General features: G+C 45.9%; 2 protein-coding genes, 1 long non-coding RNA gene and 3 other non-coding genes across 49 annotated transcripts; 5 read left to right on the plus strand and 1 right to left on the minus strand.

Moving 5' to 3' along the window:
- Positions 1-32,320: 32,320 nt before the first annotated feature.
- On the plus strand, positions 32,321-166,974 carry PUM1 (pumilio RNA binding family member 1). 43 transcript variants are annotated; one of them, XM_055390197.2, is made up of 22 exons: positions 32,321-32,342; positions 38,399-38,772; positions 69,151-69,219; positions 90,868-90,976; positions 91,940-92,118; positions 102,736-102,902; positions 105,294-105,564; positions 116,564-116,657; positions 117,802-117,906; positions 123,134-123,285; positions 132,034-132,172; positions 133,219-133,362; positions 134,332-134,547; positions 135,619-135,855; positions 146,443-146,710; positions 148,017-148,146; positions 150,134-150,268; positions 152,846-152,983; positions 156,192-156,317; positions 157,043-157,164; positions 161,460-161,652; positions 165,132-166,974. In XM_055390197.2, the coding sequence occupies exons 2-22, from the start codon at positions 38,410-38,412 to the stop codon at positions 165,261-165,263; spliced, it is 3,489 nt and encodes a 1,162-aa protein (XP_055246172.1). In that variant the 5' UTR covers positions 32,321-32,342; positions 38,399-38,409; the 3' UTR covers positions 165,264-166,974. The 43 variants fall into 43 exon arrangements, with proteins under 43 accessions (XP_055246172.1, XP_055245954.1, XP_055245960.1 ...); XM_055389979.2 differs by lacking the exon at positions 32,321-32,342 and having other exon boundaries at positions 117,790-117,906; positions 134,251-134,547; XM_055389985.2 differs by lacking the exon at positions 32,321-32,342 and having other exon boundaries at positions 117,790-117,906; positions 134,251-134,547; positions 150,134-150,262.
- LOC115932320 (small nucleolar RNA SNORD103/SNORD85) lies at positions 132,290-132,362 on the plus strand. Its single transcript, XR_004068608.1, has one exon. It is a non-coding gene; the product is annotated as a small nucleolar RNA SNORD103/SNORD85 (small nucleolar RNA).
- Positions 151,194-151,279, plus strand: LOC115932319 (small nucleolar RNA SNORD103/SNORD85). Its single transcript, XR_004068607.1, has one exon. It is a non-coding gene; the product is annotated as a small nucleolar RNA SNORD103/SNORD85 (small nucleolar RNA).
- LOC115932318 (small nucleolar RNA SNORD103/SNORD85) lies at positions 162,525-162,610 on the plus strand. The gene has a single exon (XR_004068606.1). It is a non-coding gene; the product is annotated as a small nucleolar RNA SNORD103/SNORD85 (small nucleolar RNA).
- A 22,870-nt stretch (positions 166,975-189,844) lies between the features above and the next one.
- SDC3 (syndecan 3) lies at positions 189,845-229,213 on the plus strand. 2 transcript variants are annotated; one of them, XM_055389964.2, is made up of 5 exons: positions 189,845-190,191; positions 219,927-220,044; positions 221,501-222,114; positions 224,115-224,403; positions 225,315-229,213. In XM_055389964.2, exons 1-5 carry the CDS (start codon positions 190,054-190,056, stop codon positions 225,479-225,481), a joined length of 1,326 nt encoding a protein of 441 aa, XP_055245939.2. In that variant the 5' UTR covers positions 189,845-190,053; the 3' UTR covers positions 225,482-229,213. The 2 variants fall into 2 exon arrangements, with proteins under 2 accessions (XP_055245939.2, XP_018869513.2); XM_019013968.4 differs by lacking the exon at positions 189,845-190,191 and adding an exon at positions 219,583-219,738.
- Positions 229,214-264,325: 35,112 nt separating this feature from the next.
- Positions 264,326-274,369, minus strand: LOC129534127 (uncharacterized). Its single transcript, XR_008680575.2, has 3 exons — positions 274,226-274,369; positions 268,732-268,866; positions 264,326-265,272 (listed from the first exon to the last, which is right to left on the minus strand). It is a non-coding gene; the product is annotated as an uncharacterized lncRNA (long non-coding RNA).
- Positions 274,370-287,240: the final 12,871 nt, after the last annotated feature.

Below are 287,240 nucleotides of genomic sequence, written 5' to 3' on the forward strand. Positions count from 1 at the left end.
ATTTTTTTCTGATGTCTGGGGAGAAGTTATTTCATGATTTAGGATTTTATTATTTACAACAGTCTAAAATAATATCAGTGTCCTCACACCCATTAGGACGGCTACTTTCAAAAAACAGAAAATAAGTGTTGGTGAGGATGTGGTGAAAGTGGAACCCTGGTGCACTTTTGATGAAAATGTAAAATGGTGCAGCTGCTGTGGAAAACAGTATGATGGTTCCTCAAAAAAATTAAAAATAGACGTTTAGGCCGGGCGCGGTGGCTCACGCCTGTAATCCCAGCACTTTGAGAGGCCGATGCAGGCAAATTTACGAGGTCAGCAGACCGAGACCATCCTGGCTAACACGGTGAAACCCCGTCTCTACTAAAAATACAAAAAATTAGCCGGGCATGGTGGCAGGCGCCTGTAGTCCCAGCCACTCGGGAGGCTGAGGCAGGAGAATGGCGTGAACCCGGGAGGCAGAGCTTGCAGTGAGCCAAGATTGGGCCACTGCACTCCAGCCTGGGCGACAGAGCAAGACTCTGTCTAAACAAAAAAAAAAAATAGAAGTTTAACTCTATAATTCAGCAATTCCACTTCTAGGTATATACCCAGAAGAATTGAAAGCAGAGTCTCCAATATATATCTGTATTCCCATGTTCATAGTAGCATTATTCGAAATAGCTAACATGTGGAAACAATCCAAGTGTCCATCTAGAGATGAATGAACAAGCAAAATGTGATAGATACACACAATGAACTATTATGATTCGGGCTTAAAAAGGAAGGAGATTTTGTAGTATGCTACAACACGTATGAAACTTTAGGACATTATGCTAAATGAAATAAGCCAATCACAAAACAACAAATACTATATGACTCTACTTATATAAGATAATTATAATAGTCAAAATTATAGAGACAGAAAGTAGAATGGTGGTTGCCAGGGACTGGAGGGAGGGATAAATGAGGAATAATTGTTTAACTGGTATAGAGTTTCAGTTCTACAAGAGAAAATAATATGTATGGTGGTGATGGTTGAACACTATAAATGTATTCAGTGCAATTGAACTGTACACTTAGCAATAGTTCACTTCATCAATTTTATTTTATGTTCTGTTTTTTGTTTTTTTTAGAGACAGTGTCTCATTCTGTCACCCACACTGGAGTGTAGTGATGTGACTGTAGCTCACTGGAGCCTTGACCTCCTGGGCTCAAATGATCCTCTCATCTCAGCCTCCCAAGCAGCACCAAGGGCTTGGTGTGGTGGCTCACCCCTGTAATCCCAGCACTTTGGAAGGCCAAAGCTGGCAGATCACTTGAGGTCAGGAGTTCAAGACCAGCCTGGCCAATATGGCCAAACCCTGTCTCTACTAGAAATACAAAAAAATTAGCTGGGCATAGTAGCACGCACGCCTGTAGTCCCAGCTACTCGGGAGGCTGAAGCAGGAGAATCGCTTGAATCCAGGAGGCAGAGATTGCAGTGAGCCAGGATTGGGCCACTGCACTCCAGCCTGGGTGACAGAGCGAGACTTCATCTCAAAGCAAACAAACAAACAAGCAGAAAAACCAAGTAGCACCAAGCAGGTGTGAGCCACCATGCCTGGCTAATTTTTTATTTATTTATTTATTTTTAAGAGATGGGGTCTTGTTATGGTATCCAGGCTGGTTTCAAACTCCTGGGCTCAAGCAGTCTTCCCACCTCAGCCTCCCGAAGTGTTGGGATTACAGGGATTAGCCACCATGCCCAGCTCATGTATTTTATTTTATTTATTTATTTTTTGAGACAGAATCTTGCTCTGTTGCCCAGCCTGGAGTGCAATGGTGCAATCTCAGCTCACCATACCCTCTGACTTCCAGGTTCAAGTGATTCTCGTGCCTCAGCCTCCCAAGTAGCTGGGATTACAGGCATGCAGCACCACACTCAGCTAATTTTTGTATTTTTAGTAGAGACAGCGTTTCACCATGTTGGCCAGGCTAGTCTCGAATTCCTGGCCTCATGTGATTTGCCTGACTTGGCCTCCCAAAGTGCTTGGCTTACAGGTGTGAGCCACCATGCCCAGCCCACATATTTTAACATAATAAAAAAATAGGAAGAAATCATGTCAATGTTATATGCTAATAAACTTTAGCAGTACTTAATATTTGTAGTAATAAAGTTTCCTTCTTTTTTTTTTTTTTCAGACCAAGTCTCTCTGTCACCCAGGCTGAAATACAGTGGCACAATGTTGGCTGACTATAACCTCCACCTCCTGGGTTCAAGCGATTCTCCTGTCTCAGCTTCCCGAGTAGCTGGGATTACAGGTGTGTGCCACTACACCCGACTAATTTTTGTATTTTTAGTAGAGACAGGGTTTTGCCATGTTGGCCAGGCTGATCTTGAACTTCTGGCCTCGGCCTCCCAAAGTGCTGGGATTACAGGCGTGAGCCACCTCGCTGGTCATAGAGTTTCTATAATAATAAACAGTTGACATGATACAATTAGCAGGTCCTTACATAGTAATTGTGAAGTTATGTCTGTGTAATTCTCATTTTGTAGATTCTTTTAAATTACATATTTATTTATTTATATTTTAAGACAGAGTCTCACTCTGTCACCCAGGCTGGAGTGCAATGGTACGATCTCGGCTCACTTCAACTTCTGCCTCCCAGATTGAAGCAATTCTCCTGCCTCAGCCTCCTGAGTAGCTGGGATTACAGGTGCCTCCTAGCATGCCCAGCTTATTTTTGTATTTTTACTAGAGATGAGATTTCACCATGTTGGCCAAGCTGGTCTCAAACTTCTGACTTGAAGTGATCCATTTGCCTTGGCCTCCCAAAGTGCTGGGATTACTGGTGTGAGCCACCATGCCTGACCTTTTAAAAATGTTATTTTATTCATTTTATTTTATTATTCTATCCTTATCCCATGACCATTGCTTCCAGGAGGGGATGGAAAGAGAGGTGTGGGCTACAGGGAGAGCCTGAAATGACTCCCTGAAAGGAGTACCCCCAATCATTCTACAGAGTGGCTTCTTTCTACTCTCGTTTTCTCTGTCTCCTGAAGTACGGGACCTTATCGGCAGTCTTGTTTTTTCCCAAGTTCACACTGTCTGGGCTTCCTGAAATGCAGTACTATCTTGTTTCATCTATTCCCTTCCTCAAAGCTTTTTTTTTATTGGTTCTTTTTCCTATCTTCCTCAACACTACTACAATGTATCTTTGAATAGCTTCTCTAGTCTGTCTTCTTCTACGATCTCATTATTCATTCATTCAATAAGGATACCAGAGGGTTTTTTTTTTTTTTTTTTTTGAGACAAAGTCTCGCTCTGTAGCCCAGGCTGGAGTGCGGTGGTGCGATCTCGGCTCACTGCAACCTCTGCCTCCCAGGTCCCAGTTCAAGCAATTCTCCTGCCTCAGCCTCCCGAGTCGCTGGGATTACAGGCACACGCCACCATGCCCAGCTAATTTTTGTATTTTTAGTAGAGACGGGGTTTCACCATGTTGGCCAGGCTGGTCTTGAACTCCTGACCTCGTGATCTGCCCGCCTTGACCTCCCCAAGTGCTGGGATTACAGGCATGAGCCACCGCGCCCAGCATAGATACCAGAGATTTAAAGAGGGAGCACTCACAGCCCCTGGCCCCTGGCCTAATGGAAGACATAGAAAGGTAAACTTACTATGTTTCAGACCCTATTCTAAATGCTTTGTATGGATTAGTTTATTTAATCCTTACCACACTCAGTGGTGACTTGGAGGAAGGAACGTAGGTAAAGGAAATACAATACCTGAGATTTCTGGGATCACTGGGTGAAAGAGAGAAGTCAAATATAATTTTCTTGGCAACTGGGTGAATGCTGGTGTCACTCACAGACATGGGGATTAATAGTAGGTTTGGCGGCCAGGTGCGGTGGCTCACGTCTGTAATCCCAGCAGTTTGGGAGGCCGAGGCGGGTGGATCACTTCAGGCCAGGAGTTCAAGACCAGCCTGGCCAACATGGCCAAACCCCACCTCTACTAAAAATACAAAAATTAGGTAGGCGTGGTGGCACATGCCTGTAATCCCAGCTACTCAGGAGGCTGAGATAGGAGAATCATTTGAACCTGGGAGGTGAAGGCTGCAGTGAGCCAAGATTATGCCATTGCACTCCAGCCTGGGCAACAGAACAAGACTCCATCTGAATATAAAAAAAAAAGGTGCAGACTAGCCAGGTTTGATGACACATGCCTGTAATCCCAGGTACTAGGGATGCTGAGGCAGGAGGATGCCTTGAGCCCAGGAGTATGAGGCTGCAGTGAGCCATGATCGCTACCTGTGATCAGCTATAAATGACAGAAACCTAACTGAAACTGACGTAAGCAAAAGCAAAACAAAACAAAAGAATCCATTGACTCAGGTGATAGAACTAGCTTTTGGGCATGGCTAGATCCCTACCTCAGTGTCATTAGGTCGCCACCTGTCACCATGTCTCAGCTTTGTTTCCCTCTGGGTTAGCTTTGCTCTCAGGCAGAATCTTCCTATGAGGTGGCAAAAATGGGAACCAGCAGATCTAGGCTTTTCTTTCTTTCTCTTCTCTTCTTTTTTTTTTTCTTTTTTTGAGACAATGTCTCACTCTGTCACCCAGGCTGGAGTGCAGTGATGCAATTTCAGCTCACTGTAGCCTCTACCTCCTGGACTCAAGTGACCTTCCCACCTCAGCCTCCTGAGTAGCTGGGACTACAGGCGTGCACCATCACACTTGGCTAATTTTTTTATTTTTTTATTTTTATTTTTGTAAAGGCGAGGTTTTGCCATGTTGCCCAGGCTGGTTTCAAACTCCTGGGCTCAAGTGATCCTCCTGCCTTGGCTCCCCCAAAGTCCTGGGAGTACAGCCATGAGCCACCATGCCAGACCAATTTTTAAAATTTTTTCTATAGAGAGGAGATCTCACTATATTGCCAAGGTTGGTCTCAAACACCTAGGCTCAAATGATCCTCCCACCTCAGCCTCCCAAAGTGCTAGGATCACAGGTATGAGCCATTGCACCAGACCAGTTTCTTTTCTTTTCTTTCTTTCTTTCCTTCTTTTCTTTTCTTTCTTTCTTTTCTTTTTTTCTGAGATGGAGTTTTGCTCTTGTTGCCCAAGCTGGAGTGCAATGGCGAAATCTTGGCTCACTGCAACCTCCGCCGTGCCTGGCCCCAATTCTTTCTTAATAGTTCCAGCAAAAATCATGGAGATGATCCTTAATGATCCCTACTGAGTCATCAGACATTTCCTGAACAGTGACTAATTGGCCGGGCCTGGACCATATATTTATTCCTGTGTGTGGTGGATTTGGGGTTCCCCAAACCAAGAGGATTGAGAGTTGTGGAAGAATTATTCCCCACGGGATAAAAAGGACATGCTTAGGAGTTGGAAGGGTTATGGAGCCTGGGTATACAAAAGCCACCAATGCCCATTACACAGACAATGGAGATAACTCAAGTAAAGAGATGAAAAAGAGGAAGTTGAGGTATAGAAGGTGGTCCCCACAAGGGAGTGGTATTATTGGAGGCAAAGAAACAGAAACTGGCGCAGTGGCTCATTCCTGTCATCCCAGCACTTTGGGAGCCTGAGGCAGGCAGATCGTCTAAGGTCAGGAATTCAAGACCATCCTGGCCAATGTGGTGAAACTCCATCTCTACTAAAAATACAAAAATCAGTCCAGGCACGGTGGCTCACGCCTGTAATCCCAGCACTTTTCAAGGCCCAGGTGGGTGGATCACTTGAGGTCAGGAGTTCAAGACCAGCCTGGCCAACATGGTGAAACTCCGTCTCTACTAAAAATACAAAAGTTATCTGGGGGTGGTGGCACATGCGTGTTGTCCCAGCTACTCAGGAAGCTGAGGCAGGAGAATCGCTTGAACCTGGCAGGCAGAGGTTGCAGTGAGCTGAGATCCTGCCATTGCACTCCAGCCTGGGCAACAAGAGTGAAACTCCATCTCAAAAAAAAAAAAAAAAAAAAAAAAAAAGGGCCAGGAGTGTTGGCTCACGCCTGTAATCCCAGCACTTTGGGAGGCTGAGGCCAGAGGATCACCTGAGGTCGGGAGTTCAAGACCAGCCTGGCCAACATGGAGAAACCCCGTCTCCAGTAAAAATACAAAATTAGCAGGGTGTGGTGGCGCATGTCTGTAATCCCAGCTACTTGGGAGGCTGAGGCAGGAGAATCCCTTGAACTTGGGGGACAGAGGTTGCGGTGAGCCGAGATCACGCCACTGCACTCCAGCCTGGGCAACAAGAGCGAAATTCCGTCTCAAAAAAAAAGAAAAAAAATATATATATATAAATTAGCCTGGTGTAGTGGTGCTCACCCATAGTCCCAGCTAATTGGGAGGCTGAGGCAGGAGAATCACTTGAATCTGGGAGGCAGAGGTTGCAGTGAGCTGAGATCACACCACTGCACTCCAGCCTGGGCAACAGAGCAAGACTTCATCTCAGGGGAAAAAAAAAAGGAAACTTAGCTGGGTGTCGTGGGATGCCCGTGGTTCCAGCTACTCAGGAGGCTGAGGTAGGAGGATCACTTGGGCCCAGGAGACAGAGACTGCAGTGAGCAGTGATTGTACCATTGCACTCCAGCCTTGGTGACAGAGTGAAAACTTGCCTCAAAAAAAAAAAAAAAAAAGTTTGAAATAGGACATAGTCATCAGTATCAGATGAGAGATCAGAGAGGATGAACACAAAGCTGTGTTCACTGGATCTAGCATTGAGAGGTTTTATTTGGAGTAGTGAGAGTGAAGCAAGATTTCAATAGTTGAAGAGTGAGTGATAAGCAAAGAAGTAGAAACAGTGTGTGTAGACAGCTGTTTAAAGCATACCGGCCTGTGAAGGGGAAGAGAGAGATTGGCTGGTTGCTAATGGGCAGAGACTTGAGCCTAATGAAACCAAAGAACTAGGGAGGATAATATTATCATATCTATCATTTATTGAGCATTTACTATATGCCCAACATTTTGCTATGTTCTGTCATCACAAAACTTTGGCCCATGTGTTTTGACTTTGGAGTGGAGATTTGGTTAATGAAATGGTCTAGCAAACAATGGAAATTTCAAAATCTGTACCCACATACAGGAGCCTTCCTACTAGCTATCAGAGATGTGCTTTCTTTGTTCCTTTCTAAAGCTGTTATCTCCTCGGAGCCATCAGACTCAAGGACAGAGCTCTAGCAACTCTTCTTCTCTCTGCAATATCATCAACTTTTGCTCTCTTACTGGATCATTCCCATCAGTTTACAAACATTCTAATTCTCCCATCTTAAAAAAAAAACACAGCCAGGTGCGGTGGCTCACACCTGTAATCCCAGCACTTTGGGAGGCCAAGGCGGGCGCATCACGAGGTCAGGAGATCGAGACCATTCTGGCCAAAATGGTGAAACCCTGTCTCTACTAAAATACAAAAAAAATTAGCTGGGCATGGTGGTGCACGCCAGTAATCCCAGCTACTTGGGAGGCTGAGTCAGGAGAATTGCTTGAACCTGGGAGGCAGAGGTTGCAGTGAGACAAGATTGCGCCACTGCACTCAAGCCTGGCGATAGAGTGAGAGTCTGTCTCAAAACAAAACAAAACAAAAACACTTCTCATTTTCCTACCAGTTACAGCTTCTTTGAAACCCATGTCGTCCAACGTGCTGTGTCCATCCGCTATCTCTAATTCCTGTCCTCTCATTCTCTTTCAGTCCTGCTCCAATCTGATTTTTGCCCCAGACTGTTCTGGCCAAGGTCACCAATGGCCTCTGCTTTGTTGAATTCAGTGGTTAATTTTCGATCTTTCCCTTGTTTGACACACTTATTCACTTCTCTGTGAATGCACTTATTTGGTTTCCAGCACACCACATCATCTGCTTCCTTCTCTGTCTCTTTGTGGGTCCCTTCCCTTCTCCCAGAACTCTCAGTGAAGGAGTGCTCCAGGGCTCCACGTTCTGTCCCATTCTCTTCTCTAGCTTTACACTCTTGCTAATCTCATCCAATTTCATGGTTTAAATACTATTTGTGGCTGGGTGCGGTGGCTCACGCCTGTAATCCCAGCACTTTGGGAGGCCAGGGTGGGCGGATCACCTGAGGTGGGGAGTTCAAGACCAGCCTGACCAACATGGAGAAACCCTGTCTCTACTAAAAATACAAAACATTCCCTTGGCGTGGTGGTGCATGCCTGTAATCCCAGCTACTTGGGAGGCTGAGGCAGGAGAATCCCTTGAACCTGAGAGGTAGAGGTTGCAGTGAGCCGGGATTGTGCCATTGCACTCCAACCTGGGCAACAAGAGCGAAACTCTGTCTCAAAAAATAATGATAATAATAAATAAATAAATACTATTTGTGGCTGGGTGCCTTGGCACATGCCTGTAATCCTGGCTCTTTGGGAGGCCAAGGCAGGCAGATGACTTGAGTCCAGGGGGTTGAGACCAGCCTGGGAAATATGGCAAAACCCCAACTCTACAAAAAATACAAGAATTGCATCATCTCTGCCTCACATAGGAATGATGAAAAAAATAAATAAATAAAAATTTAAAAGGACAAAAATCAGGTGGGCATGGGGGCACAGGCCTGTAATCCCAGCCCTTTGGGAGGCCAAGGCAGGCAGATTGCTTGAGCTCAGACATTCAAGACCAGACCAAGCAACATAGCAAGATCCTGTCTATACAAAAAATACAAAAATTAACTGAGTGTGGTGGCACGTGCCTGTGGTCCCAGCTACTTAGAAGGCTGAGGTGGAAGGATTGTTTGAATCTGGGAGGCAGAGATTGCACTGAGCCGAGATTACGCCACTGCTCTCCAGCCTGGGCCACAGTGTTAAGACCCTGTCTCAAAAACAAACAAACAAACAAACAAACAAAAAACCAAAAAACCAAACTGTTTGTATGCCAGCAACTGCCAAAGGTACATTTCTAGCCCAGATCTTTTCCCTAAACTCCAGACTTACTTATTCTACCCAACAACACTGCTTGAACTGCTTGAATGTTGAATAAATATCTCAAATTTAAAATGTTCAGAACTGAACTCCCAATCTCACCTGCACCCCTCCCCTCCCCTAAAACCTGCTCTGATCATAGCCTTTCCCAACAAAATTCAGAACAACTTTCTTTTTTTTTTTTTGAGATGGAGTCTCACTTTGTCACCCAGGCTGGAGTGTAGTGATGCAATCTTGGCTCACTGCAACCTCTCCCGGGTTTAAGTGATTCTCCTGCCTCAGTCTCCCAAGTAGCTGAGACTACAGGCGCCCGTCACCATGCCCAGCTAACTTTTGTATTTGTAGTAGAGATGGGGTTTCACCATATTGGCCAGGGTGGTCTCAAACTCCTGACCTTGTGATCTGCCCTGCCTCAGCTTCCCATAGTGCTGGGATTACAGGTGTGAGCCACCTTGCCCAGCCCTCAGTAAAACTCTCTAGTACTCTAGTCCTCAAATCCTTAAGTCATCTTAGGGCACACCAAGGTTGATGGAAATAAGCAGTAGGAGTGGTCTGCTAAGGTGGGGAGAAATTTTTTTTTTTTTTTTTTTAGACGGCGTTGCGCTCAGTTGCCTGGGCTAGAGTACAATGGTGTGATCTCGGCTGACCGCAACCTCTGCCTCCTGGGTTCAAGTGATTCTCCTGCCTCAGCCTCTTGAATAGCTGGGATTACAGGCATGCACCACCATGCCCGGATAATTTTGTATTTTTAGTAGAGATGGAGTTTCTCCATGTTAGTCAGGCTGGTCTCAAACTCCCAACCTCAGGCTATCCACCTGCCTCGGCCTCCCAAAGTGCTGGGATTACAGGCGTGAGCCACCGCGCCTGGCCGAGAAATATTTTATAACTTTTAGACATTGTTTAAAATTGCTAGTACATGATGATATTGAATAGCAGAGTAACAATTAGTCTATTTTAGAATTATTTACTGACAATGCACATCTTTATTTCTTGTTGCCTAAACCCAGCGAAGACCACCTTATCACCACAACTAACTCCCTTGGTATATTATTGTCTTTGATTCCTTTATTTGCTTTTTTTATTTTTCTTTTTATTTTTTGAGACCAAGTCTCACTCTGTCGCCCAGGTTGGAATGCAGTGGCATGATCTTGGCTCACTGCAACCTACACCTCCCGGGTTCAAGCGATTCTTCTGCCTCAGCCTCCCAAGTAGCCAGGATTACAGGCACCTGCCACCAAGCCTGGCTAATTTTTGTATTTCTAGTAGAGATGGGGTTTCAGAATGTTGGCCAGGCTGGTCTCAAACTCCTGACCTCAGGTGGTCCACCCAGCTCGGCATCTTCTGGGATTACAGGCGTGAGCCACCGCACCTGGTCTGATTCCTTTATTTTCTTTTACCTTCTCCATGACTCCTTCATTTAGGAAATCTTATTTACTCTACCTTCAAAAATATCCAGAATCCAGACTCTTCTTACCAGTCCCACTCATACCACTTTTGTCTGAGCTGTCATTATCTTTTTTCCAGGTTTACTGTAAATAGCCTCTAAACAGGTCTCTGTGCTTCTACCTCGGCCTACCACAGTCTATTCCTGACGCAACATACAGAGTGGTTTTTGAGAAACCTAAGTCAGACTGCATCACGCAGCCCTGATCAATATCTTGGCTAGCTAGCCTTGCAGTGGCCCCAGAGGCCGGACCTCCTATCCTACTCTTCCTTCTCACTCCCTAGTTCTTTCTGCTCCCACCATTTCCATCGCCTTCCCCCCCTCAAAGACAGTCATTTAACATATGTATACTCTTGGAATTGTAATTAAGTATATTGCAAATTAAAATAATACATATATTTTTTGAAACAGAGTATCACTCTGCTGCCCAGGCTGGAGTGCAGTGGCACAATCATAGCTCACTGCAGCATTAAATTGCTAGGCTCAACTGACCTTCCTGTCTCAGCCTCCCGAGCAGCTAGGACTATAGGAGTATACCACCACACTGGCTAATTTTTGTGTGTGCGTGTGTGTGTGTATATATATATATTTTTTTTTTTTTTTTTTTTTTTTGAGACAAAGTTTTGCTCTTGTTACTCAGGCTGGAGTACAAATGCATGATCTGATCTTGGCTCACTGCAACCTCTGCCTCTTGGGTTCAAGCGATTCTCCTGCCTCAGCCTCCCAAGTACCTGGGTTTACAGGCATGTGCCACCATGCCTGGCTAATTTTGTAGTTTTAGTAGAGACGGGATTTCACCATGTTGGTCAGGCTGTTCTTGAATTCTCGACCCCAAATGATCCTCCTGCCTTGGCCTCCCAAAGTGCTGGAATCACAGGCATGAACCACCACACCCAGCCCCTAATTTTTGTATTTTTTGTAGAGATGAGGTCTCACTGTGTTGCCTAAGCTGGTCTTGAACTCCTGGACTCAAGCGATCCTCCCACCTTGGCCTCCCAAAGTGTTGGGATTACAGGTGTGAGCCATTGTGCCTGGCCAACAAATTATAAATTTAGAAAGCAGAGCTTTACTTTTTACATGGGTTACAGCCCGTAAGGGGGCCTTTCTGATAGACTGGGAAGTGTGGCCTCCAGTACAGACTGAAAGGCAGGCACTTTGAGCAAGTGGAGAGTGGAACAGGGATTTATGTTGAACAGGTTGGTCACGTATGCATATTCCACAGGTTATAGGAGGAGCTATGAATTTTTTTTTTTTTTTTTGAGACAGAGTCTTGCTCTGTTGCCCAGGCTGGAGTCCAGTGGCGTGATCTCGGCTCACTGCAAGCTCTGCCTCCCGGGTTCACGCCATTCTCCTGCCTCAGCCTCCCGAGTAGCTGGGACTACAGGTGCCTGCCACGGCGCCCAGCTAATTTTTTCTATTTTTAGTAGAGACGGGGTTTCACCGTGTTAGCCAAGATGGTCTCGATCTCCTGACCTCGTGATCTGCCCGCCTCAGCCTCCCAAAGTGCTGGGATTACAGGTGTGAGTCACCGCGCCCGGCCTAGGAGGAGCTGTGAATATTTATGAAGGGAGTCCTGATACATGTATATTAAATAAACATGTATGTTACATACATCTTATGTTTACTTTAGAGTGAAGACTTAACATTTAAATGCCTTACAATCTGGCCGTATATGACATAGGGTAAAACAGGGACACGAAGGCACTCAAAGTGCACAGCCTCTGTAAACCACCAGAGCCACTCCATGGTTGGTGGTCTCTTATCAGGAGAAAGTCATTGAACTAGCCCAGTTAAAGCTGTAGTTACGGTTTGTGGTACGGGGGGCGGGGAGGGGGGTCAGATTGTCAGCGTCTGGTGTTGGATGCGTTGTAATTGTTCTAAGATTGTTTATCTCCAGGCCAGTGCTTGTTTGGCTGTGAGAGAAAAAGAAAAACCTTGTGGCTGGGCGCAGTAGCTCAAACCCATAATCCCAGCACTTTGGGAGGCCAAGGCGGGCCGATCACCTGAGGTCAGGAGTTCAAGGCCAACCTGGCCAACATGGTGAAATCTGTCTCTACTAAAAATACAAAAATCAGCTTAGCGTGGTGGTGCATGCCTGTAATCCCAGCTACTCAGGAGACTGAGGCAGGAGAATCGCTTGAACCTAGGAATCGGAGGTTGCAGTGACCGAGGTCACACCACTGCACTCCAGTCTGGGCAGTAGAGTGAGAGTCCGTCTCAAAAAAAAAAAAAAAAAAAAAAAAAAAGAAAAGAAAAGAAAGAAAGAAAAACCTGTGGCAGTTAGAACATAGTTTGTTCTTTAAGTGTAGGGGTGGATGGCTTAACCCTTGCCTAGCATGGGCTTGAGTATTGTTTTTTTGTTTTTTTTGTTTTTAGTAGAGATGGGATTTTGCCATGTTGGCCAGGCTGGTTTCGAACTCCTGACCTCAGGTGATTCGCCTGCCTCGCCTCCAAAAATGCTGGGATTACAGGCGTGAGCCATCGTGCCCGGTCGAGTATTGTTTATAATTTGGTATCTTATTGTCACAAAGAGTCTGTTTCATCAGTCTTATGATTTCTATTTTAGCATTAATGCTGGCCACTTGTGTCTAAACCACAGAAAGGAGGGATATAATGAGGTGTGTCTAACCTCTCTTGCCAGTTTTTAAGGGTTCTCTTGGATCCTCTAGGCCAAGAGGGAGTCTGGTTGGTTTTAAAATTTTTATTTTTAGTCCTCACAATACATTGTTATAATTGTTCCATTTTATTATTTGTTGTTAATCTCCTACTGCGCCTAGTTCATAAATTAAACTTTGTGATAGGTATATACATGTAGGAAAAAACAGTTTATGGGGGTTTGGTACTATCTGAAGTTTCAGGCATTCACTGGGAGGTGTTACCTGTGTCCCATGTGGATAAGTGGGGGACTACAGTATTTTCTTTGATTAACTAGCGATTTTTGCCTTTCACATTTATGCCTTTATTCCATTAGGAGCCTACCTTTGTTTGTTGTGTTAAGCAGTCACCAGGTTTATTGTGAGCCAGTTTTGCCAGCATCACCTCCTAAATAAGCCATCCCTTCCCCGGTGATTGTGGTGTTGCTTTTCTTGTGTATTAAGTTCTCATATCTACATAGGCTTGGCTCCAAGCTTTCTAGTTTATTCCATTGGTCTATTTGTCTGTTCTTGAACAATGCCACAATGAATTTTGTTGCTATGGTTTTGTAGTATGCCCTAATATCTAGGAAGCCCAATCCTCCCTGTTCATTCAGGCTTTTTTTTTTTTTTTGAGACGGAGTCTCGCTCTGTCACCCAGGCTAGAGTGCTATGGTGTGATCTCGGATCACCACAAGCTCCACCTCCTGGGTTCACGCCATTCTCCTGTCTCAGTCTCCCGAGTAGCTGGGACTACAGGTGCCCGCCACCACTCCCGGCTAATTTTTTTTTTTTTCGTATTTTTAGTAGAGATGGGGTTTCACCATCTTGGCCAGGCTGGTCTCGATTTCCTGACGTTGTGATCTGCCTGCCTTGGCCTCCCAAAGTGCTGGGATTAGAGGCATGTGAAACCACGCCTGGCCCATTCAGGCTTTCCAAGATGGAACTTTATTTGTGGACCTTTAATCTGGAATTATTGTTATTGAGACTGCAATTAATTTATGGAATATTAGGGAGTGTTGACATGTATATAATGTTTGGTTATTTCATCTAAGACTAGTCTCTTTGTTTATACAGATTATCGTCTATGTTCATCACTATACTTTTTTTTTTTTAATTTTTTTTGTAGAGACAAGTTCTTGCTATTATTTCCCAGTCTGGTCCCTAAATCCTGGGCCCAAGCAGTCCTCCCACCTCTGCCTCCCAAAGTGCTGGGATTACAGGTATGAACCACTATGTCCAGCCTTTCAATATAATCTTTAAGTTTTCTCTGTATATGTCTGCATGTTTTTGCTTAGTTCTGAAATACATTAAGGTTTCTGTTGGTATTCTGACATTTTTCTTTCTTTCTGTTGTCTAGGCTGGAGTGCAGAGGCAAGATCACAGTTCACTGCAACCTTGACTTCCCAGGCTCAAGCCAGCTTATGATCTTAGCCTCTCAAATAGCTGGGACCACAGGTGTGCCCCACCACACTGGCTAATTTATTTTTATTTTTATTTATTTTATTGTATTGTATTGTATTTATGGAGTTTCACTTTTGTTGCCCAGGCTGGAGTGCAGTGGCACAATCTTGGCTCACTGCAACCTCTGCCTCCCAGGTTTAAGTGATTCTCCTGCCTCAGCCTCCTGAGTAGCCAGGTGCCTGCCACCATACCTGGCTAATTTTTTTTTTTTTTTTTTTTGGATTTTTATTAGAGATGGGGTTTCACCATGTTGGCCAGGCTGGTCTTGAACTCCTGACCTCAGGTGATCCACCTGCCTCGGCCTCCCTTTAAGTGCTGGGATTACAGGCGTGAGCCACCACGCGCAGCCTTATTTTTATTTTTTGTAGAGAGGAGGTCTCCCTATGTTGCCTAGGCTGATCTCACACTCATGGCCTCAGATGATCCTCCTGCCTCAGCCTCGTAAAGTTCTGGGATTATAGGTGTGAGCCACCACACCCAGCCTCTTATTTTTTGAATTGTATTTTCTCTGGTTATTGCTGGTAGAGAAATTTTCTTGATGTTAGTGGTTTGATAATATATTCAGCAACATTGTTCAGCCTTTGCATAGGTTCTAATAGTTTTTCTGATGATTCTGTTGGCTTTTCCCAGTAGATAGATATATGCAAGCCGTGATAATTTCAGCTCTTTCCTTTGAATCCTTATTTATTTATTTATGTATTTATTGGACAGTCTCACTTTGTCACCGAGGCTGGAGTGCAGTGGCATGATTTTGGCTCACTGCAACCTCCACCTTCCTGGTTCAAGCGATTCTCCTGCCTCAGCCTCCCGAGTAGCTGGGATTACAAGCGCGTGCCACCAAACCCAGCTAATTTTTGTATTTTTAGTGAAGTTGGGGTTTCACCATATTGGCCAAGCTGGTCTTGAACTTCTGATCTCAGGTGATCCACCTGCCTCAGCCTCCCAAAGTGCTGGGATTACAGGTGTAAGCCACCGTGTCTGGCCCCCTATCCTTTTTTTTTTCTTTGAGACAGAGTCTCACTCTGTCACCCTGGCTGGAATGCAGTGGCCCAATCTTGGCTCATCTTGGCTCACTGAAACCTCCGCCTCCCAGGTTCAAGCAATTCTTATGCCTCAGTCTCCCTAGTAGCTAGGACTACAGGCATGTACCATCACACTCAGCTAATTTTTGTATTTTTCGTAGAGATGGGGTTTTGCCATGTTGCCCAGACTAGTCTCAAACTCCTGGCCTCAAGTGATCCGCCCGCCTCAGCCTCCCGAAGTACTGGGATTACAGTTGTGAGCCACCATGTTCACCCTGAAACCTTATCCATTTTAAGTCCTTTGTCTTTCCTCACAGCATTGCCCAGATCTCTAGTCATGTGGTAAACAAGAGTGGTGATTGGGCATCCTGGTTATTTTCTTTATTATTATTGTTATTTAAAAAAATTTTTGCTCATGCCTGTAATCCCAGCACTTTTGGAGGCCAAAGCAGGTGGATCACATGAGGTCAGGAGTTTGAGACCAGCCTGAAAAACATGGTGAAACCCTCTCTCTACTAAAAATACAAAAATTAGCCAGATGTGGTGGCAGGCGCCTATAATCCCAGCTACTCTGGAGGCTGAGGCATAAGAATCACTTGAACCCAGGAGGCAGAGGTTGCAGTGAGCCAAGATCTGAGATCGTGCCATTGCACTCCAGCCTGGGTGACAGAGGGAGACTCTGTCTCAAAAAAAAAAAAAAAAAAAAAAAAAAAAAAAAATTGCAAAGATATGGCCCCTCTCTGTCACCCAGGCTGGAGTGCAGTGACACAATCTTGGCTCAACGCACCCTCGACCTCCTGCGCTCCAGCGATCCTCCCACCTCAGCCTCATGAGTTGCTGAGACCATAGACCCGCACCACTATGCTGGGCCTCTGGCCTTTGTTTTCAATTTAAAAGAAATGTGCCAAAAAAGTCTCCATTAAATGTAATATTTGCTTAGATTTTTGGTATAAAACATTTACCAAGTTAAGATTCTACTCTCAGCTTTCTGAGCTTAAAAAATATAGCCAGGCATAGTGGCTCGCGCCTGTAATCTCAGCACTTTGGGAGGCTGGGGTGAGCAGATCACGAGGTCAGGAGTTCGAGATCAGCTTGACCAACATGGAGAAATCCCATGTCTACTGAAAATACAAAATTATCCGGGCGTGGTGGCGTGCACCTGTAATCCCAGCTACTCAGGAGGCTGAGGCAGGAGAAACGCTTGAACCCTGTAGGCAGAAGTTGCAGTGAGCCGAGATTGTGCCATTGCACCCCAGCCTGGGCAACAGAGTGAGACTCTGTCCCCAAAATATATATATATATATATATATATGTATGTATATAATACATCTGAGCTACACAGAGGATTGCTCGAGCACAGGAGATTGAGGCTGCAGTGAACTGTGATCTTGGGCCTGCATTCCAGCCTGGGCCACAGAGCCAGATGCTATCTCAAATAATAATAATAATATAATAATAATAATAATAATAATAATAATAATAATAATAGGTTGACCAGCCCGTGCAACTTAGTGAGACCCCATCTTTACAAAAAAAAAAAATTGGCCAGCTGCGGTGGTTCACACCTGTAATCCCAACACTTTGAGAGGCCGAGGCAGGTGAATCATTTGAGATCTTGAACTCCTCCTGGGCTCAACTGATCCACCTGCCTCGGCCTCCCCAAGTGCTGGGATTATAGGCATGAGCCAATGCACTCAGCCTGGATAATATATCTTTAATATCACAAACAGAGTCACGGTGTCCATTGAACAACAGTGTTTATATACATATTTTCCCTTGAACAGATATGTCTAGTAATTTTCTACACTTTAAAAAATGTTCTGCAAGATCATAAAATTGACCAAGGGCATCTCCACGGAGAGTAACAGCCAACAAATCTTTTGCAGTTTTAATTCTTATGTTAATATTCTCTTGGCTTTTGCCTTGTAAGAATCCACATGGGTTTCCTTTCTTTTTCCTTTAGGCTTTTGCTCTGTAACTTTTTCTTATTTCTTGATTGAATTCCTTAGCCTGTTCATTTTGAAAAATTTTATCTCCTAAAAAATGTATTTAAATTTCATATTTTCCCCCAAGTTCTGTTTTTGCTCTGACCCACAAATTTTGATGTGTAGTGTTTTCATTATCCATTTCTAAGCAATTTCCTCTACAATTGTCTTTTTTTTTTTTTTGAGAGGAGTCTCGCTCTGTCACCCAGGCTGGAGTGCGGTGGCACAATCTCAGCTCACTGCAACCTCTGCCTCCTGGGTTCAAGCAATTCTCATGCCTCAGCCTCCCGAGTAGCTGGGATTACAGGTGTGTGCCACCACGACCGGCTAATTTTTGTATTTTTAGTAGAGACAGGGTTTCACCATGTTGGCCAGGCTGGTCTCAAACTCCTGTCCTAAAGTGATTCGCCCGCCTCGGCCTATCAAAGTGCTGGGATTACAGGCGTGATCTGCCATGCCCGGCCTTCTCTACAATTATCTTAACTCAATAGTTTTTTAATAACGTTGTTTAGTTTCAAGTACAGGATTTGTGGTTTTCTTTCTTTCTTCTTTTCTTTTCTTTTTTCTTTTGAGGCGGAGTCTTGCTCTGTCACCCAGGCTGGAGTGCAATGGCTCGATCTCAGCTCACTGCAAGCTCCGCCTCCTGGGTTCTCACCATTCTCCTGCCTCAGCCGCTTGAGTAGCTGGGACTACAGGCGCCCGCCACCATGCCGGCTAATTTTTTGTATTTTCAGTAGAGACAGGGTTTCACCGTGTTAGCGAGGATGGTCTCGATCTGACCTCGTGATCCGCCCACCTCGGCCTCCCAAAGTGCTGGGATTACAGGTGTGAGCCACCGCGCCTGGCCTCTTCTTTTCTTTTCTTTTTTCTTTTTTGAGACAGGGTCTTGCTCAGGCTAGAGTGCAGTGGCACGACCACAGCTTACTGCAGCCTTAACCTCCTGTGCTCAAGCAATCCTCCCACCTCAGCCTCTGGAGAAGCTGGAACTACAGGCAGATGCCACTGTGCACAGCTAATTTTTAAATTTTTAGTACAGACAGGTCTTGCTATGTTGCCTAGGCTGGTCTCAAACGCCTGGGCTCAAGCATCCTGCCCCAGCATCCTAAAGTGTTAGGATTTCAGGCATAAGCCACTGCATCTAGACAGATTTTACATATTTTGTCTATTTGCTCTATTTTGAAAGAAGTATGTTGAAAACTATAATGGTTAATGTATCTGTTTTTTCCTGCAGCTCTGTCGGTCACATTTCTGTATTTGCAGGCTGTGTTAATTTTGTTGTTGTTGTTGTTATTTTTTGTTTGTTTGTTTGTTTGTTTTTTTTTGAGACAGGGTCTCACTCTGTCATCCAGGCTGGAGTGCAGTGGCTCAGTCTTGGCTCACTGCAACCTCTGTCTCCCGGGCTCAAGAGATTCTCCCACCTCAGCCTCCCGAGTAGCTGGGATTATGGGTGTGTGCCACCACGCCCAGCTAATTTTTGTATTTTTAGTAGAGACAGGGTTTCACCATGTTGGCCAGGCTGGTCTCAAACCCCTGACCACAGGTGATCCACCTGCCTCGGCCTCCCAAAGTTCTGGGATTACAGGCGTGAGCCACTGCACCCAGCTCAGGCTGTGTTATTGATACTATAGTTTATCATGAACAGCTGGGCACAGTAGCTCACGCCTATAATCCCAGCACTTTGGGAGGCCAAGGCAGGAGGAATGCTTGAGCCCAAGATTTGAGACCAGCCTGGGTACCATGGCAAAACCCCCATCTCTACCGAAAAAATAAAAAAAAAAAAGGACAAGCTAGTCGAAAAATGATGAGATAAATAGAAAGGAAAAAAACAACAGAATAACCCCAGAAACAGAAACATAGACTGAAGGATATAATAAGTAAAATGATTGAGAGAGGGCTGTGCACTTTGGGAGGCTGACAGATCACTTGAGCCCAGGAGTTTGTGACCAGCCTGGGTAATGCAGTGAGACTCTCCTACTCCCCTGCTCCAAAAAAAAAATTAGCCAGGCATCTGCCAGGTGCGGTGGCTCATGCCTGTAATCCCAGCACTTTGGGAGACTGAGGCAGGTGGATCATCTGACGCCAGGAGTCAGAGACCAGCCTGGCTAACATGGTGAAACCCTGTCTCTACTAAAAATACAAAAATTGGCCAGGTGCAGTGGCTCACGCCTGTAATCCCAGCACTTTGGGAGGCTGAGGCAGGTGGATCACGAGGTCAAGAGATCGAGACCATCCTGGCCAACATGGTGAAACCCAGCCTCTACTAAAAATACAAAAAATTAGCCGGGCATGGTGGTGGGTGCCTGTCGTCCTAGCTACTTGGGAGGCTGAGGCAGGACAGTCACTTGAACCCAGGAGGCGGAGGTTGCAGTGAGCTGAGATTTCACCACTGCACTCCAGCCTGGCGACAGAGCAAGACTCCACCTTAAAAAAAAAAAAAGAAATCGCCAGGCATGGTGATGTATACCTGTGGTCCCATCTACTTAGGAGGCTGAGATGGGAGGATTGATTGAGCTCAGGAGGGTGAGGCTGCAGTGAGCTATGATCACACCACTGCACTCCAGCCTGAGTGACAGAGCAAGACCTTGTTTGTAAAAAAGTAAATAAAGTTTACGATGGCCATATATTCTTTTTTTTTTTTTTTTTTTTTTTTGAGACGGAGTCTCTCTCCATTGCCCAGGCTGGAGTGCAGTGGCAGGATCTCGGCTCACTGCAACCTTCGCCTCCTGGGTTCAAGCAATTCTCCTGCCTCAGCCTCCCAAGTACATGGGATTACGGGCACCTGCCACCACGCCCAGCTAATTTTTGTATTTTTAGTAGAGATGGGTTTTTGCCATGTTGGCCAGGCTGGTCTCGAACTCCTGACCTCAGGTGATCCACCAGCCTTGGCCTCCCTAAGTGCTGGGATTACAGGGGTGAGCCACCATGCCCGGCCCACATATTCATTTTATCAATATATAACATACTTATTTACCCTTTACCCTTATTATATATATGTGTGTGTACATATGTATGTATACATACTTTTTTTTTTTGAGGCAGATTTTTGCTCTCATTGCCCAGGCTGGAGTGCAATGGCATAATCTTGGCTCACCACAACCTCTGCCTCCCAGGTTCAAGTGATTCTCCTGCCTCAGCCTCCCGAGTAGCTGGGATGACAGGTATGCACTACCACGTCTGGCTAATTTTGTATTTTTAGTAGAGACAGAGCTTCTCCATGTTGGTCAGGCTGGTCTCGAACTCCCAACCTCAGGTGATCTGCCTGACTTGGCCTCCCAAAGTGCTGGGATTACAGGTGTGAGCCACCGTGCTGGGCCCACCTACATATATTTTTAAATTAGAGTCAATTTTCTATGGTAGTTTTAGGCTCACAGCAAAATTGAGCAGAAAGTACAGAAAGTTCCCATGCACCCCCTGCCTTTGCAAATGCACAGCCTCCACCACTATCAACATCCAGCACCAGAATGGTACATTTGTTACAATCAATGAACCTACATTGACACGTCATCACCACCCCAAGTCCATATTTACATTAGAGTTCACAATTGGTTTTGCACATTTTATGAGTTTTGACAAATGTATAATGGCATGTATACTCTTTTTTTTTTTTTTGAGACAGAGTCTCTCTCTGTCGTCCAGCCTGGAGTGCAGTGGCGCGATCTCAGCTCACTGTAGCCTCTGCCTCCCAGGTTCCAGCAATTCTCCTACCTCAGCCTCGTGGGTAGATGGGATTACAGGCAAGTGCCACCACACCTGGCTAATTTTTGTATTATTATTATTTTTTAATAGAGACGGGGTTTCACCATGTTGGTCATGCTGGTCTTGAACTCCTGACCTCAGGTGATCCGCCTGCCTCTGCCTCCCAAAGGCAGATTACAGGCGTGAGCCACTGGGCCCAGCCATATCCACTTGTATACTATCATACAGAGTAGCCCTTATTGATATTTTTAAACCTAAGTTTATCATATCACATATTTACATTTTTATACTCGCTTTCTTTAGGTTCATATTTACGTGGTATTTATTTTTAACTATTCCTCTTATAATCTTACGCAATCATAGCTTTTTTTTTTTTTTTTGAGATGGCGTCTTGCTCTGTCTCCCAGGCTGGAGTGCAGTGGCATGATCTCAGCTCACTGCAAGCTCCGCCTCCCGGGTTCAAGTGATTCTCCCACCTCAGCCTCCCAAGTAGCTGGGATTACAGGCACACACCACCATGCCCAGGCTAATTTTTGTATTTTTAGTGGAGATGTGGTTTCACTATGTTGGCCATGCTTGTCTCCAACTCCTGACCTCAAGTGATCCATCTGCCTTGGCCTCCCAAAATGTTGGGATTACAGGAGTGCACCACCATGCCCAGCCAGCCCCATCATAGCATTCTTGTATTTAGTGGTAAGTTTAACCCTTCTATATTTATTGGAATTACTCTTAAGACTTTTTTCTGCTATATTTTATATCTCCTATTTACTGTACATTGTTTTTGTTCTTTTCACAACAAAGTTTTCTTCTTCTGGTTTAAAAGTTATAAATACTGCCAGGTGCCATGGCTCATGCCTATAATCCCAGCACTTTGGGAGGCCGAACCAGGCGAATCACCTGAGGTCAGGAGTTTGAGATCAGCCTGGCCAACATGACAAAATCCTGTCTCTACTAAAAATATAAAAATTAGGCTGGGCTTGGTGGCTCACATCTGTAATCCCAGGACTTTGGGAGGCCAAGGCTGGTGGATCGCGAGGTCAAGAAATCAAGACCATCTTGCCAACATGGTGAAACCCTGTCTCTACTAAAAATACAAAAATTAGCTGGGCATGGTGGTGTGCACCTGTAGTCCCAACTACTCGGGAGGCTGAGGCAGGAGAATCCCTTGATCCCTGCGGAGGTTGCAGTGAGCTGAGATCACGCCACTGCACTCCAGCCTGGCGACAGAGCGAGACTCTAAAAAAAAAAAAAAAAGGACAGGCGAGGTGGCTTATGCCTGTAATCCCAGCACTTTGGGAGGCCAAGGTGGGTGGATCACCTGAGGTCAGGAGTTCAAGACCAGCCTGACCAACATGGAGAAAGTCTCTACTAAAAACACAAAAAATTAGCTGGGCGTGGCGGCAGGTGCCTGTAGTCCCAGCTACTCGGGAGGCTGAGGCAGGAGAATGGTGTGAACCCGGGAGGCTGAGCCAAGATCGTGTCACTGCACTCCAGCCTGGGTGACAGAGCTAGACTCCGTCTAAAAAAAAAAAATTAACTGGCTGTGGTGGCAGGTGCCTGTAATTTCAGCTACTCAGGAGGAGGCTGAGGAAGAATCACTTGAACCTGGGAGGCAGAGGTTGTAGTGAGCCAACATCGCGCCACTGCACTCCAGCCTGGGCAACAGAGTAAGACTCCATCCCTAAATAAATAAATAAATAAAATAGCTGGGCATGGTGGCTCATGCCTGTAATCCCAGCACTTTGGGAGGCCAAAGCAGGAAGATATCTTGAACCCAGGAGTTCAAAATCAGCCTGGTCAACACAGTGAGACTTTTGCTCTACAAAATAAAAATAAAAAAATTAGGAAGGTGTGGTGGTACATGCCTGTAGTCCCAGCTAATGGGGAGGCTGAGGCAGGAGGATCACCTGGGCCCAGGAGATCGAGGCTGCAGTGAGCCATGATTGTGCCAGAGAGAGAGCCTGTGTCAAAATAAAATAAATTAAAAAAAAAAAAAGTCAAAATACGCTGGGTATTGTGGTTCACAACACTTTGGGAGGCCAAGGTGGGCAGATCACCTGAGACCAGGAGTTGGAGACCAGCCTGGGCAACATAGTGGGACTCTGTCTCTACAAAAAACTGAAAAATTAGCTGGGTGTGATGGTGCCTGCCTGTAGTCCCAGCTGCTCAGGAGGCTGAGGTGGGAGGATTGCTTGAGACTGGGAGGTTGAGGCTTCAGTGGGCCATGATGGTGCCACTGCACTCCAGGCTGGGTGACACTGTGAGATGTTGCCTCAAAAATAAATAAACAAATAAACAAATAACAAAAAAACAAAATAAAATAAAAACACCACTCCAGATCTCAAACAAGTCTTTGACAAAAACAAAGACCAAACACCATTCACCATCTTAGCTATCTGTTAGGAAATACCTCACCTGGAAAAGTAGTTCTAAATATGGGGTTTACATCCCTCAGTTTCCTTCCTTTCAGAAATCCTGGCTCGGTAATTCTTCACTACCTCGTTGGCTTTCCAATAATATCAAGCAGAGATCTTTAAAATATTTTTCCAATTTTACCAGGGTTGGTCAGAATTACATAGTTACCAATACCAGAAGTCCAAATTCTTCCTCACTCCTACTTTCCCATGGGAAAAGCACTCTAATAATCACGACTTGCTAAGAAACAAAATGACAGTGGAAATGCTAACAGTGTAACAATTACCTAAGCACCAAAACAATGAACTGAAGTGCCATCCAAGGGAGATTCTACAAATAGAAGAACACAAGTGTATCATAGTTGAAAAAGCAACTCAAACACTTATAACAAAATATCCACCTCCCCCAAAGAGAAAAATCCTTTCTGAAAATTGAGGGATGTAAACTTTACTTGGGAATGCTTTACATTCAGTTTACAAATACCAGATGATAGTAACATACTAGCCAAGTACAGGTGGTTGTAAGAGAATGAAAATCTGTGGAATTGTATCACAGTTGTCTATTGTGGACTTTGTTCTCATGGTCAGCAGGGCCAGGTTGGCTGATTCACCACTAAGCCTCCGAGCACACCTTGAGAACCGCTACCCTATGAAGAAGTAGCATTCAAAATTCCTGAACCCAGGCTTTCTAGAATGACCTACACTAAAAGTTTCTATTTTGAGATTTCTATCTTTCTCTGATTAGGTTACAATGGAATGGATTAGGTTTTACTGATTAGGTAAATAAAAATGCCCTTCTCAAATCCACCTTAATCCTCTCCCTGGGTCAGCTTGATTAGATTTTTAGGTTTCACAAACCCCCAAAGTTTGATGATATTATCTATTATGTATCCGCTTAACCAGATGAATTGAGAAGATTGCCAAGTTTTAGACATAATTTCCACATTGTCTTGATCAGACAACACTCAGCAAACAGCCTTAGACAATGTTTGGATAAATACTAATCCATTTCCTTTACCTCTTCAAGTTTTGGTTTTCTCATCTTTTTTAAAATTAGTTTTTAATTTTGCTTAAATTATTATTTTTTTAGAGACAGAGTCTCTGTTGCCCAGGCTGGCAAGCAGTGGTGTCATCATGGCTCACTGCATCCTTGACCTCCAGGGCCTAAGCCAGTGAGAGTGGCAGGAGGCAGACAAATGCCTAGGCAGATAAGGGTGAGTCCCGGGTGAAACCCCACCTCCAAGCTGAAGACCGTTTAAAGCCTGAAGGCCAAGCTACAAGTTAAATCCTCCGACTGTATTGAGAACTTTCTTCCTGTTTGGTGTACTTTCCTCTGATTGGGCCCCACCCTTCACCTGTTTTACATATACCTACCCTTTCCTAATTGGTTTTTCTACACTGTTGTGCCCACCTTTGAGTGGTGTCTTTACTTGAACCTTTTTTGCATACTCACAAACCAGTCAGCACACACTCTCCATTCTAAGTCCATAAAGGGCCCCAGACCCAACCACCTGGGGGACTTGCCGGCTTTCAAGTAGGGTAGGGGAACCACCCCTCACATCCCCTCTGCTTAGAGCTTTCCTTTTGCTTAATAAATTCTACTCCACTCACTCTCCAGGGTCCATATTCCTAATTTTTCCTTTTTCTAGGTAAAGAACTCAGACCTAGCTGAGCTAAGGAGCAGAAAGACTGCAACGCCATCCTCCCACCTCAGCCTCCTGAGTAGCTGGGACCACGGGTGTGCACCACCATGCCTGGCTAATTTTTTTAATTTTAAAATTTTTTTGTAGAGATGGGGATCTCACTATGCTGCCCAAGCTGGTCTTGAACTCCTGAGCTCAAGCAATTGGGGATTACAGGCCATAAGCCACCATGCCCAGCCAGTTTTCTCATGGGAAATGGGAATAATAATTTGGTCCATGTCATAGATATTTTGGGAGTTTTAAATGAAATAATGACTATAAAAGTCTTTTTTGTTTGTTGTTTGTTTGTTTGTTTTTGACAGAGTCTTGCTCTGTCACCCAGGCTAGAGAGCAGTGGTGTGATCTCTGCTCACTGCAACCTCTGCCTCCCAGGTTCAAGAAATTCTCCTGCCTTAGCCTCCTCCGTAGCTGGAATTACAGGCATGCAGCACCACACCTGGCTATTTTTTTTATATTTTTAGTAGAGACAGGATTTTGCCACACTGGCAGGCTGGTCTTGAACTCCTGACCTCAAGTGATCCGCATGCCTTGGCATCCCAAAATGCTGGGATTACAGGCTAATTTTTGTACTTTTTAGTACAGAGTTCTGTCATATTGCCCAGGCTGATCTCAGACTCCTGAGCTCAAGCGATCTGCCTGCCTCCGCCTCCCAGAGTGCTGGGATTACAGGCGTGAACCACCGAGCCAGGCAATTATAGAAGTCTTAACACGGTGTGTGGCACAGGTGAACATTTGCTAAGGACAGTCTCTAGTGTTTATGGAGGCACTGCTCTGATAGGATTATTTGCGTGCTGAGCTGGTGCCTCAGGCCCTGGAAGGTAATTCTTTAAGGGAAATCTATGGATGAGTGTCAAGTATTCTGTTGGGATTGCATCATTTGACTGGATGGGGAGGCAGCTGAAGGTTGGTTCCACGTGGCTGTGGCTAAACTGACATTAGAATCTATACACCAGGCCTGGTGAGGTGGCTCACGCCTGTAATCCCAGCACTTTGGGAGGGCGAGGAGGGTAGATCACCTGAGGTCAGGAGTTCGAGACCAGCCTGGCCAACATAGTGAAACTCCATCTCTACTAAAAATACAAAAAATTAGCCTGGCATGGTGGCGGGTGCCTGTAATCCCAGCTACTCCGGAGGCTGAGGTAGGAGAATTGCCTCAACCCGGGAGGCGGAAGTTGAAGTGAGCCGAGGTCACGCCATTGCACTCCAGCCTGGGCAACAAGAGCAAAACTCCATCTCAAAAAAAAAAAAAAGAAAAAGAAAAAAAGAAAAAAAGAATCTCTACACCCGAATAATAAAAGCTAAAGTTAAAACTAAGGAGTGGCTGGATACGGTGGCTCATGCCTGTGATCCCAGCACTTTGGGAGGCTGAGGCGGGCGGATCACTTGAGGTCAGGAGTTCAAGACCAGCCTGGCCAACATGGTGAAACCCCGTCTCTACTAAAAATACAAAAATCAGTTGGGTGTGGTAGCGCAGGCCTGTAATCCCAGCTACTAGGAATACTGAGGCAGGAGAATTGCTTGAACCCAGGGGGCCGAGGTCACGCCACTGTACTCTAGCCTGGGCGACAGAGCGAGGCTCCTGCTCAAAACAAACAAACAAACAAAACCTAAGGAGTTAGTCGTGGATCTCAGAATGAAATCATGGAGCACAGAACGTGTGGTAAGGTTCTGAAAACTGAAATATTTGTAACTTTCTCATGTGTGCTCATTTGCTCAATTTCCTCCTGCAGGTTTTCCTATTATGGTTACCAGCACTTTGCAATGTCCTGGCCCCATGGGGCTAAATGCTTTATCAGCTTTATTTCATTCAGTGCTATTATATTAGACCCATGTTATAGGGGAGAAAATGGAGGCTCAGAGAGGTTAAGTAAATGATTTCTTGTCTGGCTCAAGAGCTAGATTTCCGAATACAACATCTTATGGGGTTGTTGAATTTGAATTTTGGGAGGCCGAGGCAGTAGGATTGCTTGAGCCCAGGAGTTTGAGGTTACAGTGAGCAGTAATCACCACTGAACTTCAGCCTGGGTGACAGAATGAGACCTCATTTCAAAAAAATAAAAGTGTCAACACTCAAATTCAACAACCCCATAAGGTGTTGTATTCGGAAATCCAGCTCTTGAGCCAGACCAGCCTGGGCAACATGGGGAAACCTCATCTCTATTCTTTAAAATAATAATAATAATAATAATTCTGTATCAGATACTTTTTTTTTTTTTTCCTTGAGAGGGAGTCTGGCTATATGGCCTAGGGTGGTCTCGAACTTCTGCGCTCAAAAGATCTTACTTCTTCAGTTTCTGGAATAACTGGGATTACTGATGTGAGTCACTGCGCCTGGCTGTATCAGACACTACCGTGTGCTAGTTAATTTAACCATCGTAACATGCAAGAAAAGTATAGATATCCTCATTTAACAGAGGAGGGAGCTGGACTCATGCTCTCAAGGTCACACGGCTAGAAAATAGCAAAGCTCACATCTTTAACTTCCAACTCATTCAGAGATTAAAATCTCTGTCTTCTATTTTTTTAAACAAAAGTAACATTCTGTTTTTTAAAGTAAAGATAGGCTGGGCGTGGTGGCTCATGCCTGTAATCCTGGCACTCTGGGATGCCGAGGCAGGCGGATCACTTGAGGTCAGGAGTTCAAGACTAGCCTGGCCAACGTGGCGAAACCCCATCTCTACTAAAAATAGGAAAACTAGCTGGGCATGGTGGTGCACACCTGTAATCCCAGCTACTCAGGAGGCTGAGGCAGGAGGATTGCTTAAACCTGGGAGGCAGAGGTTGCAGTGAGCCGAGATTGTGCCACTGCACTCCAGCCTGGGCGACAGAGCGAGACTCCGTCTCAAAAAAAATTAAAAAAAAAAAAAGATAATACATGCTCGAACAATGTAAACAACATGGATACCAATTTTCTTATACACTTGTAGAAACACTATGTTAATAATCATTTTAATTTTGGCCAGTGTGTTTAGTGGATGAAAATATTATACTTTAAAGTTGCATTTCTTTTATTAGTTATTTTTTCTCATCTTTTACAGCTCTGAGATTATATATATATATATATAATATATATGTATATATATAACTTTTTTTTTGAGACGGAAACTTGCTCTGTCGCCAGGCTGGAATCCAGTGTTGAGATCTCGTCACACTGCAACCTCCGCCTCCCAGGCTCAAGTGATTCTCCTGCCTCAGCCTCCCAAGTAGCTGGGACTACAAGTGCACACCACCATGCCCAGCTAATTTTTGTATTTTTAGTAGAGACAGGGTTTCACCATGTTGGTCAGGATGTTCTCGATCTCAGGACCTCATGATCCGCTTGCCTCGGCCTCCCAAATTGCTGGGATTACAGGCATGAGTCACCGTGCCCGGCCGATATATATTTCATATACCATAAAACTCACTATTTTATTTTATTTTATTTTATTTTATTTTTTTGAGACGGAGTCTGTCTCTTGTCACCCAGGCTGGAGTGCAATGGTGCAATCTCTACTCACTGCAACCTCTGCCTTCTGTGTTCAAGTGATTCTCCTGCCTCAGCCTCCCAAGTAGCTGGTATTACAGGCACCTGACACTACGCCCAGCTAATTTTTGTATTCTTAGTAGAGATGAGGTTTCACAATGTTGGCCAGGCTGGTCTTGAACTCCTGACCTCCAGTCGTCAGCCTGCCTCAGCCTCCCAAAGTTTTGGGATTACAGGCATGAGCCACCATACACGGCCTAAAATTCACTAATTTACTAGCCTGGGCAACACAGGGTGAACTCATCTCAAAACAAAAACAAAAACAAAAAAATTAGCTAAGTGTGGTGGTGCATGGCTGAAGTTCCAGCTTCTTGGGAGGCCAAGGTGAGAGGATCGCTTGGGCCCTGGAGTTCAAGCCTACAAGTGAGCCATGGTTACACCACTGCACTCTAACCTGGGAGACCCTGTCTTGAAAAACAAAAATAAAATACAAATTCACCATTTAAATCATAAAGTGTCTACTTTGGTGGTTTATGGTATACTCACAGTTTTGCAACCATCATTGCGCTCTAATTTTAAAAGATTTTCAACACTCCAAAAGGAGACCCCATACCCATTAGCAGTACCTTCCCATTTCTGCTCTTTCATCCCTCAACCCCAGGCTACTTTTATGTTTCTTGGCTGTATGTGATTTTGTTATGTTTGTTTATTTTGGATTTATTTTATTTCGAATTTATTTCTTTCCTTTTGACATGGAATCTCATTCTGTTTCCCAGGCAGTGCTTCATCTCGGCTCACTGCCACCTCCACCACCTGGGTTCAAGCGATTCTCTTGCCTCGGCCTCCAGAGTAACTGGGATTACAGGCGCCCATAACCACACTCGGCTAATTTTTGTAGTTTTAGTAGAGATGGGGTTTCACCATGTTGGCCAGGCTGGTCTCGAACTCCTGACCTCAAGTGATCTGCCTGCCTCGGCCTCCCAAAGTGTTCAGATTACAGGCATGAGCCGCTGCGCCCAGCCCATTTCGGATTTTTAGAAATTGATTACAGATTTTATTTATTTATTTATTTGATACAGGGCCTCTTTCTGTCTCCTAGGCTGGAATATAGTGGCCCAATCATAGCTCACTGCAGCTCAATTCCTGGGCTCAAGGGAATTCTCCTGCTTTAGCCTCCCAAGTAGCTAGGACTACAGATGTGTGCCACCATGCCCAGATAATTTTTAACTTTCTGTAGAGACGAGGCCTCACTATGTTGCCCAGCCTGGTCTCAAACTGCTGGCCTCAACCAATTCTACCACCTCTGCCTCCCAAAGTGCTGGGATTACAGGTGTGAGCCACCCCACCAGGACCCTGATGGGAGAAATTTTGCATTTATCATGATGATCAACCATTTCCTTACCATGTGTATTGCAAATATATATATGTATATATACGTATATATATGTTTATATATGTATATATGTGTATATATGTATATATGTGTATATATATGTGTATATATGTATATATGTGTATATATGTGTATCTATGTATATATGTGCATATATGTATATTTTTTTTCTTGAGACGGAGTCTCGCTCTGTCATCAGGCTGGAGTGCAGTGGCACAATATTGGCTCACTGCAACCTCTGCCTCCTGGGTTCAAGTGATTCTCCTGCCTCAGCCTCCCCAGTAGCTGGGACCACAGGCGCCCGCCACCACTCCCGACTAATTTTTTTGTATTTTTAGTAGAGACGGGGTTTCACCATGTTGGCCAGGATGGTCTTGATCTCCTGACCTCATGATCCACCCGCCTCGGCCTCCCAAAGTGCTGAGATTACAGGCGTGAGCCATCGCGCCTGGCCGTGTACTGTAAATATTTTTTATCCATTTGTTCTACTTTGTTGATGGCATCTCTTCTCGTACAGATGTTTATATTTCTTTCAATATTTTCTTTTATGATCTTTTGATTTTGATTCATGAGTATAAACATTTTCCCTCCTCCAATTATAGAGCTTCTCCCCATATCTTCTTCTGGTCTTTTACAGTATTGCGATTTGTCTGTTTTCAATCTTTTTTTTTTTTTTTTTTTTGAGACGGAGCCTCTCCGTGTCGCCCAGGCTCAAGTGCAGTGGCGCGATCTCTGCTCACTGCAAGCTCCGCCTCCCAGGTTCAGGCCATTCTCCTGCCTCAGTCTCCCGAGTAGCTGGGACTACAGGTGCCCGCCACCACGCCCGGCTAATTTTTTTGTATTTTTAGTAGACACAGGATTTCACCATGTTAGCCAGGATGGTCTCGATCTCATGATCTCGTGATCCGCCCGCCTCGGCCTGTCAAAGTCCTGGGATTACAGGCGTGAGCCACCGCGCCCGGCCTTCAATCTATTTTGAGTTTAGTTTGAGATAGTATGACTAAAGGCCGGTCGCAGTGGCTCACTCCTGTAATCCCAGGACTTTGGGAGGCTGAGGCTGGCGGATCTCCTGAAGTCAGGAGTTTGAGACCAGCCTGACCAACATGGAGAAACCCCGTCTCTACTAAAAATACAAAATTAGCCGGGGGTGGTAGTGCATGCCTGTAATCCCAGCTACTTGGGAGGCTGAGGCAGGAGAATCGCTTGAACTCAGGAGGCGGAGGTGGCAGTGAGCCGAGATCATGCCATTGCACTCCAGCCTGGGCAACAATGAACGAAACCCCGTCTCAAAAAATAATACTAAAAAAAGAGATAGTATGACTATATCTTAACAAATACTAGTGATTTGAAAAGTCACTTTCATCAAGTGGCCAAATTTCCATTGATATTCGAAACTGGATAGAATAACAGCTAACATTAACATTCAGTGCTTACAAGCAGGGCAGCTTCATGTTCTTAGTTTAATGTTGTGGTGTTGCCATCTTGAAATTCGTAATAATATTTGAACAAGGGACACCGCATTTTTCATTCTGCACCGCACCTCGTCCTGTATGGTGTGGGACCGCTTACCAGGCCCAGGCACTGTACTAAGCACTTAACATACATTATTCCACTTAATCCTCCAGGCCATTCTGTTAAGTGGGGGTTATTTTCTTCTTCATTGTACAAATGTGGAAATGGAGGCAGGTCGATTTAAATAAGGCCGCAGAGCTAGAAAGCTGCAGAGAAGGGGTTTGAACCCTGCACCTCTGGGGCCAGGGCAGTGCGGGTGGCCGTCCGCGAACCCTGCTGGCTGTGGTGCTCGGGGGCAAGCTTGCGAGGGCGCGGCGGGCGCGAGGAGCGCGTCCGAGACTCGGTGGAGCGTCACCGGCGCGACCCCGCGTGTCCAGCTCCAGGCCGTGTTCTCCCAGGTGCGGGCCGGCGGGACCCCGCCTTCGGCCCTGGCGGCGCGCGTTCGCCTAGCGGGCGGGCACTCGCGCGCAGCGTTTGTGTTGCCTGCGAGTTTCCCGAGTTCACACAGGCCCTGGGTTGGCATGGCAACCAGGCAACCTGTTCCAGAGCCGCCAGCCTTCTCCGCACATGCCGCTGCCACCGCCGGGGCCGGGGCCGGAGCCTATCCCAGGATGCACCGCGCCAGCCCAGTCCCCAGTGGGCCGCCATGTTGTCGGAGTGAAAGGTAAGGGGGAGCGAGAGCGCCGGAGAGAGAAGATCGGGGGGCTGAAATCCATCTTCATCCTACCGCTCCGCCCGTGAGTATCCGCACCCCACCGGCCCCAAACGCTGCTCCGGACCCCTAACGAGCAGATTGTCCCTTCATATTGGTGTTTGAGAGTGGTTGTGGGGGTGAGAAGGGCTTTGGAAAAGCCGCCGGGGCCCTGGCTGAGGCTTCTCACTCGCTGTTCCTCGTACATGTTTTGGAGTCAGCAGCAAGGCCCCTATTGTTATCAAAGGAGGGAGGGGGTGGGGAGCGGGGTCGAAGCTAGGAAAATGCTGGGGGTTTAGGCCCGAGCCCAGGGCGTAGACGTGCCTCTGCATTTTTGCCCGGCCCTGTTGGGAACCACCGAAGATTGATGTTGCCATTCGGGTTGCTTTTTTTGATGGGTTTGCGAAGCCCCGAGTCTTCTGTGTGGCCATGAAGTGTAATTCTGTGCCACCCCGATTTCTTCGACTTCTTGAGCTTCCGTGGCAGCGCCGGAGGAGGAGGAACAATAAATCGCTTTAGAAGCAGCCGTGGCCCTTGTCCATAGGCGAGATTCACCGTGGGGGAACTTTGCGAGCCTTAAATGTGGAGAAGTGGCGATCAGGAAGTTTCAGAATGCTTTTTAGGCTCCTGGGTCCTGTGGCCTTTTGTTTCCGTGTGAGCTTGTGTTTTTGGTGGGTTCTTCCTCTTTGAGCCTCCCGGTGTTGGTGTCTCTCTTCACTCAAAGAGGGGTTCACCCCTTGCTAGTAGGAAAATCTAGATACACAATACTAGTTTTAGTCCTCACAAACGTGCTTGGTAAACATAGATCATTTGTTTTACTTGTCAGTACCATTCCCACGTCAAGTGAGGAATACACTCCTGTAACTTTTCCCTCCTATGGCCCCCACCCCCGCTGAAAAAACAAAGCCAGAAACCCACACACAGCATTACCAGAGAAGGCTTTATTCTCCCGTAACTTAAAGGATTGTTACCTTTTATTGTTCAATTAAGAAAACACTGTTCTCAGCCCTCGATACCATTTTGCTCAATTCCTGTTATTACTGGGATTAATTAAGATTTTATGAAGCTTTTCCTGGGTTCTGTTTTAAAGTCAGTTAACTTCTGAAACAATAGGCTTAGCATTTTGTTTCTTGAAAGCACCTAAAAACTTGCTAAGACAGGCCCAACCCCAAGAAATGTGGCTTCCGATGCAGTTTTCGTAAGCAAAATAAACATTTTGACCCTTTGCTAATTTTAACTTTATAAAACACTGGGGGGCTGTTGATTCTTTATCTGGGCTCTTGGGAAACGCTCTCCGGATTCTGAACTTTGAGTTAGTGTTTTGCTTTAGCGACAATTGAATTCATTTTGTTCAAGGCCACGGCTTTTTGAAGTTGGAATTTGTTTAGTTTAGGTTTGAGATGAACTGTTTTAAGATAAATTTATGACCACAGAATGTTTGTTAAGTGTGGTAAAAATAAATACCTTTTAAACCACTAAGCATTTTAGTAAAAGGTGAGCCATGGAAATAAAGTAAACCGTGTTCCTTTGAATTCAACTCAATTAGTGATATTTTAAAAAACTTTGTAAACATTTGAAAGCTGTGAAAGAGTAGCTGGACTGAGCACTTCTAGTTGCTTAAAGTACTTATAAGGTGTCGTTTGTAAAAAAATCACATTTTAAATGCTACACGTAAGTTTTTAGTGAGCTTTTCTGATATTTAGGATACTGAGTTTTTAATTTTTGTGCCGTATTTGCCAAAATACTACAAAACTACCCAAGATAACATGTTAATTGCTTAGGTATTTGCTCACTTTGAAACGGTTCTGCCAGGTTTTCTCTGGTTTGAGAAACTGCCTTGCCTCTTTAGGTAAAGCAGGAAGTCTTAGGGCATACAGATAGCTTTACAAAAGCCAATTGTTTCGTTTGAACATTTTTATAGGAGGCTTTCCTTTCCCCCATTCCTTTTAGAATGAAGGTGTGTTTAGTGTGCGTCAGTGATAAACTCCTCTTTTATGTGGATATTCTTTGTTAGATAACTTTTTTCTTTTAAAAATTTTTATTTGTATAATTTATGAGGTACAAGTGTAATTTGTACATGCGTGTATTGCGTAGTGGTGAAGCCAGGGCTTTTTGTGTGTCCATCACTGGAATAACGTACATTGTCCTCCTTAGGTAATCTCTCATTATCCTTCTCTCAGCCTCCTAGATAACTATTTTGAGAAGGCTTTTATTTCAGAAAAGATTGCATTTGCTGTTTTAGGAATTCTGTTAGGGACAGGAGTTCCATTGCCTTAACTAGGGGTAACTAAATTCTAAGAGTCTTAAGCACGATGACTTTAAATTTACCAAAAACTTTTATATTTATCTCATTTTCATTAAGAAAAACCCAAAACATTGAGAGTCATAGAGGAAGGATTTCTTTCATTTTCTAGATGAGGAAACAGGTTGTTGGTTTAGTGAAAGAACTTGGGTTTTGGAACTCTTGGCCTGCTCTAGAACAAAGATTGTTAGGTCGAGATTTCCTTTTAGAACAGAATGGGACTGTCTAGTATTGGTACTAAGAGAGTAATGAATTCTTTAAAAAACCAAGCAGGGAGGCATTAGGCTGGTTTGCACTTTTGAAAGACCGATGGTGAAACCGGGCTATGACTTTTTGGTTTTGGTACTTGAGCATGGACTAGTGTCTAGGTTAGACTACTCCAGTACCCTGCTAAGGTTCTGATGGATTGGAATTCTTAACCTAGACTAGGCATTTCCAAATTAGGCTTTAAACAAATTACAAATTCCATTGTGTCTTCTTAGGCTGGCTTCAAAAACATGAATTTAGTTGTGAGAAGCAAATGCTACTTTATCAGAAGGTTTATTTATTCAACAGAGAGATAGTAGATTTGTTATTCATTTGTTTTTGAAGCATGACAGTGGGGGTTGGGAGAAGAGATAAAGCGTTTGTAGCAGTAGACTGTTAGGCTGATGGCTTTGAAAGTAGACCGTGGCTGTGGACAGGTGTGTCCTAATTGGTAACTGATTTATTTACTTTGTAGCTTTTTTTTTTTTTTTTTTTTTTTGAGATGGAGTCTCACTCTGTCGTCCAGGCTGGAGTGCAGTGGCTTGATCTCGGCTCACTGCAACCTCCGCCTCCTGGGTTCAAGCGATTCTTCTGCGTCAGCCTCCCGAGTAGCTGGGACTACAGGCACGTGCCACCACACCTGGCTACTTTTTGTATTTTTAGTAGAGACGGGGTTTCAGCATATTGGCCAGGCTGGTCTGGAATTCTGACCTGGAGATGCGCCTGCCTCCGCCTCCCAAAGTGCTGGGATTACAGGCGTAAACCACCGTGCCCGGACACTTTGTAGCATTTTTTAAAAGCATCCACAGGCTGGCAAGTGTTCTATCTTAAGTACAGATGCAGTTTTTGATTTTAAGGAACTTTAATGTTTCATAGTAACATTTGAGGGATTCTTTGTTGGTCTTCCAGAGGAGTAGAGGATACAAATGAGACATATTGTTGAGTTACTCCTGCAAGGGGTTAGTAGAAAGAAGTAAGCTTGGGAACGATTAGGGTTTGAATCCTTTCTTTGCTACTTGCTAGTTGAATGGCCTTGGAAACATCCCGTTTTCCTCCTGTACCTTAGTGTTTTCATTTGTAAAATAGAAATAATAATGGCTACCTTTCAATGCTTTTGTGATGAGACAATGTCTGCGATATATTCGTTACACTATTACCGTGTTGAAGCTTCTGTTTGTTTCTTTGTTTTTGAGACAGGAACTCACTCTGTCGCCCAAGCGGGTGTGCAGCCTCCCGCTCCTGGGCTCAAATGATCCTCCCACCTCAGCCTCCCCAGTAGCTGGGACTATAGGCACATGCCACCATGCCTGGCTGATTATTTTTAGTAGAGATAGGTCTTGCTATGTTGCCCAGGCTGGTCTTGAACTCCTGGGCTCAAGCTGTCTGCCCACCTCAGCCTCCCAAAGTGCTGGGATTGTAGGTATGAGCCACCACACCCAGCTGAGGCTTCTGGTTTGTATAGTGAGGCTTTCTTTTTTTTTTTATAATTAAAAAAAATTATTTTATTTATTTATTTATTTTGAGACAGAGTCTCACTCTGTCGCCCGGCTGGAGCACAGTGGTGCGACCTCTGCCTCCCTGGTTCAAGTGATTCTCCTGCCTCAGCCTCCCAAGTAGCTGGGATTACAGGCGCGTGCCACCAAGCCTGGCTAATTTCTGTGTTTTCAGTAGAGTCGGGGTTTCACCATATAGCCAGGATGGTCTCGATCTCCTGACCTCATGATCCACCCGCCTCGGCCTCCCAAAGTGCTAGGATTACAGGCATGAGCCACCGTGCGCAACCTCCATTGGCCTTCTTAGAGCCTTATTTTTTAATAAAATAATAGAGATGGGGGTCTCACTGTGTTGCCTAGGCTGGTCTTCAGCTTCTGGCTCAAGCGATTCTGCCTGTCTAAGTCTCCGAAGGTGCTGGGATGACAGGAGTGAGCCACTGTGCCCAGCCTGTAGTGAGGCTTTCTACACTAATATGAAGTGTTTAAATTTGGTTTGGTCTCATCCTGTTTATAGTAGTTGAAGTACTAATGGCATAATGTGATTACAGTTAATAGTTGTAAGTTACTGGTAAAAATATTAATGCTTTTAAAAATCAGTGACAACTGAGGAGAGGGCTTAGGCTAAAAGCATTCTGCTGCTGTTCTTGGTCAGAGGGTTTTATTGTTTCTTTAAGAAATATCCTATCAATATATTGGAGGTTTTATTTATTTATTTATTTATTTATTTATTTTTTTTTTTTTACTGAAACAGAGTCTCGATTTGTCGCCCAGGCTGGAGTGCATTGGTGCGATCTTGGCTCACTGCAACCTCTGCCTCCCGGGTTCAAACGATTCTCCTGCCTCAGCTTCCCAAGTAGTTGGGATTAAAAGTGTGCACCACCACACCCAGTTAATTTTTGTATTTCCAGTAGAGATGGGGTTTCATAATGTTGGCCAGGCTGGTCTCGAACTCCTGACCTCAAGTGATACACCCGCCTTGGCCTCCGAAGTGTTGGGATTATAGGCGTGAGCCACCTCGCCTGGCCAATATGTTGGACACTTTAAGGGATCCTTTCAAATTACACAATCTGAGCCATTGCTCCTTATACATGGGTTTAGGCTTTTGTTTAGTTATTAGCATATGTCTGCTCCAGCTGTAAAGTTGTGATTTATTGATTGATTGATTGATTGATTTTTTGAGAGAGAGTCTCGCTCTGTCGCCCAGGTTGGAGTACAGTGGCATGATCTTGGCTCACTGCAACCTTTGCCTCCTGGATTCAAGCCATTCTCCTGCCTCAGCCTCCCGAGTAGCTGGGATTACAGGTGCCCAGCACCATACCTGGCTAATTTTTATATTTTTAGTAGAGATGGGGTTTCACCATGTTGGCCAGGCTGGTCTTGAACTCCTGACGTCAGGTGATCCACCCACTTTGGCCTCCCAAAGTGCTGGGATTACAGGCATGAGCCACCACACCCGGCCGAAGTTGTGATAGTTTTAAAAAGGCTTTTGGGGCTGGGCGCGGTGGCTCACGCCTGTAATCCCAGCACTTCCGGAGGCTGAGGCGGGTAGATCACCTGAGGTCGGGAGTTCGAGACCAGCCTGGCCAACATGGTGAAACCCCGTCTCTACTAAAAATACAAAAAATTAGCCGCCCGTGGTGGTGGGCGCCTGTAGTACCAGCTACTCGGGAGGCTGAGGCAGGAGAGTCGCTTGAATCTAGGAGGCGGAGGCTGTAGTGAGCCGAGATCGCGTCATTGCACCCTAGCCTGGGCAACAGGGGCAAAACTCTGTCTCAAAAAAAAAAAAAAGCTTTTGTTCATTTAAAAACTGTCAGTTGGTTTGAGGTATAAGTAAGTTGGGTAGACTGATAGAAGTCTAATTCTGTATTGCTATGTGTTGGTTAACAACATAAACTTCTCTGAAGTGGTAGTATTGAGTTCTGATCCCAATACCTTGCCAGAGTGCATGCCACCAACGACATTTATTTATTGTAAAAGACATGGGGTTCATATTTTTATCTTAGTGTGTTTTATGTTTCAAAAGATGGAAATATTAAATATTTGTAACCTGTTTGTCTTTAGGTGTTGGTGGAATGAGCGTTGCATGTGTCTTGAAGAGAAAAGCAGTGCTTTGGCAGGACTCTTTCAGCCCCCACCTGAAACATCACCCTCAAGAACCAGCTAATCCCAACATGCCTGTTGTTTTGACATCTGGAACAGGGTCGCAAGCGCAGCCACAACCAGCTGCAAATCAGGCTCTTGCAGCTGGGACTCACTCCAGCCCTGTCCCAGGATCTATAGGAGTTGCAGGCCGTTCCCAGGACGACGCTATGGTGGACTACTTCTTTCAGAGGCAGCATGGTGAGCAGCTTGGGGGAGGAGGAAGTGGAGGAGGCGGCTATAATAATAGCAAACATCGATGGCCTACTGGGGATAACATTCATGCAGAACATCAGGTAAAAAAAAGTTCACTATTTCAGCTTTGACATTCCTTCATAATCACTGTCCACTTAGGATATCTGCTTTCAGTGAATGTCTTTAAAAACTTAAATTGCTGATTTCATTTGGTACAAACAGTTACTTGTTTTAAAGGTTGATCATTGTAATACTGTTACTGGGTCATTTATCATTCTGGTGCTAAATAGTAAGTAGCCAATTCATTCATTCATTCATTCATTTGAGACAGAGTCTCGCTCTGTCACCCAGGCTGGAGTGTAGTCGCCTGATCTCGGCTTGATCTCGGCTCACTGCAGCTGCTGCCTCCCAGGTTCAAGCAGTTCTCCTGCCTCAGCCTCCTGAGTAGCTGGGACTACAGGTGTGCACCACCACGCCTGGCTGATTATGTATTTTCAGTAGAAACAGGGTTTCACCATGTTGGCCAGGCTGGCCTCGAACTCCTGACCTCAAGTGATCAGCACTTTGTGCTGGGGTTACAGTTGTGAGCCACCCACGCCCGGCCTATAGAATGCATTTTTTTTTTTTTTTTTTTTTTTTAAGACGGAGTCTCACTCTGTTGCCCAGGCTGGAGTGCAGTGGCGCGATCTCTGCTCATTGCAAGCTCCGCCTCCCAGGTTCACGCCATTCTCCTGCCTCAGCCTCCCGAGTAGCTGGGACTACAGGTGCCCGCCACCATGCCTGGCTAATTTTTTGTATTTTTTTTGGTAGAGACGGGGTTTCACTTGTTAGCCAGGATGGTCTCTATCTCCTGACCTCGTTCGTGATCCACCCATCTCGGCCTCCCAAAGTGCTGGGATTACAGGCGTGAGCCACTGCGCCCGGCCTACAACGCATTTTTAAGAACACTTTTTTTGGAACAAAGGATACTTTTTTTACTATTGACATAAGAACTGCTAGGGTTGTTTATAGGACAGATACATATTTTTGAATCTTTTCTCTTGGGTGTGGGTGACTTGATTTTAAGATGTTGTAGTTGAAAGTAGGGGGAAGTTGATAACATCAGCTGCTCAAGTGAAATTTATTTGAAATGGGACTGATACATTGTGTCAGAGAGAAGTGGTTGTGGCTTTTAGGTTTTAACCACCTTTGTCCTCTTGTTATTGTTTAATTTTTAATTTTAACATGTTCAGTCTTACTAATCTAAAACCATAGTGGGAATCATAGCATATTTTACTGAGAAGAGAGGTTAGCCTTATCCATGTTTCCTGATTTCTTGATAATGACCAACCAAAAGATTAGAGTGTTTTGATCAGGGTATTCTTTGAAATTGGGTATAGGTTGAATTTGGAAAGGTTCATTTTGTGTCACCCGTCAGTACTGATTAGCGAGAACTGACATTTTTCATTAGGCTTCTAGTGCTTCTGTTTTACTTCAGAAAAAATCAGGTACAAACATACCTGCAAGTCTGATTTTATTATACTTCCTCTGATCCCCCCAAAAGTGAACCATAGTTTTTTTTTTTGAGATGGAGTCTCGCTCTGTCGCCCAGGCTGGAGTGCAGTGGCACAATCTCAGCTCACTGCAACCTCCCCCTCCCAGGTTCAAGCAATTCTCCTGCCTTACCCTCCTGAGTAGCTGGGATTACAGGCACCCATCTCCATGCCTGGCTAATTTTTGTATTTTTAGCAGAGAGAGGGTTTCACCATGTTGACCAGGCTGGTCTTGAACTCCTGACCTCGAGTGATCCACCTGCCTCAGCCTCCCAAAGTGCTGGGATTACAGGTGTGAGCCACCATGCCCAGCCTTTTTTTTTTCTTTTTCTTTTTCTTTTTTTTTTTTTTTTTTTGAGACAAGGTCTGGCTCTGTCATCTAGGCTGGAGTGTGGTGATATGATATTGGCTCACTGCAACCACGGTCTCCCTGGTTCAAGCGATCCTCCCACCTCAGTCTCCTGAGTAGCTGGGACTACAGGTGTGCAACACTACACCCGGCTACTTTTGTATTTTTTGTAGAGACGGGGTTTTGCCATGTTGGCCAGGCTCTACTTTGAGCCCAGGTTCAAAGTGATCCACCTGCCTTGGACTCCCAGAGTGCTGGGATTGCAAGTGTGAGCCACTGCATCTGACCAGTTCTTTACCATAGTAGAAACAAAGACAGGCTGGGTGCAGTGGCTCATGCCTGTAATCCCAGCACTTTGGGAGGCCGAGGTGGGTGGATCACCTGAGGTAAGGAGTTCGAGACCAGCCTGACCAACATGGTGAAACCCTGTCTCTACTAAAAATGCAGAAATTAGCCAGGTGTGGTGGTGCATGCCTGTAATCCCAGCTACTTGGAAGGCTGAGGCAGGAGAGTCACTTGAACCTGGGACAGGGAGTTTGCAGTGAGCTGAGATCTTGCCATTGCACTCCAGCCTAGGCAATGGGTGAAACTCCATCTCAAAAAAATAAAGTAAAAAATTAGCTGGGCGTGGGGGCACATGCCTGTGTTTCCAGCTGCTTGGGAGGCTGAGGTGGAAGGATTGCTTGAGCCTGGGTGGCAGAAGTTGCAGTGAACAGAGATCATGCCACTGCACTTCAGCCTGGGCAACAGAGTGGGACCCTGTCTCAAAAAAAAAAAAGAAAAAAAGAAAAAGAAGGTTTTCAGCTGTAAGGCTGAAAGAAGGCTCACGCCTGCAATCCCAACACTTTGGGAGGTCAAGGCAGGTGGATCACCTGAGGTCAGGAGTTCAAGACCAGCCTGGCCAACATGGTGAAACCCCGTCTCTACTAATAATACAAAAAAATTAGCCTGGCATGGTGGTGCACACCTGTAATCCCAGCTCCTCGGGAGGCTGAGGCAGGAGAATCGCTTGAACCCGGGAGGTGGAGGTTGCAGTGAGCAGAGATCACACCATTGCACTCCAGCCTGAGTGACAAGAGCGAAACTCTGTCTCCAAAAAAAGAAAAAAGAAAGATTTTCTCTTTCTTTGGGATGAAGATATGCACAGAATTTGGTGATTGAATTAGAAATCTTATATCCTGGAAAGATGAAGTAATGGAGGAAAAGTACAGAGTGCCTCTGGTTTGGGACACAGTGATTACATTTGATAGGACACCTGTTGAGTTTGAGGTAGAAGCAGAATATCTAGGTGTATACTGTAGGCAGCTGTACCTGTAGCAGGAGATCAAGGTAGGAGGTATTTGATTTGGGTGGCATCTGTGTAGTGGGGCAAAAACAAACCCTGTAATCTCTGTACTATTTGGCTAAATGTTATTTAAAAATCATAAACATTGGTTTTTAAAAATCTGTAATAAAGATCTATAAGATCTTTCGTTGTGTTTCCTAATGATAGACTGATGGGTGGAAGCTGAAAGGAGAGTCAAGGTGCCTGGCAGGTTCTTTGCTAGGTGAGCAAATCAAACTCTAGGTCAGTCCTTGGCAGAGCTCTAAGATCTGATTATTGCTGTGCAAGTTAAGAAGCGTTTATTGAAGGCTTACTCAGGCCTCTGTCTTACACTGAGCCCTATCATAAGGAATCACATCTGACTTACTGAGCAGTTTTATCCAGGTCAGTTAGCAAACTTGAGTTAATAATAGTAAATAGCAAAACCTGTTTCCCACTCAGGTGGCCTAAACCAGTGACCTTGGAATTGGCATTCATCATTACAACACAATTCTTTGGGCTGGACACATGAAATAATGAACAACGTTGGGGAACTCAGGGTAGTTGGTATGTTGCAGTTGTGGACCACCCACAGGTTACTTTTCTGTAGTCATTATAGTGTATTGTACTGGTTTTAGTGTTGTTCTCACCTTCTGGACTGAACTATTCTAGATCAGAGACTTGTGTTTTTCATGCCCCTTTTCCAGGAGGTATTATGAAACTTTCGTGTTGATTGAATGAGGGAAGACGAGAGGTTCTTCAGTTTTGCGCTCAGGTAAAGGAGTGGGTCTTACAGCTCAGTCATCCTGCTGGGAAACACATGGCAACAGGTAGAGGCCACTTGATAGGCAGCTGTGCTGAGGGTAGTATAATTGAAGAGCAAAGGGGCACATCTCTAGGTGGAGAGTCTCTGCCCTTATTAGCCACTGTTACGGATAGGAGGTGTAAGAGGGTGCCTGATCTGTCATGTGGGTCAGAGTGAAAAAGAGGTTGAGAACCACTGATGATAATGGAAACATTTATATGTTCTAGGCATTGGGCTATTGTATTTCCTATATATAATCCTTACAGCAATCCTATGAAGGAGATAAATACGCTTTTTTGAAAAGTGAGAAACTGAGGCTTTGTTACCAGGTAATACCTGGTTTTTGAAATCAGTCTTTGATTCCAGTGTCCACATTCTAGATCTATTTCTGCTTCCCTAGGCAAGATAAACCAGACAAAACTATGCAACCAAGTGGCACATTAGAGGGCCAAAGAATTGTTTTGCCATAATTTTGCTTGAAGTTTAGAGACTGTAAACTTAATAATGAGATGAATACAAATGTTGACCATTCTCCTATAATTGCAGGAGTACTTGCCCCCAACTCCTAAAAGCAGTAATGGTAAAGTCCATTTTTCTTCAGTTCTGTTTTTTATTAACATATGTGTTCTAAGTGGTAATGTGGATGGAAAATTATCTCTGTAGAGACGGAGTGACTCAATATAAAGTGATCCTATTGCCAGCTCATTCTACCCTACCACTGGGCCTTTTTTTTTTTTTTTTTTTTTAGTGGCCCTTTGGCATAATGGAACAAAGTTTGAGATCGAATTGGCAGGATGCTTTCACTAGTGAACTAGCGAAGTAAAGAATATCACAGGCTGTGATGCCAGTAGCATTGGAGGGCGGGGAACTCTTTGTCATGCCAGGTACTTTATTTCTCTCATAATTACTCCCATTTAAGAGCAATTGCTTTTACACTTTTTTCTTTTTATTTATTGAGACAGGGTTTCACTCGTGTTGCCGAGGCTGGAGTGCAATGGGCACCATCTAGGCTCACTGCAACCTCTGCCTCCCCGGCTCAAGCGATTCTTCTGCCTTAGCCTCCCTATCCTGGGACCACAGGCACACGTCACAACGCCTAGCTCATCTTTGTATTTTTTGTAGAGGTGGAGTTTTGCCATGCTCAGGCTGGTCTCAAACTCCTTTTTTTTTTTTTTTTTTTGAAATAAAGTCTTGCTCTGTAGTCCAGGCTGGAGTGCAGTGACGCGATCTCAGCTCACTGCAACCTCCGCCTCCTGGGTTCAAGTGATTCTCCTGCCTCAGTCTCCCCAGTAGCTGGGACTACAAGTGTGCACCACCACGCCTGGCTAATTTTGTATTTTTAGTAGAGACAAGGTTTCACCATGTTGGCCAGGCTAGTTTCGAACTCCTAACCTCAGGTGATCCACCTGCCTCGGCCTCCCAAAGTGCTGGGGTTATAGGCATGAGCCACCGTTCCTGGGCCACTTGTATACTTACATTAAAAAGTTTTTCATTTTTTGGCTGGACGCAGTGGCTCACACCTGTAATCGCAGCACTTTGGGAGGCCGAGGAGGGTGGATGGTTTGAGCCCCCAGGAGTTCAAGAGCAGCCTGGACAACATGGTGAGATCATGTCTCTACAAAATATACAGAAATTAGCCAGGCATGGTGGCGCTGTGCCTGTGGTCCCAGCTACTTGGAGGGCTGAGGTAGGAGGATCACTTGAGCCCAGGAGACGTAGGCTGCAGTGAGCCGAGATTGTGCCACTGCACTCCATTTTGGGTGACAGAGTTGAGACCCTGTCTCAAAAAAAAAAGGCTTTTATTTCTCAAAAAAAAAAAAAAAAAAGGCCTCCCAAAGTTCTGGGATTACAGGCGTGAGCCACTGCGCCCGGCAGAGAGCCCTCATTTTTGGGCCAAATTGAGGTCTTTGGAGGGAAGTGAGGGAAAGAAGTCTCATGAAAAAAAATTTTTTTTTTTTTTTGCCTGTAAAATTATACCCATAGTATACAATTAAGATAATGTGGACTGGGCGTGGTGGCTCAGGCCTGTACTCCCAGCACTTTGGGAGGCTGAGGCAGGTGGATCACGAGGTCAGGCGTTTGAGACCAGCCAACATGGTGAAACCCCGTCTCTACTAAAAATACAAAAATTAGCCAGGTGTGGTGGCGTGTGCCTGTAATCCCAGCTACTCAGGAGAGGCAGGAAAATCGCTTGAATCGGGGGCAGAGGTTGCAGTGAGCCGAGATCCCGCCACTGCATTCCAGCCTGGGTGACAGAGGGAGACTCTGTCTCAAAAAAAAAATAAAATAAAATAAAGGATGATGGATATTGGGCCAGGCGTGGTGGCTTATGCCTCTAATCCCAGCACTTTTGGAGGCCGAGGTGGGCGGATCACTTGAGGCCAGGAGTTCGAGACTAACCTGGGCAACATGATGAAACCCCGTGTCTACTAAAAATACAAAAATTAGCCGGGCGTCGTGGCGTGTTACTGTAATTCCAGCTGCTCGAGAGGCTGAGGCATGAGAATTGCTCTAACCCGGGAAGCAGGGCAGAGGTTGCAGTGAGCTGAGATCGCACAACTGCCCTCCAGCCTGGGCGACAGAGCAAGGCTCTCTCTCTCAAAAAAAAAAAAAAAAGATAATGGATATGGAGCAAAATACTAGAAAACAAAGCTGGGTACATTGGCTCCTGCCTCTAATCCCAGATACTCAGGAGGCTGGGTCAGGAGGGTTGCTTGAGGCCAGGAGTTTGAGACCAGCCTGGGCAATATAGTGAGACACTGTATCTACAATAAAAAGGAAAAAAATTAGCTGGGCATGGTGGCATATGCCTGTAGTCCTACTCAAGGGAGGATCACTTGAGCCCAGGGAGTTCAGGCACTCCAGCCTGTGTGACAGTGAGATCCTGTCTCTTTGAAAAAAAAAAAAAATGAAAAAAAGGAAATTTAAAAAACAAATGCTAGGAAACACTAGACACATCTTCCCACCCAAATGAGTTATGTATTTGAAAATGTTACTTATTTTGGGCCGGGCACGGTGGCTCACGCCTGTAATCCCAGCACTTTGGGAGGCCGAGGCAGGCGGATCACGAGATCAGGAGATGGAGACCATCCTGGCTAACACGGTGAAACCCTGTGTCTACTAAAAATATGAAAAATTAGCCGGGCGTGGTGGTGGGCACCTGTAGTCCCAGCTACTTGGGAGTCTGAGGCAGGAGAATGGCATGAACCCGGGAAGTGGAGCTTGCAGTGAGCCAAGATCACACCACTGCCCTCCAGCCTGGGTGACAGAGCAAGACTCCGTCTCCAAAGAAAAAAAAAGTTACTTATTTTGACAGTAATTTTTATACCTTTAGATTTTTTTCTTTCCTGAATAACATTGAAAATTTCATTACTAAAAGCCTAAGGTCAAGTCTTTGACTTGAGAGTGTTTTATTCTTGTATTGTGAAATCTGTTTTCTCTGTAAACTGCTGTGGGATAGATAAACTGGTTGATGAAATAGGGCAAAAAAATTAAAGTCGATTGGTTGAACTGTAGCCTCTGTACTGGATTATGAGGGACAGAGGTAGAAGCTTTGCCCTGGGGGAAGGGAAATTTGGAGGACAGTTCCACAGAGCTTACCCACTTTGCTTGCACTCTTTTAGCACTAGGATATATCAGTATCCACCATAGATTGACAGCCTATAGGAGATAATTCCAGAGAACCAGGCAAAAAAATCAGTGGATGAGGCCAGGTGCAGTGGCTCATACCTATAATCCCAGCACTTTGGGAGGCCAAGGCAGGCAGATCACCTGAGGTCAGGAGTTGGAGACCAGCCTGACCAACATGGAGAAACCCCATCTCTACTAAAAATACAAAATTAGTGGGGCGTGGTGGCGCACGCCTGTAATCCCAGCTACTTGGGTGGCTGAGGCAGGAGAATTGCTTGAACCTGGGAGGCAGAGTTTGCGGTGAGCTGAGATTGTGCCATTGCACTCCACTCTGGGCAACAAGAGCGAAATGCCATCCCAAAAAAAAAAAAAAAATTCAGTGGATGAATATATTTTGACTCCACTTGTACTTTCTTTTTCTTTCACTTGGTGTGGCCATCTTACAGTGATATTCTGATACCCACCCCTGACGTGTCAACCAGTCTTACTCTTCAGTGCTGTTAGTCTTTTTTTGAAGGGTTTTAAAAATTTTATTTTTATTATATATTTAAAAAGAGCTATCATGGTTTCTTTCATTGGGGTGGATGCCTTGGATAATCCATTCAAGGAAGATCACTTCATCCAACTTAATGCAGCCCAATTTAATGAAACCCATTTTCTTCGCTTACTGACAGAAACGCTGGTGGGGCATATTGAGGCCGTAATTTGGATCAGATCTTGCTGGTCTGAGCATACGCAACAAGAGAGAGAACCCTGGCTGAATTTTTGCGAGTGGCTCCAGTAGAGCTGCTGGTGACCCATCTTGCTCTCAGGAGTGCAGTGAGACAAAAGGAAAGAGCTCCAGTTAATTTTTATACCTTGTAATTAACAGGGACTACTGTGTTAAACTGGGAGGGAGCCCAAGTATTTCCCAAACTGGGGAGTCTTGACATTCCCTAGAAATGTCTTTCTGTTGTACCTGCTGATGGACTCTCTTAGACAGTGAATCTTGTCTTCCTGGGTGGATTGCCTTAGCATTTGTGCTAGTAGCATTTGGTTAACATGTTAAAGCTGAATAATCCATCTTTCATATTTTGTTTCTCTTACACATGTACTCTTAGAGCCTTTTCATTATGCTCAGAATTCACAAGGCTTAACATTATGTGTTTGGTCAAAGGAATCATCAGCAGGCCTTCTTCAACTATAACTTTTTCTTTTTTTTTGAGACAGAGTCTCACTTTGTCACCCACTGGCACTATCTAGGCTCACTGAAACCTCTGCCTCCTTTGTTCAAGCGATCTGGTGCCTCAGCCTCCTGAGTAGCTGGGATTACAGGGGTGTACCACCATGCCTGGCTAATTTTTGTATTTTTAGTAGAGACAGGGTTTCACCATGTTGTCCAGGCTGGTTTTAAACTCCTGGTCTCAAGCAGTCCTTGCACCTTGGCCTCCCAAAGTACTGGGATTAAAAGTGTGAGCCACGTACCTGGCCTGACTATAATTTTAACCTAGCCTGATTATAACTTTAAGAATTACCTTGTTCCAGTGTAAACAAAAGAAGTTCGGCTGGTCGCGATTGGCTCACGCCTGTAATCCCAGCACTTTGGGAGGCTGAGGTGGGTGGATCACCTGAGGTCAGGAGTTTGAGACCAGCCTGGCAAACATGGTGAAACCCTGTCTCTACTAAAAAATACAAAAATTAGCCAGGCGTGGTGGCGGGTGCCTGTGGTCCCAGCTACTTGGGAGGCTGAGGCAGGAGAATCACTTGAACCTGGGAGGCGGAGATTGCAGTGAGCTGAGATCGCACCACTGCACTCCAGCTTGGGCGACAGAGCAAGACTCTGTCTCAAAAAAAAAAAAAAAAAAAAAAGGAAGTTCAGTCAGATGCTCTTCTCTAATGCTGAATGGTACTTGATTATATATGCCTCTGAAATGGCAACTTGTAGAGATATTTATGATGTATCTTTACCTTGTTTAATTTTAGAAGGTTTTTTAAATTTAATTTTATTTTTTTGAGATGGAGTTTCATCCTTTCACCTAGGCTGGAGAGAAGTGGCAGCATCTCAGATCACTGCAACCTCTTCCTCCTGGGTTCAAGCAGTTCTCCTGCTTCAGCCTCCCAAGCAGCTGGGATTATACGTGTCCACTACCATGCCTGGCTAATTTTTTTTTTTTTTTTTTTTTTTTTGAGACGGAGTCTTGCTCTGTTGCCCAGGCTGGAGTGCAGTGGCACGATCTCGGCTCACTGCAACCTCTGCCTCCTGGGTTCAAGCACTTCTTGTGCCTTAACTTCCTGAGTAGCTGGGATTACCGGCACATGCTACCATGCCCGGCTACTTTTTCTATTTTTAGTAGAGACAGGGTTTCACCATGTTGGCCAGGCTGGTCTCTAACTCCTGACCTCAAGTGATCCACCTGCCTCAGCCTCCCAGAGTGCTGGGATTATAGGCATGAGCCACCGCCCCCAGCCAATTTTTGTAGTTTTTTGTTTTTTATTTTTTCAGACAGAGTTTCGCTGTCACCCAGGCTGGAGTGCAGTGGCACAATCTCGGCTCACTGCAACCTCCTCCTCCCAGGTTCAGGTGATTCTCCTGCCTCAGCCTCCTGAGTAGCTGGGATTATAGGCATGCGCCATCATGCCAGCTCATTTTTGTATTTTTAATAGAGACGGGGTTTTGCCATATTGGCCAGGCTGGTCTTGAACTCCTGACCTCAGGTGATCTACCTGCCTCAGCCTCCCAAAGTGCTAGGATTACAGGCGTGAGCCACTGCGCCCGGCCTCAAAAGGTTTTTGATGTGAAATTAGTAAAATTGTATGATAGGTGGTAGTGAGATGTGACTATGGGAATAGAAGGTCATGATAGGAAAATAAATTGGAGTAAAGTTAGAAATATGCACCAGAATAATGGGTTATAGAATTTACCCTGATGGGCCGGGCATGGTGGCTCAAGCCTGTAATCCCAGCACTTTGGGAGGCCGAGGCAGGCGGATCATGAGGTCAGGAGATTGAGACTGTCCTGGCTAACACAGTGAAACCCCGTCTCTACTAAAAATACAAAAAATTAGCTGGGCATGGTGGCACGCGCCTGTAGTCCCAGCTACTCGGGAGGCTGAGGCAGGAGAATTGCTTGAACCTGGGAGGCGGAGGTTGCAGTGAGCCGAGATCGCACCATTGCACTCCAGCCTGGGCGACAGAGCGAGACTCCATCTCAAAAAAAAATAAAAATAAATAAAAATAAAAATAAAAAAGAAAAAAGAATTTACCTTGATGGTCCTGGTGGCTAAAGAAAAGAGGAAAGCATAATGATTCCTGAGATTCTTACTTAGAGGAAAAAACAGCAGTTAGGGAGAGTTGTGTTTGGAATTTCAGTTATAGATGTGGTTGAAGTGCTTTGTAAACTGTAAAGTAATAAGATTTTTTTGATTTCTTTTTTTTATTTTTTATTTTATTTTATTTTTTTTGAGACAGTCTCGTTCTGTTGCCCAGGCTGGAGTGCAGTGGCGCGATATCAGCTCACTGCAAGCTCTGCCTCCTGGGTTCGTGTCATTCTCCTGCCTCAGCCTCCCGAGTAGCTGGGACCACAGGCACCCGCCACCACGCCCAGCTAATTTTTGTATTTTTAGTAGAGACGGGGTTTCACTGTATTAGCCAGGAGGGTCTCGATCTCCTGACCTCATGATCCGCCCGCCTCGGCCTCCCAAAGTGCTGGTATTACAGGTGTGAGCCACTGCGTCCGGCCTTTTAAAAAGTTTTTAGCGGAGTCTCACTCTTGTCGCCCAGGCTGTATAGTGCAGTGGTGCGATCTCGGCTCACTGCAATCTCCACCTCCTGGGTTCAAGCCATTCTAATGCCTTAGCCTCCCCAGTAGCTGGGATTACAGGCGTGTGCCAACATGCCCAGTTAATTTTTGTACTTTTAGTAGAGATGGGGTTTCACCGTGTTGGCCAGGATGTCTCGAACACCTGACCTCAGGTGATCCACCCACCTCCACCTCCCAGAGTGCTGGGATTACAGGAATGAGCCACCACGCCCAGCCAGTGGGATGTTATTACTTGTTTTTCATGACACCTTTCTGTATTTTCAGAAGACACACACGTCTTTTGTGCATGTGTCCATTTTCTCTCAGGCAACAGCATTTGCTGAATACTCTGCAGGCTAAGCCTGAGTACAAAATTAGGTTTCTGGGTGTGTGGAAAGAATACTTTAACAATTAGAATCTATGTAGTTATTCACTCTTGTGAAAGGACTTAAACATTCATACAGGATGAAAGAACTGACAACATAGTGCCAGGAGAGAAGTCAGTGCTGAAGTGCTGAGGGTAGGGTAAATCATCTTTTTTTTTTTTTTTCCTTTTGAGAGATTTCTGATCTCCTCTTTGTTTTTTACATTCAGTTTCTTTGACTTCTGGATATTGTAAAGAGCCATAATAGCACTGTGGCTTCAGCTCAGTGTGTAGTTGTTGGCTGCCCTGGCATTTTGCTCCTTGCTGTGAAAGTACTCTTTTTTTGAGATTGGGTCTCTGTCTGTTGCCTAGGCTGGAGTGCAGTGGTGCAATCTTGGCTTACCACAGCTTCCACCTCCCGGGTTCAAGTGAGTCCTGCCACAGCCTCCTGAGTAGCTGGGACTACAGGTGTGCACCACCATGCCTGGCTAATTTTTGTACTTTTAGTAGAGATGGGGTTTCACTATGTTGGCCAGGCTGATTTTTGAACTCCTGACCTTATGATCCACCCGCCTTGGCCTTCCAAAGTGCTGAGATTACAGGCGTGAGCCACTGTGCGTAGCCTGCTGTGAATATAATCTTACACCTCCATGTAAGAAGTGGTGGGGTCAGTGATTGGCAATAGGTTGGGTAAGTTTAATACTTGGGAATTTGGTTAAAGAACTTGGCCCTGAATGGTGTAAATGTGTTGGTACTTGCAGTTGGGCCTTGCGTGGTGGCTCATGCCTGTAATCCCAGCACTTTGGGAGACGGAGGTGGGTGGATCACGAGGTTAGGAGTTCGAGACCAGACTGACCAACATGCCGTGTGTGGTGGCAGGTGCCTGTAATCCCAGCTACTTAGGAGGCTGAGGCAGGAGAATTGCTTGAACCCCAGAGGTGGAAGTTACAGTCAGCCAAGATCGCGCCACTGCACTCCAGCCTGAGTAACAGAGCAAGGCTCTGTCTCAAAAAAAACCCCAAAAAAACCAAAAAAACAAAACAAAAACCCCCCTGCAGTTATTAGACTTCTCCAGAGGAATGCTCTTCATGTTTTTTTGTGTAATATTTTTTGAAAACTGTTGATTTTTTAAATTTTGTTTTGAGACAGAGTTTCGCTCTTGTTGCCCAGGCTGGAGTGCAGTGGCACGATTTCGGCTCACCGCAACCTCCGCCTCCTGGGTTCAAGCAATTCTCCTGCCTTAGCCTCCTGAGTAGCTGTGATTACAGGCGTGCGCCACCACACCCAGCTAATTTTGTATTTTTAGTAGAGATGGGATTTCTCCTTCTTGGTGAGGCTGGTTTCGACCTCCTGACCTCAGGTGATCTGCCCACCTCGGCCTCCCAAAGTGCTGGGATTACAGGCGTGAGCTACCGCCCCCAGCCCTTTTTTTTTTTTCTAAACTATTTTGAGACAGAGTCTTACGCTGTCGCCCAGGCTGGAGTGTAGTGGCACGATCTCGGCTCACTGCAATCTCCACCTCCTGGGTTCAAGCGATTCTCCTGCCTCAGGCTCCCAAGTAGCCGGGATTACAAGCGTGCACCACCATGTCCAGCTAATTTTTGTATTTTTAGTAGAGACTGGGTTTCGCCATGTTGACCAGGCTGGTCTTGAACTCCTGGCCTCAAGTGATCCACCCGCTTCAGCCTCCCAGAGTGCCAGGATTACAGGTGTGAGCCACTGGGCTCAGCCTGAACTATTGATTTTTGTTGATAGCTTATTAATGGTTTTACTAGATTTAGTAGATGTGGATTTGTCTGTTGCCATTAGTAAGTGCTCTTTTATGGTCCAAGTACCTTTCTTAATATTTTTATGAGTCTCATCAGGAAAACTGTTCTAGGTTTTTGGAAATTGGGGGCCCTAAATATTTTTAAATTTATTTTTATTCATTAATTAATATTATCATCCTGTACAGATGGGGTCTCATGTTGCCCAGGCTTGTCTTGAACTTCTGGCCTCCAGCAGTCCTCCTGCCTTGACCTCCCAAAGTGCTGATATTACAGGTGTGAGCCATCATGCCTGGCCTGTTAAAGATTTTTTAAAATAGCAGCTTTGGCCGGTGCAGTGGCTCAAGCCTGTAATTCCCAGCACTTTGGGAGGCTGAGGTGGGTGGATCGTCTGAGGCCAGGAGTTCGCGACCTGCCTGGCCAACATGGTGAAACCCTGTCTCTACTGAAAATACAAAAAAAATTTAGCCGGGTGTGGGGGTGGGCGCTTGTAATCACAGCTACTCAAGAGGCCGAGGCAGGAGAATCGCCTGAACCTTGTCGGGGCGGAGGTTACAGTGAACTGAGATCTCACCGCTGCACTCCAGCCTAGGTGATGACTTCGTCTCAAAAAAAAAAAAAAAAAAGCAGCTTTACAGATATGTAGTTTATCCATTTAAAGTGTATAATTCCAGCTGGGCACGGTGGGTCACTCCTGTAATCCCAGCACTTTGGAAGGCCGAGGCTGGTGGATCACCTGAGGTCAGGAGTTCAAGAACAGCCTGGCCAACACGGTGAAACCCCATCTCTACTTAAAAAAATAAAAATAAAAATAAGACCGGGCACGGTGGCTCACGCTTGTAATCCTAGCACTTTGGGAGGCCGAGGCGGGTGGATCACGAGGTCAGGAAATCGAGACCAACTTGTGAAACCACATCTCTACTAAAAATACAAAAACTAGCTGGGCGTGGTGGCACATGCCTTTAATCCCAGGTACTCAGGAGGCTGAGGCAAGAGAATTGTTTGAATCCGGGAGGCGGAGGTTGCAGTGAGCCGAGATCGTGCCATTGCACTCCAGCCTGGGTGACACAGCTATACTCTGTCTCAAACAACAACAACAACAAAAAACAAAACAAAACAAAACAATAAAAATTAGCTGGGCTGGAGCCTGAGGCGGAGCTTGCAGTGAGCCGACATCATGCAATTGCACTCCATCCTGGGGGACAAGAGCAAGACTCCATCTTAAAAAATATATATATAATTCAGTAGTTTTTAGTTTTTAGTGTATTCATTGTTGTGCAGATATCATAATCATTAATTTTAGAATATTTGCATTACCCCAAAAATCCTTTACCCAGCAGCCGTCACTCCCCAGTCTTAGGCAACCACCAGTCCACTTCTGTCTCTTTATTTGCCTATTCTGGACATAAGTGAAGCATGTTTTGTGACTGCCTTCTTTTACTTAGCATAATGTTTTAAGGGTTCATCTATGTTGTATGTAGCATTTGTCAGTACATCATTTATTTTTATTTTTTATTTTTTATTTTTTAGATGGAGTCTCGCTGTTGCCCAGGCTGGAGTGCAGTGGCAGGATCTCGGCTCACTGCAGGCTCCGCCCCCTGGGGTTCACGCCATTCTCTTGCCTCAGCCTCCCGAGTAGCTGGGACTACAGGCACTCGCCACCTCGCCTGGCTAATTTTTTGTATTTTTAGTTGAGACGGGGTTTCACAATGTTAGCCAGGATGGTCTCGATCTCCTGACCTCGTGATCCACCCGCCTTGGCCTCCCAAAGTGCTGGGATTACAGGTGTGAGCCACTGCACCCGGCCTTCTTTTTATTTTTGTATAATATTTCATTGTATAGATCTGCCACATTTAATTTATCCGTTTATCAGTTGATGGGCCTTTTTTTCTTCTTTTTTGGCTATTATGGATAATGCTGCTATGAACATTTGTGTTCAAGTTTTTTTCTGTAGACATGCTTTCATTTCTCAGATTTGAGAGTATATAAATTTGTAATGTATAGGTACAAAAATAACAAATTTCTTCACTAGGGGCAGGTGCTCATTAGAAATGGGGGATGGGAGGATTAGTTTATCTACAACTTACACTATGGATTTGGAATTTTTCCAAGCCACACATTTTACTGGGGCTAATGACTACTTTCTTTTCTCTATGAAGGAAGTATTTGGAGGCTAACACTGTAAATAAACTTGTTTACAACCCCGGGAAGAGGAGTGCTTAAACTGTAGAGAACAGGTGTTTTCAGTGAGCTCTGTAAACTCTTTAGATGCAATGAATATACAGTTGATTGATCTGCTGGTGACAATTTTTCTTTATTAAAGCAAGTTCCCTGAGAATTTTAACAAGGGGACAGTTCATTAACCTAGTCTTGGTTATTATATGTATTTAAAATCACCAAATTGGGTGTTCATTATTAAGAAATGTTCTCTGTAATCCCAGCAATTTGGGAGGCTGAGGCAGGTGGATCACCTGAGGTCAGGAGTTCAAGACCAGCCTGGCCAACATGGTGAAACACCCATCTCTACAAAAATACAAAAAAAAAAAAAAAAAAAAAAAAGCTGGGCATGATGGCGGTGGGGGGGGGGGGGGGGTGTGTGCCTGTAATCCCAGTCTCAGGTGGCTGAGGCAGGAGAATCACTTGAACCCTGGAGGCGGATGTTGTGGTGAGCTGAGATCGCACCATTGCACTCCAGCCTGAGCAACAAGAGTGAAACTGTCTCAAAAAAAAGAAAATGTTCTTTAATTTGTTAGAGTTTATTGAGTCAAATTGCTTCCCCCACCCAGTTGTCCCAAATTAGGGAGATACCACTTTTAAGGGTCAGAAGCCTTGTAAAATGCAAAACAATGAAATTAATATGTCGTTCCTTTGGAGAAACTTAATTTCATAAAGAGAGGAGGGAATTATAAAGATAATTGTTTCTGGCTAGGAGTGGTGGCTCATGCCTGTAATCCCAGCACATGAGGCAAGTGGATCACCTGAGGTCAGGAATTCGAGACCAGCCGAGCCAACATGGAGAAACCCTGTCACTACTGAGAAAAAAAAAGAAAAATCAGCTGGTGCATGCCTGTAATGGCTTGACTCTTGGAGGTGGAGGCTGCAGTGAGCCGATGTCGTGCTACTGCACTCCAGCCTGGGCAACAGAGCGAGACCCTGTCTTTTAAGAAAATGGTCTTTAAGTTCAGTGTAGCCCTTAAAAGTGATGTACATGGATTAAGGACTGGAAGAAAGTACTGCAAAGTATTTATATTTGTATGCATGGAGAGATTACAGGTAGTATGCTTTGCTCTTGTCCATTTTGTATTTTCTGAATTTCAAACAGTTAAAAAAGAAAAAAAGACAAACCTTATACCATCTGTTAAGAGCTTGGTCTGCCATTTTGAGTGAAAGCAGATGGTTGACACATTTCCAGTGGAGTTTTGATGTTAGAAAAGACCTTGGAAATCGAAATTATTTAGCTTTTTTCCCCCGATGAAGTGCTGTCCTTTGCATTAGTTATCTCTCTTTTAATTTTTAAAAAGGTTAGTAGATATGTTGAATATAGGTTGCTGAAATAGGTTGGGTGTATTCAATGAGATCTAGAGGCAATTTTATTTTATTTTATTTCATTTATATATTTATTTATTTATTTTTTTGATACAGAGTCTTGCTCTGTTGCCCAGGTTGGAGTGCAGTGGTGCAATCTCGGCTCACTGCAACCTCTGCCTCCTGGATTCAAGAGATTCTCATGCCTCAGCCTCCTGAATAGCTGGGATTACAGGGATGCACCACCATGCTTGGCTAATTTTTATAGTTTTAGTAGAGACAGGGTTCCAACCATGTTGACCGGGCTGGTCTCGAACTCCTGACCTTAGATGATCCACCTGCCTCGGCCTCCCAAAGTCCTGGGATTACAGGCGTGAGCCACCGGGCCTGTCCTAGAGATGATTTTATTTTAGTATTATTTCCTTTCTGTATCTAGAATTAATAACGAGTAATCATACGCTTTGTCCTGGAAGTGTTCTAATATTTTTACATGATTTGAACCACTCAGTACTGTATGCACATTTTTATCTTTCTCATTTTTTTTTTTTTAAAAGTATGTTAGTCCATTTTGTGTTGCTATAAAGGAATATAGGAGACTGGGCAATTTATAACAAAAAGAGGTTTATTTGTCTCAGTTTTGCAGACTGTACAGGAAGTAAGTTACAGCATCTGCTGCTGGTGAGGCCTCAGGACACTTTTACTCATGGCAGAAGGCACAGTGGGAGCACATGTGTCACATGGTCAAGAGAGGGAGCTGGAGAGAGAAGAGGTTCCAGGCACTTTTAAACAGCCAGCTCTTGCGTGAATTAAGAGAGTGAGAACTCACTCATTACCATGGGGAGGATATCAAGTACTTCATGAGGGATCGGCCCCCATGACCCAGACACTACACACTAGGTTCACCTCCAACCTTAGAAGTCATATTTCAGATGAGATTTGGAGGGGACAGACATCCAAGCTATATCAAAGTATAATATCCTTTCCCCACACCCCCCACCCCCCAGAGGATAGCTTTTCTTTAAAAAAAAAATTTACTTTTTGACTGGCCGTGATGGCTCATGCCTGTAATCCTAGCACTTTGGGAGGCCAAGGTGGGAGGATCACTTGAGTCTAGGAGTTGGAGAACAGCTGGGGCAACATACCAAGACCCCCATATCTGTTAAAAAAAATTAAAAAAGCCTAAGAGTTTAGTTTTCATAAGTGCTCAGTGAATGGCATGATGCTATTCAAAATTGAATTTAATAATTTCCTTCAATTCCTGTACTGTATTCTGTTTCTGTGGTTGATATATCCATTTGTGGCATGTTAGGAGCTATCCTAGATTTCTGCCTCCTGTTTCTGCCGACAGTAGTTCCGAGATTATACCTATGTTGCTTTATTTGATAGGCTCATGTTTCTTGCCTGGAGATGTTCAGTAGTCTTCTCACTGGCTTTCCTGCATCTCCCCTTTTCTTCTTTGTAGCCATTGTCTGTGCCACTGCCAAATTGATGTTTTTGAAGATACGATCTGCTTATGTCTCACCCTTTTGCTCACGCACTCGTGTGTGTGTGCGTTTTCTTTCCTGTTGCTTTTGGGATAACTTCTAAGCTCCTCCTCATAGCATAGGAGACCTTTCATGTTATTTTTTTTTTAAAGATAAAATAAATTTTTATTTTAAATTTATTATTAGTTTTAGAGATGAGGGTGTTCACTTTGTTGCCCAGGCTGGACTTGAACTCCTGGCCTCAAGTAGTCCCTTCCCCCTTGTGTAGCTGGCACTACAGGCACATGCCTTCGCATGCCCAGCTGTCTTTTGTGTTTTGGTCCAGCTTGCCTCTCCAGTCCTTACTGGCGCTCCATTTCGGCTATACTAAAGTATTTGTAGTTTTGTGAATACCCATCCTATTTTTATAGTTTGTGCAGTTTCTCAGCATACTAGTGCTATTTTTATTTATGTAGTTTTCTCTACTTGGAATCCCCTACCTTCTTCATTCACCTGGCCTTTTCCTCATCTTTCAAGCTTCAACTAATGTATCCTCATCTCTGATAAATGTACTCCTTTACTCCCACTTTTCTCCAAGGTTGGGTGCCTGCCTTTGATGCCACTATTGTATGTCGTACACATCTCATTGAAGCTTTTAGCTTCCTGTATTGGAGTTTAATATTTACTTTTTCCCTTACCATCCGGTGCTAGGAAGCTGTTTCAATAAAGAGATTCTTGGCGGGGCATGGTGGCTCATGCCTGTGATCCTAGCACTTTGGGAAGCCAATGTGGGAGGATCGCGTGAGCCTAGGAGTTCTAGAAGAGCTGTGGCAGCATAGTGAGACCCTTGCCTCTATTTTTTTTAAAAAAAAGAGATTCTTGGGCTTAAGTCCAGTCCTGCTGAATCAGAATTCTCAATGATAAGACACAGTTCATGTATTTTGTTTTTAGTATTTATTATTATTATTTTTGAGATGGAGTTTCGCTCTTGTCGCCCAGGGATTACAGGTGTGAGCCACTGGGCCCAGCATGAGTTTTTTTTAATTTCTTGTGAGATAGAGTCTTGCTCTGTCTCCCAGGCTGGAGCACAGTGGCAGCATCTCAGCTCTCTGGCTCACTGCAGCCTCTGCCTCCTGGGTTCAAGCGATTCTCCTGCCACAGCCTTCCAGGTAGCTGGGATTACAAGTGTGCCACCATGCCTGGCTAATTTTTGTATTTTTAGTAGAGATGGGGTTTTACCATGTCAGCCAGGCTGGTCTTAAACTCCTGACCTCAGGTGATTAGCCTGCCTCAGCCTCCCAAAGTGTTGGGATTACAGGCGTGAGCCACTGGGTCCAGCCTAACATCTTTTTATATACACCCATCTATAGCCTACATTATAGAATCCTTACACATACATAACATTTTTCTGTGTTTAAAAAGTTTTAGCCTGGGTAGGCTGAGTGCAGTGGCTCATGCCTGTTATCCCAGCACTTTGGAAGGCTGAGGCGGGTGGATCACAAGGTCAGGAGATTGAGACCATCCTGGCTAACACAGTGAAACCCTGTCTATACTAAAAATACAAAAAAATTAGCCGGGCGTGGTATCAGGCGCCTGTAATCCCAGCTACTCAGGAGGCTGAGGCAGGAGAATGGCATGAATCCGGGAGGCAGAGGGAGCTTGCAGTGAGCTGAGATCGTGCCACTGCACTCCAGCCTGGGTGACAGAGCGAGACTCCGCCTCAAAAAAAAAAAAAATTTTTTTTTTTTGTTAGCATGGGTAACAGGGAGACCTCATTGCTATAAAAAAATTAAAAAGTCAGCCAGGCATGGTGACATACACGTGTAGTCCCAGCTACTCAGGCAGCTGAGGTGGGAGGACTGCTTGAACCTGGCAGGTTGGGACTGCCGTGAGCTGTATTTGTGCCACTGCATTCCAGCTTGGGTGACAGAATGAGGCATTGTCTCAAAAAGAGAAAAGGAAAAAAAAAAAAAAATATATATATATATAAAATTTTAAAACATTTTAAATGGCTATATAAATTCTCTAAGTATATGCTTTAATAATTACTGCTGTATTTAGACTGTTTCCATCTTTTCCTATTACAGTACCAGGTTAAAGATGTTTGTTAACAAATCTGTGCCCATATTTCTCATGATTTGCTTAGGTTAAATTCCTGGAAGTGGAATTACCAGATCAAAGGGCATGAATATTAATCAAACCCATATTACATATTGTCAGATGTCCAGAAAAGTCAAATAAAGCAAGGTAAAGTTGTGTGTATTTGTGTGCGTGTTTTAAAGAAGGATAAGAATCATCTTAAAGAACCTAGCTCTAGCAGTACTAGTTCACCACTTGTATGACTAAGGGCAGTTTCTCACATTACAAATATTTGTGTGTAATGCCTGTCATGTTTTTGATACTGTGCTGGATGCTCAAGGGATTATTTTTAGGGAGATAAGACAAATCACCATAGCACTGTTAATAAGGTGCGGTTTGGTACTTGGCGGGTGTTACTTCAGATGTTAAGGAGAGTGTAGAAAGTAGTGTCTACCATGGTCTTTGAACAGTAGTCTACATTTCTGCAATGCCTAGTCCATCGCAAAGGGAGAGCAAATCAACTAGAGAAGTAATCGCAGGTTAAAGTTTTTCCCCCTTGTTTAAATAATTTCTACCCCCTCAGTTCATGGAGACTAACACTGTAGGCATGCCTGGTAGCTGATAGTTCTCCTCTGAACATATTTCTCTCTCTCTTTTTTTTTAACCTTTAGCTTTAAAGATCATCTGCATTTTCTTCTGTAATAAAAGATATCCACCCATTTGGCCATATGTATTTATTCTGTAGCAGTTGAAGTATTAAATGATGCCAGGGTTTTTTTTTTTTTTTTTTTTTTTGAGTTGGAGTCTCACTCTATTGCCGAGGCTGGAGTGCAGTGGCGAAATCTCGGCTCACTGCAACTTCCGCCTCCCGAGTTCACGCCATTCTCCTGCCTCAGCCTCCCAAGTAGCTGGGACTACAGGCCCCTGCCACCACGCCTGGCTAACTTTTTTTGTATTTTTTAGTAGAGACGGGGTTTCACCGTGTTAGCCAGGATGGTCTGCTGACCTCCTGACTGTGTTAGCCAGATGATCTCCTGACCTCCTGACTGTGTTAGCCAGATGATCTCCTGACCTTGTGATCTGCCCACCTTGGCCTCCCAAAGTGCTGGGATTACAGGTGTGAGCCACCACGCCCGGCCCTAAATGATGCCAATTTTTATTTTAAATCCTGAATAATCTTATATTCCTTCTTTCTTTTTTTGAGACTGAATCGTGCTTTGTCGCCCGGGCTGGAGTGCAGTGGTGCAATCTTGGCCGCTTCCTTGGTTCAAGCAGTTTTCCTGCCTCAGCCTGCTGAGTAGCTGGGAATACAGGTGCCCGCCACCACGCCCAGCTAATTTTTTGTATTTTTAGTAGAGGCAGGGTTTCACCATGTTGGCCAGGCTGGTCTCAAACTCCTGACCTCAAGTGATCCGCCCGCCTTGGCCTCCCAAGTGCTGGGAGGCATGAGCCATTGCACCCAGCCTAAATTCATTATATTTATTATATTTTAGATCTTTAGCTTTCTCATGGGGAAGTAGATACCCAGACTTAATAAACCTTTTCACTGTCCACCTGCTAGTCTTGGAAAATAACTTTAATGCAGCGTCACCGATACTTGGACAGTTTCTGTCACGTCAGCAGAGAAATATCAACAAGAGTGATTGTAAATTGGCTAGTATTATAATCCAAGTGTTACGATCTTTGATCCACTTTTCAATTTATTTCAAGATCTGATCTATATTATTTTCTAGCTCTTCTGGTTTATTGCTGAATAGTTGATGCCTGGTTTTTCCTTGTAGGATATTGTGGCTTCATAAAGAGTGAGAAATCTCACACTGAGTATTGTCTTTTAGTTTCTTCTGACCTTAACCCCTTGTTTAAGTCTTGTGTACAATACACTGGTTGGTATCTGTTCTCAGCACAAAAAACTATGTGAACCCAGTGTTCAGGGAAGAAACCACAACCATGGTAATCAGCAGTATCTTTACCTTCTCTCATATGGTTATCTGACTCATCAATTACTCTTATCTTCATCTGAAATGGGACAGTCATACTCTTCTTCATTATAGCTGTCATACAACTGCCCTTGTGCTGAACCACCCACATTAATGTATTTTAGGCCTGGTCTTGATGTAAGTTCTTTGCCTCGTGTGGTTTTTCCTACCCTTTGTGTATTCTGAGTGTGGCTCCAAAGACCTAAACGTGTCCTCATGTATAGCCAGGAACTTCATAGCATTCTTCAAAACAGAACACTAAGCGGCTCCCCAGTGGAGAGCTCGAGGCCTCAGAGCACTCCGAATCCCTGCCTCCCCTGCTGTCCAATCCCATTTTTAGCCAAGTGCCCTGACTGGGGAGCAGGATGTTTGCCTGAACATATTTTTTGTAGAGATGAGAGTCTGCTGTGCTGCCCAGGCTGATCTTGAACTCCTGGCCTTGCCTCAAGTGATCCTCCTGCCTTGGCCTCGAAAGTACTGGCCATGTAGAGGTGTGAGCCACGCTGTCTGGTCTGCTCTTGCCTTTGATGACAATAGGAACAAGTGGTAAAAGGCATAAAGAGCTGAATTTGGGCCGGGCATGGTGGCTCACACCTGTAATCCCAGCACTTTGGGAGGCCGAGGCAGGCGGATCATGAGGTCGGAGTTCAAGACCAGCCTGGCCAACATGGTGAAACCCCATCTCTACTAAAAAATACAAAAAATTAGCCAGGTGCAGTGGCACGCACCCGTAGTCCCAGCTACTCGGGAGGCTGAGGTAGGAGAATTGCTTGAACTCGGGAGGCAGAGGTTGCAGTGAGCCGAGATAGTGCCACTGCACTTTAGCCTGGGCAACAGAGTGAGACTAAAAAAAAAAACAAAAACTTGAGTTTGAATTCTATTTCGGATCTTTATCAGTTACATGATTTTGGACAAGTAATTTCTGTAAACCTTGGTTTCCTCGTATATAAAATGGAATAACGTCTGTTTCGCAGCGCCAGTGCCTGGTGTTTAGTGTTGTTGTTATTGACAGTTAATAAATGATATGAACATTCATTCATAACATCATGCAATAGGTTTTGCAGCCATTTATACCAAAAGAGGTTTTTTGGTTTTTTTCCCCTCCAGTAATTAGGAAAGAATGATTTATCTATATTTTGTTTAAGGGCTATAATAACTTCTTGCTATTCTTTTCTTTTTTTTTTTATTTGAGATGGAGTTTCACTCTTGTTGCCCAGGCAGGAGTGCAATGGCTCTATCTTGGTTCAGTGCAACCTCTGCCTCCCAGGTTCAAGCGATTCTCCTGCCTCAGCCTCCTGAGTAGCTGGGATTACAGGTGCATGCCACCATGGCCGGCTAATTTTGTATTTTTAGTAGAGACGGTGTTTCTCCATGTTGGTCAGGCTGGTCTCGACCTCCTGACCTCAGGTGATCCGCCCGCCTCGGCCTCTGAAAGTGCTGGGATTATAGGCGTGAGCCACTGCACCCCACCAACTTCTTGCTTTGCTTCCAAAATGGGAATAATATTATCTGTGTTTTCAGGGTAGTTATGACTTTTTTTTTTTTCTTTTGAGACAGACTTGCTTTGTCACCCAGGTTGGAGTGCAGTGGTGCAGTCTCGGCTCACTGCAACCTCCGCCTCTCGGGCTCAAGTGATTCTTGTGCCTCAGCCTCCCAAGTAGCTGGGATTACAGGCATGTGCCATCATGCCTGGCTGATTTTCATATTTTTAATAGAGACAGGATTTTCTAATGTTGCCCAGGCTGGTCGCAGGCTCAAGGGACCCACTTACCTCAGCCTCCTGTGTAGTTATGACTATTAAAAGAGATGATAAAGTGTATAAAGTATTTATGGGATCAGGACCAGACACAAAGTAAGTCTTAGTAATAGTTGTTATTAATACAGATATATCGTGTGCAGAAGATGCTGTAGAACAGATTTACTAGGTTTTTTTCCCTTTGTTGATTAAATTCAAATTAGATTAATTCTTATATTCTCTTTCCTTTTCTCATTGCTCAAGTTTCTCCTCTTTGCCTGCCATTTTCTCACTGGTATCTCCTTTCCATAATGGTTCCTTGCATCAACTATTCTGATTATATTGTTCTGATCTCTTTTAGTGAAATGGAACCATCATGATCTAGGTTTCTGTATGCAAAAAATCCTTGAGAACAGAAGTAGGTGTGGAGATGAAGAGCCTATCTTTATGAGGAAATAATCTAGCAAAGGCAGTTTTATTATTAAAGTATGGAAATCCACTCTAGTTAACAAAAATTCAGGGGATTTAATGAAAGAACACTAAGGACTCTGTGAACCTCAGAGCAAGAAATATATACGTGGGCTTCCTGAATACTTGGAGGCTTTCTGTTTTTTTAAAGGGCACTGTAGTCCCTTGTCTCTGCTTCTTTCAGCACATTTCTTTCTCTGTGTTGACTGCTACCTTTTGCTTATACGTCAATTAGCCACCACACCTGGGTAATTTTTGTATTTTTGGTAGAGACGGGATTTCACCGTGTTGGCCATGCTGGTCTTGAACTGCTGACCTCGAGTGAAACTGTCCACCTCAGCCTCCCAAAGTTCTGTGATTGCGGGTGTGAGCCTGTACATTTGTTTTAATATGGAAATTTTCAGTGTGAGTTAATGAACTCCCCAACTCAGTGATACTCTGTTGTAACTGAGTTTGGTTTCTCTAATCAGGCAACAGACAACTAGTCAAATCGGCTCCAGTAAAGGGACGTTCATTGTAAAGACACACTGAGCAGTTCAGGACAAGAATGCCAGCAAAGCAAGTACAAGAACTGAACCAGAATGCTAGCAAAACCTGTGTCGTTTTTAGTGATTTTATTCCAGAATGCATGGTTTAACATAATGTTTGCTTTATTCTGCTTTTTAAGATTCAATGTTCAATAATACCTGCTTGAAAAATGGATAAATTGTAATTATTCAAATAATTGAATTTCTATTTGGATCATTAACTTCTTACAATTGAGAATTCCTTTGTGCCCAAGTCTGTTTGAATTTATTTTCCATGGCTGGGTGCGGTGGCTAATACCTGTAATCCCAGCACTTTAGAAGGCGGGAGGATTGCTTGAGGTCAGGAATTCAAAACCAGCCTAGATGACATAGTGAAACCTTGTCTCTACAAAAAAATTAAAAACAATTAGCTGGGTGTGGTGGTGTGTGTCTCTAGCCCTGGCTACTCCAGAGGCTGAGGTGGGAGTTTGAGGCTGTAGTGAGCTGTGATTGCGCCACTGCATTCCAGCCTAGGTAACAGAGCCAGACCCTGTCTCAAACAAATAAAATGGGCTGGGCGTGGTGGCTAACACCTGTAAGCCCAGCACTTTAGGAGGCCATGCTGGATGGATCACTTGGGCTTAGGGCTTCGAGACCTGCCTGGGTAACATGGTAAAACCTTGTCTTCTTCAAAAAATATGAAAATTAGCTGGACGTGGTGGCACATACCTATAGTCTCAGCTGCTCAGGAGGCTGAGGTGGGAGGGTCACTTGAGCCTGGAAGGTGGAGGTTGCGGTGAGGTGAGATCGCACCACTGCACTCCAGCCTGGGCAACAGCCAGACTCCATCTCAAAAAAAAAAAAAATCAGTAAGGTCGTCTTCTAAACTTCCTTTATTTCTTGGCTCGATAACCAGTATGGTCTCCTAATTCTCTTCCTAGCCCTGTATTTAGATTTCCACCTTTTATTTCTGCCAGCCTACACTGTAGTCAAGGAAAGTAACGTTTTTTTTTCTTTTTTTGTATTTTTTTTTTAGAGACAGGGTTCAAGCGATTCTCCTGCCTCAGCCTCCCAAGTGGCTGAGACTACAGGCATGCGCCATCACGCCCAGCTAATTTTTGTATTTTTAGTAGAGACGGAGTTCCGCCATGTTGGCCAGGCTGGTCTTGAACTCCTGACCTCAGGTGATCTGCCTGCCTTAGCCTCCCAAAGTGCTAGGATTACAGGTGTGAGTCACCACGCCTGGCCCACTTTATTTTATTTTTGAAACAGGGTCTCCCTCTATGGCCCAGGCTGGAGTGTAGTGGCGTTATCTTGGCTCATTGCAGCCTCCATCTTCAAGGCTCAAGCAGTCCTCCTGCTTTAGCCTCACGAGTAGCTGGGACTACAGGCACATGCCAAAAGATTTGTAAAGTGATACTTTTAATTTTTCATTTTCCAAAATGTGGTAATGTAGTTCCAGGTTTATCTGTTTGATTAAAAACTTTTTTTTTTTTTTTTTTTTTTTAAAGATGACGCCACTGCATTCCAGCCTGGGCAACAGAGCAGGAGTCTCAAAAAACAAAACAAAATATTAACCTGAGACTCAAATAGATTGCTAGAGAAAAGGGAAGTGTAGAAGGAACTTGAAAGGCTTATTCTACCTTGATGGGAGCATTTACTCTGATTATAATTGACAGCTAGCTTTTCTCCTTTATCATGGAAAATACTTCTCACTTCTAAAATATTTCTTACAAATATTTCTTACAGTGCCTTCATTTTTCGATTTCTTTTGATTCTTGAGCATCTTTTTCTGAGTATTAGTTTTGTTTCCTAGGAAGAATTTTGTCTGGAGAGTCTGCCCTGTGGCAGTGACTGTACAAAATACAGCTCCCAGTATGAATAAATAAGTTCCCAAATAGTTAAAAACTTTTGTGAGAGAATGACTTGGTTTATCTCATGTAGTCAACGTGGGTGAATGGTTTAAGATGTAGTTTCTGCACTAGCAAAACTCTTAGAAATTGAGCCTCCTTTCTCAACAGTTGACTGTAAGAGGGAGGGCAGGAGGGTGGTATACAGGGATAGGGAAAGAGTGTGGTTCTTGTATAAATGAGGCAGCGTGAGATACCCTGAAAGAGGGAGGTGGGGAGGGTGAGTAGAGAGAAAAAGAGAGGGAGAGAAGAAACCAGAGAGAGAGAGAGAGGGCCAGGGGAGGCAGGGAGCGAGAGTGCACATATCCAAAAGAGTGTAAATAGATGGTGAAAGAGAATGGTGGCAGGAAGATAGTGTAGAAAGGAATGGAAAATGCTACAAGGGCAGGATGAACAAGTTTTGCAGGTAGGGGAAGAGATAGTGAAAAGCAAAGGCAAGACCAAGAGAGCACATTCATCGAAGCCCACAGCAGAAACTGACAGCAGTTTTATCTAGTAAAATAATAGACTATTGGAGGTGGAAACTTCCTTTGACTGCCAGGGGGCAGCTTGGTGGTACAGAAAGGGCCTTGAACTTTAAATTGGAAGACTTGGGTTAAGATCCTGGCAGTGCCATGTAAGTGTTCTGAGCCTTAGTTTCCTCCTATGCTTTTCCCTACCTAACAATGGTTGGAGAAGGCATTTCTCGGAGGATCAGTTTCCTAATCTCTAAAATGGGAATAATCACTGTGAGGTTGTTGTGATGGCTACATAAATATACACAGTGCATGCTTTTTTTCTTACTCCTCTTACTTAGTTTCCTTGGGACATATAAATAGAATTTTTAATATTTCTGGTTGAAACTATTTGTAGATTTTTGGATTTCCAAGAAATGTCTAGCTCTATTTAAATGTATAATTAGATTCCACAGAAAGAGCTAGATACAGAGCTTTGTGCATTTGATTTACATGCTTTGTCAATGTTAATGCTGGCCTAAAGGTTTATCATTTCATATAACATTTGTAGAGTTCGTAGCTAACATCCTGTCTTCATCCTCCCTACCCTCCTTTATTTTTATTATATACAGTTTATGAGTCTATTTATTGTGCTCATCTAATAATGTAAACACCATGTAAAATGATCATAGCTCCTATTTCAGGGCCTTTTTAAAACACCACAATATTATAAGCCTTGTCTGTCTCTTTGTGCTCATGTAACTAACTGAACTTTACTCTTACTTTGAGTTTTATAAATTTCAATTTTTAGTGAGCATTCCCAATCTTTTGTATCTTAGTGATACGGTGTGTCTCATTTGTAGCACAGTATTGGCTGTGGGTTTTTAAAATATGTGATTGAAAGTAATAATGCAACTGTATCTTTTTGCAGTGTTAGTTCTGACAGTTAAGATTCTTAGGTGATATAATGTATAGGCAGCTAGGCAGCATGTTAATTAAATCCTTTTTTTTTTTTCTGGAGACTGTCTCACTCTGTCACTCAGGCTAGAGTGTAGTGGCGTGATTTCCACTCACTGCAGCCTCGACTGCCCAGGTGCAGGCTATCTTCCCACCTCAGCCTCCGGAGTAGCTGGGACCATAGGCGTGCATCACCATGCCCAGCTATTTTATTCTTATTTTTATTTTTTAAATTTTTGTTTGTAGAGACAGGGTACTCTACTACATTGCCCAGGCTGGTCTTGAACTCCTGGGCTTTAGTGATCTTGCCTCAAATAAAATTCTTAAACTGATTCTCTTAATTGTATTCTGGCTCATGTTCTTCATACTCTTTTCTCTCATTGCTTGGCCCTAACTTGACCCTCAATACGTTTATCCAGTGGTAGAAATTGTAAACAGACATTGGAAGGTAGTGGAGATCAGAGGAAGGAGTTTGAGAGACTCCTGCTTCAGGTAGTCAACATTGTTTTTCATGTAGGTAGAAGAGCAAAGCCTACATCTTTTTTTTTTTGGAGACAGAATCTTGCTCTGTCACCCAGGCTGGAGTGCAATGGCGCGATCTTGGCTCACCGCAACCTCTGCCTCCCAGGTTCAAGTGATTCTCCCACCTCAACCTCCTGAGATTACAGGCGCCTGCCACCACGCCCGGCTAATTTTTGTATTTTTAGTAGATAACAGGGTTTCACCATGTTGGCCAGGCTGGTCTCGAACTCCTGATCTCAAGTGATCCTCCTGCCTCGTCCTCCCAAAGTGCTGGGGTTACAGGCTTGAGCCACTGCGCCCAGCCTTTTTTTTTTTTTTTTTTTTTTTTGAAAAAGGATCTCCCTCTGTTACCTAGATTGGAGTCCAGTGGTGCAATCACGGCTCACTGCAGCCTCTAGCTCCTGGGCTTACGTGATCCTCCCACCTCACCCTCCTGAGTATCTGGGTGTGTGCCACCACAGCCCAACTAATTTTTGTATTTTTTGTAGAGAGGGGAATTTTGCCATGTTCCCCAGGCTGGGAGCCTACGTCTTTAATAAACGAAGGAATGTACTCTTGAATCCCTTGCCCAGGGGTAGGTGGTGACTCTAGCCTCAGACAGCAGAGACATGCTTGCTGCTCATAACAAAGAAGACCAGTAAACTAGTTGAATTATAACTGTTTTGAATAATCTATTTCACACATCATCCTTGATGTTATTACCTTGTAGGAATGGCTTTGGAGATAGATAGGTAAATTGAAGCCTAAAGAGATTGTTATGCTGTAGGTAGGATTACATTTAACAATGAGTAAGGTTTGGAGGGATTCTTGTGACATGTTATTTTCTCCCCCTGGTTAGGTTTGGGGAGCCCCCAGGGATCTCCCAATATGGAGAGATATTGGGATACTTCATTATAGGGTTTGCATCCCCCTTTCCTGAGGTTTACCAAAGAGAAATAGTGGATTGAATCAAATGCACTCCCTAATTTAACTTAACTGTTCACAACTGGGGAGGAGCCATGATCCTTTGACTCATTAGGTCACATAGTCATCTTGAAGGCATCATTGCTCTTCAGAATGTTGGTCTTATTAAATTAAAAAGTATGAAAAATAGCTAACATAATTCTCATGATGGAATTTGCTTTTTCATTCATTTGGATTTTGTGTTTTTCATGTTTTGAAAATATAAGGGAATGGGAGGGGAGAAAGTAGGGGTCATTGCTGAACCCTGATGGTTAAAGGTAAGTGAATGTTTAATCTCTTAGTCACTTGATCATTGCTGTTGTCTTTGCCAATGTCTGAAAGTAAACATAGAATAAATTTTCAATTGTGTGTAATGTGTATGTAAAATTCAAGATGCTGACTTGAAGATTTTTCCTTCTCTATTCTAAACAATAGGTGCGTTCCATGGATGAACTGAATCATGATTTTCAAGCACTTGCTCTGGAGGGAAGAGCGATGGGAGAGGTAAGTGAACTGGTGTGTCAGAAAAGTGGGTCTGTTTTTAAGGGAAGGTTGGAGTTGTCTTTCATCAAATGTGTCCAAATCTAGTCTCCAGAAATATGTGCTTGCTTTTCCTTGTTGCCATTCTCATGATAGGAACGGGATGCTGGAGAATTTTGCCAAAACTATGTCATTAAAAGAAGAATGTTAACCATAACCTAATGTCTTAAAAGCAAAACAAAGTAGCCAAAATGTGAGCACAAATTATTGAATATTAATGTCAGCTATAAATTGAGACATTAAAAGTTTAAGAAGTATTTTAATTTTATATGCATTAAATAAAAGGCCAACCTTTACTTCATTTTCCAGTGGCTAGGTTTTCCCCCAACCCACCCCCCCCCCGCCAATGGCAAAGGGAGTCTTAGATTGGCTGCTAATCAGAAAATGTCAGTAACCTATTTTTAGAGTAGTGCCTTTTTTGAGGAAGTTGTTTAGAGCTCCATTGTGAAAAGGAAGTTGTTATGTTTCTAGTGGAGGAATTACAGAAGGTAGAGACCTGAGCCAGTCATCCATTACAGGAAATTCAGAAATAAGAATTTTGCTTTGACTGTAATGTTTAAAATTTGCAGAAACAAAATTTACTTTTATCCATTACATCAATAGAGAGGGTTGCTGTAAGTCTTAAAAAGGAAGGGGAGTATAGATATCTAACATGTAGCCAACTGCTGGCTATTGTAGCTGTGACAATAAGCATGTATTGATGACAAAGGTAGAATATACAGTTTGAATTAACTACTTAAAATACCACAGGCCCACAAGTGACATTTGTTGTGGCTCTCTCGTTCTGGAAAGTAACGTTAGGTTTTCTCTTCCATTTCATTTTTTGTGTATCTAATATTTGATAGCTTCTACATCGATTTTAATATTTCACAAGAGGGAGAATTACTTTATTCTAGGGTCCTCATTTATACCATTTATTAGATACATTTGTTCTTTGATTCAGCAAATATTTGATCCCCAGGCACTGTGCTAGGTTCTGAGGTCAAAATTAGGATAATTACTCTTCTGAGTTTGAAGCAAATATTCCTTGATTGCCTTTGTGGTTAGGCAGTGAACAGTTAAAAATTGTTGATGTTTAAACTGAGATTCTTGCTTTCTTTGTTACAAGATTTTGCTTCCAACTTTCTGAATCATCTTGTGGCCACAGAGTCTAGTGTCCTATCATCTTGAGTTCATGCATTTTTGGTCTATTTTCCTCCTAAAGCTTTAGGAGATGATTGGGAGATGTCCTTGTGTTTCCTGTGCCTGCCTAATGTCACTGACACAATGCAAATCAATAAACCCTGTATGGTTTAGAAAGTCTAAAAGACTTTGTCACTAAGTTTTTGGAGCAGATTTGAACAGAAAGTTAACATATTTGTTGGATATTAAGTATAGAAAGAGAAACTATATTTATTGTCTTTCTTACTCCTATAATTCTAAGCTGGTGTATTCCACCAAAAATCCAATTCCAGGTGTTTTTCTTTCTTTTTTGAATTTTTTATAAAAATAGACACAGAGTCTCACTATGTTGTCCAGACTAATCTTGGGCTCAAGTGATCCTTCTGCCTTGGCCTCCCGAAGTGTTGAGATTACAGGCATGAGCCACTGTGTCCAGCCTGTTTTTATTTGTAAAAAATTAATGATACAAGATAAGAATAATGCCCTATTATTGTTTTGTGAGCAACAGTTTATAATCACTGAATGCTTAATTTTAATTGAATAGCAAACAATTTCAGTAGAGGGTAAAGTTTATTTAAATGACAAGTTGACAGTGTTAAATTCTTTTTTTATCATTTTTTTCTTCTTCCAGAAACGCCTTTTTTTTTTTTTTTTTTGTGGTATATGTATATAATTCCTTGGGCATGAATATAGGCATATGTTAATAACAAAACAGTGTATTCCATCAGTAATGCTGTGTCATTCTTCTTCCTTTCCCCACTATTCACAAGTAACAGTAACAACTACCATTTATCAACCATAGGTAGATGCTAAGGGGCTTTTATGCATTATCTGATTAATAACTCTATGAGGACAGTTCTATTATCCGGATAAGGAAAAAGGCCAAGAGAGACGAAATAATTTGCCAAAGGTAACACATCTAGTAAGTGACAGGATTCTTCCCTGGCTTCCTCCCACTGCAAGGCATGTGCCCTTAATTAGGTTAAATGAAGTTAATGTTTGTAAAATAATTGAGAGGTAAAACATTTCCTAAGTGTGGAGTGAGGTTTCTGTATTCAAGGAGTTCTTTCTTTAGCTAATTAAGGAAACAATGAATATACATATAGACAGAAAGAGTAAATTTTTTTCTATGTATGGTTGGAGTTCAGAGAAGGCAGGATCATTATTGACAGGACTAGTTAGACTTTAATGGAGGAGGAGAGATATTCCTTAAGAAGCATCTTCTAGTTTAGTTAGGCTTTGGATAGGTACAGATTAAGAGAATTTTTTTTTGCAGCAACGGGAGAACAGCACAAAAGAAAAAATGAAAATAAGCTTTTTTTTCCTTTTCTTTTTTTTTTTTTGAGAGACTGAGTCTCACTTTGTCACCCAGGCTAGAGTGAAGTGGCACAATCTCGGCTCACTGTAACTTCCGCCTCCTGGGTTCAAGCAATTCTCCTGCCTTAGCCTCCCGAGTAGCTTGGACTACAGGTGCATGCCGCCATGCCCGGCTAATTTTTTTTGTTGTATTTTAATAGAAACAGGGTTTCACTGTGTTGCCCAGGCTGGTCTTGAACTCCTGAGCTCAGGCAGTCGCCCGCCTCGGCCTCCCAAAGTGCTAGGATTACAGGCGTGAGCTACCGTGCCCGGTGGAAAATAAGCTTTTATAATAAAAAAGAACAGCTTCTAATTAACTTCATTAAATTTTCTTCCTTTTTAGCAATAAAACATCTCTGAGAGGGAGTGTGTATAAATACAGTATTTACTGGCTGGGCGTGATGGCTCACGCCTGGAATGCCAGCACTTTGGGAGGCTGAGGTGGGCAGATCACCTGAGGTCAGGAGTTTGAGACCAGCCTGGTCAACATAGTGAAATCCTATCTCTACTAAAAATACAAAAATTAGCTGGGCATGATGGTGTGCGCCTGTAGTCCCAGCTACTTGGGAGACTGAGGCAGGAGAATCACTTGAACCCAGGTGGTGGAGGTTGCACTGAGCCCAGATAGTGCCACTGTACTCCAGCCTGGGCAACAGAGTGAGTGAGACTCCGTCTCAAAAAAAAAAAAAAAAAGACAAAAAACAAACCAGTATTTACCCATATAAACACTAGAAGTAAATTGCATGACTTTTAAGCTAGGCACCATATCTTCGTTTCAGTTATTTGGTTTCTTTGTGGATGTGTGGGCACCTATGCGCGTGTGCATCTGTGTGAGTCATTAGGGTAAATGCTAGTTATGTAAAGAATGTATGGAGTCTTTAGAATTCAAATAGAATTGGTTCCATTCAAAGTAATTGATATCTAGTAGTTAAAAATTAGTGTTGGTTGACTCTTGTTACATTTTTTTCTTCAAAGCCACTGTTGGCCTCTTGGTGTCACTTTGAAAGGTTTAGAGTATTTCTTAGAAGAAATCTTGCTAAGTGGTGACTACTTAAAAATATCACTCTCCAAGCTGTTCTTAGCTGAAGGACTCATAGTACAAGTGCTTTATGTGCTTCCTATTCTACAAAGCTAATATAAAAAAGAAGATAGGAAAAGATCTTAGGATCAAGGCCACAAATTATTTAAAAATTTTGTCTACTTTCCTTGTTAGCCCCTTTCATTTGGCTTAAAGCCCTGAAAAGTTTAAAGGCAGATACTTTAGCAGCTTTTATTTATATATAAAGAGATCAGTCCGCTAATCGAGGATTTTAGAAAAGGATGTTTGTAGTAGAGAGGAAGGCTCACTGACCTTGGGCTTCTGGGCTCTATTTCTAAATTGGTTTGGTTTATGATCTTGCATAACCTGTTTGCTCCACCTTTAGGTTGGCAGCATTGTTACTGTTCATGACCTAGAAAAGGATGGATTTTTAAAAAAGAAGTTGTAGTTGGAAAGTACTTTGAGAGTTTGACAGAAAGGTACTTTGTTTGCATAATTGGTTTTTTAACTTCTAAAAATCAAGGACCTTTTTTTCCCTTAAGATTCTTTAATGTTTTATGTGTAGTGAACTTGACAACTTCCAGGGAAGTTAAAATAGTAGTGAATACTAGCTTATTTCTACAACAAATGGATTGTATTTAGATATGTGACTCTTCATCTTTGTCTTAGAAAGCTGAAGCATAGAAAAACATACCCTTGATTATAACAAGTTTGTAAACCTGACAAAGGAAATCTAGAAAGTGCTCCTATATACAGAGTGATAACAAATCCTACCTTATTCACAGGAATTAGGATAACCTGAGATATATTTAAATTGTAGCTTTATATTCTCATTAGACATTATATAGTACTTGATCCATAGGTGTGGGATAGCAGAGTGGCTTATTATAGAGGGAGGAATTGGATAGTGATTTGGGTGAGCTGTTAATCCAAAGAAAGGCAAAATTTGGTTGGATAGAGGTAGCATTGGATTGGGCCAGAACTCTGACGCCACAACTTCTTAGAGCCTAGGTTCAAACATTCATCTTCTTTGCACTTACTTTTTTCTACCCGTAAGACAAAGATGTTGGACTGGATAGTTTCCTAGGACCTTTTCAGGTCTAAGATTCTGGGAGCTTGCCCTTCTTTCTCTCTTTAAAAAGATAGAAAAGAGGAATTGTTCTGGCCTTTTTAGGATATAGTAGAGAGTGTCTAAAAGATATCCTTTTAGATTGACTTTCCCCCTGTGATTTAGAGATTTTGTAACTTTTCATTGGGTTTTTTTTGTTTTTTTTTTTTGAGACAGAGTCTTGCTCTGTCACCAGGCTGAAGTGTGGTGGCACGATCTTGGCTCACTGCAAATTCCGCCTCCCGGGTTCAAGCGATTCTCCTGCCTCAGCCTCCTGAGTGGCTGGGAGTACAGATGTGCACCACCACATGCCCAGCTAATTTTTGTATTTTTAGTAGACGGGGTTTCACCATGTTGGCCAGGATGGTCTCTATCTCTTGACTTTGTGATCCATCCACCTTGGCTTCCCAAAGTGCTGGAATTACAGGCATGAGCCACCGCGCCTGGCCTCATTGGGTTCTTTAAAGTGACTTATTCACTGTCTGCAGCTGCCCAAGACATTGAAGTGTCCATCAGAGTTCGCGGGATGGTAATACTGGAGTCAGGGCAAGTATTAGCCTGACTCCAGTATGGAGACTAAATCTGTTAAATTTTTTTTCCACATCTTTCTATTATGGCAAACAGTGTCTTAGTAGAATTGGAGGCTTTTGAATAGCTAAAAGTACTTCTAGAATCCACAGCTCTGGGAGGGCTACCTTAACACTGGCAGTTCTTTGCAATTAGGGTGCCATAAAAGCAGCGCAGTTGACTCCAAAATGGATTGAGTTTTGGAAAGATGTCTGCCAGCAAAATCATATAGACTTTCTTGCTGAAGGGATGAAAAAGTAATAATGCCTTGAGGTATATTAATATAAAAATGTGTGACCAAGCAGTGTAATTAATTCCCCTTTTTCCTCAAAATGTAGCCTTTTTTTTTTTTTGAGATGGAGTTTCACTCTGTCACCCACGCTGGAGTGCAGTGGTGCGATCTCAGCTCACTGCAACCTCAACCTCCTGGGTTCAAGCAATTCTCCTGCCTCAGCCTCCCAAGTAGCTGAGACTACAGGTGTGTGCCACCATTCCCAGCTAATTTGTTGTATTTTTTTTTAAATAGAGACAAGGTTTCACTATGTTGGCCAGGCTGGTCTCAAACTCGTGACTTCCAGTGATCCACCTGCCTCTGCCTCCCAAAGCGCTGGGATTGCAGGCGTGACCCACTGCGCCCAGCCAAAATGTAGCTTTCGCGTACAATAGGAATAGTAAAAACACCCTAGTTCCCTTAACTTTATGTTTTTTGGGTATTTTTTTGACATCTTGCTCTTGAAAGGAAATGTTTATTTTAGAAAAAACAGCTAACCACGCCAAGTGGTCTGGAGGAACAAGATCTTGGTAGATGGCTTATTTTAGGTTAATGACTGTTAGAGGTAAAGTGACCTTTTTATCAGTATTGTTTGAGGAAGTTCCTGGGACCCAAAATAATAATTTTGGGATTGGGATTGGGCACTTTGAGGAACAAGATAGGAGAAGGTGTTTTCTAACCCAGGAAATGTGGTCATAACTGATTTGGGACGTAGTTCCCAGGTCTGTCCTGACTTTGAGACCAATGTGCAAACCCCACCCATTCTTCTGTCTGTCTTCTAACCTGCACTGGGAAGACCAGGAACATACTACTGTATGTAGATGTTAAGCTGTCTTGGAATGTTTGAATGCAGCAAATCATACTCTTGCAGCAGAAGATCCACATGCTGCTTACTTTGTCTTCATTAAATTTCTTCCCTTTCATCAACCTCCTTTGGCTAAAATGTTACTCTTTTATCCATACTAGCATGCTTTATTGGAGGGAAGACTAATAAATGGTAACACTTTTCAATATAATGATCTATATGATATCATTATCGATATGAATCTCCCAGTAGGTTTTTGAGAGGTATTATTCCCATTTTTTTTTTAGATGAGCAGAATGAGCCCTAAGATTAAATGACTCCAGCTAAATTCTTAAGTGTCAAGATGGGGATTATCTTCAAATTCTGTTTTTTTTTTTTCTAGGCTCGGAAGTAATAATAGCTACAAAATATTGAGTGTATACAATTTTCCCAGAACTATGCTAATCACCTCATGTATGTTACAGTTTTTAGGGTGGTCCTGCAATATTATGATGCCCTTTTTTTAAGATGGGGCGAACAAGGATTAGAGAGGTTAATGTAATCATTAAGCCTCTGTTTGAACCCAGATCTCTTACAACTCAAATCCTGAGTTTTTCTGGTTGGTTTCTGCATATTCATAGTCTACTTATTCAAGATTTAGCTTCAGATATCAGCTCCCCTATTAAAGCTTTTTTGCTCCCTCCCATTAGAAGCTGTGAAGGGGAATTCAAGTAGCAAGTGATTTGTAGTATTCTTACAAAGATGATACAAATGATGATCTGCGGCTTATCAAAGCCCCAGATGATACCCAGATGGTCTGGGCTTTATCTTTTGCATACTGGACTCTCAAGTACTGTTTCAACAATCATGGCCCAGTTTGTTTTATACATAATGATTTGTGTATATACGGTGATGTTTTCTTTTTTCTCATACAAAAGTTTGTTGAGGGTGGGGCTTCAGCTAATAATGTGCTTTGTAAACAATAGCTGCTAAATATATTGTATTGAAAGAATCATATATCAGTAAATATTTTTTCCTAAGCATAGTTTCCTCTTTATTTTTCCTTTTACATCAGAAATTGGTATCCTTGTCTATCCCCCAAGGGAGCTCAGTTCAATTTAGTAATTATTGGTTGTATTTTCTGTTCACATGACTTTTCTGCTCTCAGGGATGTTGGAGTGTACAGGGAGAGAATAAAGAAGAGACAAAACTGAAAGCATATATTCAGGCTGTCTGCAAATATGTACATTTAAAAGCTATTCATTAGCTACTTTTGCAAAAATATAGAAGACAAACAATGAATCAGCAGTGCTGTTACCCAAATTGAATCCGATATATAAAGGCATTTTTAAATAAAGGATCTTTTGTTTAATATAGTTGTTACGTTGTTACAGATCGATGGTACTTTCTCTGGACCATCTGTTGGAGCATGGAAATATATCCTCATTATATATACAGTAACCAGACATAATGATGTTTAGAAAAATAGAATTACTTTTGTTACATTGCTTTCTCAAGCTGGTATTAAACTATGTTGTGTGTAATTCCTTCTTGGTTACTGTAACCTTGCTAATAAGGAACCAGAACATCAAAGCAAATCCATTGTATTTTGATTAATTGGTGCATGATGTGGTTCTTATTGTGGTGAAGCATGTAGCAAAAGTTTATTTTCTGTGTTGTATTCCCTATATACATAGCAGGCATATCTATGAAATATTTGTTTCCTATAATGAAGGAAAAGGGGAACTCAGTATTGAGATCCTTGTCTTTTTCAGATCAAAAATTTAAAATTCCCTGAGGCTAACTGGGTGTGGGTTCATTAGAGTATTTGGTCCCATCTTGATGCGGAGTATTCTTTGTTATCTCAGTCGGGCTGTTTGCTTCCTGCTTTGGGGGTGTGAGGGGGTCATGAAGCAATCTAGATGTTTTCATCATTGTATTTGTGAACTTTACAGTATCCTGAGGGGTCTGGAGCTTATCTTTTGTATACTGGGCTCACAAGTACTGTAATATGTAATTATTAAAGTGAAGACCTATTATAAAATGAATGTGGTTATGCTATAGATCAAACCATGTAGTCAAAATAAATTGCTATACCAAAAAGACACTTGCGCTTGCATGTTTATTGCAGCACTATTCACAATAGCACAGACGTGGAATCAACTTAGGTGCCCAGCAACAGTGAATTGGATAAGGAACATGTGGTACACCTACACCCATAAAAAAAGAATAAAATTATGTCCTTTGCAGCAACATGGATGCAGCTGGAGTCCATTATCCTAAGTGAATTAATCACTGGAACAGAAATCCAAATACCACATGTTCTCACTTGTAAGTGGGAACTAAACATTGGGTACACATAGACATAAAGAAGGGAACAGTAGACCCTGAGGACTCCAAAAAGGGAAAGGGAAGGAGGGAGGCAAGGGTTGAAAAACTACTTATTGGGTAACTATGTTCACTATTTGGGTGACAGGTTCAGTTGAAGCCCAAATCTCAGCATCACACAATATATTATAGCCATGTAACAAACCTGCACATTTGCTCTCTGAATCTAAAAAAAAAAAACCTTGTGTAGTTTATTCATATGTAAAAACACGTGACCTTATTTATAGGTAACCCGTAGATAACATAACATCCCTTATATGCTGTTCCTGTATCATGCAGAAAAGCCCGATTCACTCTGGGAATTTCATCATTTTATCAACATACTTTACTGTCAGTCTGTCAGGTTTTATGAAGATAGTAGAGAAGAGAAGTTTCTTGGCTCTGTTCCATTAACAAAATGTGAAGGTATAAAGAAACCTTTACTTTCAGATTCAGAAGGGCACGTGTATGGGAGCCTGTTCAGGTTAATTCATGACAAAATAACATGGAGTGTAAGTTGCTAACAGTATTTCTGAATGTTCTTTAATGGACTTGCTTTATGAAAGTATGAATGATATCTTTTGATGTGCTTGGTTTCTAGGATGAAGTCGTTGACAGACAGGGTTGTATTCTTTGGTGTGTGCAGAAAACAGGAAACCCCTGTGCGTTTTGAAGTTTAATGGTAGTCATCAAGTTTGCAATTCTATCTAATATCTAATTTGTGGTTGTCCTAAAATTTGTTTATTTATTTATGTTTTTGAGACAGAGTCTTGCCCTGTTGCCCAGGCTGGAGCGCAGCGGCACTATCTTGGCTCACTGCAACCTCCATCTCCTGGGTTTAAATGATTCTCGTGCCTCAGCCTCCCAAGTAACTGGGATCACAGGCGCCTGCCACCACACCTGGCTAATTTTGTACTTCTGATAGAGGCAGGTTTTCACCATATTGGCCAGGTTGGTCTTGAAAATCTGGGCTCAAGTGATTCGCCCGCCTCAGCCTCCCAAAGAGCTAGGATTACAGGCATGAGCCACCACACCCGACCTGGTTGTCCTAAAATTTAAAAGCTACCAAATTCTTATCTCAACTTGATTGCTCTTTTTGCTCTTACTGTCGCCCAGCAGCCTATAGAGGATCTTCAGGGCAGTCTCAATACCCTTTGAATGCATAAAACTTAAACTTTTGATACTATATGCACACATTTGGATCTGTTTATGTTTTTATTTTTTATTTTTGAATTTTCTTTTTCTTCATGTACCCCACAGGAGACTTAATGGATTCTGTTTTCATTTAGCTTTTGCACTCAGCTGTCTCTGCAGAATAGATTCCTAATTAAAAGAACTCCAGTGATAGACTGGCTTATGTATACTTAGTGAATTCATTCTTGATCATCATGATGGGCAATGACTCTTTTGAAATTTATAGCTTTTATTTTGTTTTACTTTATTTAAAATTTTTGAGACGGAGCCTTGCTCTGTCACCCAGGCTGGATTACGGTGGCATGATCTTGGCTGACTGCAACCTCTGCCTCCCAGGTTCAAGTAATTCTCCTGTCTCAGCCTCCCAAGTAGCAGGGACTACGGGTGCATGCCATGACACCTGGCTAATTTTTTGTATTTTTAGTAGAGGCGGGGTTTCACCACATTGGTTAGGCTGGTCTCGAACTCCTGACCTCAGGTGATCCATCGGCCTCCCAAAGTGCTGGGATTAGAGGCGTGAGCCACCACGCCTCGCCAGCCTTTAATTTTTTTTATTTTTATTTTTTTGAGATGGAGTCTCTCTCTGTCATCCAGGCTTGAGTGCAGTGGCGAGATCTCGGCTCACTGCAACCTCCACCTCCCAGGCTCAGATGATTCTCCTGCCTCAGCCTCCCAAGTAGCTGGAATTACAGGCATGCGCCACTACACCCAGCTAATTTTTGTATTTTAGCAGAGATGAGATTTACCACGTTGGCCAGGCTGGTCTTGAACTCCTGACTTTAGGTGATCCACCACCTCGGCCTCACAAAGTGCTGGTAATTCAGGCATGAGCCACTGCGCCTGGTAAAATTATATAGCTTAAAAAAACAAAAACAAAAGCACTTGCTTTGAAAAGAGTCTCTCAGCAGCAATTTTGTCCTTGCCCCTACTTCCACAGTTCCTTTTCTTACCATTTCACATCTGGATTACTACACTGGCCTCTTTGCTTAGACTCCCAATATTCATTTGCTTTCCTTCACCCCATTTTATGGAGGACTGTCAGATCAGTCTTTTAAAGATAAATTTTATAATGTTACTACTGTTGCCTATTGAATTAGAGCCCTAGGGGTGCTTTTTGTAGTCTCACTGGCAGCTGACGTTAGTGATTTTTCACCCTCTTCTTATTGCTACCCTGTGTTGATGGCCAGTTTCCAGGTGGGCACCTGCTCCACTTGCTTTCATTTCTGCCTACCTTGGTTCATTGTAGAAGGTCCTTTGCACTGTCTCACTCACTCTAAATCAGGGTTGTCCAGTCTTCTGGCTTCCCTGGACCACATTGGAAGAATGTGATCTTGGGCCACACATAAAATACACTATCACTAGTGATAGCTGATGAACTAAAAAAAAAAAGAAGAAAAAAATCGCAAAATAAAACCTCATAATGTTTTAAGCAAGTGTATGAATTTGTATTGGGCCACATTCAAAGCAGTTCTGGGCTGCGGGTTGGACAAGCTTGCTCTAAATTCTGTCCCCTTCTTTAAGATACTTCTTGACCATCCTATCCCAGGTTCATTTCTTCATTGGTGTGGTTGGTTACTCTTCCTTTCTTCATCTGTAGTAGGTTGTGAATTTTAGCAGTCTATACTCCATTATTAGGCAGTGTGCTTATCTTAAAATTACGTGTCCGTTTGACTCTGGTTTTTCTTTTTAATCTTTTAAGTTCCTTCAGGGCAAAGAATGTCTTTTACTGCTTTTTTTGTTTTTTCCAATAGTGGCTAATGCAGGCTGTGCATTTTAGGGTGTGTGCAAGTAGTACTTTTGGGCATCAGCAAGTACTTCAAATACTGAAATTTATTTTTTCAATAGTCAGAAAAGCAGTGTTGATTTCCCAGTTGTGGGAGAGAAGATCAGATTACCTCATCTTGTCCTATACTCTGCGATCTTGATTTCATCCTTAGTGGAGGAAGTGTTATTTAAAGGCATTAGATACAGGTATCAACAGTGCTTATAAAAGGTGCTTAATAACCTGGGAAAACCTTTAAAAAATCTGTTAATTTATATACTGCATAATTATAATTATGCAACAGATTAAAGTTTGCTTTTTTTAAAAGCAGTATATTAGATTTCAGCCAAAAGAGGCATTTTGTTAAGACACCACCATGTCTATGGTAATCTGTTTTCAGTAGTAACCATTTGAAACAACAGGGTAAAAATTTTAAGCAGTAATTACTGCATGCCAGATTGTGATGATGCCTAGTAGAGAAATATGAAGAAAATTATTGGAGATGTTGATTCTTAGACAGTTTTTTTGGTGATTTGAATTAAATTAATGAGAACACAAATTTTAACACTTAACATCTTTACATGTAAGTATTGAGTAACTGATTAAAGTGGATGCACTTTACTCTGCTTATATGTAGAATATTTTTAATACCATGAATATATACATATATATAAATGCAAAATGAGAATTTGGAAGATCTTATTCCTTCACTGAAAGAGAAGGTGAAAACTTAAAAATTCTTTGCTTTGTATACTTATTTTTAATTAAAAAAAACTGGCTTGTGATGGAACACTCAACATTTTTAACATTCCTTATTTAAGCAACAATTTTCAAAATGAGTTGGAACTTTATTACAGGTTGGGTATCTCTTACCCAGAATACTTGGGACCAGAAATGTTTTGGAATTTTTTTGATGTTTGGAATATGTGCATAATAATTACTAGCTGAACAGCCCAATCTGGAAACATGAAATCTGAAATGCTCCAGTGAGCATTTCCTTTGACTGTCACATTGGCAATCAAAAAGTTTTGGATTTTAGAGCATTTCAAATTCTGCATTTTTTTGGATTAAGGATGCTAAGCCTGTATCAGCTTGCTTAAAAATATTTGAAATTTAGGACATGAGCTCTCTTCTTAAAATTGCTATTAACTTTTGCCCTTTTGAAATTGTATTGAAGTGGCCAGGCGCAGTGGCTTATGCCTGTAATCCCAGCACGCTGGGAGGCTGAGGCGGGTGGATCACCTGAGGTCAGGAGTTTAAGACCAGCCTGACCAACATGGAGAAACCCCATCTCTACTAAAAATACAAAATTAGCCAGGTGTGGTGGCGCATGCCTGTAATCCCAGCTACTCAGGAGGCTGAGGCAGGAGAAATGCTTGAACCCAGGAGGCGGAGGTTGCGGTGAGCTGAGATCGCATCATTGCACTCCAGCCTGGGCAACAATAGAGAAACTCCATCTCAAAAAAAAAAAAAAAAGAAAAATAAATAAATTACATTGAAGTGGCTGGGCGTGATGGCTCACGTCTGTAATCCCAGCACTTTGGGAGGCCGAGGTGGGCAGATCACGAGATCAGGAGATCAAGACCATCCTGAGTAACACGGTGAAACCCCGTCTCTACTAAAAATACAAAAAATTAGTCAGGCTTGGTGGCAGGTGCCCGTATTCCCAGCTACTCGGGAAGCTGAGGCAGGAGAATGGCGTGAACCCGGGAGGTGGAGCTTGCAGTGAGCCGAGATCATGCCACTGCACTCCAGCCTGGGCAACAGAGTGAGACTCCGTCTTAAAAAAAAAAAAAAAAAAAAAAAAAAGGAAAAGAAAATGAAATTATGTTGAAGTGAAATGTATCTGCTTGAGAGATATGCCTTATTTATTTGCAGTGAATTTCAGACCACCATAATCTCAGTTTTATTTATTAGAGAATTAGTTGAAAATCATAACAAAAGTATATTTTGAAATAAGTAATTCACAATCCCAGTGCACTAACACTCTTCTGCTTTTATTTTTCTTTCCAGTCTTGATCCGAAAGGGAAGAATGCATGAGGAGAAGCAGTCTTTACATGTACAATTTTGTATTTTACTTTTAAAATTTAATGTTATTTTATAAATATTACATGTAGTCATTATGGCTATTTTTGGTGAGCTTACATTGTTGAACTACAACTTGTTTGCTTGCTTATTTATTTATTTAAAGAGACAGGGTCTCACTATGTTGCACAGGCTAGTCTTGAATTCCTGGCCTCAAGTGATCCTTCTGCCTACCAATATGCTGGGATTATAGGTGTGGGCCACTGCACCAGGCCCACAGCTAATTTATTGTTGAATACTTAGTTTGCAGTTTGCTTTCAACTTTTTTTTTTTTTTTCTGAGACACAGTCTTGCTCTGTCGCCCAGGCTGGAGTGCAGTGGTGCGATCTTGGCTCACTGTAACCTCCGCCTCCTGGGTTCAAGTGATTCTGCTACCTCAGCCTCCCGAGTAGCTGGGATTACAGGCGCCTGGCCACTACGCCTGGCTGATTTTTGTATTTTTAGTAGAGACAGGGTTTCACCATGTTGTCCAGGCTGGTCTTGAACTCCTGACCTCAAGCAATCCGCCCGCCTCAGCCTCCCAAAGTGCTGAGATTACAGGCCTACTTTCAACTTTTTTAATTCTTTTTTTTTTAAATTTTAATGTTTAAAAATAGAGATTGGGTCTTGGCATGTTGCTCAGGCTGGTCTCGAACTCCTCAAGTGACCCTCCCACCTCAGCCTCCTAAAGTGCTGGGGTTACAAGCATGAGCCACTGCATCCAGCCTTGACTTTTTTTATTCTTACAAACACTTTGAACGTAGATTTTTTTTTTTTTTTGAGACTGGATCTTGCTCTGTTGCCCAGGCTAGAGTGCAGTGGCACAATCACGGCTCACTGCAGCCTTGAACTCCTGGGCTCAGGTGATCCTCCCACCTAGGTCAGCCTCCTGAATAGCTAGGACCACAGGCATGTGCTACCACACTTGGCTTTTTTAAGTTTTTGTAGAGATGGGCTGTCACACGTTGCCCAGGCTGGTCTTTAACTCCTAGACTCAAGCTATCCTCCTGCCTCACCTCCCAAAGTGCTGGGATTGCAGGAATCAGCCATCATACCTGGCTGTGACTTTTGATACGTATGTAGTTTCTGAGGCCCTTCCAAAAGAATTACGCTAACGAGGAATGAATGAACTTGGCTTTTCTTAAAGATATGTTTTAATAAGTTAAAGCTTTAAATAAAGCTTTAGTATAACATAATATCAGTATAGTTCTTAGTATTTATAAAAGCACTTCATATACTATCTCACTTGATTTCACAACAACAGTCTGTGGTATGGAGAGACTAAGTTGTGAAAAATGCAAAATTTTTACAAGTAAGACTACCACATGTGATTATCAGTGGTTACCAATCAAACTTCCTCATTTCAGTTAGTTCTGAAAGGTCCTTTCTCTGAGTTGATGTCATCTTCTCTTAATGTACTGAGAGTGTGGCGAGATATATACTAAGAGATTAATAATTGTTTTGGTTGTTGGTCTGTCTTACCAGCTAGTTAAATATCAAGCATTTGTTTCCTGCATTGGCTACATTCCAGTGAAGCTAAGCTTGTGTTGTAAGTTAGAGATGCTAGATAATAACATGATCAAACTGATCACGTCTGCAAGGTTGTAACGTCCATATTAGTAGTATTTCTTAAGATACTCAATTTCTGCTCTGAGAGTTGCTCTGTGCAGCCTGTATTGAGTGTGTAAGCAGTTACCTAATATTTTATTCCTTTTGAGTACAGAGTAGTTGCTGGAGAGCCCTTTTACTGTTGAGATCATCAGTAAACCTCATTGATAAATCCCTATTCAAATATTAGTGGTGGTATGGTCAAACAAGTCCAGGCAATAATTGTCTTGCCTCTGCAGTTCCTGAAAAGCTGTAATCATGGTTCTTGTAGTGCTGTTTTGTTGGGGTAGTTAATGTAAATGAGGTTTGTACTGACATGGCCTAGGTGATGTCATGATCACTGTGTCTGATAGTTTGACATGGGAGCATTTCATTGACAAATTATTAGTATTGTGATGTCTATTGGCTGCTACTTTGCTCTTTTAAAGAAGGATGGTAGCTGATTTTTTGTTTACTGTTTCAGCATTGTATTATGTCATTACATGTGTTATCTCTTTCATTGTACACAATAGGTCATTTTATAGGTGAGAGAAAGCAGAAGAGGATAAAATTCACACAGCTGGGATTTAAAACTAGTTTAAAGTGATTTCAGAGCATTCATGGGTCTTTATCACTGTTCTTAAAATACGAAGCTTAGAGTTTCTTGATATTCTCCACTTTTTATTGTCTTAATCCGTGTTTTAAGGGTTCTTGGTGTAGGGGTTTATGACATGATTGATTGTTAAGTGTTAAGTGTGGTTTTGCGTATTGTTCTTTTTTGTTAGATGGAAAGGAAAAAAGGTGTTTCCAGACAAATTTAAAAGAAGTGTCTCAAGTGGCTGACATTGCTTGTAAACCAGTGCTTGACTTCTATTTTGTTTTCCAGAAGCCTCATAGATAAGCTTACTGAATTTTTTTTTTTTTTTTTTTTTTTTTACTTTTCATAAGTTTTTTTATTTTATAAACTTACGATTCAGGATGGGATAAACAGTGTACGTGTGTGTGTTTCTCCCAGAAATTTGAGAGCACACACTATTGGTGGGGCAGTTAGGAATTCCACTTAATGTTTCATTACAAGAAAGAGTACAAGGTCTATTTATTTTATTGCTGGGGATGATAGGACTCCCCAAGTCATGGTTCTCAGTTTGTAGATCTTGAAATGGACTGTTATTACTAATTCAGATGATTGGGTTGTGATATTGACCCCACACTAACCAGAACAACAAGAGGCTAATGTATGAAAACCAAAATGCAGTCTGCTGATTTTTTTTTTTTTTAAGGAAAAAAAACAACTCTTAGATGGACAAGGATGGTTGTGTTTGGTGATTGGCATGGTTGGCTATAGGAGGAAGCCAGTTCGTTTAAGAAGGTGGCTTGGTAAGCAGAGTTGGAGCCAGGGAGATTACTTGGGTGTTTTTAGTGTCCAGTGTAATTAAGCTACTATCTAACCAGATGCATTAATTGCTTTGATAAGAATAGGCTTCTTTGTGCATCGTATGCCCTGCCCTTAAATGTGTCACCTGGATAATACTGGCTACATCTGATTCCTTGGGTCTCTTTTGCTTTTGTTGGACCAATTCCTAATTCCTGTTATCTTCTTTTGGAATTGTCACATCATTTAATCCTCTTACTGCTAAGTTATTCTTTAAAACAAACTCTGTACATCTCTCTTGTGATCTGTTACTTTTCGCCTTGTCAAAAAAACCAGTCTTTATTTCCAAATTCTTGATGGGGTGGATAGGAACTATCTTTTCATAGGTTGGATGCATTTACATTTTTGGTTATTGTGTGTTAAGTGAAGATTTGGCAACTGCTGGTATTTATGCCAGTGGGTCGGCAAACTAGGATATTTTACCCAACGCTGTGGATGATGTTACCTCCAGAGAGTTTACTGTTCAATTTGAAATTGTACTTGGATAGCACATTATCATTTGGTTTTATAATTCAGTAGTTTCTAACTCCTTTTAATATGATCAGATTTGAACAGTTAGGTATCTTTTAGCTGACTGTTGAATATAAGTGATTGCTACTAATTCTCAGTAAGCTCAACATGTCTAAATTGATTTGATTTTGCCGAGTTAAAAAAGCCAGTCTTTTACTTTTTTTCAATTGAAAAGGATTTTAGTTTCATCACTTACATTTAAATATTAGAAATGGAACAAGAAGTGTTTCTTGAAAACAGACTCCTAAAGAAGTGCTTCAAATATACAAAAATACTTCCACATATTCACAACTGTGTTATTGCTGCTTAACAAATCACCCTAAAATTTAGTGGCTTGAAACAGCACAGTGTGTATGTGTGTGTGTGTATGTGTGTGTGTTTTAAGAGATAGGGTCTCACTCTGTTGCCCAGGCAGGAGTGCAGTGGTGTAATCGTAGCTCACTGCAGCTTCAAACCTCTGGGCTCAAGGAGTCTTCCCACCTCAGCCTCCTGAGTAGCTGGGACTGCAGGGGTGTGCCACCACTCCGGACTGATTTTTAAAAAGTCTTTTGTAAAGCTAGAGTCTCGCTATGTTGGTTGCTAAGTCTGATCTTAGACTCCTGGCCTCACCCTTAGAAAGCACTGGGATTACAGGTGTAAGCCACCATGCCCTGCCTAAAACAAGACAGTTGTTTAAGCCTCATAGTTGCTATAGGTTAGAAACCTAGGCATGACTTTCCTGAGTCATCTGCTTCAGGGTCCTTCACAAGCTGCAGTCATGATTTCAACTTTGGCTGCATTCATCTCAAAGCTTGCTTGGAGAAAGGTCTGTCTCAAACTTGCTTGGAGAAAGGTCTGTTTCCAAACTCACTCATGTGGTATCAACCATCAGAATCCATTCTTTGCTGGTTGTTGGACGGAGGATCTCAGTTCTTAATTGTGTGTAAATGACTCAGGGCAGAGGCAGAGTTCAGTGGGAAGCTGCGGAGCAACAGCTTTGTATATGTAGCTGTTGTCCAGAGATGTCTCTCTCTTGGCTTCATGTGGCGTCTATATAGGGCAGCTCACAACATAGCAGCAGTCATCATCAGAGTAAGCAATCAGGACAATAGATAGAAGAGGACAAGCAAGATGGAAATCACAGCTTTTGTAACATCTTGAAAGGAACATCCCATGACTTGTCTTATGTTATTTCTTAGAGGCATGTCATAGGTCTAGCCCGCAGTCAGGGGAAGGGGATTACTCAGGGTATGAGTACTTGTAAGTGAAGATCATTAAGAGTCATTTCAGATGCTGCTAACCACAGCAGCTGAGTATAGATGCATATGTTTTGGAGGAAAGGGAGAAAGACTGAGTAAGATCCAGAGACTTTTAAGAGCTTTGCTAATTTTGCTTCTGTCTTTGCCCAAGCACCTTGGTTCAGTCTTTTGCTTTCTTTTTTTGCCATAGTGGCAAAAACCACACTTTTGCACCAACCTAGTAGCACTTTGCTTCATGTTTGCTGTATTGTTGCTTCCTTTTGAGAGAATTTACCCTGAAAATAACCTTGCTTATGTGTTCACCTGCTTCTCCTGGCTTTGCACATTATGACAGCCTGGTATGCTATCATGAAAGGTGACAGGATCCCAGAACTGATTTTTGAAGCCTTGAGCTGAAAGGCTGCTGCTTTCTATAAGCAATTTTACAAATTATGGATAAGACTATATTTACATATGGAGGCTGGTACTTTTGGAAACTGTTCCTTGAGGTGTTTTTTTTTGTTTTTGAGACAGTCTTGCTCTCTTGCCCAGGCTGGAGTACAATGGCGTGATCTTGGCTCATTGCAACCTCTGCGTCCTTGGTTCAAGCAATTTTTGTGCCTCAGCCTCCCGAGTAGCTGGGACTACAGATGTGCACCACCATACGCAACTGATTTTTGTGTTTTTTAGTAGAGACGGGGATCTTGCCATGTTGGCCATTCTAGTCTCGAACTCCTGACCTCAGGTGATTGACCTGCCTCAGCCTCCCAAGGTGCTGGGATTACAGGCGTGAGCCACCATGCTGGGCCCTGTTCCTTGAGTTTTAAATAAACATTTACAAGTTTCTGTGAGGAATGAACTCTTAAAACATTTAAAGGACAAGAATGGTTTTGATCACCTTAGCGTTCTTTGCACTATTATGTGGAGAATAAAACAAGTGAGACCCTCCTTAGGCTGACATTCTTTCTTCTGGAATACAAAAGAGTAGTTGCTTTTGCTTTGCACAAAATACGGGAGAAAAAAAATCAGAATTTTAATTGGAGAAAGGGTATAACCAATGAGGAAAGAAATTTTAATTGTAATCTTCGGACTGGATTTTTTTTTTTGAAGATGGAGTCTCCCTCTGTTGCCCAGGCTGGAGTTCAGTGGCATGATCTTAGCTCACTGCACCCTCCCACTCCTGGGTTCAAGCTAGTCTCCTGCTTCAGCCTCCTGAGGAGCTGGGACTACAGGCACACACCACCACGCCCGACCAAATTTTTTTTTTTTTTGTATTTTTAGTAAAGACAGGGTTTCGCTGTGTTAGCCAGGATGGTCTTCATCTCCTGAACTCGTGATGCTCCTGCCTTGGCCTCCCAAAGTGCTAGGATTATAGGCGTGAGCCACCGCCCCCGGCCTTGCAGGGGACAGGACATTTTTGAGACTAAAAGGAGAAAAATAAGTTTAAAAATAATTCTTGAATTGTCCTTTGCATAGTTTACATTAATTTTCAGTATCCCCTCTGTGACCTGGTTTGACCGCTCTTTTGCCTAGGTGTGATGTTTTTGAATACATTATTGAGAACCTGTTGTGCTAGGCACTCATCAACAATATTTCTAATCATCACAGCAACTTGAACGATATTTTCTTCATCAATAAAAAGAGAATGAGGTTCAGGGCAGTTTAGTAAGATTTCCTAGGGCACTTCAAGGTTGTCCAGTTTAGTGCTTCCCGACCCTAATGCTTACCGTCGATCGTAGATCGGGGCTCTTTCCCATTTTACCCTGATCCTCACCCTCCCCCAAATGCCCTTAGGGTAGTAAGTGGTACACCAGGAAGACTGCTACTTATAACTGTTCATTTTCAAGGAAACTTAGGTATCTGTGCAATTAAATACCAGACAAATGTTTTTTTTTGTCTCAATCTTGTTTAATTAGTAAACAACAAATTAGGTCCTTAAGAGCAAAATGTATGGCAAACTGCTTTGGTCCAGGCAGTAACCCACGTCCATGAGATAGATTATAGAGCCACTTAAAGGTAGATGAAAATTATGCCGAGAAACCCAGAAATTAGATTTGGGAAGCAGAGATTTATTTTAGTGAGAGCAGAGTTTAATTATTTTTCCATTATCATTGGGTTATGGGTTAAATGGGAAAGTTAAACCTTTATCGTCAAGGAGAGGAAATGTTTTGTGCTTTCTGGTTTTTTATTGTGTTCTTGTGAGAAATTCACCTCTCCAGGTATTTTTGTGCTCAAAAATGGTGGTTAAATACTATCTCAAACATCTTAGTTTCCTGTGTAATAGCTGTTGAAAACATAATTAGAGGAAATAAGAGGGGGCATTTTAGTCAGTAAAGCTGATGACCAGAACCAAGAATGATAGAGTTCTGTGGAATTTTACTTTGTAAGCCTGGTCACTGGTGCTTTGATCTTATGCAAAACTGTACTGTGTCTTGCTTGAAGGGTACTTTGCATTTTTTTGTTGAAGCTAGTATAAACTTCTCATGTTGGCTTATGGCCAGCGATCCCTGTTTCTCTGAAGCATGGAGTGATTTGTGAAGTCACTTTAATGGCATTACCAAGTATTGTTAAAAAAATTAATGGAGGTTAGGAGATTTTATTTCCCTTCAGTAATGAAGGAATAGCTTTTCTGTCCTTCCAAAATCTTGGAATAGGTTAGTGTTGTGGTTGGGAAGTATTTTGGTTAATGGAGTCTCTGTGTATAAAGGAAGTGAATTTTGCCTCTGGCATTCCATAGCTGAGGTTCATAGCTGGTTCATGCTCCAGCTTGAGTAACTTTGTCTGGTAGTTAGTACACGTATAGAGAGAAGTGTTTAATAGTTGTAAATACTTTCTTTTTCAGTAAGAGTCCACTTAGTAGTTAGCTAATAGGGTCACTGTTAGTTCCCTTCCCCACTCCTTAAAAATCTTGGCATGGGTTAAGCGAGTAATTCTAGATATTTAAGTTGAGCCTCTATTGGATGGCTTGATCAGTGTCCCCACCCCTGCCCCCCACCTTGCCTTAGGCCTCTCTGTGACTTTTACTAAATATATAGCAGTGTTCTGACCACAGTTGTGTAGTTGGAACACTTTAATTAAAGACCTTCAGGGCACGTGAGCATCTTCAGTACCCTTGTCTAAAAGAAAGTGTTGACTGCTGTACTTTCATCCTTTATGAATTCTTTAAAAGCATCTATTATTTTTAATTTGCAGCAGCTCTTGCCAGGTAAAAAGTTTTGGGAAACAGATGAATCCAGCAAAGATGGACCAAAAGGAATATTCCTGGGTGATCAATGGCGAGACAGTGCCTGGGGAACATCAGGTAATCTAGATCTAGCATCTGTACTGTGATTTATGCCTGTCTTAGAGCTCCTTTCCTCAGCAATTGGCAAGTCATGAATTTTACATCAGTGACATAAGCATGTCAAGCAGTGTCCTCTCCTGTAGTATAATTGCCATTAAGGAGCTTATATGATGTAATTTATTAAAACATAATTAACACAAAATCATATCTTCAATATTTTTTGAAGTGCTAGCCACAGGGGAATGGTCTTATTTGAAACGACCATAATTTCAGCTGTAACGTTTTGTTCTGTACTGCTGTCAGCATACTTGGAATTAGAAAATCCACACCTGCCATTTGAAGTTCATGTTTCTTTTTCTCCCCTTGCCCTTGTGTACCGTGTATGGAATGATCTATCTTTAAACGTGATTGGGACCAAATCAAGTCACTGGGCATGGACATTCTTCTGGCATACTACCCCTGAAGAGGGATGGGGAGAACTTACAGAGGCAGACACACTGACAGCAGAAAAAGTGACAGATGATAGGGAGGAAGGAGACAGAAAACCCAAAAGCCAATGTCGTGTATTACAGTACAACGTAAGCATGGAACCTCATGATGTCAGTGAATTGTCAGAAAAGAACAAATTATATTGTTTTTAAAAAGGGCAGTAAAATCATATTTTGTTTTAGTAATACTAATAAAATATATTAAAAAGAAATCCTTTTACTTATAAAGGGGTAAAAATTTTATCCACTCAGCTAGATAAACCAGATAAGCTAGATAAACTGTTGTATTCCTCTGCTATCCTGGATAAATGAGGAGTGTGTTCCATTTCCTTAGCTTATGTTGAATATCATACAGTGAGGGACACGATAGGAGGTTTTGGCTCAACTGACCATGGCAAGTTTCCTGATTCCATTGGTTTATCCATGAGACATCACTCATAATTTGTTTGAGCCTCTGGCTGCACTGTATCATGCTTGTGTATCTTTTTTGTAGATCATTCAGTTTCCCAGCCAATCATGGTGCAGAGAAGACCTGGTCAGAGTTTCCATGTGAACAGTGAGGTCAATTCTGTACTGTCCCCACGATCGGAGAGTGGGGGACTAGGCGTTAGCATGGTGGAGTATGTGTTGAGCTCATCCCCGGGCGATTCCTGTCTAAGAAAAGGAGGATTTGTAAGTTGGCTTGAGGAACTTGTTCCTATCTCTCTCTCTCTCTCTCTCTCTCTCTCTCTTTTTTTCCCCTAAAGCAAAACATGCCTGTTTAGTTTCCTTAGATGTTCACAGCATTAATTACAGGGTATTTTCAAACAACGTTTGTTGTAAATAGAACTCAGCAAACATAGTAGGAGATGTAAACTCAACTTTTAAAAACTAAAGTAATAATGTTTTGGTGGGGGGACACATTGATAGTATTGTGAGATAAGAACTGAAATCTGGATCAAAGTTCATTGGTCTATCAGAAAACACCATTTTTACTTTAAAATAAAAACAAAAGGGGGGTGGTGAAGGAATTAAAAAAATAAAGCTGATGCTGGGATGTTAACAGGGAATTCCAGATTTGAGAGCAGTGATTTGCCAATACCCGAGAAACCTTAATATAGATCAGATTATAGGGCTATTCTTGTTTTGTTAGCTACGATTTAATTATAGAATCCTCTTTGGCCCTCCTTGAACGGCTTTGTTTCTCACACCTGGCCTGTCAAGAAATTAGGGATTCTGTTAATTCTTTCTTACGAATTTTTTTGATTCATTATCACTGACCTCTCTGATGCTAAATTGTAGTCAAATAAGTCTCTGTGTCTATAGCCTCTTTCTTTTTAAGTCTTAAGCATTTTTCTGTGAGCATCTGTGATAACCTTTCTCAAAACAATTTCTTTCTTTATCATTAACTTTCTAGATCGAGAAGTGTTAAGATGTATTTCCATTTGAGTCTTCTTCATTTTGAATTCTGCGACTGTTGTCATATTCCAGGTCACAGACAGGAAGGCCATGAGAGGCACATGAATCTTCTTCCCTCCCTTTCTCCTGTCTAAACTTGTTTTGTACTTTTTCAAAGACATTTCTCCCTGCAGTCATTTTGGGCTGATATCACCTGATAACAGTCATTTAAGAGATTTTAATGTAATTTGTGGGAAAGAACAGCAGAAGAACCTTCTTTCCCACAAATTGAGAATTAATATTATAACTGTCTTTCTTTAATAGCATTTGTTGCTCAGTATTTCTTAGTGTTATACATCTTTTGCTGGGTATCAGAGGCTTGGTCCTACTTTCCCTATTCCACATTAAATTTTGTTAGAGTAACAGTAGTTCATTTTTGGTGCAGCTTTCTCAAGTGTCAAGTACAGTTCTTAAGTACTAGCTATTCTAAAGCTGACCTGATTGCTTTTCGGTGTTTTGACCCTGCAGAGACCTAGGTCAGGTTTAGTAGCTTGTGAATCAGATAGGAGATGGCTCCTGTTATTTGAACTTTCCCAAGGGGCTGCTTGGGAAGAACAAGATCTACCCTTTGGATGTGAGTTACTTCTCTTTCTTCACCCTATCCCCAGCTCACCTCTTTTTCTGTCCTCACTCTTTCCTCATCTTATGAGCACAGATTCCTCAGCAGAAATTAGTGTTGTGCGTCAGTAGGTTGCTAGTGTGGTGAACTGGAACCTGTGACTCTAGCTGTGAATTCTCTGTCATGTGTGTGATCAGTTTCTAATTCTTGGGCACTAACCAGGAGGCATGTGCCTGCATTACTGTGAAGCTTGTAGGAGGCAGAAAAATAGTTGGAATTAGGAGGAAGATACGTGGCGGGATTGAATCATTTTGCCACTTATTTTTCTCTCTTTAAACAATCATCTCACTAGACGGTTATTTTGATGACAAAAGCTGTATCATTTGTCCTGGGAGACTGGTGATTTACCTCTTTTACAAAAGAATCGTGACAGAGGAGGTTAAGACTTCAGGCTAGATAGATGGGGCCAGAAGATTGGACTTTAACCATCAAGATAATTTACTGAGCTTCTGAGGTATGCATAAAGATAAATGAAAATTCTGAGGTATGCATAAAGATAAATGAAAATTCTCCAAATCTGTGTTCCAGCTTCTTTTAGAAGGAAGATTGTGGGTAATGGAATATTATCCCATAGTTTGACTTAGATTGCATCTATAGAGTGATACAAGAGGACTGATCTAGTGACATCAAGCCACTTGTTGGCACATACAGTCTTCTGGTGGGTGGAGACCTGTGGCTCAGTGAACTGATTATTATTGTTATTATTATTGAGGTGGAGTTTCACTCTAGTCGCCCAGACTGGAGTGCAATGGCACGATCTTGGCTCGTCGCAACCTCCACTTCCAGGGTTCAAACGATTCTCCTGCCTTAGCCTCCTGAGTAGCTGAGATTACAGGTGCCTGCCACCATGCCCGGGTAATTTTTGTATTTTTAGTAGAGACCCGGTTTCCCCATGTTGGCCAGGCTGGTCTCAAACTCCTGACCTCAGGTGATCTTCCCACCTCGGCTTCCCAAAGTGCTGGGATTACAAGCGTGAGCCACCGCGCCCGGCCAGTGAACTGATTATCAGCTTTGTGGTTGTATCCTCTTGATTTTATACCTAACCTGACTTTGCTCTGCCTGTTGGTCAGGATGACACCTGACCAAAGCTCTTTTTGTGGAAGCCTGAATCACTTTATTTTTGTCATAGTATGCATACATCTTCTTGAGGAAAGTGAGCCTTTTCTTTTAAAATCTAGTCTGTCATTTAAAGTGTTGAATTCAGAGAACCAGGAAGATAGGATTTTTGCTTCTTGTAGATAATTGTTCTAAAGGAGGAGTGGTATTTGGTAGTGTATGGGGTCAGGGCATCCACGTATTTTTACTTTTGGGGTAGCTGTATCACCGTTAATTCCAGTAAGCCTCACTTTAATCCTGAGAGCTGAAAGCATCATCTCTGATGGTATAGTGATTGTAGACCTCAAAGCAAGTAACTAAGAAGTTATTCTTACACACTGACAACAGATAATTGAGACTTTAACTTTTCAGGTAAAGGTGTTCAGAACTAAAATAAATCTCTATATAGTGGTTTACCATTTTCAGTGAACTTTGCTGGTTACGGCTAGATTGAAGCTGTTTAGCTCTTTGTCTAGCTTGAATTCATTTTGATTGTACAAATGGTCTCAGTTTAGTGGCTTTGGCTTCTGTGATAAGAATACATTCCGGCTAACAAGAAGAATCTGGCAACCTTATTTTGTTCTGAGCGTTCACTGTAAATTTCTGGTAGTATTCCACATAGGAATCTCAAACTTTAGGAGAGCAGCTTTCAGAATAATAGAGCTCAAAAATATCAATCAAGTCTTTTATTTTTCTTTTCTTTTGTATCCTTTATTTATTCTTGGAGTAGAACAGGTGCTCGCCCCACAGCCCCCCATGGTTCAGGGTGGTTACAAAATCAGATGTAATTATTGTATTTTTGAGGCCCATGGGTGAGATTGCCGTCTAAGGACCCTGCTCTCTGGAATACCAGCTGATCTTTTTCAAATAGGTGGAAGCCTAGCCAGCCAAAAAGTGGATCATGATTTCTACCTTGCTGGTTTATGGTGCCCAGGGAAATGAGAAGATCACTCTAAACTTTGATTAGGGTAATGACCACCTTAACCTCACAGAAGAAAAATTTTTAGAAAAAATATATTGGGAAGGTCTTTCTGTTTGTTCTGTAGAGAGTATCTGCTTTTTGATCTGGAGGATGTGTACACATTCGTAGTATACATCTATTTGGGCCGTGAAACTTGTTTGTCTAGGTTTCACTGCATTTACTTTAGGTAACCAGTGCTACTTAACTTTCATAGGTTTTGTTTGAAAACTTCTGTACAATGTAATGCAGATAGAAATCAGGGGTTTGAGTTTCAAATGGACCTTAATTCATCTGCAAAATGAGGATAATCAAAACTTAACAAAGTCTAATTCATACGGCTGTGTAGCATATGTGAAAATGCTTTGTAAACATTAGAAGTCTCACTACCAAAGTCAGTGGGCCAACAGCATTAGCATCACTTGGGAGCTTATCAGAAACGCAGAATCTCAGATCATACCTGAGAGCGAATGAATCAAAATCTGCATTTTGACAAGACTACCCAGATGATTTGTGTGCACATTAAAGTTTGATAAGCACTGCTATCATACGCGTGTCTCAGAAAACTCAGCTGGACAAAGAGTCTAATGATTAGAGCCTTAAAAGTTTCCTAGGGGAAAAAACATAGTATGTCTAGCAATTTTTAAGCCTTGGTGGGGAGGGCTGGTGAGGGCACTATGAAAAAGGCAATGGGGAAAAAATGTGAAAATTGGATAAAGTATTTTTTTAAAAAGACAACTGTACTTTCATGAATTTCCTTGTTTAGTCCTTGGAACAACACTTTGAGGTAGATACTATTGTCTCTATTAATTTATAGATGAGAAAACTGAGTCTTAGAGGGGAAATGGGGGGCTGAATTCAAACTTTGTTCTAATTTCAATTTTTAGCTATATTGCTTTCAACTGTGCCATACTGGCATTGTTTGTGAGTAGGAATCCTCAAACAAGGATCAGATTTAATGTGTTAAATTAAGAAGTATTTCACATGGCTAGCAGTTTCAAACTTATAATTTTTAATATTTGAATTTTTTTTTTTTTTGAGACAATCTCTTTCTGTCTCTTTCTGTCTCTTTCTGTCACCTGGAACGCAGTGATGTGATCTCAGCTCACTGCAACTTCTGCTTCCTGGGTTCAAGTGATTCTTGTGCCCCTGCCTCCCCAGTAGCTGGGACTACAGGAGTGCATGTGCCACCACACCCAGCTAATTTATTTATTTATTTATTTTATTTTTATTTTTTTTTGAGACGGAGTCTTGCTCTGTTGCCCAGGCTAGAGCGCAGTGGCACAATCTTGGCTCACTGCAAGCTCCGCCTCCCGGGTTCATGCCATTCTCCTGCCTCAACCTGCAGAGGAGCTGGGACTACAGGCGCCCACCACCATGCCCGGGTAATTTTTTTGTATTTTTAGTAGAGATGGGGTTTCACTGTGTTAGCCAGGATGGTCTCGCTTTCCTGACCTCATGATCCGCCTGCTTCAGCCTCCCAAAGTGCTGGGATTACAGGCGTGAGCCGCTGTGCCCGGCCCACACCCAGCTAATTTATATTTGAAATTTTAAATTACCGGTAGAGCTTGACATTGTTGTACTTCAAAGGAATCAGACATTTCAGTTTTTTGGCATTTTGTGAAAATGGGTAAGTGTGTGCAGGAGAAACCAGTGTTTTAGTTAACATTGTTATAGTTTTTGGACTCAGTGTGTCAAGCAGGTATAAAATACTTTGTAGAAAGAAGGGAGGAAAATGACTAATCCCATTAAATATGACTTCTGCTGCGTGAAGCTTTCTTTTAAGATCATGGCAGTAAGAGTAGTAAATAGATTTGAAATCTTCTGACTTCATTCAGAATTAATAGGTATATTAGGAAGTATTCCCCCCTTTATGTGAGTCTTTTGAGGAAGTTGAGCCATAAGTGCATGGATTCTGACCTCAACAATATATAGTTCTACCTACGTCTGCTTTTCTCCCAGTTCTTTGATATTTAGCAATTTCTCTGCCTCTCTGTAGGTCTGAGATCTCTCAGCACCCATCTTGGTTCCACTCTTGAGATTTTGATTGGGCTTGGCCACTTGCAATTTGAGCATTTTACTGAAGGTTGTATTTGAGCACTATAGCTTTGGGTTAACATTCAGCTAAAGAAAGCCCATAATTAAAAGATGCTGTTAAGCCTTTTTCATTTATTCATTTAGCTAATAGACTTTTCCAGTACTGTATGTACTCGATAATATATAACAAAAAAGCAAATCACAAACCATGCCTTTCTGATGCTTATGTTGCATTTAATTACCTTGGTTCTCAATTGTGGATACTTACCCGAGCTGTTTGAGGAGAAGCTTTTCACGACATTTGCAGGAACCTCTACAGACCAATCAGATCAATCTCTGGTGCAGAGGGTGGGCCCAGCCACCTGTGAATTTAAAAAGATTGCGATGCCTAACCCTAATCATAGAACCACTGCTTTGTGCAAATGACAATGCCCCTGGGAGGGCCATATTGGCCGTATACTTGTATTTGAGATTTAAACCACTTAATTGGGACATTTGAGATGTTTATTCTTGATGTCATGTATAGTGTTACAACGAAACACCATCCCAGTGCGTCTCTTTATTACTACTATTATATTACATTTGTGTAAAATGGCTTATCTTTATAAAACTTTTAGGCATGCATTATTTCATTGTTATTCATGAGTAAACAAAGTCTCAGAGATTAAATGACCTGTCCAAAGTCCCATGACCAGTAAGTGTTAGCAGTTGAGATAGAATGTAGGTTCTGTGCACCCTGGTTCAGTACTTTTTTTATTTTTATTTTTTTGAGACAGAGTCTTGCTCTGTCACCCAGGCTGGAGTGCAGCAGTGTGATCTTGGCTCACTGCAACCTCCGCCTCCAGGGTTCAAGCGATTCTCCTGCCTCAGCCTCCCGAGTAGCTGGGATTACAGGTGTGCACCACCACGTCTGGCTAATTTTTGTATTTTTAGTAGAGATGGGGTTTCACCATGTTGGCCAGGCTGGTCTTGAACTCCTGACCTCAGGTGATCCGCCTGCCTCGGCCTCTCAAAGTGCTGGGATTACAGGTGTGAGCCACCGCACCTGGCGGGTTCAGTATCTTTTAAAAGACTGGGCTAGGTGTTATGGCTCACACTTGTAATCACAGAGCTTTTGGAGACCAAGGCAGGAGGATCACTTGAAGCCAGGTGTTTGAATCTAGCCTGTGAAACATAGCAAGACCCCATCTCTACAAAAAATAAAAAATCAGCCAGGCATGGTGTGTGCATCTGTAGTCATAGCTGCTTGGGAGGCTAAGGTGGAAGGATCGCATGAGCCCTAGAGGTCAAGGCTGCAGTGAGTTATCATTGCAGTACTGCATTCTAGTCAGGGTGAAAGAGCGAGACCCTGTCTCAAAAAAACAAAACAAAACAAAACAAAAACAAAAAAAACAAAACTTCACACAGCTGTGAATAGTTTATCTTAAATATTTTTCAGAAGTGTAAAATTTTCATAAAACTTAGCCCATTTATACCTTTCTTCTATTGTCTTTAGGGTCTTCATGTTTTTAAGAGACCATTTTAAGGATCTTGAACCTGATACTGCTATTAATGAAATAAACTCAGGGTCTCACTTTGTCCCCAGACTGGAGTGCATTGCCAGTGCATATTTTGTTCTGAGCATTCACTGTAAATTTTTGGTAGTATTCCCGATAGGAATCTCAAACTTCAGGAGAGCAGCTTTCAGAATAACAGGAGATCTCAAAGTATCAGTCAAGTCTTTTATTTTTCTTTTCTTTTTCATATCCTTTATTTTATCTATTCTTGGAGTAGATCAAGTGCCCACCCCACAGCTCACTGCAGCTTTGAACCCCTGAGCTCAAGTGGTCTTCTTGCCTCAGCCTCCTGAGTAGCAAGGACTACAGGCGCATGCCACCTTGCCCAGCTAATTTTTTTAAAAACTTTTTTTTTTAGAGATGGCGTCTCCTCTGTGTTGCCCAGGCTTGTCTTGAACTCTAGGCTTCAACCTAGATCCTTCCGCTTCTGCCTCAAAGTGCTAGGATTACAGGCATGAGCCACTGCGTGCAGCTGATACTATCTCTTAATAACAGACTTTTGACAGAATGGTTTCCTATTTGTGCTTTTGTTTTTACTCAGAAGTCAGACTTCTGCCGGTCATTTTTATGGAGGGCCATTGTTGATTTCTTGAGTTTCTTTTTTGTTTTAAGTAAACTTTATATTGAAATATGACCTATGTTCAGAGAAGTGTACGAGCCATAAATGTTCGTCTTGAATTTCTGCAAAATCAAAACACCCATATAACACCTTCCCAGATCAAGAATTAGAAACTTCCCTTGGGTTCCCCACTCTCTAAAAGAAGGAGCCCACTATTTTGGTTAGGCATCAATAGCTTATTCAGAGTAGAAAACCCGGTATTTTGTAGGAATGGCCTGTACGATATTGGTAAAATGCAACACATTGCAGGGAAATATTTGAAAATCTGGCCCGTGGCAGTATAACTGAGAATGTAAATTAGTGGCTGAAAGTGTAACTTAGCAGTCAAGATTTCAGGCCATGCCGGGCATGGTGGTGCATGCCGGTAATCTTTGCTACTGGGGAGGCTGAGGCAGGAGAATCACTTGAACCTGGGAGGTGGAGGTTTCAGTGACCTAAGATCGCACCACTGCGCTCCATCCTGGGCAACAGAGCAAGATTCCGTCTTAAAAAACACCACCACAAAAGAGATTTCAGGCCAGTCAGCATGTAGATGAGCTGAGCAGGTTCTCAGTAAAGCCCTTGTGAAGAGCCCCTGAGGAAAGATAATGCAGAGCATTGATATGACTAGTGCACATCCCCTGCAACCAGCTGTCTTGCTTGTTGTTGAAACTTCCAACTGCTGCTTTATCCTCCTTTCTTTCCTTTAAAAAAAGAAAAAAAAAAAAAAAGACGAGTTTCACTCTTGTTGCCTAGGCTGGAGTGCAATGGTGTGATCTTGGCTCACTGCAACCCCCGCCTCCTGGGTTCAAGCGATTGTCCTGCCTCAGCCTCCCGAGTAGCTGGGATTACAGGTGCTGCCTCATTTTTGTATTTTTCTTAGAGACAGGGTTTCACCATGTTAGCCAGGCTGGTCTTGAACTCCTGACCTCAAGTGATCCTGCCTTGCCCTTCCAAAGTGCTGGGATTATAGGTGTGAGCCACTGCGCCTGGCCCTTTCTTTCCATTTTTGCCTACAGACCTTTTGAACTCCTTTTGAGAAATTGGAGCTGAACTGTTTCTTCTGAGCCAGTGATTTGATTTGTAGACTGCGGAAGATGATGACTTAGGCGTGGCAGTGGGATGATTCTTGTAATATTCTTTTGCTGTTGACATTAATGGTTTCTGATTCAGGCAGAGTTGTCATCTAGACCATATTACCACCTCCAGGACTCTTATTTAATGATGATAAGGACAACAGGAAGATCATTCTTATTTTAACAGTTCAGTTTTGCAGGATTTTTTTGTTCCTTTTAATTTTCTTCATCATATTTATTGAGCTTTTATCAGGCACTGCAGTCAGTGCTAGGGATATAAAAATGAGTACACAGCTTTAGTCAGGTTTGCCTCTGCAGTATGGAGGAAGCTATTGCCTTTGGATATTTTGAAAGATCTTTTTGCCTTTAGAACCCTATCATATTCCTATCTCTGCTTTGAGGAATCTCAATGTGGTGCATAATTGATTATCATTCAGTCCTTTTAAATCAATAACAGCCACATACTTTAAAGATTCTATTCTGAAGGGCACATCTCAATGGCCGTCAAAGCTGTGATTTACTGTTTTGATGCCACATGAAGCTAAGTTGTATATCCTTTCTCAGTTCCTTGTCATATTTGTTCCTTTTTTATATTATCTTTTTCTGTATCACATTTGAACAGAGAATAACTTTAGAAGTAAAATGGGCTCTAAAGTAGTAGTTGAAAGGTTTAAGAATGTCAGCCTTTCTGGGCCAGTGATCTCTTAAGAGCATCTGTTGGTTTTGGATCTACAGGCCTGTCCACAGTCAGTCTATTTATAACCGAGTGTCTGCTGCTGTGTCCTCCATTGTTGATTTCTCCCCATTGACATTTGGTTTTGGTGACTGGAAATGCTTTGCAGCCACTCTCATCTTCTGTTGAGTGGATCTTGCCTTGTACCAGGAACTTGAACTTGGTCCATGTGCATTTCTCTTCCTTAAACCAGGAGTCAGTTGTGGGGAAAAGCAAGGCTGCTTCCCTCTAGTTTTATAAGAACAAAGGGTTAAACCCTTAACCCTTTGGTGTAAGGTTCTGCAAATCTCTCTGTACTATGTCAAGTCACTATACCAAATCTTTTCCTTTTGGAAATCAAGGTACATGTACTTTATATGTCCAGGGCTTAACTTGGGATGTCGGTAGGAGGAGATAGACACTTCAGAGAGAAATTCTTTTGTATCAAATGCTTCAATTTAACATACTCCCACTTAGAGATCTCATGAATAATCTTTGTTACCAGTAGATGGTAGAACATAGTTATTAGAATACTTTTGGTGAAAGAATCTCAGAGTTAACTTGTTTTGAGGCATTAAAAAATTTAAGGGTCATCAGTGAATTGATGCATACCTGTGAGGCTTATAGGGTAGAGCTGGGAGGTGATGCAAATTGACAGGGCATATATCCCAAGATCAGGTACAGAATAATTGAGTTGATATGATGTCAGACCACACTTGGCTCAATATTTAGAAGTAAGGGAGGAATTTACATAGTGCAGTGGAGAAGTACGAAATTCTTTTTACAGGCTTAACAATTTTTTTTTCTATGCTATTAGCTATCATACCTGGGGCTTATTAAGAGTCATGCTATTATACAGAGTTAGGTTTGGGAGTAGAGAACTTGACCAAGAGCTGCAAAGTTATGGCTGGGCTTTGGGTAGGAAGAAAAAAAAGGAAGGAAGAAAATGGGTTGGTGGGACATTGGATATAGTAAGACTGTTCTGAACTCTGTAACATAAATGTATGTCTGTCTCCCTCATTTGGCAAGACCTTCTGCAGTGTTCCTGCCTCTGTGTTGTTTGTTAATTAGATTGTAATGTGTGAAAGGGCACAACACTATCCTCTTCTGAGTAGCATCTAGTGTAGTCTGGTGCCCACAACGGTTGCCCGTTATTATTAGTTGATGACGATTAGTGAAGCTGAAGCTATTTTTTAAACAGGGCCCAAGGGATGCAGACAGTGATGAAAACGACAAAGGTGAAAAGAAGAACAAGGGTACGTTTGATGGAGATAAGCTAGGAGATTTGAAGGAGGAGGGTGATGTGATGGACAAGACCAATGGTTTACCAGTGCAGAATGGGATTGATGCAGACGTCAAAGATTTTAGGTTTGTATGTTTTACACTTCTGATTTTTGAATGTGGGCTATGGGATTTTGTTTGTTTTGATTTAGTTTTACTTTGATTTTCGTTTTCTTCCCCTCCTCATGTTTTCTTTTTAAGAATCCAATCTAGTGTAGGCTATGCTACAAAGATTGTAAATTAACTGGTGAGGTGGAATTTTCTAAAAGTTGTCAATGCCCGAAGCGTTGCCAAAATGGTAGATTTTGCATTTGCATAGAACTTTAAAATCTGAAGAAAGATTCCAGAGAAGACTATTTCAGTGATTCTCAGATATTAAAATCACCTAGGATAGATGCCTTGGGACCTTTCTTAAGTTTCTCCCAAATTACTGTATTAGAGAGCTATGGTTACTAATGGAATATGTCATATCCCTCTGGTGGTTTAGAGGGAAAAACAGTTGAGAACTTGTGCATTATCTCATTTGAGTCTCATGAGCTCCTTTTGAGGTAGGTGGACCAGGTATCATTTTCCTCATTTTGAAGAGCCAGAGATGCAGCTTAAATGATTTGTTCTTAATCATATCTCTTCTGCAGATGCCTCTCATTCCATCTCTGGTCATGATTAATTTACAGGTTTTACCCTATTATTTAAGTTACACAGTATTAAAATAATGTATATTTATCTTCCACAATTGGCATGTATTCTTGAAAAATCTATAAAAATCCTTGTCCAGTTATATACAGGTAGAGGATTTTTTTTTAAATCTCCAATGTGATAATACAGGTAGAGAATTTAATTTTGAGTAATTTTAATATCAGTGTAAAGCTAATGTGTGTGCATGCACACACTCACACCCCTCTGCTTATTCTAATGTCTGCCAAAGTCAAAATGAAAATGTATTTTGGACCATCGTTGTAGGACAAGTGTCAGTTGTTTTGTGTCCCTAATCTAATTATTGTTAATCTTGCATGTGTAAATAATTACAGTCTTAAACTTTTTAAAAATTATTTTTATTTATTTATTTTTTGGAGACAGGGTCTCACTCTGTTACCCAGGCTGGACTGCAGTGACATGAAGTTAGCTCACTGCAGCCACCACCTCCTGAGTTCAAGCAGTCTTCCCACCTCAGCCTCCCGAGTAGCTGGGACTACAGCCGCACACCACCATGCCTGGCTAATTTTTATATCTTTTGTAGAGATGGGGTTTTGCCATGTTGCTAGGCTGGTCTTGAACTCCTGAGCTCAAGTGGTCTGCCTGCCTTAGCCTTCCCAAGTGCTGAGATTACAGGCATGAGCCACCATGCCCGGCCTGAATTACAATCTTTGGAAGAAATTCAAGGCACAGGGTAATAAATACTTACCTAAGGTCTTTCAGATGAGTTCGGGTGTCCTCTCCACCTTGAATATCCAGCAGCCTGTAGCAGTATTTTGTTGTATTTAAATGGGGGCTGGTGGTGGTGGTGGTGAGTGTGTGAGTGAGAGAAAGAAAGAGAAGGAACCAGAATAATACCTTTAATATGTACCAGCTACTGGACTACAGGATTTTTTGGGGTAGGAGGTTGGAGGTGGAGAAGAAGGGCATTGAATGTTGCCACAGGTTACACTCTTCTGTTTATATAATATTATATATTAGTCTGATTTTGGATCATATAATCCTGAAGTCCTTTTATATAAGGTGATGGTAGACCCTGGGTTACCCAGAACCTTGTGTCCTACAATAATTATCAATAGTGCCCTGTTTTTTGTTTTTTTTTTAAATCTTAGGCGTGTCCTGGTTTGGATGATAAATTACATCTTCCCATTACTTTTAATTCTTAGAATTGTCTACTTAACAGGGGCATATCCTAGATAATGAGTTCATCTTGTACTACTTCGGAATAGTCTGCTTATTTCGGTTTCTTAGAAAGGGGAGTTAGTTTTAGCATTGGTCAGTAATACCAACGACATGTAAAAACTTTTTTCATTCTGTTTCTTTCCTCACAAATATGCCGGGAACATAAAAACTTTTTAGAATCACTGAGTTGTGGAATTTCCCCCAGAAACCAACTTTTTCCATTGTCTCTGTATTTAAAGAGTAGATAGAGTAGATGTTGCATTTTGATGCATTTTGGGATCTGCTTTCATGGATGCTATAGACAGTGATTTTTCCACTTTATTTCAGTTTTCCTCAAACCCGGCCCCCTTGGTGAAGGGATGTAAATTAATAGCAATTAATGTGAATTTAAGGGGTGAGTTACATGGAATTGCCAGCAATAGAAGCATCAATTTAGAAGATGTAACCCTGTAAGCCCTGTAAAGTATCTCTGGTTGTTTTATAGAAATAGTTTTAAATACTGTTGATAATGAGCTATGTTGAGGACACTGTCCTTAAACTTGGGTTGCTGTAGTCCCTCCCCACTGAAAATAAGGTTTAATGCCCTTTACTTTCTCTGTTTAGCCGTACCCCTGGTAATTGCCAGAACTCTGCTAATGAAGTGGATCTTCTGGGTCCAAACCAGAATGGTTCTGAGGGCTTAGCCCAGCTGACCAGCACCAATGGTGCCAAGCCTGTGGAGGATTTCTCCAACATGGAGTCCCAGAGTGTCCCCTTGGACCCCATGGAACATGTGGGCATGGAGCCTCTTCAGTTTGATTATTCAGGCACGCAGGTACCTGTGGACTCAGCAGCAGCAACTGTGGGACTTTTTGACTACAATTCTCAACAACAGGTACTGTGTGTGTCTCTGTCACCCTCTCTACTCTCCCTCCAGCCAGCACGTTGTTCAAGTAATTAAGAATGGGGGGATGGGGGAGGTGGTGGCATTGTTTCAGGCTATCCATAGCTAGCCCTTGTGAACCTGTTAGTGATGTAGGTTTACAGAGTCCCCTCATGAAGCTGGTCCCTATGCTGAGGTCACTGGCAAGAGGCCACCCTCCTCTGTGTGTACTCCCTTTGGTTCTTCTCTCCTCAGCAGCTGGGGAGTGGATGAGGTAGTATTGCCTCTTGTAACACAACCCTCTTGGGTGCTAAATTAATCTCTGAAGATTTATGTGGTTGTGATGTTGTTGGTTTGTTTTGTTTTTAAAATAGTAAACTCTACTATCCACCGCTGTCAGGAGTGTAGTGCCAGGTCATCTTACCAGTTGTGTCTTACAGTTAAACAAGTTGCTCCAGATAGCATAGACAAGGATTTGGCATCTTTCAAAAGTATTAGAATGCGATCAGAGGAAACCACACACACAAATCATTCAACTTAAAATCTACCATGAAATTGCTTGGCTCTTTTTCTTTTTTTAAATTCATAAGTCCCGGAAGATGTTGTGTGTCTACCTTCTGTTTTTGAAGACATGTAGGACTACCTCTAGGGTTAACTGATCTCTGTGTTTATTTATTTATTTTTTAAAGAAAGGTCAGCTGTCTGAACTACAAAAGAGGGGCTGTTAGTTTCCCAATCTTGTTAAGTTCTCCCTTGTGGTGGAAGCAGTTTGATTAACCATGAATTTCTGTTACTCTTTAGTAGTTTTGTAATAGATCGTTAATACAGACTTCTAGGTTTGAAAGGTTAGCATCTCATTTTGAAGTTTAGAAATTCTATGTAGGGAAATTAGCTTATGGTCTTTGGAGATTATTATGCCATGTTGTACCTTTAGTTATTGTCATAAATAGCTGATACTAAATGAATTTTGATTGATAGAGTAAAAAGTTAAACATATGAAGTTTCCCTTTAAGTCTCCTGTGTCGTTTATGAACAATAAATACCTTTAAGGGATTGTGTGAATGTGCATATTCATATAAGGTTAAATTAACAAAATATCTTTCAGAGAGAGTAAACTGAAAGTGTACACTCTTCTCTGTGCAGTTCTTAGTAGGTATGCCTGCCTCCCCATATGAATTGACTCTCTGTGCTTTTTTTCTCTTTATGGCCATTTTTGGTTCTTAGCTTCCGTTCCCAGTGTAATGCAATCTAACCCTTTCTGTGTTTTTTAAGAAGGATTTGTCTCAGATTTCTTATGAACAAAAATATATGGTTCTTTTTTTTTTTAACTGTTCTTTACTTCATAATCAGAGTTGATATTCTTTTTTGATTTATTGATCTTTGGTTTCAAAATAATTTTACCAGTTTTTGGAGACTGGACAATTATTAGAACTTGAACAGAAATGTACTTCTATGTACCCACAAGTAGTTAGCATGATTACATCATAGCTACCACTTATTCAAAAATATAAAACCAAGGGTGCCCTCACCATATATCTCAGCAGTTATTGAAAGTAAACATTATTTTGAAAGTTAATCTCTTGTTGGATTCAGGTTTCCTGTGCATGTCTTGGTTGCTGCAACATAGAGGCATTTTTACACAGACATACCACTGTCATGATGTGAGTGTTGTTTTATCTCATGGGCCATAATTCTTTTCTGAGTAGTTTGTTTTATACATTCTTGTACCGGGGGCCCTAATAGCATACCTGGGAACCACTGGCGTAAGCCTCCTAGTATCTTTAAGACCCTCAATCTCTTGGTGTTCCTGTATAAGAGCTAGTAGTTGTCAAGAAGGAAGGATTCCTTTTCTATTGGAAATTGGTGTTTGTTTCTTACATTTTATCCCTTATCCTTTTAGTTTTCATTACATTTTATTCCACTTTTCATTTCTAATTTACGTCCACCTCATTTGTCAAGGTTCAGTACTGTCACCTTCCTTTCTTAGTCTCCAAACCAAAAAGCTGTCATGTCTGCCTCCCTTGAACTCCATAGCATTTTGTGTTTCCTTTAAGAGAAGGTGTTACCATGTTTTGTCTTGTGTTGTGATTACTCGTCTAATAGTCCTTGCCAGATTGTAAGCTCCTTGAGGGCAAAGACTGAACCTTACCCCATTTCCTCTGCATTGCTTTAGCAGAACAAGGTTTCAGGGGACTTTCCCCCATCCCTATTATAATATCTCAGTGCATCCTCTGTACGTAATATGCTTCCCAAAATTAAAATTTGAAACTAGCCTTTCAGGAGGTCTGGAGGCTACTCTTTGAGAACTACCGTGTTTTCTAATATGTGTGTCCTTTGGATCCAGCTTACCACTTATATACAAATAACTATACTGTATAATATCCAGGAAAGTTAGTTCTTGGATCAGAACTTAATATTTTAAGGCTCACTCTGTTGTCATCTGATCAGAAGCCATGGTCTCTCTCATGAGAAAAATGTACATAATTCTCTGACACTCAGTTTTGTAGATAACTTCAGGGAGACCACAGATTTGTGTTCTACAGATACAGCCTTCTGTTCATATCTTTTGTTCTTTGTAGCCAACCATATCTTTCATGAATAGAGTAAGATTCCCTTTCTTCTTCTTGATTTGCTCTCAGGTTAGTCATTGTAACTCATTTTATCATTTAAATTGTGCATGGAAGTACTCGATGACAAGTGATGAGACCATTTATGCCCATATCCTTGGAACCCTGCAACTATGGAGAGTGTACTCTGGTCTCTTGGGAAGGGAAGGACTTGTGGAACAAGTGGTTCTTTTTTTTTTTTTTTTTTTTTGTTTGAGACGGAGTCTTACTCTTTTGCCCAGGCTGGAGTGCAGTGGTACGATCTTGGCTCACTGCAACTTCCGCCTCCCGGGTTCAAGCGATTCTCCTGCCTCAGCCTCCCGAGTAGCTGGGACTACAGACACCCACCACTGTGCCTGGCTAATTTTTGTAGTTTTGGTAGAGATGGGGTTTCGCCTTATTGGCCAGGTTGGTTTCGAACTTCTGACCTCAGGTGATCTGCCCGCCTTGGCCTCCCAAAGTGCTGAGATTACAGGCATGAGCCACCGCGCCTGGCCAGAAGAGGTAGTTCTTTAGCTGTGCCTTGAAAGACTTTTTTATATACGAAGAAAATGAGAATTCTAGTGGAGGAAATAGTAAAACAGATATGTGTTCAGTAGATAATGTAGAAGTAGTCAGTCTGGTTGGTGGTTAGGTTGAAGAAAAATAACTAGAGAGGTTGAAGAGATGGTGTTGTGAGTCTTATGCTGTGTTGCCTATAGGAAATGAGAAGACATTTAAAGCAGGAATTACTTAATTATTATAGTTTGGTTTTTTGTGGTTAGTGTGAGTTTAGCAGCAGTTTGAGGCATTCTCTTACTCTTATTATTCAATTAACTGTTGACTGTTGTGTCCTTCTAGGAACCTTGGGTTCTGAATGAAACAGTAGTGGAACATTTGGGGAACTAAGTGCTAAATTAATGGGTTCTGAATCCTATCAGACAAGGGGAGGGCTCAATGAGGACAAAGGTTGCATGCAACTGACTTGAAGGACAGGTGGAATACATTTTGTTGCAGGTCAGAGCAGAGGTATGGAGCTGGGAATGACTGGTGTAGTCCTAGGCTGAAGAGAGTAGAAGATGAGTGTAGAAGAGGACAAGGAGGTACAGATGCCTTTGAAAATTGAGCCCCGGAGGCCTTGAGAACCAGCTGGAAGTCTCAGACAGTACTGATGATTGTGAGGGTTGGACCAGAGATCTAGTGCAGCACATATTTTTCTGCACATTCTGCTCTTTTTATCTTGGCTTTCTGAAATAAGCAACAAAGGTTATCATTTTTCTTGGTTTAGAGTTGTTTGCTGCAAATGGTAGGTTTGCCTTATTTGTGATTTTTTAGAATAGGAACCTGGTGTGGAGGTTGACAAAATAAGTAATTCTCTCTTTTGTTATATTTTCTTTCAATCTTGGCTTTGATTTGGTGTAATAAGCTGGTTTCATCAAACTTATTATCAGCCTATAATGAGATACATGACATGGAGCAGCCTGCAAATAGGGAAAAGGTAATTTTCATTTAATTCATTGCAAACTTAGTTCTTGTTAGCTGTGACATGGGATTTTGATGAGTCAGTTGGTTGTCTGGTCACTGTTAATCACTCTGAATTTAACCCTTGTAAGGTTTATTTATAAGAGCAGGAGTTTCTAATCCTTTTTTGTTTGTTTTTGTGTGTGCCGTGAACTTCTTAATAAGTGAACCATGTGGACTACTTCTCAGAATAATGTTTAAAATGTATAAAGTAGGATTACAAAGGAAACCAGTGGTATAAAAATAGCTGTCATATTTAAAAACAAAGTTAATTATATATTTACTTATTTATGATATGATGCATGAAATAGAAGTAGATGTACTAGCTGTCATAATGAGCACAAATAAGATTTTGAGATGCTTGTAACAACTGTAAAGTAACATGAAAGTATATGTGATTTCTGTTTGTGATAATGTCACAGGTATATTGCTAAAGTTAATGTAGTTTGTTGTCTACTATCATAATTGAAGAACATGCTAAATTTCAGGTAGATGTGCATGAGATAAAGATGCAGTATTACCCACCCAAGTACAAATATCTTGGGTTCAGAACCTCTGACTTGGAGTATTTTGTCAGCTTGAAATGCTCGTTGTTATTTCTAAAATGTTCTTCCTTTGTCTCAAATTCACTTCATTGTCTTCTTAATCCTGGAAAACAGCTGTGAGCAGTTCATGCATAATGTGTTCATACCATTTTGTACTGTGATGTTGGAGCAGTATTTATTTTTTACAAAATGCTATACAGTTGCCTGTTTCCTTAAATGCAGTTTAGAAAATTATTACTAGGTTTTGGCCAGGCGCGGTGGCTCACGCCTGTAATCTCAGCACTTTGGGAGGCCGAGGCGGGCAGATCATGAGGTCAGGAGTTCGAGAGCAGCCTGGCCAATATGGTGAAATCCCCTTTCTACTAAAAATACAAAAATTAGCCGGGCGTGGTAGCACACGCCTGTAGTCCCAGCTACTCGGGAGGCTGAGGCAGGAGAATCACCTGAACCCAGGAGGCGGAGGTTGCAGTGAGCTGAGATCACGCCACTGCACTCCAGCCTGGCGACAGAGTGAGACACCGTCTTAAAAAAAAAAAAAAAATTTGTTACTAGGTTGTATTATGTTACAAACGTGGCACAAACCAAAGCCGGGATTATATCAGTGTAGAATTAATTGTATTGTTGATCTTTATTTAGAATTCAGTTAATCTAAAAATAGCCTAATGTAGTATGTTTCACAAAATTGGACACTGTTGTACTAAAACTCTCATCTGTTAAGCATGAATTTTAACAAAGATTCAACATTCTGAAAATGAAAGTTGAAGTATGGTATTCATTCCTGCACGACCACAGTCAGAGGGGAGTGGAAATCGGCATGTGTTAAAAGTGTGGCAGTGTGATTAAATGTCATTCTCGTGAGGCCAAGTGTGCATATACTTTTAATGTAGGTATTTAATATGCTCAACTTTCTCTTTAATTTACAAATGATTATTCTATCAAGTGTCATGTGTATAGTAACTGACAGAGTGACTAGTAATTGATCAGTTGAAGCTTAACCTCTATTGTTATTTGACTTCGTTCAAATTTTACTTATGGTGAAGTTTTTCTCAAAAAGTATTAATAATACTTAGTGAAGGGATGTGTTTTGTTCTTCCCTAGGACCTTAGAAATCATTTGTTTTGGAATCAGATTCTTCATCTGCCAAAGAAATGCACAGATGATGATTTTTTTTTTTTTAGTTTAGCAGCATGGTTTAATTTGTATGCACCTACTAAAAATCATTGTAATCATTAGTTGATCATTGCAGTAGTTCAAATAACCTGGTATAAACTGGGCTTTTATCTAGAAACTTCAAGCAGTAACAAGATTTCACAAATTTCATATGCTGAGGAATGACTCCAAAATAAACCTTTTTCTTAAAATTTTAGAATCCCATCATTGATATAGTGCTTTTACTGTTTCAAAGGGATTTTCTCTGTGAACCCTGAAAACAACCCCACGAGGTAGGGCAGCTATTTTATTTTTACACATAAGAGGCCAAGCATGGTGGCTCATGCCTGTAATCCCAGTGCTTTGGGAGGCCAAGGCTGGCAGAACACCCAAGGTCAGGAGTTTGAGATCAGCCTGGCCAACATGGTGAAACCCCGTCTCTAGTAAAAATACAAAAATTAGCCAGGTGTGGTGGCGCAAGCCTCTAATCCCAGCTACTCCAGAGGCTGAGACAGGAGAATCGCTTGAACCCGGGAGGCGGAGGTTGCAGTGAGCCAAGATCGCACGCACCACTGCACTCCAGCCCCGGGGACAGAGTCTCGCTCTGTCTCCAAAAAAAAAAAAAGAAAGAAAGAAAAAATGAGTGAAGTTTAGGGACTTGTTTGAAGGTCGTCTAGTACAAGCTATGCAGATAGCTATTATTTTGGTTTCTAGCTTCAGGCTGTTTCTTTTGAACTTTGTATTAGAAGCGCAGGGCCTTTTAATAGGCGGAGTTGTCTCACCTTCAAATTCAACTACATAGCTTTTTCTTAAAGTAGTATAATGCAGAAAGTACTCATCCATAAAAACAAAAATGGTTTTCTTTCTTCCCTGTTATCTTTGTGACCCACTGATAGCAGCTGGTGGTCCTGGTGCGGTGAGATTTTGACTCTTTTTTTTTTTTTTTTTGAGACGGAGTTTCACTCTTGTTGCTTAGGCTGGAGTGCAATGGCCATCTCGGCTCACCTCAACTTCCGCCTCCTGGGTTCAAGCAATTCTTCTGCCTCAGCCTCCCGAGTAGCTGGGATTACAGGCCTGCACCACCACTCCCGGCTAATTTTGTATTTTTATTAGAGATGGGGTTTCTCCATATTGGTCAGGCTGGTCTCGAACTCCTGACCTCAGGTGATCCACCTGCCTCGGCCTCCCAGAATGCTAGCATTAAAGGCGTGAGCCACTTTGCCTGGCTGATTTAGACTCTTAATACAGACTAGGAGGAGTCCTGCCCTCTGCTTTTGGTCTGCTTGGGCTGCCTGGCTCTGGGAAGGAACTGTAAAGGGTGACTCTCAGAAGGGCTGAGTCTGTTGGGGGTGCTCTCCCCATTCATCAGAAAGAACATCACACATAAAGGACTCTTATAAATCTTTACGTGTGTTAATTTTAATCCCCACAGCAACCTGCCATGTTACATATTATCTTTATTGTCATATTAAAGAGAAGAAGAGAATGAGGCACAGAGAGATTAAACGATTTGCCAGAGGTGACATAGCAAGTCACTGGTGAGCTGAGATAGAAACCAAGGCTGTCTGGCTCCAGAGTCAGTGCTCTTAACCCCTGTCTGCTATGTATATAGTCTCAAACTGGTAAAAAAGTCAGGGCTGGCAGTACATTTTATTGTGGCCAGTGGCCAGGGGGGAGTGGGGGCGGTAGTCTTTTGCATTTACTAACTCCTTGTTTAGACATTACTCCTCCAGGTTTAGAAAAAAAAAAGCCATAATTTTTTATGTCAGCAACTGCTGTTGATAACAACAGTAATAATAGTAGTAGCTATCTTTCATAAGATGCCAACTACATGTCAGTCACTATATTGGGTGTTTTTGGCTGCCCGGATTCCTTTCCGGAATAAGAACTCTGTAGAGTGTTTTTAATATAGTAAGTGACAGAGAAAGGAGGCAAACCAGCTTGTCTACTTCTTAAACTATGCCTTCAGTATTTATTAGGAACCTCGATATGCTTGAAGTAGATGATACATTTTCCCCAGCATTCAGACTCTTGAACAACTTGTGAAATCTACCAAGTGAATTATAATTAACTGCGTCACATTTATCACTATACTGACCTTTAAGCATTTCCCCCAACTCACAGTATTTTGTTTCTCAGTTATGGGATATTCGCTTGCTTTGTGAAAAACATGAAAATGTTAGCAGAGCTCAGTGCTTTGCCCAGCAGATGGCATTTGTGTGAGTTTTTCAGGATCCTTTGGAATCTGTCACTTGCCAATTACCCAATTTGTTTTGAATACTCTGTATTTCCAGTTAATATTGCACCATTTACATAAAGAGAATGTGCCAAAATTGCTGTAATCTGTTCTGTAATCAAATCTGTCTGCTGTAGATGTATAATTTACTTTTGTTAAGTTGTTTACTGCAAAATGGTCTCTAGAAAATCCTTTTCTATTCACCATAATTACTAAGATATTAATCAGCTCTCAAACATAGGCTATATGGGGTCTCTTGTAAGGCTTGTTTGCTTTTAGTTAAAAGTAATAGTTCCTGCTTTCAAAATGTTTTAATGTGGTGGTGAAAACCACAAGCTAATGTTATATGGAATGATTACTTTTGTGGTATTCCCACATGCCATGTATTTCCGTGTATATTTACAGATACAGTACACATACATAAAATGACTTACATGTAATATTAAAAAAATACATAGCCCAGGTGTGGTGGCTCACGCTTGTAATTCCAGTCCTTTGGGAGGCCAAAGTGGAAGGATCATTTGAGCCCAGGAGTTCCAGACCAGCCTGAGCAACGTAGACTTCATCTCTACAAAAAAGTTAAAAAAAAAAAAAGCCAGGCGTGGTGACATGCGCAGCTACTTGGAGGCTGAGGCAGGAGGATTGCTTGAGCCCAGGAGTTTGAGGCTGTAGTGAGCCATGATCACGTCACTGCATTTAAGCCTGGGTGACAGACAGAGTAAGACTCCGACTCTTCAAACAAACAAAAATATATGAAGTGAGGTTAAGTCAGATGGAATGGCAGTGGACTACTGTTTTTGGTTAATAAATCGAGATACCCTTAAGAGTTGTGTTCTGAACATACTGTCTTTATTTCCCCAGTTCCATGTCACAGCACCTCCCTAATAATAGGTGCTCGAAAAACATCTGTTGAATGAAATGAATTCTTTTGTTTGCAGTAGGGCAAAGAAGGGTAGAGAGAAGCAGCTAGCACAAGCAGTGTCTGATATGTTAAATGTTGCAAAAGGTTTTAGGCCAAGAAAATTCCAGAAACCCATTGAAGAGGCAGTACATATTTAGTGGAACTATGAGATGTTTTCACAACCTTGGAAATAATTTAAAAGTAACTTTCTACTGTTTTACTTATTTTCCCACTCCTGGCTGCCCCTCTTGGGTGGACTGCCTCCTGTTGGAGGGAATACTGTGTGAGACACATCTTTAGTAAAACAGAAATGTGAAACCAACTTGCAGAAATCACAAGCACACTGTTACCAAATAGTCTTGACTGGCTCCCTTCCTGGAGGACAAATGTTTTGATAATGTCTGTCAGTAGATTCAGTTCCCCTATTTCTTTTTAAGACTTGATATTTAGTAGTACTGTTTCTTTTTTGCCAGCATCGCAGTGAAGTTTTTCTTTAACTTTTGGGGAAAAACAAAACAAAACAAAACAAAAAAAACTAAAGTATTTTTGAAATCTGTGCATGGTTACTTTTGACATTCATACTCCAAAAGCAGAGACTAAGACTAAAGAGTTAACAGGTGAAATTGGCCAATATCTTCAAAGTATTCACTTTTTGTTTTATTTTAATCTAAAATTAGCCTCATGTTTGAGGTGTAGAGGGTAGCCAAATCGCAGGATAAAATCTCTCCACCACCTAAGATAAGAGTAAGTCCAGTCATGACAATAATTAAGCTGAGTTGCTAGAATGACATTATCTCCTAATGTCTGAAACAATCAGGTCTCTTTATGAGGACATCTGTAATTCAAGATCCATGGTGTCTGTTAAACATCATCCAGCAATGTCAGCTGAGCTGTTGAAAAATCCTGTAGGAAGAGCAGGTAGGTTGAAGGTCCTATCCAGGGAGGTCACTTCAGTAAGTGCTTTCAGTCTGATTTTAGCAAACATTGAAGTCTTCAGTATGACTCCTTGGAAGGAGGCCCATTAAGGTGATCCACAAATTAGGTTACTGGCATCCCCTTTCTTTATACCAATACTATTCATACTAAAATGTAATCTCTATCAGGGCAGGATTATGTATTGTTTTATTGACTGTCATACCCCTAGTTCCTTGCACAGTGCCTAGCAGGTATCATTTGTTTCATAAATATTTGTTGAATTAATGAGTGAATGACTGGTTTTGTATTAATGTAGAATCATAAGACATTCTTAGTGTTGTTAAGGCCTTTGAACTTTCTTTTCTTTAGAACTAAGAAGTGTGCTAGGTGTGAGCTCGTAATCCAAGTTTTGTTAGTAGCTGCTGTGTTTCTGCTGTTTTATTTTTAACATATAAAGAATAGTATCCCAGAAGACTCTGGAGCTCCCGAAAGTTGGGCAGGTGTCTTAATTTACTCATTAGGATAAGCTACTAGTTGAGGAAGTTATTCAATACCATTTTCCCAGGAAGAGGCAGCTCAGAGGATGAAGTGAACACTTTTCATATTCTTCTCCAAAATGTGAGTAGGTGAGGATTAATTCAGTTATTTGTGGGGTCTTGAAAGCACTGAAAGGAGATTCAGCACTAGGGACAATGTGACAAATCAGTTGGTAGTACATTTGTCTAATTTTTAACTTTGCCTTGGATCAGGCAGGACCTGTAGACCTGATAATCTTTAGGGCTTTTGAATGCATATATATGAGATATCTATCTATATATATATATATATATAGATAGATAGATAGATAGATAGATATAGATATCTCATATATGTGTGTGTGTGTGAGAGAGTGTGTATTTGTGGTTCAGGGGACATATAATCTGTGAAGCGGTCAGCTTATGGAACCAGGACACAGCAAATTGAAGTAAAGAAAGAGAGACGGGGAGAACAGAAGTATGAAACATTTTAATCCCATGGGAATGAAGTAGAGTGTGAGAACATTTATTGTTAAGGTGTCATGCCTAAACAAGTGTTTATTAAAATTTTTAGTCAGAGAGGTTTTTAAATGATTTTGTAAGACAGTTTCCCTAACCACACCGTGTTTTTCCTCTTGCCTCAGCTGTTCCAAAGACCTAATGCGCTTGCTGTCCAGCAGTTGACAGCTGCTCAGCAGCAGCAGTATGCACTGGCAGCTGCTCATCAGCCGCACATCGGTAAGTCCTTAAGCCCATAGCTCTTTCATGATAGGTGTGGCCGCCATTTTAGGATAACTGGTTGCTGTGAAACCCAGTAATTTAAACTGATTATAAAAGTTCAGACAAATCCCTCAGACAGAGTAAGTGGGCTCTTCCTTTTGTCCAGTTGTCTCCAGCCACATTAGTTTTGACGTAGCTTGTAGACTCGCATCATAACATTTCTTCAGTGTTCAGCCATTGCCCTACCTCAGATGTTTCAGGATTTAAAGTATTTATCAGAGTAGTGACTGGTGACTACCATTAGCTCTTTCGGTAAGATTTGGATGACATTGATTAAATAAGTTGTGGTTCTATAGACTAATATATCAGCTTCTCATTTTGTGAACAAACAGTATAAATCCATTTTCCAGTAAGTATGCATTGAAAAAATTTAAAAGTATTCTCATATAATTACCGATTTTAAAGTAGCTTTGCCCTTTTCCTTTAGCAGTTGTTAAAGTTTTGAGCAATGTATTCATCGTACTGCCTAGACGTTTCTTCCCCCTGGACCTTCTTAAGGTCTCTTAGAGTGCATTAAGTGTAAACAAGTAGAAGTAGAATTTTTTTTTTAATGTGTCAAGATGGCATGATTGAGTAGAAAGGAGATAGCTAATCTTGGATGTGATAGGCTATAGAAGAATATGCTTACTTCCAACCTAAATAAATAAAGGCCAGGCATAAAGTCCTTGGGTCTGATAATGTATAGTTGTAGATGGTAATCTTTATAAATACCCATACATTTTATTTCATGAAAACTGTTTGGAAAATTGTTTTAAATAGAAATAAATACTGCATCCCATTTTAATATTAGTCTTTAAAATTGTTCTATTGTAGGCTGTTACAATTTTAATAATCTTTTAGAAATGCTGAATTTATAACTATATACAGTTTTAAGTTAAATATTTCTTTAGCAAAGGTAAAATTTGACTATATAAACATTTCATTATAATCTTTAGTATAGCAGTTATCTTTTTAAAATTTCTCTTTACCCTCAACCTGTCCCGTCTTCTCTTTTTTCATTTTTTCCTTATCTACAGTCTGGAGTGAATAGCGAAACTGTGTAGGTATTTGATAGGGCTGCAGTTTTAGTCAAGTTTGTTTTTACTGACAGGTATGTTTTCAGCAGGTTTAGCTCCCGCTGCGTTTGTCCCCAATCCATACATCATCAGCGCTGCTCCCCCAGGGACGGACCCCTACACAGCTGGATTGGCTGCAGCAGCGACACTAGGTGAGACATTCTGCTGCATGAGGGATTTTTCTCACCTGCTGAAAAGTCATTTGAGATGGGCGTGCATTCTTTATACTCTTTCCCAAATCCGTGTCTCCAGTGGAGATTATCCAGATTTTCAATGCCATCTACCTGCCAGCTTAATATCTCTCCGTAGCTGTATCGTAGGCCCCTCAGACTTGAAAATGTTCAAAGGCAAATTAATCACATACGCCTTGCATATGTGTTTTTGATCCATGGAGCCACCAAATGCTCATTTATATTTTGGGAATTTCTCCCCTTGCCCAGATCTCCTACCACCTCTAGTCTATCATATAGTTCAGGTACTTTTACTGGTCTCTAATGTATTTCTAATTTCCTTGCCTCTCTCACCTCCTCTTCCCCTCTAAATTGTTCAAGAAAATGATTTCAAACTTAGATCTTACCTCTTCATCTTTCTGCTTAAACCTTTTATTGATTTCCCTTTTTTCTACCCTAGTATGTCTATTACCAAACATGGCTGATCATTACAGCTTACTTGGAGTCGGGGTGGGGGTGGTGGTGTTTTGTTCCTTGGAATCAGTATTTTGAAGGAGCTTCCAGATAATTCTGTGGGTTAGCTAGGGTTGGGACCCACAGTATATAGGGCTCTATCACCATGCCTCATACAGGTCTCTACATATGTACCACCCAATTCCCTTCCTAGTTGACTGCCATTGGCTAACACCATACATTGTAGCAGTACAGATCTGATTTTAGTTTGCTGCAGATACTGCATTGGTTTAGGCCCCTGTCTTTGGTCACTGTGGTCTTCTGTAGTAAGCTCTTTTTCCCATTCTTTGCCTGTGAAGTGCCCTAGTTGGCTAATTACTGCACTGTTTTTATTTGCTTGTGGGATGTATACATGAGTTTCCCCCCCCTTTTTTTTTTCTCTTTCTCTCTCTCTCTCTTTTTTTTTTTGGAGACAGGATCTCACTCTGTTGCCGAGGATGGGATGCAGTGGCGTGAATACAGTTCACTGTAACCTTGAATTCCTGGGCCCACTGGATTCTCCTGCGTCAGCCTCCTGAGTAGCTAGGGTTACTGTGCATCACCACACTTAGCTAATTGTTAAGTTTTTGGAGAGATGGGGTGGTCTCGCCAGCGTTGCCTAGGCTGGTGTTGTGTCAAACTCTCGGGCTCAAGCAGTCCTCCTCCCTTGGCCTCCCAAAGTGCTGGCATTCCAGGCGTGAGCCACTGTGCCCAGCCTATGAGTGTTTTTTTTCTTTCCCTTGAGACTAGATTTTTAAAAGACAGGCATCTTTGTTATTTGACTCTGTGTTGCACAGTTACCGTCACCGTGATGGGACCATAAATGTATGATGGGTTGAATTCAACATTAGGACAAACAAAATGTCTTCCAGTTTAGATATTCACTGGGGGAAGATCCCTCCAAGTCAAGTTAATCATGACTAAATATTACTTTGAAATTTTACTACTTATTATGTAACATGTAATTTGCAATTATGAACTTAAATGTAGCCTAGCATTTCTTAGATTTTTAAAAAAATTGTTTACATTTTGTCATGGTTATGATGGGAACATAGTTAACATAGGGTCATCTGTCTGTCCGTGGTCATCCCCCTTTTGGGGGAAAACAGAAAGCTCTTCATAGGAGAATGATCTCTGCTAACCATCATTAATATTTATTGAGCACTTAACTTTTGTCAGGCATTGTCCTGAATGCTTTTCTTTCATATGATTTTTCAGATGATGATTTTAGAGATTAGAAATTTGTGGCTCAGACAGCTGCCTTATTTGTTGTTTTTTGTTTTTTTGAGACTGAGTCTTGCTCTGTCGCCCAGGCTGGAGTTCAGTGGTGCGATCTCGGCTCACTGCAGTCTCTGCCTCTTGGGTTCAAGTGATTGATTCTCCTACCTCAACCTCCTGAATAGCTGGGACTACAGGCACCCACCACCACGCCTGGCTAATTTTTGTATTTTTAGTAGAGATGGGGTTTTGCCATGTTTGCCAGGCTGGTCTCAAACTCCTGACTTCAAGTGATCCACCCTCCTTGGCCTCCCAGAGTGCTGGGATTACAGTTGTGAGCCACTGCGCCCAACCTAGAGAGAACTGTCTCATTTGAAGTCACACAATTTAAATGTTGTAGAGTTGGGGTTTGAACCAGGTTTAACTCCAAAGCTCATGCATATGCTTCACTATAGTATATAGAATGCCTGTTTTCTCTGTCTTGAATTGTCTTTTCTGTACTTTCTTTAGAAGTCTTTACTAATTTATGTTACTTGAAACAAAGAACCGGTCTTAGGGTTGACACTGCTGCTGTCACTGAGATGGTAGTTCGGTGATCAGAATCTTGTTTTTTGTATATGTCAGTTGAGCCAGGGTGAAAATGAGTTAATACTTTCACAAATAACAGGAAATGTTAACTGTTAAAACTATGAAAATGTGTATTCTTAGAGGGTGTCAGTCACACAGGAATTGAAGTGGGCATCCTGATGTGCCAAGCTCAGTTGATTTGCCCTGGGATGTTTTCCTAAATTTAACCTTAGGCCATGTGACCAGAGTATAGTAGTAGAAATGCCAGTTGAGAAAATTTAGAGAGTAATGCAGATGTTAATGGTAATAGCAGTCCTTGCCCAGTAGAGGCTCGCTTTTGTTGGCTTTTGGGAGAGCATTGGGACTATTATTGCAGGTTGCAACCACTCATTCAAGGTAGATACGGCTGTACTCCCAACATGTATTACAGGTTGAGCATCCCTAATCTGAAAATTCAAAATCTTTTTGAGTAGTAACATGACACCATAAGTAGAAAATTCCACACTTGACCTTGACCTCATGTGATGGGTCATAGTCAAAACCACAGGCACATAACACACAGTTCATCTATTCAGCATCCCCAAAGGAAAAGTAAAATTACACCCAGGCTATGTGTATAAGGCATATATGAAACGTAAATGAACTTTGTGTTTAGACTTGGGTCACATCCCCAAGATAACTCTTGGACACACACATAGTCTACAATCTGAAATCAGTAACACTTCTGGTCTCAAGCACTCTGGTTAAGGAACACTCTACCTGTTTACCATTTTTACAGGTGAGGAAACTAAGGCACAGTTAGGGTCTTTTTTGTGTGTTTTTTCTCTTATTTATTTCTTTAACTGCCCAAGACCACCCTGCTTTATAAACACTAATCAGATGAGTATGAGGCTCTATCACTCTTTTTTTTTTTAAAACTTGAATACATGGCTTTTAGGCCGTTCAGTTTCTGACAAATTAAAAAATGTTTTAACCCCTTTTCTTCTTATAGTAAAATAGTTCATAGTGTAACAGCTTTTCTTAGCAACACCTTTATTCTGTACCCAGGTATAGTGTTTCAATGTGCACCCTTGCTTGTAAACAGCTTCTTAATCTTTTCTAAGCCCACAGGTATAGAAAACACCAAATTAGAAATGTCAAAACATATTTATATTGGGCAGTGGTACAATTTGACTTATTTGTGTTTTGGAAGCTTAAAATGGGAGAAACAAGAATATGCGTCTGTTTATTTTGGCTTAATGAATTATGTGTTTCTCCAGAATTAGCTGTAGCATCAGAGTAGCTGTAATATTTGAAACAGCTCTTCAGAACTTCAGTGTAAGGAAGGTTTGGTTACTGTTAATGAATCAAGTTGGAAATATTTAACTCTATGCTTTAAGGAAGTTCAACTTGGAGATATGTTTCAGCAGATTTGAAGAATTGACTTTGAGCCCATTTCCTGGTTAGCAAATGTGTCTTTGGTGTTTCTTGCTACCAGCTTCGTCATAGAATTCTGTAATTAGATTTCTGCCACACTTGGGTTGATATCTGCATAATTTTGTTATATCTCTGTTGTGTACTTTATGTGGCCGACTGCAGCTGTACTTTGTTGCCAAGGAAAATGAACAGATAATTTGGATTAAAGCAGAATGCTTAATTTTTTTTTTTTTTTTTTTTTGGAGACACACTTTTTGCTCTGTTGCCCAGGCTGGAGTGCAGTGGTATAATCTTGGCTCACTGTAACCTCTACCTCCTGGGTTCAAGCAGTTCTCCTGCCTCAGCCTTCCGAGTAGCTGGGATTACAGGCATCTGCCACCACGTCCGGCTAATTTTTTATATTTTTTTTTTAGTAGAGATGGGGTTTCACCATGTTGGCCAGGCTGGTCTCGAACTCCTGACCTCAAAGTGATCCACCCAACTTGGCCTCCCATAATGCTGGGGTTACAGAGAATGCTTAATTTTGTTTAAGGTTCTCAACAGGTCTGTAACAAGTCAAGGTGTTGTATTTTTTGTTTCTATTTGTGTTCAACATTGACTTAAATTTAAAATTTCACATATCAGTGTCTGAATGTAGTTGTGTTGAATGCCTTTGTGACTTTAAAAATAGAAATAGGGGCCAGGCCTGGTGGCTCAAGCCTAAAGTTCCAGCAATATGGGAGGCCAAGGCAGATGGATCGCTTGAGCCCAGGAGTTTGACACCAGCCTGGGGCAACACAGACCTCTACAAAAAAAAAAAAAAATTAGTCAGGTATGGTGGCATGCATCTGTAATCCCAGGTATTAGGGAGGCTGAGGTGGGAGGATCACTTAAGCCGGGGAGGTCAGGGTTGCAGTGAGCTGAGATTGCCTCATTGCATTCCAGCCTGGGTGACAGAGAGACCCTGTCTCAAAAAACAAAAAAACCAAAAACAAACAGTAACAGCAACTTTGAAGTTGCAGTGGAGGTTCAGTTGAGTGTCTGGGTTTTGTTGTCAGACTGATAGATGTTCTTTTTCTGGAGTTAATGAAACAACAGCACTCTGTTAAATCACCTTAGGTGCCATTCTTATCATTGAACATGGGATACATCCTAACCTTTTGTTCTATTCCATCACTTTAAGCACACAAACCCTCCATTTACTCCCTTCTACCAACAGATATTGTCTCTATGCTACATCCTCCATCTGTTATTAAATTGAACCCCTTCTATCAGTGATTCCCCCTTTTAGTTTTCTAATGTTTCTTTCCTCACTGCTTCTTCCTCTAGGCCTGGATTATATTAGAAGACTGGTGTAAGGATCTCATATAATGTTTACTATTCTTTAAAAAGAGTTAATGATTAGCTAGCATAAATTAATATATACTTTTAAGTTAATATTTTACAGTAGGATCTATTGAGTCAGATGTAATTTTGGAAAGGCTGAGATGAGCCTCAGTAGTTCAGACTTTCTTTACCTTTCTTTTGCTATTTTTAGGCCCAGCTGTGGTCCCTCACCAGTATTATGGAGTTACTCCCTGGGGAGTCTACCCTGCCAGTCTTTTCCAGCAGCAAGCTGCTGCTGCCGCTGCAGCAACTAATTCAGCTAATCAACAGACCACCCCACAGGCTCAGCAAGGACAGCAGCAGGTAAATGTAGACAAAATTTACCTCTTCTATAGAAAGTGGGAATCGTAGTATTGTGGATAATTAATAGGTAATATTGTGCCTAATAGAAAAACACTGTGAATGCATGAATTTCCTCTTGTGTGTATGTGTGTGTGTCTGAGTTCAGGCTCAGATTTAACTACTCTTACGGAATGTCTTTTATATATTAGACACTATTGTACCTAGGTGGGGTAACGATACTAACCAGTTCACCTATAGGGAAATTGCTTAGCTGCAAGTGGCAAAGTGGATCTTCAAAGTTACAGTAAAATTTTGTTCTGCCATACTGTAGTTGCTTGCTAAGCACCACTTTCCGATCATTTCAGGGTTTTGCAAGGGGCTTGACACTAAAGCAGGGGTACTAGATTTTTAGACTGCTTATTTATAGTACCTATTGGATTGGATTGGATGTAAATCTTAAACTGTCATATCTGCATTAGCTTTTTATTTGAGTTGAGAAAGGACGGTAAACTGCAAAACTACATCTTTTATTTTTTTAAACAGGTCATTTCCTCCTTGATTGCTAGAACAACACCTTTTTTTTTTTTTTTTTTTTTGAGACGGAGTCTAGCTCTGTCGCCCAGGCTGGAATGCCGTGGTGCAGTCTCAGCTCACTGCAATCTCCGCATCCCGGATTCAAGCAGTTCTCCTGCCTTAGCCTCCTGAGTAGCTGGGATTACAGGCACGCTACACCATGCCCAGCTAATTTTTGTATTTTTAGTAGAGATGGGGTTTCACCATGTTGGTCAGGCTTGTTTCAAACTCCTGACCTCGTGATCCACCTGCCTTGGCCTCCCAAAGTGCTGGGATTACAGGCGTGACCACCGTGCCTGGCCAGTAACACCTCTTTATTGATAGAAACTGTGGTAAACTAGAAAACTTGAAAAAAAAATTACCCTAAATCCTTATGTCAGAAAACCAATGCTATTATGTTTGGTATCTGTTATTTTAGCCATATTATTTAATATTTTACAAAATTGTCATTATTGTGTCCACGTGGTTTTACATTCTGATTTCATACTTAACTGTGTTATTTAGTGTTCTTTTTTTTTTTTTTTATTTTTTTTATTTTTTTTTTTTATTGATCATTCTTGGGTGTTTCTCGCAGAGGGGGATTTGGCAGGGTTACGGGACAATAGTGGAGGGAAGGTCGGCAGATAAGCAAGTGAACAAAGTTCTCTGGTTTTCCTAGGCAGAGGACCCTGCGGCCTTCCGCAGTGTTTGTGTCCCTGGGTACTTGAGATTAGGGAGTGGTGATGGCTCTTAACGAGCATGCTGCCTTCAAGCATCTGTTTAACAAAGCACATCTTGCACCGCCCTTAATCCATTCAACCCTGAGTGGATACAGCACATGTTTCAGAGAGCACAGGGTTGGGGGTAGGGTCACAGATCAACAGGATCCCAAGGCAGAAGAATTTTTTCTTAGTACAGAACAAAATGAAAAGTCTCCCCTGTCTACCTCTTTCCACACAGACACGGCAACCATCCAATTTCTCAATCTTTTCCCCACCTTTCCCCCCTTTCCATTCCACAAAACCGCCATTGTCATCATGACCCGTTCTCAATGAGCTGTTGGGTACACCTCCAAGACGGGGTGGTGGCCGGGCAGAGGGGCTCCTCACTTCCCAGTAGGGGCGGCCGGGCAGAGGTGCCCCTCACCTCCCGGACGGGGCGGCTGGCCGGGCAGGGGGCTGACCACCCCCACCTCCCTCCTGGACGGGGCGGCTGGCCGGGCAGAGGGGCTCCTCACTTCCCAGTAGGGGCGGCCGGGCAGAGGCGCCCCTCACCTCCCGGATGGGGCGGCTGGCCAGGCTGGGGGCCGAACCCCCACCTCCCTCCCGGACAGGGCGGCAGGCTGGGCGGTGGGCTGACCCCCCCACCTCCCTCCCGGACGGGGTGGCTGGCCAGGCGGGGGGCTGACCCCCCACCTCCCTCCCGGACAGGGCGGCAAGCTGGGCGGTGGGCTGACCCCCCCACCTCCCCCCCGGACGGGGCGGCTGGCCGGGCTGAGGGGCTCCTCACTTCCCAGTAGGGGCGGCCGGGCAGAGGCGCCCCTCATCTCCCGGACGGGGCGGCTGGCCGGGCGGGGGGCTGACCCCCCCACCTCCCTCCCGGACGGGGCGGCTGGCCGGGCGGGGGGCTCCTCACTTCCCAGTAGGGGCGGCCGGGCAGAGGTGCCCCTCACCTCCCGGACGGGGCGGCTGGCCAGGTGGGGGGCTAACCCCCACCTCCCTCCTGGACAGGGCGGCAGGCTGGGCGGTGGGCTAACCCCCCACCTCCCTCCCGGACGGGGCGGCTGGCCGGGCGAGGGGGCTCCTCACTTCCCAGTAGGGGCGGCCGGGCAGAGGTGCCCCTCACCTCCCGGACGGGGCGGCTGGCCAGGTGGGGGGCTAACCCCCCCACCTCCCTCCCGGACGGGGCGGCTGGCGGGGTGGGGGGTTGACCCCCCCACCTCCCTTCCGGACGGGGTGGCTGGCCGGGCGGGGGGCTGACCCCCCCACCTCCCTCCCGGACGGAGCGGCTGGCCGATCAGAGGGGCTCCTCACTTCCCAGTAGGGGCGGCCGGGCAGAGGCGCCCCTCACCTCTCAGACCGGGTGGCCGGCCAGGCGGGGGTCCGAACCCCCACCTCCCTCCTGGACAGGGCGGCAGGCTGGGCGGTGGGCTAACCCCCCCACCTCCCTCCCGGACGGGGCGGCTGGCCGGACGGGGCGGCTTGCCGGGCGGGGGGCTGGCCCCCCCACCTCCCTCCCGGACGGGGCGGCTGGCCGGGCGGTGGGCTGGCCCCCCCACCTCCCTCCCGGACGGGGCGGCTGGCCGGGCGGGGGGCTGACCCCCCCACCTCCCTCCCGGACGAGGTGGCTGCCGGGCGGAGATGCTCCTCACTTCCCAGACGGGGTGGCTGCCGGGCGGAGGGGCTCCTCACTTCTCGGGCGGGGCGGCTGCCGGGCGGAGGGGCTCCTCACTTCTCAGACAGGGCGGTTGCCAGGCAGAGGGTCTCCTCACTTCTCAGACGGGGCGGCCGGGCAGAGACGCTCCTCACATCCTGGACGGGGCGGCAGGGCAGAGGTGCTCCCCACATCTCAGATGATGGGCGGCCGGGCAGAGCCGCTCCTCACTTCCCAGATGTGATGGCGGCCGGGAAGAGGCGCTCCTTGTTTCCTAGATGGGATGGCGGCCGGGCAGAGAGGCTCCTCACTTTCCAGACTGGGCAGCCAGGCAGAGGGGCTCCTCACTTTCCAGACTGGGCAGCCAGGCAGAGGGGCTCCTCACATCCCGGACGATGGGCGGCCAGGCGGAGACGCTCCTCACTTCCCAGACGGGGCGGCAGCCGGGCAGAGGCTGCAATCTCGGCACTTTGGGAGGCCAAGGCAGGCGGCTGGGAGGTGGTTGTAGCGGGCCGAGATCACGCCACTGCACTCCAGCCTGGGCACCATTGAGCACTGAGTTAACCAGACTCTGTCTGCAATCCCGGCACCTCGGGAGGCCGAGGCTGGCAGATCACTCGCGGTTAGGAGCTGGAGACCAGCCCGGCCAACGCAGCGAAACCCCGTCTCCACCAAAAAAATACGAAAACCAGTCAGGCGGGGCGGCGCGCGCCTGCAATCGCAGGCACTCGGCAGGCTGAGGCAGGAGAATCAGGCAGGGAGGTTGCAGTGAGCTGAGATGGCAGCAGTACCGTCCAGCTTCGGCTCGGCATCAGAGGGAGACCGTGGAAAGAGGGGAGAGGGGAGAGGGGAGAGGGGAGAGGGGAGAGGGGAGAGGGGAGAGGGGAGAGGGAGAGGGAGCTATTTAGTGTTCTTTTAAATGACATTTTTACTAGGTACATTTAAATCCACCAAACGATACTTTATTTTGACTAGTCTATTATATTTGATATTTCATTTGTATCAGTATTTTGGTGTTTTAAATGAGATTGATTAACATCCTTTACATAAGTTTATCCTTGGAAAAAATTCCTAGTAATGGAGTTTTTCTGGAGCAAATAAAATCAGCATTTAGAATTCGATACGCATTGTCAGATAAAAGCTGTCATTTGAGACAAAACACCCTGCTCATATATGAATATATTAAATGATCCAAACAAGAATTTTTTGCTTGACATCAGTCTTACTCAGAGGGTGTATGTTTAATTTTTTTTTTTTTTTTTTTTTAGATTCCACACAATTACAGAAAAAAAAAAAAAACAGGTCTTGAAATTCTCCCCGTTATTTGGACACTATTAAATGATTTTCTTGGCAACAGATACAGTTCTTGTACCATATATATAAGGAAATTCAGTAAATAATTTGTTGACAGAATGAGTGGTCTGTTAAAATAAATTTCTTTTGAGACAGAATTTTGCTTTTGTTGCCCAGGCTGGAGTGCAATGGCGCAATCTTGGCTCACTGCAACCTCTGCCTCCAGGGTTCAAGTGATTCTCCTGCCTCAGCCTCCCAAGTAGCTGGGATTACAGGCACCCACCACCACGCCTGGCTAATTTTTGTATTTTTAGTAGAGACGGGGTTTCACCACATTGGCCAGGCTGGTCTCGAACTCCTGACCTCAGGTGATCCACCCGTCTCGGCCTCCCAAAGTGCTGAGATTATAGGCCTGAGCCACCACGCCTGGCCAAATTTCTTTTTTTGTTTGTTTTTTTTGAGATGGAGTCTAGTTCTATTGCCCAGGCTGGAGTGCAGTGAGCTCTTGGCTCACTGCAACCTCTGCCTCCTGGGTTCAAGTGATTCTTCTGCCTCAGCCTCCTGAGTAGCTGGGATTACAGGTGTGTGCCGCCACGCCTGGCTAATTTTTGTATTTTTAGTAGAGATGGGATTTCACCATGGTGGCCAGACTGATCTCAAACTCTTGACCTTCAGTGATCCACCCCCTTCGGCCTCCCAAAATGCTGGGATTGCAGGCGTGAGTCACTGTGCCTGACCTATTAAATAAATTTCTTTCTTTTTTTTTTTTTTTTTTTGGAGACATAATCTTGCTCTGTCTTCCAGCCTGGAGTACAGTGGCGCCATGTTTGCTCACTGCAACCTTCGCCTCCCAGGTTCAAGCAATTCTCGTGCCTCAGCCTCCCTAGTAGCTGGGATTACAGGCACGTGCCACCACACCTGGCTAGTTTTTTGTATTTTTGGTAGTGACAGGGTTTTACCATGTTGTCCAGGCTGATCTCGAACTCCTGACCTCCAGTGTTCCACCCACCTTGGCCTCCCAGAGTGCTGGGTTACAGGTGTGAGCCACTGCACCTAGCAAATAAATTTCTTAATAACTGCTCTTTGTGGATAAGTCTGTATTTATTTGTGTGATCATCTTTTTGTTTAAATGGCTGCCAAATTATTATGCATTTGGAAGACTAAAGTAATTACCATGTTTTAAAATTAGGTCTAATACAGTGAACAAGAATAATACTAATAACTGCTGTTTATTGAAAGCTTTCTGTGCAGAGTTTAAGTGCTGTACATGTAATTTCTATTTCTCTTATTATGATAGATGTACAACTTCTTGTTTTATGAAATAGAATTTCATAATTGAGAGGAAATCGATTGAGGAAATACAATTTGTGTGCCCAGGGTCACACAAATACAAAGTTGTTAAGATTTGAGCATAAGCCTCTGTCTTGACAACTTTTCTTCTGACCATATTGTGATGTCTTGACTTAAAGAAAATCTGAGATCTTGTGTTTCTTCTGCCGTTAACTAGCTTACAACTAGGGCAAGTTGGATGGCTTCTCTAAATGCATATATTTTTGTTATAAAATGGACATAATAATCATTAACTTTTCAGTTTTCTGTCATTCCCTACAGGTTCTGTCAAACCCTACTAAGAAGAAGTTTTTAGCATTAGTTTTTAATTAGCAGCCATTGTTTTAGTTCCTTTTTATTGGGTGCCAGTTTCTGATTTTAAGTATTTGAGGAAAATATGATTTTCTTGGTAAACTGCCTTGTCATAGTAATTAAAATGAGAGGTTCTTTTTAAACTTTGCTGTTGGCCTTTTGGGCCCTTGTATTTTATCAGAAAGTATATGTTGCGTTCTAGTCAAGCTGACTGTTCTAGGATAGTTTTTATAAATTCAGTCATTTTGTGATTTATTAGACTTTAAAATGTTACTTGTGAAACTGTATATTTTGTTTCCATAAAATCATGGATTTGACAGTAATGATGAAATGAAAATATATGAATTTTGGCAGATAACTGAGGGACTTTTATTTGTAATTAGGGGTACTGTACAGATTTCTAGAGAGTGGACAAAAAGCTAACACTGTTTTCCTTCCTTATTACAAGACTCATCAATAGTCTTAGACTACCTCTTTAGGTACCTTGTCCACTCTACCACACCTGCCCTTTCACAGAACACCTAATCAAACATAAACCTACTTCTTCATATTCTGTGAAAGCAATGCTTTCATTGTTTTTTAAAATCTTCAGCAATTTTGAACTATTAGCATTTGCCATATTTCTGTGCTTGCTATTTACTTATCCTAGAGTGAGATCTCTTCTGAGTTATTGGGTATGTAAATTCTAAGTATTTCGCAAAAGTGCTTGCTATTTACTTATCCTAGAGTGAGATCTCTTTTGAGTTATTGGGTATGTAAATTCTAAGTATTTGGCAAAACTCACCTGTACAGTCCCCCGACTCTTCTATCTATGTAGTTTGAAACACACTTTCTCTTACAAAGTTGGTTAGGTTCTTTAGGTCAGAAACAAATTATATAATATCTTGATAATAGTGATTTGCTATTGGTTATTGATGATCTCCTGGGTATCAGGCAGTGTGGCTTAAACACATTATTTGAGATATTTCCAGCAAATCTGCAAGATCATTTGTTAATTCTTACTTATTACTGATATAGAAGTAAAAGATTGGGCAAATTAAGTGTCCACACATCCCTTCTTGCCAGTGTGGACAGTGTTGGTCACCTTATACTCACTTAACAAATATTTAATTGGTTATTAGTGTTGCTTCTCTTTTTACATTTTTTTTTTTTACCACTGGTACCAAGAATAATTTGTACCCATTTTCTTGACCATATGTCTAACTTTTATAAATAACACAGTGAAATTGAAAGTGATCTGATAAGAACTGTACACTTGACAATATGACAAAACATCGTTAGGAACTGTAGTAATTTTAGCCTTGGTTTGTGGGTTTTGCATTTTTGCTTGCTGGAGTGTGTAGATCTTGTGAGATAGATTCTTCACATCATTCAGAATAATAATGATTGCTAGCATTTTGATGTCTGTGTTTCATTAATAAAAAGTAGATCCTTGACTGGGCTCAGTGGCTTCACACTTGTAATCCCAACACTTTGGGAGGCCAAGGCAGGTGGATTGCTTGCGCCCAGGAGTTAGAGATTAGCCTGAACAACATGGTGAGACCCTGTCTCTACAAAAAATAGAAAAATTAGCCAGGTGTGGTGGTGCATACCTGTAGTACCAGCTACTCAGGAGAGGTGGGAGCATCTCTTCAGCCTGGGATGCAGGGGTTACGGTGAGCTGAGACTGTGCCACACTACACTCCAGCCTGAGCAGCAGAGCATGGCCCTGTCTCTTCCCTGCACTCCGCGCCCCCCGCCGCCCACCAAAAAAAAAAAAAAGTAGATCCTTTATCAGAGTGGCATAACTGGTATTCTGCACTGAACTTGACTAATGCGTATGTTTGAGGAATTTCTGAGAGGGAAGTAGAAATAGTCAGGTGAGAGCCCTACCAAATCGAATCTGGTGAACTCATTTGGGGCCATGTGTGGACCTTGATAAATATATTAGTGTTAAAGAGGAAATATTCTCATTCCATCTTTTGTGTGCATGTGAGACTCAGTTGACTTTAAATATGTGGGTAAATTACCCCTGTTCATCTTGTCTGGAACCCCTCCCAACCCCCATTAATACTCTTTTTTTCTTTTTTTCTTTCTTTTTTTTTTTTTGTGTGTTTTGAAATGGAGTTTTGCTCTTTTCCCCAGGCTGGAGCGAAGTGGCTCAATCTCAGCTCACTGCAACCTCCGCCTCCCAGGTTCAAGTGATTCTCCTGCCTCATCCTTTCCCGTAGCTGGGATTATAGGCGGCTGCTGCCACGCCTGGCTAATTTTTGTAGTTTTAGTAGAGACGGGGTTTTGCCATGTTGGCCAGGCTGGTCTCGAACTCCTGACCTCTGGTAATCCACCTGCCTTGGCCTCCCAAAGTGCTAGGATTACAGGCGTGAGCCACCACGCCTGGCCTGTTGCACTCTTTTTTTTTTCTTCACCCACTTTTTGTCAGAGCACTGACATTATATAGTATGGTTTATTGTCTGTCTCGTTCATTAAAATAAAAGCTCCATGAGGACAGGGGCTTTGTTGGTCTTGTTCATTGCTCTGTCTCACTTGCCCGTTTGCCACATGGTAGGCATTAAATATTTGATAACACTACCACTTGCTGATGCCAGATATTCCAAATTCATCTTTTAACTTAATTGTCACAAGAACTTTATGAGGCAGATGAGATAAAATGTTTGAATGAACGAATCATCACTTTTGTGTGCTTTTTGCTGCTTATAAAGATAATGTGTTTAAAGTAAGAATGGTAGAATGAAATTCCACTCTATGAAATGTTATTAATTGAATTTATACCCTAACAGCTGTGACATATAAAAACCATTATAGGGAAACTATTTTACAATTAAGTTTTAAAAGTTGACCCAACCTGAGCATACGGTAGGTCTTCTCCAATGAAAATAAAGTGGTTGAGTTATTTCTGTCTTCCTTTCCCAGGTTCTCCGTGGAGGAGCCAGCCAACGTCCTTTGACCCCAAACCAGAACCAGCAGGGACAGCAAACAGATCCCCTTGTGGCAGCTGCAGCAGTGAATTCTGCCCTTGCATTTGGACAAGGTCTGGCAGCAGGCATGCCAGGTGCGGCTGCATTGTTATTCGTAATACTTTGGCAGGGAAAAAGGCTGCACGTTTGAGGTGATTACAGAGGGGAATGAGCAGTGCTTTCACCTTGCTTAGGCTTGTCATGATTTGGGGACTGGCAAGGATGATACACACTTGCCCTCACTTAGACTATAGTTCACTGATGAGAGCATTGTTCTGAGCCAGTCTTAAGTCATATTGGAGGTATCTAAATGTCCATGCAGCTTGGAATATGTGGTTTTCCCTTGGTGGATTATCTGTTTTCTGTTTCAGAATTAGGGATAGATGGAGTGGCCAAGCTAGTTTACAAGGCTTAGTCTTTATGTTGATGTTTTTGAACAGCATGATTAGTGAGAAATTTCTGGTATACCTTGATAGGGTCATCCCTTACATTTTTAAGGTTTCTCTTAAACCAATAGTAGGGGTCCTTTTTAGCTGCCTACCTCTGAGATACATGTTTATATAGATACATCTTGAATATATGTTGTTTTTGGTTCACTGTCAGCTGGTTTGGTGCTTTGCATGGGATTAGATGTAGTTTGATGTTCTACATGTGAAACAAGTCTTTGAGAGATGTCAGCGTATTTTTATGAACCTTTACTGCTCATAGAGCATGGCCAATTTAACTGAGCCATTTATGAATTCAATAAATAACTTTAACCTGTTTCATTTGTTTTTTAGTTACTGAGCCTTTGTGTGTTCTTAGGAAGTCACCTGCAGTTTTTCATATGGCTTAAACTGGGATTTGGAGATTCTATCTCACATAATATTGAAAGATCATGTTATTTAAAGCCTATCTAGGTTTTTCCTGCTATTTTGCAGGATATTTGTTCTTAGATTATTATGTAGTATGAAAGTACTATGATTTTTATAATCATTTGTAGCCTCTGTTTATTCAACTATTTAAGTGATGGAGCCAGTAGTATATAAATCTGGCCAATTCAACCTCAAAGCTGAGTTTGTGATTATTGACAATATGTTGGTGCCCAGGAGATACTTGTTTGTTTAACATATACATTTCTTTGTTGGCTTGATATTCCTAGGTTATCCGGTGTTGGCTCCTGCTGCTTACTATGACCAAACTGGTGCCCTTGTAGTGAATGCAGGCGCGAGAAATGGTCTTGGAGCTCCTGTTCGACTTGTAGCTCCTGCCCCAGTCATCATTAGTTCCTCAGCTGCACAAGCAGGTGAGCGCACATCTGAGTGGACTCCTGCCAGAGATCTAAAAGTGGCGACTGATAGTGAGATTCTTAAAGTATGTTGAAATAAACTTTTGGCAATTCTCAGTATATCAGTTCTACCCTGTAATGTTTCAAAAAGAGATCAGAAGCAATAAGTGACCTTAGTGGATTCTCCTTTTTGTTGGGGGGTTGGTGGGTTGTGGGAGGGGTGGCATGTGCCAGCTGGTTAGAAGCAAGGTCTGAAGGTCTGGCTCCACTGAGAACATAGAAGTTGCATTGCTCACACAAAATGGCTTTGTTGGCGGAAATCCAAGTCATTATTTTAAGATAATTTTAGAGGAGGGGTTGTTTGTTGCCACAGGGGCAGGAGTGGAGGACGTGGGAAAGAGTAGTGAGAAGTGACAGAATAATACATTTGGTTGGGAGGAGTAATAGTTTTTTACTTTAAGTGTTTATATTTATTTATTTTTTAATTAGGAACAATAACAGGAACATCTAGAAGACAGCAGTGTGCTAAAATAGGAATTTGAAGGATGTGTATATGCATTACATGGTTCTAGAAGAAACCCTCAACATAGATATTTATGGAATTTAAGATTTTAGGAAGTAGTTATATTTAATGGATACATTTGATGTTTATACCCCTTTTAATCTGTAGAATCTTAAAAGCAACCAGCATAGTGAACTTGTTCTAGTGGTATTTTGGGTTCAAATTGAAAGTAGAAACAGAAAATAGAAGCTTCATATGAAGGGATCAAAGACAGATTTGTATGGTTTGTGTCTGTTTTAAAAAGATAGGCAGCATTAAAAGATTTTTTGAAAAAAGATAAAAATGTAGTTTGGAAATGTGGCCAGTCCCTTTCATAGCCAAACGGTTTGCTTTCTTCTTCATAGCTGTTGCAGCAGCCGCAGCTTCAGCAAATGGAGCAGCTGGTGGTCTTGCTGGAACAACAAATGGACCATTTCGCCCTTTAGGAACACAGCAGCCTCAGCCCCAGCCCCAGCAGCAGCCCAATAACAACCTGGCATCCAGTTCTTTCTACGGCAACAACTCTCTGAACAGCAATTCACAGAGCAGCTCCCTCTTCTCCCAGGGCTCTGCCCAGCCTGCCAACACATCCTTGGGATTCGGAAGTAGCAGTTCTCTCGGCGCCACCCTGGGATCCGCCCTTGGAGGGTTTGGAACAGCAGGTAGAAATTAGACTGATATGCTCTTAAGACTGAATTTTAATTATTTTTACAATCCTTCTGGAATACTGGCAATGCATGGAACCACAGGCAGATCTGGACCAAGCCTTGTGGGAATCCAGCCATCCCACATAATCTGTGAGATGATAGACTATTGAAATCAAGTTATACAGATGGGACCTATTTCAATCCATGCTCATGTGGCTACTTACTTAATCAGTTTCTTTCAGGGATTTGAAATCTAGGGAAGATTTTTGCTGTATTTGGGAAAAATATTGAGGGAACTATAGAAATTGATATCAAAAACTGAGGGAGGAGGACTTACTAAAGATAGCAGAGCTGAAATACTCCACAATTGAGACTGAGCCGAGTTCTTGGCCTGCAGGCCTTAAAGAGTTACAAGTTTTCTTCAGTCTTTTGAGTAGAATTTAAGGTAGACATGTGGAAAATTAGGAGGAAGGATATTAGACCAAGATATTTTTAATGTTTTGATGAAAAAAGCAGGAGTGTAGTATGGTGAATAATGGGATAATTGCAGAGATTATAAAAAACAAACAAACAAAAGTGATCCCTAAATAGAAGGGCATGTGTGAAAGAAAGTATCTTAATTGGAATTGAGGGCAGCATTAACTCTCGATTGAACCCACTGAGAAAACAGGCTTTCATATAGAAGTCTTGTGTAGTGGGGCAGTACCCCATTTACAAATCTTTTTTCTGTATCCCATTTTTCTACTTGAACTTTTTCAATTGATGAAAGGCATTCTTCTAGTCCATTTTCTTCCACCTTTTCCATAGTTCATGTGGCCGTCAGAGCTTTTTAACCCTCCCTTATCCTATAATATACGACACCATAGGAAGGTAAATTTGGCATACGTTTGATGGTCATGTTAACCTGAGCCATGTCCTCTTTATTACTTATCTGCCCCTAGTACTGCTTCATTAACAGTTAGGCTGTCTCTGCTGACAAATTTGCGGTGGTAAGGAGTCTGGATCAAAGTGTTAGGAACAGGTCACTGGGCTTGTTCTTCGAAGAACAGGCCTGTTCTTATCTGCATTGTTTTAATTCCATTTTAGTTGCAAACTCCAACACTGGCAGTGGCTCCCGCCGTGACTCCCTGACTGGCAGCAGTGACCTTTATAAGAGGACATCGAGCAGCTTGACCCCCATTGGACACAGTTTTTATAACGGCCTTAGCTTTTCCTCCTCTCCTGGACCCGTGGGCATGCCTCTCCCTAGTCAGGGACCAGGACATTCACAGACACCACCTCCTTCCCTCTCTTCACATGGATCCTCTTCAAGCTTAAACCTGGGTAAGAACCATTACTCTAACACCACCTTGAACTCTAGAACTCTCTTGCCACCGATGACATTACAAGAACTTTGCATAAGCAAAGGACAGTCCCTTTATACTAGAAGTGTCCTGGGTGTTCTGTGCCTTCCGTAAATACCTCATGTTATTCAGGCTGTACCTATAGATAGTATAGCAGTTTTGGCTTTATTATAGTTTGGGTACATTCCCTGTATATTCAGTTAGCTTTAGTATGAACATTTTATTCTTTGACTACCTGTGAGAGTATTTCAATGTAAACAATGTAAACACAGGTTCATTTCAGTGAAGCTAGGAAACACAGAGACAGAATTTAATCACCTAGTATCACCACCTGAAATACCACCACAATTAATATTTTGCCTTATTTCCTTTCAAAATTTCCCCTCTGCTATATGTACATATAATATCTTGCTTTTTCACAAAAATCATTTTATTTTTAAAATTTTGCCATATTTTAAAATATTTGTAAATATAAACTCTCAAACCATATAGTATGTTAATGAGATGTATATTTCCCTGTTAAATATTTAGATTGTTTTATGCATGGGATTTTAAAATATTACCATCTAGATTCTAGAAAATAGGGAGAGAAAAAGAGGATCCCAAGCAGCAGGCTATAAGAATGAAAAGAAAATTATATTACCTTTTTTTTTTTGGTGGCAAATCTCTAAATCTTTCAGGACATGGGAGATGTTTTCTCATCTCAAGCATGGTGCATACTCCTCTCCCGCAGTTATGTATTAAGTTTGAAGTACTGATTTATTTGCTAGATGGGGAAAATTGAGTCCTAGATGTAGAGTCACCATATAATGTATCATGCAAACCAGAATACTTTTGTGAGTGGAAGGGAGTGCTATGAATAATTACTTGGTGATGATAGGCCTAAATCAGGACTGTCCTGGGCAAATCAGCACGTGTGGCCACTTTAACCGAGAAGATTCTGTTCTTAACCAGCAAGATTAAAAGTCGCTTCATGGACTCAGAAGTGAGAACTTGACTAAAAACAAACAGGATGCCTTCGTTTGGATAGGCAGACTAGAAAGTGATTTATAAGATTCAAGAGAAGTCTGAAGTGGGTAGGGTAATAATAGACTTATTATTCTAGACCTAGGAGTGATAGCTTTGAGTTTGAAAGAGGCGAGTTTCAAGTCAAAACTATGTTTATATATACACATTGGCATGTGTGTGCGTATCCTGAAATTTTATACAGTAAGAACTTTAGTTGTAGAACTCATTTTCTCAGGTTATATATGAACATCACTTTATAAAAGTTACTGTGACATTCCTGATTAGTAGGTCCATAATAGGTAGACAGGGGGATGGGGTACATTGCACAACAGTGTTTCCTAGTGACACAATGCCTGGCTTTAAAGACTGGGGGTTAATGCAAAATCTGGAGAGAGCTGTCAAACTCCCAGTTTGATACGTGGCTAGAAGGAAGGAAGTAATGTTCACTGACCTGGCTTTACCTGCTGGTGTTAATGGTTTTGGGTCCTGTACATACAACACTGGAAGGTATAGGTATTATTTTGTGTCTCAGGACTTAAATATCTTGCCTAGCCTGTGTCATCTCAGATTTGAACAGATTTAGAATCAAGCCTTTTCGACTCCAAAGCATGCAGTTTCAGTGTATATCCTGTTACATGATATACTCAGGATATCTTGAACCAGTCTGTTACCAAATCCAGAAATATGTATCTTTTAATTTCTTGGTTTAAAAACATGTGAGCTATGTCATCCCATACTACATACTAAATAAACTGAACCTGCTAAGTTTTTTTTCATAAAGAGCCAGATAGTAAATGTTTTAGGTTTTATAGGCCAGATGGTGTCTGTAGTGAATATTTAACTCTGCTGTTGAAGTGTGAAAGCAACCACAGACAAAATGTAAATGAGTGAATATGTAGCTATCTTCTAATAAAACTTTATTTATAAAAATAGATGGGCCAGGCATGATGGCTCACATCTGTAATCCCAGCACTTTGGGAGGCTGAGGTGGGCAGATCACTTGAGGTCAGGAGTTCAAGACCAGTCTGGCCAACATAGTGAAGCCCCGCCTCTACCAAAAAATACAAAAATTAGCCAGGCATGGTGGCGTGTGCCTGTAGTCCCAGCTGCTTGGGAGGCTGAGGTGGGAGAATTGCTTGAATCTGGGAGACAGGCTGCAGTGAGCTGAGATCGTGCCACTGCTCTCCAGCCTGAGCAACAGAGTAGGACCCTGTCTCAAAACAAAATAAGATAAATAAAAAGCTGTGGTTCCTTGGTGTGTGGAAATGGAGCCAGAAATACTACTTTCTTGCATGATACCTTTCCTCTTTCTAAAGTATCAGCAATTTAATGTAATACTACCTCTTAATTTCTGTTTTCCCTGTGAAGAAGGAAATAACTATTAGTGTGAGTTATTTCTTGTCAAATGACTTGTTGCCTGCCTAGTTTTATGTTTAACATAACTTCTCTTTGGAAGCATTCACCTTGTTCAAGCAGTTTCTTAGTGTACATTTGCATTGGACTTCTGTTGTGTGTAGTGTATGTTTCATACATGCCATTCCTGAGGAACTCTTTGTCTCAGTACAGCTTTGCTTCAGCTCAGTCTGTTTCCTCAAGAAAGTAGAGGTGTGCTACTTGGTTTCTAACAATCTCCATACAAAGGCCTTAAAGACATTTTAGTATAAGAAACTTAACATTTCTTTCTGGCCCACACCTAATATAGCTTCTGTTGTTAGTACTACTTCACTGCTGCCACCAGCCATCAGCAGTGATGAGCAGCGATACTAAGCATTTTATATTCATTGTGTTGAATACTCAAAAGAACCCTTCACCCCTTAAAATTCAGCGTGGCTTAATTAATATTGCTAATGATACCGACCACAAATCTAGTGTTTGAATGCGCACATCAGTCTATACCTCGTGTGGATCTTTTCCCCATCTTGTCTTTTTTACACTTTGTCCCAGGAGGCAGATATGTGTTAGTATCTTTTAACAAAATCAGTGACCTGTTTAGTAATTTTTCCTATTATTTTTTAAAAAATCACTTATTGAGTGGCATGGTTTTTCATTACTGATTGTTTGAAGTTCAGACTAAAAACAAACCTTTTTGAGTTCTATTCCCCCCCGTTTTTATTGTTTGGGACAGGGTCTTGCTCTGTTGCCCAGACTGGAATGCAGTGGTGCTATCATAGCTCACTGTAACCTCAAACTCCTGGGCTCAAAGGATCTTTCCACCCCAGCTTCCCAAGTAGCTGGTACTGTAAGCACACACCACCACACCTGGCTAATTAAAATTTTTTTTTTTTTTTTTTTTGTAGAAACTAAGTCTTGCCATGTTGGTCAGGGTGGTCTCGAACTCTGGGCCTCCAGTGATCCTCTTGCCTTGGCCTCTCAAAGCACTAGGATTACAGGTGTGAGCTACTGTTCCTGGCTCCTTTTTTTCTTTATTTTATTTTATTTTTTTTTTTGAGATAAGAGTTTCACTCTGTGGCCCTGGTTGGAATGCAGTGGCATGATCTCGGCTCACTCCAACTTCTGCCTCCCGGTTCAAGTGATTCTCCTGCCTCAGCCTCCCAAGTAGCTGGGATTACAGGCACGTGCCACCATGCCCAGCTAATTTTTTATTTTTAGTAGAGATGGGGTTTTACCATGTTGGCCAGGCTGGTCCCTTTTTTTTTTCATTTTTAAAATGTTGTCTTTTAAAATGCACTAGTTTTTTATTTTGATGAGGTCCAGTTTATCTTGGTTTTGGAATAGTATCGAAGAAATCTTTGCCTAACTCAAACTCTTGGGGGAATATTTTCTCATGTTTTGCTCTAAAAAAATTTATTGTTTTATCTCTTAAATATAAGTCTGTGATCCATTTTGAGTTAATTTTGGGTGTCAGGTCAGGGTTCATCTTTTTGCACATGCATTTCTAGTTGTCCTAGCACCATTTTCCTCTGTAATTTTGGTGTGCAGGTCTTGCACTGCTTCTGTTAAATTTATTCCTAATTGCATATATTTTTGATGCTATTACAAATAGAATTGTGTTCTGGTTTTATCTTTTGATAGACTATTGCTTGCTTATGGAAATACAATTGGTTTTTGTATATTGATCTTATATACTGTGGCCTCGCTGTAGTTGTTTATTAGTAGTTCTAATGGTTTTTGGGTGGATTCTGTAGGATTTTCTACATATAAGATCATATCATCTTAACAATAAAAGCCATTTCCCAATCTGGATGACTTTTCTTTTTCTTGTCTGATTGCACTGTGTAGAACCTCCAGGACAGATTGAGAATCCCAAGTCAAAAATCTGAAATGCTGCAAAACCCAAAACATTTTTGAGCATCAACAAAGTCTTTGTTGAAAGTTAACAAAGCTCAAAGGAAATGCTCATTGGAGCATTTAGAATTTTTGATTTTCATATTAGGATGCTCAGCTGGTAAATATAATGCAAGTATTCCAAAATCTGAAAGACTTTGAAATCTGAAACACTTCTGGTCCCAAGTACTTTGGATAAAGGGTGCTCAACCTGGACTGTGTTAAATGGAAGAAATAAGAGCACACATCCTTCCCTTGTTCCTGATCTTGGCAGGGGGTGGAGGTAAAGTGTTTGTCTTTTACCATTAAGCATAATCACAGTTGGTTTTTAGTAGATGCCCTTTATTAGGTTGAGAAAGTTTCCTTCTAGCCTAAGTTTATTGAGAGTTTTTGTTGCAAATGGGTTTTAGTTTTTGTCAAGTGTTTTTTATGCCCCCCCCCCCCCCCTTTTTTTTTTTGAGCTGGAGTCTTGGTGTGTCTCCCAGGGTGGAGTGCAATGGTGCAATCTCGGCTCACTGCAACCTCTGCCCCCTGGGTTCACACCATTCTCCTGCCTCAGCTTCCCAAGTAGCTGGGACTATTGGCGCCCACCACCACGCCCGGCTAATTTTTTGTATTTTTTGTAGAGATGGGGTTTCACAGTGTCAGCCAGGATGGTCTCGATCTCCTGACCTCGTGATCTGCCTGCCTTGGCCTCCCAAAGTGTTGGGATTACAGGTGTGAGCCATCTCGTCCGGCCATTTTTTCTGCATTAATTGACGATCATGTGGCTTTTATCCTGTATTCCGTGAATGTGGTATGCTACATTAATTGATTTTCAGATATTAATCCAACTCTGCATTCCAGATATACATCTTACTTTGGTCATGTTCGATTTGGTGTGTTTGTATTTTTGTTGAGGATTTTTGAATCTGTATTAATGACGGATGTGTGTTTTTCTTTCTCGTGAGGTGTGTGTTGTGGCTTGGTGTCAGGGTGATACTGACCTCATAGCATGAACTTCGAAGTGTACCATCCCTCTCTATTTTCTGGAAGAGTTTGTGGAGTACTAGCATTATTTCTTTAAACATTTGATAAACTTGACCAGGTAAGCCAGTCTTAGCCTGGGCATTTATTTGTAGTAAGATTTTTACTTAACCCATTTCTTTACATCTGATAGGTCTTATAGGTTCAGATTTTTATTTCTTCTTGATTCAGTTTTGATAATTTGTGACCTTCTAGGAATTTGTCCATTTCATCTAAAATGCCAAATTTGTTAGCATAAAATGTACTATTTTAATAAGTGAAACCTCTCTCTCAATCTTCCTCTCCCATCTTCCCCATACATGCATATATACCCATGAATGTGTACATATAAAATATGTTGTGACCCTGAACAAGGCAGATGTTGCAGGTATTTATTTTGTTTGACTTATGTGTTACATGTCTCAATTTAACAGTATTATTAATCATAGTTAATAAATATGAATTTTCTTAACAACTAGATCTGTAACTCTCATTTGTGGTTTATATGTGGGTTATATAGAAAACCTTAAACTCTCACCTATAACTGAAACATCCATGTCTAGTAAGTTCTACTTCCCATCTCAAAGAGAAAAAAAGTAAGGGATGTGGATATGAGTGTCCCCAAAGACTGACTGTAATGGTTTCATGCCCTGCCTACCCATGGATCTCTTTATCCTACTCCCCCCTTTCTCACCCCTCATTTCTTAGAATGCTTCTCCATGCTTACAGTTTTTTGCACAATCCCCTGGCTGTGTCATTTAAAAACTCTTAAACATCAAGAGGTAGCAGGTACAATTTTTTGTTGACGACACCCAGGCTTTTAATTTGCCCTGGAAGAAAAGTGTTGTGGTTGTTCATTACTTCAGAAATGAAATATATAATAGTAAAAATGAGCTCAAAAGTTCATAAGCTGTACAGGGCAAAAGAATGAAAGCATTTATAACTAAATTTCAATTTAGTTCTAAACTTAGTTCTAAACTAAAAAGCATTTAGTTTTATTATCATGATAGAAGTATTATCTTCTCAAAATGTATTCTTTCTGTCCTTTATCTTCAGGGTTTTATACGCCTTTTAGTTTTTTAGGAAAAGCACAGCTCAAACACAAAATACCTTTCTCTGTCCTTGCTTGAACTGAAGGAGAAGTTTCTAAGTTACTGGCCAGTAAGCAGTAGTCATGTATGTGCTTAGGTGTTTCCCCATTCTGAATTGAAATGAATATTTTGTGATTTCTCACTTGGTTCTCTGAAGGAGACTTATCAGCTGTAAAACCAACCATGTGACAATTAACGTATTTTGGACTCCTTATTAATCATGCACTAAGATGATCAGTTTTCAGGGTTATTTAATTTAGAGCTACCTTGGTGTTGTGTTGGAGAATGAATTGGAGAGAACTTATTTTTAAAACATTTTCATGAACATTGTTGCTTCTGGTTGTATTAAACACAGAACTAGATACTGGGGACCATGGGAATTTTTCTTTAAAAGTGGGAAGGCAGGGCTTTGCCCATTAGGCGTCTATTAGATCTATGAGTACAAAAAGCAAGTAAATGATAACATTTGACGTAGCATGGGCATAACATACTACATGGCCACTGGCAGAAATCCCTTATATACAATTATGCAAAATAGCTGAAACACTTATTAATTTAAATAAAACATTTAAGCCCTTACTGTCGTATGTGGAAAATTGTCATAGGACACACTCCTATGAAATCCACCACTGTCCCTTTGAAGCCTTATGAGAAATGTTTCTTTTAAAACAGTTGCAAATTTAAACACTTCCAGAGTGTTGCGTCCAAACCCCCAGAGCTGTAGTGGTTTGGGTGCAAGTACATGTTGGTATTCAGACTATTGTGAATCGGAAAGCACGTTTGTGCATTTGCCATCTAAATGAGATTCAGTCAACAAATACTTACTGATGGTCAGATATTTACTATTTGTCACGCATTTTTTTCAAAAACAAGATATTACAATTTAGAGCAAAAATTTAAGCTTTGGCTTAATGTTGAAAGAAGTACTGCTTGGCTCAAACAAAATATGTCTGTGAACTGTCAGTTTGCCATTGCCATTTATAATTTAGTACCTGGGAAAATTTCGCTTCAGAGATGTCTATATTTCTTAGTAATAAAAGCTGTGTGTGTGTGTGTGTGTGTGTGTGTGTGTGTGTGTGTGAATGTCCTTGTAGTATGTACTTGTCTGACATCTAAGGAGATAAGAGGCAAAAATCAAAACTTCACGGTAAATATATTAACCATTTTTGTAGGCGTATTAACTGTTGTTCAGTCCAGTCCTGTGTGTGGATTAGTCATTATGTTTTTGCCCATAATAACAGAACATCCAACAAAGAGTGGCTTAAACAATAAGTGCATTTATTGGCCTTTATAACTGGAAGTATAGTGGTAGGGCAGTGTTCAGGGTTGGTTTGTCTCATCATTAAACATTGTCACCAAGGACCTGGCTCCTTTATAATTTACCTTCCATTTTGGTCAGTGACCAGTTTCTTAAAATCCCTTTAAATTGTTTTCAAAACATTGTGTGTTCGCCCCATACCTTCTTCTTTGGCATGTTTGTTGCTATTGCCACACTTTCCCCATACCTGCCAACCTACCCTGTTACCACCTCTTTGTCCATTTCTCTTCAGCCTCAGACAGGTAAGACAGAATTGTTTTTGAAATGGAATAAAGAACAGTCTTGGCCGGGCGCCGTGGCTCATGCCTGTAATCCCAGCACTTTGGGAGGCTGAGATGGGCGGATCACAGGTCAGGAGTCTGAGAGCAGTCTGGCCAACATGGTGAAACCCCATCTCTATTAAAAGTACAAAAATTAGCCGGGCGTGGTGGTGCACACCTGTAGTCCCAGCTACTTGGACGGCTGAGGTGGGAGAATTGCTTCAACCCGGGAGGCGGAGATTGCAGTGAGCTGAGATTGCACCATTGCACTCCAGCCTAGGTGACAGAGCAAGACTCCGTCTCAAAAAAAAAAAAAAAAAAAAAAAAAAACAAAAACAAACAAAAAGTCTTATGACTGCTGTTTTCTTTTCATATTAATCTCCTTTCTTCCTTAAAAAAAAATCACTTTTCATTTGAATTCAGAAATACTGTGGAATTTGACAAGAATGTTCTGTAGAACAAGAAAACTTGATGAAATTGAGTCAGAAAATGAATTTCAGACCCCGAAAGGGCCTTGACCCTGGAGTCAAGAGCCCTGTTCTGAATTCTGGCCATGACAATTTTGGGTTTTGTATCTTTGGATGAACATTTCATCTCTCTGGGCTTAATTTTCTGTTACATAAATGGAAGTTGCAAACTCCTTTTCCAAAATGCCAGTGAGAATTCCAGAGAAAGTGTATATGAAAAACTTCTAACATAGAATTGGGCTCAGGACAAATACTCAGTAAATATTTTACAAATTTCTGCATTGAGTCATTTTCTTTTGGTTTCATCACTTTGATTGAGACCCAGACTTTTGAAGCTGGGCCCTGGAATTCTGTGAAGTCCAGCCTGGGTATCTTTTTGTGGCTACCATTAAACCCCAAACCAGACATTTATTAAGACTTGTGAAGAGTTGAGAAGTAGTTAACATTGGATGACTTTTCTCGTGGATTTTAAATTGTTATTCATCTAAACTTTTTGTGGTTTATGTAATATTTCTTACCTACTTTGGCCTTTTGTTTAAAAGGAGGTGGGGGAAACAACCCCAGAAAGCCTTGGCATCTTTTTTCTATTGCAATCAAAATTTAAAATGAAATAAAATAAGAACTGTTTTTTGTTTTGTTTTGTTTTGGTTTGGTTTTTTTTTTTTTTAGATGGAGTCTTGCTCTGTCGCCCAGGCTGGAGTGCAGTGGCACAATCTCAGCTCACTGCAAGCTCTGCCTCCGGGGTTCACCATTCTCCTGCCTCAGCCTCCCAAGTAGCTGGGATTACAGGCACCTGCCACCACGCCCGGCTAATTTTTTTTTTTTTTTGTATTTTTTAGTAGAGTCGGGGTTTCACCGTGTTAGCCAGGATGGTCTTGATCTCCCGACCTAGTGATCGGCCCGTCTCAGCCTCCCAATGTGCCGGGATTACAGGCGTGAGCCACTGTCCCTGGCCTATTATTTTGTTATTTTAAAATACTCATAATTTATTATGCTGCTATACTGTTTTTTTCTGTTTGTTTTTGGTTTTTTTTTTTTTTTTTTTGGAGACAAGGTCTTGCTCTGTTGCCTAGACTGGAGTGGAGTGGTGCAATCATGGCTTACTGCAGCCTTGACCTACTGGGCTCAGGTGATCCTCCTATCTCAACATCCCAAATAGTTAGGACTACAGGTGTGTATCACCACACCCAGCTAATTTTTTATTTTAATTTCTTTTTAGAGATGGGGTCTCTCTCTGTTGTCCAGGCTGGTCTCGAACTCTTAGGCTCAAGCCATCCTCCTGCTTCGACTTCCCAAAGTGTTGGGTTTACAGACATCAGCCACCACGTCTGGCCTGCTATATGTTTTGATATGCCTTTTGGTCATATGTTTGTTTTATCTGTGATTCACAATTACTCCCTTGTCACCCATCAAAACAGCATTATCAGTGGCATGAAAGTTGTTGAAACTACCGTCATTTCAGGCTGTGTCACAATAGAAATTGTTAAGAGCTGTCCATTTGTAATGAAAACTCGAAAATTTTTCATTTTTAAGGCATCTCCTGTCTTGTACTCATTATGTCTCATCCATGGCCTGGAATGTCTTAGTGATTTTCACACTTCTATTTAGTGGCAAAATCATTCCTTTAAAGAAAGCTTTTTCATGGGATCCCCTGTATAAAACAGACCAATCTGGATGCCTGATTTTTTAGAGTGGGTTTCAGATGGAAATGGGGGTTATTCAAGAATGAAAGGAATCTCCGCAGATCCCAGAATGGAAAACCACTCCAGTCTGAGTGTGTTTTGCATTTTCTGAGTTTTTATTGCTGGTGCTCAGGTGCTAGGTTCACCTGGTAGGCACATTTCTTCCTCATTTCATTTACTAGGGGCCATGCTAACTGTTGCTCCAGCCTTACTAGCCATCTACCATCAATGGTAAAAGCATTCCCTTCTCAATCTTTGTGCAAAAGTTTCCTTGCAGGTTGTTGAGTTGACCCACGAAAGTCATGACGCTAATAGAATTGTCTTGACACAAAAACAACAGCATTGAAGAAATCAGAAATGGTGCAGGCTTTCGGGTGTGGGAATGCTTTTTTCTCTCTTGAATGAAGTTGCTGAAGAGTGGTCTTAAGTTATCCTGTTCTGTAACCAACAGGAGGACTCACGAACGGCAGTGGAAGATACATCTCTGCTGCTCCAGGCGCTGAAGCCAAGTACCGCAGTGCAAGCAGCGCCTCCAGCCTCTTCAGCCCGAGCAGCACTCTTTTCTCTTCCTCTCGTTTGCGATATGGAATGTCTGATGTCATGCCTTCTGGCAGGAGCAGGCTTTTGGAAGATTTTCGAAACAACCGGTACCCCAATTTACAACTGCGGGAGATTGCTGGACATATAATGGAATTTTCCCAAGACCAGCATGGGTCCAGGTGAGTACTTGTCTTTGGCACTTTAAGGTACCCGAAATTGTAATGCCTTAACTGTCTTGGCTCAGATGGGTATCTACTTAAATAAATTGCCATATAGTAATTTTTTAAAAGCGTGCCTCTTAGTTTGCATCACATTATTTCATAGGGATTTAAGAAACAAACATGAACACAAAGACATACATACACTTTGGCTGCTTTAAGCATTATGAAGAATCTTTTGCTCTCAAAGAGTTGCTATTCAAATACAAGTTTGATCTAGGGTGCTGAAGTTCTTTGTTGTTCCACTCTGTAGAAGTGACAGTCTATGTAGAGACGAGAGAAGAAACTATTATAGAAGACAGAATTTGGTTTGGTTTACCCCTTCCTGTTGGGCTACTGCAGTGGGCTTCACAGAAAGCAAATCTGGTCCTGGGGATAGAGCATAATTATGGTGACAACACCCATCCTTCTTTCCCCTTTCTGTTCCTGTTTCTTTCTCTGATACTGTGTCCAGTGAAACAGTTTCTACAGAAGCTACCTCCTCCTTAAGTTCTGCCAGCTTGCTACTGGGCCAGAATTTCTCATATTTGAATTCTATAGGCTAGATTCAGAGGCAACATGATTTTCCTGATAGTGGTCATTTGGACTAAAAAAACGCAGACTGTTACTACTTCAGAAGATAATGAATACTGTTTTTGTTTTTTTGTTTTCTTTTGTTTTGTTTTTTGAGACAGAGTCTTGCTCTGTTGCCCAGGCTGGAGTGCAGTGGCACAATCTTGGCTCATTGCAAGCTCTGCCTCCTGGGTTCACGCCATTCTCCTGCCTCAGCCTCCCGAGTAGCTGATGAGTACTGTTTTATATGAAAACAAGTTAAAGAATATAGTAAGGAGTGTAAGCTTTGAGTTCATTGATGTGAGGCTGGTTTCTAAAGGAAAAAAGTCAAGTAGGGTACATGTTGTGTTATGTCTCCCTCCACCCCTCCTCTCTTCCTGCACCCCTGCCCCTCCCACCCCCCCGCTTTCATCTTCCCTCCCACCTTGCACATAAATAAGATTCAGTACGCATGCCCTACTGGAATGAAATGTGCCAACATTTATATGTAATTTTCAAAGCTCAATTAAGTTAGGACCTTCTTCCTCTACTTAAAAACTCTTCAAGGGAGTTCAAGTGATTCATTCAAATAAAGTTTGGTTTATTGTGTGCATGTGTGTGCGCACATGCTCACTCACATGTTTCAGAACGGATGCAGTCTATAAACCAAGGTACACTGATGTATCTCCAGGTCTTCCTTCAGTGCTGTGATTGCCCTTTTTACTTTGTACTTCAGATTCATTCAGCTGAAACTGGAGCGTGCCACACCAGCTGAGCGCCAGCTTGTCTTCAATGAAATCCTCCAGGCTGCCTACCAACTCATGGTGGATGTGTTTGGTAATTACGTCATTCAGAAGTTCTTTGAAGTAAGCCTTTGTTCTTTCTATCCTTTGACTTAAGAGAATCTGCAGAGCATTTTGATTTTCATTAGCCTTTTTAAGCATAGCAGTCCCATTCCAGTCCTCAGAATGAAGGGTGTGTGGTCTTTTTGAAGAGGTTTTTAGTATTTTTCCAATTCATTAGCAGCAGTCTATCTATTCTGTATGGTTTAAATATCCGAGCAGATAATGCCGGTCTATTTTGGAAATGTGTTTCGAAAACTGGTGTCCCCATTTAGGACCCAGCACATTATTTCAGATTGTTAGAATAGTTTCACAAAACGTGTCACTTAAGGAGGAAATAGTCCTTGTAAAGTAGTTTTAGCAGGATCACAATAAAATATTGCCAAAAACAAATTTTTCTAAGGTTCTTAGAGAATTGTCTTTGGACACCAACTCCAGTATGTTTCATTATCAGCTAGGGTCACAAGAATTGTTAAATGCTGCTTCTTGGCTGATCGTTTGGCCTTGATTTCTTATTTTACTTCTGTTAATTTGAATAATGTTCACTTGTTTTATCATTGTCTTTGGAAAGAATGAGATTGTTAGGTTAATGTCTTTTTCCTCTAGTAAGGTAAAATTTCAGAGAGGCAGGGATTTTTTTTGCTTACCATTGTAGCCCTTATTATCTGGTATTGGCAACCCTAAGGTATAGATGCAGAATGGCACAAAACTTCGAGATGAGGAGGAGTCTGGTATGGGGAAGAAAATGCTGGAATTCTGCACATTACCTACCACAAAACAAATTTGTAAATGTCTTAACATCTCATCCTGTTTGATTTGTATGAAGATGAAAAACTGACGTACTCAAGTTTTACCTTCCCAAGTTTTTTCATGAAGACTTATGTTTTTTCACCCTGAATTCTTCAGCTTTGGACTAAGAAACCAATCTAAACATGACTTTTGTATTTTTGATTTTAGAATGACTTTGCACTGCCATTTTGTCACATATATAAAAATACTGAGCTCTCTAGTTCTGGAGGCTGATGCACCTTGGGGTGACAAAATGTACAATGGATTATAGCCATATGATTTGGACCAAGCTTGAGAACTTCTCTGGATCTTAGTTTCCCTTGGGAGAATGAGGAGGTTGGATGGGCTGAGAATTCATAAAGTCTCCTCCAATCTCACGATTATGTGATTGAAATGAAAATAAAAAGCCAAGGATGGAAAATCATTCTAAGTAGAATTTTAACATTGTGTAGCCTTACTTCTTGATTCTACTGATTTTTCCCCTCCCAACTCTGTTACCTTGTGTAAATAGGAGAAAAAAAAAATCAATTCTCTTAATGATGTAGAATACTATTTCAAAACAGTGTGTCCATGTGTGCTTTGGCAGTAAGAGTGTAGGATTCTTTTTTTTTTTTTTTTTTTTTTGACACACAGTCTTGCTCCATTGGGCAGGCTGGAGTGTAGTGGTGCTATCTCAGCTCACTGTAACCTCTGCCGCCTGGGTTCAAGCGATTCTCCTGCCTCAGCCTCCGGAGTAGCTGGAGTTAACAAGAGCGTGCCACCACGCCCGGCCAATTTTTGTGTTTTTAGTAGAGGCAGGATTTTGCCATGTTGGCGAGGCTGGTCTCAAACTCGTGACCTCAGGTGATCCGCCCTCCTTGGCCTCCCAAAGTGCTGGGTTTACAGGTGTGAGCCACTGCACCTGGCCAGATTCATTTAATAATATGAATTAATGACAGCTTTGAGGAATTATGTGTTTGCTTAGCAGATATTAATAGTGAAACTACCTATTGTTGGGTATCCGAGAAACTTCTTAACATTAAAAAGGGTTACTCATAATTAGAGACCAAGAACTACTGGCTTGAAGAAACAATGGCTCTTTAAATAAAAGGTTTAGTTAATCATGGGTATCAGGGCTAAAAGAGGTTATGCCAGTGGTTGATGCAGAATAATGAATGCTTTGCTTTCTCTGGTTTATTTCCTTCTACTTAAGTAATGGTGTTTACCCACACATTATGTCTAGTTTGGCAGTCTTGAACAGAAGCTGGCTTTGGCAGAACGGATTCGAGGCCACGTCCTGTCATTGGCACTACAGATGTATGGCTGCCGTGTTATCCAGAAAGCTCTTGAGTTTATTCCTTCAGACCAGCAGGTAATTGTAAGTTTCCCCTTTAACTTTTCTCTTGGTGTTTGATGTTTCTCCGTGGTACATGTAGTGAACCCTGTAATTCTGTCAATTTTCAGTTTTCTTTTATGGTTTTGCATTGTTGCTTATGGCTGCCTTTTTGTGCATGGCAAGCATGAACTGTGCAAATAATTTAAACTTATTGTAGATCAAGTATCTTGTATTAAAACCTGTGGTATCCAATACTCTTCCATTGGCTAGAACTTAGCCTTTAATAGGTTCAATTTTATAGGTGGTTTTTTTTCCCATGAATTAAAGCAGGTAAAATACTAATAAGCCATCATTTTCTCCAACAAGTCAAACTTTCATCCAACCCACCTTCCATATTTTTTTACTCCTTCTCTCCTGTTCTTTCATCCCACCAACATCTATTGAACAAAGGCCTGCCCAGAATGGTGCATAGCCTGGTACATTGACCTGAAGCCCACTCTGTGCCAGACTTCATCAGCACAGAGATGACTAACACCTGATCCCTGCACACAGAGTGCATTCTGGTGGGGAAGAGCCATGGTGGTGAGCAGTGGTGAGGACATGAGAAGGACCCCTCACCCTTCCTAGAGTCCCTGAGGGCCGGCTTTGCAGGAGAAGGCAAGGCTAAAGAAGAGTTAGACAGGGAAGAAGGAACAGAAATGAGAATACTTAGGTGCTGTGAGTGGGGAACTGAAAGAGAAGTCACCTGAACAGGCCCACAGCTTCTCGACAAGTCACGGCGTGGGTCCAGTGAGCACTGCAGACACCACAGGGCCCAGGAGGCAAAACAGACCCACAGGCAGGGTGTGCTACAGTTGTGTTTGTGTTAGGCAGTGCCTCCAGCCTCCGGTGCTTCTCATCTGAGCCTGCAGCTTTTGGGCTCTGAACTCACTGAGCCCTTCTCAGTTGAGGGGTTGGTTGGCCATTGTCTGGCAATGATGACCCACTTGCCCTCACTGAGAACAAAGTTCGGTAATGAGAATCTTTGTTAATGGACTCAAGTTCTGAGCCAGACAAGACACCCACCACCCCTGAGTCAAGCTAAACCAATCCAAACCACTGCACTGGTGTTGGCAGTGGCAGTTGAAGGCTGGGGGAGTCCCAAGTTTTTAAAGTGGTAAGTTTCATAGGTATGTGCCACGATGCTGGTGAAGGGAGAGAGGAATGTTGGAGATAGAGCAGGTCTGGAGTTCATTTATTCAGTGCTTAGTACTAGAGATGTAGCATTAATAAGAAAGTATAAGTAATTAGAAGCAAGTGTGAAGCTATTTTAAATTTTCTTTTAATGTTCAGATCATTGCCAATTTTAATTTTTCTTGGATTTTCATAGATAGTTGAATTTTTCTTCTTTAATTTTCTTGTTTTTCTTTCTTTCTTTTTGGAGACAAGGTCTCACTCTGTCACCCAGGCTGGAGTGCAGTGGCACAATTGTCCTTGTTGCAGCCTCAACCTCCTGAGCTCAAGTGGTCCTCCCATCTTAGCCTCCTGAGTAGCTGGAACTACAGGCATACGCCACTTCCCCTGGCTAATGTGTGTATTTTTGGTAGAGATGGGGTTTCACCATGTTGCCCAGGCTGGTCTTGAACCCCTGGGTTCAATTGATTTGGCCTCCCAAAGTGCTGGGATTACAGGTGTTAGATACCATACCCAGCTATCGTTCTTTCCTGTGTTATATTTTTGCACATCTTTTTTCTGGTCATGTTTCTCTGTGGTGTCTTGTTCTGGGCCTGACTTATGCTTCCTACCCTGGATTATTTTACTCTTCTCTAGATGCAAGTTTGCCATTTTAGGTAAAATTAACTCATCTTTGTTGGAATTTTTATTTCTTCTGGATCACAAAAATATCCAGGGAAGCCATCTCTCCTTCATTTTGTTTATAAGTATTCTTTGACTTTATTTTTGTATAAGCTTCATTGTCATAATTATTCCCACAATTCCCATCATTCCTATAATTGTATTTTCAGAGTAAATTATTCTCTTCTGGGCCCAGCACAGTGGCTCATGCCTGTAATCCCAGCACTTTGGGAGGCCGAAGAGGGCAGATCCCCTGAGGTCAGGAGTTCGAGACAGCCTGGCCAACATGGCAAGACCCCGTCTCTAGTAAAAATACAAAAATTAGCCAGGTGTGGTGGTACACACCTGTAATCCCAGCTACTCGGGAGGCTGAGACAGGAGAATTGCTTGAACCTGGGAGGTGGAGGTTGCAGTGAGCTGAGATTGTACCACTGTACTCTAGCCTGGGTGACAGAGCAAGACTCCGTCTCAAAAAAAAAAAAACACACAAAAGCACTCTTAAGAGGCTTTTCTTTGTTTTTTGTTTTCACAGGTGTGAGATCTTTTTGGTTACTGGTTATTGTTACAGTAAATTTATTGTTGGAAATTTTACTGTAAATTTGCTAATGTCTGAAAAGACTCAGGTCCTCATTTGTTTCCCTGTTGTCATTGTTCCACAGCTGCTATTCCACTTTCATCATCACAGATTCTCTGTTCAGTAGTGCTTTCATGTTGGGTGAAAAGAATATTCTTTGTCCACATGTTTGCTTGCTGTGATTCTGGTGGTGCTTTCTTTGTCTCCAATAGAATGAGATGGTTCGGGAACTAGATGGCCATGTCTTGAAGTGTGTGAAAGATCAGAATGGCAATCACGTGGTTCAGAAATGCATTGAATGTGTACAGCCCCAGTCTTTGCAATTTATCATCGATGCGTTTAAGGGACAGGTAAGTGACCCAGGAGAGAAATAATGGAAACAAATTTATTTCCTTTGTGAGCAGAAAACAGAGTAGGATTTGTGGCATGTTCTCAATATGCTTAATGTACTTTATTTTTTTTGAGACTGGATCCCCCTCTGTTGCCCAGGCTGGAGTGCAGTGGCACCATCACGGCTCACTACAGCCTTGAACTGCCAGGTTCAAGCAATCCTCCCCCCTCAGCCTCCCAAGTAGCTGGAATTACAGGCACATACCACCACACCTGGCTCATTTTAAAATTTTTTGTAGAGACAGCGGCCTCACCATGTTGCCCAGGCTGGTCTTGAATTCCTGCACTCAAGCAATCCACCTGCCTCAGCCTCCCGAAGTTGCTGGGATTACAGGCATGAGCCACTGTGCCTGATCTTAATGTACTTTAGACTGCAGTAAAAAGCAGTCCTGTATAGTACTGTCAGGTACCTGTCTGTGTGTTGCCAAGTGTCTGGGTCTCGGTCTTCTTTCCGTCATTAATGCAGTTGTCTGCTCACATTGGGATGAAACAGCATCATAAGAGTTTTTAAGATGAAATCTCATATTTGAAGAATAAATGATTTCCCTTGGTTAAGACTATTTATTCTGATATTTCAGTGCTTTCGTTTTCAATTTGGTTTAAAATTGAGGTAATTTACGGAACTAATGTTGTAGGTTATGTGTGAATATATCTTTAAAATAACAAGGTGCTTTTTGCTTAAATTTTTTTGGAGGGGATGCAGTCCAGGTTGGTTTGAATTGTATTATATGGCCAAATAACCAGAGATAACTTCTAGTTTCTCCTGTTTTCCTGTATATCAAAAATCTCTTTTTAGCTTCAGCTTCCAAGTAAGATTGTTACTTTTATATGTAAATACCTTTTTCCAGAATTGCTTCTGAATTGGCTATAGTTTTGTGTTTTTTTGTTTGTTTGTTTTGTTTTTTTCCAAAACACAAAGTCCTTATAGTCTCCTAAGGTGGGTGGGACAGGACAGTAAAACTCAGCTCCCCTTTGGGTGTGTGAAATTGGTCTTTCTTTAGGGAAGGGGGAAAAATGAGAAAAAGAACATAGATTTGCAGGTATAATTTATGTACTGCTGAGTATAGAGTGATATGTGATGTGTAGTAATCTTTAGGTTTTGCTGTTTGCTCAATGACCACAGTGGTTGATCACTGACAGCAACCCACGTGGTTATTGGGAGTTTCTGAGTTAAAGAAAAAAGGGTAGATCTGTTTACCTTAACATTAAGATGTTACATTTATGGAATTATACAACAAAAAAGGTAAAACGATAAATCCACCAGGAGAGAATATTTTCAAGATGCGATGGTCAAAGGATTGATAACTAGAATGTATAAAGAACCTCTCTAATGAAAGAAAACAATACAACATGATGTAAAAGTGAGCCCAGAACACAAGTTGACATTTCATAGAAGAAACACAAATTGCCAGTAGACATGAAAAAATACTCAGTTCCATTAGGAACAAGGAAAATGCAAAATTAAGCCACAAATGATAGACTGTTATTTACCCATTAGTTGCTATGTGCTGACAGGAATGAGGTACACTGCTGGTGGGAATAGACATTGGCACAACCATTTTGGAAAATAATTTAGTATTGTCTTTCAAATTTCAACCTTCATAATTTCTGTGATCCTGTTGAAATATCTGTACATGTATACCACGAGACCTATTTAGACATGTTTAAACACCATTATTCTCTTAAAAGACTTAAGCAACCCAGATGACCATGAGCAGGGGATTGCATTTTTAAAAAATGTCATATACATGGCTGGGCACGGTGGTTCACGCCTGTAATCCCAGCGCTTTGGGAGGCTGAGACGGGTGGATCACCTGAGGTCGGGAGTTCGAGACCAGCCTGGCCAACACGGTGAAACCCCGTCTCTACTAGAAATACAAAAAATTAGCCGGGTGCCTGTAATCCCAGCTACTTGGGAGGCTGAAGCAGGAGAATTGCTTGAACCCGGGAGGCGGAGGTTGCAGTGAGCCGAGATGGTGCCATTGCACTCCAGCCTAGGCAACAAGAGTGAAACTCTGTCTAATAAAAAAAAAAAATTTCTTTGTATATACCATGCAGAATAAACTACAGAAACTCACAGTATTGTAAATGAACATGGGAATCATAATGTTGAGTGAAATAAATCAAGTTGCTCCAGACTACAAGTGTAGCATTTTTATAAAGCTAAATTCAAGCAGAACCATACAGTATACTATTTATCTTTACAATTGTAAACATAAAGCTACATGTATAAAGTCACACATAAGGCTAGGTGCAGTGGCTCACACCTGTAATCCAAGCACTTTGGGAGGCCAAGGTGGGAGGATTGCTTAAGGCTAGGAGTGCAGGAGCAGCCTGGGCAACATAGCGAATCTCCGTCTCTACACACAATTTTTTTTTTTAAAGTAGCCAGATGTGGTGGCAAGTGCCTGTAGTCCCAGCAACTTGGGAAGCTGAGGCAGGAGGATGACCTGAGTACAAGAGCTCAAGGCTGCAGTGAGCTGTGATCACCACTGCGCTCCAGCCTGGGTGATAGAGTGAGACCTTGTCTCCAAAACAAAACAAAATCATACAGAAAGCACTGGGTGTGGTGACTTACACTTGGCAAGCATCCAGTAAGTGTTAGCTGCTATTATTGCTCTTATTATTGTTCTTGATTACAGTTGTGAGATGTATGCCATTAAGCTAGGAAGGGCAGAATCTCAAGGGTGGTGTGCTTTTCTGTTGCTCCAAACCCAGCAAAAGAGTCTTTTCTTATTGCTGAAAAACATCACAGTTAAATCAGAACGTTGCATTCTGGTTGTTCTGGCGGTGTGAAAGCATTCAGGATTTGGTCCCAGTCCTTCCCTTTTCTGTTGTTAGCGCTGTCTTTTGGAGAGGTTGTCAGTTGACACACTTGACTCTTAACTAAGTGTGTGTTTCATGACTTTGACTAGCTATCTGTTTCTTGGCGGCTTGGAAAAGTCCTTTTCAGCTCTGAATTATGCACATCTATGAATTCCTAAAATAGATAAGCGATGAGTTTATTGATACACACACACCTTATTATATGTAGAGAGAACTTAAATGCCATTACGTTCATTTGTGAAGATTAGTGGGATAATACATATATATATATAAAAACAATACTGAAGCATTGAAGGTGGTGACTGTCATTTTTGCTTCTCATTTGTGTTTGTCTACCCTTAGGTATTTGCCTTATCCACACATCCTTATGGCTGCCGAGTGATTCAGAGAATCCTGGAGCACTGTCTCCCTGACCAGACACTCCCTATTTTAGAGGAGCTTCACCAGCACACAGAGCAGCTTGTACAGGTAGTGGAGTTGCCAGTAGAGGAACTGCGAACACCTGTGGGCTCGTGCAGGGCCAGAGTTTGTGTGTTTTGTCAGTGTAGGTTCCAGAAGAGGTTAATGTGTTTTAAATACCCTTGAATCTTGTGGTTGTATTTGTATTCAGAGCAGCTTGGTTTGTGTTTTATGAATATGGGTAGTGAATTGAGCCCTAGCCCTGGAGTCAGGAGATCTGACTTCCAGAACTCTGTCATGTACTTGTGGTGTCACCTTAGGTAGACATTTAATCCCTCTGGGTCTCTGTTTCATAATTGTTAAATGAAATAAGTTGATTTGTTGATTTCTTGTTTTTAGCTTTGATACATTCTCTGCTTATACCACTGATTAAATAATTAGGTATGCCCTTGTTTTTTGTTGGACATAAATATTTCCAGTTTTTCTCTGTTATAGATAGGTGCAGTGAACCATTTGTATATGTGTTTGAGAAAAATGAATATTTACTGCCATAACACTCCCTCCCCTTTTAAAAATGAATATGTATATTCTATTGTCTAGTAATAATATGTTCCTGTTTTGTAATAATAGAGAAAAACGTTACTACCTGTCTTAAAAATTGTGTGTTCATTAGTATTCATATAAACCGTTATGGTGCTAAAAGAAAGATAGGTTTTAATTAGCTATAAGGACTTAAGTAGCCGGCAGAACTGGCTTTCACATACATTTTATTTCTCTTACTGTTTCTCAAACAGGATCAATATGGAAATTATGTAATCCAACATGTATTGGAGCACGGTCGTCCTGAGGATAAAAGCAAAATTGTAGCAGAAATCCGAGGCAATGTACTTGTATTGAGTCAGCACAAATTTGCAAGGTACGTGCTTTGAGTTACAAGGACTATTTCCCAGAAGAGAGGATTGGTAGTATTGAACTATAATTATCTTATTTTTTAATGTTGTTGTTGTTGTTGTTTTCAAAGTATATATAGCTTAAAAAGTCAAATAGTTTTTATTACAAAGTGTAAACTCTGAGAGGTCCCTTAGTGGGCTTCTTACTCTGATAGAGTCAGCCACTTTGAAATCTGGGGAATATGTTACTAAAGAATGTGAGTGTTACACTTTGATGAACTGAATATTTTATTAACTTGTTTGTTTGGAATTGCGAAATGTTGTTTATTCAGTTTCCCTTTTTAGCACCTGAAAGAAAGGCAGTTTACCATATGTATATCTATGTATAGGCCTTAGTATTCTTAGGATCTCTTTTCCAGTCTTCATATTGTGCAAGCTCAAGAATGAAATGCAGTAGTTATTCCCAGGTTGTAAAAGGTGTCTTAGGTCACTTATAAGTAGCAGAGGTTGGAGAAGGAATCAATGGCCCTTCCATGTGGATAGTGGTATGGTCTTCTGAGAAGATACTGTATATGTCCTACTGCCCACATAACATACTATTTTTTATTTTTGGAATATATTCTTCCCTGGTTTTTAGAATAAATTGCAAGGCAGGACAGGACTCATACAACCTTGATGTTTTTAATTTATGTTATTTTTTGAGACAGGGTCACGCTCTGTCGCCCAGGCTTGAGTGCAGTGGCACAGTGTCGGCTCACTGCAAGCTCCACCTCTCAGGCTCAAGCGATCCTCCTACCTCAGGCTTTGAAGTAGCTGGGACTGCAGGCGCACGCCACCACGCCCAGCTACTTTTTTTTATTTTTGTAGAGACAGGGTTTCACCATATTGGCCAGGGGCTGGTCTTGAACTCCTGGACTTAATCCTCCCACTTAGGCCTCCCAAAGTGCTGGGATTACCGGCACGAGCCACCAGTACCTGGCCTCATTCATTTTAAATTTGTGAAATGTTATAACATGTCACAGCATGGAAAAACAGAGAAAAGAAATGAAAGTACCTGTAGATCCAGTGTCTCCATAGCCTAGCCCTATCAGGGTTATCTCTTACGACTTTATATTGTTTTGTTTTGGGGGGTTCCTTTTGACCGGTTGCCAGGACTGAGGAATGGGGATCAGAATCTCTTGGGTTCTTTTCTTCGGGTCAGTCTCCTGTTTACATTTTTGTTCACAGTATTTAATTTCTCACCCTTGGATATAGCCTAAGCATTAATTAATATTACAGCAAATTCAAAAACAATTTATAAAAAAAGAAGTTTTTATTTTTTTAAGGGACAGAGTCTGTTGCCCTGGCTGGAGTGCAGTGGTGCAATCCTAGCTCACTGCAGCCTAGGATTCCTGGGCTCAAGCAGTCCTCCCACCTCAACCTCCTAAGTAGCTGGGACTGTAGGTGCACACCACCATGTCCAGCTACAACAATTACAATTAATAACTGAGTAGCTACTGTGGGCCCAGTCCTCCCATTGATAACATGTGTAAACTGTGGACAAAAATACAAGAACTACCTGAAGACACTAGAGAGTAACCAAAGGGCAGGTGGAGACCAGAGAGGTGGGGGCTGGCATTTGGAAGAAGAGAATTGCACTGGGGAAATTTCTTATTTCTGATGGCTGTTAGCCTGTGGTCACTTCCCAGTCTTTTCCATGCTGGGCAGCTAAAGTTGGAATAGGCAATCCTCAGGGCAACCACAACAAAGAGAAATCCTAGAAAGGGAGAGAGCCGGCAGGGGTTCAGGGGGGCCCAATTTTAACCTTCCCCCAAGTCCGGCTGACCCCTGAACCACATTTCCAACTAAGGCTGAAAGAATTGAACTGGGATTTCAGCTGCTGCTTACCGTATGGGAGAAGTTTGTAGTTTGACTATAGCCAAGTTAACTGCACTAAAACAGGAGTGGAGGGCACTTCTCTTTGGTGGAACATAGCAGAAGTCTGAGTTTCTATAGCCTGTTATTCGCAGTGTCTATCTGGATAATAGGAAAATGTGACCTATACTCAAGAAAAAAGAAATAAAAATCAATGGGTAGTCTAAAATGACCCGGTTATTGGAATTAGTAAAGAAGGATTATACAGCAGCTGTTTAAATATACTTAGGTTGTAAAGGAAAATATGCTGTAGTGAATGAAAAGATAGGAGATTTTAGTAGAAAATTATGTATGTATGTAATGTATGTATCTGTCTGTCTGTCTATCTATCTATCTATCTATCTATCTATCTATCTATCTATCTATCTATCTGAGACGGAGTCTCGCTCTGTCGCCCAGGCTGGAGTACAGTGGCGCAATCTTGGCTTACTGCAAGCTCTGCCTCCTGGGTTCACACCATTCTCCTGCCTCAGCCTCCCGAGTAGCTGGGACTACAGGCGCCCGCCACCACTCCCGGCTAATTTTTTTGTATTTTTAGTAGAGACAGGGTTTCACCATGTTAGCCAGGATGGTCTCGATCTCCTGACCTCATGATCCATCTGCCTTGGCCTCCCAAAGTGCTGGGATTACAGGCGTCAGCCACCGTGTCCGGCTGAGAATCTTATTTTAAAAAGAAAAAATAGGGGCTGGAGACGGTAGCTCATACCTGTAATCCCAACACTTTGGGAGGCCAAGGCAGGCAAATCACTTGAGGCCAGGAGTTCCAGACCAGCTTGGTCAACATGCGGAAACCCATCTCTACTGAAAATAACAAAAATTAGCTGGGCGTGGTGGCGCACGCCTATAGTCCCAGCTACTTGGGAGGCTGAGTCAGGAGAATGGCTTGAACCTAGGAGGTGGAGGTTGCAGTGAGTCGAGATCGTGCCACTGCACGCCAGCCTGGGTGACAGAGCAAGACTCTGTCTCAAACAAAAATTTTTTCAAATGGTGGAAAAATTTACTTTGTACTCTGGGTCACCATCAAAAATGTCTGAAAGCAGGAACAGTGGCTCATGCCTGTAACCCCAGCATGTTGGAAGGCCGAGGCAGAAGGATTGCTTGAGGCCAAGAGTTCAAGACTAGCCTGGGCAACACAGCAAGATCCTGCCTCTACAAAAATAAAAATAGGGCCGGGTGCGGTGGCTCATGCCTATAATCCCAGCACTTTGGGAGGCTGAGGCGGGCAGATTGCTTGAGGTCGGGAGTTTGAGACCAGCCTGACCAACATGGTGAAACCCCATCTCTACTAAAAATACAAAAATTAGCCCGGTGTCATGGTGGACATCTGTAATCCCAGGTGCTCGGGAGGCTGAGGCAGGAGAAGAATCATTTGAATCCGGGAGGCAGAGGTTGCAGTGAGCCGAGATCATGCCATTGCACTCCAGCCTGGGTGACAGAGTGAGACCGTGTCTCAAAAATGAAAATAAAATAAAAAATAAATGTCTGAAAGCCACTGATGTATTTTTTTGTTTACTTCTATTGATCTATTTTCAAGTTTATTGACTCTTCTGTCATCTCTAATCCACTATTAAAGCCATACAGTAAATTTTATTTCTGATGTTATATTTTCCTTTTCTAAAATTTCTATTTTTACTTTAAAAAAAAAATTACTTATTTGAGGCCAGGCATGGTGGCTCATGCCTGTAGTCTCAGCACTTTGGGAGGCTGAGGTAGGCAGATAACGAGGTCAGGAGTTCGAGATGGAGTCTTGCTCTGTCGCTCAGGCTGGAGTGCAGTGGCAGAATCTCGGCTTACTGCAACCTCCGCCTCCTGATTCAAGCAATTCTCCTGCCTCAACCTCCCAAGTAGCTGGGATTACAGGCATGCACCACCATGCCCTGCTTGGCAGCAGGGAGATAGGCATAAGTAAGATTCGTTCCTGGCCTTGGTGAACTCACAAAGGCGAGGAAAGAATGGACAGATTTTGGTAAGTGTTAAAATAATAACCAGCTGGGTGGTGAACCAGTGTCCTGAACCTTATGCTTAAGTCTCCTCACCTACCTGGGCTCCTTACCCTTACCCATTAGAGGGCCGGGTCCCATGTCCTTGAAGACCTGGTCTCTCTGGGTGGTCAGTATGCAGTAGTATGGCAGTGTATAATTTGATCACCCTCTATAGTCCCCGTGGATTGGAGAAAAAATCTGATTTAATGCCGCGTTCCCCCTTTCCTATGATTGGATGCCACAGATGGCACAGGTGGAGAGTCAGAGACTGAGAGAGTCAGACAGTTGGCGACTCATCTTCCTCAAAAGGTTAAATAGCTCTCTCTCCCTGCTGGTCCCGAGGTCAGGGCAGAAGCTAGGCAAGCACAGCCTCACTAACAGGGGCCTCTCTTGTAAGAGTTGTCCCTGGTTTTATCTCATTACAGCAATGTTGTGGAGAAGTGTGTTACTCACGCCTCACGTACGGAGCGCGCTGTGCTCATCGATGAGGTGTGCACCATGAACGACGGTCCCCACAGTGCCTTATACACCATGATGAAGGACCAGTATGCCAACTACGTGGTCCAGAAGATGATTGATGTGGCGGAGCCAGGCCAGCGGAAGATCGTCATGCATAAGGTAGGCCGGGCTGGGCAGGGTCTCAGAGAAAGTGTGCAAGGCCTTGGCTTCCTTTCTGAAACACAAAGGAGGGTGGGTGCCCTGCTGTTTTTGAAGAGTTTGTCACTGACCCAATCTGTCCCATGCTGTGTTCTGTTTTTCTTTTATGTGGAGTCACCATTGTCCTTACACATTTGCCAACCCTCCCTTATCAATAGCCACACTGGTATGAGAATCTTAAGCTACATTTTTTGAAATATTTCCATCCCTGATCTCTAGAGAATCAGCTTATGAGTCCAACAAATCAACTTGCCTCATTTCCTTTTCTCACTCCTCCCTTCTGTTCTTTCATCCCACCACCATCTATTGAACAAGGGCCTGCCCAGCATGGTGCATAGCCTGGTACATTGACCTGAAGCCCACTCTGTGCCAGACTTCATCAGCACAGAGATGACTAACACCTGATCCCTGCACACAGAGTGCATTCTGGTGGGGAAGAGCCATGGTGGTGAGCAGTGGTGAGGACATGAGAAGGACCCCTCACCCTTCCTAGAGTCCCTGAGGGCCGGCTTTGCAGGAGAAGGCAAGGCTAAAGAAGAGTTAGACAGGGAAGAAGGAACAGAAATGAGAATACTTAGGTGCTGTGAGTGGGGAACTGAAAGAGAAGTCACCTGAACAGGCCCACAGCTTCTCGACAAGTCACGGCGTGGGTCCAGTGAGCACTGCAGACACCACAGGGCCCAGGAGGCAAAACAGACCCACAGGCAGGGTGTGCTACAGTTGTGTTTGTGTTAGGCAGTGCCTCCAGCCTCCGGTGCTTCTCATCTGAGCCTGCAGCTTTTGGGCTCTGAACTCACTGAGCCCTTCTCAGTTGAGGGGTTGGTTGGCCATTGTCTGGCAATGATGACCCACTTGCCCTCACTGAGAACAAAGTTCGGTAATGAGAATCTTTGTTAATGGACTCAAGTTCTGAGCCAGACAAGACACCCACCACCCCTGAGTCAAGCTAAACCAATCCAAACCACTGCACTGGTGTTGGCAGTGGCAGTTGAAGGCTGGGGGAGTCCCAAGTTCTTAAAGTTGTAAGTTTTCAGGATGCTGGTGAAGGCAGAGGGAGTGTTGGAGGTAAGTAGGAGCTTAAGATATGTCTATTCGTTCGTTCATTCATTCATTCATTCATTCATTCATTCATTCAGTGCTAAACACCTGTTGTACAGCAGGTCGTATTCTCAGCAGGGTTGTATTGGTAAACACAATAGTGCTGTGCACAGATAGTTACTGGGACGCTGGAGAAATACAGGGGAAAGGGTTGTCCAGGAATGGGCAGGGTGTCTTCTATAACGTGTGGGTACAGAGGAGGCTCTCTAATGGAGTGATACTTAATAGAGTGATGACCCTTTCCAGAAGAGGGAACATGGTGTGTGAAGACTTGGACGCCAGAGGCCACACCGTGTTGTATCTGAAGAAGTAAAACAAGTTCAGTGGGGGAGGAGTGTGGTGACAAAATCACACTTATATTTCAAATAATTGTCCTGGCTGCCATGTGGCCTTTGTAGTTTAGAGGAGGGAGGCAGTGATGAGACCACATGGGAGGCCGTCAAGGCACCAGATGGTGGTGGTTTGGGATTGAAGAGAAGTGGACAGAATAGGGCGCTAGAATTGGTAGGGCTTAGCAGTTGGTTGGCTGAGGGAGTTGACGGGGAGAGTCCCGAGAAGCCCTCTTAGTTTTTCAGCTCTTCCATTACTAAGTGGTATCCTTTTCAGCAAAAGGGACATAAGGAGAGAAGCAGGTAATTAACGTTTCACCTCTTGTTAAATCCAGTAATAAATGGAGTTCAACATGTTGGGGTGTGTGTGGCTTGTTAGGGGTTTTTTGTTTTGTTTTGTTCTGGGGAAGTACAAAGGTGAAGTGCCTGGACTTGTCAGCAGCCAGTTCCAGGGACAGAGGAATGGATTGGATTTCAGTTATTTTCTAAAAGGAAAGCTACCAAAAGCAAGGGGATCTTGAACCTCAAGTTCTCATGACAGAAACATTAGTAACATAGTACTACAACTGAAAGGAAAGTGTAGCATTATTGCATATGCCATTTTACAGGTGAGTTTAAGGGAGGTGAAACTGGAACCAAGGACTGTTTGCCACCAGCCAGTTTCCCCTGTAGGCTCCAAAGTGGGAGTGTGACACCCGATGCAGCTCTGTGTCCTGGGAGCCATGCGCAGGTGATTTCTAGACCGGATCAACCCTTCTTTGCTTTGAGGACACAGCTAAACAGACAAAAATTGGTGCCCTCATGTAGCTCTCAACCTGGAGAGCCTCTGTCTACTGCGGCACATTTATCCAGTGTGTTTATGTATGCAGGTGCAGGTTTGGATCGGGAATCCGATGAATAAACTGTGGTCCTTTACTGTTTATATGGAAAGATTGATAATTAAGCAAAAGATAGCAGACACAGCTGAGGTATGTAGAATGCTCCCTGAGCTCACAGAAAAGAAAAGGGGCTTCCAGAGCAGAAGCACCTCTCAAGTTTTCTGGAATGTAGGACTTCTTGAAATGATCAGCCCAGGGAAGGAAGAACAGAAAGGAATGCTTGGAGAAGTGACTCAGAGCATAGGTCGGAGAGCCTGAGGGATGAGGCTGGTGTGGCGGGCATGCCTTGAGAGCACAGTGGGGAGAAACCTGATTCATGGAGGAGCCACACAGTTTGGGCTCAGCTATCTGTGCTGTCCTTTGTTAGCCATTCAACCTTGGCTGAGTGACTTAACTACTCTGTGCCTTCATGTTTTCTGTCAGTAAGATGGGGATAATCACACCAGCTCATGATGTTCATCATTTCTCTTCTTGTCATTGATTAGCTTTCTGTGATCCACTGTGACCTGGAGAGACAGGGTCAAGTGGTGAGCTCAGGATTCTGGTGACCCGAAATAACCCCCACTGCTCAGGAGAGCCTGGATGCCGTGCATGGGGCCAGAGGGGCCTGTGCGCATCCTTTCAGGGAAGCACTGTGCAGCTGGCGGGTGGTGGGCAGTGTGTTTTCCCAGCTAGGATCACTTTCTCCATGTGTTGTCCTGGGAGTGGCCCATGGCCACCCAGCCTCCAGGGTCCTCAGGCCCTGTGGCACCACTCAGGGTAGGAGCTCCTCTCCTCATCTGATGGGTTGCCAAAGTGCTAGAAGTCAGGGGACTGGGCTGAACCAGTGAAAGGTATTGCTGTGTGTGTGTGTGTGTGTGTGTGTGTGTGTGTGTGTGTTGCCAAAGTGCTAGAAGTCAGGGGACTGGGCTGAGTGTGTGTGTGTGTGTGTGTGTGTGTGTGTGTGTGTGTGTGTGTGTTGCCAAAGTGCTAGAAGTCAGGGGACTGGGCTGAACCAGTGAAAGGTATTGCTGTGTGTGTGTGTGTGTGTGTGTGTGTGTGTGTGTGTGATGCATGACATGCAAATGCATGTCCGGGAAGCCTGCCCCCAAGTCTCATCTCAGGCCATGTAACACAGACTGTCTTTCCTCCCCAGATCCGGCCCCACATCGCAACTCTTCGTAAGTACACCTATGGCAAGCACATTCTGGCCAAGCTGGAGAAGTACTACATGAAGAACGGTGTTGACTTAGGGCCCATCTGTGGCCCCCCTAATGGTATCATCTGAGGCAGTGTCACCCGCTGTTCCCTCATTCCCGCTGACCTCACTGGCCCACTGGCAAATCCAACCAGCAACCAGAAATGTTCTAGTGTAGAGTCTGAGATGGGCAAGTGGTTGCTCCAGGATTACTCCCTCCTCCGAAAAAGGAATCAAATCCACGAGTGGAAAAGCCTTTGTAAATTTAATTTTATTACACATAACATGTACTATTTTTTTTAATTGACTAATTGCCCTGCTGTTTTACTGGTGTATAGGATACTTGTACATAGGTAACCAATGTACATGGGAGGCCACATATTTTGTTCACTGTTGTATCTATATTTCACATGTGGAAACTTTCAGGGTGGTTGGTTTAACAAAAAAAAAGCTTTAAAAAAAAAAAAAGAAAAAAAAGAAAAGGTTTTTAGCTCATTTGCCTGGCCGGCAAGTTTTGCAAATAGCTCTTCCCCACCTCCTCATTTTAGTAAAAAAGAAACAAAAACAAAAAAACCTGAGAAGTTTGAATTGTAGTTAAATGACCCCAAACTGGCATTTAACACTGTTTATAAAAAATATATATACATATATATATATATATATATAATGAAAAAGGTTTCAGAGTTGCTAAAGCTTCAGTTTGTGACATTAAGTTTATGAAATTCTAAAAAATGCCTTTTTTTGAGACTATATTATGCTGAAGAAGGCTGTTCGTGAGGAGGAGATGCGAGCACCCAGAACGTCTTTTGAGGCTGGGCGGGTGTGATTGTTTACTGCCTACTGGATTTTTTTCTATTAACATTGAAAGGTAAAATCTGATTATTTAGCATGAGAAAAAAAAAATCCAACTCTGCTTTTGGTCTTGCTTCTATAAATATATAGTGTATACTTGGTGTAGACTTTGCATATATACAAATTTGTAGTATTTTCTTGTTTTGATGTCTAATCTGTATCTATAATGTACCCTAGTAGTCGAACATACTTTTGATTGTACAATTGTACATTTGTATACCTGTAATGTAAATGTGGAGAAGTTTGAATCAACATAAACACGTTTTTTGGTAAGAAAAGAGAATTAGCCAGCCCTGTGCATTCAGTGTATATTCTCACCTTTTATGGTCGTAGCATATAGTGTTGTATATTGTAAATTGTAATTTCAACCAGAAGTAAATTTTTTTCTTTTGAAGGAATAAATGTTCTTTATACAGCCTAGTTAATGTTTAAAAAGAAAAAAATAGCTTGGTTTTATTTGTCATCTAGTCTCAAGTATAGCGAGATTCTTTCTAAATGTTATTCAAGATTGAGTTCTCACTAGTGTTTTTTTAATCCTAAAAAAGTAATGTTTTGATTTTGTGACAGTCAAAAGGACGTGCAAAAGTCTAGCCTTGCCCGAGCTTTCCTTACAATCAGAGCCCCTCTCACCTTGTAAAGTGTGAATCACCCTTCCCTTTTGTACAGAAGATGAACTGTATTTTGCATTTTGTCTACTTGTAAGTGAATGTAACATACTGTCAATTTTCCTTGTTTGAATATAGAATTGTAACACTACACGGTGTACATTTCCAGAGCCTTGTGTATATTTCCAATGAACTTTTTTGCAAGCACACTTGTAACCATATGTGTATAATTAACAAACCTGTGTATGCTTATGCCTGGGCAACTATTTTTTGTAACTCTTGTGTAGATTGTCTCTAAACAATGTGTGATCTTTATTTTGAAAAATACAGAACTTTGGAATCTGGGTTTGTGCTTTATTTTAACCTCTCCCCCCACCCCACCCCCAATGTAGTTCCCCAGGACAGCCCTTTCCTGCTCATGCTTCTTTCTGCTTGTTTTGTTGTTTTGTGAGGGTGAGGGGAGGGGTGCCAAACTGATGGCTCTTTGAGCCCAATTTAAACCAAAGATGTTTGGTTCAGCCTGCCCAGTGCATTCAGAATCAAGATACTGCACATACAAATCCAGATTTCCAACTCTGCACATCAGAATATTCTCCTTGGGCCCCTCAGATGAGCTGTCTGGGTTACAGCACCGTCTGTCTGGGCCTCTCCTCCTCCTCGTTTCCTCTGTTTGGGCTGCTCCATTTGCTCCCTGCCAACCTGTGCCCACTATTGAGGCCTGCCAAGCGGTCCAATGTCCGAGCATGCTCATCTCTTCAGACTGGGGAGCCTCTTTTAGCTTGTAACACAGGAGGCTGGAGCTCACCATTGTGCCTGTGGCCCAAGCCTGAGGATGCCATCTGCCCTTCTTCACTGACTTTAGTCCAGGGGCAGGTTTGGTAAGTGTTGGCAGTTACAGGCTGGGTCCAGCCAGAGAGGCCAGGTGGGAGCCCACACCAGCTGGTGTCTGGAAGTGGAGCGTCAGGATGGTTGAAGGAACTTCACACGGGCCCCTCAAGGGGAAGGGCTAATCACTAACGGGCCCTGGGAATAGGAGGAGAAGAAAAGGAAGCTGAGGGGATGCAGGTTTCCAGTCCAGCACGTGATTTTGCCTCAGCAGCTGTCGTTGGATCCCTTTCCCAGCATTCCCCACTGCAGTAGCCATCATGGCGCTTGCAGAGGTGGCATGCTGCAGGCATTGGGAACTGCAGTCCATGCTGCTCTGATAGCATGATTCCAGTCAGATTGACCTGGGGTCACATGTGGGTCTCGCCACTCTGTGTGCACTTGGGCAAGTTAGTTTACCTCATCTTTCACCAAATTCCTTGCTGGAAGTGGACCAAAGGTAACATCTATGTAAAGTGGCTCTCTTGTCATGTTATGGGAAATTATGGCAATTAAATTCAGTGTCCAGCACACTGGTGTAATAAATGATACCAGTTTACCTGCACAGTTTTTGATGAACAAAACTATCTTTGTTCATTAGTTTACATAATGTCATTTGTTGTGAACCGACTCTGCATCAAGTCACACATGAGATGGTTTTCACATGTTCTCAACAACTGTTCTGGGAACCAACAGCCCTGTGAAGAATGCGACTATCCCTATCTCATAGATGTGGAAACAGGTCCTAGGATCTGATGCAAATCTTTTGATAGACCAACTCTGATCAATAAAGCTTTCCCCTTAGTTCATCATGTGAGGGGGTGGGCATGGGGGCAGACCCCTCCATCTGCAGGATTGAGTTTCATGGAGTGGCCTGGGCTCTGGGCCACCCCCTCTTCTGACCACCATTACTCTGCTACCAAGTCTGTCCCAAGGATTCTATGGCCCGGGCTGTCGTCACACACTGGGTACCGGCATTCTTGGTCTCTCTTCTAGAGTCCCTCCAACATGCATTCCTCAGTTTATGTAATAACCCTTACCCTCTCACAGTGCTTTACAGTTTACAGAGTACTTTGTATTTGAGATACCATTGGTCCTTGTAGAAAGCTTTAGGGAGTCAGGGAGAGATGTTTCAGCCCTTTATACAGATGAAGAGTTTGAGACTTAAGCCCCGCAGTCAGTAACCAAGGGAGGATTTTATCTGAGGGTTCCTGACTCCCAGCCCAGTGCTCTGTCCATGTCATCCTGCCCTTGCCACCCGCCATTAGCCCCATGAATGGCCATCTTCTTTTTGAGGCTCAGAGGGATTGCAGAAGGGTGAGGCCCTGGGGAGTGAGGCATCCTTTTGAGGGAGGAAACCTGTAACTTTATGTAGTTACCATCTGTAGCCACACGAGGGTGCTGCCACCTAAAGCAAGTATTATGGAGGCCTAAGGGTTCAAGGTCAGGGTTGGGATGGCTTTCCCCTGGATTGAAGGGCTCAGGAGTGTAGTTAGGAATCCCACCCAGAGACCAGAGGTCTGGCATCTGCCCTGAAACTAAGCTTTCTCCCTTCTTCACTCCCTCTCCTCCTGCTTCCTCCAGCGTCTGCGGTGCATAGCACTAGGCCCTAACACACACAGGGTGTCAGGGTATGGTGGGTGTGGGGTGAGAGGGTATGGTCACTGACCTGGCTCATGGACCTCAGCTTTGCCTTTGACTATGTAATCTCTGGCAAATCACTGACTTCTCTGGACCGTGGTTTCTCCAGCCATCACCTGGAGTGGTAGACCAGGCCTGTCACTCTCACAGGGCTAGTGTGAGATCACACAGGAAGACAGATCACACTGGCAGCCCCCTGCCTCTGTTAATGCAACCCTGGTGCCTCTTTCTGGGGCCACATCCTGGCTTTTGCACCAAGCTTTCAAACAACCCACACCTCCGAGTCTATTTTAATGACTGAGCTTCAAATCCCAGCTCTGCCTGGCCCTTTGTGACCTTTGTAAGTCATCTGCCTTCCTCTCTTTCCTCATCTGTAAAATGGAGTTAATAATAGCTTTGTTTCACAGGGTATATTGGAAGCCCTTGGCACACACAGGGCTGGGCACACAGTAAGCCATAAATAGGAGTTATTATTACCTCCAATTTTTCCTTGCTATGTTAGGGCCCTTGCAATTTTCACTAGGGTAAAACTGGGTGTTTGACAGGAGCTGGACTGGGTCCAGTCTAGTATACTGACTTCCAGACTGGCATCCAGATTGGGATCTGGAGGCTGAAGTGGGTGTTTGACAAGAAATGAACAGGGTCCAGTTGGAGGCCTCAAGTAAGCACATATTTAGAAGGACAGGGCATTGTGTGTTCATCAGAATCTGGGGAGTCTGAAACTCCTCTGTCTGGAGCTCCAGCTAACTTTATGTTTAGAAACCGAAGATTCAGAACCTGTGCCATTCTAGTGAAATGGATGTGCCTCAGGAAGATAACTTACAATTCTAGTGGCCACAATAGGGAAGTTTTACTCTAGATGAAATTATTCATCTATGGGTACATTAAAAAAAGATGATCCTGAGTACTTAAGAAACAATGAGATGCATTGTTCGATGGTACACAGAAGCTTCCCAAAGACAGAATGACTTAAAAAAAAAAAAAAAGCCTGTCTAAAGAAATCTTTACAGCACACTCATAAAAATTATTTTGAGGCTGGCGTGGTAGCTCATGCCTGTAATCCCAGCACTTTGGAAAGCCGAAGCGGGCGGATCACCTGAGGTCAGGCTTTCAAATCCAGCCTGGCCAACATGATGAAACCTCATCTCTACTAAAAAAAATACAAAAATTAGCTGGGCGTGGTGGTGGGCGCCTGTAATCCCACCTACTCAGGAGGCTGAGGCACAAGAATTACTTGAACCCGGGAGGTGGAGGCTGCAGTGAGCAGAGATCGTGCCACTGCATTCCAGCCTGGGTGACAGAGCAAGACTCCGTCTCAAAAAAAGAAAAAAAAATTGTTTTGAGTCTGCATGGCTGTTTGGTCTCTTGTCTTTTTCCATCTGAATACTTGAATATTCGGGACACTATCTTCCTTTAAAAGATCTTCAAATGAGCCAGGAGTATCTGCAACAACTAAATGCAAATCTTGGTCTTGCACACAACTTGGCTATTATAAAAGCAACCGCCTGAGACTAATTGGAAAAAAATTGGATTTCTCCCCTGTCACTTACCTAAAACTTAATCCACAGTCTCAACAAGATTGACTCCCAATACTAAGTAAATATGCTCCAAGTCTCCTTTTTGGTGAAAACCTAACAGGCTTTCTGCCTTAGAAATGTTTAAATCTTTAAAATGCAAACTTCAAAGAATGACTCATCAGAATAAAAAAAAAAAAAAAAAGAAGTTTTTAGAAAAGTGGCAAATGAAAGAATCCTGAATGTCTTTTCCAAAAACATTAATGAAAGCCTTTAGCCATCTGAACAGGTAACTTTAACTGTCAAGAACACAATTTGGATCCAGTTAGGGAGTTTTATATTATTGTGACTGACGCATGGCTCAAATTTCAGAACAGAAGCCATGAATCTCTGTTTGTGTCTGTCTGTATGTTTATGTATGTCTATGTTGTTCATTTTGTAATTAATTAATTAATTAATTAATTTTTTGAGACTGAGTCTCTCTCTGCCGCCCAGGCTGGAGTGCAGTGGCACGATCTCAGCTCACTGCAACCTCCACCTGCCTGCTGGATTCAAGCGATTCTCCTGCTTCAGCCTCCTGAGTAGCTGGGATTACAGGCATGTGCCACCATGCCTGGCTAATTTTTGTATTTTTAGTAGAAACAGGGTTTCTATGTTGGCCAGGCTGGTCTCAAATTCCTGACCTCAAATGATCCACCTGCCTCAGCCTCCCAAATTTCTGGGATTACAGGCGTGAGCCAATGCACCTGGCCTATGTATGTCTATGTTATTTAAATGTAATACTGTTCTATCTCCAGATGGTATTATTAGAAATAATATATATACATATATATGTATATATGTGTGTGTATATATACATATATATGTATATATGTGTGTGTATATATACATATATATGTATATATGTGTATATATACACATATATATGTATATATGTGTGTGTATATATACACATATATGTATATATGTGTGCGTGTGTGTGTGTATATATATATATACACACATATATATATATATATATATATATATATATATATATATATATATATATATATATGAGTCTCACTCTGTCACCCAGGCTGAATGCAGTGGTACAAATCTTGGCTTACTGCAACCTCCACCTCCCAGGCTCAAGCAATTCTCGTGCCTCAGCCTCCTGAGTAGCTGGGATTACAGACATGTGCCACCACGCCTGGATAATTTTTTTATTCCTAGTAGAGACAGGGTTTCTCTATGTTTTTTGTTTGTTTTGTTTTGTTTTTTGTTTGTTTATTGTTTTTGAGATGGAGTCTGTCTCTGTCGCCCAGTGCTGGAGTGCAGTGATGAGATCTCAGCTCATTGCAGCCTTCTGCCTCCTTGGTTCCAGCAATTCTCCTGACTCAGCCTCCCAAAGTGCTGGGATTACAGGCATGCACCACCACACCTGGCTAATTTTTGTATTTTTAGTAGAGACGGGGTTTCACCATGTTGGACAGGCTGGTCTCAAACTCCTGACCTCAGGTGATCCAACAACTTCAACCTCCCAAAGTGCTAGGATTACAGGTGCGAGCCACCACACCTGGCCAGAAATAATTTATAATTATCTTTTTCCCTACTAAAAGAAAATATTAAAAGAGCTCTTAATACTTAATTGACCTAGAGAAAAATAAGTGCTCACATAAATTATTTTCTCAGAAAAGAAAGCAACTAATTCAAATGCTTTTCAAGTTTATATGACTTGAATAATCTTTAATAAGAATATTAAGCTAGGCATGGTGGCTCACACCTGTAATCCCAGCACTTTGGGAGGCTGAGGTGGGAGGATTGCTTGAGCCCAGGAGTTCAAGGCCAGCCTGGGCAACATAGGGAAACTTTGTCTGTACAAAAAATACAAAAATGAGCTAGGCATAGTGGTGCAAGCCTGTAGTTCTAGCACTTGGGAGGCTGAGGTGGGAGGATGGCTTGAGCCCGGGAGGTCGAGACTGCAGTGAGCTGTAAACCCACCTACTGCACTCAAGGCTGGGCAACAGAGGGAGATCCTGTCTCAAAAAAAAAAAAAAAAAAAAAAAAAAAAAAAAAAAAAAGAATATTGGTGATTTAGTAAAAATGGATATTCTTAATGGATATTCATATTCTACTTAGCTTTGCTAGTTAAACTCATGTTATCTCTGTTACAAAATTTATTAACAAGATAAGTAACCTGAGGTGGCAAGTAGGTTTTTAAATGTTACAAGATGTCTGCTTGAAAAGTTTCCAAAATCTTTGTGAAAACTTGAAACTTTAAAATTATATTAAGTAGGCCAGGCGTGGTGCGCTGTAATCCTAGAACTTTGGGAGGCTGAGGTGGGCGGATCATCTGAGGTCAGAAGTTTGAGACCAGCCTGGCCAACATGGTGAAACGCCGTCTCTACCAAAAAATACAAAAATTAGCCGGGCATGGTGGCAGGCACCTGTAATCCCAGCTACTCAGGAGGCTGAGGCAGGAGAATCGCTTGAACCCAGGAGGCAGAGGTTGCAGTGAGTCGAGATCTCGCCACTGCACTCCAGCCTGGATGAGAGAGTAAGACTGTGTCTCAAATAAATAAATAAAATAAAATTATATTAAGTTAAATTAAATGATAGATATTTATTAAACACCTACATTATATCCAAATAAAATGACTACTAAAACGTTAATTCCTGAACATAAATTTAAGCTTATGTATTTTTGGCTTCTTATTAAAGACTAGAGAGAGTTGGGTTCACCAGTAGGCACAGCACATGCTCCAAGAAAACACATGCTATTGCCGGGCGCGGTGGCTCACGCCTGTAATCCCAGCACTTTGTGGGGCTGAGGCAGGCGGATCTCCTGAGGTTGGGAGTTCAAGACCAGCCTGACCAACATGGAGAAACCCCATCTCTACTAAAAATACAAAATTAGCCGGGGTGGTGGCGCATGCTTGTAATCCCAGCTACTCGGGAAGCTAAGGCAGGAGAATCACTTGAACCTGGGTGGTGGAGGTTGCGATGAGCCGAGATCGCACCATTGCACTACTCCAGCCTGGGCAACAAGAGCGAAACTACGTCTCAAAAAAATAAAAATAAAAATAAAAAGGAAACGCATGCTATTTAAAAGCTGGCCAGGTGCGCTGGCTCACGCCTGTAATCCCAGCACTTTGGGAGGCTGAGGTGGGCGGATCATCTGAAGCCAGGAGTTTGAGACCAGCCTGGCTAACATAGGGAAACTCCGTCTCTACTAAAAATACAAAAATTAGCCGGGTGTGTACCCCGTGCCTGTAGTCCCAGCTACTCGAGAAGCTGAGGCTGGAGAATCGCTTGAACCTGGGAGGTGGAGGTTGCAGTGAGCCGAGATGGTGCCACTGCACTCCAACCTGGGTGACAGAGCAAGACTCTGTTGAAAAACACAAACACAAAAACAAAAAACTGTGAAATCATGTATTTCCTAATTTTCATGAAAAATTAATGGCTGAGTGCAGGGGCTTGTGTCTGTATGCCAGCAATTTAAGAGGCTAAGGCAGGAGGATCACTTGAAGCCAGGAGTTCAAGGCCAATTTGGGCAAGAAAGCAAGTCCCCATCTCTACAAAAAAAATTTTTTTTTAAATTAGCCCAGTGCAGGTTGGGCGCGGTGGCTTACGCCTGTAATCCCAGCACTTTGGGAGGCCGAGGCGGGCAGATCACGAGGTCAGGTGATCGAGGTTATCCTGGCTGCAATGAAACCCCGTCTCTACTAAAAATACAAAAAATTAGCTGGGCGTGGTGGCGGGCGCCTGTAGTCCCAGCTACTGGAGAGGATGAGGCAGGAGAATGGCGAGAACCTGGGAGGCGGAGCTTGCAGTGAGCCGAGATCGCACCACTGCACTCCAGCCTGGGTGACAGAGCAAGACTCCGCCTCAAAAAAAAAAAGAGAAAATAATAATAATAATAAAAATAAATAAAATAAATAAAAAATTACCCCAGTGCCGTGGTGTGTGCCTGTAGTCTCAGCTCCTCAGGAGGCTGAAGTGGGAGGACTGCTTGAGCCCAGGAGTTTGAGACCAGCCTGGGCAACATAGGGAAAATTTATCTCTACAAAAAAAAAATTTTTTTTAATCAGCTGGGTGTGGTGGTACATTCCTGTGGTCCCAGCTACTCAGGAGGCTGAAGGAGGAGGATTGCTTGAGCCTGGGAGGTCAAGGCTGTGGTGAGCTGTGGTTGTCCTACTGCACACTCCAGCCTGGGTGACCAAGTGAGACCTAGTCTCCAAAAAAAGGAAGGTAAAATTAAGATTACTAAGGGCTAAGAATTTTAATTAACATATGCAATTCAAACTACTAGAAATAATAAGGTAAAAGAAAACAGCTGTATATAAAAGTGTACAAATAAAGTAGGTGTATTTAATAGGAAAAGTATACAAGGTATGTATTTTCATTAGAGACAAAAAGAATAATTTTGTCTTAAAGCAAGATGACTGATTGTTCCAGAATAAAAAAGGAGAAAAAGACTGAGACAAAAATTGAATGGATACAGAAAATTGTGGAAGGTGTGTGAAAGAGAAACTTTTTGTGTGGTCAAACTACTAAGGTGAGATAGGTTTTATATATAACAGCTCAATAATGTGCTGAGGTCATTAGAATTCTGTTTTCTCTCTGTTAAAAGGACAACATGTTCTTGGAGTGTTGATTTGCTCTTGATTATGAACGTTTTTTTCTTTACCTTTTAAATAATTGCCCAAGAAAACAAAGATTGTGTTGTATTGAGGTAATTTTTTTTTTTTTTTGAGACAGAGTCTCGCTCTGTCACCCAGGCTTGGCTCACTGCAACCTCCACCTCCTGGGTTCAAGGGATTCTCCTACCTAAGCCTCCCAAGTAGCTGGAATTACAGGCATGCGCACACCACACACAGAGATGGGGTTTCACCATGTTGGCCAAGCTAGTCTCAAACTCCTTGCCTCAAGTGATCTGCCCACCTTGGCCTCCCAAAGTGCTGGGATTACAGGCATGAGCCACTGCACCCAGCCTGATGTTGTTGTTGTTTTTATTGTCTTCCCTGCAGTCCAAATTATGTTGTTTTTTAGTAGGTCTTCGATTATTTGAGAAAAATTAGTCTTCAGTATTTAAAAAAAAGCCAAGCTTTAACTACGTAACTTTCTGTATTTGCCTTTAAAATCTTTTATCACTTTGGTATTGTTTCACAGTGACTTATGATCCTTTTTAATCAAGTGTTTTAAACATTTTGACATTTTTGACAGCTTCTCAAAATTAATTCTAAATTAAGTGTTTTCCACCTCACATTAACTTTGGGAGTTTCCAGAAGTGTCCCTGGAATATTTCAAAATAATTTATTTTCTCTCCTTGTAAATGAGAAGTGTTAAACTAATTAGGCTTATTTGATATGTTAATTGCATGGAAGATGTTGTCAAATAATAAGTGATACTAATCCTTCTTTAAGTTATATGTGTTATTGATATGAGTATCCCAGGAAATGTGTAGAATTCCTAGAAATCTGATATATCCTGGTATATTGTTATCAGTCATAAATCTAATTATTATCTTAAGGTGCTATATGCCACAAAACACCAAATTTCCTTCCTGAAAGCATTTGAATGCCACTATGATACAAAAGCACAAGAGATTCATTAGAAAAGGCTGACAATACAGCTTTCTGATAAGATCATACTATGGAACTGTGTAAAAATTTCCAAAACTGTAATGGGAAACTGGTGGACTCATAAAACTGCTAATCCAATATCAAGGAAAACAAAAATTAATTATATGAGACTAAACTGATGAAAATAATTTTAATTTTTTATGAGTTTTTCTTTGAAGCATTGCTGGTTCTAAGAAATGTTTTATTTTCTAAATTTAAGAAGACTTTTTTTCTCTTCCCTTAACTGTCTACAATAACAATTTGATAAAATATATCTTTGTAGGCCAGGTGCAGTGGCTCACACCTGTAATCCCAGAACTTTGGGAGGCCGAGGTGGGTAGATCACGATGTCAGGAAATCGAGACCATCCTAGCCAACACAGTGAAACCCCGTCTCTACTAAAAATACAAAAGAAAAAAAAAAAATTAGCTGGGTGTGGTGGCGGGTGCCTGTAGTCCCAGCTACTCGGGAGGCTGAGGCAGGAGAATGGCCTGAACCCGGGAGGCGGAGCTTGCAGTGAGCCGAGATCACGCCATTGCACTCCAGCCTGGGCAACAGTGAGACTCTGTGTAAAAAAAAAAAAAAAAAAATATATATATATATATATATATATATATATATCTTTGTAAACAAAAATGCAACATTTATCTTTCTCTCCCTACCTGACTCCAGAATTTGGAAACTCTCATTAAATATTTTTATTTGCAATATGAGTATTAGCATAAGTTCAATAAAAATTGGTTCTCATAACAGAACATAATTGGGCAAGTTCTTAGTTTGGCTTCTTCAAGAAGTTTTAAAATACCTGTTCTGAGATTTCTCATTATCAGACAGTTTTTGAAAACTAAGGTTGATTGATACAAAGTCACGAAAGCCCCTTGGATATGAACAGAGCTCTGATTAAAGTATCATATTTAAAAATATACATGAAATTATTATGTTACATTTCTGTAAACAATCAGGTCAAATTTAATGGAATTAGACTTATTTTGAAAAAAAGAACTATGATTATTTTTGGTAAAAACAGGAATGATGATAAAAAAAAGATCGTTATTTCAGTTAAACACTATAGTGCACCCATTATCAAATTCTAGTTCTGTTCATTTTCTTTGAGGTTTTGTTATCTATCTGTAAACTGAATTAAATTCTGAAACTTTCTAGTTTCACTAAAAACTAAAACTGCTCCTTTCCTAAGCCCTATAAGCTGAAACTCAATAACTTTAAGTTTTAGAAATATCACTACAACAGGTCATGTACGGGCAACTTTCATGCCTGCTACTATATGGGTCATGTGGAGAGTTTACTGGCACACTGCCTGATGCCATAGCCAGAGGCATTCAACGCCATCTTCATTCCGTCATCTAAAGATGCTTCCCACTCACATCTAGACATCTCAGCTAGCTGCCCTTCAGACTCAAAAACTAACATCATAATTTGCTCCAGATGTTAACCTTTGTTTTTCTTTTGTTTTCGTAGAACAAAACCTTGAATTCCCTTCAAGGGATACAATCTGAAGTGAACAATTTGCCTCAATAGTACTCCAATGTAGTTCTTGATACCTTCACAGCTTAATAAGGAGGAGCTTGTGCTTTTATTGATTAAGAAATGTTTCGGCCAGTGGGGGAGCGGTGGCTCACGCCTGTAATCCCAGTATTTTGGGAGACTGAGGTGGGCGGATCACCTGAGGTCAGTAGTTTGAGACCAGCCTGGCCAACATGGTGAAACCCCGTCTCTACTAAAATATCACAAAAATCAGCCGGGCGCGGTTGTGCACGTCTGTAATCCCAGCTACTTGGGAGACTGAGGCAGGAGAATCACTTGAACCTGGGAGGTGGAGGTTGCAGTGAGCCGAGATCACGCCACTGCACTCCAGCCTGGGCGAACAGAGTGAGACTCTGTCTCAAAAAAAAAAAAAAAAAAAAAAGTTGCTTTTATGTTAATAAGAAACTGTTGCCCAAAATTTAAAGCTCTTTTTTTGAGACAGGGCCTTATCCTGTCACCCAGGCTGGAATGGATGCAGTGGTACAATCATGGCGCACTGCCACCAGGAACTCCTGAGCTCAAGCCATCCTCCTACCTCAGCCTCCTGAGTAGCTGGGACCACAGGTATGAGCCATCACACCTGGCTAATAAAGGCTCTTAAGAAACAAATACAAGTCTTAGCAGATAGGTGCTACCTCCTTCATTGATATGTTTTAGCTGGTGAAATCTTGGCTCCTGGGAATCTTTGTTCCAGGGCATTTTTCAGTCCTTGGCTATTATTTTCCTTATAGTTATTGTATTCACCCGCTTTGTGCATTGTATCCTCTCAAGGGTTTTAAATGACACCGTTTCACCCTATAATCCCAGCACTTTGGGAGACTAAGGCAGGAGGATTGCTTGAAGCCAGGAGTTCTCAACCAGCCTGGGCAACAAAGTAAGACCTTGTCTCTACAAAAAAATTTTATTTTAATTAGCCCAGTGCAGTGGCGTGTGCCTGTAGTCCCAGCTACTCAGGAGGCTGAGGTGGGAGGATCATTGAGCCCAGGAATTCGAGGCTGCAGTGAACTATGATGGTGCCACTGTACTCCAGCCTGGGTGACCGAGCAAGACCCTGTCTCTAAAAAATAAGTACATAAATAAATGCTTTCCCGCAGCCGCTTGCATATCGAATGATTGCCAGCAGGATTTAACAACCTGGAGAACTGAGCAAGCCCACCACTCGGGCCTATAGTGACTATGCAATTTTGGATACCAATGACCACAAGACCACACGTCCTAACGCAGCTGTTGATGATAGCATCTACATGGCTCTGTTCCAGACTGTGTTAACGGTGGTAACTGAGAATAATGCCATAGTCTGGTCACACTCTCAGCTTGTTTTTGAAACTGCCCCTATAAACTTTATAAAATTAATCATGGAAGAAGAGAGGGGGAAAAATGAAAATAAACTGAGCTTGTAGCACGTTCAGCCTTCATTTTGAGGTCAGCTCACTCTCTGACCTGCCTCCTCACAGCTGCTTTTTGCAACCTGTTGACCTAGAATCACGAGACCCTGTTACAGGATGATAGTTCCCCTTAGCTGCTCTACAGATAACAACTTGAACATTAGGAAGCCTTAAGTTCTCTCTTTGAGCTATTCCTTCAGGTCCTGCATACTGAGGAAACTGCTGACTCAGCTGGTTTGAAGGACCTGCCTGGTTTGAAGAGCTGACTCACCAAAAAAATGCAGTTTCCATGTCCTGATGATGTCATCCCCCTTACTCAAAACCATCAATGACCCAAGTTTTCTAGCCCCTCACCCTCAACAATCCCCTTAGAAATCCCAACCCAGAACTCCTCGGAGGGATGGATTTGAGGATCTCCTTGCTTGGTGCCCTGCGATCAGTAAACTCTTTCTGCTTCTGCAAACCCTGCTGTCTCCATGTAATGGGGTCTGTTACTGTGCAGTGGGCAGAGGAACCATAGTCCTGTAATACTTTATTTATTTTTCAAGATGGAGTCTCCTGAGGCTGGGTGTGTTGGCTCACACCTGTAATCTCAGCACTTTGGGAGGCCGAGGCCTTTGGGATCACGAGGTCAGGAGTTCGAGACCAGCCTGGCCGAGATGGTGAAATCCCATCTTTTCTAAAAATACAAAAATTAGCCTGGCGCAGTAGTGGGCGCCTGTAGTCCCAGCTACTTGGGAGGCTGAGGCAGGAGAATTGCTTGAACCTGGGAGGCAGATGTTGCAGTGAGCCGAGATCACACCACTGTACTCTAGCCTGGGTGACAGAGTGAGACACCGTCTCAAAAAAAAAAAAAAAAAAAAAGAAGATGGAGTCTCCTCTGTTGCCCAGGCTGGAGTGCAATGGTATGATCTTGGCTCACTGTAACCTCTGCCTTCCGGGTTAAAGCGATTCTTCTCCCTCAGCTTCCTGAGTAGATGAAATTACAGGCACGTGCCACCATACACGGCTAATTTTTTGTGTTTTTAGTAGAGACAAGGTTTCATCATGTTGACCAGGCTGGTCTTGAACTCCTGATATCAGGTGATCCACCCGCCTCGGCCTCCCAAAGTGCTGGGATTACAGGCGTGAGCCAATGTGCCCAGCCCTATAACACTTTAACTTGTTAAATTAAAATGGAGACCAGGTCTGAAGAATCCCAGAGCAGACAAAACCAGTTAGGCCTCATACATGACCTCAACCTTGCTTGATTTGCAAACATAAGCAAAACTTGAGCTATTTCTTGTAAATGCCTCTATTAAAGAAAAACAGAACTTCAGCTCAACCAGTCAGAAGTAGTCCACAAATTTTTATATAACGGGGGACTTTCTAACGGCATAGACCAAATAAACAACTATATAATTGCAACCAATCAAATAATTTATTTTACTTCTGCGTTTATCCCTTAAATACTTGCCTCTGATGATTTGTCACTGGAACATTAAACCTCTTCTGGTTTGGTGTTTCCCAGTTCATGAATTGCTTTTCACTCAAAGAAGCACTTTAAACTTATCTGTAGGATCTAACAATCAAAACAATTAAACTCAGGAAGATAGAGAACAGAAGGTTGGTCACCAGATGCTGGGAAGGCTAGTGAGGGGGTAGAGGAGAGGAGGTGGGGACGACAGTTAATGAGTGCAACAAAAAAGAAAGGATGATAAGACCTAGTATTTGATAGTACAAAAGGGTGACTATAGTCAATAATAACCTTTTTTTTTTTTTTTTTTTTGGAGACAGAGTCTCACCCAGGCTGGAGTGCAGTGGCCCGATCTCGGCTCACTACAACCTCTGCCTCTTGGGTTCAAGCAATTCTCCGCCTCAGCCTCCCAAGTAGCTGGGATTACAGGCACCTGTCACCATGCCTGCCTAATTTTTATATTTTTAGTAGAGATGGGGTTTCACCATCTTGGCCAGGCTGGTCTTGAACTCCTGACCTTGTGATCCACCCACCTCAGCCTCCCAAAGTGCTAGGATTACAGGCATGAGCCACCACACCTGGTCCTTTTTTTTTTTTTTTTTTTTTTTTGAGACAGAGTCTCACTCTGTTGCCCAGGCTGGAGTACAGTGGCACGATCTTGGCTCACTGCAACCTCCACCTCCCAGGTTCAAGCTATTCTCCTGCCTCAGCCCCCCGCGTAGCTGGGATTACAGGCACACACCACTACCTCCGGCTACTTTTCGTATCTTTAGTAGAGACGGAGTTTCACCGTGTTGTCCAGGCTGGTCTTGAACTCCTGGGCTCAAGTGATCCGCCCACCTCGGCCTCCCAAAGTGCTGGGATTACAGACGTGAGGCACTGTACCCAGCCTAGTCAACAATAATTTAATCGGCCGGGTGCGGTGGCTCAAGCCTGTAATCCCACCACTTTGGGAGGCCAAGGTGGGTGGATCACCAGGTCAGGAGACTGAGACCAGCCTGGCTAACACGGTGAAACCCCATCTCTACTAAAAATACAAAAAAAAAAAAAAAATTAGCCAGGTGTGGTGGTGGGCACCTGTAGTCCCAGCTACTCAGGAGGCTGAGGCAGGAGAATGGCGTGAACCCGGGAGGTGGAGCTTGCAGTGAGCAGAGATCATGCCACTGCACTCCAGCCTGGGCAACAGAGCGAGACTCCATTAAAAATAAATAAATAAATAAATAAATAAAAATTAAAATTAACATAACAATAATTTAATCATACTTTTAAAAATAACTTAAAATGTGTAATTGGATTACACTTCCTGGTGCTCCCAGATACCAGCATGGGAACATGTCCTTGGGCAGGGCTGGACCAACAACTCCAGGGGCCGAAGCCAACCTGTTCCAGGGTCCTGGCAGCCACCTGCCCCCTCCCTGTGGAACCTCAGACTCTCTCAGTTCCCGTGGGGGATGGGTGGGGTATCCTCGCCCTCCCAGCTCAGGCCTGGGGTGAACCAGACAAAGAATGACTTAAAAATAGTGGCCTAGGGACTGGGCATGGTGGCTCATGCCTGTAATCCCAGCACGTTGGGAGGCCGAGGCGGGCAGATCACGAGGTCAGGAGATCGAGACCTTCCTGGCTAACACACGGTGAAACCCCGTCTCTACTAAAAATACAAAAAAATTAGCCAGGCGTGGTGGCAGGCGCCTGTAGTCTCAGCTACTCAGGGGGCTGAGGTAGGAGAATGGCGTGAACCCAGGAGGCGGAGCTTGCAGTGAGCCAAGATCACGCCACTGCACTCCAGCCTGGGTGACAGAACGAGACTCTGTCTAAAAAAAAAAAAAAAAAAAAAAAAATTAGTGGCCTAGGGTTGGGTGTGGTGGCCCACCATAGTTCCAGCTACTCCAGAGGCTGAGGCAGGAGGATCTCTTGATCCCAGGAGATAGAGGCTGCAGTGAGCTGTGATTGTGCCACTGCACTACAGCCTGGACAACAGAGTGAGACCCTGTCTCTAAAAATAACAACAACAACAAAAACACAGTGGTCTGCTCCATGTGACTGTGGGCCTTGCCCTGTGCTGGGTGCTGTCCTGTGTTGCTTTGTTTACCTCCCTCCAGCCCTGTGAGCCGTCACTGACCCTAACTTGCATGGGAGGAAAATGGCCCTGGCCACTGGCCTGGAAGTGGCAGACCGAGAATTTGAGCCCCGAGTGCCCCAGGCCTCTCTTTGGAGTCAGTGCTGCCAGGGCAGCTGCTCTTCCCCTCCACCATGGCCAGCGGCAGGACTGCCTGCAGAGAATTCAGGGTGGCTACCCGCATCTGATCCCTTCACAGACGAGGAGACTGAGGCCCAGGGTGGGAGAAGCACCTGCTCAGGGGCACACAGGAGGCGAGGGCAGCGCTAAGGTGTCCCCTGGTGCAGTTGCTTGCCTGTTGCCTGCCTCCCATCCTTGGTGGGAGCTCCCTCAGTGTCCAGATCTGTGCCCAGCCCTCGCTGGGGCTCGATAACTCTAGGTTGAAGTTTGAATGTGGGTCCAACAGTCTCGAAAATCCAAAAAACCAAACACATTCACAAACCTGATGTACTGCGTATCTCAATGACAGCTGTGCTCAGAGAGGGGGACCCAGTGGTCAGTATCCACAGCCCTGGGGAAAGGGGGATCTCCCCCCACAGGCCCCGGTCACTCTCCCCCACCCACCTCCTAGAGGCAGCTGAGCTGCTCTAGCCTCAGAATGAGGTGAGAAAGAAAATATATTTTTAGGGAGGCATATTTTTGGTTCCAGGAAAATGATTCTAAATGAGCAGTTTATTCCCAGGCACGGGGGTGTGTTCCTGGAATGGCTTCTGGGGCAGTGCCCTCCTCCCATCCTCCCCTTTCTCTCTCCTCCCCTCCTCTCTCCTCACCCAGCTTCCCCACCCCTGCACAGAGAAGAGGGCAGGTGTGTGAACACAGCTCCTGGGCCTGGGCTCTGCCAATGGTCATTTCCTAGTCCTGTGACCTTCGATGGACAGAGTGGGACGGCCTGTGGGTTTGAATGAAGACCTTGGTTGGGGAGGGGGCTTATCCTAAGAGCTCTGTCAAAACAGAGCAGCTGGTCCAGGAGAAGGGAGTGGAAGAGAGAAAGGCCCCAGGACAAGGAGTGAAGCCACCTGGGTTCTAGTCCCAGCTCTGCCACAGGCTTATTATGTGACCTTGGGGTCAGTCACATTCCCTTTTAAGGCCTCAGTTTTCTCTTCTATGAAATGGGCAGTTAAAGTAGGCCCTGCCTGCCCTGTCCATTCTAGATCACAGGGAACAAGCCTCCAGAATGTTCTCAGCCTCGTCCACACACGATGTCAGGATGAAGCCCCAAGCTGGAGCTCAGGGCCTTAGAGGCTCTCCTCCCAGGTAGGGCTCAGCCCCTGTAGGACCATTTCAAAGCACCCAATTCTCCAAGGTCTGCCTGCAATGGCCCAGGGGAGATGTCGCCACCGCCACCATGAAGCCTTCCTAGATTCCCTCAGAGAGGAGGTAGCCATCCCCTGCCCAGGCTCCCTCTGTTTTTTCCTTTGTTTTTGTGGGACAAGATCTTGCTCTGTTGCCCAAGGTGGAGTGCAGTGGCATGATCTCAGCTCACTGCAACCTCTGCTTCCCAGGTTCAAGTGGTCCTCCTGCCTCAGCCTCCTGAGTAGCTGAGACCACAGGCGCCCACTACCACAACCGGCTCGTGTTTTTTTTCTTTTGTTTTGTTTTGTTATTTTTTTTTAGAGATGGGGTTTTGCCATGTTGCCCAGGTTGGTCTTGAACTTCTGAGCTCAAGTGATCTGCCCTCCCTAGCCTCCCAATGTGCTACGATTACAGGCGTGAGCCAACGCCCAGCCCAGTCCACCTCTGACTTTGCTGGATTCAGGCGATAGTATCTGGCGGGGTGGTGGGTGGCCATTCAGAGGCACATTTGCCATAAAATGAAGCTGATGCTTCAGGGCCCTTCATTTGCACAGCCGCTTTCCAAAGCCTTCTTCCTAACTGTGTAGTCGAGATCCCTTCAAACCATATAAGCTTCAGACCCTACAGAGGTGGGACCCACCTTGTTTCCACCTACCCAGCTCGGAGTCCCAGAGCTCTCCTCTCCCCTCAAGCAGCTCCCCTCCCCGACTGCCAGTCTGGGGCTTCTTCAGCCACAGGCCCTGCTGAGTCTACACAGCCTCTTCCCTCCTACAAGGCCAGCCCAGGCCACAGAGCTCAAACAAAATCTGATTACTCCCCCTCCTCGCACACCAGCCCTGAGGGACCTGGGGATCCACCAGCCCTCAGGAACGCTTTGGGATCCACAGTTTGCAAACCCTCAGCTCACAGACCTGGAAGAGGCCTGAGTTCAAATCCTAACCTGTGTCTAGCAGCCGTGTGTCCTGGGGTGTCACCTACCCTCTTACCCTACAAGGACTTTCCCAGCACACAGGGAGGTCAGGGAAGGCTGGCCAAGCCTGGCTCTGTACTAAGGGCGGGGCACGGCTCTGTGAGACCCTCATATGGGCCAGGTCCCTTCGGCGGGCAGGAGGCTCCCCACAATTGAGGACCCCTGTTGCGGGGAGGCCAAGCCTTCTTCCAGTCACCCTGGTCTGGCCACAGGCCTTGCAGATCCTTCCCCAGTGAGATTTCCACTCACTGGGGCACCAGATGGCTTCTGAGTCTCCCCAGCTTCCCCTAGGAGGACTTTGGGGTCCTCCTGATCTGGAGCCCTCTTGTCAGAGCCCTGTTTTCGTTCCTCAGTTTTGGGGGTCACTGACCTCCAAGACTGCTGTCACTTGGACTTTCTCAGAAGCAAGCCTGGGCTGTGGCCTCCATCCTGACTCTTGGGCAAGACCGGAAGTTGTGATGGGAGATGGTTGGGGTGGGGAGGGAGCAGGATGGAGATTGGGGTGGCGAGGGGAGGCAGGGACTTGTTTTGCAAGCCCTGTGATTGCCTTGAGCTGAGACAGCACTTGTGTTTGGGAGGTCTGATAAGGATCATAAAGTCCCCTCTGCCCACGGAGGACAGCTCAGCACAGGGTGAAAAGCCAGGGCTCTGCCATCACATGCCTGGTTCAAATCCTGGCTGCCCACTTCCTGGCTGGGTGACCTGGGATAAATTATTGAACTCCTGCGAGCCCCAGATTCCCCAGCTGTGAAATGGGACGAAGTAGAGAGCAAGCACCTGGACAGGGCTCACTGTGTGCCGGACTCCAGGGCTGGCCGCTCATTTGGTTCTCATAGTAGCAGCCCTGGGAGGCAAGTTTGCTTGTCGTGCCCAAATTACAGGCCTGTGGGGAGGAGTAGATGAGGGTGTGTTTGGCAAGTGCTCAGAACAGTGCCTGGCAGGTAGTAAGGCCTCCATCAATCCTGGCTTTTAGGATGCCATGGGACTGTTGAGGTCCAGAGAGCTGGTTGTCTTAGCCAATCCCCTGGGGGACAGGTAGAGTCAGGTGACAGCTACTGAGCACCCACTCTGTGTCAGGCCTGGGCGTGCCACTCTGAATAAGGCATCTCAGGCTCACCTGAGTGGAGTTCAGAGATGCAGCTGAGGCGTCCCCACCCCTCTGCTGCTTGGTTAGAGCTAGGAGGCCCTGTCAAGGGCAGAGAAGGCTCTGACTGGGGTGGGCGTGAGGTGGAAAGGTTGAGATGCAGCCACTAGGCGTGCCTTGTGGGGTTCCCCAGGGGCCGGACTGCATGAGTATGTCTGCATGTTGATGTGTGACTGTGTGAATCCCCTCGGTGACTCTAATTCATTCATCAAATGCCTCCCAATACACCACTGGGCCTGGCATTGCAGTTTAACTGTTGGCCTGGGTCAGGATCTCAGCTCTCACTGCCAGTCGTGGTGCCTCGGCATATCTCCTATCTTCTCTGTGCATTGGTTTTTCATCTGGAAATGGGGCTAATGTGAGTGTGCATTTGATAGAGCAGTGCCTGGCCCATAATCAGCTCCACTTGGGCCCTTCTATAGCTACTGTTCATTTGGGATACTGAATGCTCCCACTTTTGAGCAAGACAGACAGTAGGGACTGAAAGCAGGGTGGGGAGTACAGGATGAGTGTGATCAGGATGCCGGCAGGACAGGACCAGGCCTGATCACCCAGAGGACATCAGAAAGGCTTCCCAGAGGAGGCAGTGTGTATTCTAAAGGCCAGAGGGGGCTGTGAGTATTGTGCCAGGAGGCGGCAGCAGCTGGTGCCTGTGGGTGAGGTTATGGTGCTATGAAGGGAGACCCTGAGTATGTGGGGATGTGGCTCCAATGCACAAGGAGGCCTGGGCAAGGGTGACTGTGCAGATGACCCATGTGCTTGAGGGCAGGAAATGTGTGCATCTGTGAACCGCAGGGAGACCTGGGACGGGGGGAGGGGGCGGGGGGGAGCGAGATGAGAAGGACCTTCAGGGGCCCAGACCTGTCTTAGTTCTGGCTGTGACCAGTGTCTTTGAAGAGCAGCAGGTGGCGCTCCTGGCCTGTCCAGACCAAAGATTCCCCACTGCCCCGCCCCCACCTCTTCCCCAGGATGTCAGGGAAGTGGAGTTGCTGCTTCCAGAAGTCTCAGAGCTGGCAGGAACCTCTGAAGATGGGCCATGCTCACTGCCCATCTTACTCATGGAAACCATCCTAATGGTCTCCCTGCTAGATAGTTCTCCGAGCCTTGAATACCTCTCAAGACAGGATACTTACTGCCTCTTAGAATTGCCACTGCTGTCTGTGGCCAACTGACATCTGGCTCCTCCTAATCCCCACCCTAACCCTGCCAGCCCTTTGGGAGCGCCTCAGGATTGGTCTGTTCCTGGGATCTGCTCAGCATCTCTGAAAGATGATGTTATCCCTACATCTGAGTCCCTTCCTTTATAAGCTTCATCCCAGCCACCTTCATTGAACTCCATTACGATGGCAGGGAAGAGCTCATGTAATCCTCACAACCTGGTACCTGGCCTGGCACACAGCAGGCACCCAATTTATACCTGCTAAATGAATGAATGAATGAACTCCGCGTTGTCATTATCTCTATATTACAGTTGGGAAATTGAGGCTCAGAGAGGTTAAGTCACATATCCAACACAATACAGCTCATAACTGGCAGAACTGGGATTTGAACCCAGGTACTTGGCCGACCCAGAGCCCAGAGCTCTTCAATTCCAAGCTGTGCTACCTCAACAGAAACCAGCTTCCCACCTATTGTACCCCATCAGCCTCCCTGCCCATCTCCCCAAGGTGCCAGTCAAATTTGGATCGAGCATTGATGTCATGCCAAAAGATTTGAGAATTCCAAAAGATTTGAGAATTGAATTTTCAGAGGCTGGGACCTCAGAATTCCTAGTTCGAAAGTCTCCCTGTCTTCCCTGTCCAGGATCCCTGTCAAAGGATGGTGAGCTTGCCTTTCACACCCTTTAGGGACTGGGCTCTCCCTCCCTCCTGGGGAGCCCCTTCTAATTCATCTCTACTTTATGTTGAGTTGACCTTTGTCCCCTGGTCCTCCTCCCAAGGGCCCTGCAGGACAAGTCCAGTTACCCCCAACACCAAAAACCCATGGCTGGTCCCCCAGAGTCTCTTCCTCTAGGCCTGCCCCTCCATTCATCCTGGTTTTGGTTCCCCTTTCCTTGAGGGAATTGTTCCAGTTTCAACTCAATTTCGTTCCCCTATTTTCTTTTCTTTTCTTTTCTTTTTTTTTTTTGAGAAGGAGTCTTGCTCTGTCGCCCAGGCTGGAGTGCAGTGGCGCGATCTCGGCTCACTGCAAGCTCCACCTCCCGGGTTCACGCCATTCTCCTGCCTCACCCTCCTGGTAGCTGGGACTACAGGCGCCCGCCACCACGCCCGGCTAATTTTTTGTATTTTTAGTAGAGACGGGGTTTCACCATGTTGGCCAGGATCTCCTGACCTCGTGATCCGCCCGCCTCGGCCTCCCAACGTGGTGGGATTACAGGCGTGAGCCACCACGACCAGCCTGATTTCATTCCTATTTTCTAATGGCAGGCTCTAAGCTGGGTGCTGGGACACAGGGGCCAGAGAGGAGAGTAACTGAGGGTAGAGAAGTCCAGCCAGCTGTCATCAGCAAATAACCTCTTCTTGCTGGCTCTCAGCTTCCCCACCTAAGAAGTGAAGATATTGACAGACCGACCTTATGGGGTTCCTGAGAAATGATATAACACATGAAAGCGCTGGGCACCTGGCATGTGCTCAGGGTTCAAGAAATGTTTCACTCTCCCCTATCTTGCCCCAAAACACTTGGATGGGGGTGAGCTCCAGTAAATGGGAAACACATTCATTGATTCAGCAAATTTGGATTGAGCATGGATGTCATGCCGAGCCCTGTGCTGGTGCTGGGGACATAGCAGTGAACAAGACAGACACAAAACCCTGCCCCCGCTGGAGCTAACACGCCATTGGAGACTTGGAGAAGTAAGAACAGCATGGGGTATGCCGCTGGGGATGAAGGTGAAGGGGGAAAAGGCACCGTGACCACACAGGGTAGAAAGACCACCAGCGCTAGAGACTGCCACTCAGAGATGTACTTTTCTCGCCATCCTGCACTGGAGGGGGTGGTCCCATTCAACCATGGGGGGTCTGAGTCTCAGAGAACTGGGGGCCTTGCTGGAGGCGCACAGCTGGTGTGGAAGCAGCTGCGCTCAGGTCTGCGTGGCTTTTCCTCTGCAGATCCACAGTGACAGGGCCCAGAAGTGACCACCCCCATGGTCCCCTGGGGAGACCGAGGCCCAGAGAGGGCCGGGCCCTGATCTGAGGTCACACAGCCCCTGGGTGTCCTGGAGGCATGAAAGCCCGTGGTCTTGGATGACCTCTGGCCCACTGGGTGGACTGGCTGAATGTGTGAGGGTGACGATGGGAGTCCAGGAAGAGACACGTGCGTGGAGCCACAGGGGGAGGCTGTAGATGAAAACGCCCATGCGACCCCTCCGCTCGGCGACTTCAGGGAGCCAGGCCCGGGCCCTGGCATCCCACGCGGGACCCTTCCCTTCTACCTAGCACGGCGGCCGCGGAGGTGCGTCCAGCGGGCTCCCCGCCCTCCAGCCCCGGGATCGGCGAGGCCGGCTGCTCACTCAGGTGTCCGGGTGCCCACTCGGCAGCGCGGGGCTCCCTCTGGGTGGGGGCAGGGGCTGGGACTGGGGTCAGAGGGCGCGGAGCCCGCGGGGGGCGCACTGGGCCCGCCCCACCCCGGCCCCTCCTCCCGCTCCGCCCGCGCTGGGGGCGGCCCGGCGGCGGCGGCGGCGGCGCACGCTTCCTGCGGGCGCGGCCGCTGTGGGCGCGGAGCTGCGAGGCGGAGCCGGGCGGCCGAGCCGGGAGCCCGCGAGCCTAGAGCGCGTCGGTCCAGCCGCCGGGCCGCGCCGCCGCCAAGCAGCCGCCCCGCGCGCCGCGCCTCGGGAACAAAGGCGCCCGCCCGCCGCCCGCCGCCCGCCGCCCGCGCCCGCGCCCGCGCCGCCGCCATGAAGCCGGGGCCGCCGCACCGTGCCGGGGCCGCCCACGGGGCCGGCGCCGGGGCCGGGGCCGCGGCCGGGCCCGGAGCCCGCGGGCTGCTCCTGCCACCGCTGCTGCTGCTGCTGCTGGCGGGGCGCGCCGCGGGGGTGAGTGACACGCGCCCGGATCCCCGCCACGGCTCCCCGGGGCCGCCCCCCGCGCGGGGTGCCGGTCCCCGCCCGCGACCCCCCCTCCGGGACCCCGCTCCCTCCCCCCCGGCTGCTTCCCCCGGGGCCGCGGTCCCTGCCACCGCTCGACCCTCCCCCGAGCGCCCCTTTCCGCACCCTGGCCCCCCCCCGGAATCTCCCCCTAGCTGGCATCCGCGGGGAGAGGCCGCCCCCGCCGCTGGTCATCTTCGGGGGGCGCATCTCTCCTTCCTTTTGGGACCCCTCCCCAGAAGGAATCCCGGGAGGGAACCCGATCGCGGGTCCTCAGCCCTGTTCCCCCACCTCCCAGTGGCTCCGGGAACTGTCTCCCCGGGGACGAAGCGGGACCCCTGCGCTGGCCTGGGAGGCGCGGGAAGGACCCGGCGGCGGGCTGGGGGTCGCCGTCCCGGCTGGGTGTGTCTTGGGGTGAGAGTGAGCCTGGCTTTTGCCTCGTGGGTGTGCCCAGACCATGGCCACTTTCTGGGAATCGGATCGGTTCCCCCTCCGAGGGGAGGGTGTGCATTTGGTTCTTCCCAGGGTCGCGGCAGCCGGCCAGGGCAGTGGGCCCGGGAGGGGGAGGTGGAGGTGGAGGGTGACTTGGTGAAGGTGACCTGAGGGGGGAGTGAGGGTAACCCTGTGTGTGGGCGTGTGTGGGCGTGTGTGGCCAACTCAGTGAGGGGTGCGGGGACCTGTGGGGCGTGTGCAGGTGAAGGATGTGTCTGCCACATGGGTGGATGCCAGCGTGCCCTCCCGTCCGTGGTCGTGGGAGGGTGACCCATTGTGCATGATGTGTGCCTGTGCCTGGCTGGGCCACTGTTGGCTATGGCCGTGTGTGGCTGCAGTGGGTGAGGGTGTGTGTGTGTGAAAGACCTCTGGTGGGCGTGTGCTTGGACCCATGAATGTGTGTGAGTGCACATAGCAGCGTGTGCATGCAGGTGCATGGGGGACACTGGACATGGGACGAGGAACCCTGAGGGGAACCAAGCATGTGCAGGTGGAGGTGATGGTATGTATGAGGTGACCCTTGAGTGTCCCTTTGAGTGACCGTAGCAGCCATGCTTGGTCCCAGCTCCGTCAGGGAGGGCAGAGAAAGGAAGGACCTCATCCCCCTTTGAGGGATCCAGGCCCCAGATGAGTTCTTGTTGGACAAGTGTCCAGGTTCTGGCTCAGGCGGGCTGGGGATTTCTAGGTCCAGCCTCCCGGGTTGGTTCCAGGAGCTATGCTGTCCTGCATCCCCCAGGCTGAAAAGGACCCAGGCCTGTCAAGCAACACTGGGTGCCCAGCTGCCCTCTGCAAGTTCCTTCCCTCTCCCAGCCTCAGTGGGCCAGTCAGTAAGACAGGAGGAGGACAGGCAGGGGCTCCAAGCTTGCTTCTTGGATGGACAGGCCCCTCCTCAGCCTTCCCCATCTAGGGGGCTGTCAGCTGGAGGGAGGGGAAGTGTTGAGGGCTGACCTGTGTGAAGTGCCTGCTGGCCAGGATGTCTCATTCCCAGCTCTCCCCTAAGTGGGGTGAGAGGAAGAGGTCCCTGGGAGGGATAGAGACCCAGCACACCCTAGCAGCTGGGGTCGCCTTCTCAGCCAAATTTCTGAAAGACCATCCTTAAAATCAAAGGCTTGGGAATCACACAACCCTGGGTTCCAATCCTGCTACCCCCGCCGATTCGTGGCATGGTTTGGGCAGGTCCTCTTACTTCTCTGACCCTTGGTTGTCCCTCTGTGAAATGGGGCTAATGACCCCTTCCTCAGAGGGCAAAAATTCAATGGGATGACTGACGAGTGTCCTGAGAAGGAGCTCAGGAGTCATGTGGTGTGCGCGTGAATGAAAGGGGCTCAGGACAGAAAGCTTTAGACTTGGAGGCCAGGTGGAGCGCTGGGCAGGCCACTTTCCTTGCTGAATAAGGCTAATAATTCATACTCCACGAGGTGGTGGAAGGACTTAGTGAGAGCGTTTAATAGCCTCACGCACAGTAGGGCCTCGCAACGCGGGTGACCTGAATCTGAGAGGTGTGGCTCAGACCCAGTGTTGGGTGGCAGATCAAGCAGACCCCGAGAGTCTGAGCCCAGAGGCTGAAATGGTGGGTGGGGCCTGGGGGAGGGCAGGGACTGGGGCGCCTGGTGAGGTGGTGGGAAGTGGAGTGTCCTCCAGGCCTCACATCTTCCCATGGGTCAGGCTGTCAAGGAGGGGCATCATCCCTCTTGTCCTCATCTGGCTTGGGAGGAAAAGGGTTAATGGGTGGTACCTGGTTGCCGGGGTTCCGCACCAGAGGGAGAGGGCAGTGCCTGCAGCAGGAGGGACTGAGGTTAGATCAGAAGAGCCCCAGCCAGGGAAGCTCCAGGGGTGGCCTTGGTACATGAGCGGTGGCTGGCTCAGGGCAGGGAAGGGCAGGGACATGATGACCCTTGGGTCACCTGCCAGCCTTTGTGTGTGTGTGTGTGTGTGTGTGTGTGTGTGTGTGTGTGTGTCTTCGTGTCTTTCAGGATGGGGATAGCAGGGAGAGCAGGCCTCATTCATACTGCAGATGGTGAATTGCAGTGTGTGTGTGTGTGTTTGTGTGTCTGTGTCTGTCTCCTGGCATCTCCTTTGAGGAGTCCCTCTTCTGACAGACCAAGTTACCAGGACTCTGAGGGACATCTGCCTTTAAGGCCACCTCAGCTACTGTACTTAAGTCACCACTCAAAGTTTTGGAGTGTGAGGATCCTGAACATTTTAGCTTTTGAAACATGTTCTTTTAAAAGTCCAGGGCTGGAAGGGATCTTAGGTGTTAGTCTTGTTTGAATACTCCCAGTGATGGGAGACCACTACCTTGTGGCTGTGTGACCTTGTGAAAGTTACCTAACCTCTCTGTGCCTTAGTTTCCACCTCTTTAAAATGGAGACAATGCGAGAATGGAAGGGCTTAATTTGGAAAGCTTTTAGCCCAGTGGCTGGCACCTGCTAAGGGCTCAACAAATATGGATTTCTTGTTCTTTTACAAAGTTGCTGTACTGTGGTTGGGAAGGTGGGAGGGGTGGGGAGTGGAAGGGTGGGAGATGTGTGTGTGTGTGTGTGTGTGTGTGTGTGTTTGTGAGAGAGAGAGAGTAGGGATGGGGGTGGGGGTGGGGGTGGGGGTGGGGTGGGGTGGGGGAATTAGTAGGGAATTCTTTTGAAGCTCAGCCCCAGGCCTGGTGGTTTCCGTTCCTTCCTCACCCTGTTTCAAGCATCCCTGCTCTTCTCCGCTCCAGGCTCCCCTGGGTGACTGTGAGCCTTGGGTTTCCAGGATGAGATAGTCCTCACCAAAAACATGGAAAGTTGGGGGCCCCTGGGCTGTTCTGGGCCAGGCTCTTGGGTGAACAATCTCCCCTTCCAGCATTTGGGGGACAGGCACAGGGACACCACAGCTGTATGCTGCCTGTTAGCTCCCAAGGTACCAGGGGCTCTGGGGACAGACACCTGCTGTGTGATTTCCAGTGAGGGATTTCTTTCTGTCTCAAAGTCCTTGTCTATAAAATGCGGACAGTAATGGTGTCAGCCTCACAGGGATGTTGTGATTTGGAAATGAGCTGCTTGAGTAGACCGAGCACACCTGCCACGTAGTGAGCTCTCAGGAGATGGGACCTTTCTGGGAGGGAGCATGGATGGGGTCAGGGAAGGCTTCCTGGAGGAGGAGGGTTTTGAGCTAAGCAATGAAAGTGGTCATCACATGACAGTAGCAGGCTGTAGCCTGCCCTGACCCTCAGCTTTCTTACCTGTCAACTGGGGGCAAATACTTGGCTTTTAGAATCATTACTGGGGGCTGTGACTCTATCCTCAAAGCAGGGCTGGGATTTGAACCTGAAGCCTCCTGCTCTCTGGGGAGGAGTGAGCACAATGCCTCCAGCTGTGAGTTCAGTGTGTTGGGGGTTGGTGCGAGGTGAGCTGTGCTGGAAAAAAAAGTGAAAGAAAACAACAAACAAAAAACAAAAAAAAATGGCCTTTTGAAATCCAGTGGCTCCTCCCACCTCATACAAGGGGGCATAGGGTCCCTGGGGGGTCCGGGGCAGCAGGAGTGGTGGCAGTGGTGGGGAGAGCGAGGGGGGGCTCATCCCAAGTGGGAGAGAGAGATCATGTTTACCGAGAGCCCCGCCCACCAAGCACTTTACATGTATCGGCTTATTTCATCCTTACGATAATTTTTTGATGTAGGAATGATTAGAATCCGCGTTTTAGTATTTTATTTTATTTAGAGACAGAGTCTCACTCTATCGCCAAGGCTGGAGTGTGGTGGCATGATCCTGGCTCACTGCAACCTCTGCCTCCTGAGTACAAGCGATTGTCTTGCCTCAGCCTCCCAAGTAGCTGGGATTACAGGCACCTGACACCACACCTGCCTAATTTTTGTATTTTTAGTAGAGATGGGGTTTCACCATGTTGCCCAGGCTGTTCTCAAACACCTAACCTCAAGTGATCTGCCCACCTCGGCCCCCGCAAAGTGCTGGGATTACAATTGTGAGCCACAACCCCCAGCCAGAACCCCCATTTTACAGAGGAGAAAACTGAGGCACAGAGAGGCTCAGTGACTTACTCAAAGTCACACAGCCAGAAGTGGCAGAGCTAGTATGAGCCAGGGCCTGACAGGCTAATGGGACTGGGCTGCAGTCCTAAATTTACCCCCTCTTGCTGTGTGATCTTAGGCAAGCTGCTTTACCTCTCTGGGGCCTCCCTACCCCCTGGATTATGTCTGCATTAGCTACTGTTTAGTAAATGCCTGCTCTTGTGGCGGGGTGGGGCTGGGAAAGGGGTTGGTCCCATATCTTTTCTCACTTAATTCTCCCACAGCCCTGGAGGTCAGTGATGCTGTCTCACCCTGTGGGAGGGATTGGCCAGGGCTCTTCCTCGTCTACCACCTCCCAAGGCTCTGTAGCCCATAAAAGCAGCTACTCTGAGGGCCACTGGGGGTGTATGGGGTGGGGAGAGAGAGCTTTATAAACTGCGAAGGGCTGTCAGCAAGATTGTGTGTGCGTGCATGTGTACATTTGTGTGTGTGCCCACACATGTGTATGCGGAAGGGAGTTTATGTCTGGGTCATGTGGTCAGGGCACAGGAGAGGGGAAATGTTTGGAATCTCAGGATGAGAGGGGTCTAAAAAGCCACCATAAGCCCTGATATGTGCCAGATGCCCCCAGTGTTGGGGACTGAGTCTGCAGAGGTGACCAGGCCTGCCTTTAACCCCCTCTGGCCCTTAGAAAGTGTGTGGAGGCCAAATCCATGTTCCTCCTGCCCCATCTCTGAGCACTGGCCCCATTGCAGCCAAGATTCTCTCTGGCCTCATAGTGATTGAGGCTTAGAGATGGGGTGTGACTTGGTGGGGTTCCCCCAGCTGTCAGGAGTGATGTCAGTGCTTTCTTGATAGACTTTGAGCTTCCTGGGCAGGCTCGTGGCTGCCATGTTTTCTCACTGAACCCCCAGGGACCACTCTGTGCTTGGCGCAGGCTCGAGTGAATGATTCAGAGGAATGAATGAATGAATGAGGGAATAAAGGAATGAAGGAAGCCAGGACTGTGAGCTATGGAGCCCAGTCAGGGGCTTGTGTCCTTTCCTGTGTAGGTGGGTTGGGGACAGTGAGGCTGGCAGAGTCCTGCTGCATGCAAGGCGTGTGCCCGTGGGCTGGGAGGCGCCAGGGGGCTGCATCGGGCGGGCCTTCAGTCTGAGGTCTGAGTGCCAAGGCACTGCCACCACCACATCTGGGCAGGAACGAGGGACTGTGGCTCTGGGCTGCAGCCCAGCTGCTTGGAGCCCTTTGATTTTGTGTCTCAAGGGACAGGGTGGCCAGAGCCAGGAGCTGCCCAGGCCCCAGGCCCTTGCTCCCATCATCCCCCCAAACCCCTGTCCCAGCAGGGAGCAGGGTCTGGGCTGGTCCTGGACTTCCTGACCCGTCTCACTGGCCCCTCCAGGCCTCTGTCCTCCATAACATCACATGGGAACATCGTGCTGGCTCTTGGTAAATATTTGTTGATGGCACCCCCCACACCCTCACTCCCCTTGGCTCCCAGCCTCCCCAGATTCCAGGAGGCCTGGTGGCCTTCACTTCCGGCCCCCCTCCCGCCATGGCCAGAGGGGCAGCCACTCCCCTCCCCCACTGGCCAAGCCCAGTCTCAGCGCCAAACAGGAAGCCGTGATTACAGGGGGAGCCTGAGCGGCCATGGCTGAGGGCCCAGCAGTGGGGGTGGCGGTGGCCCCAACAAATGATCTGGCCCTGTTTTTTTACCTGGCTGCTGTGGGTGGAGGGCAGGGAACGCCTATGCTGGCCTTTTATACCAGGTGGAGAGGGTTCTACAACCCCTGTTGCCCCAGCTGGCTGAGGCCTGCCTTCTCCCCACCCCTGGCCTTGGTGCTATGTCTGTTTTGGGGTGTCCCAAGCCTGAGGGGGCAGCTTGAAGTCATCGAAGGAGTAGGGATCCTGGAGCCAGCTGATTCAGGGTTGAAATCCTGGCTTTGTCACATTCCTGCTGTGTGACCTTGGTGAGTTCACCTAACCTCTCTGAACCCCCAGTCTCCTCTTCTTTAAAATGGGACCTCAGGGTTGCTTGAGAATTAGTAATATAAAGTAATAAAGTAAATAAAGTACTAAAGTAAATAAGGAGCGGGCTGCTCCTGCAAATCTTGTTTTTTTCCATTCACCTGCCTTGGTTTTTGTTCTTTTCCTGTCCCTTTCTGGGTCTTACTGAAGAACTACTGCTTGGGGGTGAGGAGCAGGGTTTTCTTTTGGAGAGAGTGGGAACTAAGTTTGAACAATCATGGATGGCCTGAAGGAGAACTCTGGGGATGGGGGTACACTTAGAAGGAGACCATGGGCCGGACTCCCAGTTGGAGCCAGCAGGACTTAAGCCAGATTAGAGGAAGCACATTCTAGGGTCCGTGGTGCTGAGTTTCTGGGGGGTTGGTTCTCCAGAGCTGTTGGGCAGCCTGCAGTCCATCCTGCATGATGACTCTTCAGGCCCTTCCAGTCCTGGAACTCCAGAGAGGCCTTGTTATTTGCAGCTTGAGCCCAGGACTTGGTGAGACTGGGTGCTTTCCATTTTCCTCCCAGCCAGGGAGCATCTCTGCTGTGTTCTGTCTGTCACATGGGCCCTGGCCCAGAGTAGGTGACTATTGATGTTTACGCAGGATCTCAGGGGTGGAGAGTCCTAGAGAGATGGCCAGCCCTACAGCCTGACATCCCACAGCTGATGGCCCAGCCACAGCCTGGGGCCTTGCCAATGGATTGGGGCTGGCTCTCCAGCCTTAGATGGTCCCACTGAGCCTCCCACCACTCTTGAGGGGCTGGTGGGATTCCCCTTATTTAGAGGAAGGCTCAGAGATGTTAGCCCACCTGCCAAAGCACACACAGCCAGGAGCTGGTGGAGCCTGGTGTTCATTTGCCCCTTCTCCTACCCTGGAGCCCCATCTGATCTTGTCGTCACATCCCCTACTTAGGCAGGGTTTTCTGGGGGTGCAGCTGGGACTGGGGATAACACTGACTTGGGCCTTCATCCTGCTTCTGGATGGGCCATGGGCTTCCAGGGTGCTGTCTGGTGCTGCTTCACCCTGGGGTTAGCCTTGGCCCAGGCGCCCCTAGAGATTCCTGTACCCCCTGCACTGCCAGCTAGGACCCCCCCATCCATCCTGCCCTCCCCCATCCCTGCCTGCCAGCCCAGACTTTAATGAGGGTAATTTAGAATCAATCACCAGCGGGATCTGGGAAATCTAATTGCAGCAAACTGATTGCCAATTCGATTGCGGGCACCAGGGGGCTGTGGGCGGCTCATTAGACCTGTCCCCCTCCCTGGGCTGGGGCTTGGGGGGGCTCCATGGGGGATGCAGGGCCTGAGTAGGCAAGGCTCCTGGAGGGCCGGGGGGAGGTGGACTGTTGTTTTGGGAGCAGGGGAAGGGCATTTTTACCTGACAGAAGCCATACACTATTCCCTGTCCAGGCCCACAGTTGGGGTGTAGGTGCCTGTGTCAGTCTTTGCCCTCTGTCATCCACCCCTTGCTTACTGCCCCCTCCTCAAGGCCTGGATGCCATTGTGGGGGGGGGGGGGGGTGTCTGCAGCTGCATCTTACTTGGTTCCTGCCTTCAAGATGCTCCCTGTGTCAGGGAGACAGACACAAGCACAGATGATGACGAGGAAGATGATGACAAAGATAACGGCCAATACCTCCTGCTGCATGTCATGTGCTAGGTGTGGTTCTAAGTGCTTAACATGCTTTATCTCAGTGGGTCCTCACTATGGCCCTGCGAGGCAGGCATGGTTACCCCATTTTACAGATGGGGGCACAGAGGCCCTGAGAGGTTGAGCAATGTGCCCACAGTGGGGCAGTTAGCAGGACTCTGAGCCTGGAGCCTGGGTGCTTATGGAGATGCTCGTTCAAGGGTGTGGGGAAAAGAAAGAGCGATCAGATTGTTACTGTGTCTATGTAGAAAAGGAAGACATAAGAAACTCCATTTTGATCTCTTTCTTTTCCCCACACAAGGGCATCAGGCAGACATGTGGGCTCCTGCATGGGCGCCTGTCTTGATTGACTGCGTTGCTCACTCAGCAGACATTTACTAAGCACCTGCTGTATATGAAGCCCTGTGCAAGGGGGCTGTCAGTGTTCAGTTGTGTCGTGTGTGTCCTATGTCTTGTCTGGCCATGTCTTGCTTGAGGCAGGTTTACTGGTGGCAGGTGCATGTGCTTTTGTGAGGTCTCGAGGGGGGAATTGAAGAGAAGCAGGGAGGAAGCCCTACCCCTCCTCCCTGACAGGCTGAGCCCCAGCTCTGCCATTAGAAGTGGGTGGATTTTGGCTGGGTGAGGTAGCTCACGCCTGTAATCCCAGCACTTTAGGAGGCCAAGGCGGGTGGATCATGAGGTCAGGAGTTCAAGACCCACCTGGCCAAGATGGTGAAACTCCATCTCTACTAAAGATACAAAAATTAGCCAGGCGGTGGCAGGTGCCTGTAATCCCAGCTTCTTGGGTGGCTGAGGCAGAGAATTGCTTGAACCCGGGAGGCGGAGGTTGCAGTGAGCCGAGATCGCATCACTGCACTCTCGCCTGGGTGACAGAGCGCGACTGTCTCAAAAACAAAAAGCCGGGCTTGGTGACTCATGCCTGTAATGCAACACTTTGGGAGGCCGAGGCGAGCAGATCACAAGGTCAGGAGTTCAAGACCAGCCTGACCAACATGGTGAAACCCCATCTCTACTAAAAATACAAAAATTAGCTGGGCATGGTGGTGCACACCTGTAATCCCAGATACTCCAGAGGCTGAGGCAGGAGAATTGCTTGAACCCGGGAGGTGGAGGTTGCAGTGAACTGAGATTGTGCCACTGCACTCCAGCCTGGGCAACAGAGCGAGACTCCATCTCAAACAACAACAACAACAAAACGAAGAAATGGGTGGATTTGGCTAAGTGACTCTTGACTCAGCCTTAGTCTCCCCTTCTGTCAGACAGATCCAGTGATCCCTGACCCGTTAGGTGGTGGTGAGGAGTGGTGGGAAGTGCAGCTGGTTAAAAGGAACCTGCTGCTGGGTGATGGCTTTTAATTATTATACATTCCCCAAGGTGGTTGTGTCTCAGAGGTGAATTTGCCACTAGCTTGTCAAGTGGTAGCAGGCAGCCTGTTCCCTCTCTGGGCCTCCACTTCCACGTCTGTTAAATGGGAAGAGTGAATGGTGACCCAGGGGCCCTTGTAGTCTTCAGATTTGAGGAACTATCAGACCTGAGGCCAGAGACAGGGCCTGACCTAGAGTTGGCCCGGTGGGGAAGGGCAGGCAGGACGGCTGGCCTGGGTGGGGAGGGGAGGCCTGCTCCCTTCACGTGGCTTGTCTCTGGTTCCTCTTGGGCCAGGGTAGGAGGCATCTCTTTCCTTGCCCATCACGCTGGGCACCACCACCCTCTCTGAACCCTGGAACATGATCATCAGTTCCAAGCTAGCTGGGGGCTGGGCAGGGAGTCCAGTACCTGGATCCTTATCCCCACTGTGCTACTGTTTACTGATGGCCCCTCTGTGTCTGGTCTCAGCCGAACACTAGGGACCCCCAGGGGGCTCAGCTTGGTCCCTGACATTAGGAAGCTCTCAAATTCTGTGGGGTAATGAGAGGTTGATTTAGACCCTGAAGGCTAGGAAGGCTCCATGGAGGAGGCGTCCTTTGTACCAGGCCTTGACAGATGGCAGCACATTGACAGGGGGACTAGGATGGACAAAGTCTGAGAAGTGGGGAAGGTCGCAGTATATCAGGGAGCTACCACATGTGGAGAGGGGAACACGCCTCCCTTGGCGGCGAGGGGTCACTGCTGTAGGGGGCCGCGCTTTCTGATGAGAGTGTTGTTTCATGCCTTTAACAGACAGTCACCAGGTACCTGGCGGGTGTCTGGCCCTGTGCCTCAGTGTTCTTGGGCTGAACAGTTGAACCCCACAGGTCCTCCACATGGAAGACCTCACTGGCTCACAAGGTGGGCTTTGAGTCCAAACCAAGGCATTTGGGTACTGTCCTGCAGGTAGAGGGTGCTGCCCTTCTGTCGTGAGGAGATAGCATGAGATGCCAGAGCTTGGAGGTGACATATTGAGTTCTGCCCATTGAGTGCCTGCCACTCGCAAAACACTCTGCCAAATGTCTCATCTATAAACAATCCTTAGCCTTATGAGGGAGATGCCATTGTAATCTTCATTTTACGAAAGAGGAAATCAAGGTACAGAGAGGTTAAATAACTTGTGCAAGGTCACAGAGCTAGTGAGTGGCCCAGCTGGGATTTGAATCCAAGCAGCCTGCCCCTGGAGTCCCATCTAGTACATAAGCACTGCTTCATGCTGCCGTGTACATTTCTAACTGTAAAGCGTGGTATCCCTACAGGATGAACGTAGGGCCAATCAGGCCTTGCTGGGTACCTGAACTTGTGTGGCTGTTGTCGGGCAGGCCCTTTCCTGGGACTTTGGGCTCCTGGCTTCCACATGGATCTGTTCTCTGCAGCATGTTTTCTGTCTGTATGGGGCTATGGGCAGAGGCTAACCCAGGCTGGGGAAAGATCAGATGGCTGGAGAGGATTTCAGCTGGAAGGGCCCTTGAAAATGCTCTTGTCCAAATTGTTCACTGTTCCAAAGGGGACACTGAGGCCAAAGCATTGATCTCGAGTCATCATGAGTATCTTCTGAGAGTCTATAATTCAACTTTCTTACATGACATTTGGGGAAGTTGAGGATCAGAGAAGTGCAATGATTTGTCCAAAGTACACAACAAGTTGATGGCTGAGCTGGGACTAAGAGCTCTGGCTCCTGACTCCTGGGCAGGGCACTATCCCCTGTACTATGTTCCTTTTCTGTACTTGTCTCTGCTCTGTCCAGAATGCAGGCTCAGCTCCTCCCGCACCCTTCTTCCAGGAAGCCTTCCTTGACCACCCCAGCTGCCCATATATGCCCAATATTTCCTATGCCAAATTAATTCCCGTCAGTGCCTTCAATACACTTCTCCAGCCTCATCCCTTTGCCTTCCCACACTTCTGTTTTTTTGTTTTTGACATGGACTTTTACTCTGTTGCCCAGATTGGAGTGCAGTGGCGTGATCTTGGTTCACTGCAACCTCCACTTCCCCGGTTCAAGCAATTCTCCTGGCTCAGCCTCCTGAGTAGCTGGAACTACAGGCCCATGCCACCACGCCTGGCTAATATTTTGGATTTTTAGTATAAACGGGGTTTTACTATGTTGGCCAGGCTGGTTTCGAACTACTGGCCTCAAATGATCCACCTACCTCAGCCTCCCAAAATGCTGAGCCCAAAATGCTCCCAAATGTAAGCCCAGTCTGTACATCCCACGCTTCGACCAGCCATGCTGAGCACAGAGCATACCATTGTCTCTTTTTCCTTCATGCCTACCCAGATGCTGTTCCCTCTTCATGGACTGTTCCTTTATTCTTCAGTGAACTCCTACTCATCCTCTAAAACCCAGCACAGATGTCCCCTCCTCTGGGAATCCAATAATGACCCCTCCTACCAGCTCCCAAGCACAGTAAGCCACTCCTCAGCCCCCTCACTCCTGCCTCCCTCTTCTAGGTTCCTAGGTGCCTCTTCTACCTGTTAGGATTCTTTGCCAAGCCCAATTATGTTATTTCACTTCGTAGTGTCTGGTTCCCCTCAGGGTTACATTGTTACCACCTTGGAGCTCTCGCTTGGATACATTGTTGCAGCTGCTAATTCCCCATTACATCATCTCCCCTCCAACCCTCACACATGGTACTTTGTTACATTTCCCCAAATTCTGACATTGCTACTTTGTTTCTTTTCCCTGCTTTCACACGTCCTCAATCTGTTTCACTTCTAGTTCTCCCCTGTTGTCACATTTGGTCCTTTCTCCCCAGCCCCCTGCTCATGTGACCCCCAAGACTGGGAGAAGAGGAAAGTGGAGCCTGGCAGCAGGGAGCAGTGGGCACCCAGTGAGCTATGGAGGTGCAGGCGGGGAGAGGTGCACTGGAGCCTGTTTGGCTTTGTCTTTCTGGAGGGTGGACAGACTGTGGGCTCAGAGGCTCAGGCTTGGTTTTGAGGAGACCTTCTCCTCTCCAACCTCCCTCCTCTCCAACCTCCCTCCTCTCCATCTCCTCCTCCGCCTCTGCTCAGCCCCCCTCCCTCCCTCCCTCCTCCCACCCTCCTCCTCTTACTCGCTTCCTCCCCCTGCTCTGCTTCCCTAGAGGCCCTTATCTTGCTCCCTGGCTGGTTGGAACCTCCCATGTCCCTGGCTGTGACCCACCAGGGCCAGAACCTGAGGGCTCCCCTTGGGGACAGGGGTCTTGAGGGCTGAGGGGGTAGTTAGGACCAAGGCTAGAGAGATTCTTGATTCTTCTTTAGTTCCTTGCCCTCCCGGCCCCAGAACTCACAGTTCCCTGCATCCGTCCCTCCTGAAATGGAGTTTTGGGGCAAAGAGCCAGGAATCAGCCCTGGCCTTGCTGTTCAGATAAGGAGACTGAACCCAGGGATGAAGTGTGGCTGTTGAGGGTCACTCAGCAGTGAGAAGTGGAACAGCTTCCCCGGGGCTGAAGCCCCTACATGGCCTCTGGGAGCTGAGCCCTGGCTGGCTGGATCCTATTCTCATGTGAGCTGGGGAGCTGGGGGGCTTGTAGGGACAATCTCAGATCCAGAGGGAGCTCAGCTGTGTCCTGAGGATGGTCTGCAAGGCTGCAAGTGAGGCCAGGTAATCCTTTTTCCACGTGGAGCTAAGGCCATGTTTCTGTTTAGGACGTTAGTTTGGGTTAGGGGTTTGCGTGTACCTGCAACATGTGTGATGGCATGTTGTTGTGTGTCTGTGCTGATGCATGGGGCCCTGGTGTCTTTGTAGGAAAAAGTGTTTGTAGCCTATGCCAGGGGGATCAGGAGTCCCCCAACTGCTGTCCCTCCCCCGCCTCAGCTCCAGGGGCTTACCCCCAATACTGTGGATTAAGGAAGTTGGGAGACGCTCTCTCTACCTTGGGAGGCTCAGATGCTTGCTTACAAATGGAGGAACATGGACCTGTGCAAATGCCCTTGTCCTGTGCACACGTGTAGAGACAGAGACAGGGACACACATACACTGCCATGTGCACAGGTACCACTCAGAGACACAGCCCTCCACACTAACATGGACACACTCAGACCCACACAGGCATCTAAGCCACTCGAGACAGCCCTAGGCATACACACATGGATGCACCTAGACAGACACACACGCCCAGAAATACCCCTGAATGTGCTTGGATGTGTGCATGTGCATGCCTGTGTACGCCCACACATTCACACACACACACACACACACACACACTCCCCCCCCACACCCACACACTCTCACCCACACACACTCATCCACACACACACTCTCACCCACACACACTCACCCCACACACACCCACACACTCACACTCATCCACACACACACTCTCACCCACTCACACTCTCACCCACTCACACACACTCACCCCCCCACATTCATCCACACACACCCCACACACACTCATCCACACCCCCCACACACACTCATCCACACACTGAATGCACACACTCTCACCCCCACACACTCACACACTGAATGCACACACTCTCACCCCCCACACACTCACACACTCACTCCCCCCACACACTCTCACCCACACATACTCACACATACTCACACACACACTCACCCACACACACTCATCCACACACTCATCCACACACTCTCACCCCCCCACACACTCTCTCACTCCCCCCCACACACACTCACACACATACTCATCCACACACACTGTCATCCCCACACACTCACACACACACTCTCATCCACACACACGCACTCTTACCCCCACACCCACTCACACACACGCACACTCACAATCACACACACTCTCTCTCTCACACACACACACACACTGCTGGGGCTCTGAGCTACCAAAATATGTCTGTCCTTAATCCCGACTCTTAATCCCAGGGTCTAGGAGCCCAGGCCAGAGGGGCAGCTGGTCATCTGGCCTCGTTAGAGGTGATTAAGGCAGGAGCAGTGTGTGTGGTGTGTGTGTGGAGGGCCTCAGAGCTTTGTTTTCTGCCTGACCTCCAGGGACACTTCTCACTCCCCCGCACCCTGCACTAAAAAACCAACCTTGGATTCCTTCGGAGACGCAGTTATATGTTATTTATCACACTCTGGATGCCGGCAGGCTGGGGGGTAGCAGGAGAGGGAGTGTGGCTGTGCCCCTGAGGAAATTGACAGCTGGGGTCAGAGAGGCCAGGAGACGCGGGTCCCTTTATTTCACCACCTGCCTGGGGAAACCCTGATCAGAGTCTTCAGCACTAGGGCCTTGTGGGGATTCTGATTTCTGGGGGGGGGGATTCTGTTTCTTTGATCAGAGCATTTCTGACTTATGGGAAAATGATGCCCAACCAAGAGATGTTGAAGTTGGGGCCCTGAGCAGGGAGGAGGGGTGGTCGCCTGAGACTAGGGTGGGATGGGGACGCCTCCATGAGGAGGAGACGCGTGAGCTGGGCATTGAGGGTGCTGGCTTCTGGGGCATTTTGAAATTTTTGGTTGTCATAGTAGTGGAAGTGCAGCTGGCATTGGCCAGGTGGGGGTCGGGCTGCTAAATGGCTACAGTGTCCAGAACAGTCCCCCTGGTGGAAAATCGTCCTGCCCAGGTACCAATAGTGTTGTTTTTGACAAATGTTTGGTCATGAGACATGGTGGGCGGGTGGGGGGGGGGGGGGTATGGACCGTGGCTCAGTGGTGAGACTGTCTTTGTCATGCTGCGGGAGGGAGGAACATTCCACACTGCCTGGGGCACCGTGGAGGTGTACAGAGATTGCATGGGCCGATTCCCCCGACCCTGCACCTTCCCCACCCTCAGCACTTCCCTCCCTTTTGCCTTTCCATGTTTACAGGGATGTGTGTCCTGTGTTGTGTCTAAGGGGATGGCTGTGATAAATGGTGGAAAGAGGGCGTTTGGGCATCAGCCCAACTTGGCTCTTGGGCTGGCCTTTCCCTGGTGGAGCTCCCTACAGGGGAGGGGGCCACGCTGCTGTGACTTGGTCCCTAATGGCAGCAGCTGGCTTCTGATCCTGCAGGGGGAGGCTCAGGGAGGGATTCTTGGTGGGGAGGATGAATCAGCTGAGACTTGACTTGGACTTGGACTTTGACCTCTGCATGTCAGCTGGGTGAACTTGGGCAGGTCACTATATTTGTGTCATCCTCTGAGCCTGTGTTGTCCTCTATGAAGCTGGAGGGTGACCATGGTGCTACAGGGTGTTGCAAGAGCTAGGGCTTACTTGGCGCAGAGTCCAGCACACTGCTCTGCTCACAGGCTGCTACTAGTCATGGTAAATGTTGGGGGAGTGGCCATGAGAGCCCACCATCACCACAGAGGTGGCAGTCACTACCCATCCTCGTCCTGGGTTTGGGGAACAAGACTGTGTTCTAGCAACAGCCACTTGCCTGAAGTCCAACTTTGAGTCCATCTTTTCTAGCCCAGTTCCTCTCCCACAAGCACTGTCTACTGCAGAGCTTTGGTTTCTGTTTGGTAGAGTGTTTTAGGATCATTCATTCATTCATTCATTCCCTGGGGGCCTGGGGGCCTGGGGCTAAGGCTGGTGGGCAACCTTGCCCTGGTGGAGCTCCCTACAGGGGAGGGTGCCAAGCTGGTGTGACTAGGTCCCTACTGGCAGAAGCTGGGCTTCTGATCCTGCCTGAGGATGCTCAGGGAGCTATTCCTGGTGGAGTAGGTGGGTCAGCTGAGACCTGAAGCAGTTTGATTCAGGGAAGCCACGTTCAGGTGACACATGAGGAGTGGAGGCCAGGCCTTATCCCTGGGCTGCAGGGATAGGGGCCAGGGCACTCAGGGTCCTTGAGCCCTGGCAGGTGTTTGGACTCTGAGCTCAGTGGGGGAGAGGAAGAGCCTGTAGCTGTGTGGAGAAGGGGCTGGCAGGATACCTGGGGTACGCAGGACCTGCAGGAGGCTGGAGGAGGATGTTGGGGTGGGGGGGGTGAGCACTGGGTTTTCTTTGGCTCCCTGCACCCCGTTGCTGAGGGGCAGGGGGTCCTTGTAGAGTTCTTGGCCTCCCCACTCAGGATCCTCTGTGGTCCCTGCCTGGCAGTCTAAGGCACTGTAAGGCCTCCTCCCTTCTTCTTTTTTTTTTGACGGCGTCTCACTGTGTCGCCCAGGCTGGAGTGCAGTGGCGTGATCTTGGCTCACTGCAATCTCCGCCTCCCGGGTTCAAGCCATCCTCCTGCCTCAACCTTCTGAGTAGCTGGGATTACAGGTGCACGCCACCATGCCCAGCTAATTTTTGTATTTTTAGTAGAGATGGGGTCTCAAACTCCTGACCTCGTGATCCACCCGCCTCAGCCTCCCAAAATTCTGGGATTACAGGTGTGAGCCACTGCTCCTGGCCTCCTCCTCCCTTCTTAATGGCTGAGAGATCAGAGTCTGGGAGGCAAAGCCAAGGTGTTGAGAGGCTCAAGACAGGGCCTAAGGGGTTTTAGGCTTCATACCTGAGTTCAGCCAGGCAGGAGAGAGGGGGCTACCGAGCACCTTCCAGACAAAGGCCTGGTAGCTCCAGCCCAGGCCTAGCCCAGGACAGACAGGCCTCTGCCAGAGAGTAGAGTGGAAACCACCCGAGGGGCTTGGCGGCTGCCAGCTGTGCTGGGCGGAGCTGGTGCTTGGGAGCCAGGTGAAGATGGGGCCAGGGTGAAGGGTGGGGCCTGAAGAGGCACCTGTCCTCAGGGTTGCCCTAGACAGCCATGGGGACAGAGGGCAGATGGACTTGAGTTAAAATTCAGGCGTGTTTTACCACTGGGACCCTGATAGGCTCTGCCCCTTCCCTGGCAGGGACATATCCTCATGCCTTTTCCTGAGGGCAGCCAGGGGTGAGGCACATGGTCAAAGGGTGGGGTGGGGCATCCGGAACCACTGAGGGCTGCAGCTGGAACGCTGAGGTCGAGGGTTGGGGAAGGCAGACAGCCTGGGTCTGGAGTCCCTGGAGTCTCTGACAGGGACTGGGCTGAGCCTGTCCCCCTCCACTGGCCCCACCTGACAAAGTGGCCTTTGAACAGCCTAGAAGAGGCAGTTGCTGAGCTGGGCCTCCCACTTGTGGTCTGCGGAGTAAACGTTTGCCTGTCTGGGGGCGGGGGCTGTGGAGGCTTCACCTGAGGCTTGGTAAGAAGATGTTCAAATGGGAGAGGAGGTGAGCAGGGCCAAGACAAGCGTGTTGTCAGGATAAGGAACACTGGGCTTCTCTGAACTTGAATCCAGGCTCTGCTGTGTGACCCTGGGCAAGTTTCTTGTCCTCTCTGAGCCTCAGTCTCATATTCATTATTATTTTTGAAACAACAGCTTTATTGATATATAACTCATATACATCTTGCCCATCTAAAGTATTTAATTCAGTGGTTTTTAGTATATTTACATAGTTGTAAAGCCATCACTAATTTTAGAACGTTTTTATCACCCCAGAAAGAAACGCTGTACCCATTAACAGTTGCTTCTTGTTTCTCCACAATCCCTGCAGGCATAGGCTGTCACTAATCTATTTTCTGTCTGTATGGATTTGCCTATCCCAGACATTTCATATAAATGGAATAATATAATATGTGGTCTTTTGTGGCCAATTTCTTTCACTTAACATAATGGTTTCAAGGTTCATCCACATTGTAGTATCAGTATTAGTTTATTTGTTTATTTTTGAGACTGAGTTTTGCTCTTGTTGCCCAGGCTGGAGTGCAATGGCATGATCTCGGCTCTCTGCAACCTCCGCCTCCCAGGTTCAAGCAATTCTGCCTCAGCCTCCCAAATAGCTGGGACTACAGGCACGTGCCACCACACCTTGCTAATATTGTATTTTTAGTAGAGATGGGGTTTTACCATGTTGCCCAGGCTGGTCTCGAACTCCTGACCTCAGGTGACCCTCCCACCTCGGCCTCCCAGAGTGTTGGGATTACAGGTGTGAGCCACCATGCCCAGCCTCAGTATTAGTTTTTTTTTTCTTTTGCCAAATAATATTCCATTGTATGAACATACCACATTTTATTTATTCATTCATCAGCTGATGGATATTTGGGTGGTTTCAATCTTTTGGCTATTATGAATAATGCTACCTTTTTTGGTGTGTGGACATATATATTTTCATTTTTCTTGAATATGTACCCTAGGAGTAGAATTACTGAGTCATATGGAAACTCCATTTAACATTTTGAGAGACTGCCAGCCTCTTTCCTAAAGTGGCTGTGCTGTTTTACATTCCCACCAGTGGTGTGTGAGGGTTCCGATTTCCCCACGTCCTCGCCAACGCTTGTGATTATCTGACTTTTTGATCACATTCATTCTTGCATCCATTCATCCCTCAAGTATTTATAGAACATCTATATTCAACAAGGCAGAAGGCCCACTGCAGAGCTGGGAAGGGAATTTATCCCTTGAAGAGTTGTTTAGAAGATTCCATGGCATAATATCTAGAACAACCCCCACCAAGCCCAGCACATAGTAGATGCTCAGAGACGGGAGACAGGGAGTATCAAGGAGAGGATCTGGGGGTGGTCAGGAACCATGGGGCCCCCGGGAATGGAGGAAAAGAGGATGGAATCTGTACGTGCTGACCACGTACTGTGTGTGGGAACCGGTGCTTCAGTCCTTATGACCCTCTGGGCCATATCATTGTTCCATTTGCAGATGATGGAACTGAGGCTCAAGCCAAGCAGCTTGTTCTGGGTCACTAGGCTGAGAAGTAGTCAGACTGTGGGCTGAGAGCCTTGTTTGGATCATCTTATTTAATCCTCCCAACCCCTGAGGTCAGTCCTATTACTACCCATTTAGTAGGTGAAGAAACTGAGGCTCAGAGAGGTAGACTGACGTGCCCAGAGTCGCGTAGCTGGTGAAGTTCTGTCCTGGGATTTGGAGCCACATAGTCGAGCATCAGAGTCCCTGCTGTGTCTCCCAGGCCTCTGGAGGGGAGGGTGAGGGCTTAGACATGTCTGCTCCCTCCTTCCCTCCCTTTCTCACCCCACTGTGTCCCACAGAGCCTCATCTTGGGTTGGAGACAGTCCTAGGGGCAAGTGTGGCCCTAGGCTGGCTTTTGAGGGCCCTGCCAGCCCTTCTTCCAGGCTTTTTGTCTGATGCCTTGCTCTGTGCCTCAGTTTCCCATCTGGGTGATGGTGGTGGTGACTCCCAAGGCTGCTGTGGCTCAGATCATCTGAGTCTGGCTTGTTCTGTCCCTAGAAGAGGAGCAGCCGAGAAGCCAGTGGGACTGCTCCAGGCTGGGGGCGGGGAGTGGCATCTCCACTGTGTGTGAGTTTGGGCTGGTTATAAATAACCCAGCAAACAGGAGGGTGCGGGGAACCACAGCCCGCCTCCTCAGGAGGAGAGGCCTGGACACACACACACATTCTTACAGACAGGGCCGTTTCAGTTATGTGTGTGTGTGTGCTGTGTGTGCCCAGGGTGTATGCTCAGCATGTGTGTGAGGAGGGCTTTGGGGAGCCGTCAGAGCTGTGCAGGCTCCCGGGACAGCTGGAAGGGCTGGGCCTGCTCGGGCTGACTCCAGCGCAGGTTCTCTTCAGTTCCCTGGAGGAGGCTGGGGTCAGCCCAGCAGAGCTCTAGGGCTGGCGAGGTCCCTGGAGCCCCCTCACCTGGCTTCAAGTGATTCCAAGGTCAGGCTGAGGATCCTTCTACTCTTAGGGGCCTCCATGTGCTCCTCCCGCCCCTTCCCACTGCCACGCCCCACCCTGCCTGCTCTCCCTCTCCCTGCTCCAGTCCTGAATCCCATCCTGACTCTCCGGCTGAGCTCACTGACCTCTAGCAAGTCGCCTGGGCTTTCTGCCTCTGTGGAGTAAGGAGGCCCATTTCACTGGCTCCTGAGAAGGTAGAGTCCGGTGCTTAGTGTGTGCTCAGTGAAGGCTGCTTTCCTCCAGTCCTGGTTGAGAAATGGCCAGAATGTATGCTCCACTGGGAGCCCACTGATCTGCATATTTGCATATAATTTACATAAACATTTTATGACAAAATATGCTGGGATCAGTGTCTGTTTCTCTTCCCTCCTCCCAGCTCACTTGGAGTCCTCCTGGCTGGATTTTGGAGGGACCAGAGAGAACTCTTGTCCATTCCTCGGTTTTACACACGGGGAGACTGAGGCCAGAGAAGAGCAGGGCCTGCCTCGGGATCCCATAGCGATTGGGAGCAGGAGGCAGGTGATGCAGATCTCTGGGGGGTGATGCAACCCACAGTATTCACTGAACAAAGACTGATGGAGGCTGACTGTGTTCCAGAAGCAGTCTGAGCCCTGGGGTTAGAGAAATGACCACATAGACCCAGTCACTGCCACCAGGAGCAATTGGAGGGGGAGACAGACACATTCCTGTGAAGCCCGGAAATAAACCAGCCAATTTTCAGGCAGTGGTGAGCGATTGAGGACTAGCCCTGGTTTTGCAGACTAGCTGGGCATGTGGGGATGTCATTTGGGTGGATTTGGTGGTTCAGGGAGGTGAGCTTTGAGTGGGGACACAGTGTCATGTCCCAGTGCCTACTAACTGCCTATCACCACTAGGCACATGACAGCTGGTATCTCTGTGTGTTGGGGATCATTATTCCCGTTTCATAGGAGGACAGAGCGAGGCCCAGTGAGGCGAAGGGATGTAACCAGGTAACCAGTTTGGGAGTGGGAAGCCAGGACGGGAACACCTAACTCCACACCGGGTTGTTCCTCGGAGACTCCTGGGCCCCAGGAGCGGGCAACCCTTGCTGTGTTTGCTGGCAGTGACAGTCATGGAGCCTGGAGACGGACTCCTAGAGGCACCTGCTGGTGAGTCATGGTGGGGGTGGGGGGTGCCTACCTGAGCTGGGCCACCTGTCGTGTGAGTGCGCCTTGTCCTCCATTTCTACTCACTCCCAGGCTTTCAGGCTGTCTCTGTGCAGGGAGCTGAGTGTGAGGTGGTGCTGGTCTCTGACATTTGCCCTGCTTTTGAGAGCCTTCTGGTAGGGGAAACTGATTAGGGCTAGGAGCAGGTGTGCTCTACAATCCAAAGGGCATGGTCTTTGGGGTTCAGCTAATCTTGGGTTCAAATCCTGGCCCATTGCTGTGTGACTTTGAGCCAGTTGCTTCACCTCTCTGAATTTTGGTTTGCCCATCTGTGAAATGGGAATGGCAATCCGTTTCTGGTAAAGTGTTTGAGAAGAGAAATGAGGCAATGTGCATATAAGGAGCCTGGCACTTAGTGAGGGCTCCCTCCGTGGGGGCTGTGATCATTTTCGTAAGGGATGGAATGGCCCAGCCTTTTCCAGAAAAGTGCTCAGTGGAAGGAGTCTTGAATCACAAACTGGCATTCCCTGCAGGCATTCTCAGGGGTTCAGGAGTTCACTGAACACAGGATTTAGACTCAGCAAGGCCAGAATTCAACTCCTGTGTGACCCCACTGGTGGCTTAACAGGCTCAGTCTCCTCATCTATAAATGGAGACCATATTATCTGCTTCCCAGGGCAGCTGAGTGGGTTCACTGAGATCCGGTGGAAGGGCCTGTTAGAGTGATGGGAGCATGGTTGGTGGGCCTTCTCCCTTAGTAAATGACAACACAGTGGAGGTACTGAGTCCCCAAGAAAGGACTTCCTAATTTGGACCAGGGAGGTGGTTGGCGTGCGTATGTGACATTCAAGCAGGCTGACAAAGGAGGCATTGTGTGAGCTGAGCCAGCTTTGTGAGGACATATCTAGTGCCTAGGATGGTGCTTGGCACAGAGTAGGAGCTTAATAACCATTGGTTTTACTGATTAACCAGCTGAGTAGGTGCTGGCCAGGCAGAGATGGTGGGGAAAGGTATTCCAGGAAGCAGGAACAGGCCTGAAGGAGCCCTGTTCCCAGAACTGTAAATAGTTTTGTGTGGGAGGAGTATGGGGGTGGGCAGCTGGGAGCAGGGTATGGGGGGTGCTGCTGGGTCTGGAAACGGGGCCTCAGTGGGTGGTCCTGCTCTCAGGCACGAGCTTGGGGACAGGCATCAATGAGCAGTGTGAGTCAGGGTGGCCAAGAGTGACGTGAGAGGGCAGGTGGCTGGGATTGATGGGGCGGTGACGGAGGCGTCCCAGCCCTGGGTTGAGGAGGGGGCCTGGCTTTCCCAGGGTTGCATTGTCAGCTTCTGTCTAGGTGCAGGGGACAGAGTGGGCTGCTGTAGGGCAGCCAGTCTGCACCTCAACGGAGACTGGCCAGGCCGGCTGAGCCAGGAACAGGGCTGATGGGAGAAGGCGGGCGGGTGGGTGTCTGGGCACCACAGGCCAAGGTGGCCGCCAGACAGGCTGATGCCAGGGGAGGGAGCCAGGTCCTGCCAAGCCAGCCTGCCTGTGGTGAGGCTCGGTTGGGCCGCTGGGCCCTGCCAGCTCCCTCAGAGGCTTTTGTGTTCATTTCCTTTCCACCCCCCTTTTTCAGTTTCCTCGTAAGGTTCCTCACGAACAGTCTCAATGGGGTCTCAGCAGAACCAGGGGACCCGGAAGTTTCACAGACCAGAGAACACCAGGGATGGAGACTCAGGGAGAATGTGCGCTGTCTAATAACAAAAGTGCTATGGGTTTATCGTAGAAATTGTGGAAAATACATAAAGGTCCTGAGAAGAAATTAAAGCTGCCTGTAATCCCACCACCCAGAGAGAGCCTCTGGGAACCTTTAGTTATAATGCAGCATTTAGAAATTCACTTTGGTGGTGAGTTCATTAAAACAGGATCAAGTTCTACATATTTTTTGTAACCTATTTTTTAAACATAATGATGATACTCATATTAATAGCCAGCATTTACTGAGCAATTTGTTAATGGGTGAACATGCCCAGACTCCTTCTGTAAACCCCACGAGGTGGGCATTCTTATCTTTGTTTTACCAGTTAAAGCAGCCTGAGAGAGTTAAATATCTGCCCAAAGTCACATCGGAATTGAGAGAGCCATCTGCATATTCCTATCAACAGCTATACTGTATCGTCTTCTGATGATCAATATGTACATTTTCCCACATCCTTCAATATTCCTTGTAGCAAGTAAAAAAAAAGCCTTCTATGATGCATTTATGTCTTTTAATAACCTCATTAGACAGTGTAGATTTGTGAGAACTCAATTGTTGATAGCTGCATAATATTCCATGTTATGGTTGTACCCTCATTTATTTAACTCGTCCCCTGTCGTTCGGTATGTGGGTTATTTCCATTTTTTCCCTCTCGTAAATAACATTGTCCTGGATCTCCTTGACCTAAGGACCAAATTCTTGGGAGTCCAGAGTGTCAGGATCAGAAAGGCCCTTAGACCACCGTGCTTGGTTTTCCATTTTGCAAATGGGGCAAAGGAAAGGCAGAGAAGGGGGAAGAGGATTTGCCCACAGTCTTGGAGGCTGTGGGCGCCTGAGCCAGGGCTGCTACCTGCTCTCCTGTTGGGGCTTGGGTGGGGATGTGGGTGGAGGCAGGTGCCACAGTGGGAAAAACGGCATCCTGGGGGATGGTGGGAACACAGGGCTGGGTAGAGGGTGGACTGGAGGTGACAGGAGAGATACAGGCTTGGGGTAGGGAGGGCTCTGCTGCCATGATATCTTTGCAGTGGAGTTGACTGGGATGGGACAAGCCCAAAGGGAACATTTCCTGCCCTCTGAGCTGCCTTTGTAGATGGGAGTAGGGGGTGGGGATAGGTTTGGTTTGTGAGAGGCTTGAGTGTGTGAGTTGGGGCGAGTGGGAGGGTGTGTGTCTGGGCTTGGTGGATTTTTCTTGGGGGGGTCTGCGGTGTTTCAGCTTGGCCTTCTCTGCCCTCCCCATTCCACTCCTCCCCGGGCTTCTGCTCTCTGGGACTTGGGCTCCATGGCCCCTTCCCCAGCAGGTGCAGTCCTCGTGCCCCTCATCTCCAGCCACAAGTGGGTGTGGGACTGCCGGCTTCCTGGCCAGGGCAGCTGTGGCTGGGTGGGGGTGGGGACTGAGACATCCCCCTCCTGGTCCAGGCTCCCCATTGTGCAGCCCCCTTGGCTGTCTTGCTGCCCGGAGCCTGGCCCCAGCCCACATTCCTGCGGTGATGCTCTGGGTCTCCGGGGTGGATCTGGTGAGCGTGAGGGGCACTGAGTTCTCACAGGACTGAGGGCTTTTTGGGGACGGAGCCTGCAGGGATCCAGAGGGCCATGCTGAGACACCCTCCCTCCCTGCCTCGAGGAGCTAGTAGTTACATCGCTGTGTGTCTTTGGGCAAATCACTTTACCTCTCTGAATGCTTTGTGGCAGACTAACCCTGCCCCCTCCTTTCGTGATAAGCAAGGCTTTCCCCTCTCTGTGCCTCAGTTTCCACATTGGTAAAAGGGGAGAGTTGAACTCAGTGATCCCTCAGGCCCAGTGTAGCCTTGAAGTTGCAGCCTGAGGTGGGAAGTGCAGGCTGTAGGAATATAGACAAAGCCTTATGCGGCTCCGACTGTGTGCAGGCATGATCTCACTTGATTCTCACAACTGCCCTATGAAGTATCATTGTTGGCCTCATTTAACCAAACAGGCTCAGAGAGGTTAAGTAACGCATCCAAAGTCACCCAGCAAGTAAGCAGAGCTGAATTTGAATCCAAGACTGTCAGAACCTAAAGCTGGGCCCCCACCCCTTGCTCATGTCGCCTCTGGTCACCAGGAAAGTGAGGCCTGAGTCTGGCTAATTAGGGGAAGGAAGCTCGGGCAGAACTAATTACACTCGATTTTATTCTTGGCTTTTTGCAACATGATTAGCGCTGCACAGGGGTGCCGGGCTCCTGGCCCCCAGCCTGCTGACCTAATTTGTGTGCTTGTGTCTGTTTCTGTAACTTGCCCTTTCTCCCCCTTCATCCAACCTCTCTCTTTTTGTCTCTCTCTGCACTCTCCCCTGCTGTGTGGCCTTGGCAATGCCACTTAACCTCTCCGGGCATTAATCGTCTCATCTGCCTGGGTGTAGTCATCCCAATTTGGCTTCCCTCATGAGGAGGTTGAGGCTTACATGAGATAAAGACTTGGAAATACTAATAGAAGTTTTAACATAAACTAACAGCAATCGTGGCTACATTGATTTATTCATTTTTCACTTGGTGTTGGGTGCTGTGCTTAGCCCCTTCCCACAGCAACGCTATGAGCTGTGTAGTCTTCTCATCATCTCCATTTTACAGATGAGAAAACTGAGGTGCCGAGATTAAATGGCTTGCCTGACAGCCAACCGGGTGGTAAAGAGGAGCTGGTTCATTATGCTTTGCCTCTGTGCTGACCGGTTTCTCTAGGAAGGCTCATGGTGGTGTGGGGCTGGGCACAAGAGACCCCAAACTCTGGAGTGGGCTCTGAGGGAGGATGGGGTGGGAGGGATGCACTGGCCTTCCTGAACGTGTCCCCTGCACTCAGAGTGAGTGATGAGTGGGTGGGTAGTGGTAGCCGTGGAAGTGAGGAGACTTAGCTGATATCCAGCTCGTTTGGACCCTCACGCATCACAGCCCTGATGGGGTGCTCCTGGGAGGGAGGGGGCTGGGCAACCTGGGAGGTGGCACCTCCTTGCCCCTGGCCCAGGGAGCTTCCCCAGCTGCTGCTCTAAAACTCTAGGAGAGGATCAGTGGGAGTGGATGTGGAGTGAGGGGGCCTGTGGGTCACTGCTGGGCCTGGTCCCTTCTGGGCTGGGAGCCTGAGGTGCCTCTGTGGAGTGAGGCTGTGGGTTAGTTCCGGAAGGTGTGGTGACTAGGGGACTGTGAGGAAAAATGGAAGCGGGGGGCATCAGTCCATTAGGAAGGGTGCCACGTTTCATCCCGATGTGTGTGTGCACTTGTGTGTACCCGGAAGGAAAGTGCGTGTTTGCACGCATGTGTGTGTGGAGGGAACTGAGATGCAGGTATTGTGGACCTGTTAATGGCATGTGAGGCGGGATGTATGTCTGCTGGGGCAGGTTCAGGGAGGGACAAGTAGGCTGCGCACATGTGGAGGCAGGGTGTTGGGAGCGCCCGGTGTGTTGGGTCCCGTGCTCAGCCCCTTCTGCAATGCTATGAGCTGCATAGTCTTATCACCATCGTGTGCTGGCGCGTGGGTGTGGATGTTGGGTGGGCATGGACGGCTGTGGGCATTGCTGAGTTGATGTCATGCAGGGGGTGAGGGCAGCTGCGGGGCACAGATGTATGAATTTAGCCCTGGACAAGCAATGGGTCTGGGGGTGGCCCAGGAATGTCCAGGACAAGGGTTTCAGAGACAGAGGCCTCATGCCTGGATTCTAACCCCTGCCTCAGTTCCTGCATCTGTGGAATGGGGATGATAAAACCCCGGGCAGTTGTGATGCTTAAAGGAGGCTGCATAAATAACATGCTCCCAGCACCTGGCCTGGGGCAGGCCCTCAGCAGCAGCGGGCAGAGGTCTCTAGAGTGTCCTGGGAATGCTCAGCCGCTCCCCTGGGACCTGATGCTCAGGCCTTCATGGGCCGCTCAGGGAGCCTCCCCTGGGTGTCCCCTCCCGAGATCAGTGGTGGCCGGAAGCAGAAGGTTCAGTGCTTCCGCTGGGCACGCTCGCTGTGTGTGTGGGGTGCAGCCGAGAGGAAAGGTTGTATCCGAGTTGTGAGGTTCATGTCTGAGTCAGAGGATGCACCTGCCGAGGGTGATGTCTAGGAGCGATGTGTGTTTAGGGAACATACGTGGCCATGGCGGTGGGTCCGTGTTGTGGGCCTTGGTGAGGTGAGTGTGGTGCGTGGGGTCAGGAGAATGTGCTGAGGTTTGTCGGGGGCATCCGTGGGGTGTGTGGTGAGGAGAGGAGTGTGTGTGTGTGTCTGTGAGTACCCTAGGGCATGTGTACATGCAGCTAGGGGTGAAGTAGATGGGTGAGTGTGTGCTGGTGTGGGCTGGGCTGTATTGCCTATAGGCTGTGGTGGGTATACAGATTGGTGTGGGCAAACATTGCACTTAATAGTGTGTGTGTGTATCCATTGGGGTGCATAGTACATGCAGAAGAATGTATATGCATGAGGATGTTGGGCTGTCTGTGTGTGTGTGTGTGTGCGTGCGTGCGCGCGTGTCTTGGGGGTATGGAAGCCTCCTATCAGGCATGGGGGGGTTGTGTTTACCTAGAGGGGGCACAGTGAGGGTCAAGGAGAAGTTGGCAGTGTCCTGGGGCTTTTGGATTCAGTTCTCCTTTAAGGGAATGGCATGGATAATTATGCTTATTGTGATGGATTATGCAAATGTGGAGGTCGTTTGGGGGCCAAAGGCTGCTTGTCACCCTCCTCCTCAGGCATTCTGTGACTCCTAAGGCTTTCCCTGCTGCCTCCCAGGCTCCGTTCCCCAACCCCCGTTTCTCTGTCCCCTCTGGGAGTTGCAGCTACCAGCACCCCCTCTGTAGTGTTCCTGAGAGGGCCTCATGAGTCCCAGCGCCCATGCCTGCAGGTCCCAGGTGTCCTCGCATTAAGTTCCCGCTGAGCATCCCAGGTGGGCTCAGGGGTGACTGGGCCGTTCCTCCCCCTGCATGCCCTGCCATTGGGGATGCTTGCTGTTCGGAAAGAATGTACTCTTGGAAGCAGGTTTGGAAAATTACTGAGGTGGCCCCTTCCCCAGCCTTGCCTCATCAGCATGAGGCTAAATTAGGATGTGTGAGTTCTCCCCTCTGCCTCCCACCCTTGCCTTCTCTCCTTCTCTCGTACCCCCAGCCCACCCTCCCCGTCTCTGCCTCTCTGCCCCCTGGCCTCCCTCAGTCCTCGCCTCTCTGTCACCGTCTCTGTCTCTGCCTCCCCCCTCCCTGTCATCCTCTCAGTTCCCCCGTGATTTCTCCCTCTCCTGCACCCCCCCATCTCTGTGGGGAGCTGCAGCTCCTGGTCCTTAGCATGGAGAAGATGGTCGTCATGGTAACGGTTGTCATGTTGATGGCTACTGAGCTGGGGATGAATAGTATCTAGGTGAGCGCTACCTGAGTGGAGGCTGATGGGTTTCCAGGAGGCTCGATGCTTGTCTCTGAGCTCAGAGCTGCACGGCAGGCCCAGCTCCTCCTGCCCCATGTGAGTGGCTGTTTTTACCCCCAGGCATGCCGACACGCTGAGCCCTCTGTGGCTGCTTTTAGGTGAGCATGTGTCAGTGTGTGTCTGTGCATGTGCTGTGTCTCTGGGGTGTGTCATTTCAAGGGTCTATGTGGCATGGGGGTAGGTCTTTGGGTTTGTACAGGCTTTTCTTGGAGCAGGAAGTTAGGGGCTAAGTGGCACTGGTCACTGAGGAATCTTGGGGACTCCCTTGTTTTGGCACCCACATTTGCCTCAGCTGGGGGCTTCCAGGGACCACAGACCTCTTAGTATCCCTCCTCCCAGCTAAAGGCCTCCCAGCCACTGCCCAGCCTGCTGGGAAGGATAGAAAGACAGTGAAGACAGCCCTGGGCAGGGGCAGGAGCCGGAGCCTGGGTCCCTGCTCAGTCCCCATTCTGTGTGATTTCAGGCTGCTTGCCAGAGAGCTGGAGGGAGCAGGGCCTCCAGGTTGGCTGGTTCAGGTTGTGGAGGGGAGTGGCATGGGGAGTTCTAGCTCCTCCACCCTGGGTATTTGTCTCTCTGGGCAGAGGGGAGCTGGGGAAAAGTTGGGCCCTACTGCTCTGAGCTCCTAGAATGTCTAAAAAGGAGGAAGACCCAGCAATTCATCACGGGAGCAATTACACTAATTGTTCCACTCCATGACTCACTGGTAGAAAGTAAATACTGATTAATTCATTACTTTGAGACTATGTGTGTGTGTGCATTTGGTGAGGGGGCACCTCCTGGCTCCCTGCCCTGGCTGGGCTGGGCAGGGCTCTGGAGCAGGTGGTTGAGGCTGGGGATGTGAAGACAGGATTGAGATCCTCACTCTGGCTATGTATCAACTCCAGAAGGTGGCCCATCAGTGGCAGGGGGTGAGAGGCTGGGCTCCAAATGCAGGGCCATTCCAGCCCTCGCCTGCTCACACATGCCCCAGGGCTCCCCACAGCCAGCCCAACATTGCGGCTGCTCAGAGACCACCCCAGACCTACTGAACCACTGAATTCAGTTTTCACAATATTCAGATGTGCAGTCAAGATGAAAAATGACCAGTTTCTAAGAGAAAGCCATCAGCCAGACACTGAAAGCCTTCTGGGATGGGACCTCAGGTGACTTGCCACACCCCACCCCTGCCCTGTGAATTATTCACACACGCACTTTCCTTCAGGGTACACACAAGATCTCTGTCACCCACGTGGATGTCACTCAGCCCACAAGGGCACCTGTCGCCCTTCTGGGCTCACCCAGGCTGCCAGTCTCGGGTGCCGAGCCCTGTGTCCACCTCTACCTTCCCTAGGCCCAGCGCTGGCGCAGTGAGAACTTCGAGAGACCCGTTGACCTGGAGGGCTCTGGGGACGATGACACCTTTCCCGATGATGAACTGGATGACCTCTACTCGGGTTCGGGCTCGGGCTGTAAGTACCCCCCTCCCTACCTCTGGTGGGGGCAGTGACCAGTCTGTATCCAGCCCCAACTCTGAGAAGCCCACGGGGGGCTTGCTTCAGTGAGGCAGGGGGCATTCACTGCCTGGGTCAGGCAAGTTCTTCTTGCTCTGGATCCCCAGAACAAGAAGGGCAGAACATCCTTCTGGGGATAGAACAAGGCCTGGGAGGACCTCAGGGCCCAGAATGCCCAGGTCTCCAGGGTCCCACATCTGCATCTTTGTGTGTGCTATGTGGCTTTCTCTGCAGACCTTGCTTGGTTCTGGTGGTCCCGTCAGGTGCAATAAGCAGTGGCCAATGGTGGGGTTAGGGCAGTGATGACACAGGGCAGATGCTTCAAGTGGTGCCTGGGATGGCCCCGCCCTGGGGAAGGGGAGCCAGGTCAGCTGGGTCTAGCAGAATCTCGGGAGAGAAGGGCACCGCAAACCCCACTCTGCCATGTAGCAGCTGTGTGCCCCTCAGTGCTCCCCCTCCCTGAATCCCTGTATTTTCACCTGTGGATGGTGAGAAATACGACTTCTTCTCAGTGCCTCTAGGAGGGTTTGGGATAGGAAGTTGGGGTCTGGCACAGAGGAGGAGCTCTCAAAATGGTAGCAAAAAGAAGGCAGCTGAGACTGGGCCCAGTGAGGGCGCGGGCTGGCATCTGAGGAGATGGTATGGGGTCTGCACGCCACAGAGCTGGCTCTCCACAGCCCTCGCCTCTGGTCTCCCCTCCTTAGCCAAGTCCTTTGAGCCTCTTTCAAATTAATCTTTGTAAAACCCGTTTCTATTGGGTCACATCTCTATTCGCAAAGTTCCCTGGCTCCCCTCCCTCCTGCCTGGTTCCCAGCCCAGGAGCTGGCTGTGGCTTCTCCCTCCTCCATCCCCCACCCCCCGTCTCATTTCCTCCCAAGTTCCTTCACTGTCCCGGCTTTGCCTCAGCCAGATTGCTCAAGCAGTTCCCCTGCCTCAAGGGCTTCTTTTCCCCCTTACCCTCCGCCTCTGCCTCTGGGGGAAGCCCTTAGTGTACCACCCCTGCCTTGAGCTTGTGGTAGGGGTGCCTTTGGGGTCTGACTCTTCCCAGAATGCCACTCCTGTGTTCCCCTGCAAGCCCCAGCAAGTTTTGCAGCCAGTAGCACCTCAGTTGCTGCTGCCTGGATTCAACCTCATAGAAACTGTAGGCTGGGTGGGCAGGAATAGTCAAGGAAGGCTTCCCGGGAGAGGCGGCCCCCAGAATTTTTGACTTGGCAGAGAGAAGTTGGGGAACATCAGCAACTGGCCACCTTTAGCTGGGCTGTGCCTTCCTCCTTTCTCTCATCTTTTCTGGGAAAATTGGGCAAAGAGACGGGGTTGGGAGACCTAATCTTGATGGCCATTGCTTACCTGGGATCCTCATGCCCCTCACAACCACCCAGCTCCCTAGCTCTCTCCCTCTCCCCCACCCCCTCAGACTTCGAGCAGGAGTCGGGCATTGAGACAGCCATGCGCTTCAGCCCAGATGTAGCCCTGGCGGTGTCCACCACACCTGCGGTGCTGCCCACCACGAACATCCAGCCTGTGGGCACACCATTTGAAGAGCTCCCCTCTGAGCGCCCCACCCTGGAGCCAGCCACCAGCCCCCTGGTGGTGACAGAAGTCCCGGAAGAGCCCAGCCAGAGAGCCACCACCGTCTCCACTACCATGGCTACCACTGCTGCCACAAGCACAGGGGCCCCGACTGTGGCCACAGTGCCTGCCACAGTGGCCACCGCCGCCCCCAGCACCCCTGCAGCACCCCCTTTTACGGCCACCACTGCTGTTATAAGGACCACCGGCGTACGGAGGCTTCTGCCTCTCCCACTGACCACAGTGGCTACAGCATGGGCCACTACCCCCGAGGCGCCCTCCCCGCCCACCACGGCGGCTGTCTTGGACACCGAGGCCCCAACACCCAGGCTGGTCAGCACAGCTACCTCCCGGCCAAGAGCCCTTCCCAGGCCGGCCACCACCCAGGAGCCTGACATCCCTGAGAGGAGCACCCTGCCCCTGGGGACCACTGCCCCTGGACCCACAGAGGTGGCTCAGGTGAGGGTGTTGAGAAGGGACAGGGAGGAGGGCGGAGGAGGGTGGGTCAGGGGAGGGATGAGGAGGATGGAGCTGGACAGGACTGAGGACCAGGAGGCTATAGAGATGAGCCAGACAAAGTGGGGGCGAGGGGCAGGACCAAGGGACAGAGATCGGATAGGAAGGGAAGAGGGACAGAAAACGAGGGCTGGGGTGGTTGGAACCTAATGGGATGGGACATTGGTGGGGAAGGAATTGGGTGAACGTGTGCACTGGTGACAAGGGGGGCCGGGCTGAGTGTTTCGGTTGAGAGAATTAACTCAGTGGTCTGGCAGCTGGATTAGAATCTTTCCACTGCCACTTCCTAGTCGGGGACCTCAGGCCAGTCCCGGATCCTTTCTATACCTCCGCTTCCTCATCTATGGAAAGGAGAAAACAATAGAATGTGTATCATTTCATTGTGAGCATGAAGTCTCCTGACATCCACAGTGCTTAGAACAGCGCCTGGTGATGGTACAGCCAGTGGGTTCTCAGCTGCTGTCGTCATCACGGTTGTTATTATCATGGGTCTGAGGGTGGTTAAGAGCTGGTGTATGAGAATGCATCACTCGCCTTGTGGAGGGCTGCCTGGGTGTGGCTCAGTGCTCAGCACTTTACCTATGTTAGCCCCAGCCCTCATGCCCACCCCACGGGCAGCACTGTGGTCATCTCATTTTACAGACGAGCAACTGCGGGTGCACAGGGAAGTGAAGCCACTTCCCAAGGCTCTGCAGCCAGCGATGACAGTCAGGATTTGAACCCAGGCAGTTGGTGCCAGAGCCGGGCAGTCTCGCAGGGCCAGGGCTGCATGTGTGTGCATTTGGGATATTCTGGATGGGGCAGGGGAATTGATGGGAAGAGGATGAAGATGTCAGGAGTGCCAGGGATGGATGAATCCCAAGGAATGAGAGAGGTGGTCTGGTCCCAGCTGGGTGCACTGAGTAAGATGGAGAGGTGGGAACATGGACTGGGTGCCAGAGCCCTCTGCAGCTGGCCTCACTGTGGAAGGCCCTTGGGCCGTGGCGCTGCCTTGGGGTCAGTGTCAGTCCCTCTGACTCCCCAGCCAGCTCCGGCAGGATGCAGGCCCTTCCCTTGCCTCCTCAAGCAGCTGGGGCAGCCTGGTGTTTTCACACAGACTTGGCCAAGCAGGAAGGGGAAACAGTGATGGGGCACGGAGCCCAGGAGAAGGTGCACAGGGCCCAGGTTGCTGGAGGAGCCATTGTGCACGCTGTGTACGCTGGGGCACTGCTGCAGCCTCTTTTCAGCCTGGACACCAGGCCTGCCTTTCCATGCCCACCTTTGAAGTAGCAACATCCCTGCTCTAATGGCTCCCACAGCCCCCACTTTGGTCTCATCATTCCCAGCTCTGATCCTGCCTCCGAGTGGTGGGAGCCCTAGAGATTGTCAGTCACTGAGCTGGTTTCTGGGACACCTGCCCCTGAGGCCGTCATATTCTGCAGGTTGTGCTCTTGGACTGGCCTCCAGGCTACAGGATGCTCCCCTGCCTTAGGCATGGACTGGGACCAGGCCCACATCCATAGCATCTGCACCTAGCAGTTCCCAAACAGCTTCTCAGCAGGAATCCCCCAAGGATTGTTACTAAGGCAGCTGGAGGGGACATGAGGGGGACAGGATGTGGCCAGAGCGAGAACAGAGGCAGTGTGTTAGTGGTTAGACCAGAGCGAGAACAGAGGCAGTGTGTTAGTGGTTAGAAACACAGACTCTGGAGACAGATAGATCTGAATTTTAGTTCTGTCCCCCACTTACTAGCTGTGTGTCCTTGGGCAGGTCATTTATGCTCTGAGCTGACTTCCTGCTCTGTAAACTGGGGGCATTGTTACACTCCTTCATGGGGATAGTGCGTAGCACAGTGCCTGGCATGTAGGGAGTGCTAAGTGTTAGCCCCCCAGGGCAGTAGGATGGTGGTGGGGGGTTATGCATGCATGTGTGGTTGTCCTGGGCTCATGCCACCCTCTCTGCAGACCCCAACTCCAGAGACCTTCCTGACCACAATCCGGGATGAGCCAGAGGTTCCGGTGAGTGGGGGGCCCAGCGGAGACTTCGAGCTGCCAGAAGAGACCACACAACCAGACACAGCCAATGAGGTGGTAGCTGTGGGAGGGGCTGCAGCCAAGGCATCATCTCCACCTGGGACACTGCCCAAGGGTGCCCGCCCGGGCCCTGGCCTCCTGGACAATGCCATCGACTCGGGCAGCTCAGCTGCTCAGCTGCCTCAGAAGAGTATCCTGGAGCGGACGGAGGTGCTCGTAGGTGAGGCTTGGGATCTGGGCCAAGGGGAGCCTGGGAGGGTACCAGAGTGAGACAGCTGGCTGGGCCTTAGTTTGCCTCTAGGAACCCAGAAAGGAGATCAGGGCATGGTTTCCTAGGAGCCAGATAGGAAGGAAACCTGAGAACTCAACCCCCCAGGACCTGCCTTCTGGCTCCTCCCAACTTTCCTCCTTCCCAATATCCAACCCTGACTTCATGTCCATCTCTAGGTCTTTCCTCAGTGTCCTCTGACCCCTCTGTGGACTCTGACTTTGATCCCTGCTTTCCTGGGCCACACTGGCTGACCCCCTGGGACCTCAATTCCTAGATGCTAATCTCTGACCCATCCTTCAGCTTGACCTTCCCCAGTTTTTGACCCCAGTCCCTGGGGACCTGCCCTGGCCGCATCTAGGGAGTCTGTGGACTCCTGGTTCAAATCCTGGCTTTGCACTCAAGGCAAGGTACTTCACCTCTCCAGTCTTCCTTCTCTTCATCGGTAGAAGTCATTTTGCCCTTAATCAATTCTAAGAGGCACATCTGTTCACATGTTAACTCTTCTGTAATTGGGGTATGTCATATTTAGTTAGCAGAGCTTTTTCTTTCCTAGCAGTTATAAAATACTGGGGCATCTTATGAGTGGTGGCATTTTAAATTTGATGAAGCCCTCAGATGACCCCTCCCTCATAGGGCTGGTGTGAGGGTTCAGTGAGTTAGTGTGTTGGGCGATTAGAATGCAGCCAGTGAAGGCCTGTGATGGTACCCAGTGCTGGTAGTAGTAGTATTGACTCCATCATCACTCCAACTCAGATCTGGGACTCCCAGCCCTCTCCTCACCCTGGCCCCCACCCCTGAGGACCCTTTGCCCTGGTTCTACCCTGCCTCTGGGCCTTGACCTGTGCCCTCTTCTTCCACAGCTGTGATTGTGGGCGGGGTGGTGGGCGCCCTCTTTGCTGCCTTCTTGGTCACACTGCTCATCTATCGTATGAAGAAAAAGGATGAGGGCAGCTACACGCTGGAGGAACCCAAGCAGGCGAGCGTCACATACCAGAAGCCTGACAAGCAGGAGGAGTTCTATGCCTAGTGGAGCCACAGTGCCTCCCTGCAGCCTCAACACCACCCTGCTGTCCAGTCCCCAGCCTGGCCCCACCAGCCCAAGCCTGGGACTGGGCCTGGAACCTGGCCCCAGTTCTTCTCTGCCCTCTCTCCCAAGGTCTGCCCAGGCTGCCAGCCTCACACAGATCTTCCCCGAGGAAGAGGGGCTGCTGCCATCTGCCCCAGACTGTGCCCTTATGAGCTCATCTCTTGTTCCCCTCATCCCTGCCACCAGTCTGGGGCTTCAGGACCTCATGCCAGATGGATGGGAGGAAGAAAGCTCCTGATTGGCTGGTGGTGGAAGAAAGGGTGGGGCTTGAGATGAGCCTGAGCCCCGACTTGGCACCCACAGTGCTCACTGAGATCTCCTTTTTGGGGCAGAGAGGCACTCAGGCTGGTTTCCAGGACAAACATTTGGTAAACACAGCCCTTGAAATCATCTAGACACTGCAACCTCTTGCTCGTATCCCAGGGCCTCTCTCTAGCTGGGTGAGAGGTGTCCCTTGTCACCAGCCTGTTTTGTCCTGGTCTCTCTGGGGTTGTTGAATCTCTCCTCTTGCCTGCCAAGTACACATGTACCCCAGACTTCATTTCTTTCTGCATCTTCCCCCAAGAAACAGCTTCCTGAGGGTGCTGGGGCAGCCACTGGTGAGGAGGGGCTGCTCTGATGTCCCTCCTATGAGGGGACTCTGCACAGACACCATTGCCCACACTATCACACATATTTTCACTCAGTCACACACAAGACAAAAGCATGCAATGACAAAACCATACGCAATCCTGACCGCCCAGCCAATCAAGACATATCACAGAACACACGCGTCCTTCCAAGAATGTTTATCCTCATGCATCACTTACACACCCCCAGACACGTACTGCAATGCAAGTCACTAGTCATGGTCACATGACAGTGACAGTGTGGCCTCCTCCTACCCCAAATACACCCACACTCTGGCACTACACACATTGTCTCCAGCTTTCAGGCTTACTGGGGAGGGTGAAATCGAGCCGGAACAATCAGCCCATATTGGGTCCCCCTAAGTTGCCCCGTCATACTCAGTCCCATGCCATGGTGCCCACACCAACCATGCAGCCGCCAACCCCAGCCAGTGTCAGACACAATCCCATGTGGATGCACAGTCTCACTCCACATGACCTGCTCTCAATGCTGGAGGGAAACAGGCAGGCCCTTGCCTTTCTTGGAAAAAGTGTGGGGCCACAGCCCTTTTAGGGCATTGCACGCAGGTGGGCCTGGCTTCACCCCTACCTGCTTCCTCCCCACCGCAGCTGACAAAGGGGGAGGTTTGGGGCCAGACCCCCACTAGCTGGGAGCCTGGGGGCTCCTCTAAGGCTGAGGAAGGAAATTTGGCCCCAGGTTGTTGGGGGGTCTTGGGTCTCCCAGGACGGAAGGCCCAGGGCAGGGAGGGGGCATGTGGTTGGGCTCCTTTATCTCCCTGTGTCCCCTTCCTGCTTTGAGCTAGGGGGCTGACTCTGCCTCCCAGGACACAAGTCTCCAAAGTGCCTGTGAGGGCGGGCCCTCCGCACCCTCTGCCCTCTGCCTGGCAGGCCAACCTCAGCCCACCTGCCCAGAGGCCCTCCCTGTGGACACCCCCTCACCTATTTGGCCAAACAATTCTGGCTGCAGCTTCAGGGGCCACGGCTGGAAGCAGCCCCTGCAGATCCCTCAGGCCCCGAGGTCAGGGTTTGAGGGATGAGACCAGGTGATAGTGGGGGAGGGGTTACTTCCTTTGTTACCTAGCAAGTAGGGCTATTTCCATCGGTATTTTAAAAGTGGGGTCACAGATCTTTGGGGGAGGGTGTGCTTGGCAGGGGGCCTCTTGGAGCCAAAGGGATGTGGTGTGAGTTGCGATTGGCTGTCACTCACACCCCCACCCCTCACCCACATCCCAGATTCAAGTCAGGAAGGCAGGTTTTATTTCAGGGCCCTTTTCAAGATGCCCCGGCAGCAGATTTCTGCAGGATGAGGGGTAGCGGTGTGTAGGCAGTGAGGGGGAGGTTCCAGGGGCTGTCCCACAGCCTGTCTTTTCCAGGCTGGGCTCCATCTTCCAGTCCCAAAACCCTCCTTCACAGGGCCCAGAGGCTTGTGAGGAAGCCAGGTGGACCCAGCCTTAGAAGAGTGGGCATGGGGGGCCCCTGATATCTGGAGGGGGCGGGTTGGCCTCAGTCATCTTTGGAACAGAAGGGCTGGGTCCTGGGGCCACAGACCACAAGGCTCAGCCTCCCTACCCTGCTCCCTGGGGTGCTGCTGTCTTGGAGAGCACAGCTCTGGTGAGACGGCCTGGGCAGGCCGAGGCTGAGAAACCAGGGAGGATAGAGGAGAAAAGGGCTTGGGCCCCCAGCCCCAGAAGATGCTGGACCCCGGGTGGGAGACCCAACAGTGGGTGCAGGTTCTCGGTAGGGCTGGAGCCTATGGTGGGGGTGGCCCCGGCAGGCCTGGCTCCTCACATCCCAGGGGTTGGCTTCTGATTTGCGGCTTGGGCTCCAGGCACTGGCTTCTCTTCTCTGTGTCCTTAGCATTTGAGACAAGAGGCCAGGGGCCTTGTTCATGGATCCCTGGACCCAAGGCGGATGTCCGGGCTTTATCCTCGTGAGGTTGAAGAGTCTGACCAGCCCAAATCTGCCCTGGCCGGCCTGACCGGGGCAAGGCAGTCCAAGAGAGTTCAGTGAGGACCAGCTAGGCTCTCCCAGGTGCAATGTGGGTGTAGGGCCCTCATGTCCCCCTACCCCTGCCTGTGATGGAGTGTTCTGAGGGGCTTTGGCATTTGCTGGAAGCACAGCGAGTTCCAAACGAGAGGGAGCTTGTGTGGCTTGAGAGCCTCTGGGGCCTTGGCTGCCAGAGCACGAGGCAGGCCAGGACCTGGAGAGCCCAGACCCTGTCTCCAGGAGGCCAGATGGGGGCCTTGCCTGAAAGACTGGTCCCCTTGATCTCTGGAGGCATGTGGGTGGCAACCAGGGCTGGGCAGGGCTTAGGGTGTGTGGGCCAAACCCCCCTGGGGTTGGCAAAGCCGCCTGTCAGGCCTCCTGGTGGGGGCCCCTGGACGCAGGGAGCAGACCCTCTGCCTCATGGGGTAGGAGTGGCTGCCTCCTGTGTTCTCTGGATTTCTTCTCCCAACAACTACAACCCTGGACTTGCCTCCCCAGGCCTCTTGCCTGTAAATAGAAGCCCGCAAACTGTACAGATTTACAGAGGCATCGAGACTGGGCCCTGGGAGTTGCCATTCTGAGAGCCGATGGCCCCAGCATCCCCCAGGTGCCTGCCTGGCACCACAGTGACCCTGGCCTCAGCGTGGCAAATGCATGTAAATATTTTTCGTAGGCGGCGTGGCTCCAGAGAGCCCCCTGAAGACAGTGTCCCTCCCTCCTGTGAGTCCTTTCTCCTGTACAGAACCTGCCTGGGGTGGGTGGGGGTCTGCCATTCCCTTCCCCAGGCCTTCCCTGCCCCTTCTCTCCCCTGTAACCTGTTTATTAACCGTACCTGTCCTGAGTTCATGGCCAAAACCTTAAATAAGGAAAAACAAAAGAAAAAGACAGTGGAAAAAAGAGACCAAGGCGCCTGCCCCACTGCAGGTACTCTCCTGTTCCAGCCTTGTGAAGGAACTGGTTTTGTTTTTGTTTTTGTTTTTGTTTGTTTTTTTTTTGTTTTTTAACACTTCCTGTGCTGTGCCCGTTTATAAAAGGAAATAAAATTAAGCTGAAATGATGTGCCGTGTCCAGAGTATGAGAGAAATATGGTCATTTGGGGAGGGCAGCCCATGGCCGCACCCTGGGCCCCAGCCATCTTCCCCCATCAAAGAAATTGAGAACCAAGCAGGGAAAATTGACTAACAGCCCCTTGTGGGAACCATTATGGTAAAAGCTGCTGTTGGTTGAGAGTGTCCAGGAAACCACGGAGCCGCTGCGGTGAGGCTGGGATGGGGGCTGTGGTTGGGAGGGGCCAGGCAGTGGTGAGAGGGGCCTGTGGTTCACCCCCAGGGGAACTCTGGCTTTAGGCCACAGAGAAAATCTTGGTACCACAGGATACCAGAATCAGAGCAGCCGAGACGAGACGAGATGGCTTTGAAGTCTGAAGTCTGTTTTCAAGTCCAAGTGTTGACATTTCCTAGCGCTGACTCTGGACAAGCCACTTGACCTCTGTGAGTCTCAGTTTCCCCATCTGTCAAATGGGGTCAGAATATCCCCTACGTGGAATGTTGTGAGGACTGCATGAGGTAGAATGCTCAGCACGGCACCTGCCACAGTCAGCACATAGCTCACAGGGGCTCTGATGATGGCGTTGGAACAGAATAAAACCTTGGGATGGGAGAATGTGACCCAGAATCACAGGCCAACTCCTGACATCACAGGGTCATAGAGCTGGGCCAGCCTTGGGGCCCTCCTTGGTGTAGAAATCCCTTTTCCAGCCCCCACTTGGCATAACTCCTGTCCCAGCCAGCTGGGTGTGTCCTGAGGGCCAGTAGGCCACCCTGCCTATTTGGAAGTACTTACTAATTTCAGCTGAAATCTGTCTTTCCAGTGTTGCCCATCTCCAGTGCTCGTACGCTCTGGGGGCACACGGGATTGTTCTGCCCCTTGCAATGGGACAGCCCCCAGGTATGGGTGTAACAGTCACAAAATTCCCTCCTTCGAGGGAAAGCTCTACATGTCCTACAAATATTTCTTCTAGAAATTTCTTCTTCTTCGCCAGGCGTGGTGGCTCATGCCTGTAATCCCATCATTTTGGGTGGCTGAGGCGGGTGGATCATTTGAGGTCAGGAGTTTGAGACCAGCCTGGCCAACATGGTGAAACCTCATCTCTACTAAAAATACAAAAATTAGCTGGGCTTGGTGGTGGGTGCCTGGGTCAGGATCCCAGCTACTTGGGAGACTGAGGCAGGAGAATCACTTGAACCCAGGAGTCAGAGGTTGTGGTGAGCCCAGATTGCGTCACTGCACTCCAGTCTGGGTGACAGAGTGAGACCCTGTCTCAAGAAAAAAAAAAGAAAGAAATTTCTTCTTAATATGTGATAGGCAGGGTGCTGTTGGCCCTGGGAGTGGGTTGGAGCCCGAGGCCTATGGCTTTGGTACACCATCCTACCCATCCCTCCCTCCTTCCAATGACGTTTCTGTGCCTGGCTCTGTGCTTGGAACTGGGAGCCGAGGGGTCCCCACAACAGCCCCGACCCCTCTCCCTAGAGCATGTACAGTCTACCCAGGAGATAGCTGATAACCAGAGTCTTGTGACTGTGTGATGACACTGGTCTGTGGTGGTGGCGGTGGTTGTGGGGGGGGGGTCATTCTTTCTCAGCTGCCACCTCCAAGCCCCACCAAGATTGCCCCTCACTGCTAGGCAGTTCAGGGACAGAGCCCTGGTGCCCGAGGCCTCACTGTGGGACCTCAGACAGTTTGACTCCTTGGAGCCTCAGTCTGCACAGCTATAAAATGGGGTGAAGGGGCCAGACCTGCCACTGGGAGGTCCTCACAGGAGTGGGCCAGTTAGACACCTGCTATGATGTGAGGGGTTGGTTTACCAAGATTCAAAGCCAAGCATGAGTGGCTGTTCACGCAGGAAGCTTCAGAAGGCAATGCCCCATCTTCTGAGTGCTGTCAGCCCGCCGTCTCCCTCCTACCCTTCTCCCCTTCTCTCTTGAGTTCTAGTGATGTGATTTTATTTTCAGCTTGGAGGAGTAGAAAGAGCATGGTCTTGAAGTCAAGCAGACTCTTTGCTCTACCTCTCTGAGCCTCAATTTCCTTGAAGGCAAATGAGGACAATAAGGCTGGTATTTGGAGGCATGAAGCATGGCATACATGCCCATCTGCAGCTGGATTTCTATTCTTCTCTTTGCAGCACCTACATTTTACCAGGCAAACCTTTATTCAAATCCTAGCTCTGTCAGTGACTAGCTATGTGGCCTTGGGTGAACAATTCAAACTCAGTGCTCAGTTTCCTCACTTGTAAAATGGGGGCAATACTAGTACCGGCCTCATATGCATAGTGCTTTGAACTATGGCGGGCATAGAGTAGGTGCTGCACAAATGTGGGCAATTATTACTGCTGTTGTTGCTATTGTTATTACTGTTATTCTTATTTGCAGGGCCCAGCACACTGCCTATTGATTGAACAAGTGATACTGAGCTTGGGTAGAAATCAAACTATCATGGTCAGCTCTAGTATGAACTATGACTTAGGCTTGTTAGAGCCAAGGGCAGAGCCTGGAAACCATGTATTTGGGCACAGATAGGCTGGGCCCTGCTGGAAGTTGGAGCACTTCCCTCTGGGCCCCCTCACCCAAGATATGAGCAACAGAATCAAGAGGGAAGGAGGAAGAATAGCTGATTGTTTCCTGCAGCCCAAGAGGTCACAGCCACCCAGCCCAAGCTTCCCTGAGAACAGAGTGTGCTCAGCTTCCAGGGCCGCCCACCCTGCCTCTGCCGGCCTGAGGGTGGGCTCAGAGCACGAGGATCCAGATTTATCACCACCAGATAACCAGTAGGGATGAGAGAGGGCAGACAGCAAGAGGAATAGGGTGAGGCACTATGCCAGGTACCAGGTATCATGTTAGCTCATTTAAGCCCCAGGTCTGGTCTCTTGGCCTGTTGTTGCAAATGGAGCAACTGAGGCTCAAACAGCAGAATCCCGAAGCCCTAGAGCAATTGGAAGGTGCGGTGGGATTCTGCTGTCTCCTCCCTACCAAGAGCTAGCTGTGAGGGTGGGCAGGTTACTAAGCTTCTCTGAACCTCAGTTATATCATCAGAACAACAGGAGCACTGGGAGTTTGAAAGGCTCTAACGAAGCATTAACACACAACCTTTGTGGGGTGCCTTCCAATTATTGTCGTTCATTCGTAGACATTGTCTTATTTAATTCTTGGAGACAATTATTACCTCCATTTTATCATAAACAATGTGTTTACAATAAACACATTGGCCCTATCAGCAAAATCCACACTGTGGGATACTCTATAGGAAAAACAATCCAGTTTTTTTTCAACACATGAATTATAAGGAAGACAAAAAAAAGAGAGATGGAGAATTTATAGATAAGCTTAAATGAAATGTTAACTAATCAATGTGGGAACCTGATTCAGATCCTGATTCAAACAAATTATATTTTTAAAATGCTCCAGTTATGAGGCAAGTGGAAATTGAACATTGAGTGAATGAGTAAAAACATAAATATATGTATATTTTTATATATATTTTTTCTCTTTTTTTGAGACAGGGTCTCATTCTGTCGCCCAGGCTGGAGTGCAGTGGTCTGATCATGGCTCATGGCAGCCTCGAGCTCCCCGGGCTCAGGTGATCCTCTTACCTCAGTCTCCCAAATAGCTGGGACTACAGGTGCTCGCCACCATATCCGACTAATTTTCATATTTTTTGTAGAGACATAGTTTTGCCATGTTGTCCAGGCTGGTCTCAAACTCCTGGGCTCAAGTGACCGAGTGAATATTTGTTATTAAGGATTCATTGTCAATGCTCTTAGATGTGATAAGGGCCCTGTAGTTATGGTTTGTTTTTTTTTTTTAAATGAGTCCTTACCTTTTAGACATACAGACTGAAATATTTGTAGATGAAGTGACAGGGTGTCTGGAATTGACTTCAAAATAATATGGGGAGGAGTGGGTGAGGGAATGGAGGAAATAAGATGGGGCTTGAGTTGATCGTTATAGACGCTAGTGATGGGCACATAGGGGCTTCATTATATTATTCTATCTACTCTAAGTTTACATTTTAAATTCTCCATAATAAAGTGCTTCAAAAGAAAAGAAAGCGGCCGGGCGCAGTGGCTCACGCCTGTAATCCCAGCACTTTGGGAGGCTGAGGCAGGCAGATCACGAGGTCAGGCGATCAAGACCATCCTGGCTAACACAGTGAAACCCAGTCTCTACTAAAAATACAAAAAAATTAGCCAGGCAAGGTGGCGGGCACCTGTAGTCTCTGCTACTCTGGAGGCTGAGGCAGGAGAATGGTGTGAACCTGGGAGGCAGAGGTTGCAGTGAGCCGAGATCGCGCCACTGCACTCCAGCCTGGGCGACACAGCGAGTCTCCGTCTCAAAAAAAATAAAATAAAATAAAATAAAATAATAAAAAAAAGTAAAAGAAAGCAATTCCCAGAGGGGCCTGAGGTTGCACCCCCAGGAAATGCAGAGCTGGCTCCCCTGCTGCAAGTCTAGGGCCCTGGCCACTCGCCCAACCCCTGCCTGTGAACTCCCGCAATGCCCTATTTTCCTTGGCTCTACGTCATCCACTTCCAAGTGGTCAGTGCCTTCATGGACCCTGTTCCCTCCCGTTTTATGAAAACTGACTCTTATGAATGGCTCTGTTGAAATAATTTGCATGAAATTGTCATGACTGACGCATGGCTTCAGCTATTTCCCTCCTCCAGAGGTGTTTGTCCATTGCCAGAGAAAGTAGCAAAAGCAGCCCTTCCCAAGTGAGCCATGTGTTTCAGCTCATGAAGCACTGTCCAGGAAGTCCTTGGTCTTTCTTGCCATTCACATCAGTCCTGGGAGATGGGCTGGCTGGGGATTACTCCTCCCACCTTGGAAGACATTAGGTTTGTTCATCAACATCCCCTACCCTCACTGCCCACCCCTGCCCATTTTCAAGGCTCTGGCCAAGTCTAGACCTTTATCTTGTCTTGCTGGAAATATTGAAATAGTCTTACCGGCATGCTGTAAGGAAAGGGCATGGGTTTGGGGGCATACAGGTGTCATTCACAGTTAGCCACAGCAAGTTCTTCTTAGGTCATCCTGGGGAAGCCCCTTCACCTCCTCCCCACCCCCCGAGCCTTGGCTTCCTCTTCTGTGTCATTTGCACAGTGATGATCGCTGCAGAGATTTGTGAGGACCCCAAAAGTGGGCAGACCTAAGTGTCCAGCACAATGACACACAGCAGGTGCACAGCACTAAAAACGAAGATACCAAAGATACCGCAGTACAGACATGCGTCACCTAACGACGGGGATGTGTTCTGAGGAACATGTTGTTAGACGATTTCACCTTGTGAACATCATAGAGTGTCCTTACACAAACCAAGGTGGGACAGCCTAATGCACACCCAGGCTATATGGTACAGCCCATTGCTCCTAGGTTACAAAGCTGCACAGCATGCTACTCTACTGAACACTGTGGCAACTGTAACACAATGGCAAGTATTTATGTATCTAAACATATCCAAACATAGAAAAAATGCAAGAGGCTGGGCGCAGGGGCTCATGCCTATAATCCCAGCACTTTGGGAGGCTGAGGTGGGAGAATTGCTTGAGACCAGGAATTTGAGACCAGCCTGGGCAATATAGTGAGCCTCTCTCTATATAAAAATAAAATAAAGAAAAATTAGCTGTGTGTGGTGGTATATTTCTGTAGTCCCAGCAACTCAGGAGGCTGAGGCAGGAAAATTACTTGAGCCCAGGAGGTTGAGGCTGCAGTGAGCCATGATTACACCACTGCACTCCAGCCTGGGTGACAAAGTGGGACCCTGTCTCTAAAAATAAATAAATAAAAGGAACAATAAAATATTCTATAAAAGATTAAAAAATGATGCATGTATATAAGGCATTTGTCATGATTGGAGCTAGCAGGACTGTCAGTGCACACTGCATACATTACATTTATACAATGTTTTTCTTCAATAATAATTAGCTTACTGTAACTTTTTCAAAGTTTTATAAACTTTTTAATTTTAAAAACTTTTTAGGCCAGGTGCAGTGGCTCACACCTGTAATCCCAGCACTTTGGGAGGCTGAGGTGGGTGGATCCCGAGGTCAGGAGATCGAGACCATCCTGGCTAACACTGTGAAACCCCGTCTCTACTAAAAATACAAAAATTGGCTGGGTGCGGTGGCTCACACCAGTAATCCCAGCACTTTTGGAGGCCGAGGCGGGCGGATCACGAGGTCAGGAGATTGAGACCATACTGGCTAACATGGTGAAACCCTGTCTCTACTAAAAATACAAAAAATTAGCCAGGCATGGTGTCAGGTGCCTGTAGTCCCAGCTACTCAGGAGGCTGAGGCAGGAGAATGGCGTGAACCCGGGAGGCAGAGCTTGCAGTGAGCCGAGATCGTGCCACTGCACTCCAACCTGGGCGACAGAGCGAGACTCTGTCTCAAAAAAAAAAAAAACAACAAAGAACAAAACAAAATAAAAACCCAAACTACCTTTTTGACTCATGTAATAACACGTAGCTTAAAGCACATTGTAGGCCCGGGTGTGTTGCCTCGGGCCTGTAATCCCAGTACTGTGGGAGGCTGAGATGGGCAGATCACCTGAGGTCAGAAGTTCGAGACCAGCCTGACCAACATGGCTACTACTGTACTCTACCATCTCTACTAAAAATACAAAAATCAGCCAGGCGTGTTGGTGCGCACCTGTATTATTGAAGTAAAACATTGAGGCAAGAGAATCACTGGAACCCGGGACGTGGAGGTTGCAGTGAGCCAAGATCGTACCACTGCACTCCAGCCTGGGCAACAGAGTGAGACTCCATCTCAAAAAAAAAAAAAAAAAAAAAAAATTGCATAGCTCTACAAAACATTTTATGTCCTTATTCTAGCTATTTTTTAATTTTTTAATTTTTATTTTTTCTTTTTAAACTTTTTTTTGTTACGAACTAAGACACAACCACACACATTAGCCTAGGCCTCCACGGTGTCAGGTTCATCAGTATCACTGTCTTCTACCTCCAGATCTTGTCCCACTGGAAGGTCTTCAGGGGCAATAGCATGCACGGAGCTGTCATCTCCTGTGGTAACAGTGCCTTCTTCTGGATACCTCCTGAAGAACCTGCCTGAGGCTGTCTTACGGTTAACTTTTTTAATAAGTAGAAGGAGTACACTCTGAAATAGTGATAAAAAGTATAATATAGTAAATAAGCCAGTAACATAGTCATTTATTATCATTATCAAGTATTATGTGCTGTACATAATCATATGTACTAGACTTTTTTTTTTTTTTTTTTGGGACGGAGTCTCACTCAATTGCCCAGGCTGGAGTGCAGTGGCATGATCTCAGCTCACTGCAACCTTCGCCTCCGGGGTTCAAGCAATTCTTCTGCCTCAGCCTCTCAAGTAGCTGGGATTACAGGCACACGCCACCACACCTGGCTAATTTTGTATTTTTAGTAGAGATGGGGTTTCACCATGTTGGCCAGGCTGGTCTTGAACTCCTGGCCTCAAATGGTCTGCCCTCCTCGGCCTCCCGAAGTGCTGGGATTACAGGCATGAGCCACCACACCCAACCCTGTGCTAGACTTTTATACAATGGTCTGTGCAGTAGGTTTGTTCACACCAGTGTATGCTGTTACCAGGTGGCAGGAGTTTTTCAGCTCCCTTATAATCTTATGAGATCACCTCTGTATATGTGATCTGTGGTTGACTGAAACATTGTTATGTGGAGCATGACTGTAATAATAACAGCAGAAGACACATGTGTTGGACTTACCGTGTGCCAGGCATGCTCTAAGCACTTTTTAATAGTGTGAGGCCTTTAGAACAGTGCCTGGCATGTGGTAAGCACTAGAGGAGTGTTTATTAAATAAAATTATTGTACATGTAGTAGCTTATTTAATCTTTACTAAAACCCTGAGAAGCAATAGGTACTCATTACTCTCATGTTTACAGATGAGGAAACTGAAGCACGGAGACTCCCAGAATGCCGAGAATGTAGGGAGACAACTGTACAGTCAACCTTGACCTCTCCTCCACTTTCTCCTGGCAAACTCTTACGGATCCTTCAAAGCCCTACTCCAACATCATCTGCTCTGGGAGCTCCCAGTCATTGGCCAGGATGAACTCTTAGACCTGGACAACAGGAAGAAGAAGGGAAAGAAGGGCGTGAGGGAGGCTGGCAGGGTGGGAAACGCAGGGGTGAGAGAATAGAGAGAAGGATGCAGGCCTTCCGGAGAAACCCTGAGTTGGATCATGGGAAGTGCATGAGGGGAAGTCCTTGGTCCTTCTTCCCAGCAGAGGTGCCTCTGTCCTGTGGCTTGTCCTGCAAAGTCCAGCTGAGCCTCCAGCTTCCTTGAGGTTGGCTGTGTGGCATGCAAGTGAAGAGCCCCACTCTGGGGCCAAATTGCCCTGGTTTGACTCCTGACTCTTCTGCTTACTGGCTAGGCGATCCCAGGCAAGTTTTTTGACCCCTTTTACCTGGCTGCTTATGGAAATAGAATGGGGATAATCATAGTACCCACCTCATAGAATTGCCATGAGGTTTCATCATTAATTCAAGGTACATAGAAAGTACTCAGTAAATACTGACCTGGATGATCCAAGTCATCTTGGATTATTGGTGAAGGTGCCCTCTCTTTTCTCTGAATTCCTGTTGTGCTTAAGCCTAAACCACACAATTCAACCCAACCCAAGTGACCATAACAATGACCTTTTATGAGGTGTTTACTAGCGGGCAGGCTGTATGCCTGGTCCTTTTTACGCAGTGTCATAGAGATCACCATAACTCCATGAGGCACATACTAGTAATACGTGCATTTTACAGGTGAGAAAATAGAGGCCCCTTTGTAAGGTTAAAACCGTGTATAAACTTATAGAGCCAGTACGTGGCAGAATGAGGATTTGAATCCAGGCAATCTGACCCCGGAGCCCATGTGATTCTTTCTAGTTTGTTAGTCTCCCAGTACTGATGGATACCTACGGTGTGCCAGACACCATGCTAGGTGCCAGGGAAATAAAAGACACACAGTCCTGGCCCTCAGGGAACTCACAGCCTGGCGTGGGGAACACAGATGTGGAGTCAGATACCTGAGAACATTGATAACGTTGAAGGAGGAGGGCTGGATCTGATGTCTGCATTGATCTGCTAGAGGCTATGTTTTATTTAATCATATTCTAACAATTATTGGGCATATGGTCGACACAATAAATAATGCTCTCTCTTCTCAAAGATAAGACAGACAAGCTTCTAGAGTTAAAAAGTAGCATACAAAGCACAGCTTTGACATTATTTTTAGGCTTCCAGAAAATCTAAAGTTGTCAAATACAACTATTACTGACATAGTGATTGAGTTACAGTTCTTAGAAAGCCCCTCCACTTCTGGCAACCACCATGCCTTTCCTAAGAGGCCTAGACAAATGTAGCTAACTTCTGTTTGACATGAGGGATGCATGGTAATTCAGAATTCAATATGCCAAGTGACATAGAGACAGGTACAAGGCCTCTTGGCATACAGAGGAGGGAACAACTAACTTTGTGGCTTCCTGGAGGAGTAAATATTTGGTTTGAGTTTTGAAGTCTATGTAGGAGTTCTCTGTGAAAAAGAAGAAGGGCAAATACTCTCTAGATTAGGGGACAAAAATGAGAAAAGCGCCCTTGCATGTCTGGGGAATGAAGGAAGTCAAGTAGGGCTGGAGTATTGGGCTCATGAGGGTGGGGATGGTGGTGAGGGCAGGAGGGTGGCTCGGCCTGCTGGGTCAGAAAGGGCCTTGACTAACATGCTCAATGGTTTGGAGTTTATCTTATAAGCAATTGATGTGCAGGTATGTGTGTTTGTATGAGTGTGTGTGTGTGTGCGTGTGTGTGTGTGTGTGTGTGTGTGTGTGTGTCCCATGGAGCTTTTGAGAGAGAGATATGGGGCCGGGAGCGGTGGCTCATGCCTGTAATCCCAGCAGTTTGGGAGGCCGAAGCGGTGGATCACCTGCAGTCACGAGTTTGAGATCAGCCGGGCCAACAAGGTGAAACCCTGTTTCTACCAAAAAATACAAAAATTAGCTGGGCGTGGTGGCGTATACATATAATCCCAGCTACTTGGGGGGAAGGCTGAGGTAGGAGAATCACTTGAACCCAGGAGACGGAGGTTGCAGTGAGCCGAGATCATGCCACTGCACTCCAGCCTGGGTGATGTATTAAGACTCCATCTCAAGAGAAAAAAAGGGGGGAGAGATATGGTCAAATTTGTGGTTTGTACAAATGGCTGTGGCAGTCTGCAGGGAGGTAGGTGGGAGGTCGGTGGCAGGGCTATCTGTTCCCCAGCCAGGCTGTTAAGGCCCCTGGGGGCAGTGACATGTCTTTTCCTCTGGAATTTTCCATAACACCCAGCAGGGGTAGGGCATGCAGCTGGTGCTCAACAAATGCCTGCTGTATGGAACACATGCATGCCCCTGAGTCAGTGGATTTCACAGCCTTCAGAGCCTGCCCTCTCCCAGCACTGTCCATGGTACTAACACACACCATTGCAAGCCCAGTGGGCTCCCTGGTGGCAGCCTAAGAGAGAGAGAGAGAGAGTGTGTGTGTGTGTGTGTGTGTGTGTGTGAAGTTGGGTGGGGAAGGAGACCCTCAGTGCCTGTGTCTTGCGATCAAGGCAGGGTCTCAGCTGCTCCAGTCTCAGAAGGGCTGCCCAGGTGCCCATGTGTCTGGAGGGCAGATCCCCACTTCATCTGGCCAAGCTTTAGCGCATGGATTTGAGGCAGAAATTGAAGCCAGACACAAAGAATGGGGCCTGAGTTGGGAAGTTTTGCATACCACACTTCTGAGTCTGCAGCTATAGAAAGAGCGTGACAAGGCCACATTTGTGTTCCAGGAAGATCACTCTAGTGGTAGCAGGGAGGACAGACAGGAAAGGAGAGACGGGAGTCTCTGAGCCCCATGTGAGCCCCCAACAGCACCCAACGGGACTTTGGAGAAAGAGGAAATGGGGTGGGGGTGGGGTAGAATAACCGGGCAGGCCTTGCTGGAGGAGGTAGGACTTGAGGGGGCTCTTGAAGGATTTGCAGAGGGAGAGGGGAATGCCAGGCAGGGTGAACAGCATGGGCAAAGGTAGAGAGATGGGAACCATTGGTAGCTAAGAAAGAGTGGGGACACTCTTCCCTTTCTGTGACCTGTCCTCCCCACTTCCTCTCTGTGGACCTTTTGAGCAGGGAGGGGGCCTGCTCTGAGACTGAGCTCAGCTGCATCTCTGGGTGTCTCTTGCTGAGGGAGGGGGCAGGCTGGGTGCAGCTCGGAAAGGTCCTTCCATTGTGTGTGAGGCCCAGCCAGGACAGCAGAGGCGGGTGCACAGAGCCCTTTGTCCACCGAGTCACCCACCAAGCACTCTGGCGGTCTCCACAGTCCTCACTGACCTTACACTCAAGGCTGTGCCATAGAGACAGGTTGTTCTGCCTTGGCTGGCTCTGATGTCATAGCTGAGGGAGGGGATAGGGGCAGGGGGCGGACAGTGGTGGCCTTCAAGGCTGTCCAAGGGCTGACAAATTGCCTCTTGCCCTTGAGGTGCAACGAATCACCATTTCATTAAATTCTTTAACACCATGATCTATAAAATGATGGAACCTTCCAGTACCTGAGAATCCCAGAATAATGGAATCTTTCTAAGATCGTGGAATCTTTCATAACAGACTCTGTGGGAATCAGAATTCTATTCTATAGAATAACAGAATCTTTAAAAACCACAGACTCTTTTAATATCTTCCTTCTGGGGTTGTGGTGAGAACAAAATGAAATACTACATGGAAGGTGGGTGCAGTGGCTCACGCCTGTAATCTCAGCACTTTGGGAGGCCAAGGTGGTTGGATCCTGAGGTCAAGAGATCGAGACCATAGTGGCCAAAATGGTGAAACCCTGTCTCTACTAAAAATACAAAAAATTAGCTGGGCATGGTGGCGCCCACCTGTATTCTGAGCTACTAGTGAGGCTGAGGCAGGAGAAGCGCTTGAACCCGGGAGGTGGAGGTTGCAGTGAGCCAAGATTGTGCCACTGCACTCCAGCCTGGTGACAGAGTGAGACTCTGTCTCAAAAACATAAAAAAAAGAGACATACTATGTGGAATGTACATAGAATAGGCCTGGAATGTTGTAAAGGCTCCCTAAGAGTCAGCTTTTTTCCCCCATTTTGAGGAAAACCAGGCCCAGAGAGGCGATGTGACTTGTCCAGGGACATGCAGCTAGGAGGTGGTGGCACAGAACATCAGTGGCCTGGAGGGAGCCCCAGGTGGCTTGAGGGCCTCTGACACTGAGTCCCCCATGGCCAAGCCAGCTGGTCTGTGTCTTAATTAAGGTCTCCAAGGTGGGGGTAAGGGTGGGAGGATGAGAGGTGGGGGTGAGGGTGGGAGGCAAGAAGAGGGGGCCAGGGCTCCACCAATCCCTGTGTAACCTCTCTGGGGCTCAGTTTCTCCCATTTTAAAAGGGAAATAGTATTTCCCTTCCTACTTCCACCACTGGGGAGTGGTAAGGCCGCCACTCTGGTCAGGCCTCCCTGACTGTGTGTTCCTGGGTAAAGGATATCACTTCTCTGGGCCCACGTCTTCACTGGTGCAATGAGGAGAATAAGGACGGAATCACCATGAGGATTGACTTGAGGAGCTAATATCTTTTGAGACAGTGTTAAACATTCGGATCCTAGCTCTGTGGCTCCACGGGTCAGTGATTTGGGGCAAGTCTCATAACCTTCGGGTACTTCAGTTTCCGAAGCTGCAACATGGAAACAGGAATGCTCATTTAGATGAGATGGGTTAATACAAGCGGAGCAAGCACTTAGAACTGTTCCTGGCAAGTGGAAGTGTTTAGCAGGCATCCACGATCATTGTTATCACATAAGGCTTAGTCATTGTGAGCGATTATTATTAATGGTCAGTGAAGAGCTTGCAAAGTGCTGCACAATTGTGTGTGTGAGCACCTGTGTGTGCATGTGAGTGTGTGTGTGTGCTTGAGTGTGTACGATGGTGCTTATTAAAAACAGAGCCTGCGGCCCAGAGTTGAGCTGTGTGCCTGGAATAGCTGCTTCTCCTGGCGGCCTCCCAGGGGACTGGAGTGTAATGAGTGTTTGCAGAGCCCCCCGCCAGGCAGAGATGAGAGGCACTGAGGAGCCAGCGCTGGAGCCAGGCGGCGGCTGGGAGCCCAGTGTTATTATATTAATGAGAACCAGGGTGATGATTACTATTAACGAGATTAGTCACCAGGGGGCCTCCCCACTTCACCAGGCTCGTGCCTACGGCAGGCGAGGCAGGCAGGCATTCTCTACACCCACCACTCTTCTCTCTGTCTCAGGGGAAGGAGTGAGGATTCCCTGGTGCCAGGCACGGTGCCAATCCCCTTACAGCCTTGTCTCACTGCATCTTTCCAAGCCCCTGGGGTTAAATATTGGTGGTCCCACTTTACAGGTGAGAAAACTGAGGCTCAGCAAGGGCTCTGTCTGACCTGGGAGCACAGATATTTTTATTGCCCCTTCATGTGATCTGCAAACATTGACAGTGAACCAAGCCCTGGCACTTTACATGGGTTAATCTTTGAGTCTTCACGACAATGCCATGAGGAAGGTGCTCTTGTTAACTCCCTCCGCATGAGGAAACTGAGGCACACAGCAGTTAAGTAACTTGCCATCTGCATCACAATGTCTCCCGCCTTCCAGCAAGCCCCTCTCTCTCCAGCAGTCAAGGTGAAAGTGTGGCTCCCAACCCTTGGTTATTCTCTATATAGCCAACCGTACCCACGGCTCTGTGATCAGATGCTTGTGGGCAGTTTTTCTGCTTGTCTCTTGTCCCCACAGGTCCCTCAGCCAGGCCACCTCTGGGCACAGACTCCTAGTGCCACCCGCCAGGCAGAGCTGAGGCTGCCACCTATACATTTATGCCACAAACATTATCCTGGCCCTTCTTGGGGCCAAAATGTCAGTCCTTTTAGATGCACTCTACGAAGTTGGGTTCTCATTTAACTTTTAGTGGACAGCTACTCTGTCCAGCACTATGCCAGGCTGGGGACACAACAGTGGGAGAGACAGACCTGACCCTGTCCTCATGGAGCTCCTAGTCTCATGGACGAACTAGTACATGGCATATACTTAGTGTCAGTTTTTCTGAGTGCTTCAGTGGAAGGACGGTGGTCTGTGGACTGTGCGGGAGGGAAGAGTGCGGTTGGAGTGAGGGAGGAGTGAGGCAAGGAAGCCCTCTCTCAGAAGGTGAATTTAAGATGAGATGTAAGGGTTGAGCAGGAGCTAGACAGTCACCAAAGGGAAGAGCATTTCCGGCAGAAGGACCTGCCTATGAGGAGATAAGACCCCCAGGGGGGTCCTGCCTGGCTAATCAGTGCACCATCAATGCTCAGGTGTCTCCTCGGGCCAACAATCATTCACTCAATCAATCATCACTTATCAGTTAATATTTTCTAATTCAGATAGTTCATTTACTCACTCATTTTTTCATTCATTCATTCTGTATTTCCAAATGCCTATCCATTTCAGGCTTGGTGTTGGTCAGGGGGACACAGAATTGAATCAGTTGCAGTCTCTGTCCTGACGTTGTTTCCAATCTAGGGGGGGAGATGAATCCTTCCTTACACATGACACCATGTCATCAATGAACATGAAGACTCTTCCTCCAGGCTGGGGAGGTGGTAGTCAAGAAAGGCTTCCCAGAATAGGGGCCATTTGAGCTGAGTCTTTTTTTTTTTTTTGAGACAGAGTCTCGTTCTATCGCCCAGGCTGAAGTGCAGTGGTGTGATCTCGGCTCACTACAGCCTCCGCCTCCAAGGTTCAAGCGGTTCTTGTGCCTCAGCCTCCTGAGTAGCTGGGATTACAGGCACACACCACCACGCCCAGCTAATTTTTGTATTTTTAGTAGAGATGGGGTTTCATCATGTTGGCCAGGCTGGTCTCGAACTCCTGACCTCAAGTGATCAACCCGCCTCAGCCTCCCAAAGTGCTGGGATTACAGGTGTGAGCCACCTTGACCAGCCTGAGCTGAGTCTTTACAAATGAACAGGAACTCAGGAGGTAGAAAGAGGGAGGTGGGCAGTGGTGCACACCATGTGCAAAGATATGAAGAACCCCAAATGCCAGGATGTGGCAGAGACTGCTGGCTTTGCAATGATATCTGTTTTTCCTTTCATATCCATAACACACAGAAGCTTGGAAGAAAGACTACGTTTCCCAGCGTGCTTTGCAGCCAGGTGGAGCCATGTGACTAACGTGGCCAATAGGATGCGAGCAGAAGTGTAGGCTGTTTCCCTTTGGTAGTGGTGTGTGTGCCCCGTCCCTTTTCCCCTACCATTGGCGGAAGGTGCAGGTGGTCCCATCTTGAACATGTGAATGAGGGCAACACGGAATGACAACAGCTTAACAAGACAGAAGGACCTTGGGTCCCCTATGCCAAGGAGCACCAGCCTTTAATGGTTGATATGTAAATTATTATATGAGGGATAAAGAAACTTCTCTCTTCTTTAAGCCAGAGTTATTTTGGGTCTCCGCTTTAGAAGCTCAACCTAGCTAATAACCTAATATCCTAGCTAATATCCTAGCTAATAACCAGACTAAAGGCTATTATCTCCTAGGGCACAGGGAGCTGTCAGAGTTCTGTGGGGAGGGCAGTGACATTGTCAGATTTGCGTTTTTGGAAGCTCTCTCTGGCCACAGAATGCACGATGGGTTGGAGGGGAGAGAGACTGGAGGCCGAGAGACTAGAGAAGGGGTTGATGCTTTCAAATGGGGCAGAGGTACCCAAGCCTGACCCAGGGCAGGCCAGCTCTATTGGTGCCTGCTAACAGAGAGAAGGCCAGGTTCTCTACCCAGGCCTGAAGCCAAGCCTTGTGGGCTGCCTGCAGCCACTGTCTCTTCCCATTACTTCCAGAGCTTCCAGCCTTGAATACAACCCAGAGGCCCCTCTTGTGAAATCTGACCTTCAGCTGCCAGTAGAGCCCAGGACAGCCCCTTCTGGGGAGGGTTGGTCATGCAGGACTGAAGGCGGGAGGCAGGGGCTCTGGAGGATGGATTTGGGGAGGAGGGAGAGGTAGGTGGAACAGAGCCTATGGTGGGGAGGGGGCTGTGTAGGCGATGGTGATGGGGCAAGGACAGATGGGAGAAATAATGAAGAAGGGGACTGTGCTAGTCAGGTCTCTTCTAGTTTTCGGTACCAGAAACCCAACCAGAATACATGAAAAATGGGCTGCACCGGCTTCACCCCTGGCAGGCATGGGATGGTATCGGCTCAGGAGCACCTGGATCAGCTGGGACGCTTCCCCTCTCTACTCTGTTGGTTTCCTTCTCTTCTGTTCTTGAACTCCTGGGCACACATGATCCTCTGGCCTCAGCCTTTAGAGTAGCTGGGACCACAGGCGTGCACCATTATGCCTGGCTAATTAAAGAACTTTTTTTTTTTTTTGTAGAGTCAGGGTCTTGTTGTGTAGCCCAGGCTGGTCTCCAACTCTTGGGCTCAAGTGATCCTCTTGCCATGGACTCCCAAAGTGTTGAGATTATAGGCACGAGCCACCACACCCGGTCTAGGCTCTTTTCTAAAGCACACTCTGTCACTGGGTCCGGGAAGTCCTCCCTGATCTCACCCTGGTCCAACAGAGCTGGGTGCTCCCTCCTCTGGGCCCAATGTTCCTGCTATGGCCCTCTCTCCAGGTGCATCTCACCCTGTGAGGGACCCGCATAACTATGTCCTCCTAGGCTGGGAGCCCTCGGGCGTGTACTGCCTGCCTTTAGTTATCACCTCCTGCTCCGGCCTCCCTCCCTGAGCTTTGGTCCCACCAACCCTTGGGTATCTGCCCGTGTCTCTCTATATGTCCTTGTGTGAAGGCATGTTTTTGTGTGTCTGTGCTTACGGGTGTGTGTCTGTGTATACCTATAAATCTATGCACCTAGAAGACTGTGGATGTGTGGTGTGACTGTGACCGTGGATGTTTAAGTATATGCATATGTGTCTGTGTGTGGTCTTTATATATGAATTATGTGTTCCTGCCTCAGTGTGACTGTGTGTATAGGACAGTCTGGGGTACTCCTCCCCTCTGGGACTTGGTAATATTGAGGTATACAACCATAAACACACGCAGATCCACAGAGTTACAGATCCACAGAAATAGGCCCACACAGAGATACACACAAACACACACACACACACACGCGCGCGCAAGCACACACACACCCCTGCCTCCCATAACCCTGCCCAGGGCTGGCTCTGGATGGTGCTACTCTTCAGATGGCAGGCTGGGAGCCCTTGTCCCAGGCAGCCTGGCTGGGGTGGATTCCCGGGACTTCCCCTCCTCACATGAGAATGTTTTCCTGTGTACAAGCAGTGGCTAAGAGCCAGCCTCGCCATGCAACTTCCATTTCCACTCCTGAGGCCACACCTCTGGCAGCAGGATAGCAGGCTGGCCCTGTAGGCCATTGGTTCTGGAAAACACAGAGGTATTGGAGCCTCATCCAGCTGTCTCCCTTCTCAGACAACACTCCATGAGCACAGCAGTCTTCCAGCCATGGCATCTTAGAGCCACCATGACAGGTATTTATATTACTTTTTTTTTTTTTTGAGATGGAGTTTTGCTCTTGTTGCCCAGGCTGGAGTGCAATGGCGTGATCTTGGCTCACCGCAACCTCCGCCTCCCGGGTTCAAGCGATTCTCCTGCCTCAGCCTCCCTAGTAGCTGGGATTACAGGCGTGTGCCACCATGCCTAGCTAATTTTGTATTTTTAGTAGAGACAGGGTTTCTCCATGTTGGTCAGGCTGGTCTCGAACTCCCGACCTCAGGTGATCCGCCTGCCTTGGCCTCCCAAAGTGCTGGGATTACAGGCGTGAACCACCATGCCCGGGCAGTTATTTATATTACTATACCCTGCAGGTGCTGTGGGGCACACCCACAGGGTGGGGAAAGAAGAGGGAATGGCCCATCATTTATCAGGTAGATCCTGACATACCCCCAAAAGTCTATTCATTCCTGTATCCCCAGTTCCTAGTACAGTGCCTGCCACATAGTAGATGCTCAATACATGTATGTGGAGCAAATTAATGAAGGAGGGCATTACTAGTCCATCTCACAGACATGGAAACTGAGGTTCAGAGAGGCAATTTGTTCAACAGTGACCAAGGGACAGAGACAGGATTGGAACCTGGGAACTGTCAAGGTATCAAGCCCCAGTTTGTTCCACTGTATACTAGGTTTACTCAAACTGAATAAGTGAAGTGTGAGCTCATCGCTGGGGCCCTGGAGGTCATCCACACTCATCTTCACTGCTTATTCTAAGTCTCAATTTCCCCATCTGTACAATGGGTTTGATGATAGTGTATCAGGTATGAAGTCACAAAATGGATGTATAAGAAATATAACTTTCTTTTTTATCACTGACCTAGATTTCTATTTTGAGCCCTCATTTCATTGAGTATAGCAGAAACATAATGTTAGTCATTTGGGGACTTCCTACCTGGGGATGATGTCTAAGTTGGGGAGACTGAGCAGAGGTGCTTTTGTAGTGGCAGGCATGGGGGTTGGAGCCACGTCCTCGGGGTTGTCTGGCCCCTGTTGAGATGCTACCTCTCCTTTGTGGCCGGCACTCAGAGTCACAGCTACACTGACTTTTGTTCATCCCAAATCTGTCCAACTCCAGCTCTCAGCCCCTCCCAGGTGCACAGAGTTTGTTCTGGACCTGGGTGTGTGCTCCAAGTCCAGCCCCAGCACTTAGCAAATGTGACCTTAGCAGTTCTCCTAACCTCAGTTTTCTTATCTATAAAATGGGGATAATAATTGCACCTGCTTCACAGGGTTGGTCATCAGAGTAAAGAAATTAATCCACAGTGAATGCTTAAAACAGCTGCAGGCACATGGTCGCTGCTCAGTAAATGTGATTTTAGCTATTACTGTGATCTGTCCTATTCTGGGGAGACTCAGCTCAGGATGGCGTGGAGGCCAGATGGGGCCCCTGCTCTCAGGTCACCTCTACACCTGCTAACTAATGAGAACATCCATCTAACTCATGAGGACAGGCATGGCCACCAGGCTGGGGACTGTACTGGTGATGAGACAGCACATGGGGGGTCTGCACACATGCAGGGCTGCAGGGGCCATAGCAGGGCCTCAGCCCAGCTACATCCGAGAAACATCAGCCCACGAGCCCCTCATCTGTAGCCAAGTCTGTGACAGCTTTCTCTCTGGGGACTGCCTCCAGGTGCTCTCTGCCACCCCGCCCAGCCTGCGGTGCTGGAGGAGGGTTTCTTCCATACTAGCCTGACCGTGTCCCTGCCCTGCTCCCATCCCCTTCCCATGTGCCCCGTCACCTGCAGGGTCCCAATCAGAAACCTTCGTGTGGCCTTCAGGGCTCCCCACAACCAGGCTCCAACCTGCCTTCCCATCTTATCTCCTGTCGTTCTTTGCCCAGCGTCCACTTCCTGCGGCTCCACTGCTCACTCTTTCCAAATTCCACACCTGTGCTGTTCTCCCGCCTGGACTGGGGTCCTCTCCTCCAGCTGCGCCACTTAAAATGTAGTCTCTCCTGGACAGGTGTAGTGGCTCACGCCTGTAATCCTAGCACTTTGGGAGGCCGAGGCACAGGCGGATCACCTGAGGTTGGGAGTTTGAGACCAGCCTGACCAACGTGGAGAAACCCCGTCTCTACTAAAAATACAAAATTAGCCAGGTGTGGTGGCACATGCCTGTAATCCCAGCTACTCAGGAGGCTGAGACAGGAGGATCGCTTGAACCCAGGAGGTGGAGGTTGCGGTGAGCCGAGATTGTGCCATTGCACTCCAGCCTGGGCAACAAGAGTGAAACTTCATCTCAAAAAAAAAAAAAAAATGTAGTCTCTCCTTGGAGCCCAGCAGCACGGCTGAGCCCTGGGCCTGGGCAGGCTTAGCAGTGGGAGAATCAGAGACAGGGGTCAGGCGGAACCCCGGAGAAAGGTGCTTGGGGACAGTTGCAGCAACAGGCAAGAGGAGAAGCAGGCACAGAGGTGGGTTGGTGGTCCGTGCTTGGGGGCTGCTGTTCGAGAGGCAGGAAGGCTATAGAGTTAAAAGCTCCAAGCCAGACCCACTAGGTTTGAGTAGTGCTGCTGCTTTCTAGCTGGTGACCCCAGGTAAATCGCTAAACCTCTCTGAATCTGTTTTCTCCTTTGTAAAAGAAGGTAAGAATAGTTGCTACCTCGCAAGATTGTTATCAGGGCAGAATGAGATGATATTTGTTTAGTGCCTAGACAGTGCCTGGCATACAGTAAGTGCTCAATAGATATGAGCTCTTCAGCTTGGGCAACATGGCAAAACCCCGTCTCTACAAAAAAGGCAAAAATTAGCCGGGCATAGTGGTGTGCACCTATAGTCCCAGCTACTCGGGAGACTGAGGTGGGAGAATCACTCGAGCCTGGGACGTGGAGGCTGCAGTGAGCTGGGGTTACACCACTGCACTCCAACCTGGGTGACAGAGTGAGACCCTGTCTCAAAACAAAACAAAACAAAAAGGCTCTTATTATTAGTGCAGCCTTTGGGAGGTTGGGGGCACAAGTCAGGATTTCAGACCCGGAGGGGCTGGACACCAGGCAGACCGTCAAAGCTGGGGCTGGTTGCGGGGGTGGGAGAATCAAAGTGAGAATAACAGCATCTACTGTCTGAGGCCTTTCTGTGAGTTTGACTCAGGGCTGGGTGGTTTAGATGAATTACTTGTAGATCTGCACCACAACCCCTAACAATTAGTTGTGTCCCCCAGAAAAACAAGCTCACATTCTAACCCCTGTACCTGTGAATGTGGCCTTATTTGGAAATAGGGTCTTTGCAGATGTAATCAAGTCAAAACGAAGTCACAGTGGATTGGAGTGGGCCCTAATCCACTGACCAATGTCCTTATAAGAAGAGGGACATTTGGATACACACCTACACAGAGGGAAGACAAAGACGGGGGCAGAGATGGGAGTTATGCAGCCACAAACCAAGGAACGTCAAGGATCTCTGGCCACCACCAGAAGCTAGGAGAGAATCATCGACATCATTTTCCCCCAGAGCCAACCCTGCCAAAAATCTTGGCAGGAACCAACCCTGCCAAAAATCTTGTTTTCAGACTTTTGGTCCCCAGAACTAGGAGAGATTGAATATCTGTTGTCTTAAGCCAACAAGTTTGTGGCAGTTTGTTTATGGCAGCACTAGGGAACTAACATGACCTCTATTTCATAGACGAGGAAACAGAAGCTCAGAGAGGTTAAGTCACTAGCCTAAGGCACACAGCCAGCAAGTACCAAGGTCAGGATTTGCACCCGGGGATGCAAAGCCTCTGCTCCTAGCCAGTGGCATGTCAGACTGGTCACCTTGAGTTAAAGTTGTTTGTGCCCAGGTTTTGCAGAGTGGGTCTGGCTGGTCTCTGTGTCCCCAGGGACAAGTGTCACGAAGCTGGATGGTGTGTGCATGTTAAAGACAAAGGGGTCCTGCAGGAGACCCCAAGCCTCCTTCCTCAGGGCTCCAGCTGGGGAGGCGACAGTGGCCGAGGATCACATCCTAGGTCATCAGGGCACCGAAAAGTCAAGCTCCAGGCTCTGACAGTATCTCGGGGGCCCTGACTGAGGGTCCACTGGGTGCCGAGGGCCCCAGATGAAGCTGGCCCATGTTTTCAGAAGACTCAGGTTCTAATCCCATCCTTACTTCTCACCAGCCTTGTGACCTATGACCTGGGGCAAGTCACCTCACCTCCTTGGGCCACAGTTTCCTCATCTGGAAAATGGGCATGAGACTCTCAGGGCTGAGACAAGGGCAAGGTCAGAAAGCGCTTTGGGAGCAGCTGAGCTGGAGACAAAGGGCGATTGTTGCTGGTGCTTCTCTCACCCACACAGGGCCGCCCGCCCCGGGAGATGACGCAGGGAAGGTTGCCCCAGCGACAAGTTTCCTCCATTACAGAGGGGAGCTGCAGGGAGGGGAGGGAGGGGCTGGATGCAGTGGCCCGGATTCCCTCTGGGAAACAGGAAGTCCCTGCTGCCCAGGTCACTGCCCCGGCTGCAGGAAACCGGCTGACTCCGTCCGCTCCTGTTCCCCCTCCCAGCCCAGGAAGGGACTCACTCTCTTGTCACAGCCAGGCCCAGCTTCTGAAGGCAACTCTCAGACCTGCTGGGCCCCAAGAGGGGAAGGCACCTGCCTCAGGTCACCCAGCACACAGAGGCGCGCAGAAGCAGGACTCAGGACTCGTGGACTCTCAGGGCTTAGCATAACAGCGTCACTGATGGCTTTTGTCTGTGCCTTCCTGTCAGACTCTGCTGAACGCCCTACAAGTAACAGCCCATCCAGTCCTCAGAACCCTATGGGGCAGCTCCATGATTACCCCTATTTTACAGATGAGGAAACTGAGGCAAAGGTTTGTCCAATAGCCGCCCCAGGTCACACAGCTCATAGGTAGCAGTGTCAGGATTTGCACCAGCCAGTCAAAGCTGAATAAAGTCCCATAGCATCTGGCCCAGTTCTCCCATTTTGAAATGGGGAAATTGAGGCTAGAGAGGGGAAGGGACATGCCTCAAACCACACAACAGGTTAATGGCAGGCTGGGGCTGGACTCAGGCCCCCTGGGGGGACATGCCTCAAAACACACAATAGGTTAATGGCAGGCTGGGGCTGGCCTCAGGCCCCCTGGGAAGACATGCTGCAAAACACACAATAGGTTAATGGCAGGCTGGGGCTGGCCTCAGGCCCCCTGGGGTGGACCCAGTTGCTTGCCACCCTCTTCATTTTTACTCACAGAGCCCAGACTTTCTTCATGGTGGCAAAATGCACCCAGACTAAAAAACCAAAACTGTTTTTTTTCCCCTTCTCCCTGGTTTATTGGGATGCCACATGACACATTCTAGCCCATGAAATCTGAGCAGATTCACTGAGTAGGTCTTCAGGAAAGTCTGGAGGCCCCCCAGCTGGTATTATAGGCTTTTGGCTCCTCGCCAGTCCCCTTCTTCCTGCCCAGAACACAGGCAAGATGCTGGCGCCAGAGCAGCCACTTTGTGGTCCTGAGGCCACGAATCTGAGGAGGAAGCCATGAAACTGAGGAACAAGCCACAGGTGGAAGATGGCTGAGTGGAGCGAGGAGGGTGCCCGATGGCTTTGGGGTATGCTTCTCCCAGCCCGGGGTCTGCCTTCTCCTGGACTTCTTGTTAGGGGAGAACATCCCTCTGATTTAAAGCTCAGTTTTTTTGTTTGTTTTTAATTTTGTTGCTTGTAGCTGATGTAGTTTTTTACTTATTTGTGTCTAGACTGTCTGAGTCTTAAATTTTAATCAAGTTGGTGTTGCAAGAACCCTGCGGAAATATCTAGTTGATTTTCAAATTCTGTGCATCTGTGCTTTAGGGGAGCTGTGAAGCCAAAACCACTGATTCAAATTACACAGATGTGTATGCCTACCTCTCAATTTTCCAGGCATTACAGGAGGACCCCATCTCCTTGCTTACCAAAGAGAAGCTCTGTTTTTCTGCTGCCAAAAAATGTCTGAAAGCCACAACCAGTCAAACCGTTATGGAGAAGGTGAGGAAACTGAGGCTCAGAGAGACCATGGTGGACTGAAGCTGAGGACAGCAGGGTGGGGTAAAGACGCCCCACAGCACCTGGTGTGGAGCAAGGGGCTGGCAGGCAGGAGGATTCCATGTCAGGTGGCAACCAGCCCCGTGAACACAGATGCAGACAGGGAGTGCCTCTGAGATGCCTGGATAGAGGAATTCACTGTGACTGTTAGAGGAAAGAGGTCCGATCCAGACCCCAAGACTGGTTCTTGGATCTCGTGGAAGAAAGAATTCAGGACAAGTCCCTACAGTAAAGTGAAAGCAAGTTTATTAGGCAAGTAAAGGAATAAAGAATGGCTACTCCATAGGCAGAGCCGCCCGGAGGGCTGCTGGTTGCTCATTTCTATGGTTATTTCTTGATTATGTGCTAAACGAGGGGTGGATTACTCATGTCTCCCCTTTTTAGACCATGCAGGGTGACTTCCTTATGTTGCCATGGCATTTGTAAACTGTCACGGCTCTGGTGGGAGTGTAGCAGTCAGTGATGATGACCAGAGGTCACTCTCGTCACTGTCTTGGTTTTCGTGGGTTTTAGCCGGCTTCTTTACTGCAACCTGTTTAATCAGCGAGGTCTTTATGACCTGTATCTCGTGCCAACCTCCTCTCTCATCCTGTGACTTAGAATGCCTTAACTGTCTGGGAATGCAGCCCAGTAGGTCTCAGGCTCGTTTTGCCCAGTCCCTATTCAAGATGGAGTTGCTCTGGTTCAAACACCTTTGACATGACTGGCACAGAACATGCAGCAGCGAAGTAACACGCAGGAGCAGTGGGAACACGGGCTGAGACGTCCCTGTCACTGCATTCTAGACCCTGGGCTCAACGATGGGGGTGCACTGGTGAGCAAGACAGGCTTCATCCCTGCTTCACAGAGTTCTGGAAAGTGCTCAGACGCAGGGTGCTTCACAAAGGAATGGCCTGCACCCACTTCCCTAGTGGAGGCATCATGGGAAGAGGCTTTGACCAGGCATCAGGGACCATGTCTTCTCATTCCTGCTCAGCCGCTGGGCTGAGCCCCATCTTTGCCCTCTCTGGGCCTCTAACGTGGCTGGGGGAAGAGGAAGGGTGAGGTTCTTTCCAAGGTCTCTTTGTGCGCTGACATCCAGAGAGTCTGGTGTAACAGGAATGATAGATATTTTTAATGTACCTATGTGTTTCTGAACTGCTTTTATGCCACTCTCTTCCTTTTCAGCCAGAGGCATCCAGGGTCTTATAGAGCAATAGGATTGGGGATCAGGAGTACAAAAGGAAAGAATTGATGTTCAGCTTTTGACGGAATAGGATCCTGCAGTCTTTAGCCAGATAATGGTCTTGAAAGCCAGGCTTTGTTGAGAGAGGGGAAAGGCTTTCTAAGTCTCCAAAGCCCTCTTTGCATATCAAGAGCCCTGCCTGGCAGACTCTGAGATCACAGAAGGAGTGTAGAAACGATGAAGGAGATGGAGAGGGACATTCCTACTGGACAAGATGAGCAAGCAGAGGGTAGGAGTGTCTGCGGGCACAGCGGGGGAGACAAGGATTCTGGTGAAGAGGGGCCAGGGTGAGGACACGTGTGGGTCCCAAGGAAAGCCCTGAGGGCCCTCCCTCCTGGGCATCAGCCCCTGGTGGGGATGAGACCACAGATACTAGAAACACTAGACTGAGTCCTAGAACATCCACCTTACCACTTATCCAGTGTGGGGAAGGAGGCGGGATTGTGGGGGTGAAAACACAACGTGGGTAGAAAGAGGGAGCTGGTTAGGTGAGGCTGACTGAGCACTGGGGGGGTCCTCATGACCTGGGCTGGGTGCACAGGAGGCCCAGAACTCCAGCACGCGCCTGGGATCAAGAGGCCAGCAGAGCGCGGCACTTTGTGGCCAGGAGGGAAGGGGGGCTTCCTGGGCCACAGCAGGAGAGGCTGGCTCAGGACCAGGTTGGTGAGACCCATTCCGTGGCTGATGCACTGTGGCCAGTGCTGAGAGGAGCAGGAAGAGGGGCCTTGAATGGGTGTCATCGTGGACCAGATGTGTAACACAGCGACAGGAGACCCCACCCACTGCTCCCAGGAGACTCCCAGGTTCCTCCATTTGCCCCTTTCCTGGCTGCCATATTTGGACCTTGAGAACTTGTTGGAAGGTTCCAGAAGAAGAGTGCAACTACTCATATACCCTTGACTGAAGAACAGTCCTCTATCGAGGATGGTTGTCCTCTTAGACTGAGTGTGCAGCTTCAGGAGGAATGCACAAGGGCGGTGAGGGAGGAAGGGGACACCCGCCTAGTCAGCCAGATCAGCAGAATCAACCCTGTGATCAATAGGGTGACAGATGTCACTGCCAGATCACCCTCACATTTAGGCTGCCACATTTGGAGGAGAAATGGGAAGGGGGAGAAATCTTGAAACATTGAGCATTCACCCAAGGCAATGGTGTAAACACCAGAGAGACCATATTAAACTGGAGGGGACAGAGCCCTACTTAACTGGTGATGAACTTGCCAATTAAAAGTCCCCTCTTTGGCCAGGTGCGGTGGCTCATGCCTGTAATCACAGCAATTTGGGAGGCTGAGGCGGGTGGATCATGAGGTCAGGAGTTCGAGACCAGCTTGCCCAACATGGAAACCCTGTCTCTACTAAAAGTAAAAATATTAGCCGGGTGTGGTGGCACGTGCCTGTAATCCCAGCTACTCAGGAGCCTGAGGCAGGAGAATCGCTGGAACCCGGGAGGTGGAGGTTATAGTAAGCCGAGATCATGTCACTGCACTCCAGCCTGGGAGACAGAGCAAGACGCCATCTCAAAAAAAAAAAAAAAAAAAAAAAAAAAAGAGTCCTGTCTTCTACCCTTATGTCCCATCAGTGGGATGGAGGTTGGAGCGTGAGATTAGGTCATGTGTAAGAAGTATGAGGAAGCTACATTTGCATTTGCTTTCCCTTTGTGCATCTGGATCCTAGTGTGTAATTCCAAGCTCCCTATATACCAGGAGAAGGGTATGCTCATCTTCACGTTTGTCCTTCCCTCCTCTTTGTTCAGGTTTTGCTTTGCCAGTTATGTGGGTAGAGGCTGGCAGTAGGGGTAGGAAGCACTCAGGTGCTATCTGCCTGGTCTGTTAGGAAGCATTGTCATATGTGCTGTCTTATATGATTGTATTAAGGATAATCACTCCTACTTGGGGCAACTGAGGCTCAGAGAGGGGGAGCACTTTGTCCAAGGTCACACAGCAAGTTGGTGACAGAGCTGGGATTTGAAATTGGATCCTCAGATTCCAAAAGTCATGTGCTTCTCTCTTACACAGGCACTCTGGGGAGCATTATGACCATGTGATTGATGATGGTGGTGACAAGGGCAGGATCTACTTGGGAACCCTCCCAGCATGTGACAGGAGGCATCTACAGTGATTAGTCAGGGGCCACGTGGGGGCTGCCTGCTGGCTTCCGGCGTGTCACAGCAGTGGCTTCTGAGCCATTACTCTTTCTGCACTGTGTGAGGAGGCCAAGATGGAAAGCTTCAAATACACCTGGCAAAATGATGTGCAAGAAAGGATCATGCATCTCATGCCAATTACGATGTTGGAAGAGAATAGAGTCTAATTATCCTACAATTACCTTTATTTATGAAACTCAGAGTGAAGCGTGATTATGAAGGGTCTCATGAGAGCTATCTGGGCTTGGAGATGGTCTGTGCTCCAACAGGTATCCCAGCCACCGTGAGAGGAGAGACCAGCCTGTGGGGGCATCTGAGGAGCGGTGATAGGGCCTTGGGCTGGCTTGCAGTCTGTCATGCCCCCTTCCTGGGTGGTGTGGAAAGCTGAGACTCAGTGTGCACCCACCCTGTGCTTGACGCCGTGCTGAGACTTTTCACACATGCTGTGGAGTTCCTTTTGTGGATCACAAATGAGATACCATTTAATCCTCCAAACAAGGCTTGACCAAGGTGTCACTGGAAATCTTCCTAGGGCCCTCTGGTTGGATCAAATGACTCTCCATACCCCACTCCCCAGCCCTTGGTGGGGTCTTTACTGTCCTGAGGGTTGAACTGTCCAAAGCTGTCTTTGTCTGAACTGAGATTTCTGCAAAGGCCAAGACAATTTTTGACTCATGTTGGTATCCCCAGTAGTTGGTATCCCCTGGGACAGAACCTCCAGTAGAGTCTTTATAAATGTTTGTCGAATCAATGAGTGACAGATAAGGAAACTAAGGCTCATGAGAGGTTCAGTAACTTGCCCGAGAACAGACAGTTAATCATTCTCAGAGCCAAGAATCAATCTGTTTGAGAGCTTCATACTAATGAGAGGAGAGAGTTCAAGGGCTTTGAGAAGTATATGGGACCAAGGATAAGCTAATGGCATTGTCACCATCATTGCACGGTCACATGTCCACAATAAAGAGAGGACCGCTGGGATGCATCAGAATACACATTCAATGAACGAAAGAATGAATGGGGCACCATTTTATATGCTGCAGAGATCCATGAGATATGATTTCTTATGTCAAGGAATGCTCAGTTTAGTTGGGGAGACCAATCCAGAAAGACAGTGTGACATGTGCAGTAAATGCAGGGCTTCAGAGTCCTGTGTGTGGTCCTGACCCAGGTGGGAACCCAGAAGGTTTTCCTGGCACACTTGACACTTAGGGTGAGTCTTAACAGATGAGGGACAAGGCAGGGAGGAATAAATAAGCCAGGGAAAACAGCCTATGCATGGGGCCTGTGGGGAGGGAAGGCTTGGTGCAGCAGGTGCCGTGGGCAGTACAGCAGTCAGATCCACAAGTGAGCTTGAGGAAAGGAGAGGAACAAGAGGACAGATAATGAACATCTTGAGGGTAAAGAGCGGAGGAGGTAATAGGACATGGTGGTGATCTCAGGCATTAGGGAATATCCCAAGGAGAGGCAGAATTGGACTTGGAGAGCTGGAATCATCTGTCTCTGTCCAAGAGGGCGCTGGAAGCTGCAGGATGTGAGGTTGCAACCCTGGCCTGGCCCGGGGCCAGCCTGCTAAGCCAGCTGTCCACTCTGTCAGCTCTCAACCTGCAAGCTCTTAAGATTCCCAGTTGCTGATCCGCCCTGCCATACCCAGTGGCACAAGAAAGGAGGAAGCAATTGAGGTTTGCTCAGTTTCCTCTAGTCCTTCCGCGAGCCCTGTGGCTGGCTCCAAGGAACAATGCCTCGAGACAGCGTTTTGCAGCAGAATGGTTGGAGGGGGCAGAGGTCAGGTCTCCTTTGCATTTGTATGTAGGCTGCTGCCTGGCCACAGCCCATGCTTGCCCAACTGTGGCTGAGCTGGCTAAAGGAACTCAGGAGGACTCAGCATTTATTGAGGGCATACTGGGGGCTTCACACGGTGCTGGGTGCTTGGATCTTCATAGCAGACCCGCTAATGGAACTCTGTTCTCCTTTTATAGATGAGAAGGCTGCTCAGGTGGGTTAGGGGGCTGCCCATGGACAGGGAGCTCATGAGAGGCAGGGCAAGGATTTGGACTCAAGACCATCTGAGTCCACTGTGCCAGGCTGTCTTACCTGAGCTTCTTTACAGACCAAACATTTCTCTGGCAGGGCAAGGCCCTGCATGAGAGTCAGCGGGGCACAAGACTTTCCAGATGACAGGCACTGAAGGCAGGTATCAGCCTTGGCAGGTGGGCCCAGGGTACATGAAGTAGGACGGAGCATGAGGGTTGGAGGAAAGTACTGGAAAAGCTCAATTGTCCTCAGCCAGTTCTGACCTTGAATGCCTTGGAGTGAGTGCTCTTCAGAGGAAGACAATAATACTATTGTTAGTCCTTTATATTTTATATATGTGGAGATATATATATATATATATCTCCATGTATTCACCCCCAACCATCTACCCTCACATCTCCCACAAATATCCATCCATCCATCCAGCCAGCCAGCCAGCCATCCATCTATCCATCCATCCATCTATCCATCCATCCATCCCTCCACCCAATCATCCATTCGTCCATTCATCCATCCATCCACACATCCAATCCCCTCAAGAATCCACCCATCCACCCACTCATCCATCTACCCATCCATCCATCCATCCACCCACCCATCCACCTACCCATCCACCCATCCATTCCCTATCCATCCACCCATCCACCCACACATCCACACACTCATCCATCCATCCACTCATCCATCTACCCATCCATCCATCCATCCACCCACCCACCTGTCTACCCATCCATTCCCTATCCATCCACCCATCCACCCAACCACACATCCACCCACCCATCCATCCACCCACCCATTCATCTACCCATCCACCCATCTACCCACCAACCCATCCATTCATCCATCCACCCACCCATCCTCCCATCCATCATTCATTCATCCAGATGCCCACCCACACACATTGGTTAATTCAGTGGTTCAATGACAAGCTTCAAGGACCCAGCCTTTTTCTGCATGTTTGCTGTGTAGTCCTGAGAATGTCAGGCTTTTGTCTTCTCTCTCATCTCCTCATGGTTGCAAGATGGCTGCACCGTCTCTATGCATGTTATCCTCACATATTAGTGTTTGAAGGCAGAAGAAGGAATGTCTCCTGTTTGTGTTCCTCTAATGAGGAAAATATTCCTGGAGGGTCCCCAGTAGACTCCCCTTCATATCTCCTGGGCCAGAATTGCATCCTATGACTATTCCTAAACAACTGTCTGGCAAGGGAAAAGAGACCATCCTGATGGCCTTAAACTCAACAAGATGTATTGCCTGTGGAGAGGGCACAGGCTTCTCCTAAGCTGCAAGAGACTTGAATAAAATTGGGATTCATTTAGCAAGGAAGAAGGCAGAGGAAGAGGGGGGTGGCTGTTGAGTAGGCAAATGTGCCAGCCACTCCTTCCATCTTCCATTCACTCATCATCCACACAGCGATTCATCCATCCATGCAGCCCTCATTTATCCATCCATGCATCCATTCATCTATCAAACATTTATTGATGCCCACTGTGAGCCAGGCCCTATGCTCTCGGGCTGGTGAGAACTCACAAGAAAAAGATCTCGTTAGGGAGAAATATGGAGTTTCCCATAATACCCTGATAATGGCTTTATTTAGTCACAGTAAGAATAATATCTGAGGATCGTGCTGTGCATTGCAGTTTGCAAAGATCTCCCAGGACCACTCCTTCATTCCACACACGTTTATTGAGCATCTGCCGCATGCCAGGCAGAGCTTTTTAGTTTTACAAAGTGCTTTTTCCTACATTTTTCAGAAGGATCCCTCCAAAGTCAGAGACCAAATGTTTTCCAGAGGCAGGAATGAAGCATCCCTTCGGTCTTCCTCAAAATCAAGAGTCCTCTGGGGCCAGGATTCTTGGGAAGCTTCTCCTGGGGGGAGGCAGACAGTGTTTTCCAGAGACAGGGCTAGAACTCTAGACTTTCTAAAACAGTAGACTGTGTGTTTTCCAGAGCTTGTGATTGGGCATTGTTCAGAGCTGGGGTGGGGGTTTCACAGTCCACACACAGGGTGTCTTCTAAGCTCGGTAAGATGGAATTGTCGCTCTGCTCAGCACACAGGGGGCATCTCCACTAGTTCCAAGGGCACAGATTTTTTCTCTGCCAAACCAGGAAGTGTCGTGGCCAGCCCTCCAGGGACTGTGAAGTTATAAACATAAATTTGTCCTTGATACAGATGCCTCCATCTGAGTTAGACCCACTAGCCTGTTACTTGTCTACGCAACATATTAGGACCTCCAAAGTCACCATGATATCCCATCACAACTACTCATCATGCCTTGTTCCATCTTCTGGGGACCCCTCTGCTCACAGTATGTCAAAATGCCTGTAAACACCATTTCCATTCATGTGTCAGCTAGGAAATGAGCCTTACCTACTGGGTGATCAAATTCTAGGTCTCCTGGATGGGAGGAAATGCTTTAAGTATATATGTGTTATTAGAGCTAATAAGATATTGTCAGGACTTATTAGGCCATTAGGAATGTCAGTTTTTCAGAACATTCTTGCCTTTCATGTCCTCTTAAGTCTTTGAGTTGACCTCATTGGTTTAGAGAGAGGATGCCATAAATCAAGTGATACGGGGTTAGCTGTGTGCATGGCTTGGAGTCCTCCATGCCAGGGCCTTGGGAGTCCTTCAGACCTCTGAGCTGTGATTTCTCCAGACTCAGGACCTCAGAGTCTTCCATACCCAGGGACTCAGAGTCTGCCACAGTCATGGATCAGAGTCCTCCATTCTCAGGGGGCTTAAATGGTAACATGATGCAGCTGGCTCATTCTGGTGATTGTAGGAGGCAATTGTAGCCATTGTCTTCTAAATCTGCTTTCAGTGATGTCACACTGATAACTTGAAGTCAGTCATGGTGGGAGTGTAAATTGGCAAACACCACCAACAAGCAGCTCCTCTCCTCCTGCCAAGAGCTTGTTGTTAAACATTTACCATCACACCACTGGGCTCAGACATCTACAGATATAGGGGTAGGGAATGTGCCACAGCCAAGGGCAATGGGTTTTCCTGACCTCATGATGAAAGATTTTCTAGATTTTGGGGCATTGTATTTTCTAGAACCCTGGGCAGAGTATTTTTTATAGTCACAAGAAATGTTTTCTACACCTTGGGATGGAGGGTTTTCCAGAGCCCTGAATAGAAGTTTTCTCAGATCTAAGAACAAAATTTTCCAGAGCTGGGATTGAGAGTTTTCTTAAGCCAGAAACAGAAAATAAATATTGGGGCCCCCAAATCACTAAGCTAAAGGGAAAAGTCAAGCTGGGAACTGCTTAGGGTCAGCCTGCCTCCCATTCTATTCAAAGTCACCCCTCTGCTCAATGAGATAAATGCATAACTGATTGTCTCCTTTGGAGAGGCTGATGAGAAACTCAAAAGAATCCAACCATTTGTCTCTTAACTACCTGTGACCTGGAAGCCCCCTCCCCACTTCAAGTCTTACGTCTTTGCTTCGAGTCGTCCCGCCTTTCCAGACTGAACCCATGTTCATCCTACATATATTCATATATTCATATCTCATGTCTCCCTAGAATGTATAAAACCAAACTGTGCTCCGACCACCTTGGGCACATGTCACCAGGACCTCCTGAGGCTGTCACGGGCATGTGTCCTCAACCTTGGCAAAATCAACTTTATAAATTAACTGAGACCTGTCTCAGATTTTTGGGGTTCACAACCCCAATTCATAGTCATAGACTTTTCCAGAGGTAGGTAAAGAAAATTTTCAAGATGAAGGATCATCTCTCATTCAAGAGTCGAGAATGGCATCTCCTTCACAGGCAAAGGATGTTGGTGTTCGGGCTGCTTGACACTTCAGGACCTCCGTTCATACTGAGACCCCATCAAACCTCTCTCTCCTTGGTTGCAGCTTCCAGACAAATCTCACAGTGTCTCAGCCGATAAATCAACCCCCAAAGGTGATCAAGTTCTAGGCCCCCAAGGTCAGAGTGAAAACTCATTGAGTGATTTTACTATTGTGAAAACAAAAGTCTGCAATCAAGTTATCTGCATGAATCCTATGCATGTAATGGACTTCGGGGCCTCTGTTGTCGACCAGTGTTAACTTCTCCTCCTTTCATCTTTATGTTGGTAAATTCTCGGTAACTTGTTCAGGTGCTCTAAATAAGTAGCAGTCAATAAACCTAGATTTTGGAATAAATAAGGACTTTGGTATCATCAGAATCATGTTGGGATCCTTGGACAAGTTACTTGACCTGGGCTTTAGTGTCCTCGTTTGACACATGGCAATATATAGCCATGTGTGCAAAGCTCCCCAGCATGGAAACTAAAAGGTAGAAGTTTTCTTGTTTCTTTTTTTTGGTTTGAGACAGGGTCTCACTCTGTCATCCAGGCTGGAGTACAGTGGCACAATCTTGGCTCTCTGCAACCTCCGCCTCCCGGGTTCAAGCAATCCTCCCACCTCAACCTCCTGAGTAGCTGGGACCACAGGTGCATGCCATCACACCTAGCTAATTTTTTTTTTTTTTTGTAGAGATGGGCTTTCACCATGTTGCCCAGGCTGGTCTTGAACTCCTGAGCTCAAGTGGTCTGCCCGCTTCAGCCTCCCAGGGTGCTGGGATTACAGGGGTGAACCTCTGTGCCTGGTCTGAAGCCTTCTAATAAATGTAAGATACAGGCCGGGCGTGGTGGCTCACGCCTGTAATCTCAGCACTTTGTGAGGCAGAGGCGGACAGATCACAAGTTCAGGAGTTTGAGACCAGCCTGGCTAATATGGTGAAACCCCGTCTCTACCAAAAATACAAAAATTAGCCAGGAATGGTGGCGCATGCCTGTAGTCCCAGCTACTTGGAGGCAGGACAATCGCTTGAACCTGGGAGGTGGAGGTTGCAGTGAGCCAGGATCACGCCATTGCACTCCAGCCTGGGCAACAAGAGAGAAACCCTGTTTCTCTGTCTCTCTCTCTATATATACATATACAAAAATTAGCTGGGGGTGGTGGCACGCACCTGTAGTCCCAGCTACATGGGAGGCTGAGGCAGGAGAATCGCTTGAGCCCGGGAGGCAGAGGTTGCAGTGAGCCGAGATCGTGCCACTGCACTCCAATCTGGGTGACAGAGTGAGACTCTGTCTCAAAAAAAAAAAAAAAAAAAAAAATATATGTATATAAAATAAATGTAAGATACAATAGAGGCAGTGAGGAGAAGCAAGGCCTAGCCTACTGGGGTCTGACAGTATTTAACAGGGTGCCGTGGGAAGGCCTGGCTTCCTCCCGTGACCCTCAAGTTTCCACACTGTAAAATCAAGGGTTAAAACATGGATGGCACAACTAATACCCTCATCTGCTCAGACATGTATTAACATCCTATGAACTGAAGCTTGGCCTTCAGAAAGCTGCCCCAAAGCCAGTCCTTCAAGCAGGGAGAGTGGAATCATTTCTCAATATCTACAATTACATCCTTTGTTGAACGGGCTAGGTGAGGTTCTGATGGTGTAAATATGGTGACTTGGCCAAAGCCTTGGAATGGAAGACACCTCTTGGCAAATCAATCATCCTCCCTGGAGATTTCCCAGACAGAGATGAAAAACAAATAGGAAATTAAATGTTCCAGTGACAAGAGAGAAGCAAAGCCTTCCTTCTCTCTCTGAGAAGCGCTCTGTGCCCAGAAGGGAAGTACAAGAATTTCCACCACATCAACTGAATCTGTTCCCGAAGATGTGTTGGAAGGAAAAATGTTTGAGTCTATGGTGTTCCGGGCCCACCCAACTGCCAACAAATGAACTCAAATATCTCAAAAGCATTGTTAACACCTATCTAGCAACCTTTCAAGGACTTCTGCCTAAAACAAAGCGTTTTAATGGAAGCAAATAAAAACATTGTTATTATTTTAAAATCACCCAGTAACTTAACCCTAAGCAAACAATCAGTGGGTAGGTTTCTGTGCATTGATATTATTCAGTATAAGATGTGAAGGCGGTTTTCCTTCTGCACCACAACGAACACGTGCTGCAGTGTAAATAAACAAGTAAATCAATAGGTTAGTGATGTTAAGTATGAATCCATCTGAATTGGACCTGGGCTGGGAGGGCCTCCAGGTCTCTGGGTAAAGGAAGAAAAATCCATGGAAAATAATTAAGAAAAAGACCTGATCCCCATAAGAGAACAGCCGAGATTCACCTGTAGCACACGCTGCATTCTCCCACCTGGATTTGAGTGCAGTATGAATGCTTCCAGCAGCGAGCATGTGTATAGTAATTACCACGTGGTTTTTTATTTGTTTAGTATGTTCAGGGTAACATTTTGTTTTGTGTGTAAGCACTCAGATGTGAGATTTCAGCTAGTGGGGATAATTGCAATGACTTACACTTCAGTCAATATTTAATTTTTTTGAGTTATAGATCTTAGAATCTGGCTCTTTTGCTTTTCCTCTCAACTTATGGATCTTTGTATTTTATTTATGAACTTAGTAGTTTTTATATAAAAGCAAGATCACATTTACTTGTTCATTGATTCATATTCAATTAACTCATAAATTTGATAGATTAAATTCCCACAAACTTTTAACATCATTTAAACACTTAATTAAGAAAATTCCTTTAGATATTTCAAACTACAATTACAAATTTAATTTAGCCAATTCAAACACTTCAAACACCTAACAAGGGAGACTTACAAATATGATGAACAAATTATCCCTAAGCACTTAAGCAGCTTCTGTAAATCTAATCAGACATAAAATCTGTTGCTTAGATTTTGTTTTAAATATCATAAAAAGCAAGCAGAAATTATATAAAGCAAATCAACGATTATAAAATTTCTTACTGCAACTGTAAACACAACTTATACAAAAGTATCGATATTACGGATTTATTTCTTCATCATCTTGTTGTGGTAAAAGAAATATATGTGCATGGACCTATTCATTTCTCACTCCAATCAAGATGAACAAAATAGTGCTATCTTGCATTTAAGCTAAGGATACATGGTAGGAAGCTTGGGTCCACGACATGGGTGGGGTAAATTTATGTGGTTGAATCCGGAAGATTGAACCATGGGATGCCATTCCAAGATCCTGGACCCACAGAGGTCCCACGCTGGGTGGGCTTTCCAGGCTTCTGACGAGTTGGCTTCCATCTTGTGGTGAGATTCTATCAGGCACGTCACTGGTACTTTCTAAACTCTTGCCATTTGTCTAGGAGTTAACCAATAATACATGTTTCAATTTTCTGCATCCTACATCCTTTCCTTGCAATGACCCATCTCTTGATGCCCCAGTAGCTTGGGGATTCAAAGCTACTGGGTTTCACTTCATTCCCATACAATGACCCAGTTGTGTAATTTCTTACATTAAAACCTAATGTGCTCAAGTCTCTTGCCCAATTTTCTACAAGGTTGTCTATCTTTTTCTTACTCATTTGCAGGAGTTCTTTATATATATTCTGGATGTAAGCTGTTTGCCAGCTATGTCTGTTGTAAATACCTCCTTCCACTCATTTGAGATGGAGAGTTGGGGCCTCTCCTCTGAGACTCAATCCTCGATTACAGGCTTGAGATATTTTCTTGAATGTCCAACGGGCATGCCAGAATTTATATGGCAAGAATGAATATCTCATTTATGGATTCCCCATCTTCCCACTTCCCACTCCTTTTTTGAAACTCTCTCCAAATCAGAAATTGGCACCATTATTCATCCAGTTGCCTAGCTCTATTCTTTTAATCATTCTCTGGAACGCTTTTTATATCATAAAACAGAAATTATATACAGAAAGTACATGAAAATAAATGCATAATTTAACAAATAAAGATAAACACTCATGTAACTACCATTCAGGTCAAGAAATAACATTGCCAGCACTCAAAAACTTCTCATAAATCTTATATATATATATATACACACACACATATATATATGTTTTGCCTATATTTGAACTTTATATTTTTGGAATTGCAGAATATGTTTTTTTTTTTTTGCATCTTCATGTTTTCTTTCAATATTATACTTGTAATTCTCATCCTGTTATGTACAGCTGTAGTTCATACATTTCAATTGTTACATATTATTTCACTATACTATATACGCCACATTCTACTCTTAGTGAATATTTATGTTGTTCCAATTTCTAGCTATTATTATTATTATTATTTTGAGACGGAGTCTCACTCTGTTGCCCTGGCTGGAGTGCAATGGTGCGATCTTGGCTCACTGCAACCTCCGTCTCCCAGGTTCAAGCGATTCTCCTGCCTCAGCCTCCTAAGTAGCTGGGATTACAGGCGCCCGCCACCACGCCCAACTAATTTTTGTATTTTTAGTAGAGACAGGGTTTCACCATGTTGGCCAGGCTCGAACGCCTTACCTTGTGATCCGCCTGCCTTGGCCTCCCAAAGTGCTGGGATTACAGGCATGAGCCACTGTGTCCAGCCCCAGCTATTATTAACAGTGATTCTGTACTTCTAAAAGTAGTCCTACACATTTTAATGATTACACATATGCATGAATTTGTTTAAGGTATATACGTAGGACTATAATTGCTGGTCACAGAAAGTTTTCAGCTTTCCTAGAAAAAGCCAAGCTCTTTTCCAAAGTGGTTGTAGCATTTTTTTTTTCTTTTTACCTTGAGTCAGTATTAGTAAGCTATATTTTTTCTCAGGATTTACCTATTGGATTTAAAATTTCAAATGTATTGGCATGCAGTTTTTCATCACATTCTCTTCTTTTTTCTTTTCTTTTTTTTTTTTTGAGACGGAGTCTCGCTCTGTTGCCCAGGCTGGAGTCCAGTGGCGCAATCGCGGCTCACTGCAAGCTCCGCCTCCCGGGTTCACGCCATTCTCCTGCCTCAGCCTCCCGAGTAGCTGGGACTACAGGCGCCCGCCAGCACGCCCGGCTAATTTTTTGTATTTTTAGTAGAGACGGGATTTCACCGTGGTCTCGATCACCTGACCTCGTGATCTGCCCGCCTCGGCCTCCCAAAGTGCTGGGATTACAGGCATGAGCCACCGCACCCGGCCCACATTCTCTTCTTTATGATGTCTATAGCATCGGTGGTGATGCACCCGCCCTTTATTTTGATATTGTTTGTGCCTGTTCTTCATTATTCTTGGTCAGTGTTCTCAGGGCAAAAGTGGCTTCTATGATCGTTTTCCTCTCTGGGTTCTTACATATTTCCTTCCAGCTAGCCCTGGTTATTTCTTACTATCTTGTTAGCCCTTCATTTATTTGAATAAGTTTTTAAAAGATTATCAAACGGCCCGGCGCAGTGGCTCGCACCTGTAATCTTAGTACTTTGGGAGGCCGAGGGGGGCGGATCACGAGGTCAAGAGATCGAGACCATCCTGGCCAACATAGTGAAACCCCGTCTGTACTAAAAATACAAAAATTAGCTGGGTGTGGTGGCTTGTGCCTGTAGTCCCAGCTACTCGGGAGGCTGAGGCAGGAGAATTGCTTGAACCTGGCAGGTGGAGGTTGCAGTGAGCCGAGATGCCGCCACTGCACTCCAGCCTGGTAACAGAGTGAGAGTCCGTCTCAAAAAAAAAAAAGTTATCAAACATCTTTATTTGTATCTGATGAGAAGCATGGTTTCAAAATCAGAGCCCTCTGATTCTGGAAGTCCACGGTCAAGATTCCTCTTTCTCTCACGTCCAGTCCATTGGAAGTCCCGTCAGCTCTACCTCTAAAGCAGATCCTGATCACGCCCACAGCTCTCTAGCTAGCACGCTGTTATACCATATTTCACAAGGGCTCTCTTGACCCAATTTTGAGGTCTTGGCGAAAAACTCTCAATTCCTCTTTGTGGGGACTTTGCTCAGCCTGCACCCCAACCCCTTTCCTTACTGGGCTCTAACACTCTTGGGTCACAACAATACACACAACTTCCAGGAATTATTTGCTAAACATCAAGGGATGAATACTTCTTCCCTGGGTCTGTGAAATCACTCAAAATTCCCAACCCACAGGAAGCCCCTACACCTGCTAACCCCACTCCACTTGCCATAGAGAAGCTGCCTCCTACATTCCAGCTTGCTGTTCCCCTGTCCTGGGTGCAACCAGGGGGTTGCATGTAGGGACACAGCCCCGCATGGCAACTTTCTCCCACTTGATGCTGTAAGTAATAGAGTTCTGCTTTTTCATCTCATCAGAGGTCAGTGTGTCCGTCCTACCATCGTCAGACCCTAATATTATAACAATAAACCCCTCCCCACCAGCTTCAGTCTGTCATCTCCAGCTTGAAGTCTTCAAATAGCCCCCTCTCTCCCTCCTTTCTATTACAGCCTGCTAGACTTCATCTGTCATAGAGCCCAAGTCATAAATCACATCCTTCCCTTCCCTGAATAAGAGGCTCTTAGCATTGAAATCAGACTGAAACCCAAACTTCTTCCTATGGCTTAAAAGGTCCTGTATGGCTTTGCTTCTGCCAATCTCTCTGACCCCATCCACTATTCCACTCTTGTTCAGTCTCACAGTCCTAGTTCTTAGAACATCTTAGAACACAGTAGGCACTCATAAATCTTTGATAAGTGTCAGGTAAACAGAAACCACTCTAGGTACTTCAGACAAAGTGATTTAATTTAGGGAATTGGTTATAGAAACGTTGGAAGGACCAGTGGAGTGAAAAAGAAATGTGGTGTCATTTTGGGCTCACAAGCCTGTACTCACCATCAATGCTGCTTGACTATTGTCACTGCCGCTGATAAAAGTTAGAAGCTTGGACTCTCTCTGATGTTAGTTCCAGAATCTCGCATGGATACATCCCATTGGCAGAACCCAGTCGAAATCCAACTCCAAGGATATCTGGGAAATGTAATTTTTTTTTATTTTTGAGACAGAGTCTCACTCTGTCACCTGGGCTGGAGTGCAGTAGTGTGATCTTGGCTCACTGCAACCTCTGCCTCCCGGGTTCAAGCGATTCTCCTGCCTCAGCCTCCCGAGTAGCTGGGATTATAGGGATGCACCACCATGCCCGGCTAAGTTTTGTATTTTTAGTAGAGGTGGGGTTTCACCATTTTGGTCAGGCTGGTCTCGAACTCCTGACCTTGTGATCTGCCTGCCTCGGCCTCCCAAAATGCTGGGATTACAGGCGTGAGCCACTGTGCCTGGCTGGGAAATGCAATTTTTAAACTTCTAGGGCTGGTGATTCCAGGAGGAATGTAGAAGGCCAGGAATGGGGTATGGGTGTTTGGCATGGTAAGAAAGGCCTTTGAATGGCCCTGACTGCAGACCTCATGGGAATTTTGTCATGTGCCCTCTTTTCTGCCCTGGCTCCACTTGTCCATGTTTTTGGCCATAAAGTGGCTTGGCCAGGGCCCATCATGCTGCACATCTTGGCCAGGATGCCTCACCTTCAGACTCCATGAACCTTGCTGGGGTCAACAGCTATGGGGAGAACAGCTTCCATTTCCCCCACTCTAGGCCTCATGCACTGCAGAACCAAAATTAGTTCTTCCTGTTGAACCCAGAACCTCATCAGGCTGCTCATGTAAATGAAATTTGAACAATTGTGGCCGCTAACTGTGACCATGGAACTTAAATCCAGCTCAGATTGCTGATCAGAACAGATGCCACAGCAACCATTCCATGCTTCCTCTTATCTTCCCATCCCTCCAACCTATCCAAATTTCCCCCTCCTACTCCAGAAGCCAGGAATGAAGATTATTCCAAAGAGTTGTCTAGATCCAGGGGCACAGACAGCTCCATGCCTAGAGTTTGGAGGGGTTAAGGTGTAGGCTGAGCAAACTGCCCACAAGGAGGAATTGAGAGGTTTTAGCCAGGATCTCAAAACTGGGTCAAGACAGCACTTGTGAAATATGATATTACAGCATGTCAGCTAGAGAGGCCTTTCAGGTCCCTATATAGTCAATCTTTTTGGGCCAGGGATGTCAAGTCCAGATCTTGGAAGAAGAGTATGGACAGTCAGTCTTCCAGGCCAGTCAAGTGGTCCTCCATCTTTACAGAGAATCAGCCCTCCAGAGCCATGTATAGAGAGTTCTTTGGCTTCACAGTCAGAGTGTCCTCCGGAAATGGGATTGGATAATCTGGAGCCAGGAGGGCAGGACAGTGCAAAACCGGTGAGGAAGGGTCTTCCAGAAACAGGTTGCAGAATTCCAAAACTAGGAGCAGAAAGTCCTCTGGAGCCATGGAGTTTTCCCTAGAGCCAACAATGTTGTGGGACTATAAATGTCTCTGGAACATTTTCCAGAGCCAAGGACAGAGATATTTCCAGAGCCAGATACAGCAAAATTTTTTGCTGATCAACAGTCATAGTGTTTTCTAGAGCTAGAAATAGAACCTCTTGAAGATGTAGAACAATCCATTTTTTGCTATAAAGGATGGCATCTCTTCCAGTGCTGAGGGACACTGCCCTTCCTCCATCAAAGGCTGGAAAAGGCTGTAGGGCACTGTGCTGTGGGAGCCTCCAGTGACAATGAAGTTAATGCAGTTGATTTGTCCTTATAGATATCACCCACTTGGCCCTTTGTGCAAGAGATCCTGAACCTATGATCACTTCAAGATCCATACTCATGCAGAGACCTCATTAAAACATACTCTAGCCTGTAATCCCAACACTTTAGGAGGCGGAGGTGGGTGGATCACTTGAGGTCAGGAGTTCAAGACCAGCCTGGCCAACATGGTGAAACCGTGTCTCTACTAAAAATACAAAAAATTAGCTGGGCATTGTGGCAGACACTGGTAATCCCATCTACTTGGGAGGCTGAGGCAGGAGAATTGCTTGAACCTGGGAGTGGAGGTTACAGTGAGCCAAGATCATGCCATTGCACTCCAGCCTGGGCAGCAGAATGAGAATCCATCTCAAAATAAAAATAAAAATAAAAACACACTCTCCTGTGTCTCCTTCCGAGGACCCTCTACTCAGAGAACTTGGGTGGTGGTGCCTCACTCAGAAAATGTGCCCAAGCCTAGCTGGTTCTCTTCTATACCCTCAGATGGGGCATAACCCTTTGACTCCTACTGCTTTTAGAGGAGCGCTTCCACACAACAGGGCAGGTACATGAAGCACTGATGTGCAAAAGATCCTAGGCCCTCTTTTGTTTTCATCAAGTAGCAGATTCACCTCTTCTTCTTTTAGTGATTATATTGGCAAATCACTCTGATGCCCACAAGCTCTAAATAAACCACCTGAGCAGTCCTAGAGTCAACACATTGCTATGCCAAGAACATGGGTCTTGGAACCTGACAGGCCTGGGTTCAATTCAGTAACACTGTGTGGTCTTGGAGGAGATACTTTCTCTCTCTGGACCTTTCAGATAGGAATAACAATAGCCATCCTGCAGGGCTGTCGTGAATGTTTAACGTAACAGTATGTGAAGGGCCTACATGTGCCCTGGCTAGAGGAGGTTCTAGTCACTGTTCAGTTGCAAGACAGACCGGATTTGGGAAAGTGCAGTGAGGGGGAAACTGGGTGCCTAAAAAGACTGGTTCTGCTGGTCGACCCAACTGTGTGACTCTGAGCAGTCACTTGCCTTCTCTGGCCCTCAGTTTCCTCATATGTCAAACCAAAGGTTGAATAAGAGGATTCTAAGGGCATTGCCAGCTCTGATATCCTGTAGGTTCCTTAATTGGAAGATCTGAGTTAATTATTTTGACATTTAAGAAGCCACTCAATTGTCCTGTCTTGGTTCATTGGGAGAGGACATCTGTAACCACTGCATCAGGGATTTCTGTGAGAGTTTGACGGTATTCATGTGGTATTATGACAAAAATCCAGGACTCAGCTGGGCATGGTGGCTGACGCCTGTAATCCCAGCACTCTGGGAGGCTGAGGCGGGTGGTTCACTTGAGGTCGGGAGTTTGAGACCAGCCTGGCCAACATGGCAAAACCCCATCTCTACTAAAAATACAAAAATTAGCCGGGCTTGGTGGCACCTACCTGTAATCCCAGCTACTCGCGAGGCTGAGGCAGGAGAATTGCTTGAACCTGGGAGGCAGAGGTTTCAGTGAGCTGAGATCATGCCATTTCACTCCAGCCTGGGTGACAAGAGTGAGACTCTGTCTCAAAAAAAAAATTAATAATAAAAATAAAAACCCAGGACTCTTGTCCCACCATCTACTTTGTTTCATGTTTTTCCTCGAGAGAGTGAATAACAAGTACGTGTGACAAATGAGAAGTCAAGACACCACTCTGTAATGAGTGAAGCAAACACCGGTATCCCAAAGCAGGGCTATGCCACACTGGAGTCCTCGCCAGCCCTCTCCATCCTCCTCTAACACCCATAATAATGTCATTACTATAGCTGATTGATTGGATAGTTACATGTGCCAGGCAACAAACCTTATTTAATTCTCATAACAACCCAATGATTGCACTGTAATGACCCCGCTTACCAGAAAATGGGCCTCATCAGTCTTCAGAAATCTGACCCACAGATAGGCAACTTTTCCTCCCTGCTGAGGGGTGATAGGAAGGGCGGACATGGTGAGCAGGGGGGCAGTCCCAGCTCCTAGGTGGTGGCTACGACATGACTAAAGAGACGGGAAGCAGGTGCATGGAGGTTGGAAAGGAAGTGTAGAGGCTGGGAGGGGTGGGTGGAGGCTGGGGTAAGGGTAATGGGGAGGAGGCTGATGGGGGTTTGGATTTGTGGAAGCATACTTGGGACGAAGCTCTGTGTTGAGTGCTGGGAACGGAGGTGAATCACAGCCTCTGTGTGTGTGTGTGTGTGTGTGTGTGTGTGTGTAGAGGGTGGGGAGATGTGAAAAGAGATAGACATCTTTTCAATGCAGCATGATTCTTGAAACAAAAGTTGCATACACAAGCTGACACAAATATCATATGGAAGGAGAGCGGTGATCCTATCTGGCTGCCAGGGAAGCCCTCAGAGCCTCCCAGGTGACTGTGCCATCTCCTCAGTCACCTGAACTATGGCTCCACGTCCTTTACACCTCCTCCTGAGTTTGGGTCTCTCCATCTCTACTCCAGCTGGGGGCCTTAGTCCCCCCTGCCCTGACTTTCCCCAGTCCCTGCAATGACTGGTCTCCTAGTCCCCTCCAGCCCATCCTCCACACAGCTGCAAGAGTGGAGATCTTCCTAAAATGCAAACCTAATCATAGCCCTCTCCCCTTCCATCCCCCAACTGCCTGAGAATGTGGTCCAAGATCCCTTAGCACGACATTCAAGCCCTTTGGGATCTCGTTCCTGCTTCCCCTTTCAGCTTTACTTTAAACTCCTCCTCCTCTCCAACACCCCGAACCCCACCATCTAATTTCCTGCCATAGTGCCTCGAGTGTTCCTTGCTTTTTACTGCCTCCAGTCTTTGCGCAGGCTGTCCCCTCTGCTGAGAATCCCTTCCCCACCCTTCCTCATCTGGCTCTTTCAGGTCCCGGCTCTGTATCCCTTTCTCCCAGCAGTCCTCCTGATTCGGTAGGTTGAGTAGGGACCCCTCCTCTGTGTTCCCACAACCTCCGTGCTCCCTCTATTTTAATCGTTAACACACTGCCTTGCCATTTTCTCCTGGACTGCTTGCTTTATCAGACTGTGGGGGTGGGGGGCTTTGTGAGGGCAGGGGTGGAGGTGGACTCATCTTTGCGTCTGCAGAGCCCAGCTGCACCTGGATGCTGGAGGGTGCTCATTGCTGTTTGCAGGGTGTATGGATGAGTGTGTGGTTCCAGGTTGTGGGGGCGGGGAGGTCTTGGCAAGGGACTGTGGGCCAGGTTGAGGGAGAGAGCCGAATGGGCGTCTTTACAGGAATTCTGATGCCTGGGCCAGCAGGAACTCAGCTTTCCCCTTCTGGCCTGAGTAGGGGGTCTGTGGGGCTCAGTCGGAGGGGAGGGGTCCCTGGGCCCCATCATAGTCTGGAAAGAGGAGTGGACGCGGCTCTCCCTCCCGGAGCTTCCTCCGAGCATCCCTCTGCAACGCCGGCCTGGGCTGTCATAGCAACAGCCCGCCCCGGCGGGGGCGCCGGCCAATGGCAGCCGGTTCTGGTGAGGTAATGTCCCGGTCTGGAAGCCCATTGGCTCCATTTTTGTCCATGTCTGGGTCCGGGCCTGCGGTGGGAGCCGCGAGGGGGAGGACAGAGCGTGCGCAGGGAGCCCAGCTGTCTACACCGGCGGCGCGATTCCTCTCCCTGCGCTCCCCGCTCTCCCTCTCTGTTCTGGGCTGGCTACCTCTGTCCTTCTCCTCTCTCTCTGCGTGCCGTACCTGTCCCTGGTTGTGTCGGTCGTTTCGTGCGTCTGTCTCCCTGACTCTCTTGGGGTCTCGGTGGCCCCTTCTTCTTGCCCCTGTCTCTGCCCCGGGGTCTCTGACTCTGAGTGCGCCTCCTCGTCTTGTCCAAACAAGGGCGCAGTGAGAGTTCCTTGACTTGCAGCCAGAAGGTGACTCACTGCTTCAAACCGCAAGGCCGCCCGGCAAGCCTCCGGCACCTTCTTCCCGAGTCTGTGGGAAGCTCTGGCACACACACAGGCCGAGGGCCTGAGATCCCGAGAGGCCCGGGCTGGCCTTTCCCTGGTTGGCCTCACCAGACCTTTGTTCTTGTTGACTTGTTGCCCAGTCAAGGGAAAGGCAGGACGGTCTGGGCTTTGGGGAAGGGAAGGGGACAGATTTAGAGAACAATTGGGCATGAGCTTCCATAATGCCAGCAGGGGAGGTTAGACAGCTGGAGGGACTTCCAGAAAACTACAAAGGCATAGGCACTGGGCCGAGTGAATGAAAAGGGCAGTTGGACTTTGCTCTACCCACCCCTCTGTCTGTCCATCCGTCAACACAACACATTGATGCCCATCAGTGCCAGGTTCTGGGCTTGGCGATGGCTCAGTCCCCTGAGCGCCTGGAATCACAGCCCAGTCTGGGAGGCAGGCACACAAATCCTGGGTTTCAATGGGATTCCAGAAGAAGGCAAAACTCACCCTGCCAGGTGGGGTGCTTGACTCAGGCAGGGAAGATTTGTGGAGGAGGGGGTCTTTGAGCTGGTGTTTGGGAGGATGGCCAATAGCTTGTTTGGATCAGCCTGGGCAGGGCACAATGACAGACCCGTCTGGAAGGATCAGGGGTGGTTGGAAGGTCCAGGAATGTGAATACCTGCATGAGGGAGTTTGCAAACTCAGGGGCAGTTTGCAGCCACCCAGGGATCAGAGCAGGGGAGAAGTGTGGTCAAAGTGGTTTTCGTGCAGTCATGCCGGTGACAGAATCTTGGCTGTCTTGCTCAATGCTGCACCCCAGCCCAGAGTAGAGTGCCAGGCCCACAGTGAGTGTTCACATACTTGTCGAAGAAAAGCGTGAACTGAAGGGGAGAGGTTGTTCTGATGGATGTGGGCTGAAATGATGAGGTCGTCTTCATGTGGTGGTGGAAGGGAGAGGAAAAGGGATGGGTTCAAGAAAGGTAAAGGACAGGTAGAAGTGATGGGCCCTACTGGTTTACTGGAGGTTGTGGGGGTGATGGAGAGGAATCTGCATGGCTTGAGCATGTTTGGCTTGCTATGCTTTTGGCTTGAGCAGCTAAAGGTTGGGGGAGAGGGAATACGGGTGGGGCAGATTTCAAGGGAAAGGTGGTTAGTTCAGAGTTGGAGCCTCAGCATCTGAGATGCTTGTGAGACCTCTGGGTGGGGCTGGGTGGGAGAGGTCTGGGCTGGGGTGGCCTGTATAAAGGTGGTGGCTGATGCTGTAAGTAGACATGAGCTGCTTAAGAACTGGGACATGGCCAGGCGCAGTGGCTCACACCTGTAATCCCAGCACTTTGGGAGGCCGAGGCAGGTGGATCACGAGGTCAGGAGATCGAGACCATCCTGGCTAACATGGTGAAACCCCGTCTCTACTAAAAATACAAAAAATTAGCCAGGGGTGGTGGCAGGCACCTGTAGTCCCAGCTACTCGGGAGACTGAGGCAGGAGAGTGGCGTGAACCCGGGAGGTGGAGCTTGCAGTGAGCCGAGATCGCACCACCGCACTCCAGCCTGTGCGACAGGGCGAGACTCCGTCCCCAAAAAAATAAAGAAAGAAAGAAAAAAGAAAGAACTGGGACATTTACGAGCAGGTTTCTCTGGTGAGGGGGTCCTTTAGAACCCCAAGGAGACCTGGGTAGGAGTCAGAAGTCCTGGGTTTTTGTGGATTCTGACACTGGCTTGCTGTGTGACCTCGGGCAAGTCATTCCTCTCTGGGCCACTGTCCCCTGATCTCTCAGCAGAGCCTGTCAGAGATGGAGAGTGACCTGGACCACTTCTGTTTTTTAAGGCCTCTGGATATGGTTAAAAAAAGAGATGTGCCCTAACAGGGTAACAAAAATTGTGGTTATTGACTATGTTCACATTTACACGTTAACATTATGAACAGACACAAGGATTGTGAATATACTGTCGTTTGAAGGTTAAAGTCCAGACCAGAGTCATGTTGGGAAATTTGTCCCCTGGTTCTGGCCTTCCTGGTTGCTTGGAGTAATTGCCCTTTTAGATAGGAAAGCTGCCTGCCTGGGGGTAGAAAAGGGGTGAGGGTACGTGGAGGCCAGAAGGAGCTGGGCCAGGGTTTTTGTCTGAGCAGGAGCTCATAAGTTCTTGCTCTAAGCCTGGGCATTCATGCCCCTCTTCTAATTCCTGCCAGCTCCCAACTTGGAGTCTTTTCTCCAGGAGCCATCAGAGGCCATGCCAGTCCCAAAGCAGGCAAGAGCACTGTTGCAGCTCCTGCAGGACCACCTTCCTTTCCTGTGCATCCCTCAGCTCCTCCAAGATGAGAGCATTAGATGAGCCGGGCCCAGGCTCTGCCTTTAACTCACCCCTGGCCAGGTCACTGCCTCTCTGAGTCTCAGGGTCTTGACATCTCTATGTCCTCAAGCTGTAGCCTGGTGGCTGGCACAAAGTACATACTTAGTAAATGTTGGGTGAGTTGAAATGAATGGTGAAGTTGTTTATTTCACTGGAGCAGGGGTTGAGGGAAGAGTGGTAGAGAGAGATCATGTTGTTGGGGCTGTCAAAATAAGATCACATCTGCAAATGTGCTTTGGAAAAGGTAAATCAAATATTTTAAAGTCAGCGTTATATCATATTTGGCCCAATGCCCCTGAAAGGCTTCCAGAGCAAAGAGTAGACACAAAATGAGTTTTTCTCCCACAAAACCTTTTTTTAAATTTCACAATAATTAATCATAAATACATTCTGCTTAGCCCAGTGGTCGAGAACTAGGACCCAGTCAGGTGTGGTGGCTCACGCCTGTAATCTCAGCACTTTGGGAGGCCAAGGCGGGCAGATCACTTGAGGTCAGGAGATCGAGACCAGCCTGGTCAATATGGGGAAATGCTGTCTCTACTAAAAATACAAAAATTAGCCAGTGTGGTGGTATGTGCCTGTAGTCCCAGCCACTCCGGAGGCTGAGGCAGGAGAATCACTTGAATCCGGAAGCGGAGGTTGCAGTGAGGTAAGATCGTTCCACTGCACTCCAGCCTGGGCAACAGAGCGAGACTCTGTTTCAAAAAAAGAAATGAGGTGGGTATGCTGTTTTCAAATCCTGACTCCATTGCTTTCTGGCTGTTTGACCTTTGATAAGTGACCCAACTTCTTTGTATATCAGGCTGAAATGTAAACTGCAAATAATACCATTATCATCTCATGGGGTTGTTATGAGGATTTCATGAACTATTAGATATAAAGTATTGAAGAAAGTGCCTGGCCCATGTGAACGTTTCAGAAATGTTAGCTTTTATTATTGTTAGCAATGATAGGGCTTTCTCAAACCCCTCCCCACAGCTGCCTGCTCTTAGTGGCTGGTGGTTGTGGCGGATGCTACAGGCGGGCCCACTCAACGAGGAGGCCCGTTTAGCTCTCCTTCCTCTACTCAGGGCAGCGGTTCTCAATTTGGGCTTGCACATTAGAATCAACTGGGAGCCTGGAAAACTCCCAGTGTCGGAGCTGTACCCTCAGAATCTCCAAGAGTGTGATCCAGGTCTCAGAGCTGGCTGAGGCATCCCCCTGATCCACGCTAAGGTGCAGCCACAGTTGAGAACTGGTGATCAAGGGCAGTGCTTCTCAAAGCCTGGACTCCAGACCAGCCGCATCAGCATCACCTGGGAACGTCTGAGAATGCAAATTCTCAGGCCCCACGCCAGAGCAGCTGCAGAATCAGAAACTCCAGGGGAGTGGGGCCAGCAGTCTGTTTCAACAGCTCCCTCTCCCCCAGGGGCTAAAGCTTGAGAACCAGCAATCTAGTGGCTGAAAGGACAATGTGTGCTTTTTTGAAAACCACTGCTGTAAGCTGCATTCTGTTATTCCCTGACATGAATAGGGACCAATTCCTGCCCCCTAATAACCATACCTTTTGTTATCCTCAGCTGCTTTATATGTATTCTCATATTTAGACCTCAGAGCAACCACCAATAACTCACCTCCATTTGCTAGAATGAGGAACTCCCGTGACCTGTCCAAGGCCTCATAAACTAGTTACTCCAAGGCTAATTCCTCTGACCTTTGGCCAAGCAGAGAAAGAGTCTTGGATTCTGTTTGAGACCCTGAGCCCTGACCTTGTCAGTGGAGGGGCTGCAGGTCTTGCGCTTCCTCTGGGAGCCCAGCTGCTCCTCTGTCCAGATGTTGTAAGGAAGAAGAGAGGCATGGGGAAGGGAAAGCTCTTTGAGATCATCGGTCCTCTAAGGTATCCCAAGAAACATGAGAGTTGCAGACTTAGAAAATGAGGGGAGATGTCTCCCAGGGGTCTCCTGCCCCACACATTGGTAGGGAGATGCACAGTGCTTGGCGCGGCACCTAGCACTTAGCACGGAGTCAGCACTCCCAAACGGTAACCACCATCATTGTGAACAACACAAGATTACTGATAAATGTAGACAACAGGGTACTATTTTATATTTACTATTCTTTATTATTGCTGTATTTATACTTTTATTGTGGTAAAAATGCACATACCTTAAAAGGTCTTTCATCTTGTAAGTTTTCCCATACAACTTCCAAATATAGATAGTGCTGCTGGCGCAGCTGAAATGCTAATGCTACCCTAGTTATCAGCTGGGGTATATGGAAGAGCCACTGGCCATGGAGTGGGACAGACCTGGGCTTAAACCTCAGCTCCACCACTTATCTCTGGGGCTGTGGGCCTTTGGTTTCTCCTCCTTCAACTGGGAAGCACATGACAGAATGTATACTTCTCTGCAGACATGAGGGGTTGTTATTCTTGTCGAGGGAGTTGGTGGCCATGCTGACATTAATGAAGAATCAAAGCCTGTGCATGCTCAGCCTGAGACAGACTCCCCGCCTTCAGATGCCTGGACCAGACTCATTTCTTGCCTTTTAATAACCAAATGTGGAAAGGCATCCACCACCAACATGCCTGGCCTCTCTCTGTCCCTCCCTGACTCCTGCCCAGGGAGCTGATGGGTGAGTGTGGGGTGAGGGACCTGTTCAGCTTGCCTCCCACTGGGCATAGCCTATGTCCTCAGTGCAGCCTGCCTGCAGAGGGGCTTATGTTCTGGGTGGTTCTTCAGTAGCAGCTGAGCTCAGCAGGCTGGCTTTGCCCCCTGGGGAGGTCTGTGCTTGTCCAGCACTGCCAGGGACAGAGAGGATGAGTCTAATTCAGGGGCGGGGGTATTCACAAGCCCATTTGGCTAAAGCCGCCTCCTCCAGGCAGCTTTGTCTGTGACATCACTTCACATCACTGGCTTTCCAACTCACCTGAGCATAAGCCAGATTCCTCATGGCAACCTGGAGAGCTCTCACCATCTTGACCCCGGTCCCCTCTGGCCTCTTCTAACCTTTACTTCCCCTGTGCCCCTCCCTCTCACTCCATTCCAGTTACAATGGCTGTGCTGATTCTGAGCTCCTCAGGCCAGCTCCTGCCTCACGGCCGTTGCCTGGAATGCTCTTCCTCCAGATGAAGGCATGACCATACTTAGCCGCTTAGGTCTTAACTCAAGTATCACGCTGTTGGCTTCTTATGATTGCAACACCCCCTCCCCCCACCAACCCCTTGACATTTCATTCCCCTTTCCCTGCTTTTCTTCTCCTTAGCACTTACTACTAACACATTTTATTTCATTTACTTACCTTGTTTATTGTGTCTTTCCCACCAAAATCACCACTCCATCGGACCAAGTTTTTTTTTGTTTTCTTTTTTTATTGCGAGATCTCCAGTGCTTAGTGCAGGCACATAGTAGGTGCTCAGTAAATATTTCTCAAATGAATGAATGGAGCTGGCATTATTCTGCCCACCATCTGACTGTCACCCGCATGTTCTAAACTCAGGAGGGGAACTGGGATGTCATTTTATGAGTCCCCTCACATTCTAGCTGTGCCCAGGTCAGTGTGGCTGAGTAGACACAATGTAGTTTGGGCCGTGCATCCAGAATGCCTGAGTTTTAATTCCCATTGGAACACCCTCTTAGCTGTGCTTCTGAACACCTCTGTGCCTAGTCTCCCCATCTGCAAAGTGGGGATGATGAGATCACCTCCCTTAGAGTGTTATTATGAGGGTCGAGGAAGAAATACAGGTATGGTGCTTAACACAGTGGCTGGCATAGGGTAAGTGCTCAATAAATGTCAGCTGGCATTGATCAGCCTCAAGGTTTGAAGGAGGTGACCACCTCCCCTGCCTGCATCTCAGGATGGTTTGGAGACCAGGGAGACAGGGCATATGGCCTGACTTTGTGGACTCTGATGCCCAGGATGGAATAAAGGGGCTGGGGGGTCTGAGACCCGAGCCTGGGCCAGGGAACTCGAAGGGAGGTGGCAGCACGGTGGGGGCAGTTTGACAGTCCATAGCTGGGCCTGCTCAGCAGCAGTGGGGGCAAGGATGCTGACTGCATGATCCCAGGTATCCAAATGCCACAGGTGGACTTGGAGACCTGTGGATAGGTAGACCAGTTGTCTGGATGGTGACCTGGCCTTTTCACTTCCCCCAGTTGAGTCCCCAGATGATGAGACCAGGAAGGGTCATGTCGTCATCCCTCACCTGCTCCATACACAACAGAAAGCCTCAGGGTTGGGCTCCAGAGGGAGGAGTTTGGGAAGAAATGGGGTCATGGGCTGGTCTCCGGGACATGGACCACAGTGATCAGGGACATCTTTGCATTTTCCCAGGTCAGTTTTGTGTGTGGTGGGTGTGTGTGAATTTGTGAGGACATGAGTACACATATGTATTTGTGTGTGCATGTTAGAGCATTTGCTGACAGCCATTCACACACACACACACACACACACACACACACACACACACAGCCCAAAGGCTGACCCTGCTGTCAGGAAGCTCTTGCGGAATCTATTCTCCTTCACAATGCTTGCTCTCAGATGTCAGACTGGAAATGTCAGCTCTGTGTGGTGTGCCAGTCCCTGCTCTGGGCAGGGAAAGCTTCGTGCCTCTCAAAGACCCTACTCTGAAAGGCATGGACAATGCCAGGCCAGGACTCCTGGCAGAGGGGAGGGCTTAGTTTAGGGGTTGGGAGCCTGAGTGTAAGCTCGGGGATAAACCAGGCCTGGCAGGGACTGGAAGTCCACTCCCCAGGGGGCAGAGAGGCAGCGCTCACTACACATGAGAACAATCAGTGACATTTATTACGTGCAAGGTGTGCATCAAGCACCTCACGGACATCACCTCACTTTTCAGAAGAAGAAACTGAGCCTCAGAGAGGTTTGGAAACTTACCCAAGATCACACAGCTGGAAGATGGCAGATGAGGAATGACCGATTGAGCATTGAGCTCAGTGAGTCCTGACCCATTGAGCAGGAAGTAGAGGCTTAGAGAGGATAAGTGGCTTACTTAGAGTCACTGACATGTTCATGGCAGAGCTGAGATGTGACTCAGATCTCCCTGATTCCAGAGCTTGTGCTCTTACCACCACCACACGCCCTAAGCCTGTGGGTGAGCCAGACACCCTGGGGATATGTGAAAGGTGACCAGAGGAGGGAAGGACTGACTCTGCCCAGAAGGGTCAGTGAGGCACAGATGACAGCTGGGAGCGCTCCAGGGAGACAAGGGTGGGGGAGGGCATTCCAGGGGAGAGAAGAGCATGAGCAAATCACAGAGGCGTGAAATAGGGTGCCACGTTCTGGCAGTTTATAGCTGACCCATTGAGCAGGAAGACAGCCTCCGCTTCTCTCTGCCCCCACCCCCATCCTGGTTCAGAAAGCCTGATTGTCCCCACTTCCCTCCGCCCCCCTCCTGCAGGCTCCTGGGATATGGACAAGAAAGGAGCTTGTCTTTCCTGGCTCTGCTGGAGTCCTGCCGCGGAGGTTTGGTTACCATGGCGACGGGCTCCATGGAAACTTGCAGCCGGCCTTTTCCAGGATGGTCCTGGACCCCAGCCCACCTGCTGATGCATTGCGTCCCCTGGCCGCAGCATCCCGAGGAGGTGCCCGGGTGGTCACTCTGCTGTCTGAGCACCCACCCCTCCACCTTGGCAGGGGCAGGGAGAGTCCTGAAGGGCAGCAGGATGGGATTCTGGCATGCAGAGGCCGTTAAGTGGCTTCAGGATCCCGCATCAATCCAGGACACGGAGACCCACAATTCTCTCATATTTAGGCAAATTGAGAGCAAGTCTTTACATGGCTGCTGCTCAATGTCCTGCCCGTTCTGTTTCGGTGTCCTGGTCTGTTTTGGTCCTGGTGCTGCATTCTCTTCACTCTGTTTCTCCCTGGCCCAGCTATTCTCTGAGTTCTGATCTGTTCATTCCACCATGTGCACACCATGCCCCAGGTACACCCTGTTTCAGAGGATCTCCAGGCCCTGAGGCTTGCTTTCGGACTGGCCTGGGAGGTGACCCTGACTTGACACTTTGTAGCCACGCAACCTGGAACAAGTCGCTCCCTCTTCCGGAGTCTTGGGTTCCACGTCTCTAAACACGTGCTTTATGGGATTGCTTGTTCATCCAACAAATATGCTTAATAATATCTGCATTTACTGAGCACTTTTTATTTGCTTTGAATGCATTTATTATGCTAAGAACTGCACTTACGTCATCTCATTTTCCCCTTATGACAACCCCATGACACAGGATTCTTATTCCCAGTTTGCTGGCAAAGACACCGAGGCCAAGAGGATGGAGGACCCTGTCCAGGGTCACACATGTGGTGGAGCAGGAAAGAGAATGTAGGCATGTCTGACTCCGAAGTTGCCCTGAAGAGGGTACCACCGCATTATTTGGTCAGTTAATTTTTATCATGCACCGATGGTGTGATGACCTGGTTTCTGCCCTTACAGAGCACCTACTGGGGGAGATGGGAAAAAAGAGCAAATAATAATACAACGCGTTGTAAGTAGAGTGTTGAGATAGAGGGTGATGGGTGGGGACGATGTTCTTAAAGAGGATGAGTGCTCAGGGACGATCTCTCTGAGCAAATGACACACAAGGATGAGAGAGCCGCATAATGGGGAGAGGGAAGAGAGACCCAGGCAGGGACAAAGGCCTTGAGGTGGGAATGGGTTTGGTGTGTCCTCAGAGGCAGAAGGGTCAGAGGAGCTTTGAGGTGGTGAGTGAGGGGGAGAGAGGCCTGGGACGAGCCAGAGAAGCAGGCAGGGGCTCGATCACGCAGAGCCTCGTGGGCTGGGATAAGGGGCATGGTTTATTCTAAGGGCAGTGGAAACCATCAGAGGGTGCTAGGCAGGAGAGAGAGTTGACCTCACATGTGAGAAGCAGCTCCCTCTGGATGCTGTTTGGGGATCGGGTAGCAGAGGGGCATGACGGGACCAGGAGGACATGCAGTCGTCCTGGATGGAGATGGTGCTGGCCATGGCCGGGGAGGGAAGCTTCCGAGCTTGACTGGTTTGGACACAGAGTAGACAGACTTCGCTGAGGGACTTGTAAGTAGCGGGTGGGAAACAAGAAGGCAGAAAGGATAGCTCCTCGTTTCTGCCTTGAGCGACCAGGTGGGTGATGATGTTGCTTACTGGGATGGGGAGACTCAGGTGGTGCTGGGGGTGGGATGCTAGACAACTGGCTTTCTCAGGGGAGAAGATCCAGAGCTTGCTTTGGGATGTGTTGTGTCCAAGATGCCTGGGAGCAGATACGAATTTGGTTATTGACAGTGTAGACATGACAACTAAAGCCATGGGGCTTGGTGAGATCAAAGGAGGAAGTGTAGACAGAGATGGGAGGATAAGAGGAAGGGAAAGGAGGGGTGGAAGAGCAGCTGGGAGGAGAAAAGAGGAAAAGGAAAAGAGAAGAAAGGAGAGGAGAGGAGGGGAGGAGGGCTGTTGGAGCCAGGAACACACCTGCGCTTACCTTTTTCTGGTGTGGGCCATGCTTCAGGCACCCGGAACACACCCTGAGTCCAGGAGCACCAGCCTTGGAGGTGAGGGCGACAGCAGGAACTTTGCCAGTTTGGCCATTAGAACCTGTGTGGGGACGTTAGGCCAGGGGTCAGAAGAGGGTGCTTCGAGGGGTCCAAGGAGGAACAGCCCCACTGGACTGAGGGTGGAGGCCAAGACCTGACAGATGAGTTCCCCATAAAGAGGGAGGAGAGAGAAGAAGAGGGTAGAGGTGATGGGGTGTGGGATTTGGATGGTAAGCAATGTGCAGGAAGCAGGTGAAGCGGGGTGTCGAGAGATGAAAGAAGCAGACATTTGGGGACAGGAGGATGTGGATGCAGGCTGTGGCCCAGAGCGGGAGGCAAGAGGCAGCTTCCTTCCCTGTCCCCATCCTCATCCTGGTAGGACCCTGGGCTTCCTGGAGATAGCCTGGGGGCTTATACCAAGCCCTTGTCTTAGCTGAGCTGCCTGACTGACCTTGTAACCACATGGCCCCCGAGGGAAACAGCACATGTGGGTCCGTGCAGGTGCATCAGGGGCATGGGTATGTCTCTGAAGGTGACTGGGACAGCTTGGAGCCTTGAATGTCCTGGACTTGGAGACACTTATGAGCTGTGGGCATTGGGCAAGGCACAACAACTGGCTTCATGGAGCCTTAGGGTCTCACCTGGGGAAAGGTGATAATAACATGTGAAATATGCCCTGCCAGTCCCCAAGCTCTGCCCGAGTGTGAGAGATTATTAGTGCTGCCTAGGCTATGAAACTCCATGTGAGGGGTGACCCTAGTTTTGATGAAAGAGAGAGACAGAGGCAGAGACAGAAAGAGTGAGACAGAGAAAGGAAAACAAGGTGGGGGTGGGCAGGTAGAGACAGAGACAGAGCAAGACAGAGAACAAGAACAAGAAAGATAGATACGGAGGCCAGGTGCAGTGGCTCATGCCTATAATCCCAGTACTTTGGGAGGCCGAGGTGGGTGGATCACCTGAGGTCAGGAGTTCGAGACTAGCCTGGCCAACATGGTGAAACCCCGTCTCTACTAAAAATACAAAAATTAGCCAGGCGTGGTGGCAGGTGCCTGTAATCTCAGGTACTCAGGAGGCTTAGGCAGGATAATTGCTTGAACCTGGGAGGCAGAGGCTGCAGTGAGCCAAGATCACGCCACTGCACTCCAGCCTGGGAAAAAAAAAAAAAAAGAATAAATAAATAAATAAAGATAGATGATACGGGAGAGAAAAAGAGGGAAAGAGACAGAGAGAGACACAGAGAGCTAGAGAAACAAGAGAGACAGACAGAGTCAGAGAGAGACAAAAAGAGCTTGAGAGCAAGAGAAGGCGAGGGAGAGACAGAGACACAGACACGGGGAGAGGAGGCTGTAGCAGACGTCATATCTGGGCAGTGAGGCTGCGAGTGATTTTGACTTTTATACTTTTGCTCATATTATTTTCTGATTTTTCTCTATGTCTACTTAAAATAATTATCTTGAAAAAATGGTTTCTAGACGTAAATTGGATTTTAGAAACTTTCTGCAATTTGGAAATATCTATGAAAAGCTTTACAATTTGCATACAAATTGACCCAGAAATTTCTCTTCTTAGAATTTATTCAAAGGGAATAATCATGGATGTGCCAATGATATAATTGCAAAGATGTTTTGGAGTTTATAATAACACGCCCTCCAAAATAACCCTAAAAAAGGCCAACAAAGAAAACCTCTCTACCTAGATGTACAAAAATACTTGAATAAATAAAAGATGGTCCATTCATGGAATGGATTTCTAGATAGCCTTTAAAATGATGAAGAAGGTAACTTATTGGTGTGGATATTTATGACATATTAAGTAAATAAAAAAACAAGTTTCAAAAAGGCACAATGTAACTCAATTTTATTAGAAAAAACATCTGTCTGTGTGTGTGCATAGAGAAATACCTGGAATTTTGGTCACCAAGGTGCTAAGTCTGTTGTGCAACAATAAAAACAAGTGAAGTTATTTCAACTGTTGTCTGTGCATTAAGAATTCTGACACAGAGCTGCTGCTGGTTGCTTTCCTGTCTTTTGCTGTCCTCAGAGGAAATGGAGGACAGCTGCTCACGGCCCGATGTGTGATAATCCAGCATGATTTTGATGGTCATAATTAAATCACACCTCATCCATGTCAATTCACGCAGATAGAGCCCAGCTATTTTTTGTTAACCATCCCACAGAGGCTATAAGCAGATGCCACCCATTCAGAAAAACAACCTCTCAACTTTTTACAGGCGTTGTGACAGTTTCACTCCCTTGGTAGTTGCAGATAGAGGTTTAATATCTTTTTAGATATTGACTCTGGGGTTTATTCATTGCAATCAGGTGAACACTATTAACAGGTGTATCAGGAATGCCTACTCCAGGTAGGCATAACTAAAAGGTGAGATATAAACCTCAAGACTTGCGGCCGGGAGTGGTGGCTCATGCCTGTAATCCCAGCACTTTGAGAGGCTGAGGCAGGCAGATCACTTGAGGTCAGGCGTTCGAGACCAGCCTGGCTGACACGGTGAAACCCCGTCTCTACTAAAAATAAAAAAAAAATTAGCTAGGCATGGTGGTGCGTGCCTGTAATCCCAGCTACTTGGGAGTCTGAGGCAGGAGAATTGCTTGAACCCAGGAGGTGGAAGTTGCAGTGAGCCAAGATTGTGCCACTGTACTCCAGCCTGGGTGATAGAGCAAGACTCTAAAAAATTTTTTTTCTATTAAAAATTTACTTGTTATTACAACACCTTTTAGACATTTCAGAATTACAGTCTCATTTCATTCCAAAAATAATTTGAGGTGGCTTACCAAATTATATGAATATAATAGAGTAAAGACAATTGAGGATGAAGGAAGGCTAAGGCTATATCAATAAGACAAAAATAGCAAAGTTAGTAAAGAAACCACCTGCCTTAAAGTTCTGAATATTTACTAGATGGGGACATCAGTTTTGCTCTGGTCTTTCTAGTAGCCTATTTTCAGCTTT

This window comes from Gorilla gorilla, chromosome 1, assembly GCF_029281585.2.
Source record: "Gorilla gorilla gorilla isolate KB3781 chromosome 1, NHGRI_mGorGor1-v2.1_pri, whole genome shotgun sequence".
In the NCBI taxonomy this organism is placed as follows: domain Eukaryota; kingdom Metazoa; phylum Chordata; class Mammalia; order Primates; family Hominidae; genus Gorilla; species Gorilla gorilla.

Bases quoted from the DNA above. Each gene is read 5' to 3' on its own strand.
- SDC3 (XM_055389964.2), top strand. From the start codon at position 190,054: ATGAAGCCGGGGCCGCCGCACCGTGCCGGGGCCGCCCACGGGGCCGGC. The intron at 220,045-221,500 runs GTAAGTACCCCC...CCACCCCCTCAG, and splicing joins CTCGGGTTCGGGCTCGGGCT to ACTTCGAGCAGGAGTCGGGC. The intron at 222,115-224,114 runs GTGAGGGTGTTG...CCCTCTCTGCAG, and splicing joins GACCCACAGAGGTGGCTCAG to ACCCCAACTCCAGAGACCTT.
- PUM1 (XM_055389979.2), top strand. From the start codon at position 38,410: ATGAGCGTTGCATGTGTCTTGAAGAGAAAAGCAGTGCTTTGGCAGGAC. The intron at 117,907-123,133 runs GTGAGACATTCT...TGCTATTTTTAG, and splicing joins GGCTGCAGCAGCGACACTAG to GCCCAGCTGTGGTCCCTCAC. The intron at 156,318-157,042 runs GTAGTGGAGTTG...TTTCTCAAACAG, and splicing joins ACACAGAGCAGCTTGTACAG to GATCAATATGGAAATTATGT.